General features: G+C 37.4%; 1 protein-coding gene across 1 annotated transcript; it reads left to right on the top strand.

The window, feature by feature from the left end:
* Positions 1-65,304: 65,304 nt before the first annotated feature.
* Positions 65,305-276,618, top strand: LOC143227804 (protein O-mannosyl-transferase TMTC2-like). The gene is made up of 15 exons (XM_076459054.1): positions 65,305-65,509; positions 85,464-85,706; positions 241,667-242,252; positions 243,532-244,495; positions 252,574-252,688; positions 253,459-253,544; positions 255,784-255,845; positions 256,464-256,586; positions 257,265-257,300; positions 257,419-257,461; positions 270,032-270,153; positions 270,663-270,744; positions 271,869-271,983; positions 272,889-272,952; positions 276,285-276,618. The coding sequence occupies exons 1-15, from the start codon at positions 65,469-65,471 to the stop codon at positions 276,447-276,449; spliced, it is 2,847 nt and encodes a 948-aa protein (XP_076315169.1). The 5' UTR covers positions 65,305-65,468; the 3' UTR covers positions 276,450-276,618.
* The last annotated feature ends 2,204 nt before the right edge of the window (positions 276,619-278,822 follow it).

Below are 278,822 nucleotides of genomic sequence, written 5' to 3'. Positions count from 1 at the left end.
GGAACTGAGTCCACTCTGACCGTGTTCCCAATCTTGTAAGTACCGTTAACAAGAACTGGAACTGAGTCCACTCTGACCGTGTTCCCAATCTTGTAAGTACCGTTAACAAGAACTGGAACTGAGTCCACTCTGACCGTGTTCCCAATCTTGTAAGTACCGTTAACAAGAACTGGAACTGAGTCCACTCTGACCGTGTTCCCAATCTTGTAAGTACCGTTAACAAGAACTGGAACTGAGTCCACTCTGACCGTGTTCCCAATCTTGTAAGTACCGTTAACAAGAACTGGAACTGAGTCCACTCTGACCGTGTTCCCAATCTTGTAAGTACCGTTAACAAGAACTGGAACTGAGTGCACTCTGACCGTGTTCCCAATCTTGTAAGTACCGTTAACAAGAACTGGAACTGAGTCCACTCTGACCGTGTTCCCAATCTTGTAAGTACCGTTAACAAGAACTGGAACTGAGTCCACTCTGACCGTGTTCCCAATCTTGTAAGTACCGTTAACAAGAACTGGAACTGAGTCCACTCTGACCGTGTTCCCAATCTTGTAAGTACCGTTAACAAGAACTGGAACTGAGTCCACTCTGACCGTGTTCCCAATCTTGTAAGTACCGTTAACAAGAACTGGAACTGAGTCCACTCTGACCGTGTTCCCAATCTTGTAAGTACCGTTAACAAGAACTGGAACTGAGTCCACTCTGACCGTGTTCCCAATCTTGTAAGTACCGTTAACAAGAACTGGAACTGAGTCCACTCTGACCGTGTTCCCAATCTTGTAAGTACCGTTAACAAGAACTGGAACTGAGTCCACTCTGACCGTGTTCCCAATCTTGTAAGTACCGTTAACAAGAACTGGAACTGAGTCCACTCTGACCGTGTTCCCAATCTTGTAAGTACCGTTAACAAGAACTGGAACTGAGTCCACTCTGACCGTGTTCCCAATCTTGTAAGTACCGTTAACAAGAACTGGAACTGAGTCCACTCTGACCGTGTTCCCAATCTTGTAAGTACCGTTAACAAGAACTGGAACTGAGTCCACTCTGACCGTGTTCCCAATCTTGTAAGTACCGTTAACAAGAACTGGAACTGAGTCCACTCTGACCGTGTTCCCAATCTTGTAAGTACCGTTAACAAGAACTGGAACTGAGTCCACTCTGACCGTGTTCCCAATCTTGTAAGTACCGTTAACAAGAACTGGAACTGAGTCCACTCTGACCGTGTTCCCAATCTTGTAAGTACCGTTAACAAGAACTGGAACTGAGTCCACTCTGACCGTGTTCCCAATCTTGTAAGTACCGTTAACAAGAACTGGAACTGAGTCCACTCTGACCGTGTTCCCAATCTTGTAAGTACCGTTAACAAGAACTGGAACTGAGTCCACTCTGACCGTGTTCCCAATCTTGTAAGTACCGTTAACAAGAACTGGAACTCAGTCCACTCTGACCGTGTTCCCAATCTTGTAAGTACCGTTAAAAGAACTGGAACTGAGTCCACTCTGAAGTCCACTCTGACCGTGTTCCCAATCTTGTAAGTACCGTTAACAAGAACTGGAACTGAGTCCACTCTGACCGTGTTCCCAATCTTGTAAGTACCGTTAACAAGAACTGGAACTGAGTCCACTCTGACCGTGTTCCCAATCTTGTAAGTACCGTTAACAAGAACTGGAACTGAGTCCACTCTGACCGTGTTCCCAATCTTGTAAGTACCGTTAACAAGAACTGGAACTGAGTCCACTCTGACCGTGTTCCCAATCTTGTAAGTACCGTTAACAAGAACTGGAACTGAGTCCACTCTGACCGTGTTCCCAATCTTGTAAGTACCGTTAACAAGAACTGGAACTGAGTCCACTCTGACCGTGTTCCCAATCTTGTAAGTACCGTTAACAAGAACTGGAACTGAGTCCACTCTGACCGTGTTCCCAATCTTGTAAGTACCGTTAACAAGAACTGGAACTGAGTCCACTCTGACCGTGTTCCCAATCTTGTAAGTACCGTTAACAAGAACTGGAACTGAGTCCACTCTGACCGTGTTCCCAATCTTGTAAGTACCGTTAACAAGAACTGGAACTGAGTCCACTCTGACCGTGTTCCCAATCTTGTAAGTACCGTTAACAAGAACTGGAACTGAGTCCACTCTGACCGTGTTCCCAATCTTGTAAGTACCGTTAACAAGAACTGGAACTGAGTCCACTCTGACCGTGTTCCCAATCTTGTAAGTACCGTTAACAAGAACTGGAACTGAGTCCACTCTGACCGTGTTCCCAATCTTGTAAGTACCGTTAACAAGAACTGGAACTGAGTCCACTCTGACCGTGTTCCCAATCTTGTAAGTACCGTTAACAAGAACTGGAACTGAGTCCACTCTGACCGTGTTCCCAATCTTGTAAGTACCGTTAACAAGAACTGGAACTGAGTCCACTCTGACCGTGTTCCCAATCTTGTAAGTACCGTTAACAAGAACTGGAACTGAGTCCACTCTGACCGTGTTCCCAATCTTGTAAGTACCGTTAACAAGAACTGGAACTGAGTCCACTCTGACCGTGTTCCCAATCTTGTAAGTACCGTTAACAAGAACTGGAACTGAGTCCACTCTGACCGTGTTCCCAATCTTGTAAGTACCGTTAACAAGAACTGGAACTGAGTCCACTCTGACCGTGTTCCCAATCTTGTAAGTACCGTTAACAAGAACTGGAACTGAGTCCACTCTGACCGTGTTCCCAATCTTGTAAGTACCGTTAACAAGAACTGGAACTGAGTCCACTCTGACCGTGTTCCCAATCTTGTAAGTACCGTTAACAAGAACTGGAACTGAGTCCACTCTGACCGTGTTCCCAATCTTGTAAGTACCGTTAACAAGAACTGGAACTGAGTCCACTCTGACCGTGTTCCCAATCTTGTAAGTACCGTTAACAAGAACTGGAACTGAGTCCACTCTGACCGTGTTCCCAATCTTGTAAGTACCGTTAACAAGAACTGGAACTGAGTCCACTCTGACCGTGTTCCCAATCTTGTAAGTACCGTTAACAAGAACTGGAACTGAGTCCACTCTGACCGTGTTCCCAATCTTGTAAGTACCGTTAACAAGAACTGGAACTGAGTCCACTCTGACCGTGTTCCCAATCTTGTAAGTACCGTTAACAAGAACTGGAACTGAGTCCACTCTGACCGTGTTCCCAATCTTGTAAGTACCGTTAACAAGAACTGGAACTGAGTCCACTCTGACCGTGTTCCCAATCTTGTAAGTACCGTTAACAAGAACTGGAACTGAGTCCACTCTGACCGTGTTCCCAATCTTGTAAGTACCGTTAACAAGAACTGGAACTGAGTCCACTCTGACCGTGTTCCCAATCTTGTAAGTACCGTTAACAAGAACTGGAACTGAGTCCACTCTGACCGTGTTCCCAATCTTGTAAGTACCGTTAACAAGAACTGGAACTGAGTCCACTCTGACCGTGTTCCCAATCTTGTAAGTACCGTTAACAAGAACTGGAACTGAGTCCACTCTGACCGTGTTCCCAATCTTGTAAGTACCGTTAACAAGAACTGGAACTGAGTCCACTCTGACCGTGTTCCCAATCTTGTAAGTACCGTTAACAAGAACTGGAACTGAGTCCACTCTGACCGTGTTCCCAATCTTGTAAGTACCGTTAACAAGAACTGGAACTGAGTCCACTCTGACCGTGTTCCCAATCTTGTAAGTACCGTTAACAAGAACTGGAACTGAGTCCACTCTGACCGTGTTCCCAATCTTGTAAGTACCGTTAACAAGAACTGGAACTGAGTCCACTCTGACCGTGTTCCCAATCTTGTAAGTACCGTTAACAAGAACTGGAACTGAGTCCACTCTGACCGTGTTCCCAATCTTGTAAGTACCGTTAACAAGAACTGGAACTGAGTCCACTCTGACCGTGTTCCCAATCTTGTAAGTACCGTTAACAAGAACTGGAACTGAGTCCACTCTGACCGTGTTCCCAATCTTGTAAGTACCGTTAACAAGAACTGGAACTGAGTCCACTCTGACCGTGTTCCCAATCTTGTAAGTACCGTTAACAAGAACTGGAACTGAGTCCACTCTGACCGTGTTCCCAATCTTGTAAGTACCGTTAACAAGAACTGGAACTGAGTCCACTCTGACCGTGTTCCCAATCTTGTAAGTACCGTTAACAAGAACTGGAACTGAGTCCACTCTGACCGTGTTCCCAATCTTGTAAGTACCGTTAACAAGAACTGGAACTGAGTCCACTCTGACCGTGTTCCCAATCTTGTAAGTACCGTTAACAAGAACTGGAACTGAGTCCACTCTGACCGTGTTCCCAATCTTGTAAGTACCGTTAACAAGAACTGGAACTGAGTCCACTCTGACCGTGTTCCCAATCTTGTAAGTACCGTTAACAAGAACTGGAACTGAGTCCACTCTGACCGTGTTCCCAATCTTGTAAGTACCGTTAACAAGAACTGGAACTGAGTCCACTCTGACCGTGTTCCCAATCTTGTAAGTACCGTTAACAAGAACTGGAACTGAGTCCACTCTGACCGTGTTCCCAATCTTGTAAGTACCGTTAACAAGAACTGGAACTGAGTCCACTCTGACCGTGTTCCCAATCTTGTAAGTACCGTTAACAAGAACTGGAACTGAGTCCACTCTGACCGTGTTCCCAATCTTGTAAGTACCGTTAACAAGAACTGGAACTGAGTCCACTCTGACCGTGTTCCCAATCTTGTAAGTACCGTTAACAAGAACTGGAACTGAGTCCACTCTGACCGTGTTCCCAATCTTGTAAGTACCGTTAACAAGAACTGGAACTGAGTCCACTCTGACCGTGTTCCCAATCTTGTAAGTACCGTTAACAAGAACTGGAACTGAGTCCACTCTGACCGTGTTCCCAATCTTGTAAGTACCGTTAACAAGAACTGGAACTGAGTCCACTCTGACCGTGTTCCCAATCTTGTAAGTACCGTTAACAAGAACTGGAACTGAGTCCACTCTGACCGTGTTCCCAATCTTGTAAGTACCGTTAACAAGAACTGGAACTGAGTCCACTCTGACCGTGTTCCCAATCTTGTAAGTACCGTTAACAAGAACTGGAACTGAGTCCACTCTGACCGTGTTCCCAATCTTGTAAGTACCGTTAACAAGAACTGGAACTGAGTCCACTCTGACCGTGTTCCCAATCTTGTAAGTACCGTTAACAAGAACTGGAACTGAGTCCACTCTGACCGTGTTCCCAATCTTGTAAGTACCGTTAACAAGAACTGGAACTGAGTCCACTCTGACCGTGTTCCCAATCTTGTAAGTACCGTTAACAAGAACTGGAACTGAGTCCACTCTGACCGTGTTCCCAATCTTGTAAGTACCGTTAACAAGAACTGGAACTGAGTCCACTCTGACCGTGTTCCCAATCTTGTAAGTACCGTTAACAAGAACTGGAACTGAGTCCACTCTGACCGTGTTCCCAATCTTGTACCACTCTGACCGTGTTCCCAATCTTGTAAGTACCGTTAACAAGAACTGGAACTGAGTCCACTCTGACCGTGTTCCCAATCTTGTAAGTACCGTTAACAAGAACTGGAACTGAGTCCACTCTGACCGTGTTCCCAATCTTGTAAGTACCGTTAACAAGAACTGGAACTGAGTCCACTCTGACCGTGTTCCCAATCTTGTAAGTACCGTTAACAAGAACTGGAACTGAGTCCACTCTGACCGTGTTCCCAATCTTGTAAGTACCGTTAACAAGAACTGGAACTGAGTCCACTCTGACCGTGTTCCCAATCTTGTAAGTACCGTTAACAAGAACTGGAACTGAGTCCACTCTGACCGTGTTCCCAATCTTGTAAGTACCGTTAACAAGAACTGGAACTGAGTCCACTCTGACCGTGTTCCCAATCTTGTAAGTACCGTTAACAAGAACTGGAACTGAGTCCACTCTGACCGTGTTCCCAATCTTGTAAGTACCGTTAACAAGAACTGGAACTGAGTCCACTCTGACCGTGTTCCCAATCTTGTAAGTACCGTTAACAAGAACTGGAACTGAGTCCACTCTGACCGTGTTCCCAATCTTGTAAGTACCGTTAACAAGAACTGGAACTGAGTCCACTCTGACCGTGTTCCCAATCTTGTAAGTACCGTTAACAAGAACTGGAACTGAGTCCACTCTGACCGTGTTCCCAATCTTGTAAGTACCGTTAAAAAGAACTGGAACTGAGTCCACTCTGACCGTGTTCCCAATCTTGTAAGTACCGTTAACAAGAACTGGAACTGAGTCCACTCTGACCGTGTTCCCAATCTTGTAAGTACCGTTAACAAGAACTGGAACTGAGTCCACTCTGACCGTGTTCCCAATCTTGTAAGTACCGTTAACAAGAACTGGAACTGAGTCCACTCTGACCGTGTTCCCAATCTTGTAAGTACCGTTAACAAGAACTGGAACTGAGTCCACTCTGACCGTGTTCCCAATCTTGTAAGTACCGTTAACAAGAACTGGAACTGAGTCCACTCTGACCGTGTTCCCAATCTTGTAAGTACCGTTAACAAGAACTGGAACTGAGTCCACTCTGACCGTGTTCCCAATCTTGTAAGTACCGTTAACAAGAACTGGAACTGAGTCCACTCTGACCGTGTTCCCAATCTTGTAAGTACCGTTAACAAGAACTGGAACTGAGTCCACTCTGACCGTGTTCCCAATCTTGTAAGTACCGTTAACAAGAACTGGAACTGAGTCCACTCTGACCGTGTTCCCAATCTTGTAAGTACCGTTAACAAGAACTGGAACTGAGTCCACTCTGACCGTGTTCCCAATCTTGTAAGTACCGTTAACAAGAACTGGAACTGAGTCCACTCTGACCGTGTTCCCAATCTTGTAAGTACCGTTAACAAGAACTGGAACTGAGTCCACTCTGACCGTGTTCCCAATCTTGTAAGTACCGTTAACAAGAACTGGAACTGAGTCCACTCTGACCGTGTTCCCAATCTTGTAAGTACCGTTAACAAGAACTGGAACTGAGTCCACTCTGACCGTGTTCCCAATCTTGTAAGTACCGTTAACAAGAACTGGAACTGAGTCCACTCTGACCGTGTTCCCAATCTTGTAAGTACCGTTAACAAGAACTGGAACTGAGTCCACTCTGACCGTGTTCCCAATCTTGTAAGTACCGTTAACAAGAACTGGAACTGAGTCCACTCTGACCGTGTTCCCAATCTTGTAAGTACCGTTAACAAGAACTGGAACTGAGTCCACTCTGACCGTGTTCCCAATCTTGTAAGTACCGTTAACAAGAACTGGAACTGAGTCCACTCTGACCGTGTTCCCAATCTTGTAAGTACCGTTAACAAGAACTGGAACTGAGTCCACTCTGACCGTGTTCCCAATCTTGTAAGTACCGTTAACAAGAACTGGAACTGAGTCCACTCTGACCGTGTTCCCAATCTTGTAAGTACCGTTAACAAGAACTGGAACTGAGTCCACTCTGACCGTGTTCCCAATCTTGTAAGTACCGTTAACAAGAACTGGAACTGAGTCCACTCTGACCGTGTTCCCAATCTTGTAAGTACCGTTAACAAGAACTGGAACTGAGTCCACTCTGACCGTGTTCCCAATCTTGTAAGTACCGTTAACAAGAACTGGAACTGAGTCCACTCTGACCGTGTTCCCAATCTTGTAAGTACCGTTAACAAGAACTGGAACTGAGTCCACTCTGACCGTGTTCCCAATCTTGTAAGTACCGTTAACAAGAACTGGAACTGAGTCCACTCTGACCGTGTTCCCAATCTTGTAAGTACCGTTAACAAGAACTGGAACTGAGTCCACTCTGACCGTGTTCCCAATCTTGTAAGTACCGTTAACAAGAACTGGAACTGAGTCCACTCTGACCGTGTTCCCAATCTTGTAAGTACCGTTAACAAGAACTGGAACTGAGTCCACTCTGACCGTGTTCCCAATCTTGTAAGTACCGTTAACAAGAACTGGAACTGAGTCCACTCTGACCGTGTTCCCAATCTTGTAAGTACCGTTAACAAGAACTGGAACTGAGTCCACTCTGACCGTGTTCCCAATCTTGTAAGTACCGTTAACAAGAACTGGAACTGAGTCCACTCTGACCGTGTTCCCAATCTTGTAAGTACCGTTAACAAGAACTGGAACTGAGTCCACTCTGACCGTGTTCCCAATCTTGTAAGTACCGTTAACAAGAACTGGAACTGAGTCCACTCTGACCGTGTTCCCAATCTTGTAAGTACCGTTAACAAGAACTGGAACTGAGTCCACTCTGACCGTGTTCCCAATCTTGTAAGTACCGTTAACAAGAACTGGAACTGAGTCCACTCTGACCGTGTTCCCAATCTTGTAAGTACCGTTAACAAGAACTGGAACTGAGTCCACTCTGACCGTGTTCCCAATCTTGTAAGTACCGTTAACAAGAACTGGAACTGAGTCCACTCTGACCGTGTTCCCAATCTTGTAAGTACCGTTAACAAGAACTGGAACTGAGTCCACTCTGACCGTGTTCCCAATCTTGTAAGTACCGTTAACAAGAACTGGAACTGAGTCCACTCTGACCGTGTTCCCAATCTTGTAAGTACCGTTAACAAGAACTGGAACTGAGTCCACTCTGACCGTGTTCCCAATCTTGTAAGTACCGTTAACAAGAACTGGAACTGAGTCCACTCTGACCGTGTTCCCAATCTTGTAAGTACCGTTAACAAGAACTGGAACTGAGTCCACTCTGACCGTGTTCCCAATCTTGTAAGTACCGTTAACAAGAACTGGAACTGAGTCCACTCTGACCGTGTTCCCAATCTTGTAAGTACCGTTAACAAGAACTGGAACTGAGTCCACTCTGACCGTGTTCCCAATCTTGTAAGTACCGTTAACAAGAACTGGAACTGAGTCCACTCTGACCGTGTTCCCAATCTTGTAAGTACCGTTAACAAGAACTGGAACTGAGTCCACTCTGACCGTGTTCCCAATCTTGTAAGTACCGTTAACAAGAACTGGAACTGAGTCCACTCTGACCGTGTTCCCAATCTTGTAAGTACCGTTAACAAGAACTGGAACTGAGTCCACTCTGACCGTGTTCCCAATCTTGTAAGTACCGTTAACAAGAACTGGAACTGAGTCCACTCTGACCGTGTTCCCAATCTTGTAAGTACCGTTAACAAGAACTGGAACTGAGTCCACTCTGACCGTGTTCCCAATCTTGTAAGTACCGTTAACAAGAACTGGAACTGAGTCCACTCTGACCGTGTTCCCAATCTTGTAAGTACCGTTAACAAGAACTGGAACTGAGTCCACTCTGACCGTGTTCCCAATCTTGTAAGTACCGTTAACAAGAACTGGAACTGAGTCCACTCTGACCGTGTTCCCAATCTTGTAAGTACCGTTAACAAGAACTGGAACTGAGTCCACTCTGACCGTGTTCCCAATCTTGTAAGTACCGTTAACAAGAACTGGAACTGAGTCCACTCTGACCGTGTTCCCAATCTTGTAAGTACCGTTAACAAGAACTGGAACTGAGTCCACTCTGACCGTGTTCCCAATCTTGTAAGTACCGTTAACAAGAACTGGAACTGAGTCCACTCTGACCGTGTTCCCAATCTTGTAAGTACCGTTAACAAGAACTGGAACTGAGTCCACTCTGACCGTGTTCCCAATCTTGTAAGTACCGTTAACAAGAACTGGAACTGAGTCCACTCTGACCGTGTTCCCAATCTTGTAAGTACCGTTAACAAGAACTGGAACTGAGTCCACTCTGACCGTGTTCCCAATCTTGTAAGTACCGTTAACAAGAACTGGAACTGAGTCCACTCTGACCGTGTTCCCAATCTTGTAAGTACCGTTAACAAGAACTGGAACTGAGTCCACTCTGACCGTGTTCCCAATCTTGTAAGTACCGTTAACAAGAACTGGAACTGAGTCCACTCTGACCGTGTTCCCAATCTTGTAAGTACCGTTAACAAGAACTGGAACTGAGTCCACTCTGACCGTGTTCCCAATCTTGTAAGTACCGTTAACAAGAACTGGAACTGAGTCCACTCTGACCGTGTTCCCAATCTTGTAAGTACCGTTAACAAGAACTGGAACTGAGTCCACTCTGACCGTGTTCCCAATCTTGTAAGTACCGTTAACAAGAACTGGAACTGAGTCCACTCTGACCGTGTTCCCAATCTTGTAAGTACCGTTAACAAGAACTGGAACTGAGTCCACTCTGACCGTGTTCCCAATCTTGTAAGTACCGTTAACAAGAACTGGAACTGAGTCCACTCTGACCGTGTTCCCAATCTTGTAAGTACCGTTAACAAGAACTGGAACTGAGTCCACTCTGACCGTGTTCCCAATCTTGTAAGTACCGTTAACAAGAACTGGAACTGAGTCCACTCTGACCGTGTTCCCAATCTTGTAAGTACCGTTAACAAGAACTGGAACTGAGTCCACTCTGACCGTGTTCCCAATCTTGTAAGTACCGTTAAAAGAACTGGAACTGAGTCCACTCTGACCGTGTTCCCAATCTTGTAAGTACCGTTAACAAGAACTGGAACTGAGTCCACTCTGACCGTGTTCCCAATCTTGTAAGTACCGTTAACAAGAACTGGAACTGAGTCCACTCTGACCGTGTTCCCAATCTTGTAAGTACCGTTAACAAGAACTGGAACTGAGTCCACTCTGACCGTGTTCCCAATCTTGTAAGTACCGTTAACAAGAACTGGAACTGAGTCCACTCTGACCGTGTTCCCAATCTTGTAAGTACCGTTAACAAGAACTGGAACTGAGTCCACTCTGACCGTGTTCCCAATCTTGTAAGTACCGTTAACAAGAACTGGAACTGAGTCCACTCTGACCGTGTTCCCAATCTTGTAAGTACCGTTAACAAGAACTGGAACTGAGTCCACTCTGACCGTGTTCCCAATCTTGTAAGTACCGTTAACAAGAACTGGAACTGAGTCCACTCTGACCGTGTTCCCAATCTTGTAAGTACCGTTAACAAGAACTGGAACTGAGTCCACTCTGACCGTGTTCCCAATCTTGTAAGTACCGTTAACAAGAACTGGAACTGAGTCCACTCTGACCGTGTTCCCAATCTTGTAAGTACCGTTAACAAGAACTGGAACTGAGTCCACTCTGACCGTGTTCCCAATCTTGTAAGTACCGTTAACAAGAACTGGAACTGAGTCCACTCTGACCGTGTTCCCAATCTTGTAAGTACCGTTAACAAGAACTGGAACTGAGTCCACTCTGACCGTGTTCCCAATCTTGTAAGTACCGTTAACAAGAACTGGAACTGAGTCCACTCTGACCGTGTTCCCAATCTTGTAAGTACCGTTAACAAGAACTGGAACTGAGTCCACTCTGACCGTGTTCCCAATCTTGTAAGTACCGTTAACAAGAACTGGAACTGAGTCCACTCTGACCGTGTTCCCAATCTTGTAAGTACCGTTAACAAGAACTGGAACTGAGTCCACTCTGACCGTGTTCCCAATCTTGTAAGTACCGTTAACAAGAACTGGAACTGAGTCCACTCTGACCGTGTTCCCAATCTTGTAAGTACCGTTAACAAGAACTGGAACTGAGTCCACTCTGACCGTGTTCCCAATCTTGTAAGTACCGTTAACAAGAACTGGAACTGAGTCCACTCTGACCGTGTTCCCAATCTTGTAAGTACCGTTAACAAGAACTGGAACTGAGTCCACTCTGACCGTGTTCCCAATCTTGTAAGTACCGTTAACAAGAACTGGAACTGAGTCCACTCTGACCGTGTTCCCAATCTTGTAAGTACCGTTAACAAGAACTGGAACTGAGTCCACTCTGACCGTGTTCCCAATCTTGTAAGTACCGTTAACAAGAACTGGAACTGAGTCCACTCTGACCGTGTTCCCAATCTTGTAAGTACCGTTAACAAGAACTGGAACTGAGTCCACTCTGACCGTGTTCCCAATCTTGTAAGTACCGTTAACAAGAACTGGAACTGAGTCCACTCTGACCGTGTTCCCAATCTTGTAAGTACCGTTAACAAGAACTGGAACTGAGTCCACTCTGACCGTGTTCCCAATCTTGTAAGTACCGTTAACAAGAACTGGAACTGAGTCCACTCTGACCGTGTTCCCAATCTTGTAAGTACCGTTAACAAGAACTGGAACTGAGTCCACTCTGACCGTGTTCCCAATCTTGTAAGTACCGTTAACAAGAACTGGAACTGAGTCCACTCTGACCGTGTTCCCAATCTTGTAAGTACCGTTAACAAGAACTGGAACTGAGTCCACTCTGACCGTGTTCCCAATCTTGTAAGTACCGTTAACAAGAACTGGAACTGAGTCCACTCTGACCGTGTTCCCAATCTTGTAAGTACCGTTAACAAGAACTGGAACTGAGTCCACTCTGACCGTGTTCCCAATCTTGTAAGTACCGTTAACAAGAACTGGAACTGAGTCCACTCTGACCGTGTTCCCAATCTTGTAAGTACCGTTAACAAGAACTGGAACTGAGTCCACTCTGACCGTGTTCCCAATCTTGTAAGTACCGTTAACAAGAACTGGAACTGAGTCCACTCTGACCGTGTTCCCAATCTTGTAAGTACCGTTAACAAGAACTGGAACTGAGTCCACTCTGACCGTGTTCCCAATCTTGTAAGTACCGTTAACAAGAACTGGAACTGAGTCCACTCTGACCGTGTTCCCAATCTTGTAAGTACCGTTAACAAGAACTGGAACTGAGTCCACTCTGACCGTGTTCCCAATCTTGTAAGTACCGTTAACAAGAACTGGAACTGAGTCCACTCTGACCGTGTTCCCAATCTTGTAAGTACCGTTAACAAGAACTGGAACTGAGTCCACTCTGACCGTGTTCCCAATCTTGTAAGTACCGTTAACAAGAACTGGAACTGAGTCCACTCTGACCGTGTTCCCAATCTTGTAAGTACCGTTAACAAGAACTGGAACTGAGTCCACTCTGACCGTGTTCCCAATCTTGTAAGTACCGTTAACAAGAACTGGAACTGAGTCCACTCTGACCGTGTTCCCAATCTTGTAAGTACCGTTAACAAGAACTGGAACTGAGTCCACTCTGACCGTGTTCCCAATCTTGTAAGTACCGTTAACAAGAACTGGAACTGAGTCCACTCTGACCGTGTTCCCAATCTTGTAAGTACCGTTAACAAGAACTGGAACTGAGTCCACTCTGACCGTGTTCCCAATCTTGTAAGTACCGTTAACAAGAACTGGAACTGAGTCCACTCTGACCGTGTTCCCAATCTTGTAAGTACCGTTAACAAGAACTGGAACTGAGTCCACTCTGACCGTGTTCCCAATCTTGTAAGTACCGTTAACAAGAACTGGAACTGAGTCCACTCTGACCGTGTTCCCAATCTTGTAAGTACCGTTAACAAGAACTGGAACTGAGTCCACTCTGACCGTGTTCCCAATCTTGTAAGTACCGTTAACAAGAACTGGAACTGAGTCCACTCTGACCGTGTTCCCAATCTTGTAAGTACCGTTAACAAGAACTGGAACTGAGTCCACTCTGACCGTGTTCCCAATCTTGTAAGTACCGTTAACAAGAACTGGAACTGAGTCCACTCTGACCGTGTTCCCAATCTTGTAAGTACCGTTAACAAGAACTGGAACTGAGTCCACTCTGACCGTGTTCCCAATCTTGTAAGTACCGTTAACAAGAACTGGAACTGAGTCCACTCTGACCGTGTTCCCAATCTTGTAAGTACCGTTAACAAGAACTGGAACTGAGTCCACTCTGACCGTGTTCCCAATCTTGTAAGTACCGTTAACAAGAACTGGAACTGAGTCCACTCTGACCGTGTTCCCAATCTTGTAAGTACCGTTAACAAGAACTGGAACTGAGTCCACTCTGACCGTGTTCCCAATCTTGTAAGTACCGTTAACAAGAACTGGAACTGAGTCCACTCTGACCGTGTTCCCAATCTTGTAAGTACCGTTAACAAGAACTGGAACTGAGTCCACTCTGACCGTGTTCCCAATCTTGTAAGTACCGTTAACAAGAACTGGAACTGAGTCCACTCTGACCGTGTTCCCAATCTTGTAAGTACCGTTAACAAGAACTGGAACTGAGTCCACTCTGACCGTGTTCCCAATCTTGTAAGTACCGTTAACAAGAACTGGAACTGAGTCCACTCTGACCGTGTTCCCAATCTTGTAAGTACCGTTAACAAGAACTGGAACTGAGTCCACTCTGACCGTGTTCCCAATCTTGTAAGTACCGTTAACAAGAACTGGAACTGAGTCCACTCTGACCGTGTTCCCAATCTTGTAAGTACCGTTAACAAGAACTGGAACTGAGTCCACTCTGACCGTGTTCCCAATCTTGTAAGTACCGTTAACAAGAACTGGAACTGAGTCCACTCTGACCGTGTTCCCAATCTTGTAAGTACCGTTAACAAGAACTGGAACTGAGTCCACTCTGACCGTGTTCCCAATCTTGTAAGTACCGTTAACAAGAACTGGAACTGAGTCCACTCTGACCGTGTTCCCAATCTTGTAAGTACCGTTAACAAGAACTGGAACTGAGTCCACTCTGACCGTGTTCCCAATCTTGTAAGTACCGTTAACAAGAACTGGAACTGAGTCCACTCTGACCGTGTTCCCAATCTTGTAAGTACCGTTAAAAAGAACTGGAACTGAGTCCACTCTGACCGTGTTCCCAATCTTGTAAGTACCGTTAACAAGAACTGGAACTGAGTCCACTCTGACCGTGTTCCCAATCTTGTAAGTACCGTTAACAAGAACTGGAACTGAGTCCACTCTGACCGTGTTCCCAATCTTGTAAGTACCGTTAACAAGAACTGGAACTGAGTCCACTCTGACCGTGTTCCCAATCTTGTAAGTACCGTTAACAAGAACTGGAACTGAGTCCACTCTGACCGTGTTCCCAATCTTGTAAGTACCGTTAACAAGAACTGGAACTGAGTCCACTCTGACCGTGTTCCCAATCTTGTAAGTACCGTTAACAAGAACTGGAACTGAGTCCACTCTGACCGTGTTCCCAATCTTGTAAGTACCGTTAACAAGAACTGGAACTGAGTCCACTCTGACCGTGTTCCCAATCTTGTAAGTACCGTTAACAAGAACTGGAACTGAGTCCACTCTGACCGTGTTCCCAATCTTGTAAGTACCGTTAACAAGAACTGGAACTGAGTCCACTCTGACCGTGTTCCCAATCTTGTAAGTACCGTTAACAAGAACTGGAACTGAGTCCACTCTGACCGTGTTCCCAATCTTGTAAGTACCGTTAACAAGAACTGGAACTGAGTCCACTCTGACCGTGTTCCCAATCTTGTAAGTACCGTTAACAAGAACTGGAACTGAGTCCACTCTGACCGTGTTCCCAATCTTGTAAGTACCGTTAACAAGAACTGGAACTGAGTCCACTCTGACCGTGTTCCCAATCTTGTAATCTTAACAAGTGGAACTGAGTCCACTCTACCGTGTTAACAAGAACTGGAACTGAGTCCACTCTGACCGTGTTCCCAATCTTGTAAGTACCGTTAACAAGAACTGGAACTGAGTCCACTCTGACCGTGTTCCCAATCTTGTAAGTACCGTTAACAAGAACTGGAACTGAGTCCACTCTGACCGTGTTCCCAATCTTGTAAGTACCGTTAACAAGAACTGGAACTGAGTCCACTCTGACCGTGTTCCCAATCTTGTAAGTACCGTTAACAAGAACTGGAACTGAGTCCACTCTGACCGTGTTCCCAATCTTGTAAGTACCGTTAACAAGAACTGGAACTGAGTCCACTCTGACCGTGTTCCCAATCTTGTAAGTACCGTTAACAAGAACTGGAACTGAGTCCACTCTGACCGTGTTCCCAATCTTGTAAGTACCGTTAACAAGAACTGGAACTGAGTCCACTCTGACCGTGTTCCCAATCTTGTAAGTACCGTTAACAAGAACTGGAACTGAGTCCACTCTGACCGTGTTCCCAATCTTGTAAGTACCGTTAACAAGAACTGGAACTGAGTCCACTCTGACCGTGTTCCCAATCTTGTAAGTACCGTTAACAAGAACTGGAACTGAGTCCACTCTGACCGTGTTCCCAATCTTGTAAGTACCGTTAACAAGAACTGGAACTGAGTCCACTCTGACCGTGTTCCCAATCTTGTAAGTACCGTTAACAAGAACTGGAACTGAGTCCACTCTGACCGTGTTCCCAATCTTGTAAGTACCGTTAACAAGAACTGGAACTGAGTCCACTCTGACCGTGTTCCCAATCTTGTAAGTACCGTTAACAAGAACTGGAACTGAGTCCACTCTGACCGTGTTCCCAATCTTGTAAGTACCGTTAACAAGAACTGGAACTGAGTCCACTCTGACCGTGTTCCCAATCTTGTAAGTACCGTTAACAAGAACTGGAACTGAGTCCACTCTGACCGTGTTCCCAATCTTGTAAGTACCGTTAACAAGAACTGGAACTGAGTCCACTCTGACCGTGTTCCCAATCTTGTAAGTACCGTTAACAAGAACTGGAACTGAGTCCACTCTGACCGTGTTCCCAATCTTGTAAGTACCGTTAACAAGAACTGGAACTGAGTCCACTCTGACCGTGTTCCCAATCTTGTAAGTACCGTTAACAAGAACTGGAACTGAGTCCACTCTGACCGTGTTCCCAATCTTGTAAGTACCGTTAACAAGAACTGGAACTGAGTCCACTCTGACCGTGTTCCCAATCTTGTAAGTACCGTTAACAAGAACTGGAACTGAGTCCACTCTGACCGTGTTCCCAATCTTGTAAGTACCGTTAAAAGAACTGGAACTGAGTCCACTCTGACCGTGTTCCCAATCTTGTAAGTACCGTTAACAAGAACTGGAACTGAGTCCACTCTGACCGTGTTCCCAATCTTGTAAGTACCGTTAACAAGAACTGGAACTGAGTCCACTCTGACCGTGTTCCCAATCTTGTAAGTACCGTTAACAAGAACTGGAACTGAGTCCACTCTGACCGTGTTCCCAATCTTGTAAGTACCGTTAACAAGAACTGGAACTGAGTCCACTCTGACCGTGTTCCCAATCTTGTAAGTACCGTTAACAAGAACTGGAACTGAGTCCACTCTGACCGTGTTCCCAATCTTGTAAGTACCGTTAACAAGAACTGGAACTGAGTCCACTCTGACCGTGTTCCCAATCTTGTAAGTACCGTTAACAAGAACTGGAACTGAGTCCACTCTGACCGTGTTCCCAATCTTGTAAGTACCGTTAACAAGAACTGGAACTGAGTCCACTCTGACCGTGTTCCCAATCTTGTAAGTACCGTTAACAAGAACTGGAACTGAGTCCACTCTGACCGTGTTCCCAATCTTGTAAGTACCGTTAACAAGAACTGGAACTGAACTGGAACTGAGTCCACTCTGACCGTGTTCCCAATCTTGTAAGTACCGTTAACAAGAACTGGAACTGAGTCCACTCTGACCGTGTTCCCAATCTTGTAAGTACCGTTAACAAGAACTGGAACTGAGTCCACTCTGACCGTGTTCCCAATCTTGTAAGTACCGTTAACAAGAACTGGAACTGAGTCCACTCTGACCGTGTTCCCAATCTTGTAAGTACCGTTAACAAGAACTGGAACTGAGTCCACTCTGACCGTGTTCCCAATCTTGTAAGTACCGTTAACAAGAACTGGAACTGAGTCCACTCTGACCGTGTTCCCAATCTTGTAAGTACCGTTAACAAGAACTGGAACTGAGTCCACTCTGACCGTGTTCCCAATCTTGTAAGTACCGTTAACAAGAACTGGAACTGAGTCCACTCTGACCGTGTTCCCAATCTTGTAAGTACCGTTAACAAGAACTGGAACTGAGTCCACTCTGACCGTGTTCCCAATCTTGTAAGTACCGTTAACAAGAACTGGAACTGAGTCCACTCTGACCGTGTTCCCAATCTTGTAAGTACCGTTAACAAGAACTGGAACTGAGTCCACTCTGACCGTGTTCCCAATCTTGTAAGTACCGTTAACAAGAACTGGAACTGAGTCCACTCCACTCTGACCGTGTTCCCAATCTTGTAAGTACCGTTAAAAAGAACTGGAACTGAGTCCACTCTGACCGTGTTCCCAATCTTGTAAGTACCGTTAACAAGAACTGGAACTGAGTCCACTCTGACCGTGTTCCCAATCTTGTAAGTACCGTTAACAAGAACTGGAACTGAGTCCACTCTGACCGTGTTCCCAATCTTGTAAGTACCGTTAACAAGAACTGGAACTGAGTCCACTCTGACCGTGTTCCCAATCTTGTAAGTACCGTTAACAAGAACTGGAACTGAGTCCACTCTGACCGTGTTCCCAATCTTGTAAGTACCGTTAACAAGAACTGGAACTGAGTCCACTCTGACCGTGTTCCCAATCTTGTAAGTACCGTTAACAAGAACTGGAACTCAGTCCACTCTGACCGTGTTCCCAATCTTGTAAGTACCGTTAACAAGAACTGGAACTAAGTCCACTCTGACCGTGTTCCCAATCTTGTAAGTACCGTTAACAAGAACTGGAACTGAGTCCACTCTGACCGTGTTCCCAATCTTGTAAGTACCGTTAACAAGAACTGGAACTGAGTCCACTCTGACCGTGTTCCCAATCTTGTAAGTACCGTTAACAAGAACTGGAACTGAGTCCACTCTGACCGTGTTCCCAATCTTGTAAGTACCGTTAACAAGAACTGGAACTGAGTCCACTCTGACCGTGTTCCCAATCTTGTAAGTACCGTTAACAAGAACTGAACTGAGTCCACTCTGACCGTGTTCCCAATCTTGTAAGTACCGTTAACAAGAACTGGAACTGAGTCCACTCTGACCGTGTTCCCAATCTTGTAAGTACCGTTAACAAGAACTGGAACTGAGTCCACTCTGACCGTGTTCCCAATCTTGTAAGTACCGTTAACAAGAACTGGAACTGAGTCCACTCTGACCGTGTTCCCAATCTTGTAAGTACCGTTAACAAGAACTGGAACTGAGTCCACTCTGACCGTGTTCCCAATCTTGTAAGTACCGTTAACAAGAACTGGAACTGAGTCCACTCTGACCGTGTTCCCAATCTTGTAAGTACCGTTAACAAGAACTGGAACTGAGTCCACTCTGACCGTGTTCCCAATCTTGTAAGTACCGTTAACAAGAACTGGAACTGAGTCCACTCTGACCGTGTTCCCAATCTTGTAAGTACCGTTAACAAGAACTGGAACTGAGTCCACTCTGACCGTGTTCCCAATCTTGTAAGTACCGTTAACAAGAACTGGAACTGAGTCCACTCTGACCGTGTTCCCAATCTTGTAAGTACCGTTAACAAGAACTGGAACTGAGTCCACTCTGACCGTGTTCCCAATCTTGTAAGTACCGTTAACAAGAACTGGAACTGAGTCCACTCTGACCGTGTTCCCAATCTTGTAAGTACCGTTAACAAGAACTGGAACTGAGTCCACTCTGACCGTGTTCCCAATCTTGTAAGTACCGTTAACAAGAACTGGAACTGAGTCCACTCTGACCGTGTTCCCAATCTTGTAAGTACCGTTAACAAGAACTGGAACTGAGTCCACTCTGACCGTGTTCCCAATCTTGTAAGTACCGTTAACAAGAACTGGAACTGAGTCCACTCTGACCGTGTTCCCAATCTTGTAAGTACCGTTAACAAGAACTGGAACTGAGTCCACTCTGACCGTGTTCCCAATCTTGTAAGTACCGTTAACAAGAACTGGAACTGAGTCCACTCTGACCGTGTTCCCAATCTTGTAAGTACCGTTAACAAGAACTGGAACTGAGTCCACTCTGACCGTGTTCCCAATCTTGTAAGTACCGTTAACAAGAACTGGAACTGAGTCCACTCTGACCGTGTTCCCAATCTTGTAAGTACCGTTAACAAGAACTGGAACTGAGTCCACTCTGACCGTGTTCCCAATCTTGTAAGTACCGTTAACAAGAACTGGAACTGAGTCCACTCTGACCGTGTTCCCAATCTTGTAAGTACCGTTAACAAGAACTGGAACTGAGTCCACTCTGACCGTGTTCCCAATCTTGTAAGTACCGTTAACAAGAACTGGAACTGAGTCCACTCTGACCGTGTTCCCAATCTTGTAAGTACCGTTAACAAGAACTGGAACTGAGTCCACTCTGACCGTGTTCCCAATCTTGTAAGTACCGTTAACAAGAACTGGAACTGAGTCCACTCTGACCGTGTTCCCAATCTTGTAAGTACCGTTAAAAAGAACTGGAACTGAGTCCACTCTGACCGTGTTCCCAATCTTGTAAGTACCGTTAAACAGAACTGGAACTGAGTCCACTCTGACCGTGTTCCCAATCTTGTAAGTACCGTTAACAAGAACTGGAACTGAGTCCACTCTGACCGTGTTCCCAATCTTGTAAGTACCGTTAACAAGAACTGGAACTGAGTCCACTCTGACCGTGTTCCCAATCTTGTAAGTACCGTTAACAAGAACTGGAACTGAGTCCACTCTGACCGTGTTCCCAATCTTGTAAGTACCGTTAACAAGAACTGGAACTGAGTCCACTCTGACCGTGTTCCCAATCTTGTAAGTACCGTTAACAAGAACTGGAACTGAGTCCACTCTGACCGTGTTCCCAATCTTGTAAGTACCGTTAACAAGAACTGGAACTGAGTCCACTCTGACCGTGTTCCCAATCTTGTAAGTACCGTTAACAAGAACTGGAACTGAGTCCACTCTGACCGTGTTCCCAATCTTGTAAGTACCGTTAACAAGAACTGGAACTGAGTCCACTCTGACCGTGTTCCCAATCTTGTAAGTACCGTTAACAAGAACTGGAACTGAGTCCACTCTGACCGTGTTCCCAATCTTGTAAGTACCGTTAACAAGAACTGGAACTGAGTCCACTCTGACCGTGTTCCCAATCTTGTAAGTACCGTTAACAAGAACTGGAACTGAGTCCACTCTGACCGTGTTCCCAATCTTGTAAGTACCGTTAACAAGAACTGGAACTGAGTCCACTCTGACCGTGTTCCCAATCTTGTAAGTACCGTTAACAAGAACTGGAACTGAGTCCACTCTGACCGTGTTCCCAATCTTGTAAGTACCGTTAACAAGAACTGGAACTGAGTCCACTCTGACCGTGTTCCCAATCTTGTAAGTACCGTTAACAAGAACTGGAACTGAGTCCACTCTGACCGTGTTCCCAATCTTGTAAGTACCGTTAACAAGAACTGGAACTGAGTCCACTCTGACCGTGTTCCCAATCTTGTAAGTACCGTTAACAAGAACTGGAACTGAGTCCACTCTGACCGTGTTCCCAATCTTGTAAGTACCGTTAACAAGAACTGGAACTGAGTCCACTCTGACCGTGTTCCCAATCTTGTAAGTACCGTTAACAAGAACTGGAACTGAGTCCACTCTGACCGTGTTCCCAATCTTGTAAGTACCGTTAACAAGAACTGGAACTGAGTCCACTCTGACCGTGTTCCCAATCTTGTAAGTACCGTTAACAAGAACTGGAACTGAGTCCACTCTGACCGTGTTCCCAATCTTGTAAGTACCGTTAACAAGAACTGGAACTGAGTCCACTCTGACCGTGTTCCCAATCTTGTAAGTACCGTTAACAAGAACTGGAACTGAGTCCACTCTGACCGTGTTCCCAATCTTGTAAGTACCGTTAACAAGAACTGGAACTGAGTCCACTCTGACCGTGTTCCCAATCTTGTAAGTACCGTTAACAAGAACTGGAACTGAGTCCACTCTGACCGTGTTCCCAATCTTGTAAGTACCGTTAACAAGAACTGGAACTGAGTCCACTCTGACCGTGTTCCCAATCTTGTAAGTACCGTTAACAAGAACTGGAACTGAGTCCACTCTGACCGTGTTCCCAATCTTGTAAGTACCGTTAACAAGAACTGGAACTGAGTCCACTCTGACCGTGTTCCCAATCTTGTAAGTACCGTTAACAAGAACTGGAACTGAGTCCACTCTGACCGTGTTCCCAATCTTGTAAGTACCGTTAACAAGAACTGGAACTGAGTCCACTCTGACCGTGTTCCCAATCTTGTAAGTACCGTTAACAAGAACTGGAACTGAGTCCACTCTGACCGTGTTCCCAATCTTGTAAGTACCGTTAACAAGAACTGGAACTGAGTCCACTCTGACCGTGTTCCCAATCTTGTAAGTACCGTTAACAAGAACTGGAACTGAGTCCACTCTGACCGTGTTCCCAATCTTGTAAGTACCGTTAACAAGAACTGGAACTGAGTCCACTCTGACCGTGTTCCCAATCTTGTAAGTACCGTTAACAAGAACTGGAACTGAGTCCACTCTGACCGTGTTCCCAATCTTGTAAGTACCGTTAACAAGAACTGGAACTGAGTCCACTCTGACCGTGTTCCCAATCTTGTAAGTACCGTTAACAAGAACTGGAACTGAGTCCACTCTGACCGTGTTCCCAATCTTGTAAGTACCGTTAACAAGAACTGGAACTGAGTCCACTCTGACCGTGTTCCCAATCTTGTAAGTACCGTTAACAAGAACTGGAACTGAGTCCACTCTGACCGTGTTCCCAATCTTGTAAGTACCGTTAACAAGAACTGGAACTGAGTCCACTCTGACCGTGTTCCCAATCTTGTAAGTACCGTTAACAAGAACTGGAACTGAGTCCACTCTGACCGTGTTCCCAATCTTGTAAGTACCGTTAACAAGAACTGGAACTGAGTCCACTCTGACCGTGTTCCCAATCTTGTAAGTACCGTTAACAAGAACTGGAACTGAGTCCACTCTGACCGTGTTCCCAATCTTGTAAGTACCGTTAACAAGAACTGGAACTGAGTCCACTCTGACCGTGTTCCCAATCTTGTAAGTACCGTTAACAAGAACTGGAACTGAGTCCACTCTGACCGTGTTCCCAATCTTGTAAGTACCGTTAACAAGAACTGGAACTGAGTCCACTCTGACCGTGTTCCCAATCTTGTAAGTACCGTTAACAAGAACTGGAACTGAGTCCACTCTGACCGTGTTCCCAATCTTGTAAGTACCGTTAAAAGAACTGGAACTGAGTCCACTCTGACCGTGTTCCCAATCTTGTAAGTACCGTTAACAAGAACTGGAACTGAGTCCACTCTGACCGTGTTCCCAATCTTGTAAGTACCGTTAACAAGAACTGGAACTGAGTCCACTCTGACCGTGTTCCCAATCTTGTAAGTACCGTTAACAAGAACTGGAACTGAGTCCACTCTGACCGTGTTCCCAATCTTGTAAGTACCGTTAACAAGAACTGGAACTGAGTCCACTCTGACCGTGTTCCCAATCTTGTAAGTACCGTTAACAAGAACTGGAACTGAGTCCACTCTGACCGTGTTCCCAATCTTGTAAGTACCGTTAACAAGAACTGGAACTGAGTCCACTCTGACCGTGTTCCCAATCTTGTAAGTACCGTTAACAAGAACTGGAACTGAGTCCACTCTGACCGTGTTCCCAATCTTGTAAGTACCGTTAACAAGAACTGGAACTGAGTCCACTCTGACCGTGTTCCCAATCTTGTAAGTACCGTTAACAAGAACTGGAACTGAGTCCACTCTGACCGTGTTCCCAATCTTGTAAGTACCGTTAACAAGAACTGGAACTGAGTCCACTCTGACCGTGTTCCCAATCTTGTAAGTACCGTTAACAAGAACTGGAACTGAGTCCACTCTGACCGTGTTCCCAATCTTGTAAGTACCGTTAACAAGAACTGGAACTGAGTCCACTCTGACCGTGTTCCCAATCTTGTAAGTACCGTTAACAAGAACTGGAACTGAGTCCACTCTGACCGTGTTCCCAATCTTGTAAGTACCGTTAACAAGAACTGGAACTGAGTCCACTCTGACCGTGTTCCCAATCTTGTAAGTACCGTTAACAAGAACTGGAACTGAGTCCACTCTGACCGTGTTCCCAATCTTGTAAGTACCGTTAACAAGAACTGGAACTGAGTCCACTCTGACCGTGTTCCCAATCTTGTAAGTACCGTTAACAAGAACTGGAACTGAGTCCACTCTGACCGTGTTCCCAATCTTGTAAGTACCGTTAACAAGAACTGGAACTGAGTCCACTCTGACCGTGTTCCCAATCTTGTAAGTACCGTTAACAAGAACTGGAACTGAGTCCACTCTGACCGTGTTCCCAATCTTGTAAGTACCGTTAACAAGAACTGGAACTGAGTCCACTCTGACCGTGTTCCCAATCTTGTAAGTACCGTTAACAAGAACTGGAACTGAGTCCACTCTGACCGTGTTCCCAATCTTGTAAGTACCGTTAACAAGAACTGGAACTGAGTCCACTCTGACCGTGTTCCCAATCTTGTAAGTACCGTTAACAAGAACTGGAACTGAGTCCACTCTGACCGTGTTCCCAATCTTGTAAGTACCGTTAACAAGAACTGGAACTGAGTCCACTCTGACCGTGTTCCCAATCTTGTAAGTACCGTTAACAAGAACTGGAACTGAGTCCACTCTGACCGTGTTCCCAATCTTGTAAGTACCGTTAACAAGAACTGGAACTGAGTCCACTCTGACCGTGTTCCCAATCTTGTAAGTACCGTTAACAAGAACTGGAACTGAGTCCACTCTGACCGTGTTCCCAATCTTGTAAGTACCGTTAACAAGAACTGGAACTGAGTCCACTCTGACCGTGTTCCCAATCTTGTAAGTACCGTTAACAAGAACTGGAACTGAGTCCACTCTGACCGTGTTCCCAATCTTGTAAGTACCGTTAACAAGAACTGGAACTGAGTCCACTCTGACCGTGTTCCCAATCTTGTAAGTACCGTTAAAAGAACTGGAACTGAGTCCACTCTGACCGTGTTCCCAATCTTGTAAGTACCGTTAACAAGAACTGGAACTGAGTCCACTCTGACCGTGTTCCCAATCTTGTAAGTACCGTTAACAAGAACTGGAACTGAGTCCACTCTGACCGTGTTCCCAATCTTGTAAGTACCGTTAACAAGAACTGGAACTGAGTCCACTCTGACCGTGTTCCCAATCTTGTAAGTACCGTTAACAAGAACTGGAACTGAGTCCACTCTGACCGTGTTCCCAATCTTGTAAGTACCGTTAACAAGAACTGGAACTGAGTCCACTCTGACCGTGTTCCCAATCTTGTAAGTACCGTTAACAAGAACTGGAACTGAGTCCACTCTGACCGTGTTCCCAATCTTGTAAGTACCGTTAACAAGAACTGGAACTGAGTCCACTCTGACCGTGTTCCCAATCTTGTAAGTACCGTTAACAAGAACTGGAACTGAGTCCACTCTGACCGTGTTCCCAATCTTGTAAGTACCGTTAACAAGAACTGGAACTGAGTCCACTCTGACCGTGTTCCCAATCTTGTAAGTACCGTTAACAAGAACTGGAACTGAGTCCACTCTGACCGTGTTCCCAATCTTGTAAGTACCGTTAACAAGAACTGGAACTGAGTCCACTCTGACCGTGTTCCCAATCTTGTAAGTACCGTTAACAAGAACTGGAACTGAGTCCACTCTGACCGTGTTCCCAATCTTGTAAGTACCGTTAACAAGAACTGGAACTGAGTCCACTCTGACCGTGTTCCCAATCTTGTAAGTACCGTTAACAAGAACTGGAACTGAGTCCACTCTGACCGTGTTCCCAATCTTGTAAGTACCGTTAACAAGAACTGGAACTGAGTCCACTCTGACCGTGTTCCCAATCTTGTAAGTACCGTTAACAAGAACTGGAACTGAGTCCACTCTGACCGTGTTCCCAATCTTGTAAGTACCGTTAACAAGAACTGGAACTGAGTCCACTCTGACCGTGTTCCCAATCTTGTAAGTACCGTTAACAAGAACTGGAACTGAGTCCACTCTGACCGTGTTCCCAATCTTGTAAGTGTTAACAAGAAGTGAGTCCACTCTGACCGTGTTCCCAATTTTTAAGCACCGTTAACAAGAACTGGAACTGAGTCCACTCTGACCGTGTTCCCAATCTTGTAAGTACCGTTAACAAGAACTGGAACTGAGTCCACTCTGACCGTGTTCCCAATCTTGTAAGTACCGTTAACAAGAACTGGAACTGAGTCCACTCTGACCGTGTTCCCAATCTTGTAAGTACCGTTAACAAGAACTGGAACTGAGTCCACTCTGACCGTGTTCCCAATCTTGTAAGTACCGTTAACAAGAACTGGAACTGAGTCCACTCTGACCGTGTTCCCAATCTTGTAAGTACCGTTAAAAAGAACTGGAACTGAGTCCACTCTGACCGTGTTCCCAATCTTGTAAGTACCGTTAACAAGAACTGGAACTGAGTCCACTCTGACCGTGTTCCCAATCTTGTAAGTACCGTTAACAAGAACTGGAACTGAGTCCACTCTGACCGTGTTCCCAATCTTGTAAGTACCGTTAACAAGAACTGGAACTGAGTCCACTCTGACCGTGTTCCCAATCTTGTAAGTACCGTTAACAAGAACTGGAACTGAGTCCACTCTGACCGTGTTCCCAATCTTGTAAGTACCGTTAACAAGAACTGGAACTGAGTCCACTCTGACCGTGTTCCCAATCTTGTAAGTACCGTTAACAAGAACTGGAACTGAGTCCACTCTGACCGTGTTCCCAATCTTGTAAGTACCGTTAACAAGAACTGGAACTGAGTCCACTCTGACCGTGTTCCCAATCTTGTAAGTACCGTTAACAAGAACTGGAACTGAGTCCACTCTGACCGTGTTCCCAATCTTGTAAGTACCGTTAACAAGAACTGGAACTGAGTCCACTCTGACCGTGTTCCCAATCTTGTAAGTACCGTTAACAAGAACTGGAACTGAGTCCACTCTGACCGTGTTCCCAATCTTGTAAGTACCGTTAACAAGAACTGGAACTGAGTCCACTCTGACCGTGTTCCCAATCTTGTAAGTACCGTTAACAAGAACTGGAACTGAGTCCACTCTGACCGTGTTCCCAATCTTGTAAGTACCGTTAACAAGAACTGGAACTGAGTCCACTCTGACCGTGTTCCCAATCTTGTAAGTACCGTTAACAAGAACTGGAACTGAGTCCACTCTGACCGTGTTCCCAATCTTGTAAGTACCGTTAACAAGAACTGGAACTGAGTCCACTCTGACCGTGTTCCCAATCTTGTAAGTACCGTTAACAAGAACTGGAACTGAGTCCACTCTGACCGTGTTCCCAATCTTGTAAGTACCGTTAACAAGAACTGGAACTGAGTCCACTCTGACCGTGTTCCCAATCTTGTAAGTACCGTTAACAAGAACTGGAACTGAGTCCACTCTGACCGTGTTCCCAATCTTGTAAGTACCGTTAACAAGAACTGGAACTGAGTCCACTCTGACCGTGTTCCCAATCTTGTAAGTACCGTTAACAAGAACTGGAACTGAGTCCACTCTGACCGTGTTCCCAATCTTGTAAGTACCGTTAACAAGAACTGGAACTGAGTCCACTCTGACCGTGTTCCCAATCTTGTAAGTACCGTTAACAAGAACTGGAACTGAGTCCACTCTGACCGTGTTCCCAATCTTGTAAGTACCGTTAACAAGAACTGGAACTGAGTCCACTCTGACCGTGTTCCCAATCTTGTAAGTACCGTTAACAAGAACTGGAACTGAGTCCACTCTGACCGTGTTCCCAATCTTGTAAGTACCGTTAACAAGAACTGGAACTGAGTCCACTCTGACCGTGTTCCCAATCTTGTAAGTACCGTTAACAAGAACTGGAACTGAGTCCACTCTGACCGTGTTCCCAATCTTGTAAGTACCGTTAACAAGAACTGGAACTGAGTCCACTCTGACCGTGTTCCCAATCTTGTAAGTACCGTTAACAAGAACTGGAACTGAGTCCACTCTGACCGTGTTCCCAATCTTGTAAGTACCGTTAACAAGAACTGGAACTGAGTCCACTCTGACCGTGTTCCCAATCTTGTAAGTACCGTTAACAAGAACTGGAACTGAGTCCACTCTGACCGTGTTCCCAATCTTGTAAGTACCGTTAACAAGAACTGGAACTGAGTCCACTCTGACCGTGTTCCCAATCTTGTAAGTACCGTTAACAAGAACTGGAACTGAGTCCACTCTGACCGTGTTCCCAATCTTGTAAGTACCGTTAACAAGAACTGGAACTGAGTCCACTCTGACCGTGTTCCCAATCTTGTAAGTACCGTTAACAAGAACTGGAACTGAGTGCACTCTGACCGTGTTCCCAATCTTGTAAGTACCGTTAACAAGAACTGGAACTGAGTCCACTCTGACCGTGTTCCCAATCTTGTAAGTACCGTTAACAAGAACTGGAACTGAGTCCACTCTGACCGTGTTCCCAATCTTGTAAGTACCGTTATAGATTCTGATGAGCAATAAAATATAATCGGGTATACGCGTTCCTCGCAATTGGTATTGCTGGCGCACAAAACTATAGCTAATAATAATAATAATAATAAAAGAAAACAGAGGTGTCATAGATTAATTTGTTCCACCCACTCCCCAGTTAATTTACTCACACCGCTATAATTCGGCTTTCGATACCCGTGGTGCGGATAGCAGCTATAGCTCATTGTGCAGCTTTGTGCTTGACTTAAAGTAAGCAAAGAAACATAGCTTAATTTACTCTAATCTTGCCTAAAAGAATTTCAAGTGCCGCGGCCGTCGAGATTTCCCTGTAGTTACGTTTTTAATTGGCTTAAATAACTTACGGTGTTACTGTTTTGGTAAACGTATACCAGCTTAATCTGTAATATCTAACTGTCTTCGCTTTATCAAATATCATGCAGCCTTATCAGATTTATTTACTGAATTGTATAAGGAAGTTGACCGTAGTTTCTATTAATATCATCATAAAAAGGCAACGAGAAGAATGGGTTGGAGAGTAATTATCGTCCTCTGGGACATGTGTTTTCTCGAGAACTAGGTTACATTAGAAAATATATCTGGCCTCAACACGTATTCTCTACTTCTTGTGTACTTACTGCTTTTCCTTTAATTACTTCTGTTCGGTTTTTACAATGTACAGGATTCCTCTCACTTGTCGAACCAGTGGTTAGGGTGGCCTGTGGAATTGTTTTCACATTAAAATTCAACAGGCAGTAGCTCTTAGGTCATATACATACAACATCAAAACCTCGTAGCAGCAGAGCCATCTCGTGCAGGAATTCCTAAAAAGTTCCATGTAGGTTCATTAGACACGAATATTCTTAAACAATACATTCTGAAGTATGCAGATAAGGGTTGAAAAATAAACACTGCAAGCGTGTCCCTTACTACGTCGTTCAAAGGCTAGTAGTTCTGGTAACTTGAGTGCGTTTATCATCAGGCTGAGATATCTCAGAATAAGAATGAATATATATATGTATATGTATGTTGTATTATTGTCTAATTCCAAAAACATTATTGTTACTATATATATATGTATGTAGTAACTATGTTTTTAGAATTGGACAAGAATACAAATTTTTGGGGCCTGGCATGGCCAAGCGTGTTAAGGCGTTTGTCTCGTAATCTGAGGGTTGCAGGTTCGCATCCCTGTCGCGCCAAACATGCTCGTCCTCCCAGCCATGGGGGCGTTATAATGTTACGGTCAATCCCACTTGGCCATGCCGGGCCACCTGCGTATCACCCTAATGGCTTAACAGTAAATCAGCAGTTTTATGACACTAAAACTATCATTTCGATGGCCGTGGTTGGTACAGCACACGTTGCTTTGAATTCAACAAGAAACTAAATTTGTGCATCTATAGATTTACTAAGTACATGAATGTACATAATTTGAGATGACGACTGAGTATCAACTTGACAGCTTTGAAGACATTAGTAATATGTTATGTTATGATTTGGAGTTACGTCATTTTGATAATAACAACATTCCAGGCTAACTTAAAAATCCGCTAATTGCTCTTAATTAACTCCCTAATTGTTTAAAGACGTTTCAATAGCCCCCAAGTGGCTCAGCGGTATGTCTGCGGACTTACAACGCTAAAATCCAGGTTTCGATACACGTGGTGGGCAGAGCACTGATAACCCGTTGTGTAGTTTTGTGCTTAATTCAAAACAATGTTTCAATATCACAACAAGACCCCGGGAAAAATTAGGACCTGTTCGAAGGAACTTTTCTGTAACACATCCTAGTATCTAAATCACTAGATTTATTGATCTGGCATGGCCTGGTGGTTAGGACACTCGACTTGCAACCTGCGGGATAAAGTGCCCCCCGCCCTCGCCAAATATGTTTGCCCTTTCAGTGTTATAATGTGACGGTCAATTAAACTATTTGTTAGTGACAGAGTAGATGTTGAAACTTCTAGTGCAGGTAGCGCTTAATGTAGCTTTGAGCGAGATTCCAAATACACCAAACGTAATGTGATCCGATTCTCACAAGGCCCGGCATAGGCAGGTGGTTAAGACGCTCAACTCGTAATGTGACGGTCGTGGGTTCGAATCCCCGTCACACCAAGCATGCTCACCCTTTCAACCGTGGGAGCGTTATAATGTTACGATCAATCTCAGTATTCGTTGGTAAAAGAGTAGTCCAAGAGTTGGCGGTGGGTGGTGATGACTAGCCGCCTTCCCTCTAGTCTTACACTGCTAAATTAGGGACGACTAGCGCAGATAACCCTCGTGTAGCTTTGTGCGAAATTCAAAAAACAAAACAAACAAACCGGTATTCACACATTCTAATGTGTCGTCACCCTTATGTTCTTTTAAATCACTTTTGACGAAATGTTCTTTTTCATTGGGTTTTAAGATTATTTTTCTCAAAAGGAATTTATTTCTTGAATGAATTTAACTAAGCGAAACGTAAGTGAAGAATTCACGTATTATTTTAAATTTTCGCCCATATTATTGGCAGTGATATAATAGTTACTGGAATTAAATGTATATGTATTTGTTTTTTTTTATCCACATCAGGCTATCTGCTGAGCCCACCGAGGGGAATCGAACCTCTGATCTTAGCGTCGTAAATCGGGAGACATACCGCTGTTCTAGCGGGGGGGGCTGGAATTAAATAAGTTATTAGTAATTCTCTTTAGTTTTAACTATTATTACAAACATTTATTTCTATACGTAAAACTGAGTAAACCTGTAGAACTTTAGAAACCTTCGGTTCCTGTGGGAATCTCTTTTAATTTGTGCGAGCGCTAAACTGTGACGCTGAGGATCCATGGCTCGCGTCCCGTTACTGCTAAAAATAAAGATTGTACTCCGAACTTTGGTGTCGCAAGTGTGTTATAAAAGTGACTGCCCAAAAGTTTGCGATTAGTTGTGTTAACTAGTTACCTTCTCTATAGTCGAATACTTCACTAGCGTGTCTTACACTTGAATACTCGAAATACAATAAACACTAAGTTATCAATTTCTACGTTTACGATATTATATACTGAAAAAGAAGTATTGGTTGTGTGTAGCAAACAGTTTAGAAGCAAGGGCTTTAGCAGCTGATGGGGATAATTCTTTTTTCATTCAGTTAAAAAACATATTATGGTCCTGGTAAGACCCTTAGTTAATCCTCAACTTAACAGATATATTTTTATCAATCACTACCTGTAGGGTTCACATGCACTGTTATCATCCTATTAGTCAGTTTTCAAGTGTGTATTATAAGCATGCGCAGTTATAAATTTGATCGAGAAAAATCGCGCATGCGTATTATGACCTTGACGACAAATAGGTTGCCTGTGGAAAAGAGATGCAAAACTCGAACGGACAACGATCCACAAGGGATCTATGAACAAAGGAGTAACAAAAAATAGGCCGATGTAAATATACTCTTGAACCTATTTTGTACAACAATACATTAAAAACTTATTAAAACGTTTGGTTTTTTTTTAAAAAAAAAGGCTTGACGTTAGGTCGTAGAAAAACTTTGAGTTTGTTTATCGATAGTACTAAATACAGCAAAGATCTAGTCCTAACTAAACTAACGTTCAAAACGTATACACGTTAGTGTTAATTCGTCTCTTTATCGAACTTAGGCCTGACAAACGTTTTTGTAAGTACGGTCTTTATGTAAGTATCTACAATTAGATTAGTTTGTATAACTTTTGAAATCCTAAATTTACAAAAGTACTATTTCATTGAAAATACTAATTTACCGTAAATCTTTTGCGAGTTTCTGCTAGTATTGAATAATTTTATTTCTGCCTGTTAGAGTATGTGTGTTTTTCTTATAGCAAAGCCACATCGGGCTATCTGCTGAGCCCACCAAGAGAAATCGAACCCATGATTTTAGCGTTGTAAATCCGTACATACCTCTGTACAAGCGGGAGGCTCTGCCTGTTAGAACATTTAAGTGTAAAAACGGAGGGTGAGTGGGTGAAAACACCGAATTTCAACGTAAATATATAGAGTACCCCACCACTAAGTAATAGTATTTCTAAATTACGATATTCATGGTATTTTTATTCACTTTTTTTGTGGCTCAAAAGTTATTAGGGATTCTGTACTCAATAATATAATAATAAGTAAAATTCTTAAGAATGTTTGTTTAAGAAATTTTTGAGTCCCATAGGATATGGACTTCATCGATAATTCCAGTATTAAAACTATTCTTAAGGAGCTAATTATGTTGAACAACTTATGATGACTATGTTTACTTCCATTGCTGTTGCACTAGACAATCCATCATATGCAATTATTTTCACAGAATTTTAATTTGTAATTAGTATAATCATGGGACACAAAACAAGAACCTGAAATTATACATGGTGTATGGTATTATGATAACCAGGGGCGTAGATCCTGGGGGGATAGGGTATGCTAATTGTTTTATTGCATCACAGGTCTACAAATTGTGTGTTTGTTCTTGTGATTCTCGTGTTCTTACCAATCGAATTACATAATTAGGCCTAGATGTAGGCTCTTTCAGTAGCCGAAATGTACATCTTTAATATAGGCGTACTTCTAAGCTTTTCGATCTAAGCGATAGTTCATAAGTATCAGTCAATAGGTCTACGTATACATGCAATAAGATTACTCTGTGACTGCATGTTTACAGCTTTCAGGTTCACGTAATCAGAGATTACCAGTTTGCAAATTGAACAGTCCACATAAGTTGTTGCAAAAATCATCACCCCATCGAGTGTAAAAAATCTACGCCCCTGGTGATAACCGAGGGTCTATTATATTTTCAACTTACGCCACCAAGAAGAAAGAATTAGGTATAAACACGTGCAACGTGACGATAAATATTAATAATTAGAACTTTTAGAAATGCATTTGCATAAAGAAGAAATAAAACAAGCTCAGTGGAACTAAATTTTATGGAAAGTCAGAGTATCTTTGTGAGATTATAGAAAAAAATAGAAATTTGGAAGAATCTGATGTGAAATATTAAATATTTAGTATCTTGTAATGATTACAAATGGACTTTTAGGGAACGTATATTCAATGCTAATTATAGTTGCCTTTCGAAAATGGTAGCTGGGTATCAACAGATTATGCATTGTGAATGTTATCTTTTCTGGTATCGTGCTACCAAACGCTGCGAATATACTTTATTAGGTCAGTAGACCGGAACTCTAATAATAGGAAACATGCTCGGGCCTATTTTGAGAATGAGATTACAACTTACAGTTTGAAGTCCTTGTTTCAGGCCTAAATAACTCGTGACAATCAGTTTCAACTTAAAATATAAAGTTCTTCCTTCAAGCCTATACAGACCACAGCAGTCGGATACAATTGACAACATACAGTCTTTGCTTCAGGCCTATACAGATCATAACAGTCAGGTACAACTGACAACATACAGTCTTTGGTTCAGGCCTATACAGACCACAGCATTCAGATACAATTGACAACATACAGTCTTTGCTTCAGGCCTATACGTATGACAACAGTCAGGTACAACTGACCAACATACAGTCCATGCTTTAGGCTTATACAGACCACTACAATAGGATGCCTCACGTGGTAATATAATAATTGAGTAGTTATCTTTACTAAGCCTTCATAATATTTATGTAGGAAACTTCTTTATATTTCATCGTTACCAGCTAAGCTCTGCTAAAATAAAAACCAAAACCTTATTTTATCGTTCCCGTGGCTGTTGACAAACAAAATCACATTTCCTGTTTCAGCCAAATCAGAGCTAGCAACTTACTAATGTCTCTTCTCTCCAAATAGGCGTCTCTAGATAGTGTACAGAAGCTATTGTTGTAACTCAGACGCAGAATAACATTCCGATGTTTCAAGTTGTTCTTGAAGTATTCATGATAAAAAAAACTTTTTTTTGTTTCTTTTGTATCAGAACGGTGAGATTCTACTTGTTCAACGTCGATTTTCTATTTCTTGTACAACGTCAAAAGAAAGAAAATGCACAGTTTATCGATATTTGAGAATATTGTCTCGAGATGCCAAGAGCAAACCAATCTAAGAATGTCTGAGTGCATGTCCCTCAGAAAATTAGTATCTGATAAAACTTTTCTATAAAAGCCAAATATTTAACGGTTCTGATGTGTTTCGTATATAATTTTGTTTGCTTGGAAATAAGCACAAAGCTACATGATGGGCTATCTATACTCTGCCCACCACGGGTATTGAAACCCGATTTCTAGCGGTGTGAATTCACAGACATACCGCTGTGCCACTGGGAAGACAAATATTTTTTTTTTTTTTGTCTTCACACTTATACCTCTAAAGAGAAACAAAAAAATAGTTGTCAATTTTAGTTCTCAGTTTCTACCAGATTGTTTAGACATAAGATTTTATACTTGTCTCTTTAACTTTTCAATAACACTGCGTCATGGCCAAAGGACATTGATTTTTTTATCACTAGGGATTCAAGAAACAAAGAGTCCTACTGCTCTTTAAGAATTTTTTTTGACAAAATTTTACCTTCCGAGTGTGTTTTCTCCGTAATGAAAGAAGGCTTACTTCCTGAAAGACGTCTAAGTTATTTTATCTCTTAGTTATCTACGAAAAAATAAATAAAATCCTGCTTTCTGGACGCCCTCGTTTCTTTCTTTGAGTTTATTTTTATTTCTTTTGTTTCTCATTCACCTAAAATAAACCCCATCCTCTAGTTTGTGGTTTCTTGATGTAAAACCTACCTTCTGAAAGTTTTCGAAGATTTGTGTGCATGTGATTTATTCTAGAGAAAGGCTTACCTTGTAGAAGACTCAGAGGTTTCTCTTTATGAGTATTCTAAAGAAAGACCTGCCTTCTTGTCGCCTTCGGGTTTATTTGTTTTTTTGTTGTTGTTTTTTTTTCATTTATGAATTGTTTCCTTTTCTGAGTGAAGAGTGATGAAAGAAAAGATGTGAGGCCACTGGAAGAAACGTAAACTGTATAATTAGATTGTAATAAAAAACAATGTTTACTATTTCAACCAAGTGGAAGAAAGTTTAATACACAAATGTCAAACACAAACAATGATATTCAGACTGTGGTGAAATAGTGCAGCCCAGACGTACATCATCACGTGCTCGCTTCTCAGTAATAAGGAAATGTGAAATTGTTATTTTCAGTTATAATTGAAATTTGATGCATTTTATTAGCAAAGAAGGTATTTTAAAAATATGTTAAAGAAATTCTTTAATTTTTATTTTTTATTTTTCGTACAATCTGTGATGAGGTATTTATGTATCTGTATTATTTATATGTATTTCTTACTTATGTTTTTTTTTTACTGACTCTAATAACCAGCATGTGTTTGCAATACGACGGTTGTGGGTTCAATCTCTCGTCCCGCCAAACGTGCTCGATCTTTTAGCCGTGGGAGTGTTATAATGTGACGGTCAGTCCCACTATTCGTTGATAAAAGAGTAGCTCAAGAGTTGGCGGTGGGACGTGACTATTTTTCGCATATGTGTATGCATGCATACGTACAAGGTGTTCGGACATATAAGTATTTTGGTTACAAATATAAATGTTGATATAATTTCCAAACAGATTACACATACATGCGTTTATCTGGTGGTGAGTGTTATTTCACAAATTACGGCACGTTAAATCTTTGAATTAAAAGCTTAAGAATGACGCTTCTACTGTTGTCAAACGGTCGATCTATCTCGTGCAGTGCATATAATGTCGGGTTTGTCAGTATAGAAACACTCCTTACAACGTTCTGGTTATCCTCCACCAACATCACAAGCACGCTGGATTTGTCACCAAAACTCGAGGAACTGTTGACAAGAGCGGAATCAATCTTTACAAAGCACATTTGTTTGTTTTTTTCGTCACCGTTATTTACTCTTATCCATGATGTACCAGGTACTTCGTGAACTGAACTCACTGAGAATGTACGAAATGACGTCATTCAGAAACGTTCGTTACAATATCTTTGTTTCCACCAGACACCTTTCCTCTTCCCTTATGTTCGGAACATTATATTGTTGTGTTTCAATGACATTACGTTTGGACAAAGCTACGAAGCCTTCTGGCCTGAAGAACTAATAATTTGGTGTTATTTGTGGCAGTGTAATTATATATATATATATTATGTTCTCGCAAAATCAACTAAAAACCTATCATTTCACACATGTTATTAGTTTTACATTATCCTGTGCAGTTTTATACAAATTAGAAACCTATCATTTCACACAAGTGTTATCAGTTTTCCATTATCCTGTGCAGTTTTATACAGATTAGAAACCTATCATTTCACACATGTTATAAGTTTTACATTATGTTATATCAGTTTTACATCAGTTTTACAAATTAGAAACCTATCATTTCACACATGTTATTAGTTTTACATTATCCTGTGCAGTTTTACATTATTTAGTTTTATACAAATTATAAACCTATCATTTCACACATGTTATCAGTTTTACATTATCCTGTGCAGTTTTATACAAATTAGAAACCTATCATTTCACACATGTTATTAGTTTTACATTATCCTGTGCAGTTTTATACAAATTAGAAACCTATCATTTCACACATGTTATCAGTTTTACATTATCCTGTGCAGTTTTCCATTATTTAGTTTTATACAAATTAGAAACCTATCATTTCACACAAATGTTATCAGTTTTACATTATTCTGTGCAGTTTTATACAAATTAGATAAACATTCAGTCTTCTGTGTTTTCAAATTTTTATGTTCAAAAAAACTTCAAATTTTCGCCACTTTAATTTTGTTCGCTTTCATTTTAGGGAAAGAAGAAAACCTGGTCTGATAATATTACATTATTGATAACTTTCTACGTGACTTGATATATGTGCTTATTGTCAGAATAGTGGTTAAATATTAAGATGGTACACAGATACCATAGCCTTCCTTCAACCTGTAGCTGGTCGTATTCAGCAAATGATTCTGGCGTCAATATTTCGAAAAAGTGGGTGCCTTCACATAAACCGTGTTGTACTATACGAATGATCAAAATAAATTAGCGATGGCCTACCAAAATATTTTTCTGTTTCATGACTGGTCTAGGCTGGTTTCTAAAGAAAAATATTGCAATAAACAAATTACACTCTTCCATCATTCATTGTATAGACCCCAATTATTACCATTCAAACATCTTGAAAACTATATACTCCATAATTACTTACAAAGAAGTGGTAATAATTTACTTACTGTATATTTTGTTTGAAGCTTATAGAAACCGAGAAATTATTCTCGAACACAGTTACAAACGGTAACCAGTACTCTCGCTCTCATCGGTACTCTTCTTGCTAGCCGTAATTGTTTCTTATTCGTTTTTCGTTTTATTTCACACTCAGGCAGGTTAATCAGGGATTATTACAGTATCTGTGATGTCTCGTTGCAAATGCAGCCCATCACAGATTTTAATCAAACACGGTGAAGTCAAGACACGTTAATATCATTTCTTTGTAGATTCACTCAGATTATAAAGTATTATGAATGAACCCTAAAACTTTAATTAGAAAAGAATCGACTCAAAGATCGGCTCACTAAAAGATAATAATAATAACACGTTTTTCTTTGTAGTAATAAACTTAATTTACATATATAGATAACAAGTAAGGGAAATATTTTTATTTGAAGCGATTATTATATTCTGTCGCATTTTCCGTAATAATCGTGCTCTGTTTTTTTAAGCACATGAAAGCCACTCGGAGATGTTAACGTAATATCAGGCTTGTTCGGAAAACAGCTATTACAGTGTCGTCCTATTCTCTTGAGCTGTTTTCCATGAATTGGTTAAAACCATAAGTATACGAATAGGTTTTATTTAAATTTCGCGAAAAGCTATTCGAGTGCCATCTGTTCCTAGTGTGGAAGCGACAGAACAGAGACAGGAATGGAAGTTAATCAACACTACTCACTTCCAACTACTCTTTTACCAAGTATTAATGAAAATGACCGTAATGTTATAACACCCCCTCCTCCTTTCCATGCCAGGAAAGGTGAGCATGTTCGGTGGAAGGAACTTTAACATGTGACCTGCGGACCACGAGAAGAGTACCCTAACTATGAAGGCTATATGAAATTCCCATGTTCTCGAACGGAAAAAAGATGAAAAAGACCAATTCTTGTGGGGGTGAGATGGGGGTAATAGCATTGTTGTTAAAAACGATTATTATGTAAAAAAAAGATAATTGTTGTAGGGGTGGGGGTAATAGCTTTGTTGTTAAAAACGATTGTTATGTAAAGAAAAAGATTAATTGTTGTGGGGGTAGAGGTAATACATTTCTTGTTAAAAACGATTGTTATATAAAGAAAGAGACTAATTGTTGTGGGGTGGGGATAATAGCTTTGTTGTTAAAAACGATTGTTATGTAAGGAAAAAGATTAATTGTTGTGGGGTGGAGGTAATAGCTTTATTGTTAAAAAACGATTGTTATGTAAAGAAAGAGACTAATTGTTGTGGGAGTGAGGGTAATAGCTTTGTTGTTAAAAACGATTGTTATGTAAAGAAAGAGGCTAATTGTTATGGGGGTGGGGATAATAGCTTTGTTGTTAAAAACGATTGTTATGTAAGGAAAAAGATTAATTGTTGTGGCGGTGGGGGTAATAGCTTTGTTGTTAAAAACGATTGTTATATAAAGAAAAAGACTAATTGTTGTGGGGTGGGGGATAATAGCTTTGTTGTTAAAAACGATTGTTATGTAAGGAAAAAGATTAATTGTTGTGGTGGTGGGGGTAATAGATTTGTTATTAAAAACGATTGTTATATAAAGAAAAAGACTAATTGTTGTGGGAGTGAGGGTAATAGCTTTGTTGTTAAAAACGATTGTTATGTAAAGAAAGAGGCTAATTGTTATGGGGGTGGGGATAATAGCTTTGTTGTTAAAAACGATTGTTATGTAAGGAAAAAGATTAATTGTTGTGGCGGTGGGGGTAATAGCTTTGTTGTTAAAAACGATTGTTATATAAAGAAAAAGACTAATTGTTGTGGGGTGGGGATAATAGCTTTGTTGTTAAAAACGATTGTTATGTAAGGAAAAAGATTAATTGTTGTGGTGGTGGGGGTAATAGATTTGTTATTAAAAACGATTGTTATATAAAGAAAAAGACTAATTGTTGTGGGGGTAATAGCTTTGTTGTTCAAAACGATTGTTATATAAAGAAAGATACTAATTGTTGTGGGGGGGGGTAATAGCTTTGTTGTTAAAACGATTATTATGTAAAGAAAAAGACTAATTCTGGTGGGGGTGGGAAGTAATAGCTTTGTTGTTAAAAACGATTGTTATGTAAAGAAAGAGACTAATTGTTGTGGGGGTGGGGGTAATAGCTTTGTTGTTAAAAACGATTGTTATGTAAGGAAAACGATTAATTGTTGTGGGGGTGGGAGTAATAGATTTGTTGTTAAAAACGATTGTTTATTAAGGAAAAAGGCTAATTGTTGTGGGAGTGGGGATAATAGATTTGTTGTTAAAAACGATTGTTATGTAAGGAAAAAGGCTAATTGTTCAGGGGTTCGGATAATAGCTTTGTTGTTAAAAACGATTATTATGTAATGAAAAAGACTAATTGTTGTGGGGATGGGGATAATAGCTTTGTTGTTAAAAACGATTATTATGTAAGGAAAAAGACTAATTGTTGTGGGGTGGGGATAATAGCTGTTGTTCAAAACGATTGTTTTGTAAAGAAAGAGGCTAATTGTTATGGGGGTGGGGATAATAGCTTTGTTGTTAAAAACGATTGTTATGTAAGGAAAAAGATTAATTGTTGTGGCGGTGGGGGTAATAGCTTCGTTGTTAAAAACGATTGTTATATAAAGAAAAAGACTAATTGTTGTGGGGTGGGGATAATAGCTTTGTTGTTAAAAACGATTGTTATGTAAGGAAAAAGATTAATTGTTGTGGTGGTGGGGGTAATAGATTTGTTATTAAAAACGATTGTTATATAAAGAAAAAGACTAATTGTTGTGGGGGTAATAGCTTTGTTGTTCAAAACGATTGTTATATAAAGAAAGATACTAATTGTTGTGAGGGTGGGGGTAATAGCTTTGTTGTTAAAACGATTATTATGTAAAGAAAAAGACTAATTCTGGTGGGGGTGGGAAGTAATAGCTTTGTTGTTAAAAACGATTGTTATGTAAAGAAAGAGACTAATTGTTGTGGGGGTGGGGGTAATAGCTTTGTTGTTAAAAACGATTGTTATGTAAGGAAAACGATTAATTGTTGTGGGGGTGGGAGTAATAGATTTGTTGTTAAAAACGATTGTTTATTAAGGAAAAAGGCTAATTGTTGTGGGAGTGGGGATAATAGATTTGTTGTTAAAAACGATTGTTATGTAAGGAAAAAGGCTAATTGTTGAGGGGTTCGGATAATAGCTTTGTTGTTAAAAACGATTATTATGTAATGAAAAAGACTAATTGTTGTGGGGATGGGGATAATAGCTTTGTTGTTAAAAACGATTATTATGTAAGGAAAAAGACTAATTGTTGTGGGGTGGGGATAATAGCTGTTGTTCAAAACGATTGTTTTGTAATGAAAGAGACTAATTGTTATGTGGGTGGGGTAATAGCTTTCTTGTTAAACACGATTGTTATGTACGGAAAAAGATTAATTGTTGTGGGGCTGGGGGTAATAGCTTTGTTGTTAAAAACGATTGTTATGTAAGGAAAAAAAGCTAATTATTATGGGGTAAGGTAATAGCTATATTGTTAAAACGATTATTATGTAAGATTATTATGTAAAAAAGACTAATTGTGGTGGGGGTAATAGCTTTGGGGTGGGAAGTAATAGCTTTGTTGATAAAAACGATTGTTATGTAAAGAAAGAGACTAATTGTTGTGGGGGTGGGGGTAATAGCTTTGTTGTTAAAAACGATTGTTATATAAAGAAAAACAATAATTGTTGTGGGGTGGGGGATAATAGCTTTGTTGTTAAAAACGATTGTTATGTAAGGAAAAAGATTAATTGTTGTGGTGGTAGGGGTAATAGCTTTGTTGTTAAAAACGATTGTTATGTAAGGAAAACGATTAATTGTTGTGGGTCTGGGGGTAATAGCTTTGTTGTTAAAAACGATTGTTATGTAAGGAAAAAAAGCTAATTATTATGGGGTAAGGTAATAGCTATATTGTTAAAAACGATTATTATGTAAGGAAAAAGACTAATTCTGGTGGGGGTGGGAAGTAATAGCTTTGTTGTTAAAAACGATTGTTATGTAAAGAAAGAGACTAATTGTTGTGAGGGTGGGGGTAATAGCTTTGTTGTTAAAAACGATTGTTATGTAAGGAAAACGATTAATTGTTGTGGGGGTGGGAGTAATAGATTTGTTGTTAAAAACGATTGTTATTTAAGGAAAAAGGCTAATTGTTGTGGGAGTGGGGGTAATAGATTTGTTGTTAAAAACGATTGTTATGTAAGGAAAAAGGCTAATTGTTGAGTGGTTCGGATGATAGCTTGGTTGTTATAAACGATTATTATGTAAGGAAAAAGACTAATTGTTGTGGGGATGGGGATAAAAGCTTTGTTGTTAAAAACCATTGTTATGTAAGGAAAAAGGCTAATTGTTGTGGGGTGGGGATAATAGCTTTGTTGTTAAAAACGATTATTATATAAGGAAAAAGACTAATTTTTGTGGGGTGGGGGTAATAGCTTTGTTGATAAAAACGATTGTTATATAAGGAAAAAGACTAATTATTGTGTGGGTGGGGGATAATAGATTTGTTGTTAAAAACGATTGTTATGTAAGGAAAAAGGCTAATTGTTGTGGGGTGGGGATAATAGCTTTGTTGTTAAAAACGATTGTTATCTAAAGAAAAAGATTAATTGTTGTGGCGGTGGGGGTAACAGATTTGTTGTTAAAAACGATTGTTATGTAAGGAAAAAGACTAATTGTTGTGGGGTGGGGGTAAAGCTTTGTTGTTAAAAACGATTGTTATGTAAAGAAAGAGACTAATTGTTGTGGGGGTGGGGGTAATAGCTTTGTTGTTAAAAACGATTGTTATATAAAGAAAAAGACTAATTGTTGTGGGGTGGGGGTTAATAGCTTTGTTGTTGAAAACGATTGTTATATAAAGAAAAAGACTAATTGTTGTGGGGTGGGGGATAATAGCTTTGTTGTTAAAAGCGATTGTTATGTACGGAAAAAGATTAATTGTTGTGGGAGTGGGGGTAATAGCATTGTTTTTAAAACGATTGTTATGTAAGAAGAAAGACTACTTCTTGTGGGGCTGGGGGTAATAGCTTTGTTGTTAAAAACGATTGTTATGTAAAAAAAGAGACTAATTGTTGTGGGGGTGGGGGTAATAGCTTTGTTGCTAAAAACGATTGTTATGTAAGAAAACGATTAATTGTTGTGGGGGTGGGAGTAATAGATTTGTTGTTAAAAACGATTGTTATTTAAGGAAAACGATTAATTGTTGTGGGGGTGGGGGTAATAGCTTTGTTGTAAAAACGATTGTTATGTAAGAAAACGATTAATTGTTGTGGGGGTGGGAGTAATAGATTTGTTGTTAAAAACCATTGTTATGTAAGGAAAAAGGCTAATTGTTGTGGGGTGAGAATAATAGCTTTGTTGTTAAAAACGATTATTATATAAGGAAAAAGACTAATTTTTGTGGGGTGGGGGTAATAGCTTTGTTATTAAAAACGATTGTTATGTGAGGAAAAAGACTAATTGTTGTTAAGGTGGGGGTAATAGCTTTGTTGTTAAAAACGATTGTTATGTAAGGAAAAAGACTAATTATTGTGTGGGTGGGGGATAAAAGATTTGTTGTTAAAAACGATTGTTATGTAAGGAAAAAGGCTAATTGTTGTGGGGTAGGGATAATAGCTTTGTTGTTAAAAACGATTGTTATGTAAAGAAAAAGACTAATTGTTGTGGGGTGGGGGTAATAGCTTTGTTGTTAAAAACGATTGTTATATAAAGAAAAAACTAATTGTTATGGGGATAGCTTTGTGATTAAAAACGATTGTTATGTAAGGAAAAAGGCTAATTGTTGTGGGGTGGGGATAATAGCTTTGTTGTTAAAAACGATTATTATATAAGGAAAAAACTAATTTTTGTGGGGTGGGGGTAATAGCTTTGTTGCTAAAAACGATTGTTATGTAAGGAAAAAGACTAATTGTTGTGGGGTGGGGGTAATAGCTTTTTTGTTAAAAACGATTGTTATGTAAAGAAAGAGGCTAATTGTTGTGGGGGTGGGGATAATAGTTTTGTTGTTAAAAACGATTATTATGTAAGGAAAAAGATTAATTGTTGTGGCGGTGGGGTAATAGCTTTGTTATTAAAAACGATTGTTATGTAAAGAAAAAGACTAATTGTTGTGGGGGTGGGGGGTAATAGCTTTGTTGTTAAAAACGATTATTATGTAAAGAAAGAGGCTAATTGTTGTGGGGGTGGGGGTAATAGCTTTGTTGTTAAAAACGATTGTTATGTAAGGAAAAAGATTAATTGTTGTGGTGGTGGGGGTAATAGATTTGTTGTTAAAAACGATTGTTATATAAAGAAAAAGACTAATTGTTGTGGGGTGGGGGGTAATAGCTTTGTTGTTCAAAACGATTGTTATGTAAAGAAAGATACTAATTGGGTTGGGGGTGGGGGTAATAGCTTTGTTGTTAAAACGATTATGATGTAAAGAAAAAGACTAATTCTGGTGGGGGTGGGAAGTAATAGCTTTGTTGTTAAAAACGATTGTTATGTAAAGAAAGAAACTAATTGTTGTGGGGGTGGGGGTAATAGCTTTGTTGTTAAAAACGATTGTTATGTAAGGAAAACGATTAATTGTTATGGGGGTGGGAGTAATAGATTTGTTGTTAAAAACGATTGTTATTTAAGGAAAAAGGCTAATTGTTGTGGGAGTGGGGGTAATAGATTTGTTGTTAAAAACGATTGTTATATAAAGAAAAATACTAATTGTTGTGGGGTGGGGGATAATAGCTTTGTTGTTAAAAACGATTGTTATATAAAGAAAAAGACCAATTGTTGTGGGGTGGGGGATAATAGCTTTGTTGTTAAAAACGATTATTATGTAAAAAAAAAAGATTGATTGTTGTGGCGGTGGGGGTAATAGATTTGTTGTTAAAAACGATTGTTATATAAAGAAAAAGACTAATTGTTGTGGGGGTGGGGGTAATAGCTTTGTTGTTCAAAATGATTGTTATGTAAAGAAAGATACTAACTGTTGTGGGGGGGGGGGTAATATCTTTGTTGTTAAAAAGATTGTTATGTAAAGAAAAAGACTAATGGTTATGAGGTGGGGATAATAGCTTTGTTGTTAAAAACGATTGTTATGTAAGGAAAAAGACTAATTCTGGTGGGGGTGGGAAGTAATAGCTTTGTTGTTAAAAACGATTGTTATGTAAAGAAAGAGACTAATTGTTGTGGGGGTGGGGGTAATAGCTTTGTTGTTAAAAACGATTGTTATGTAAGGAAAACGATTAATTGTTGTGGGGGTGGGAGTAATAGATTTGTTGTTAAAAACGATTGTTATTTAAGGAAAAAGGCTAATTGTTGTGGGAGTGGGGGTAACAGATTTGTTGTTAAAAACGATTGTTATGTTAGGAAAACGATTAATTGTTGTGGGGGTGGGAGTAATAGATTTGTTGTTAAAAACGATTGTTATTTAAGGAAAAAGGCTAATTGTTGTGGGAGTGGGGGTAAAAGATTTGTTGTTAAAAACGATTGTTATGTTAGGAAAATTTCGAATTCTTGAGGGGTTCGGATAATAGCTTTGTTGTTAAAACCATTGTTATGTAAGGAAAAAGGCTAATTGTTGTGGGGTGAGAATAATAGCTTTGTTGTTAAAAACGATTGTTATATAAGGAAAAAGACTAATTTTTGTGGGGTGGGGGTAATAGCTTTGTTGTTAAAAACGATTGTTATGTGAGGAAAAAGACTAATTGTTGTTAAGGTGGGGGTAACAGCTTTGTTGTTAAAAACGATTGTTATGTAAGGAAAAAGACTAATTATTGTGTGGGTGGGGGATAAAAGATTTGTTGTTAAAAACGATTGTTATGTAAAGAAAAAGACTAATTGTTGTGGGGAAGGGATAATAGCTTTGTTGTTAAAAACGATTGTTATATAAAGAAAAATACTAATTGTTGTGGGGTGGGGGATAATAGCTTTGTTGTTAAAAACGATTGTTATATAAAGAAAAAGACCAATTGTTGTGGGGTGGGGGATAATAGCTTTGTTGTTAAAAACGATTATTATGTAAGGAAAAAGATTGATTGTTGTGGCGGTGGGGGTAATAGATTTGTTGTTAAAACGATTGTTATATAAAGAAAAAGACTAATTGTTGTGGGGGTGGGGGTAATAGCTTTGTTGTTCAAAACGATTGTTATGTAAAGAAAGATACTAACTGTTCTGGGGGTGGGGGTAATATCTTTGTTGTTAAAAAGATTGTTATGTAAAAAAAAAAAGACTAATGGTTGTGAGGTGGGGATAATAACTTTGTTGTTAAAAACGATTGTTATGTAAGGAAAAAGACTAACTCTGGTGGGGGTGGGAAGTAATAGCTTTGTTGTTAAAAACGATTGTTATGTAAAGAAAGAGACTAATTGTTGTGGGGTGGGGATAATAGCTTTGTTGCTAAAAACGATTGTTATGTAAGGAAAAAGGCTAATTGTTGTGGGGTGGGGATAATAGCTTTGTTGTTAAAAACGATTGTTATGTAAAGAAAGAGACTAATTGTTGTGGGGGTGGGGGTAATAGCTTTGTTGTTAAAAACGATTGTTATATAAAGAAAAATACTAATTGTTGTGGGGTGGGGGATAACAGCTTTGTGATTAAAAACGATTGTTATGTAAGGAAAAAGGCTAATTGTTGTGGGGTGGGGATAATAGCTTTGTTGTTAAAAACGATTATTATATAAGGAAAAAGACTAATTTTTGTGGGGTGGGGGTAATAGCTTTGTTGCTAAAAACGATTGTTATGTAAGGAAAAAGACTAATTGTTGTGGGGTGGGGGTAATAGCTTTTTTGTTAAAAACGATTGTTATGTAAAGAAAGAGGCTAATTGTTGTGGGGGTGGGGATAATAGCTTTGTTGTTAAAAACGATTATTATGTAAGGAAAAAGATTAATTGTTGTGGCGGTGGGGTAATAGCTTTGTTATTAAAAACGATTGTTATGTAATTGTTATGAAAAAAAGACTAATTGTTGTGGGGTGGGGGTAATAGCTTTGTTGTTAAAACGATTGTTATGTAAAGAAAGAGCTAATTGTTGTGGGGTGGGGGTAATAGCTTTGTTGTTAAAAACGATTGTTATGTAAGGAAAAAGATTAATTGTTGTGGTGGTGGGGTAATAGATTTGTTGTTAAAAACGATTGTTATATAAAGAAAAAGACTAATTGTTGTGGGGTGGGGGTAATAGCTTTGTTGTTCAAAACGATTGTTATATAAAGAAAGATACTAAATTGTTTGGGGTGGGGGTAATAGCTTTGTTGTTAAAACGATTATGATGTAAAGAAAAAGACTAATTCTGGTGGGGTGGGAAGTAATAGCTTTGTTGTTAAAAACGATTGTTATGTAAAGAAAAAGACTAATTGTTGTGGGGTGGGGGTAATAGCTTTGTTGTTAAAAACGATTGTTATGTAAGGAAAACGATTAATTGTTGTGGGGGTGGGAGTAATAGATTTGTTGTTAAAAACGATTGTTATTTAAGGAAAAAGGCTAATTGTTGTGGGAGTGGGGTAATAGATTTGTTGTTAAAACGATTGTTATATAAAGAAAAAGACTAATTGTTGTGGGGTGGGGATAATAGCTTTGTTGTTAAAACGATTGTTATATAAAAGAAAAAGACTAATTGTTGTGGGGTGGGGATAATAGCTTTGTTGTTAAAACGATTATTATGTAAAAAAAAAGATTGATTGTTGTGGCGGTGGGGGTAATAGCTTTGTTGTTAAAAACGATTGTTATGTAAGGAAAAAGGCTAATTGTTGTGGGGTGGGGATAATAGCTTTGTTGTTAAAAACGATTATTATATAAGGAAAAAGACTAATTTTTGTGGGGTGGGGGTAATAGCTTTGTTGCTAAAAACGATTGTTATGTAAGGAAAAAGACTAATTGTTGTGGGGTGGGGGTAATAGCTTTTTTGTTAAAAACGATTGTTATGTAAAGAAAAGGCTAATTGTTGTGGGGTGGGGATAATAGCTTTGTTGTTAAAAACGATTATTATGTAAGGAAAAAGATTAATTGTTGTGGCGGTGGGGGTAATAGCTTTGTTAATAAAAACGATTGTTATGTAAAGAAAAGACTAATTGTTGTGGGGGGGGATAATAGCTTTGTTGTTAAAACGATTATTTATGTAAAGAAAGAGGCTAATTGTTGTGGGGTGGGGTAATAGCTTTGTTGTTAAAACGATTGTTATGTAAGGAAAAAGATTAATTGTTGTGGGGTGGGGTAATAGATTTGTTGTTAAAAACGATTGTTATATAAAGAAAAAGACTAATTGTTGTGGGGTGGGGGTAATAGCTTTGTTGTTCAAAACGATTGTTATATAAAGAAAGATACTAATTGTTGTGGGGTGGGGGATAATAGCTTTGTTGTTAAAAACGATTGTTATGTAAGGAAAAAGACTAATTGTTGTGGGGTGGGGTAATAGCTTTGTTGTTAAAACGATTGTTATTTAAAGAAAGAGACTAATTGTTTTGGGGTGGGGGTAATAGCTTTGTTGTTAAAACGATTGTTATGTAAGAAAACGATTAATTGTTGTGGGGTGGGAGTAATAGATTTGTTGTTAAAACGATTGTTATTAAGGAAAAAAAAAGACTAATAGATTTTGTGGGGTGGGGTAATAGCTTTGTTGAAGAAAAAACGATTGTTATGTAAGGAAAAAGACTAATTGTGTGGGGTGGGGATAATAGATTTGTTGTTAAAACGATTGTTATGTAAGGAAAAAGACTAATTGTTGTGGGGTGGGGATAATAGCTTTGTTGTTAAAACGATTATTATATAAGGAAAAAGACTAATTTTGTGGGGTGGGGGTAATAGCTTTGTTGTTAAAACGATTGTTATGTAAAGGAAAAAGACTAATTGTTGTTGGGGTGGGGGTAATAGCTTTGTTGTTAAAAACGATTGTTATGTAAGGAAAAAGACTAATTATTGTGTGAGTGGGGGATAAAAGATTTGTTGTTAAAAACGATTGTTATGTAAGGAAAAAGGCTAATTGTTGTGGAGTAGGGATAATAGCTTTGTTGTTAAAAACGATTGTTATGTAAAAAAAAGAGACTAATTGTTGTGGGGTGGGGGTAATAGCTTTGTTGTTAAAACGATTGTTATATAAAGAAAAATACTAATTGTTGGGGGGTGGGGATAATAGCTTTGTTGTTAAAAACGATTGTTATATAATGAAAAAGACCAATTGTTGTGGTGTGGGGGATAATAGCTTTGTTGTTAAAACGATTGTTATGTAAGGTTAAAAGAAAGATTAAAGAAAAATTGTGTTGGGGTGGGGGTAATAGATTTGTTGTTAAAAACGATTGTTATATAAAGAAAAAGACCAATTGTTGTGGGGTGGGGGATAATAGCTTTGTTGTTAAAAACGATTATTATGTAAGGAAAAAGATTGATTGTTGTGGCGGTGGGGGTAATAGATTTGTTGTTAAAAACGATTGTTATATAAAGAAAAAGACTAATTGTTGTGGGGGTGGGGGTAATAGCTTTGTTGTTCAAAACGATTGTTATGTAAAGAAAAAAGATACTAACTGTTGTGGGGGTGGGGGTAATATCTTTGTTGTTAAAAAGATTGTTATGTAAAGAAAAAGACTAATGGTTATGAGGTGGGGATAATAGCTTTGTTGTTAAAAACGATTGTTATGTAAGGAAAAAGACTAACTCTGGTGGGGGTGGGAAGTAATAGCTTTGTTGTTAAAAACGATTGTTATGTAAAGAAAGAGACTAATTGTTGTGGGGGTGGGGGTAATAGCTTTGTTGTTAAAAACGATTGTTATGTAAGGAAAACGATTAATTGTTGTGGGGGTGGGAGTAATAGATTTGTTGTTAAAAACGATTGTTATTTAAGGAAAAAGGCTAATTGTTGTGGGAGTGGGGGTAATAGATTTGTTGTTAAAAACGATTGTTATGTAAGGAAAAAGGCTAATTGTTGAGGGGTGGGGATAATAGCTTTGTTGTTAAAAACGATTGTTATGTAAGGAAAAAGGCTAATTGTTGTGGGGTGGGGATAATAGCTTTGTTGTTAAAAACGATTATTATATAAGGAAAAAGACTAATTTTTGTGGTGTGGGGGTAATAGCTTTCTTGCTAAAAACGATTGTTATGTAAGGAAAAAGACTAATTGTTGTGGGGTGGGGGTAATAGCTTTTTTGTTAAAAACGATTGTTATGTAAAGAAAAGAGGCTAATTGTTGTGGGGGTGGGGATAATAGCTTTGTTGTTAAAAACGATTGTTATGTAAGGAAAAAGATTAATTGTTGTGGGGGTGGGGGTAATAGCTTTGTTGTAATAAAACGATTGTTATGTAAAGAAAAAGACTAATTGTTGTGGGGGTGGGGGTAATAGCTTTGTTTTTAAAAACGATTATTATGTAAAGAAAGAGGCTAATTGTTGTGGGGGTGGGGGTAATAGCTTTGTTGTTAAAAACGATTGTTATGTAAGGAAAAAGATTAATTGTTGTGGTGGTGGGGTAATAGATTTGTTGTTAAAAACGATTGTTATATAAAGAAAAAGATTAATTGTTGTGGGGTGGGGGGTAATAGCTTTGTTGTTCAAAACGATTGTTATATAAAGAAAGATACTAATTGTTGTGGGGTGGGGGATAATAGCTTTGTTGTTAAAAACGATTGTTATGTAAGGAAAAAGACTACTTGTTGTGGGGCGGGGGGTAATAGCTTTGTTGTTAAAAACGATTGTTATTTAAAGAAAGAGACTAATTGTTTTGGGGGTGGGGGTAATAGCTTTGTTGCTAAAAACGATTGTTATGTAAGAAAACGATTAATTGTTGTGGGGGTGGGAGTAATAGATTTGTTGTTAAAAACGATTGTTATTTAAGGAAAAAGACTAATTTTTGTGGGGTGCGGGTAATAGCTTTGTTGATAAAAACGATTGTTATGTAAGAAAAAAGACTAATTATTGTGTGGGTGGGGGATAATAGATTTGTTGTTAAAAACGATTGTTATGTAAGGAAAAAGGCTAATTGTTGTGGGGTGGGGATAATAGCTTTGTTGTTAAAAACGATTATTATATAAGGAAAAAGACTAATTTTTGTGGGGTGGGGGTAATAGCTTTGTTATTAAAAACGATTGTTATGTGAGGAAAAAGACTAATTGTTGTTGGGGTGGGGGTAATAGCTTTGTTGTTAAAAACGATTGTTATGTAAGGAAAAAGACTAATTATTTTGTGAGTGGGGGATAAAAGATTTGTTGTTAAAAACGATTGTTATGTAAGGAAAAAGGCTAATTGTTGTGGAGTAGGGATAATAGCTTTGTTGTTAAAAACGATTGTTATGTAAAGAAAGAGACTAATTGTTGTGGGGGTGGGGGTAATAGCTTTGTTGTTAAAAACGATTGTTATATAAAGAAAAATACTAATTGTTGTGGGGTGGGGGATAATAGCTTTGTTGTTAAAAACGATTGTTATATAATGAAAAAGACCAATTGTTGTGGTGTGGGGGATAATAGCTTTGTTGTTAAAAACGATTATTATGTAAGGAAAAAGATTAATTGTTGTGGCGGTGGGGGTAATAGATTTGTTGTTAAAAACGATTGTTATATAAAAAAAAGACTAATTGTTGTGGGGGTGGGGGTAATAGCTTTGTTGTTCAAAATGATTGTTATGTAAAGAAAGATACTAACTGTTGTGGGGGTGGGGGTAATATCTTTGTTGTTAAAAAGATTGTTATGTAAAGAAAAAGACTAATGGTTATGAGGTGGGGATAATAGCTTTGTTGTTAAAAACGATTGTTATGTAAGGAAAAAGTCTAATTCTGGTGGGGGTGGGAAGTAATAGCTTTGTTGTTAAAAACGATTGTTATGTAAGGAAAACGATTAATTGTTGTGGGGGTGGGAGTAATAGATTTGTTGTTAAAAACGATTGTTATTTAATGGAAAAGGCTAATTGTTGTGGGAGTGGGGGTAACAGATTTGTTGTTAAAAACGATTGTTATGTAAGGATAAAGGCTAATTGTTGAGGGGTGGGGATAATAGCTTTGTTGCTAAAAACGATTGTTATGTAAGGAAAAAGGCTAATTGTTGTGGGGTGGGAATAATAGCTTTGTTGCTAAAAACGATTGTTATGTAAGGAAAAAGATTAATTGTTGTGGGGTGGGGATAATAGCTTTGTTGTTAAAAACGATTGTTATGTAAAGTAAGAGACTAATTGTTGTGGAAGTGGGGGTAATAGCTTTGTTGTTAAAAACGATTGTTATGTAAGGAAAACGATTAATTGTTGTGGGGGTGGGAGTAATAGATTTGTTGTTAAAAACGATTGTTATTTAAGGAAAAAGGCTAATTGTTGTGGGAGTGGGGGTAAAAGATTTGTTTTTAAAAACGATTGTTATGTAAGGAAAAAGGCTAATTCCTGAGGGGTTCGGATAATAGCTTTGTTGTTAAAAACGATTATTATATAAGGAAAAAGACTAATTTTTGTGGGGTGGGGGTAATAGCTTTCTTGTTAAAAACGATTGTTATGTGAGGAAAAAGACTAATTGTTGTTGGTGTGGGGGTAATAGCTTTCTTGTTTAAAACGATTGTTATTTAAGGAAAAAGACTAATTGTTGTGGGGTGGGGGTGATAGCTTTGTTGTTAAAAACGATTGTTATGTAAAGAAAGAGACTAATTGTTGTGGGGTGGGGGTAATAGCTTTGTTGTTAAAACGATTATTATGTAAGGAAAAAGACTAATTTGTGTGGGGGTGAGTGTAATAGCTTTGTTATTAAAAACGATTGTGATTTAAGGAATATGACTAATTTTTGGGGGGGTGGGGGTAATAGCTTTGTTGTTTAAAACGATTGTTATGTAAAGAAAAGACTAATTGTTGTGGGGTGGGGTAATAGCTTTGTTGTTAAAACGATTGTTATGTAAAGGAAAGGACTAATTGTTGTGGGGTGGGGATAATAGCTTTCTTGTTAAAAACGATTGTTATGTAAAGGAAAAGACTAATTGTTGTGGGGTGTGGGTAATAGCTTTGTTGTTAAAACGATTGTTATATAAGGAAAAAAAACTAATTGTTGTTGGGGTGGGGGTAATAGCTTTGTTGTTAAAAACGATTGTTATGTAAGGAAAAACATTAATTGTTGTGGGGATGGGGGTAATAGATTTGTTGTTGAAAACGATTCTTATCTAAAGAAAGAGACTAATTGTTGTGGGGTGCGGATAATAGCTTTGTTTTTAAAAACGATTATTATGAAAGGAAAAAGGCTAATTGTTGTGGGGTAGGGTAATAGTTTTGTTGTTAAAACGATTGTTATGTAAGGAAAAAGACTAATTGTTGTGGGGTTGGGGTAATAGCTTTGTGATTAAAAACGATTGTTATGTGAGGAAAATGACTAATTGTTGTGAGAAGAGTTAATAGATTTGTTGTTAAAAACGATTATTATATAAGGAAAAAGACTAATTGTTTTGAGGTGGGGATAATAGCTTTGTTGTTAAAAACGATTGTTATGTAAAGGAAAAGACTAATTGTTGTGGGGGTGGGGATAATAGCTTTGTTGTTAAAAACGATTGTTATGTAAAGGAAAAGATTAATTGTTTTGGGGTGGGAGTAATAGCTTTGTTGTTAAAACGATTGTTATATAAAAAAAAAACTAATTGTTGTGGGGTGGTGGTAATAGCTTTGTTGTTAAAACGATTGTTATGTAAAGCTTAAAAAAAAGACTAATTGTTGTGGGGGTGCGGGTAATAGCTTTGTTGTTAAAAGCGATTGTTATGTAAGGAAAAAGACTAATTGTTGTGTGGGTGAGGGTAATAGCTTTGTTGTTAAAACGATTATTATGTAAAGAAAAGAATAATTGTTGTGGGGTGGGGTAATATCTTTGTTGTTAAAAACGATTGTTATGTAAAGGAAAAGACTAATTGTTGTGGGGTGGGGTAATAGCTTTGTTGTTGAAAACGATTGTTATATAAAGAAAAAGACTAATTGTTGTGGGGTGGGGGATAATAGCTTTGTTCTTAAAAGCGATTGTTATGTACGGAAAAAGATTAATTGTTGTGGGAGTGGGGGTAATAGCTTTGTTTTTAAAACGATTGTTATGTAAGAAAAAAGACTACTTGTTGTGGGGCTTGGGGTAATAGCTTTGTTGTTAAAAACGATTGTTATTTAAAGAAAGAGACTAATTTTTGTGGGGGTGGGGGTAATAGCTTTGTTGCTTAAAACGATTGTTATGTAAGAAAACGATTAATTGTTGTGGGGGTGGGAGTAATAGATTTGTTGTTAAAAACGATTGTTATTTAAGGAAAAAGACTAATTTTTGTGGGGTGCGGGTAATAGCTTTGTTGATAAAAACGATTGTTATGTAAGGAAAAAGACTAATTATTGTGTGGGTGGGGGATAATAGATTTGTTGTTAAAAACGATTGTTATGTAAGGAAAAAGGCTAATTGTTGTGGGGTGAGGATAATAGCTTTGTTGTTAAAAACGATTATTATATAAGGAAAAAGACTAATTTTTGTGGGGTGGGGGTAATAGCTTTGTTATTAAAAACGATTGTTATGTGAGGAAAAAGACTAATTGTTGTTGGGGTGGGGGTAATAGCTTTGTTGTTAAAAACGATTGTTATGTAAGGAAAAAGACTAATTATTTTGTGAGTGGGGGATAAAAGATTTGTTGTTAAAAACGATTGTTATGTAAGGAAAAAGGCTAATTGTTGTGGAGTAGGGATAATAGCTTTGTTGTTAAAAACGATTGTTATGTAAAGAAAGAGACTAATTGTTGTGGGGTGGGGGTAATAGCTTTGTTGTTAAAAACGATTGTTATATAAAGAAAAATACTAATTGTTGTGGGGTGGGGGATAATAGCTTTGTTGTTAAAAACGATTGTTATATAATGAAAAAGACCAATTGTTGTGGTGTGGGGGATAATAGCTTTGTTGTTAAAAACGATTATTATGTAAGGAAAAAGATTAATTGTTGTGGCGGTGGGGGTAATAGATTTGTTGTTAAAAACGATTGTTATATAAAAAAAAAGACTAATTGTTGTGGGGGTGGGGGTAATAGCTTTGTTGTTCAAAATGATTGTTATGTAAAGAAAGATACTAACTGTTGTGGGGGTGGGGGTAATATCTTTGTTGTTAAAAAGATTGTTATGTAAAGAAAAAGACTAATGGTTATGAGGTGGGGATAATAGCTTTGTTGTTAAAAACGATTGTTATGTAAGGAAAAAGACTAATTCTGGTGGGGGTGGGAAGTAATAGCTTTGTTGTTAAAAACGATTGTTATGTAAGGAAAACGATTAATTGTTGTGGGGGTGGGAGTAATAGATTTGTTGTTAAAAACGATTGTTATTTAATGGAAAAGGCTAATTGTTGTGGGAGTGGGGGTAACAGATTTGTTGTTAAAAACGATTGTTATGTAAGGATAAAGGCTAATTGTTGAGGGGTGGGGATAATAGCTTTGTTGCTAAAAACGATTGTTATGTAAGGAAAAAGGCTAATTGTTGTGGGGTGGGAATAATAGCTTTGTTGCTAAAAACGATTGTTATGTAAGGAAAAAGATTAATTGTTGTGGGGTGGGGATAATAGCTTTGTTGTTAAAAACGATTGTTATGTAAAGTAAGAGACTAATTGTTGTGGAAGTGGGGGTAATAGCTTTGTTGTTAAAAACGATTGTTATGTAAGGAAAACGATTAATTGTTGTGGGGGTGGGAGTAATAGATTTGTTGTTAAAAACGATTGTTATTTAAGGAAAAAGGCTAATTGTTGTGGGAGTGGGGGTAAAAGATTTGTTTTTAAAAACGATTGTTATGTAAGGAAAAAGGCTAATTCCTGAGGGGTTCGGATAATAGCTTTGTTGTTAAAAACGATTATTATATAAGGAAAAAGACTAATTGTTGTTGGGGTGGGGGTAATAGCTTTCTTGTTTAAAACGATTGTTATTTAAGGAAAAAGACTAATTGTTGTGGGGTGGGGGTGATAGCTTTGTTGTTAAAAACGATTGTTATGTAAAGAAAGAGACTAATTGTTGTGGGGGTGGGGGTAATAGCTTTGTTGTTAAAACGATTATTATGTAAGGAAAAAGACTAATTTGTGTGGGGGTGAGTGTAATAGCTTTGTTATTAAAAACGATTGTGATTTAAGGAATATGACTAATTTTTGTGGGGGTGGGGGTAATAGCTTTGTTGTTTAAAACGATTGTTATGTAAAGAAAAGACTAATTGTTGTGGGGGTGGGGTAATAGCTTTGTTGTTAAAACGATTGTTATGTAAAGGAAAGGACTAATTGTTGTGGGGGTGGGGATAATAGCTTTCTTGTTAAAAACGATTGTTATGTAACGGAAAAGACTAATTGTTGTGGGGTGCGGGTAATAGCTTTTTTGTTAAAAACGATTGTTATATAAGGAAAAAAACTAATTGTTGTTGGGGTGGGGGTAATAGCTTTGTTGTTAAAAACGATTGTTATGTAAGGAAAAACATTAATTGTTGTGGGGATGGGGGTAATAGATTTGTTGTTGAAAACGATTCTTATCTAAAGAAAGAGACTAATTGTTGTGGGGTGCGGATAATAGCTTTGTTTTTAAAAACGATTATTATGAAAGGAAAAAGGCTAATTGTTGTGGGGTAGGGTAATAGTTTTGTTGTTAAAACGATTGTTATGTAAGGAAAAAGACTAATTGTTGTGGGGTTGGGGTAATAGCTTTGTGATTAAAAACGATTGTTATGTGAGGAAAATGACTAATTGTTGTGAGAAGAGTTAATAGATTTGTTGTTAAAAACGATTATTATATAAGGAAAAAGACTAATTGTTTTGAGGTGGGGATAATAGCTTTGTTGTTAAAAACGATTGTTATGTAAAGGAAAAGACTAATTGTTGTGGGGGTGGGGATAATAGCTTTGTTGTTAAAAACGATTGTTATGTAAAGGAAAAGATTAATTGTTTTGGGGTCGCGAGTAATAGCTTTGTTGTTAAAAACGATTGTTATATAAAGAAAAAAACTAATTGTTGTGGGGGGGTGGTAATAGCTTTGTTGTTAAAAACGATTGCCATGTAAAGAAAAAGACTAATTGTTGTGGGGGTGCGGGTAATAGCTTTGTTGTTAAAAGCGATTGTTATGTAAGGAAAAAGACTAATTGTTGTGTGGGTGAGGGTAATAGCTTTGTTGTTAAAAACGACTATTATGTAAAGAAAAGAATAATTGTTGTGGGGGTGGGGTAATATCTTTGTTGTTAAAAACGATTGTTATGTAAAGGAAAAGACTAATTGTTGTGGGGTGGGGGTAATAGCTTTGTTGTTAAAAACTATTGTTATATAAGGAAAAAGACTAATTCTGTTGGGGGGGGTAATAGCTTTTGTTGTTAAAAACGATTGTTATGTAAAGGAAAAGATTAATTGTTGTGGGGTGGGGGTAATAGCTTTGTTGTTAAAAACTATTGTTATATAAGGAAAAAGACTAATTGTTGTGGGGTGGGGGTAATAGCTTTGTTGTTAAACACGATTGTTATATAAAGATAAAACTTAATTGTTGTGGGGGTGGTGGTAATAATTTTGTTGTTAAACACGATTGCTATGTAAGGAAAAAGATTAATTGTTGTGAGAGTGGTGGTAATAGCTTTGTTGTTAAACACGATTGCTATGTAAGGAAAAAGATTAATTGTTGTGAGAGTGGGGGTAATAGCTTTGTTGTTAAAAACGATTGCCATGTAAAGAAAAAGACTAATTGTTGTGGGGGTGCGGGTAATAGCTTTGTTGTTAAAAGCGATTGTTATGTAAGGAAAAAGACTAATTGTTGTGGGGTGGGGGTAATAGCTTTGTTGTTAAACACGATTGTCATATAAAGATAAAAACTAATTGTTGTGGGGGTGGTGGTAATAGCTTTGTTGTTAAACACGATTGCTATGTAAGGAAAAAGATTAATTGTTGTGAGAGTGGGGGTAATAGCTTTGTTGTTAAAAACGATTGCCATGTAAAGAAAAAGACTAATTGTTGTGGGTGTGCGGGTAATAGCTTTGTTGTTAAAAGCGATTGTTATGTAAGGAAAAAGACTAATTGTTGTGGGGGTGAGGGTAATAGCTTTGTTGTTAAAAACGACTATTATGTAAAGAAAAGAATAATTGTTGTGGGGGTGGGGTAATAGCTTTGTTGTTAAAAACGATTGTTATATAAGGAAAAAGACTAATTGTGTTGGGGGGTAATAGCTTTGTTGTTAAAAACTATTGTTATATAAGGAAAAAACTAATTGTGTTGGGGGGGTAATAGCTTTGTTGTTAAAACGATTGTTATGTAAGGAAAAAGACTAATTGTTGTGGGGGTGGGGGTAATAGCTTTGTTGTTAAACACGATTGTTATGTAAGGGAAAAGATTAATTGTTGTGGGATTGGGGTAATAGCTTTGTTGCTAAAACGATTGCCATGTAAGGAAAAAGATTAATTGTTGTGGGAGTGGGGTAATAGCTTTGTTTTTAAAAACGATTGTTAAGTAAGGAAAAAGACTAATTGTTATGAGGGTGGGGGTAATAGCTTTGTTGTTAAAAACGATTGTTTTATAAGGAAAAAGTCTAATTGTTGTGGGGTTAGGGGTATTAGCTTTGTTGTTAAAAACGATTGTTATGTAAGGAAAGTGACCATAACTACTTCTTCCTACAAGAGATTATGTGTGTCGAAAACGATTATTAAACCCGTTTAAAGTTTCCATCTGAATTTCTAATGAGTAACAACAATTTTCAACACGAAGGTAAACATATTTTTCGACGAATCGTATTCTTTTTATTTATTTATAAATCTTCAATACGCTTGTTATACTATTTGCTAACAATTTTCCAAATGTTGCAAAATTCTATATATAAATAAAGGCAAAAAAAATGTTTCATGTTTCTTTATTATTATTGATATAATTTGAATGTGTTTTACTTTCTTACAGCAACAGGCAGTTGGGTAGAATATATTAGAAATATTTCTCGAACGAATATTTTATTTTCCTCGAACGAAATTAATAAAAACATGCATATTCATCAAGGACTTACTTGAAATTCAAACGTCAGGTGTCACTACAATCGTAGACTCTTCACTTACGAAAAGTTAACTTTTCGGTAGGAGGTTTGACCTCTGACTACAAGAAGTTACCTTTCGCTAGTAGGGCTGACCTTCCGCTACTAGAATTGACATTTCGTGACGAAGGTTAACCTTTAGTTTCGATAATTTACCTTTCGCTATCGGAGTTAAGCTTTTTACGGTATTATTCTGTAATTTGTTCGCAATTCTTAAGTTTTCAAACCAAAAGAAAGTTCTTAAAACGTAAATTTCGGAAAACAAGAAACAAAATATTTAAATCTGAGCTGTGTCGATAAGTCCTATTTGTTTTTCATTGTTTGTTTTGTTTTCGATTATACAATTAAAATATTACAATAAAGTTTGATTAATTGGATGCTTTTCAAAGGAAACACGGCAGATTTCTTGTCTGTGAGCTTTCTTACCGAAGTGAGACACAATTCTAGGTATTTGTTCTCATTTTCAAAATAAGAACTTAGGAGGACTAGATTTATCAGGCAGATCAAACCCTAGAAACAGGGTATGTGAACGAATGCCTTCAAATTCTATTTTATATTACAGAGTAACTAAAGAATAAAGACAAAAATATTTTTTCTTAATAGAGAATTAGAACATTTCGTCATCCATAAAGTGAGTTAAATGAATAGTATATTAAATTTCCAAAGTTGTAAATATATATTGAAAGAAAAAGGAAAAACAAACAAACTTGAGTATACGCAGATAACTCAGTTTAATACAATGGTAATACAATAAAAACTGGAACGAAGGTACAGTGTAGAAAAGAAAAGTTTTTATTTAATTATAAGTTTACTAGAGGGCGTAAGTGAATCTACAAAGATTGATTTGGTTTGTTTTGAATTTTGCGCTAGCCGTCCCTAATTTAGCAGTGTAAGACTAGAGGGAAGGCAGCTATTCATAACCACTCACCGCCAACTCTTGGGCTACTCTTTTATCAACGAATAGTGCGATTGACTGAAACTTTATAATGTCCAAATGGCTGAGAGGGCAAGCACGTTTGGTGTGACGGGAATGATTCGAACCCGCGACCCTCAGATTAGGAGTCGAGTGCCTTAACCACCTGGCCAGTCTACAAAAAACGTAGGATTTCTCTCTTTGTTTTGTTTTAATCTAATCTCGGGAATCTAAAATTTTCTGAAGCTGTTTTAATTCTGGTTAAGTTTCGAACAATGAGTTTTTTTTAGTGCTAAGTAACTAATTAGTTTCACTGGTATCAGTACTCTTGTTAAGCATGTGCCATTTAAATTTCAAACTAAAGAGTGTTGATAACAGTGATGTAATTAACTGGTCATCAATAGTATGGCAACAAGACAGTAAATCCACTGCCTGAACGACTACTTTTTCCGAAGAATGGAAATGACTACCCATACACTCGCAAATGAAAATACGGAACGCGCTCGGCTCCGTGTGTTGAGCTTTTCGACACGCAGCCAAACAACAAACATTAAGTCATCTCCTGTCCTTCTACTTACATATACTTGTATGGAGCAACACTTAAACTTGTGAAACCGTTTACCAGTTTTGTTAGAAATCTCAATAGAAAATACTGCAATTTTAACACAAAACAATACAAATATAACCATATTAATTAGTAGCAAACGGGAAAAAAAAAAATCCATCTACCTTAGACTCGAACAAGTAAGTCTGAGCTATCGAAAGCACAATGTGTGGGTCAAAATACGTAACTATAATTACCACCGTATCACTTGACTTGGTCTTGTCTTGTATTACGCATGAGTTGTTGTGGTTACGATTAGATTTTCATAACGCTTTTGCCGAATAGAAACTTTTGATAAACAAAATAAGATTCTATCATGGAAGAGTTTTAACGGCTTTTGTGTTTAAGGATATCGCACACAACGTCTATCCGAACATAACTGTTCCTAATGTGCAACTCATAGACTAAGGATAACACTAGTTGTCAACAACACCTATTCCACGTGCTTGGTGTGCAACTCATAGACTAAGGATAACACTAGTTGTCAACAACACCTATTCCACGTGCTTGGACTAACAAATAGTGGGAGCTGACTGTCACTCTTATAACATTCCAACAATCCCACTGTGTATGCAGCACGCACGGTATTTGTACCAATAAGACGTGAGCCATGAAAAATAGGATCCACAGTGTAAGGACACAATAACCAGTAGTCAACACCTGACTCGATTTTAACAGTACAGAAACGTGTTATTTGATTTATTTTTAGAACTAATTAGAAATCGTCCTTTAGGTATGTTAGTTCCATTTTGTTCCAAGATGCTTTGTGTTATTAGAAGATCAATGTTACCTATGTGCACGACGCTCTACAAGGCTAAAAAAAACGTTATTATTAAGCTGTTTTCTTGTTTCGTTCACCAAACATCCTCACCATTCCAGCCATGGGGACGCTATAATGTGATGGTCAACCGCACTATTCATAGATAAAAAGCGTTTGTTTTGAATTTTTCGCAGAGCCGTCTCTAATTTAGCAGTTTTAAGACTAGAGGGAAGGCAACCAGTCATCACTACCCACCGCCAATTCCTGAGGTACTCTTTTACGAACGAATAGTGGGATCGACCATCACATTATAACGCCCCTACGGCTGAAAAGGCAGCATGTTTGATGTGACGGGTATTCGAACCCGCGACCTTCAGATTACGAGTCGAGCGCCCTAACCACGTGGCCATGTCGGGGCCTAACCCTCTCTGCTAGACATGCGTGTAAAGGTATTTTCTTTGACGTCTGCTGCTTCAGCAAGTAAGAAAAGCCGGAACGGACTTGCATATGGATGAAGAGAGAAAAAGCAGAACCATGGTGTTTTAACGCCGGTGTCTGATTGGTAGTCAAGAACCCCTCAAGACTGGAGCTGATATTCATCCGGCATTCCAACTGGGGCTTCTTTCTTTTCAGTTATTTATTTGTAAGTCTGTTCCGGTTTCCTTCGATTGATTTTGTTTTACATTGATCTAGAGAAATGTAATAGATAAGTATAGTGTACCGAATTCGTTAGTGAGAGTAACTGTAAGAGGTTTTCAATAAAGTAAAACTATATTAAAGATAAGTACTAACGAAAAACCTTTAAATTAGGCTTAGTACATTTCGAAAATGAATGCATCCTTGCTCAGCAAAGGTAATGCAATTAATAATACACTAACTTACACTTTATAAAAAAGCCAAAAAGTGATTTATTATTAATAAATATAGTATTTAAATCACTGTTATATAAACAAGCTTTTAACCATTAAAAAAGTACAATTTGTCATTATATTTATATCAAGTATTTTGAAGCACTAAAAACTATTACAGATTGATCAATGGAAAGAGATAATAATAATGACCACCAGATGGCAGGAGTGAAGAACGCTTAACTTTTTGCTTCTAACTTATTCAAAATGAATTTGGTTTTGTTTATTACATTTTAAATTATTATGCTAATTAAATATGAAATATATAAATAACAAAGTATGGCCTATTTTCAAGAATTCTATATCTTACGGAAAAGAAATTTCCACTTCAAGTTATGTTTAATAAATTTCAGATTTTGCTTTGACCCATTTACATGTATCATAGAAAGTGTATTGTTTGTTTTTTATAATACTTCCTAATATGTATATGTGTGTTCTTTCTCTTATGTGCAATAAAAACACATTGTAATATACCAGTTCATAAGGAAAAGGAGGGTGAATATTTGTATGTTACCAGGTGTACCATGTTATTCACTACCAGTTTTTTGTGTTATGTGTTGACCCGTGTCTTCCAGGAATAAAAGGAAATAGTATAAAAATATAACTTGATCAAACCCAGCTTTAGTACAAACTTGGAATTAGAAGAAGCACATTATTTTTGTTCCACTCATTGCTTGACGAAAAATAGATTTATCTATTTGTTTATACTCTCAGTATGGTGGATATTGTAAATGGTTTAGAACGTGCATAAAGAAGTGTTATACAGTTTGAGACAAAACTAACGTATGAACTATTCTTTTCGTCTTAATATTCCTGTGAGAGTGTGCGTGTATATATACATACACACACACACACACACATATTGCCAATTACAGTAACACCTAGTATAACTATTTTGTGAAATCAGCCCTAACCTCACAACAGTTGGAACATCTGGAATTCAGTCAATTTGTAACATTGAGTAACGTAGTAATGAAACAAGACACCCAAGCTTGTAAAGTATCACAACGTGCTAAACCTTAATTAGCGCGCGTGTAATGATTAGTAGTCTCCGAAGTTGTTACAGTACAATTACAGATGCCTCGTTCGAAAGGAAGCGAAGAATGTCTAGAAAGAATGTTTCAGATCTTCGTGAATAATTGAAGACATTGTGACCGAACATTTTTGGTAGAGAGAGAGATGGAAAAACTAGAGGGGGGGGTTTGGTTATTGGAAAACAATCAGACGATTGCTCGTCTCTGGCTGATCTCAGACTCCCATAACTGCTTTGATTACACTGTTCAAACTTGGTGTGACTTAGATCGCTTTCAAAGAAATAACTTTTAGAAACCAGTTTATTTACAGACTATGTATGGCTGTGTGTCGCCGATGCAAGAACGAATTGAAAGGATTCCGTTCCCCCTTGTGTATCTAGTTTATTGATATTTTAACAATCTTCCTACGTAATAATTATATTTATTGTGTTGGTTTTATCGAATTTTAGACTTTAGACGTAACAGAATTTTGGTGTATATGTGTGTGTGTTAGTGTATGTAAGCAATTTACTAGTAATAACAACTTAATTGCAAAAAAAATGCCAAAATATTAAAAATTAAGGCCCGGCATAGCCAGGTGGATAAGGCACTCGACTCGTAATCTGAGGGTCACGGGTTCGAATTCGCGTCACAGGAAACATGATCGCCCTTTCAGCCGTGGGGGCGTTATAATGTTTCGGTCAATCCCACTATTCGTTGGTAAAAGAGTAGCCCAAGAGTTTGCGGTGGGTGGTTATGACTAGCTGCCTTCCCTCTTTTCTAGCGCAGATAGCCCTCAAGTAGCTTTGCGCGAAATTCAAAACAATATTAAAAGTAAAAAATAGCAAGTCTCATTAAATCGCTACTGAGATGTACCTTATAGTTATCCAACATAGACAAAAAAATCCATCGCGATGAATTTTAATACTTTATCTTGAACGCGTAAATGTAATGCCACAGTAGGCGTAACAAACTCAAATACGAGCTACTTGTTTCTAAAACAAGTTACTGCGTGAGAAAAAAGGGATCTGCTGTGTCTTGCTTTCTGGTAAATTTATTTAGTATCCTGGAATTATAGGTTCATGAATTACTCCAGGCAAAAGAGGTATGGTCATTTACTTAAACCAGTTTTAAAGATTAAATATACAAACAAGATTTACGGTCTAAAAACTAGTTCTTTCAAAAAAAATTGTGTTTGAGTTCAAAATAATAAAACAACGAATAAATAGTTCAGCAACGAGCTTTTTACTAATTACAATTAAATTATGAGGTAGTTCGTAGTAACCGATGTTGCCAAATCAAACAGTTCTCCCTGATATTACTTAGTTTAAGCGAAAAAAAAAACACACTAAAAACAATATGGAGTACCCACTTCAGATATCGAAGCCCAATTATTAGTGTTATAAGCCATCAACTCGCCGCTGATCCGCCGGGTGGATTCGGTAAGAAAGTTTAAATGTGCGATTTTAATGTGTTTTTTTCTTTTTTTTTGAAGAGTTAATTGTGTGTAACCCATACCATCAAACAGTGATGGGGTGGTTGGCCCTGTGTTAGAACCGTGGTCTTTAAAGCTGGAGAGACGGCCACAGCTTTAGACTGTGGATGCATTATAGAAGTGGCAGTCAATTCCTCAACTTGGATAATAACTGGTGTGATGCTATTTAACTATCTGTACTTCTCCCGATCCGGGACTTGGCATGGCTATATGGTGGAGGCGCTTGACTCACAATTTGAGGGTCGTGGATTCACACCAAACATGCTCACCCCATTCAGCCGTAGGAACGTTATAATGTACCGGTCAATCCCACTATTCGCTGGTAAAAGAGTAGCCCAACAGTTGGCGATTGGTGATGATGACTAGCTACCTTTCCGCTAGCCTTTCATTGCTAAATTAGGGACGCCTAGCGCAGATAGCCCTCGTGTAGCTTTGTGCGAAATTCAAGCCAATCAAAACGTCTGGTACGTAGCTCAAAAACTCAGGGACGGCGATAGATGGCAGCTTTATAATAAATACAAAACAGGGCCATTATCTAATTGCAGTTAAATATATAGTTGAGAAAACACCATGATATAATACAAGTTTTGATTTGGTCCATCAGGAGCAGCAGCTAAACTATTAATTATTAAACTGTCCCGCTATAGATCCGTGTTTGGTACATTCCAAAAGTTGATTTTTATGTAACCAAGAGTTTAAAGTTCATATACAGATCATCACAATATTGTTCCGTGATTATGCTAAAACCTGAAGCAAATCTATATATTTCAGACCATACACTTTTATGGCGTCATTTCTGGACAATGATACATTTTTATTTATTTTTTTTACGACTTGTCAAACTAGTTTCAAAATAGCAATGTCAAGGCTAGGAAATATGACATGCTGTAAACAACTTTTGAGGCCTCGGGTGAAATTTTTTTTAAAAAGTTCTTGCGTCGCGAAAACCTAATACGCGAAAAATACACTGACATTGTGAGGAAAGGGAGAAAAACACACATTTGCTATTCACACGTTGGATGTTAGTCAGTTGTGTTATGTTTGTTCAGAATGTTTTGACTGGTGGTTAACGTACTGGCCTGCTGTTCCGATGGTCTCAGATTTGAGACACAATATGTCGCTCATTATTCCGATGCTAAGCTCTACTATATTTTTTAGTTTAACAGACTATACTGCTGGTGTAAATATTAATATTTTAGTTAAGAATTGTGCTCGTTTTTGTCTAGTTTCTTATTTTTGAAAACCAGGATATTTCAATCAAACTTTTAACTTTTCGTTATTGTCAGAGGAAGTTTGTTTGTAGATAAGCACAAAGCTGCACAAAGGGTTGACTGTGATTTGCCTCACGTGTATTGCAACCCGGTTTTTAGCGTTGTAAGTCCGCAGACATGCTACTATGCCATTCGTGGGCTTCAGAGAAGGAAACCAACTATCCAGGTAGTTTTTATCAGTTCATTTCTTGTATTGTTTTTCTTAGAAGAATAAACCTAGCATAACAGCACTGAAGATAAGTATCGCACCGCCCAAACTACATACTGTCCATATAACTTTACCACACTAACTATAACTTATAGTTCATCACAACACTAACTACAACTTATAGTTCATCACAACACTAACTACAACTTATAGTTCATCACAACACTAACTATAACTTATAGTTCATCACAACACTAACTATAACTTATAGTTCATCACAACACTAACTACAACTTATAGTTCATCACAACACTAACTACAACTTATAGTTCATCACAACACTAACTATAACTTATAGTTCATCACAACACTAACTATAACTTATAGTTCATCACAACACTAACTACAACTTATAGTTCATCACAACACTAACTATAACTTATAGTTCATCACAACACTAACTACAACTTATAGTTCGTCACAACACTAACTACAACTTATAGTTCATCACAACACTAACTACAACTTATAGTTCATCACAACACTAACTACAACTTATAGTTCATCACAACACTAACTACAACTTATAGTTCATCACAACACTAACTATAACTTATAGTTCATCACAACACTAACTACAACTTATAGTTCATCACAACACTAACTATAACTTATAGTTCATCACAACACTAACTACAACTTATAGTTCATCACAACACTAACTACAACTTATAGTTTATCACAACACTAACTACAACTTATAGTTCATCACTACACTAACTATAACTTATAGTTCATCACAACACTAACTATAACTTATAGTTCATCACAACACTAACTACAACTTATAGTTCATCACAACACTAACTACAACTTATAGTTCATCACAACACTAACTACAACTTATAGTTCATCACAACACTAACTATAACTTATAGTTCATCACAACACTAACTATAACTTATAGTTCATCACAACACTAACTACAAATTATAGTTCATCACAACACTAACTACAAATTATAGTTCGTCACAACACTAACTATAACTTATAGTTCGTCACTATACTAGCTGGAACCCCGAGGGTCGCGCGTTCGAATCCTCGTCACACCAAATAAGCCGTGGGGGTGTTATAGTGTGATGGTTAATCACACTTTTCGTTGGTAAAAGATTAGCCCAAGAGTTAGCGAGGGGTGGTGATAACTAGCTGCCTTTCCTCTAGTCTTACACTGCTAAATTAAAAACGGCTAGCACTGATAGCCCTCGAGTAGTTTTGCACGAGATTAAAAAATAAATAAATAAACAAATCACTACACTGACTATAACTTTAGTTCATCACCACACTAGCTATAACTTGTAATTTATCAGCACACTAAATGTAACTCATGACCGCAGTGACAAGTAATTTATGTTTCACCCTCAAACTAACTAAAAGTTATATCGTATCTTCATAGTGACTTATAATGTATTATCTCTAGGTTAACATTTTCAATAATAGATGTCAATGCTTAACACTCCTACGAAAAGTGAGGCCTAATAGGCCCTAGAGCAACTTGAAAGGTTATTAATATTAGGCTAATAATTTTGTATTTAAATGAAATTGCCATTTAAATCCATTAATCAATGGATTAACGAGATTCCCACTGTCCCTATCTACTATCTAGCGAAACCACAGCCAGGGGAACGGGCTTGGAGAAATCAGGACTAGAAACGTCTTTTCGTAGGAGTGTTAACTTAGATATCCTTTGCGGACTCAACGATAAACCCATACAAACGGTGAACATCGAGTTTTCATACCTGCGTTGGCAGAACGCAGACAGTTCATTGTATAGCTTTATGTTACACACGAAAGAAACAAACAAGGACTACATTAGATGTGATTCGAGGTACCAGTTATAACCTGCTTGAGAAGGATGAAAGTGACAAAACGTAGAAGACAAATATGTTTACTAATTAAAGCAGTGAAGGTTTGTCACACTTTGATTATCAGCATTCTGTATGTTTCCACTTCGTTACTATTCAACTCATGGCACAACATCTCTCTACTTCATCTAGCTTAGAATCTCTTAGAGGACCGCGTGTATACATAGAGTTATAAATAATTCAATCAACAAATAGAATGTAACGGAGCTACAACAATAGAGATACGAATTTGTAAACTGGTACCCGCTTTGGTAAATGATAGCTTCCTTCGATAAACCACTACGAACGTGATGTATATAAAAGTACTCCAAGCAAATGAAATATTAAAGAAGGTCTGAGTGAGGAATGCACTCTACTTATGACCAGTAAGATTGTTAAGGCCAAAAATATCCATTATCAGTAAATATGACTAGATACGTGATCTGTTTGATTACCTTTTCGTGCTGTACTCGGTGACCAAATCTAAGTTATTTTGACAGTAACTAAACCGATAGTTCCAGGTAGCTTCAGGAAAAAACAACTGAAAGTTGGTTCTCAACTTAAGTATTTAATAATAGCTTTTGATGATAAAAAATACGGGTATGTAAATCATATTTGAAAAATACTTGTCATGAATCAAAATATATAATATATAATTATTAGAATACATTGAGTCGACTTCTAGGTACCCTCTTATTGCTAACAGTATTTTCCTTCTTAATTTCAATAATATCTCACGAGGTAGGGCCTGTATTTCAGTTAATTCTTCGTCATATTCTAAGCTGAGAATTGAGAATAGTTTTCATTAGAGTAAAAGTTATTTATCGCAAGCAATATTTAAATATATTTGAAATATTCTATTCAATAACATTGATAAAACGAATAAAACAAAGTTAACATTAAAATGCTGTAAGTTGAAAAGTCTTTGGACAAACTAGGGCTCAGAGATTTAACTATATGGTAATGATCTGATAATGAAAGTGAATTTTTATTTATTTTGAGGCCAGTTAAATCTGCCACATCCCTGTCACACCAAACATGCTCGCCTTTTCAATCGTGGGAGCGTTATAATGTGATGGCCAATCCCACTATTCGTTAATAAAATACTAGCCCAAGAGATAGCGGTGGGTGGTGATGACTAGTTATCTTCCCTATAGTCTTACATTTGCTAAATTAGGGACGGCTAGCGTAGATAACCCTCGTATAGCTTTGTGCAAAACTCGAAAACAAACAAATTTGCCACAATTAACTTTTTTTTTTTTTTGCTAGTTATCAGACGATTCTCTTTGGCTAACGAATATAGTATTAATTATCGTGATTGTTTTGGACTGTTAGGTTAATATATGCATTTAGAACTAACCTGAGAGTCCACTTATGCAAACTCGTGCGATATTATTGGGATTACGGACGAAAACGTCACTGACAACAAGAGTACTCTTAAATACCGAATCAGTGCATTATAATCATTTTAAGTCTTTGTTTCACAATATAAACTTAATTAGACCAATATATTAAATGAAATATATTAATTACTGGGTTACCTTTTACTACTGATCTCTCTTGGTAGCTTGTTTTATTAAAACTTAATGATCAAAATAGCTAAAACGTATATATCCACGTTTCAGTGTGTGATTGGTACAGGAAGAAATGTTAAAAGTTCAAATTTCAGATATTCTTATAAAACCTAACTCGAATTTGACAGGCTTTGTAGCACCAGCAGTAAGCAATCCACAGATGTACTACTGTTGATTAACTTGAGAGGTGATATGTCGTTAACTGTCCACTTGGAGAAGAGCACATAAACTCTTCTAGGCCACAAACTGTTAGAAAACAATGTATTTTGTACCGTACGAATATGAACTTTTTATTCACGAAACGTTCTGACACTACAGCGTATTTTTTATGTCTTCTCAGAGGCTGTTCTTATTGTGGGGTGTAAATGTTTTTGTCTTAATTTGTAAGTTGATAATGCTCCGATAGGGGCTTGGAGGTTCTATGAAATGAACGAAGGTTTTAGTTTCGATTTTGGCAAAAGCAATGCAAGGATTGAATGTGACAAGGTATAATCGTGGTGGTTTTTTAATAGTTATTATCAGTAAATATCAGCTGAGGTGTGGCTTATCTGAAGATAAGTTAATAGTCACTTATATTAAAGCGTGAAAGAGGTAATTTATGATATATGCTCTATTAGGAATAGTTAAGGTATATATATCTTATCAGAAGGTAGGTTAACGGTTGGTTATAGTGAAGTTTGAACGTGGTGACTTTATGAAGTGTGTCAGGACCAAATAAAGTAAACATCAGATATAAATTAACAGTTCTTTATTAGGTAAAGTGTGAAAGTTGGTTTTTCGTATGCTCATCAGAATTAGTTAAGGTGTGGTTTATCAAGAAATAAAGTAATGGTTAATTATAGTATAATGTAAAAGGGATGGTTTTGAAATGTAAGCTGTGAAGGAATTGGCTAAGTATAACTTATCAGAAGATAAGGTAATGATTATTTATAATAGTTGGTAGTTGTATTATGGGTGCTCTATGAGTATTGATTACAGTGTGGTTTATTAGAAAATGATCTAATGGATAGATGTCGAAATGTTATGAACATAGCAATACCAGAATCTGGTTCAAAGAACAAGTAGACAAAGTTCCACGTATTTCAAAAACATCAAATAAAGTTGTTGTGTATTGGTCATTTACTTTATATTAGTAAAAACAAATGCTTGTAGGTACACATAAGGCCTAGCAAGAACTCTCGTCTCACAACCTGAGGGTCGCAATTTTTAACTCCGCCATTGAACATGCTTGTCCTTTCATTTCAGGGGATTTTATAACATGGCTGTAAATTCCACTTTTCTTTGGTAAAAGTGTAGTCCATGAAGTAGCATTACTTAGTGTTAACTAATTGTCTTTCCTGTAGTCCATCACTTCCAAAATTACGTATGAACCCTAGGTGTGGATCCCTGTACGTGGTGAAGGGACCTTCCAGAGATGGTTCTGTTCTTTCATTTTGCCTCCTCTGGAATCTAAACATCCACCCATGTGTTTGTTGTGTGTGGCGACCTGTGAAGGAAAAGAGAGAATCCTAGTAGTTAAGGGGTCCGAACCTAACACACCACTTTGTCTTTGAGTTCCTGTGGATGGGCATCCTTGGAGTGGCCCTCTGGGGTATACTGGCTGGTCCACTTGATCTGAGGTCAACCGAGTACCGGTGTTGGATGTTTTAAACGGGTGTTATGAACATTGTATCTGATGCTGGTGTTTGGGTATAGTGCTCACGAAACCCTGGCGTTGCTGCAGTATACTTGTTTGGCATTGTAACGCGTCCCCTCGGAGGGCTCTATGGTGGGCTGGGTTAGCGGGCACTTAAATGTATTCACTTTATTATGGATACCCTCAGACTTGAAAAAATAATAATAAAATGAAAAATAAAATTGAGAAAAACAGATAATCTGAAAACGACCACGCATAGATGACTCTATTCTACAGTTACCGTCTCAGTCAGATTCTGTACCTCGATTTATAATCATGCATTCCTTATCCGAGAAATCCTTAGAGCAAATGTCACCCTTTTTAATTCAAAATGGATTAGAGTGCCTGCTGACTCCACTAAGTCAGTAAGAAAGTTACGATCTGGAGACATTTTAGTGAAAAGATCTTAACCCCAACATACAAAATTCCTCCTTAATTCGAGGGTCATCAGGGATATACCCATCGAGGTTACTCCGCATGCAACTTTGAATTATTCCAGAGGAGCTGTAGTTGAGAGAGATTTAAAGAACATTCCCGAGTCGGAGATCTTCGATGGTCTCTCCAGCCAAGGCATTTCTGAGGTGCGCCGAATCTCCACTCGCTAAGATGGAATTATGGTACTTACAAATGTATTTATTTTGACGACACTTCCACCTGCCACTATCAAAGCAGGATACATAAATTGTAAGGTTAGGCCATATATTCCAAGCCCTCTCCGATGTTTTTACTACCAGAGGTTCGGACATTTAAAGACCTCTTGTCGTGTATCTTTAACACGTGCTCGTTGTGGTGGCAAAGACCATGACGCTTACGAATGTGAACTTGGACCACACTGTGTCAACTGTAGTGGTTCACACCCCTCGTACTTTTGTTCATGCCCTAAGTGGGTGTGGGAGAAAGAGGTTTGAAGACTGTAAATAATACCTCTTATCCAGAGGCTCGAAAGTATTACTCCACCCCCACTCCATCTCGAAAATATGTTGATTCTCTCCGTTCTACTGCTACACTGGGAGTGCAGACAGATCTCTCCATGCCTTCAACAGAGTCACTTTCATATAACCTCAAAAGTATTTTGCCCTCCATGATTAAGAAAATAGACGAATCAATGTCTACTCCCATTTTAATCCCCATCATTTCTTTCAGTGATTTCCTAGATCCACTTCCTTTGGCTCTGGGTTCTGGTATTTCCTCAGGTCCATCATCTTCTCCGGCCCCCAGCTGGCAGAATGATAATTTGTTTACGCCCTCAGTCGCTGGAATCTTCTTCCAACGACAGAGATCTGCCCAGTCGACCCAGGACAGGATCCATGGAGGTCGATATACCTCCTTCTATTGAAGAGAATAAATAAAAAAGATGTGGTGAAAAACAGAAGAGCTCTCCACCCAAATTGCTTATACATAAACAAAAATGGCTACTTTGATACACTGTAACGGTCGAGGTTTACGTTCTAATCTGGATGACATCAAAGCACTGATTGATTCTTGCCATCCTGTGTGTCTTTCCTTACAGGAAATATTTCTGAAAACTGCCGAAACAGTCATCTTTTGACAGTTTTCTTTGTAGAGAAATGACAGGTTGTGTGATGGGCAGTGCATCAAGGGATGGCACTGTTGGTCGATCAGTATATGCACCCTTCGTCTGTGCCACTGTACAGCCTTGGAGGCTGTAGCCATCAATATTTCCTTGGGTCGTACCATCACTGTTTGTTTTCTCTACCTGTCACCTGGAGAGACCTATGATCAATCAGACCTATGATCAATCAGACCTTGATGCTCTCATTGAACAGTTACCATCGCTCTTTTTCAGTTGGAGGATTAAATGGACATAATCCTCTCAGGGGATGTGCTGATATTGATGAGAGGGATTGCTTCACACAGCGTATTCTCTCTTCAATACTGATGTATATAATTATTTTCATGCATCTAGTCAGTCTTTCACTACTATTGATCTCTCGGTCACTCCCGTTCACTTTTTTCTCACTTTTCGCAAAGGGTTGGCATTAACCCATGGGGCAGTGATTATTTTTTATCATTTTGAGAGAGACTGGCCGTGGTCGATGCCATCTTACCCGCACGCCTCAGTGAAACTTGGACCAAGCCAACTGGCTTTCTTTCACTGCTCTCTTGGAATTTGATCCTTCCATCGTCTGTAAGCCATCAATAAACGATTGTATGGTATCAGTAACTGACTATATTGTCCAAGCAGCTGCTCAGTCTATACCTAAAATTTCGACACGTTTTCCACGGTATTCTCGTCCGTGGTGAAATCCTACCTGCCGCATGGCACAAAAGGCTCACAAACGGGCCTGGGATACCTTTCGTAAAAATCCCACACTTTCGAACCAAATCGCTTTTCCACGACCCATTCTCACATGCTCGGCAGGTAAGACGTCAAAGCGAGAAGGAATCTTGGATTAAGTTCACAACCAGCATCTCGTCTACCGCTAGTTCAAAAGTCATGTGGGGCACGATTTAGAAGGTCAGTAGGCAGTATACTTCTGACCCCTTTCGGTCTTGCTTTCCAATGGCAAGTAAGTTCCTCATGCTTAGAACATCACCGTTTATCTCGGCGAAAGCTTTTGCCGGGTATCTATCACTTCTGCTTCATCCTCCACCTTCTTAACCATTAAAACTCGGGCAGAGCAATTGCCTCTTTCCTTTCGGGCTGATCGTCTCTTTCACTATAATCGATCCTTTACACTAGTAGAAATCAAGCTGGCTTTTCATCGGTCAGACCCGATGATATACGAGATGCTACTTCATCTCTCTATTTTTTCTATTGCTATTCTTCTGGTTATTTTTAACCGGATCTGGCAGGAGAATGTTTTTCCTGATGCAATTGTCCTACCTTTCTCTTTACCTGGGAAGGATCCCAAGATTCCTTCAAACTACCGTCCAGTTGTTTTGACGAGCCGTCTCTGTTCTTAGAGAAGATGGTTAATGCTCGTCATGTTTGGTTCCTCTTATCAAGCAATCTCCTCTTGGCCACCCAGTTTGGGTTCCGACGACAGTGCTCCACTGTAGATCATCCTATTCGATTTGAAACGTCAATTTGAGAAGCCTTTCTCAGGCAACAACATCTTTTGTCAGTATTTTCTGACCTTGAGAAGGTTTACGATACTAAGTATATCATTTTGCGAGATCTCCACTCATATGTGTTGCGTGGTCTTTTGCCAATTTTTATTAAAAAATTGTTAATGAGCAGGATATTCCAAGTTTTTGTGGGTTCGACACTTTCCTCTTCTTTCCTACAGCAACTTGGAGCCCCTCAGGACTGTGTCTTGAGTGTCACACTTTTCAGTATAAATATTAACGCCCACACTGGATAACTCCCTCCTACTGTTGCAAACGGGTTCTATGTCGACGACTTCTACATTTTGTGTCAGTCGTTGGGCATGAGTTTTATTAAGCGGCAGCTGCAGACGACCCTCAATCGTTTACTGAAGTGAACCACACACAGCAAACGGCTTTAACTTCTCTATCTCTAAAACCGTTTGTATGCACTTTTGCCGTCAATGGGGTATTCACCCAATCCTGAACTCTGCGTCAGTGAAATTGTTTTTTCCGTGGTCCCTGAGGCAAAGTTCTTAGAGCTTATCTTTGACCATAAACTGACCTTTATACCACACATGAAGGAACTACAAGTCAAGTGTACAATGGAATTGAACATTCTATGTGTCCTCTCTTCCAACTCTTGGGGAGCAGATCGATGTTCTGTGGTAAAGATTCATCGTGCTCATGGGTTTCTGGTCGATGGCTTTGCCATGATCTCGGCCTTAAAGATGTCGGACCCCATTCATCATGAAAGGTGTCGGTTCTGCACGGGGGCTTTCTTCACTTCCCCAGTCCAGAGTTTGTACCCAGAGTCTAATAAACTTCCTCTATACCTCCGTCGTTTGCACCTGTCTTTACTGTATGCTTCAATACTTTGATCCTTACCACAGCATCCCACCTGGGGTTGTGCTTTCCTTCCTCAGTGAGCCATGCTTCCTCAGAACAGACAGACTGCTATTGCTCCTTTTGGCCTTCGTATTCAGGCGCAGTTGGATGAAATGGGTCCGTCCTTGGATAGCATTGCTGTATCCGCTAGTCAGCCCATTCCACCATGGCTTATTAACATTCCCAAGTGTGATCTTTCTTTGAGTCATCTGAGAAAAGCAGATATTCCCGATTGAAAATACCGTCTTCTACTTGCTGAACATCTTTCGAACCATCTTTCCATTTATATGGATGGTTCGAAATCAGGTGAGTCTGTGGGCTTTGCCATGGTTTGTTGTGGTTCGGTGGTTGCGCAAAGAATTCACTCTACAATTTCTATGTTCACTGCAGAACTGTATGTCATTCGTCTTGTCCTGGATCACATAGAAACTAAGCAGTATTCGCTTTGTATTGTTTATACCGACTCACTTAGCTCTCTACTGGCCCTAGAATCGCTTCACATTAATTCTGACCCTGTTCTCGCCGATATTCAAAACTGACTGACCCATTTCTCTTTATCAGCTACTCCTATCCAGTTCTTCTGGATACCAAGCCATGTTAGCATTTGCGGGAACGAGTTCGCTGACACCAGCTAAGTCTGTCTACTTTGGCGCTATAACTACAGTGCCTGTTCCACACATGGACTATGGTCGTGTATTCAAGTCTCGGCTCCGCACCAGACGGTGGTCGACTTGTATTGAGCAACGTGATAACAAGCTTATCCAGATAAAATCCTCTATTGGACTTGGGCCGTCTCGTTTCCGCGAGGATCGGAAGTTTTTCTAACATGGTCGCAATTTTTAACTCATCGTTTTCTTTTATGCGGGACTGACAAATGTGTGGTCTGTGTGACACTCAAGTCACAATAGTTTACATTTTACTGCCGTGTCGTCGTTACGACTCTGAACAACGGCACCATTTTAGACTGTCCACTTTACAAATACTTTTAGATTTTTAAAGGTCATTGGCCTTTTTTTAACGCTATTTAAGTTTTTACTTCAAAAATTGAACTTTGTTTTGTTTTAACATCATTCATTTTTACGAATTTTAATAATTTTACTTTATTGTTCACATTTTACCAGTTGTTTGGCGCAGATAGCCTAGTTGCTATGAGCCATAAAACACCAACCAACCAATTAGGTACAACTGGAGCAAACAGCCCTCGAATAACTTTGCTCGAAATTAAAAAACAACAACAAAACAAACAAGTAAACAAAAGCGCACACATTTATCAACTAAAATGCGTTATTGAATAGTTTGTATCAGATTTCTGTGAGGTTTTTGTCCCACATGTATGTGGCTATAACAACTTGAACTATTGAATTACAACCAGTTCATGTATATTAATTATTCATTACGTCATTGTTTAAATTTATTACTTAATTCAAGTGATAGAATGAATATAATTACTTTATCAAACAAAGAATTATCATAGTTTAATGAACTGTAATTATTGGCAACAGTAAGAAGACTTACGTTGTAGGAAACGTGATATTTTCGATTATCCTTATTATTGTTTTTGTTGGGTTTTTTTTTGTTATTCCTTTCCAAAACTAAGGTGTTTCGCAAGAGTTGCTTGAAAAACACTATCTAGATTAATAAATCTTACGGATTATTGCCACAAGGTAAATTAATAAATAACAGAATGCTGATATTAGATTTTTTAAAGCTACAGGAAAAAAATCATTGACACTGATTACAAACGACAGGAGAAATAAGAAAAAATACAGAAAAAAGAAAATGGATACTGTGCTAGACAGAAATTAAATATCCTGTAAAAGAAGAAACAGGTGGCTTGAGATGGAAAAACAAATCAGTTTTGCCTGCGAAGAAAACAAAAAAACACTCTGAACATTATTTTAACCAAAGGTGAAGGATCAGGTTTACGTGAGAAGGTCTAAGAAAACGAGCCTCTCCCAGATCTGAGGTTTATGTTACAGTTCGAATAACGTGTACGTGCATGCGCAAAGAGTTAAAAAATTGGGAGTTTTAAAACGTATTGACAGTGCAGATAACACTATTGGCTTCGTTCTGTTTGAGCTGAATTTTTTAAAGAGGTTTCAAGGTGAAGGGAAATGAAGAATTGAACCACTCTTTAATCAGCTTTAAAAATTCTATCGAATTCGAAGTGAAAACAGTCGTTTTTGTCTGTAGAAGAACTGGGAGGAGATTTTTAAAAAAAGGTTTGTTTGTTTGTTTTTTGGAATTTCGCACAAAGCTACTCGAGGGCTATCTGTGCTAGCCGTCTCTAATTTAGCAGTGAAAGACTAGAGGGAAGGCAGCTAGTCATCACCACCCACCGCCAACTCTTAGGCTACTCTTTTACCAACGAATAGTGGGATTGACCGTCACATTATACGCCCCCACGGCTGGGAGGGCGAGCATGTTTAACGCGACGCGGGCGCGAACCCGCGACCTTCGGATTACAAGTCGCACGCCTTACGCGCTTAGCCATGCCAGGCCTTTAAAAAAAAAAAGGACACGCGCAGAAAAAGGCCTGAATCGTTCCACAAGAGCAACACTAAAGAATATTACCAGCCGCCATCTACGAAGGACAATAATACTTCCCCTATACTTAAATACCCTCTATCCAGAATCGATGTAGTATTTTATCTTCAGAGCAGATTATGGTATATTTACGCTTTATAGATATTCGGCCATCTTTAAATAACTCTCGTTGAAATTGGTTAGAGTGGAATATCAGAGCGTTAACATATATATAAATATATTTTCATGCACAAATATTAAACATTAACATTATAAATTAAAGCATGGCTCTTAGCCACTTGAACACAGTAACTTAACAAAGATGTCTTTCTTGTTTTTTCCTAAGACAATAAGTCTTCTCTTTGTTTCAAACTCGCTTTAGTGCAATGAAAATAATAAATAATTAGTTAGTTATCACCATTAGATTCCATCTAGGAACATAGGGTCGCAATCGCTTGCGGATTCTTCAACAAGTATTTAAGTGAGCAGGTTGTTAGCCCACTGCACCGAGGTTCCCTAATTTAGCAGTGTAAGACTAGAGGGAAGGCAGCTAGTCATCACCACCCACTGCCAACTCTTGGGCTACTCTTTTAACAACGAATAGTGGGATTGACCGTCATATTATAACGCCCCACGGCTGGGAGGGGGTCAAGCATGTTTGGCGCGACGCGGGCGCGAACCCGCGACCCTCGGATTACCAGTCGCACGCCTTACGCGCTAGGCCATGCCAGGCCAATAAATAATTACAGTTGGATGTTTAGCTTCTCATTAGTAAAAATGGCCAAGCGCGTAAGGCGTGCGACTCGTAATCCGAGGGTCGCGGGTTCGCATCCGAGTCGCGCTAAACATGCTCGCCCTCCCAGCCGTGTGGACGTTATAATGTGACAGTCAATCCCACTTTTCGTTGGTAAAAGAGTAGCCCAAGAGTTGGCGGTGGGTGGTGATGACTAGCTCCCTTCCCTCTAGCCTTACACTGCAAAATTAGGGACGGCTAGCACAGATAGCCCTCGAGTAGCTTTGTGCGAAATTCCAAAACAACCAACAACCATTAGTAAAAAATAAAAGATGAAATTCTATTTCTTTTAATTAGGGCAGTACACATTATTATTATGTTACCATATGTTTATCATTCCATGATTGTAAAATATTATTCAAAGGGTACTGTACTGTTTCCGAAGCTTCAGCCAAATGATTTGGTTGTCATTTGGCCTTGTATCGGGAAAGCCAAAGTTGCGAGTGTTCCATAACCTTTTCCCTCTATGTATCGTTTAACTACATAATTTTCACGCTTGCTAGAAGACAAATCCCAACTTAACAGGTCTTGACATGTTGGGTTATACTATTCATCTACTACCTTCAGCAGTCAGGTGGCCATCATTTGTGTTTAGATTTTGAACACCACTGGCTTCGATGCATCCCATTCTTGTAATCTTCTCCCAGTATGCTTCACTGTGGATTTTGTATGTTCATCATAAAACCATTCTTTTCTTATCGTTGATTGTAGCCAAACTGTTCCAACTTGGATTCGTCTACGAAGAAGAACTTCCTCTGGATTTGATCATCCAATTCTTTAGACTCTGATTCCCACTTCAAGCTTTTGGTTTTTGAACAAATAAATATCCAATAAAGATGCATCTGGCTAGCATATATCTTATTTTTTTGGAGGTAACATTCATACACGAACTTACAGCTAGCTTATTCTTAAAATATCTTCTAGATTTTCATGTATGACTTAAATAAGATACCATAAGATACACTTTACATTACCCTTGAAGAGTTTGAACTTTCTACCTCGACCTCTATAATCAGCAGTATTATTTTCGTGTACCAATTGCACAAAGTTACTAAATTTGTATTTTAATTTTTGGCACGAAGTAGATATCACCAGTTAAAACACGTTTGTCATGTGCAGTTTGTGTACCGTGAGCCATCGACGCATTTACCACACTACTGCTGAGAATAGTATGCTTCTTGCACTCGTAGAAGTATTATTATTATTGGTTGGACAGGCACTCACAGTGTAAACTACCAGCACATGATTGTTCTCTGATGCAATTCATATTTATCCAGTAAAGTTATGAATCTCGTGATATTTGTATATCATACGTAATGTTATTCACTGTTTTCTTAATTATTGTTAACTGTTAATTACTTATCCTCATTTACCTAACTAAAATGATATTGAACCGAGCAGATACAACAGTCGTGATATTTGTCGAGCCAACATTTGTTAGCGGGTTAAATAATTTTTTTTTCCTGAAATAATTAGAAAAACCTAACGGAGTTTAGGGCGTGTTGCTGATAAAATTTGTGGTCTGGTTTCTCGATCGAATATTGTTTGTTGTAAACTTCACTTTACAGAGAAACTGAGGTGAATATTGTGGTTAAATTTTGTTACGAAGGTTAGAAAATGATTAATAGGGCAGGGAGAAAATGAGAATTGGTCAAATATTAGATGCCAAACTTTTAGTATTTAGGTCGGCCACTATGTTTTCAATGTAAAAGAAAATGAAATAATAGATGTAACTTAACATGGCTTGCATAAGCTCGTAATTTATAAATGATGGGTTATCTGAAACTTCAAGGAATTATAATGATAAAAGACAGGCCTCAAATCCTCGCAGAAGACAGAACACAGAGAGCTCACCGTGTAGTTACTCTAAGATAACTTTACAAGCTTTCCTGGCGATAATGTTATTAAATATGCAGCAGTTAGGCCTAACATTTTATCTTCATAAGTTATCTTGTGCACTGAAAAACAAGTATCGACTTTTCAAATAATTTTTCTTAATGGATAATATTGTTATTGAATACAATTTATATTTTCTTGGAGATTGTCTACGGAATAATTTATTTTAATGGATGACTTTGTTAGAAACCATGAAAGTCTTAAGTTTGATTTAGGCTTGAAATATTGATGTGGCTGACAATTTATTTTCTTCATCGAAATGTGAACTAAATTGAATAAAATATGACGTAGAGGCCTAATCTGTTCTTTGATTGGCTACTTTCGTTGTAGCAAACTAGTTTCACTCAATTTACAGTTGACCAGTGCTGGCTACTTCGAATAGCGCATCAAATAAGAAAAGTAGGCCTAAATTAGTGGTGGAATGTAAGCAGTTTGATAAATAATAAGTGAAGGTATGCCACATGCTATCCAGTCAACTAAAATATTTTAGATTATTAATATTGAGTAAGGGATTGTATATCAAAACAAAAAACTGTATATTGATCTGCCATTAATAATTTTCACGTCATTGTAAGAAATGTGGTGTTCAAGTTTTATTCTTTCTTCAAAAGTGTTGTAATTTATGTTTGTGTAACTTGTTGTAAATACTGGTCCTATAATCACACTTTCAGGATGGTTGCTAGAAACTAGATTTCGATATCAGTTATGGACACAGTAGGCCTGGTATGGCCAAGCGCGTAAGGCGTGCGACTCGTAATCCGAGGGTCGCGGGTTCGCGCCCGCGTCGCGCTAAACATGCTCGCCCTCTCAGCCGTGGGGGCGTTATAATGTGACGGTCAATCCCACTATTCGTTGGTAAAAGAGTAGCCCAAGAGTTGGCGGTGGGTGGTGATGACTACTTGCCTTTCCTCTAGTCTTACACTACTAAATTAGGGACGGCTCGGTGCAGCGGGCTAACAACCTACTCACTTAAATACCTGTTGAAGAATCCGCAAGCGATTGCGGCCCAATGTTCCTTGATGGAATCTAATGGTGATAACTAACTAATTAACTATGGACACAGTACAGGTCGCCCATAGTGTAGTGTTCGCTCAACTACAACCAAACAAACTCGAGAGAGTTAAAAAGCATTATTTTAACCTTATATACGTAACTAGCGCGAAGCAGTCTAAATTTGTAAACATAAGTCAGAAGGGACAGTCCCCCGCTGGTATAGCGATAAGTCGACGGAATTGCAATGCTAAAATCAGGGGTTCGATTCCCCCTCGGTGGACTCAGCAGATAGCCCGATGTGGCTTTGCTATAAGAAAACACACACACACACAGAAGAAACAGAAAACAAAAGGCCCGGGATGACCAGGTGGTTAAGGCATTCGACTCGTAATCTGAAAGTCGCGGGTTCAAATCCCGGTCGCACCAAACATGCTCGCCCTTTAAGCCGTGGAGGCGTTATAATGTTACAGTCAATCCCACTGTTCGTTGGTAAAAGAATAGCCCAAGAGTTGGCGGTGGGTGATGATGACTAGGTGCCTTCTCTCTAGTCTTACACTGCTAAATTAGAGTCGGCTAGCGCAGATAGCCCTCGTGTAGCTTTGTGCGAAAATCTAAAACAAACCGGAAAACAAATAATTAAATGTGATCATTTAAAAGAAATCCAGAAAGTAGAATAAGTTTTTACTTTGTGCTCTATGAAATGTATTACAGTGTTGTTATTATTTTAAAAAATGAATATGGTTATCGTTAAAATGCCTTTAAAACACAAATTATTTAACTGAAACATCATTTAATCAGAACGTATATATTACTCACCATAAAGAACGAAGGAAACTCTTATTGGTTGTCTTGTTTCGTGATGTATCTTTTCTATTTCTTCATCATATGTGAGATTTCTTAGTAGCAGAAATAAAGAAGGACACATGTTTGGTTCAGATGTGGCATAAATAAAGAAGGTGTGAGTGTTTTCTTATAGCAGAGCCACATCAGGTTATGTGCTGAGCCAACCGAGAGGAATCGAATTTCTAATTTTAGCGTTGCAAATCAGTAGACTTACCGCTGTACTAGCAAGGGGGGCGAAATAAAGACGGAAAACTGTATGTGGTTTAAATGTGGTAACAATAAAGAGGGAAAACTGTATGTGGTTCAAGTGTGGCAAGAATAAAGAGGGAGACTGTATGTGGTTCAAGTGTGGCAAGAATGAAGAGGGAGACTGTATGTGGTTCAAGTGTGGCAAGAATGAAGAGGGAAAACTGCATGTGGTTCAAGTGTGGCAAGAATAAAGAGGGAGGCTGTGTTTCAAATCAGATAAGAACAGAGAGGGAGACACATATGGTTCAAATATAGCAAGAACAAAGAGAGTGATATATGTTTGGTTTAAATGTTACGGCTAGAATTAAAAGCGCCATGTTTAATTAAAAAGCGACATGAATAGAAACAGAAACTATTGTTGGTTTAAGTGTAGCAAGATTAAAGAGAGAGACACAGGGTTAGATACCTTCATATATTGGTGAATTGACTGTATGAGGTTATACAACGCAGATAGAAAAAAGCAAAATTAAAATCTTTCATAAACTACTGCTCAAGTAAAATAATTACGTTTACAAGAGTATGAAAAACAACAACATTTACTCCCTAAAATAGTGATTGGATTGCGTCCGCTATTCAAAAAAAGTCAAGGAACGGCGACCTCCTGCATGAACCCTTAAACCTAGCACTGCAAAAGCATATGTTTATGTGCAGGAGAGAACTGTATGTTTGGTTTCAGTGTAGCGAGAATCGAGTAGCGTATTATTGTAATCTATTTTATCTTTATTTTTACATTTTGTACTAATTCACTGCAGGGAGATTTTGTCATGACGTAACAATGGCGCGAAGCATCCGGAAATTTTTGAGCATGTAAATCTGACATGGTGTCACGAATTCTCGTGTTATTAGTGAATGGCAAATATTGTAATATACAAATACGAATGACTCACTTAATGAAATAATGAGGTAATCGATTGTTTAGTGAATTAAACAAATAGTTAACTATTTCAGTGCTGCAATTTTTTGGTTGTAATTCTTCTTTAAGTCTTAAGTTTGATTCTTTTAACTTCTCTCTTAAATCATGTTTTTGGCATGTTGATGTAGCATTGGTTTCATATAAGTTTTTCTTGATTTTCTGTCTTTTTTCCCAATGTTCTTCTTTCAGTTAGGTGCCCTTCTTGTGCTTCATTCAATGCTCTATCACTTTCAGGTCCAGCATGGCCAGGTGGTTAAGGCACTCGACTCGAAATCCGAGGGTCGCGGGTTCGAATCCCCGTCACACCAAATATGCTCGCCCTTTCAACCGTGGAGTCGTTATAATGTGACGGTCAATACCACTATTCGTTGGTAAAAGAGTAGCCCAAGAGTTGGCCGTGGGTGGTGATGACTAGCTGCCTTCCCTCTAGTCTTACTCTGCTAAATTAGGGACGGCTAGCGCAGATAGCTCTAGTGTAGCTTTGCACGAAATTCAAAACAAACCAAAGTATCTGTTTCAGCTTTAACTTTTGTTCATTGCTCGTGATATCGAGCGCGTGCGGTCTTCTTGAAATTGAGCCTGATTCTATTTTTATTTTTTGCCAAAACGATCCCACTCCTGACACCATGAATAATATTGCAAAATCAAGTTCACTTAACACAAAGTAAAGCGTTTTTATTTCATAATTCTTCAGCTGAAAGTCGAACAACTTAAAGGGTTTCACGAGCTAACAAAGAAAGCGGGAAGCCTAACTTACAAATAAAAATTAATAGTCACTTATTTATTAAATTTGCACTCGTATCTATGACACCAACCCAACAAAAATGTAAAGCTGTGATCTACTTAAATAACTAACTGTCGAATTAACTCTGCATCTCATTAACTGATTCTCATTCACAGAGATGGAAAGATGTGAGTTAATAAAACCCTATATTTTAACGATGTGCTTCACTCTGCAAGTTGCTGTTTGCGTTAATACACTCATTGAAACATTTTGTAGAGAAACATATTTTTGTTAAAATGTAGCAAGAGTAAGGAGACTACGTGTGTCTCAAACATTTTGAGCAAAACTACAGTAAGGACTATCTGTCTGAGCATAGCCATTTCTGATTTTAAGCTTGCATTTTACAACGCAGTGGGAATGTATCTAGCCAGTAACTCCCATTACCAACTCTTTGGTTATTCCTTTCTAGCCAAATAATAGTACGCCCACGGCCACATTGTAAGGAATACGACTTTTTGTTTTGTTTTGGGGGGCAACGTGGTTACCAGCAGTAAACACGGTTCGAGCACCAGATCATACCCTTTTCAACAAAGGAATGGAGATTTTGTATGTTTTTTAATTTCGCGCAAAACTACACAAGGGTTATCTGCGCTAGCCGTCCCTAATTTAGCAAAGACTAGAGGGAAGGCAACTAGTCATCACCACCCACTACCAACTCTTGGGCTACTTTTTTACCAATGAATAGTGGGATTGACCGTAACATTATAACGCCCCTATGGCTGAAAGGACGAGCATTTTTGGTGTGACGGGGATTCGAACCCGTGACCCTCAGATTACGAGTCGAACACCTTAACCACCTGGCCATCCCGAGCCAAGAGAGGGAGAGAAAGACGATACGATTTTGCAAGAATTTTAACGAAAATAAAATTATTAGATTTTTAAAACTACATCCTAAAACTTATCTACATTTATTTCAAACTATTTCTTTAGAAAAACCTTTTCTCGTGTTTCGTGAATAAAAAGCGATATATATATATAATTAAATATGAATTCATGAGAGACAAAGAAAAGAAAAAGAAATAATATTTATCATTGATTATATTAAAATGATTAATTTCATGATTCACGTTCTATGCATTTTGTTATGTTTTATTCTTATTTCTAAATATACCTTACTCTTTAGGTTGCCTTCTATTATAAATCTTCATGTGAATGGCAAATATAAACAGACTGTATGTTGTTTCTTAGACGTTATTTTTAAAGATAGGTAGATATGTGAGTTTTAGGGTTAGTCTTTGTGATATGTATTTACAAATAGAGTAAATTAATGTTAAAACTGCATTTTTAGGAATAATCTGTACAAACAATATGAAGTTTTGAAACTGCTGTTTATGATATAATATGTTTATTTCTGTATAACGTTTCGTCTCTAACAGTGAGACATGATCATGCACAATATTTCATGAAGGTACTAAGTTCATTTGTCATGTCTCACTGTTAGAGACGAAACGTTAAACAAAAATCTATTACCCCACAAATAGTATTTCAAAACATCAGATTGTTCGAAAGTTAAAGGCAAGTATGTGAAATGTAGAAGTTTCTGGGTGATACGTTTATGCCGTTATGAAACCACACTCCGTACAATATCGTCCTATGTAAGCCTAGCATCGATTAAACATTACGGCTAAAGACATCTGCTCAAATTGTCTACCTTCCTAAATAATTAAAGTATTTCCAGTTCATAAATTTTGATTTTTACCGCTCAAATAATCAATGCTTCATCTGTGGTGGTAGCCAAGAGTTTCTGTCTTGCATGATTATAGTAAAAAAAAAATTAAACATTTTGATAGATTAATTCTATATATATAGGCGAATATTTGTAAAGCACTTGTGGTATTAGTACCTCAATTTCCTACTTTCATCAGTGATCTTTCGGTCACTTTCAGGGTACCACATCGTCTAGCCCACAGTTTCATTGGACGTTCACTGCACGACCGCCTCAGGACCACAATTTGCATGCCTGGGAAAGGTGCGCGTGCGCACTGGCGGCGGGATCGCGAGCCGTCGTGCCAGACGTTAGCGTGCCTCAAAGTGGGAAAGATGGAACTCGGTGTTGTGGCGGTAGTGTCCGCTGTTGCCTGGGTAGTACACTGGAACACGTTGGCTGCAGACTTCGCCTACGATGACAGGTAAGAAAAATTATTTTCCCAAGGTATATAATTGCTTCGAGTTATTTTAGCCGTAGTGAAGAACTCTCATGTCCCTTTTCACTCGGTTATCCCTAAACATCAGAGCCAGCGATAGGGTTAACGGTTCGCTGTGAGCAGTCGCCCCGCCGAGCACCGAAGGCAGGCAGTTAACCTGGATTAAAGCGATAAATCGCATCTTAAGAATGTACGGTGAAATATATAATGATCCCGCCTATAACATGGTGTACTGGCGCGAGAAAGCACCGAGTGTCTGCTGGCCTTGTTTCTCAAGTGTAATTGGTGAAACAAAAATGCAATCATTTCTTTTCAGATTGAGAATGCAAAATAAACAACCTACGGTCTACGCCAAGTCATAGGACACCTGACGGCCCTAAGCCTAGTTGTGGTGATAACCCACCTGGTTGCGGCGGCCGCAAGAGGCGATATTGACCTGTCTTCTTACCTCTAGTTTATGGTGTATTTAGGACCTATCACTGTCAGGCTTTGTTAGAGTTGTTATAAACTTATGAATATAGAACGAAAAAGGAACATTTATAAAACCAAACAGTTCTGCTAAGTTCTTAGTTTTTCAGAAAGTTAAAGAACTATTTAATCCAGGTCCAAACACTCGGTTTCTTTAACATATTGTGCTGTGCTAGTAGGTTTTGTTGTTCCTGAAAACACTAAGTTGGTACTAGTGTTTGAAAAAGCTATATTTATTATTCAGTACCTTAATTAAAACAACAACACTTGATGCCTTTACACGACTTGTACCTGGTTTTACTTCTGTTGGTTGACATATACTGCCACATGCTTTGATGAGCACGAACAGAAACCCTGAATTAAATATGGATTACGAATCGTCTAAGTCTTTAAAATACGTTTTAGATCACTTTGGAGAAAGAGGTAGGAACAGTGTACTCAGCAGATAGCCCGATGTGGCTTTGCTATAAGAAAACAATAAACATAAAAGGTAAGAACGGTTCACTTACTGATGCAATCAGAGGTAAATCTGAAGGCTAAAAAGCGGGTTTCGATGCCTCTGGTGGGCACAGCAAAGATAACAAGTCCATTGTGTAGCTTTGTGCTTAACAAGAAATAAACACTTAATGGACTTCATTTTCACAAACACAAATTCCAAGATCACGATTCTCTCTCTCGAACTTTTTTTTTCTCTCGTTCAGGTGCCAAATAACGAAAAAAATATCTGAACAGACAATTTAGTTTTAACGAATGTAGGACGGGGAATACTTATGCCATACATTTTCAAAGACAGAAACTGGTTATCAGTTGCAATGATATAATAGAAGAGTAATTTGTTTAATCAATAATATTTTACCCTCGATTTGGCCAAAAGAAATGATTGTATATCTCTATGCGTTAGTTCAAGACTAATATTTCTGTAAAATGTCCAACAAACATTTTTTATACAGCAAAATTAGTTACCAATTGAAACGAAGTGTTGATATTTCATCAAGTAAAAGGTTTAAAACCTTTTTATTGTTGGAATGAAAAGCAAATATAGAGGTTTTTGTCAGAAAAAAGAAATATTTGAAACCATGTTTCTCGGTGATTTATTTTTATGAACCCATCAAATTTGCAGAGACTAATCAATTGCGTTTTTTACTGATTTTTTTCGAAGACGCCAAGTGTAATGTAGTAACATAATCTACAGTATAATGTAGCGAGCCCCACACGTATTTTTCAACGGAGTATTCCTATACAAATTTTACAGAACAATGTTATACATGTGTGTGAAATAGAGTATACACTGCAATGTGAGGAACAATATTATATATGGTCCTCACAAGACTATCAGAAACAAGGTTGTATAAGTATGTGAAATACAGTATACACTGCACTGTGAGGAACAATGTTATATATGTATGTGAAATAGACTATACACTGTACTGTGAGGAACAAGGTTGTATATGTGTGTGAAATACAGTATACACTGCAGTGTGAGGAACAATGTTATATATGTATGTGAAATACAGTATACACAGCACTGTGAGGAACAATGTTATATATGTGTGTCAAATAGACTATACACTGCACTGTGAGGAACAATGTTATATGTGTGTGTAAAGTAGAGTATACACTGCACTGTGAGGAACAATGTTATATATGTGTGTGAAATAGACTATACACTGCAATGTGAGGAACAATGTTATATGTGTATGTGAAATAGACTATACACTGTACTGTGAGGAACAATGTTATATGTGTGTGTAAAGTAGAGTATACACTGCACTGTGAGGAACAATATTATATGTGTATGTGAAATAGACTATACACTGCACTGTGAGGAACAATGTTATCTGTGTGTGAAGTAGAGTATACACTGTACTGTGAGGAACAATGTTACGTATGTGTGAAGTAGAGTATACACTGCACTGTGAGGAAGAATGTTATATATGTGTGTGAAATAGAGTATACACTGTACTGTGAGGAACAATATTTTATATGGTCCTCACAAGACTAAAAGGAACAATGTTGTATATGTGTGTGAAATGGACTATACACTGCACTGTGAGGAACAATGTTATATATGTATGTGAAATACAGTATACACTGCACTGTGAGGAACAATGTTATATATGTGTGTGAAATAGCCTATACACTGCACTGTGAAGAACAATGTTATTTGTGTGTGAAGTAGACTATTCACTGCACTGTGAGGAACAATATTATGTATGTGTGAAGTAGAGTATACACTGCACTGTGAGGAACAATGTTATGTGCATGTGAAGTAGACTATACACTGCACTGTGAGGAACAATGTTATATATGTATGTGAAATACAGTATACACTGCACTGTGAGGAACAATGTTATGTATGTGTGTGAAATAGACTATACACTGCACTGTGAGGAACAATGTTATATATGTATGTGAAATACAGTATGCACTGCACTGTGAGGAACAATGTTATATATGTGTGTGAAATAGACTATACACTGCACTGTGAGGAACAATGTTATGTGTGTGTGAAGTAGACTATACACTGCACTGTGAGGAACAATGTTATATATGTATGTGAAATACAGTATACACTGCACTGTGAGGAACAATGTTATATATGTGTGTGAAATAGACTATACACTGCACTGTGAGGGACAATGTTATGTGTGTGTGAAGTAGACTATACACTGCACTGTGAGGAACAATGTTATATGTGTGTGTGAAGTAGACTATACACTGCACTGTGAGGAACAATGTTATGTATGTGTGAAGTAGAGTATACACTGTACTGTGAGGAACAATGTTATGTATGTGTGAAGTAGAGTATACACTGTACTGTGAGGAACAATGTTATATGTGTATGTGAAATAGACTATACATTGCACTGTGAGGAACAATGTTATGTGTGTGTGAAGTAGAGTATACACTGCACTGTGAGGAAGAATGTTATATATGTGTGTGAAATAGAGTATACACTGTACTGTGAGGAACAATATTATATATGGTCCTCACAAGACTATCAGGAACAAGGTTGTATAGGTGTGTGAAATACAGTATACACTGCAGTGTGAGGAACAATGTTATATATGTATGTGAAATACAGTATACACTGCACTGTGAGGAACAGTGTTATATATGTATGTGAAATAGACTATACACTGTACTGTGAGGAACAAGGTTGTATATGTGTGTGAAATACAGTATACACTGCAGTGTGAGGAACAATGTTATATATGTATGTGAAATACAGTATACACTGCACTGTGAGGAACTATGTTATATATGTATGTGAAATAGACTATACACTATACTGTGAGGAACAATGTTATATGTGTGTGTAAAGTAGAGTATACACTGCACTGTGAGGAACAATGTTATATATGTGTGTGAAATAGACTATACACTGCACTGTGAGGAACAATGTTATATGTGTGTGTAAAGTAGAGTATACACTGCACTGTGAGGAACAATGTTATATATGTGTGTGAAATAGCCTATACACTGCACTGTGAGGAACAATGTTATTTGTGTGTGAAGTAGACTATTCACTGCACTGTGAGGAACAATGTTATGTATGTGTGAAGTAGAGTATACACTGCACTGTGAGGAACAATGTTATGTGCATGTGAAGTAGACCATACACTGCACTGTGAGGAACAATGTTATGTGTGTGTGAAGTAGACTATACACTGCACTGTGAGGAACAATGTTATATATGTATGTGAAATACAGTATACACTGCACTGTGATAAACAATGTTATGTATGTGTGTGAAATAGACTATACACTGCACTGTGAGGAACAATGTTATATATGTATGTGAAATACAGTATACACTGCACTGTGAGTAACAATGTTATGTATGTGTGTGAAATAGACTATACACTGCACTGTGAGGAACAATGTTATGTGTGTGTGAAGTAGACTATACACTGCACCGTGAGGAACAATGTTATGTATGTGTGAAGTAGAGTATACACTGTACTGTGAGGAACAATGTTATATATGTATGTGAAATACAGTATACACTGCACTGTGAGGAACAATGTTATATATGTATGTGAAATAGACTATACACTGTACTGTGAGGAACAATGTTATATGTGTGTGTAAAGTAGAGTATACACTGCACTGTGAGGAACAATGTTATATGTGTGTGTAAAGTAGAGTATACACTGTACTGTGAGGAACAATGTTATATGTGTATGTGAAATAGACTATACACTGCACTGTGAGGAACAATGTTATGTGTGTGTGTGAAGTAGAGTATACACTGCACTGTGAGGAACAATGTTATGTGTGTGTGAAGTAGACTATACACTGCACTGTGAGGAACAATGTTATGTGTGTGTGAAGTAGACTATACACTGCACTGTGAGGAACAATGTTATATATGTATGTGAAATACAGTACACACTGCACTGTGAGGAACAAAGTTATGTATGTGTGTGAAATACACTATACACTGCACTGTGAGGAACAATGTTATGTGTGTGTGAAGTAGACTATACACTGCACTGTGAGGAACAATGTTATATATGTATGTGAAATACAGTATACACTGCACTGTGAGGAACAATGTTATGTATGTGTGTGAAATACACTATACACTGCACTGTGAGGAACAATGTTATATATGTATGTGAAATACAGTATACACTGCACTGTGAGGAACAATGTTATGTGTGTGTGAAGTAGACTGTACACTGCACTGTGAGGAACAATGTTATATATGTATGTGAAATACAGTATACACTGCACTGTGAGGAACAATGTTATATATGTGTGTGAAATAGACTATACACTGCACTGTGAGGAACAATGTTATATGTGTGTGTGAAGTAGACTATACACTGCACTGTGAGGAACAATGTTATGTATGTGTGAAGTAGGGTATACACTGCACTGTGAGGAAGAATGTTATATATGTGTGTGAAGTAGACTATACACTGCACTGTGAGGAACAATGTTATATTTGTGTGTGAAATAGAGTATACACTGCACTGTGAGGAAGAATGTTATATTTGTGTGTGAAATAGATTATACACTGTACTGTGAGGAACAATATTATATATGGTCCTCAAAAGACTATCAGGAACAAGGTTGTATATGTGTGTGAAATACAGTATACACTGCAGTGTGAGGAACAATGTTATATATGTATGTGAAATACAGTATACACTGCACTGTGAGGAACAGTGTTATATATGTATGTGAAATAGACTATACACTACTGTGAGGAACAAGGTTGTATATGTGTGTGAAATACAGTATACACTGCACTGTGAGTAACAATGTTATATATGTGTGTGAAATAGACTATACACTGCACTGTGAGGAACAATGTTATATGTGTGTGTGTGAAATAGACTATACACTGCACTGTGAGGAACAATGTTATATGTGTGTGTGAAGTAGACTATACACTGCACTGTGAGGAACAATGTTATGTATGTGTGAAATAGAGTATACACTGTACTGTGAGGAACTATGTTATGTAGGGTCCTCACAAGACTATGAGGAACAATGTTGTATATGAGTGTGAAATGGACTATACACTGCACTGCGAGGAACAATGTTATATATGAGTGTGAAATGGACTATACACTGCACTGCGAGGAACAATGTTATATATGTATGTGAAATACAGTATACACTGCACTGTGAGGAACAATGTTATATATGAGTGTGAAATGGACTATACACTGCACTGCGAGGAACAATGTTATATATGTATGTGAAATACAGTATACACTGCACTGTGAGGAACAATGTTATATATGTGTGTGAAATAGACTATACACTGCACTGTGAGGAAGAATGTTATATGTGTGTGTGAAATAGAGTATACACTGTACTGTGAGGAACAATGTTATGTGCATGTGAAGTAGCCTATACACTGCACTGTAAGGAACAATGTTATGTGTGTGTGAAGTAGAGTATACGCTGCACTGTGAGGAAGAATGTTATATGTGTATGTGAAGTAGAGTATACACTGTACTGTGAGGAACAATGTTATATGTGTATGTGAAATTGACTATACACTGCACTGTGAGGAACAATGTTATGTGTGTGTGAAGTAGAGTATACACTGCACTGTGAGGAACAATGTTATATGTGTGTGTGAAGTAGACGAAACACTGCACTGTGAGGAACAATGTTATGTGTGTGTGAAGTAGAGTATACACTGCACTGTGATGAAGAATGTTATATATGTGTGTGAAATACAGTATACACTGCACTGTGAGGAACAATATTTTATATGGTCCTCACAAGACTATGAGGAACAATGTTGTATATGTGTGTGAAATAGACTATACACTGCACTGTGAGGAACAATGTTATATATGTATGTGAAATACAGTATACTCTGCACTGTGAGGAACAATGTTATATGTGTGTGTAAAGTAGAGTATACACTGCACTGTGAGGAAGAATGTTATATATGTGTGTGAAATAGACTATACACTGCATTGTGAGGAACAATGTTATATGTGTGTGAAGTAGAGTATACACTGCACTGTGAGGAACAATGTTATGTATGTGTGAAGTAGAGTATACACTGCACTGTGAGGAACAATGTTATATGTTTGTGTGAAGTAGAGTATACACTGCACTGTGAGGAACAATGTTATATGTGTGTGTGAAGTAGAGTATACACTGCACTGTGAGGAACAATGTTATATATGTGTGTGAAATAGAGTATACATTGTACTGTAAGGAGCAATATTTTATATGGTCCTCACAAGACTATGAGGAACAATGTTGTATATGTGTGTGAAATAGACTATACACTGCACTGCGAGGAACAATGTTATATATGTATGTGAAATAGACGATACATTGCACTGTGAGGAACAATGTTATATATGTAAGTGTGTGAGAGAGTGGATACACTACACTCAGAGATAAACAGATTGCACACATTTTCAAACTAGGTGAAGTGAAGAATAAAAGCGATGGAACCTTTACACACGTACATGCGTGGTACATCCTGTACTTTTCCCACCGTACATGTACCTTCAATATGAGCTGCTCTGATTACAATACACACGTCACTCTTAAACGCCTAGATATAATAACGTGGTGACACGACTACAGCAGGCGAACGGTACGACACTCATTGTTCGTTGAACTACCATAGGAATCTAAGAACAACAAAAATATATCAATAAGGTTATTGTGGCTCTCACTAATAAAACATGCTCATAAAGGTTAGTTATTTATCAGTAAGAATACGTTTCATATGGAACACAAACACGTGTATGATCGTTCAGAGTCGTATCATATCCTGATTGGTCTATTTTATCGAGTACCTTAATTACCAACCATTATTTTGTTTTTCGTGTCTTTCGTTTGTTTGTTCGCGATTTTTTTTGTTACTATATATTAATTTAGGACAAAAATAAATCGTACAGAGACTTAATAGAATTAATGATAGATGTGCTTAAATAGTAGTCTTAATATCAGAATAAGCCTCGTTTCACGAATGTTTGCCGTTAAATTTACGTGTAATAAAACATTAAATAATCAACCGCTAGGAATAAAACAAGTACCACCAGTACTACTACTGCTGAAATAGTTACTTCTCTACTATTACCACTACCACCAGTACTACTACTACTGCTGAAATAGTTACTTCTCCACTATTGCTACTACTACCACCAGTACTACTACTACTGCTGAATTAGTTACTTCTCTACTATTACCACTACCACCACCAGTACCACTACTACTACTGCTGAAACATTTACTTCTCTACTATTGCTACTACCACCACCAGTACCACTACTACTGCTGAAATAGTTACTTCTCTACTATTACTACTACTACCACCATTACTACTACTACTGCTGAAATAGTTACTTCTCTACTATTGCTACTACTCCCACCAGTACTACTACTACTGTTGAATTAGTTACTTCTCTACTATTACTACTACTATCAACAGTACTACTACTACTGCTGAAAGAGTTGATTCTCTACTATTTCTACTACTACTGCTGAATTAGTTACATCTCTACTATTACTACTACTACCAACAGTACTACTACTACTGCTGAAATAGTTACTTCTCTACTATTCCTACTAGTACCACCAGTACTACTATTGCTGCTGAAATAATTAGTTCTCTACTATTGCTACTACTACCACCAGTACTACTACTGCTGAAACACTTACTTCTCTACTATTGCTGCTACTATCAATAGTACTACTACTACTGTTGAAACAGTTACTTCTCTACTATTGCTACTACTACCACCAGTACCACTACTACTGCTGAAATAGTTACTTCTCTACTATTATTACTACTACCAATTCAGTACTAGTAATACTGCTGAATTAGTTACTTCTCTACTATTACTATACTATCAACAGTACTACTACTACTGCTGAAAGAGTTACTTCTCTACTATTGCTACTACTACCACCAGTACTACTATTACTGAAATAGTTACTTCTCTACTATTGCTACTACTACCACCAGTACTACTATTACTGAAATAGTTACTTCTCTACTATTACTACTACTACCACCAGTACTACTACTACTGCTGAAATAGTTACTTCTCTACTATTACTACTACTACCACCAGTACTTACTACTACTGCTGAAATAGTTACTTCTCTACTATTACTATTATCACCAGTACTACTACTTCTGCTGAAATAGTTAGTTCTCTACTATTACTATTATCACCAGTACTACTACTTCTGCTGAAATAGTTACTTCTCTACTATTGCTACTACTACCACCAGTACTACTACTACTGCTGAAATAGTTATTTCTCTACTATTACTACTACTACCAACAGTACTACTGCTGAAATAGTTACTTCTCTACTATTACTACTACTACTACCACCAGTACTACTGCTGCTGAAATAGTTATTTCTCTACTATTACTACTACTACCACCAGTACTACTACTGCTGCTGAAATAGTTACTTCTCTACTATTGCTACTAGTACCACCAGTACTATTACTACTACTGAAATAGTTACTTCTCTACTATTGCTACTTGTACCACCAGTACTTCTACTGCTGCTGAAATAGTTACTTCTTTACTATTACTACTACTACCACCAGTACTAGTACTGCTGCTAAAATAGTTACTTCTTTACTATTGCTACTACTACCAGTACTACTACTGCTGAAATAGTTACTTCTCTACTATTGCTACTACTACCACCAGTACTACTACTACTGAAAGAGTTACTTCACACCAGTTACTACTACTTACTGAAATAGTTACTCACCACCAGTACTACTACTACTGAAATAGTTACTTCTCTTCTATTGCTACTACCACCACCAGTACCACTACTACTGCTGAAATAGTTACTTCTCTACTATTACTACTACTACCACCAGTACTACTACTACTGCTGAAATAGTTACTTCTCTACTATTACTACTACTACCACCAGTACTACTACTACTGCTGAAATAGTTACTTCTCTACTATTACTACTACTACCACCAGTACTACTACTACTGCTGAAATAGTTACTTCTCTACTATTGCTACTACTACCACCAGTACTAGTAATACTGCTGAATTAGTTACTCTCTACTACTATTACTATACTACCATCAACAGTACTACTACTACTACTGCTGAAAGAGTTACTCTCTCTACTATTGCTACTACTACCACCACCAGTACTCACTATTGCTGAAATAGTTACTTCTCTACTATTGCTACTACTACCACCAGTACTACTATTACTGCTGAAATAGTTACTTCTCTACTATTACTACTACTACCACCAGTTCTACTACTACTGCTGAAATAGTTACTTCTCTACTATTACTACTACTACCACCAGTACTACTACTACTGCTGAAATAGTTACTTCTCTACTATTACTATTATCACCAGTACTACTACTTCTGCTGAAATAGTTAGTTCTCTACTATTACTATTATCACCAGTACTACTACTTCTGCTGAAATAGTTACTCTCTACTATTACCACTACTACCACCACCAGTCACTACTCACTACTGCTGAAATAGTTATTTCTCTACTATTACTACTACTACCAACAGTACTACTGCTGAAATAGTTACTTCTCTACTATTACTACTACTACCACCAGTACTACTGCTGCTGAAATAGTTATTTCTCTACTATTACTACTAATACCACCAGTACTACTACTGCTGCTGAAATAGTTACTTCTCTACTATTGCTACTAGTACCACCAGTACTATTACTACTACTGAAATAGTTACTCTTACTACTACACTACTGCTAACTGACTACCACCAGTACTTCTACTGCTGCTGAAATAGTTACTTCTTTACTATTACTACTACTACCACCAGTACTAGTACTGCTGCTAAAATAGTTACTTCTTTACTATTGCTACTACTACCAGTACTACTACTGCTGAAATAGTTACTTCTCTACTACTATTACTACTACTACCACCAGTACTACTACTACTCACTGAAATAGTTACTCTCTCTATTATTACTACTACCACCAGTACCACTCACTACTGCTGAAATAGTTACTTCCTCTACTATTACTACTACTACTCACCACCAGTACTACTACTACTGCTGAAATAGTTACTCTCTACTCATTATTACTACTACCACCAGTACTACTACTGCTGCTGAAATAGTTACTCTCTACTATTATTACTTCACTACCACCAGTACTACTACTGCTGCTGAAATAGTTACTTCTCTACTATTGCTACTACTACACCACCAGTACTACTACTACTGCTGAAATAGTTACTTCTCTACTATTGCTACTACCACCACCAGTACTACTACTACTGCTGAAATAGTTACTTCTCTACTATTACTACTACTCACCACCAGTACTACTACTACTGCTGAAATAGTTACTTCTCTACTATTACTACTACCACCAGTACTACTACTACTGCTGAAACAGTTACTTCTCTACTCATTACTACTACTACTCACCACCAGTACTACTACTACTGCTGAAACAGTTACTTCTCTACTAGTTACTACTACTCACCACCAGTACTCACTACTACTCACTGCTGAAATAGTTACTTCTCTACTACTATTACTACTACTACCACCAGTACTACTAGTAATACTGCTGAAATAGTTACTTCCTCTACTATTGTTACTATCACTCCAACCAGTACTACTACTACTGCTGAAATAGTTACTTCTCTACTATTACTACTACTATCAACACCAGTACTACTACTACTGCTGAAAGAGTTACTTCTCTACTCATTGCTACTACTACCTACCACCAGTACTACTATTACTGAAATAGTTACTTCTCTACTATTGTTACTACTACCACCACCAGTACTACTATTGCTGAAATAGTTACTTCTCTACTATTACTACTACTACCACCAGTACTACTATTGCTGAAATAGTTACTTCTCTACTATTACTACTACTACCACCAGTACTACTACTGCTGCTGAAACAGTTACTTCTCTACTATTGCTACTACTACCACCAATACTACTACTCTGCTGAAATAGTTACTCTCTCTATTGTTACTACTACACCACCAGTACTACTACTACTGCTGAAATAGTACTTCTTATCTACTATTGTTACTACTACTTACCACCAGTATTACTACTGCTGAAATAGTTACTACTCTCTTACTATTACTACTGAGATAGTTACTTCTCTACTATTACTACTACCACCAGTATTACTACCACTGAAATAATTACTTCTCAGCTATTACTACTACTACTACTACTACTACTACTACTACTGAGATAGTTACTTCTTGTACTATTGCTACTACTCCAACCAGTACTACTACTACTGCTGAATTAGTTACTTCTCTACTATTACTACTACTATCAACAGTACTACTACTACTGCTGAAAGAGTTGATTCTCTACTATTTCTACTACTACTGCTGAATTAGTTACATCTCTACTATTACTACTACTACCAACAGTACTACTACTACTGCTGAAATAGTTACTTCTCTACTATTCCTACTAGTACCACCAGTACTACTATTGCTGCTGAAATAATTAGTTCTCTACTATTGCTACTACTACCACCAGTACTACTACTGCTGAAATACTTACTTCTCTACTATTGCTGCTACTATCAATAGTACTACTACTACTGTTGAAACAGTTACTTCTCTACTATTGCTACTACTACCACCAGTACTACTACTACTGCTGAAATAGTTACTTCTCTACTATTGCTACTACTACCACCAGTACTAGTAATACTGCTGAATTAGTTACTTCTCTACTATTACTATACTATCAACAGTACTACTACTACTGCTGAAAGAGTTACTTCTCTACTATTGCTACTACTACCACCAGTACTACTATTACTGAAATAGTTACTTCTCTACTATTGCTACTACTACCACCAGTACTACTATTACTGAAATAGTTAGTTCTCTACTATTGCTATTATCACCAGTACTACTACTACTGCTGAAATAGTTAGCTCTCTACTATTACTATTATCACCAGTACTACTACTTCTGCTGAAATAGTTAGTTCTCTACTATTACTATTATCACCAGTACTACTACTTCTGCTGAAATAGTTACTTCTCTACTATTATTACTTACTACCACCACCAGTACAGTACTACTGCTGAAATAGTTACTTCTCTACTATTACTACTACTACCACCAGTACTACTACTGCTGCTGAAATAGTTATTTCTCTACTATTACTACTACTACCACCAGTACTACTACTGCTGCTGAAATAGTTACTTCTCTACTATTGCTACTACTACCACCAGTACTACTACTACTACTGAAATAGTTACTTCTACTATTGCTACTTTGTACCACCAGTACTTACTACTACTACTGAAATAGTTACTTCTCTCACTGTTGTTACTTACTACCAATTCACCATCACCAGTACTTCTACCACTGCTGCTGAAATAGTTACTTTACTATTATTTTACCACTACTACCACCAGTACTAGTACTACTGCTGAAATAGTTACTTCTCTACTATTGCTACTACTACCACCAGTACTACTACTGCTGAAATAGTTACTTCTCTACTATTGCTACTACTACCACCAGTACTACTACTACTGAAATAGTTACTTCTCTACTATTGCTACTACCACTACCACCAGTACTCACTTACACTGAAATAGTTACTTCTCTCTTCTATTGTTACTTACTCACTACCACCAGTACTACTACTACTGCTGAAATAGTTACTTCTACTTACTATTGATACTACTACTACCACCAGTACTACCACTACTACTGCTGCTGAAATAGTTACTTCTCTACTACCATTTACTACTACTACTCACCACCAGTACTACTACTACTGCTGAAATAGTTACTTCTCTCTACTATTGTTACTACTTCACCACCAGTACTACTACTGCTGAAATAGTTACTTCTCTACTATTGCTACTACTACCACCAGTACTACTACTACTGCTGAAATAGTTACTTCTCTACTATTGCTACTACTACCACCAGTACTACTACTACTGCTGAAACAGTTACTTCTACTACATTGCTACTACTACCTACCACCAGTACTACTCACTACTACTGCTGAAATAGTTATTTCCTCTGCTACTACTTTATACTACTACTACTGCACCACCAGTACTACTACTACTGCTGAATTAGTTACTTCTCTACTATTACTACTACTATCAACAGTACTACTACTACTGCTGAAAGAGTTACTTCTTTACTATTGCTACTACTACCACCAGTACTACTATTACTGAAATAGTTACTTCTCTACTATTGCTACTACTACCACCAGTACTACTATTACTGAAATAGTTACTTCTCTACTATTACTACTACTACCACCAGTACTACTATTACTGAAATAGTTATTTCTCTACTATTACAACTGCTACCACCAATACTACTTCTGCTGAAATAGTTACTCCTCTTCTGTTGCTACTACTACCACCAGTACTACTCTACTGCTGAAATAGTTACTTATCTACTATTGCTACTACTACCACCAGTATTACTACTGCTGAAATAGTTACTTCTCTACTATTACTACTGAGATAGTTACTTCTCTACTATTACTACTACCACCAGTATTACTACCACTGAAATAATTACTTCTCAGCTATTACTACTACTACTACTACTACTACTACTACTACTACTACTGAGATAGTTACTTTTGTACTATTGCTACTTCTCCAACCAGTACTACTACTACTGCTGAATTAGTTACTTCTCTACTATTACTACTACTATCAACAGTACTACTACTACTGCTGAAAGAGTTACTTCTCTACTATTGCTACTACTACCACCAGTACTACTATTACTGAAATAGTTACTTCTCTACTATTGCTACTACTACCACCAGTACTACTATTACTGAAATAGTTACTTATCTACTATTGCTACTACTACCACCAGTACTACTCTACTGCTGAAATAGTTACTTTTCTACTATTACTACTGAGATAGTTACTTCTCTACTATTACTACTGAAATAGTTACTTCTCTACTATTACTACTGAGTTTGTTACTTCTCTTTTATTACTACTACCACCAGTATTACTACCACTGAAATAATTACTTCTCAGCTATTACTACTACTACTACTACTGAGATAGTTACTTCTTGTACTATTACTATTAATATTACCAGTACTACTACTACTGCTGAAATAGTTACTTCACTACTATTACTACTATCACTATTACTGCTACTAGTGTTGAAATAGCTACTTTACTACTACTACTGAAACAGGCGTATGTTTTTAATATATCCGTTGAGGTAATTGGCTTCCTGTAAGTTACGTGGGATCTTCACTGGTAAGCCTAAAATTTAAAGAATGGACGACTAGTTAAATGTATTAGTTAATTTGTTTTCTCCATATATGTAATGGTATTTGGTTAATGTAGAAACACACTGGAGGATATTTTTCTGTAAAGACTTGCAGAACGTTTTGTGATCTAGTTGATTTCATCCAAGTACGAGTACAGTTAAGTCAACATCTTATACTTCATCGGATTCAAACGTTCTGGGTTTCACCTAAAACATCATCGTAAGAAGAAAAGCTGATGGAAAGCAATGCTGTAAATTGCATAAGTTGTCGTGGAATTGTGTAAAAAAAAAAAAACGATATATTTTTTTCTGTGATGGTGAAATTAGGATCTTTGAGGGACTTTTGTTTTAGCTCTTTGAGGATAAAAAGGAACATTTTATGTTTATTTGAATAAAAACGTTTAACTTGATCATTATTGTCTTTGTAACTGTTGATATTTGAAACTATTTCTACCTTGACTGGGCCGGGCGTAGACTAGTGGTTAGCATGCTTGGACTATGAATCAGAGGGTTTATGGTTCGTGGTTAGTTTCCGCAAAAACGCTTTCCGTTTTTTGGGGACCGTAGGTTTACTGAGTAGCGGTTGTTGGTGTTGAGTTGTTTATTGACTTTCCTCTGGTCTATTAGTTCAAAATTAGGGACTTGACCTTCAAGCAAAAATCCTCGAAAACCTATCTAGATACGATAATTCCAAAGATGATTTCATTGTTTGTTTGTCTTGCTAGTCTTCGTCAGATCATGGTGACACGTTAAAATGGCTATATTATCAAAGCTGATACACACGTGTGTGGGTGTGGTCAGATAAGTAGGTGTGTAGTGTTAGATTTCTTTCCTCCTGTTTGACGTGCTTTTTGCCTTCATCAAGGAACACAAATCGGAATGAAATATTCGATCAATAGTTTGTACGATAATTCCTAATTTTATGTCACTTTTCGCGCAGAAAGTCACTAAAAACTTCTGTTTGTATGATCGTAGTATTAGTTAGCTTTTTACCCTCTAGTGACGTAGTTTAGAAGAAAGATTAAATACCACTCTTAGTGGAGGTGAGACATCTTTTATAATAAAACCAGAAATATCGTTGACTATTGGAACTAGGGACAGATTCTCTACCGCTGGCTCATACGATAGACAAATGACTCAAGAGTGCAACCCCAGGTTCGATACTTAAAACAATTCGAACAGTGAGATTATTTCTCTTACTTTTTTTAACTTTACAGACTGGTGTAGAACTATTGTGGACTACATTTTCAAGGACTTCAACAAAGATGTGTTTTTGTATAAGATACTTAATCAGTGTGCAAACATAGGTGTTAGATAGTTTTCCTTCGATTATATACAGTATGAATGTGAATACTTCGTTTGTTTTTTTGACCCAGTGAAGCAGAATAGTGCGCCGCGGTTTGACGTTTTCTATTTGTTTAAGTCCTACATAGATTTAATATGTAAATGTAAATGACAAACAAAACGAATAATTCGGTATATATTTGTAAACATCGAAGAATCCCGGTATAGAAAACAAGATGAGTGCTTTAATTCTGAACTTGTTAAGAACAAATCGGAAAGTTTAAAAGAACGATAAGGATGCTGGGTAATATTTCCCAATTAGTCTTACGTAAGTCAGTTGTGGGGAAAGTTTGACGAAAGATGCTTTGCAAAAATCGTTTAATAAAGTTGAGAATTTTATTGGATAGTCAACATGATTTCGCTTTGGGAAAATTTTGCATTGCAAATCTTTTGAAAATTCTTTGAAAAAGTTATTGCTTATGTAGATGAGGGTAGGGGCGTAGATTTGTTGTAACTGGATTTTTTAGAAAGTATTTGACAAGGTAACACATAAAAGGCTTTTATAAACAATTATTCCTATAGATGTAGGGGATAAGTTAGCAAATTGGATAAATGAGTGGATGGATGGAAAAAGGCAGGGGTTGTTCAGTCAAACTGGATTAATCTCACAAGTGTAGTACCTCAGGGCTCAATCTTAGGACCATTACTTTATCTGATTTACGTCAATGACATAAATGAAGGAATAGTCAACAAATTACTTAAATTTACAGATGATATTTAAGGTATTGAGTGTCGCTAGTTGTGAAGAGGATGTTGCTGATTTACGAAAGGATTTAGATCATTTAGTGAGTTGGACAAATAAGTGGCTGATGGGTTTTAACTACAAACAAACAAACAAAACTATTCTTGTTCAATAAAAAAGCCAGCATATCCATTACATAGTGCTGATTCTTTTTGAATTACATAGCTAGTGTATCCATTACATAGCGTCCACTCTTGTTAAGTTACGCAACTAACACGTTCGTTACACACTGCCAATTCTTATGAAAGTACTTAACTCGTTGGCCGATATTTTCCAGGGTCCAGAAAAGAAATGTCCTGATGTCCCACTCTCATCTGTATATGTAGCCGTTGTGTTCCAGCCAATAAGTGGCTCTTTAAAAAGAAAACAGAGCACGACTCATCGGTGGGTCGTGTGGGACTCAACGCGTTAAAACCATGTTTGTGTTTTGAATTTCGCGCAAAGCTACACGAGGGTTATCTGCGCTAGCCGTCCCTAATTTAGTAGTGTAAGACTAGAGTGAAGGCAGCTAGTCATCACCACTCACCGCCAACACTTGAGCTACTATTTTACCAACGAATAGTGGGATTGATCGTAACATTATAACGCCCCCACGCCTGAAAGAGCGAGCATGTTTCGTGCGACAGGGATTCGAACCCGTGACCCTCAGTTATTAGTCGAACACCTTAACCCACCTTTCTATGCCGGTCCGTATTAAAGGCAAACACGATTTCAAACTAATACTTTACAATTGCGTTATAACACGTTCTTGCCAAGGTTTAACAATTACAACTGCCTTTGTATATATTTTTTTTTCTGTTACTTTTAGACTCGTGCTACTAACGAGTCTGTTCATATCGATTTATGTTTTATATATCAATAACAATTTGATCGTTTTCATTGGAGTTGTTGTTATTGTTTGTCGATATTAAAGGTGAATTTTACAGAGAAAAGAAAACTTTGCAGTCAGAAGAACTACTCATACTGATTAATTCTGCAGGTTTATATTTGTTTTTACAAAATATGTGCTAACAAATGAAACATAGAACTTGGTCCAGAAAGAACCCCTTCTGAGCGGCAATCCGAACGTTTTAGTTTTTACGTTTGCCGCTAGGAAAAGTACTGTGACGTAATAGTTGCCAAACAAACCGCCAATGCCAGCGCGTTGAATGTAAATAAACATGGCCAGTGCATACGGAGAAACAGAGGCGGAGTCTGTTTTAACTTTGTGTTCTGAACAGTGTTGAGTAGCTCCATATCAATTCGAACCTACTCTGAACGAATCTAGAACATTTACTTTTGACACAGATCTGACAAGTTCTAGTGATGAGGACAGTTCCACGAGCAAGAGTGGCGGAACTGTGAGTAATACTGATAGCGCCCAGGCCGGTTGTGAATCGGTCATACCTCCAGTGGAAGAATGGTAAGCCTAAGTCATGACAACAAATATGTTGTTTTTTTTTCAGTCTCAACCTGCCTGGCTTGAAACCCACGGAATCCAAAACAGTGGGATCCGACATAAAACATGAATGTTCAAAGTGATCTTGACAAAGCTTTGCATAGTATGAAAGAGTCCAGTTCTTCCTATTGACCATCCGCACCCACTGTTGCCACCTTGCCGGTTCCTTATCCTTTCACAGAAACAAAAAGAAGCTTTTTGCCGATGCCGAATCGTTTTTACAACCATAAACAACGCAGTAAACTATGTTATCATAAAATAAACATAAAGTAGCAATATCAAGGCAAAAATAGTCTTACAAAGTATGTAATCCGAAAAAAGCACCGATAGATTTATATAAAACACCAGTACTAAAAGGAACAAAATGGTCAGCGCGCAACGAAGCGTGTTTGGCAACTATTGCGTCATAGTTGTAAAACGTCACGGAAACAGCCGAATGACCAAGAGGAACTTGAGTTCGAGGACCCACATATTTTGTTTCATTTTTTACTTAAAAACTAAAGTGTTTAAAAATATGGCAAAATATGGAATTATACCTAACCAAAGTACAGTTTCTAAGGCAAATATTAAATTTGCTGAAAATTCACCTTTAAGACAAAGTTATATGTCCTATTATTGGAGGTTTTTTTTATATATTGGTTCTAAGAACTTACGAGTGAAAACAAAGAGGGATATATAAAAATATGTTAACCACGTCACATCTAGACTTGTTCCCCGCTGGGACAGCAGTAAGTCTAAGGATTTGCAACGATAAAATCAGAGGTTCGATTCCTCTTAGTGGACAGCTAGCCCGATGTGGCTTTGCTATAGGGTAAACAAACACAAACACATCTAGATTCAGTGCTCGCGTGTTTAAAGTGACTTTTCTTATTGGGCTCCTTAGCTTTCTGCTGCTGGTTTTTGTTTTATCTAAACAACTTCATGTGGTTCTTTTCAGTATTTATCAGCCTTCCCAGGCTAAAATACAGTGTGATCTAACTTTATTGTAACTTTTAATTGTTACCGTTTCAAGTTTTAAGACAGTTTGATTGTTTAACTGGAGTTGTTAGTTTTTCAGATTTTTAAACTGGTTTTATTTGACTTTTTTCAGACCGTAATTATTAACATTTTAGGTTCTAAAACAGCTTAACCTGATTGTTTAACTAGAATTGTTTAATCTGACCTTTTAATTCTATGATCAGTAGCTTTTTGGGTATTAAAACCACTTCGATCACTTTCGCATTATAATAGTTAAGACAGAATAATTACCATATAGTTATTAGTTTTGTTATACTAAACACACAGAATTATTTGTTGACAGTAGAAATGTCAGTTTTCAGTCGTTAAAGACAGTTCACACTAAAATCATCAGATTTTCTGGCATTGAGATAGTTCGGTCTGATTATTCACACCGTGTCGTCAAATTTTCTGCCATTGAGACAATTTGATCTGATTATTTACACCTTGTAGTCAAATTTTCTGGCATTAAGATAGTGTGATCTGATTATTCATACCATGCTGTCATCTATTCAATTACTTAAGAACCTTTGATCTGATAGTTCACACTAGATCGTCAGATTTTCTGGCATTAAGATAGTTCGATCTGATTATTTGCACCGTATCGTCAAATTTTTCTAACATTAAGACGGTTTGATCTGATTATTCACACCATGCTGTCATCTATTCAATTACTTAAGAACCTTTCATCTGATAGTTCACACTAGAATCGTCAGATTTTCTGACATTAAGATAGTTCGATCTGATTATTTACACTGTGCTGTAAGCTTTTCTATTATTAAAACAATTTTATCTGACATTAGCCACAGTGTAGTTATTTATGCACAATAAAATGTTTTTGGATATGACGTTTCACGCTGGTGACCTGACATTGCTTTGTCTGATCGTTTCACTGTGTAATTACAATATTTTCTCACGTTTTCGTTTTGTTGTTGTTGTTTTTTACAAAATGGTTTAATCTGCTTACTCGGGGATTTCTAGCACATTCTACGTTTTCATACTTGAGTGATTAACTATTCAGAGCGTAATCTTATCGTTCACGTAAAACTTCTTTACATAAAAAAATTATCCGTAGTTCTATTCCGCTTCGGTTAAAAGGTAGTCAGTTATTAAAGCAGCACACTGTTAACAGCTGGTTTATACTCTCTTCTCGATAACTCAACGGCTAACTTTGGGGGTTCGAATCCATTCAGTGGGCACAGCTCCTATAGCCTGTTGCACAGGCGCTGTACGTGGTCTCACATGCAAAGAGTTTTATAGTAGCACAAGAGTTGGCGGCGGTTGCTGTTAACTAATTGCCTTCAATATAGTCTATTAATTCACATTTATGGACCTCTGTGTTCTAAAACCGTCATGGCCAGGTGCTTAAAACATTCGATTTGCAATGTTTGGGTCACGCGTTGGAATCCCCATCACATCAACCATGCTCGCCCTTTCAGCCGTGGGGGCATTATAGTGTGACGATCAATCCCTTTATTCGTCGGTGAAAAGAGTAGCCCAAAAGTTGGCGGTGGGTGGCGATGACTAGCTTTCTCCCCTCTAGTCGTACACTGCTAAATTAGGGACGGCTAGCGCAGATAGCCCTCGAGTAGCTTTGCGCGAAATTCAAAAACAAACAAACGTCTATTACGAAAATTAAACAGATTTTGAGATTCACCTCAAATCGTAAGAAATTATGAAAACTTCCGAGTCTTAATAAAGAAGAATATAATATACCCCCGGACTGTATCTACTATATTCGGTGCCGACGAAATACACTCAGGTTTCAGCGTAACACGAGTGTATTAAACGATCTCGAATTAACTTCACATTGCTAAAAAACTGTTGCCGTTAGTTGTGTCCCTTTCAACGTAAAACAACTAAATCAAGGATTGGAGCCTTTTCCTTTACCTGCTTTGCTTTCAAATTAGCCTGAAGGTGTGAAGGTGTACGAGGTCGGTTGGTGGCGCTGTCACGTAAAGATAAACTTATATAGGGCTTAGGTGACTTTTTTTTCTGGTTATCTGGTCACAGTATCTTGAAAGACTGGCAGTTCTAATCAGTAAAAGTCAACATAGAACACTGGCGACAAGGAGGAAAATACTAAATATTACTCCCAGTGTAGGAGACAGCATTTAGATTAAAAACTGAAACACCCGTTGTCTATTGGGAACTAGACACAAAGTCGCTCATACGACAGACAGACGAGTATAAAGGGCAACCCAAGGTTCGATACTTAAAAGTAAACCAAAGAGTGAGGTTTGTTGTCTTCTTTACTGGCACTATATTTTTCAAGTGGAGTAATAATGGTTTACCGCAGTTATGGTTTCGTTGTTTTTCAAAACTGTATGTTTTTGTTTGTTAGTTTTCCAATTCTAATAAAGCGGCCAACTCACTTGAAATATTAATTAAAACGGAAATACATTGCTTATTTTAAACCTCTGTGGTCCAATTACGAATTTTAACTTATGCCACACTCAATCTTTTACATCTATTAAACGACCTATGAAGCGAGAGGGGGATGATTTAGATTGGGGTAACAACATAGGTGCAAAGCTAAATTGTGACAGTTATGTAGCATCGGAGTTTTATAACTAAAACATGTATATTTATATACGAGACACTGTTAGGTCATCCTATATATATATACATATGCACCTACGACGACGTAGTTGTATCGAATCTTGCGTGAAAATATGCAAATATATTGTTAATGCACGTTTTTGATTGGATGAACGACCTCAACTGATAAATTTATCTCACTGATAATATTGTATTGTTACGTATCAAACAATAGTTATCCTTCTAATACAGAACAGGGCATTCTGGATATAACTGTGATGTTCGCTTGTGTGATTTTTTCCACGTTATTCCCGTCGCAAAAATTCTCTAATGTACAAACAACGTATAATATTAATCAGTGATGTGGAGAAAACCGACTTACTTGTAGAGAAAAATATATATGTAAAAACGGCTCGTTTGGGTTGAGAAGTTTTTGTTGGTTTTTTTACGTAGAGGAGCGAACAACGTTTCGACCTTCTTCGGTCATCGTCAAGAACGTATAATATTCACGGGATATCATTTTTCAAGGGCATTTTCGGTATAATTAATGTCGTATTTCGTATCTTATAATATTCTGGAGCATTTTGAAGGGTATACCTTTTCCAGCCCTTTCTGGGTGTATTGTTTGTTTGTTTTTTGAATTTTGCGCAAAACTTCTCGAGGGCTATTTGCGCTAGCCGTCCCTAATTTAAAGGGAAGGCAGCTAGTCATCACCACCCACCGCCAACTCTTGGGCTGCTCTTTTAGCAACGAATAGTGGATTGACCGTAACATTTTAACGCCCCCACGGCTGAAAAGGCGAGCATATTTGGTGTGACGGGGATGCGAACACGCGACCATCAGATTACGAGTCGCTCGCCTTAACCCACTTGGTCATGCCGGGCCAGTTCTGGGTGCAAGTAATGTGATATTCGAGAGCTATAATATTTCCAGGGCATTCCAAGTAAAGATAATGTTTGACATTAAGGTTAAAATTATTATGGTAAGAAATAGTTTGCCAGCTTGTAGTTAAGTATATTTCTTATTCCTTTATTAACGTTAAAACCTCTAATTATTAAAAATACACTGTGTGTATGTGTGTGCGCACTTCTGTTCACGTGAAGTGGAATATGGATGTTGAACATATCTATGGTTTAAGCAAACGTCTCCTGGTGAATTAACGGTTCGTTTGCGGAGTTACACCATTAAAAACTCATGATCCGATTCTGCGTGGGGCACACAGAGAGCACGTAAAAACGAGCAAAATTTTTAAGAACAAAAAATTAATTCGTTTAAGTAGTGTAATTTTTAATTATTTTGGTGTGTAGCTGAACAGAATGGTAACACACGCACATACTTCAGTTCTCCCAACTCTCAGTATGCGCGTGCGATTGAGGTTTTCAAGTGAAATACTGACATTTCCCGAGCAAAACGGTCTCGCTAAATCACGCATTGCATGAAGGGTTCTATTAAAGTGAGGGTATGATCGTGTACTAACCTCGCTGGCTTGGCGTGCTTGGGATGTGGTTCAAATGCCGCCGTATCTAAAGGAAATCAATCAGGCTAAACTTGAGACAGAAACCTACACGCACAAATCTCGGAGAAAATTTTAACATTTTCACTGCTTTCGTGTCTGTAGTTTCGCCATAAGTCTGTGGAGATCAGTCGACATGTTGAGTCTCGGCTTGTGAGATTCAGTTGCCACAGAAAACCACGTTATTGACCAAACTCTTCCACCCTAATTCTAGCCTTTCTCCCTGTTTAATACGATTATGTATTATTCTTTAAAACGTTTGATTTCTTATCTCATACTGTCCCTTCCTAACTACACTAGGAGATATTTTTATAAATTATTTAGTGTGTATGTGTTTTCTTAGAGCAAAGCCACATTGAGCTATCTGCTGAGCCCACCGAGGGGAATCGAACCTCTGATTTTAGCGTTGTAAGTCCATAGACTTACCGCTGTACTAGCGGGGGGGCAATTATTTAGTATTTTGACATTTTAAAGAATTTATATTAATTTGGATTGTTGATACAAATGACTGTGTCATTGTTCATTTTTCTGCATTCTTTCTTTTCTTTAGATAAGCCCCCCAGTGGCTCAGCGGTAAGCCTGTGGACTTACAACGCTAAAACCGGGTTTCGATACCCGTGGTGGGCAGAGCACAGATAGCCCATTATGTAGCGTTGTGCTTAATTCAAAACAACAACTTTTTTAGATAAACTTGACTTGATATGTGGTTATTTTCTCTCGTTATTTAAGAACGTTGACCACTTAATTTCATGAGTTTTGGCTAACTTCTATGGCATATCGTAAAGCTTTAGAAGTATCGATACCAAAACTTACGACGTCTAAATAAGCGAATATTTAATAAATTAGGAGCACAAAATTTTCCAAACAACTTTGAGAGAAGCCCTCAAGCGTTTCGTGTTAGAATAATATAATTATGACTTGTGCTAAAATAAGATTTTCGGGAAACTTACTTTAAATGAGTTTACCGACTATGTATATAAATCTTCATAGAAAGTCATGCCATCTAATTGTGAGATAATTAGATAATTATTGTCTAATTATTAGATGATACAGCGTTGCACCAAGATTTATATAGCTTGTAAATATTTCAAGGTGAATTACAATCTAATTCATCTTGAACATTTACAAACCATAATCTGGAAAGTCTTATGATAATAATTAATTAATTAAAATAAATATATGTATGAACGAGCCAGATTTTTTTGTTTTTTATCAATTTAGTTAAGACCAAAATCTTTTCGGCCGAGTCCTGGTTCTATATCCGCTCTAGACATGCGTCTACCGACTACAACACACCTGCTCTGCGCGAGAAGGCCGCGAACGTTGAGTAGGTAAGTTGGCTGTGGTTATGAACGAAACAGAGAATCTGATATATTGATTGTTCAACTGATACCCAACTCCCGTACATCAACGAAAGTAGGCTCAACTGTGATTATGGAATAGTATACAATACATATTGACTTGATTGATGTTTCTCCTTGTCAAGGTTAGTTCGTATTTAGTGGAATTTCTGTGTGATCGCAGGTGGAGAATGCATCGGGTTTGGTCTCGTAAATATTCCCCAGCCAATAGACAAACCTCTGGATAACAATTGTGTAAAATTCAGTAATTGTTTCGGTTTCGTTATAAATCAACTAAATCATGTATACTTTTTTTTTGTTGGTTCGGATTAATGACACTGGTTATACAAACATTTATCACTCCGACCGTTTGATAAGATATCAATATCATAGTTTTATAGATGGTGTTAGTAAATTATAAATATTTTACAAATCTAACAAAAAATAATATCTTACATACCTGTCAGTTTCATCTTCTAGTTACACATTTTCACACTTTCACAGATTTTGCGTTTCTATCGTGCATTTTTACACTTCGACGGATTTGGCGTTTCCATTAGGCATTTTTTACAACTCTACAGATTTCGCGTTTTCATTACGCATTTTCGCACTTTCTACAAATTTTGCGTTCTATTACACTTCTACAGACTGCGCGTTCTATTGTACATTACTTACACTTTTACATTTTATAACACCGCACCCTGGTGACTCAGAGGTAAGTCAGATATCCGCAGTTGGCATAGCACAGACAGGCCACTGTGTAGGTTTGTGTTTTACAACTAGTTAAATAACACAGTCTGTATGCTCATCTGTAACACGTATCTATTCTTTACACAACACAGACAACTGAAATTTATTTTAATTTTTTTCTCACGCGTTTATACAGTTATGCTGTTTTACGACCATATTGGCGACTTGTTCCTGTACACCATGTTCGGTAATTTTTTGGTTTTGCTTGTTATGATATCCTGCGTAAAGAACTGATCATATAAAAACTGATGTAATTTTCAATGTGAAAATACACACTAGAGAACTCCAGTGTAAATAATTTCTATGTGAAAATACACATTAGAGAACTCCAGTGTAAATACTTTCTATATGAAAATACACAGCAGAGAACTCCAGCTTTAAATAACGGAATTGAATGCAGCATGTATGGAATGTTTGTTTAGATTTGTTTGTGTGATTCGGGTGTAAACACGGATAGTCTGAGGGTTACGGATTCGAATCCCCGTCACTGATCATGCTCGCTCTTCCAGCCGTGGAGGCGTAATAATTTGACAGTCATTCCCACTATTTGTTCGTAAAAAGAGTAGCCCCAGTGTTGGTGGTGAGTTGTGTTAACTAGCCACCGTCCTCCTAGTCTATCACTGCTAAATTAGGGACGGCTATCGCAAGTAGCCTTCGAGTAGCTCAACGCAAAGTTCAAAACTAGCCAGACAACTGCAGACAAACAAACAGTCACGAATCCGTAAGCAATTTGGATGCAAAAATGCGTAATTTCCGTAAAATGTGTTTTGAAAAAACTGGATACCCTTAATAATTCTGGGATTAAATATTTGCTTCAAAATGCAGCTAACACATGTTACACAATCTACACTTTTCCACACATTTTTAATCTAATTCGACAATACATCCTGGTGTGTGTTATTTGATAAAATATACGATTTTGTCCTCCGATGGACTCAGCAGGTAGACCAATGTAGTTTTGGTAAATTAGTGTAGACTGAACAAATTGCGAAGTAATAGTATAAAGTACATGAAGTGAAGATAAAATAAATCATCAGTTTTTCTGGCGCTTACACATTTTTTTTATGTATTTTACTGTACGGTAAACTGAGAGAGACATTTATTTAATCTTTGATATTCTTGACCATTTATCTGCTGCTAGATTTCCTCTGTATCTTCGGGTTTCTCCTCATCTAGATGGATGTTCGTCTTTTTGCGTGTCTTAGTTTGTGTATGCATTGCAAGACAATAGTAATGTCAAGCTTCTTCGGGGTTTTGACGTTTTACGAAGACAGTTTTCGTACAATTTTTTATACGATGAATCATTCTTTTCACTCTGTTTTTTTTATACTCGCTTAGACGATTCTATCAGGCAAATAAAACCGTTTGATGTTGGATCCAAAAATGTCTTTGCTATGGCAGCAAAAGCTAGTCAGGGCAAGAGAGGTGGGCGCCATTGAAACCCCTGTAGGGTCGCAATGGGGATACGGCGTACGTTAGATCATACTGGTCGGTCGGGATGTACTAGGCCTATCATTACGGGCGCCACTTTTCCATCACTATATAATTTGTGTCGATTACATAGGCAGCTGACACTAGCCTCATTCTCAGTTTTCCCTGACTTAGATGCTAGTTCATGAACGATATTTTTGGTTCTGTCTAACATATCCTGTTGCTGTAAGTCCTAGGTGTGTCGACGTAGGTAGGCGAATCTGTACCCTCTTTGCCCACCAGTTGGTGAGATTGTTCTTGGTAGAAGTCACTTGCACGAGACAACCCGTACTAAAAGGGGTCAGATGTCAGAATTAAAGCAGCCAGACCTACCTACTGCGCATTAAGTGGCGAGTAACAAAACAGATCAGAATTATTTAGTTACTGAATTTTTGAAATGTATTATTAACATAATGCCGGTGTTTTACACTTCAACTTTGAGGTTTTCTATGAAAATTACTGCCAATGGTATGACACTTCAAGGAATATTCCTTTTGTGTTACTTTAAAATAATAAGCAAGAACCCTGTCCAAATAAATCAATAATGTTTTACTTGGAGGCGCTGTTTTTCTGTCCAAAGCAGCAGCCTCCAGGAAGAGCCAATTGAAGTCCTTTAAGCCCGACTTTTAAAGAACACTTTTTTGTCCAGATGTTTATATCATATAAATTTACCAAGCTAACTAGGTTTATCAAAGCAATATCTCATTGGTGGATTAACAATAGCAACGTTGATTGTCCGAACCATGCTAATCTGAGGGTCGCAGGTTCGATTCCCCTTCACACCAAATATGCTCGCCCTTTCAGCCGTGAGAGTGTTATAATGTTTCGATCAATCCCACTATTAGTTGGTAAAAGAGTAGCCCAACAGTTGGCGGTAGATGGTGGTGATTAGCTGCTCTCCCTCTAGGCTTACACTGCTAAATTAGGGACGGTTAGCTTCGTGTGACTTTGCGTAAAAATCAAAAACAGACAAATCAACATACTCATCCAACAGTTTCTACCCTGTTGCTCAGTCAGTGGTTTTACTTTGTTACTAGCCTAACAATGGTTACTTGGTTTCGCAGCAACAGTTTTACTTTGTTACTAGCCTAACAATGGTTACTTGGTTTCGCAGCAACAGTTTTACTTTGTTACTAGCCTAACAATGGTTACTTGGTTTCGCAGCAACAGTTTTACTTTGTTACTAGCCTAACAATGGTTACTTGGTTTCGCAGCAACAGTTTTACTTTGTTACTAGTTTAACAATGGTTACTTGGTTTCGCAGCAACAGTTTTACTTTGTTTTATTTTTCGCTTTTCCAACAATTTTTAAAAATCTCTAGTTTACTTTGTTACACACATTAATAGTGTTACCTTGTTGGTATTAAATGATTATACAACTTACACACACCAGCACAGCATGGACCAATATCAAACACATTACACTGTTACGAAGTGTATCATAGCAGTTTGTCAACTGAAATTCGCATTCCGCTAATTTCGCTAACGAGCTGCTTGATGCAGAGAAGTAAAAAGGATTAATTTATTGTGATTATTTCAATTTTAAGTGGAAAACGTACGAGTTTGCTCACATACTATCGTTTTTAAAATATCCGTAAATAAGAAGTTCGGTTAACACCACCCTGCCACCTACCCACCCCACCAAAAAATAGTCCCTATACCGTTATTAATTGGTGCCGTTAGGTTTCGTGAATGTACTTGAAGAAATATCTGGTCTAAAGCAACGTTTCTCAAAGTAGGGGGCGAACGATTAGGAGAGTTTGTGGTACAATAATGTAAAATTCGGCATCTTAGTATATTTATTATTAAGAGCTAACAAGCGATTACTATAACACAGCATTTTAACGTGTTTGTTACATCTTGTCACCTAACTCACTCTTTCACTCATTAAAGATACCATATTTATTAGAACGGACATGGATGATAAAAGTGTGAAAAATGTAGTCTTAATTTATTATGAGAGAGTGAAATCCACGACTGACTGAACCATTACGCATGTGCAACTAAGCGTTGTATTTGTTCACCACACGGTTTTTGTGTGTGTATTAAAGCACACAACACTGTTTTGACAAGGAAACTTACTTAACCTTATCCGGAATAAGTGAAACATTATTTCTTATAGAAATTAGCTGTCTAATGAAATACCGTATAGTCGTCATACAAACCTGACGACAACAAGTTCCGACGTATTTTGGATCATTTTGTGTTTGCTGAACGCCTGCAGTTTAGTGACGTGGAAGTCACGTGATAGCTTTTAGAAGGTAAAGATTTACTCAGTGCTTAAAAAACCTGCAAGATTATTTCACATTTTTGTGTAACTTTTTTTTTCCTCAAAGAACATGGAGCCGATAGATTATATGTATTAAAGCGACCTCTTTGTGCCGTATTTTCTCTGTGGTTTACTGTTTAAGCTGTCCTTCGTTCTATTAATATGTACACGTTATAAACGGCCAGTCGAGATGTTGTTAGGTGAGAATGGTTTGGATTTTCCGTCACGAAACATCTGCTGCTGTTTCATTGGTATTTTGTACAGAGTGCTCAAGGTTGCCTTTGTTTGCTGTCGACTGTTACTCCTCTTACTCTCTCTAACAAAGACGATCCTTGTGATAATTTATATTTGAATCTAGAATAAATTATTTGGTTATTACCTAGTCGTGTTATTTATACCGTGAAGCTCTAACATTAGTGTCCTATTCTTCTGTCCCACTTTGAATGAACCAAGGAAAATATTTTTTCTTCCCTACTTTGTTTCTACTTGAAATTTGATGTGTGTGTGTGTGTGTGTTTTTCCTTATAGCAAAGCCACATCAGGCTATCTGCTGAGCCCAGCGAAGGGAATCGAACTGCTAAATTTAGCGTTGTAAATGCATAGACTTACCGCTGTACTAGCGGGGGACATTGAAATAAGATATCTGCTCCTTATTTTGTCCTAAGACAGGTCGTGACTTTGAAGTAAGCGTGTCGAGTTGCGTATTGAAGGGTCCGAGGTTCGGGACACGATGCCACTTTCAACTGTGAACGCGTTATGAAAGTCATAGTCTGTCATGTCATTTGAGTCGATGAGCCTGACAAAACCCTTATTGCGGCGAGTTCTGCTGACTAGTTGCCTTCCCTCTGGTTCGTAGGTCAAAAGTAGGAGGTGACTAATACTTGAGCACTGGACAGGGGTCTCTCACCTGGCAGGCCCAACATGACCAGGTAGATAGGGTGCTCTACTCACAGTCTAAGGGTCACGGTTTCGAATCCCCGTCACACCAAACTTGCTCATTTTTTTCAGCTGTAAGATCGTCATAATATCACGATCAATCCCACTATTTCTTGGTAAAAGAGTAGCCCGATAGATGGCGATGAGTGATGATGACTAGTTGTCTTCTCTCTACTCTTACACTGCTAAATTAGGGATAACTAGCACAGATAGCCCTCGTGTAGCTTTGTGCGAAATTCAAAAAACAAACTTTCACTTGGCCATTCAGTCCACAAGTGTATCAAGTGGTATTCATATTGAAAATCCTTCTTCCAGTCCTTACTCTATAGCAGCAGCCTGGTTCCGGCTTTGAACTAACCAAATAATCTTGTGATGTACAGATCGTGACTACCTAACTTTTTGTGTGTTATCGACATCTTACTGGAGGTTGGTAGCCTTCAGCCTTTATGTTGTTGTAATGTGCTAGAAGTCCTGTAACGCTTTACATAAAGCCGCAAGGTGTCCATAATTAGATTATGAGTAAACCTTAAATCTTGATGACGGATATCTTTGTAACGGAAATTGAATTATTTGGATTTGGTTACAGTCTCTTTCTGCTATGATGTCGAGACAAGAAAAATCGAGTGAGTCTAAGTGTTTTCTTAAGAACAAAGTGTCCCTTGTGTTTACGTTATGTTTGTATTCTTAGCGTTTTTATCGTTCACTCACATTCTCAATGGTATCAGTAAATTGTCTGGAAGTGTTGAACAGTTTACGCGACACCTGTATAACTCACTCGGTCTACTTAAAACAAGCAGTTCTCTAGATTGTAAGAATAATGTTAACTGTTTGGGTCAAGCTTATTAAGTGTGGGCTTCAAGCTGTTGATTTGAAGAAACAATTGCGTCTTCTTCTTATGAACGTTATTAAAAGCTCGTGCTAATTTTACGCGGTGTAATTATGCTCCGTTAAGTGACAACATTTTGTTTTCAGAACTGATTCACTATGCTTCCTTCTCTATAATTGTAAGACTCGTATTACTTGCTATCAGAACCAACCTTGTTTTTTTAATATTCAATCTTGACAACGTTTTATAAATCTAATTTTAACGTAAACTATGTTTGTTTGTTTTTTAAATGAGTTTTATGTAATAACCTTGTATGACTGTTCTTCGTGATGTTGCTTTTGTATTGTTACCTATTCTAGTACTATCAGTTTTATGTAATAGCCTTGTACGACCGTTCTTCAAGACATTGTTTTTGTAGAGTGTTACCTATTCTAGTACCATCAGTTTTATGTAATAACCTTGTACGACCGTTCTTCAAGACGTTGTTTTTGTAGTGTTACCTATTCTAGTACCATCAGTTTTATATAATAACCTTGTATGACCGTTCTTCAAGACGGTTTTTTTGTAATGTTACCTATTCTAGTACCATCAGTTTTATATAATAACCTTGTATGACCGTTTTTCAAGACGTTGTTTTTGTAGTGTTACCTATTCTAGTACCATCAGTTTTATGTAATAACCTTGTACGACCGTTCTTCAAGACGTTGTTTTTGTAGTGTTACCTATTCTAGTACCATTTATCCTGTATTTCCTTTAATGTGACACGTAGGCCGTTGGTCAGTTCATAGTTGTAAATTTGCAGTTACTGATCAGAAGATAATGATGAAATATACTTGTAGAATTAGTTCCTGTGGTAGTGACAGGTATGTCTAACATTTTCAATCTTAAACAAATGATTTGAAGTTAAATTCATGCAACCAAGGCTGATTGGAAGGGGCGTTGGGTTATCACAAGGCTCACTAGAAATACATGCTATTTAATGAACTAGAATAACTACTGCTTTTTCATAGATTCATGAAGAAACTTGCCACCTAAATTTCTTTTATGAAAAATCAGCAAAAGTCCATAAGTAGAATAAAATGGGGAGGGCGATAATATTACCGACACCGGGACCTGGGCTGACTCTCGACGCCCCTGCGTGCATCTGAAAACCCCAGTTTTCAGTTCTCAGAGCCGGAAAAAGCTCTCTGGCGACTGCTACTGTTGGCTGCCTGTCTTTTCTCTGGTCAGTAATTAAAACTTAGAGATGACAGTACTTGAATCCTGGGGATATCTAAATGAGATAGTCCATTTAACCATAATAAACCATTCGCGCTGAAAGATCCAATACCAGTTTCGTGCAGGTTAAATTGTATATTAATTGAATGTCAGTATGCAATGTATTGTAAATTTTAACGGTGAGGGTTTTTTGAAATTCCTGCAGTACACCGCAGTTCATCGACCATTTTTAGGCTTTAATTTTCGCGTTTGTATTAAATGTATTTAACAAGAATTATTAGGTTTCGTTTGTTTTTGAGTTTTGCGCATAGCTACACGAGGGCTATCTGCGCTAGCCGTCCCTAATTTAGCAGTGTAAGACTATAGGGAAGGCAGCTAGTCATCATCACCCACGCCAACTTTTGCGATTATTTTTTTACAAACAAATAATGGGATTACCCATCACATTATAACGTCACACAGCTAAAGGGCGAGCATGTTTGGTGTGACGGGGATTCGAACCCACGACCCTCAGATTACGAGTCAAGTGCCTTAACCACCTGGCAATGCCAAGCCAGAATTATTAGATCCATTAAATAAAAAAGATTTGCTAGAATCGCATCTGCAGATGTAAATTCCTGTTCTCTTATAACATAGCTGTTCCCAGAAATTGTGAGGAAGCCCGTGATAAAAGGACTGAGCGCCTAGAAGCCTAAACCAAGGCCGAAAGGTGTTTTGAACTGAAATTAAACGCATTAGCTTTCTGGGTTTCTTCTCTGTTTGCAGCTAGATAGGTTGTGTAAATCTAAGCCTTTTTTTTTTTGTATTTCCATTGCGTATTATTTCTTTACCATGTGCCTGTGGAACAATGAAAAGTATGATCCAGAGAAGCCTGCAAATAACAAATGCTTGTTTGACATTTGTTTTCTTCAACACAATTTATTACTACAACTCACTGTAAATTAATGTCATTTTCGTGGCAGTTTCTATTGTTTCTAGCCATTGGTGGCAGGATGCTCCACGAGCGTTAAAGATTTCTTTATGATTCTAAGGTATAATAGCTTCATGATAATTGTACCATGTATGGATGTTATAGGAATCGTCTAGTTATATTTTATGGTTCTTATATTTTCTATTGCGCATTATTCCTGTACTTACGCTTTTGGGACCGTCAGGAGTTCTAGTTTTATTCTGTATTTCTTATTTTGTAGAATAATGCAATAATTACATAATAGCATTAGTTAACATCAGGGATACCAGTTACTGTATTTTGTGGTTTTTACTTCTCATAATATTGCAAAGATTACGTTTATCGTTCGAGGATACCGCCATCTATAATTTTACGGTTCTTATTTATTGTAATGTTCAGTTGGTTATGCTTTGGGATTCGTCGGTATTTAGAGGATTCAAGCATTCTTGCATTCTTTTGTAGCTTTCAAAATATTCTGATTGTGATATTCTGTAGAATATAAAATTCTCTACGATTTTAACCTTAAAATTGTGTTCTGCATTTCGTGGTCATTATTGTAGAGATTGTTCCTAAACAGTTCTGAAATGTGTGTAGGTGTTGGTACAAAAAGAAATGACTGACACCTGGTTATAACCGTTACACACACAAGATATTGACAACTGATTTAAAAAAAAAAACACGTAACAAACGTCACATATTGACGTCTGATAAAAACTGCTACGGATCAGGTTTTGACATAAGAGCCGTTAGACACATCCTATATTGGCACTTGTTTTAAAAAACAAACAAACAAACATGACAACCATCAAATATTGACACTTAACAAAAACTGTAACACACATCAGGTGTTGACATCTAACCAGAAGTATAACACACATCAGGTGCTGACCTCTAACAAGAACTGTAACACACATCAGGTTCTGACATCTAACCAGAACTGCAACACACACAAGTGTTGATATCTAACAAGAACCATAACACACATTAGGTGTTGACATCAAACAAGAACCGTAACACACATCAGGTGTTCATATCTAACAAGAACCGTAACACACGTCAGGTGCTGACATTTAACAAGAACTGTAACGCACATCAGGTGATGACATTTAACAAGAACTGTAACGCACATCAGGTGATGACATTTAACAAGAACTGTAACGCACATCAGGTGATGACATTTAACAAGAACTGTAACGCACATCAGGTGATGACATTTAACAAGAACTGTAACGCGCATCAGGTGATGACATTTAACAAGAACTGTAACGCACATCAAGTGCTGACATTTAACAAGAAGCGTAGCACACATCAGATGTTGACATCTAACAAGAACCATAACACAGGACTAGCAGGTCGGACGCGGAATAATAAATAAACAAGCTAATACGTCTACTGACCAACAAGGAGAAGTCTTTAAAATAGAGGAAGAGGTTTCATCCTGTACACAACCTCTAAGCTGCGTGTGTTAATTTAGTTCTTAGGACAGATACTGTCCCTTTGATTTCTCAGTGTTACATTTAAGTATCCCCTGAGTCACTGCACGAATATCTCTTAAAAATAAATATTAAGACCGAATACACGTTTGTAATCATAATCATCGTAATACAGTATCTCCGTCGCACCAAACATGCTCGCTCTTTCAGCCGTGGGGCGTTATAATGTGACGGTCAATCTCACTATTCGTTGGAAAAGAGTAACCCAAGAGTTGGCGGTGGGTGGTGATGACTAGCTGCCTTCCCTCTAGTCTTACACTGCTAAATTAGGGACGGCTAGCGAAAATAGCCCTCGTGTAGCTTTGCGCGAAATTCAAAAAACAAACAAACGTGGTACGATACTTTAATAAGTAAACCATTCAAAACTGTTTGAATACATTTTAGTATTTTACAAATGTGTTATTGTGTGAAAAGTTTTCGAATAACTCTTCCCTCAGAGATTTTAGTCACGTGTTTCTTCGCCTATTGTAGGATGTGCGACTTTACATTTACAGAGGTGAAACAGAGTATCTACTGATATTGAACAGGTTCTAGGATCTACTGACACTGAACAGGTTCTCGGATCTACTGATATTAAAACTTTATCATCACATTTGTTTAGGTAACTTTCTGTCCTCCCGTGGTCCATTATTTTGATAATACCAAATAGTTTCTGTACAGAGTTAGTGTGTTGCTTCTGAACTTTGGTAAATTAAAAAACTAATAATTACGAATAATTGCGTAAAAGTCGTCATATATAAACCCCGTTAGTCTCAAAATAAAACAAAGTTAGGGTTAAGATTGCTTATTAGCTTCGGGCATCTTTAATCCTCAACTTAGTGCTTTGTTTAAAATCATTCATTTTTTAAATAAGATATACAGAAGACCTCAGCCCTGAGGTAGTTTATTTTAAAAGTTTTTTTTTATATATTATATATGTATCCAATCAGTAATTTTAGGGTTAAAATACTGAACAACCGAAAGTTTTGTGAAGCGCCATCTTGTGCTAAAGTTGGTAATCATAATGTCTGGGGTAGAGCGATGTATAAAAACAGACTCAACGATAAGAATAACTGTAGTAATTGTTTAAGTTCTGACATAAATCTGGTTGCTATAAAACGTTGCAAGTGTTGGAAAAAATTTCTCTTGTGCGGTGTTTTTAACAACCATTGTTCTTCCTCCGTATAACGTGTGTGGGGGAAGCGTGTTCGAGTGGGACATTAAACCTTGAACTTGAGAGTGCGCATGACTGAATAAACAAAATATTCTCCTAACCCATCTCACCCAAACAAGCCTAAGTCAAGTCGCGTTAAAAGTGAAACAGATAAAAGTAAAACTAGAAAAAAATAAGACAAAAACTTCCCGTGTATCGATTGTCCTTGACTTGTTTTTCACATATCTACGCTAAAACGTTAAACCAGAAATTTAATTCCAAAGTGTTACTTAGTGCGGGGAAAAAAAAAATCATATTTTTCATATGGCGTGACTAATAGACGCAGACACCCGCACGAGAAGTCGGCATTTTAAAGAATGTTTTATCTTTTCTTTAATTTCTCAGAAGAGGAAGTTATCGTTGAAGTGTTGAGACGTCGTCCAATCGTTAGTTAGATAAAGCCAGAACATTTCGTTCGTTGTTAATACATGCAGGCCACGAGAAATAAGGAGGCTGTCTGTCTGTATTAGAAATATTTGGGTAAAATCGAGAAAACTTTGAGAGTGCTCCAAGTACAAAACGTGAATAGCTGTGTTCACCACACACACACACACACACACACAAACTGGAAAGAGAAACGGAAATCGAAACGGGCTCTAGAAAGTACCCAAGTAGTTATTACAGAACGCGCGCGCGTGTGTATATGTACGGGTTACAGGAGCCAAGATTTTCCACAAAACAGAAGTTAGCAATGTTCTTCGTTCTCAAAAACTTCCACGGTCGATATCAAGAAACACGCACTTGTACTTAAATGGCTCCACGCCCAGATTTAAGTGTCAATTTTCGAGCACCTGGTTATGTCATATCGGCACTTTGCAGGGATGTTCGTAGCTATAAAGTGGCGTATGCGCTCTTGTCGCGAGTGTTTCTTCGTGAATGCTAGGCCTGAATCGCTCCTCTGCATTGTTGGCGAGTCGAAAACATTTTGAAGACTTAAAAAAAAAAAAATCTAGGAAGGCGTTGTTTCTGTATCCTTAATCATCGAGAATTTATTAAACCAAATTATTTTTTATTGTTATTGTTGTTGTTTTAACATTGTTCCATTAACAATATTCATACACACGGCCCGGCATGGCCAGGCGTGTTAAGGCGTGCAACTCGTACTCTGAGGGTCGTGGGTTCGCATCCCCCTCGCGCCAACCAGGCTCGCTCTTTCAGCCGTGGGGACGTTATAATGTTACGGTCAATCCCACTATTCGTTGATAAAAGAGTAGCTCAAGAGTTGGCGGTGGGTGGTCATGACTAGCTGTCTTTCCTCTAGTCTTACACTGCTAAATTAGGGACGGCTAGCACAGATAGCCCTCGAGTAGCTTTGTGCGAAATTCAAAACAAACAAACAATTCACACACTCACACACACACATCCTCCGAAAAAAAAATTTTCTACTTTTAGTGAGAAACGATAACTTTATGACCGGTTTACAGTATAAAGTGTCTCTTTTCTAACTTGACGCTCCTCCCTCACCAGTGGCACAGCGGCATGTCTGCGGACCCACAACGCTATAAATCTGGTTTCGATACCCGTGGTGGGCAGAGCACAGATAGCCCATCGTGTAGCTTTGTGCCTAATTACGTACACAAACAAATCTTACTAGACTCGACATTCAAAACACTGTGGTTGTAGTTGGTGTTGTCGTCATTGACAGGGTTTATTTACTAGCACGAAGTTACGATTGCAGTTCCCATAACATATTTTTAATTTAACATCGCCTCTCGATTTCGCAGTTACGGAATCCACGTAGAATTGCTGTCGTGAATTTGACCCTAGCTTTTGTTTTCCTGTCTCCAACTAGACTTATATTAGTGTTAAAAATAGGGTAATTTCTTGAATTTTCGCAAACAACTTAAGCCTACAATCCAATACGGAGATGTATTACATCCTATTGCCCATGTGTTTGTGTATGAGCACGCGCACCCATGGATACATCTCACAGATGCACAGAATTCTTATTCAAATCTCACGTGACTTCAGCTAGCTCATGGTCGCCATGTTTTCATATAAGCTTCAGTTATGTATATGTACACGTTGGTATTGAGAAGTTGTTATTAACAAAATATAAAAACGTGATTTTAACAAATGAAACTGCTAAATAGGTGGCTCCGCGGTAAGCTTGAGAGCTTGTAATACATAAAATCGGTGTTCGATACTCGTTGTGCAAATAATCCATTGTGCAATTTTGCGCTTATCAATAAACAAACAAAATTTATTAATAGTATATTTCTGTCTTGAACGAATGACGTGCATTTCTTCAGCAACAAAACAACAGTTACATAGAAGTTTTGATAAGAGTAACGTGGTTGAAATTTGTGACGTCTGTGCTTTCACGCGCCATATGTGAACAAGCAAGCATATATAAGACCAGTGACAGTTTCCAGTGAAGTCGATATATTTCCAATGGCTAAACATAATTGCCAATGAGAAAAAGCATTTGATTTTTCGCCAGTAAATTTGGAAAATCCGAAGATTTGATTTAACAAAGTGTTTTCAAGTAATATATTAAATTGTGTAGAAAGAGACCGATGATTTAAAGTACTGTTGCAAAAATATTATACCAGTTTAATTTCTTCAGGTAATGGAACATTCGGTTCTACTGGTTAGCGCCTTCAAGCTATTGCTAAATGTGTATTGATGGGGGTTTGATACTATTCAAACCTGTAGTTTTCAGCTGGTCATAATGAAGGCCTTGTTTCGTGATATCCCCCCACTGAGACAGCGGTATGTCTATAGTTTCACAACGCTAAAATCCGGAGTTCGATTCGCCTCCGTGGACGCAGCAAATAGTCCGATGTGGCTTTGCTATAAGAAAACATACGCTTGTTTTGTGATGCGGGCTGATTCGTGCTCTATTTCTGTAGTTCAGCGATTTTAGGAGTAATTTTTATAGCGCATGCGCCTTTTACAAGCTGACAAAGAGGAATTATAATTTTACTTACGGTAGGACATTAAGTCCAGCACATTTTTAGACATTATATTCTTAGTTTAGTCCAATAGAGGTTTTCAAGAATTAGTGTTAGGAGTAGTTTTGTTCTAACACCTTTATGTGAACCAAATTACAGGTTTTATAGCTAAATCCTTCGTGTTCGACACCAAATTACAAGCGTATTGTAATTATATGTACAAATGACACTGTCGTACACTGAAATGTGCATCTTACTTCTAGTACTAATTTGAGTACTAATCTTGTATATAATTTAAATATAAGCCCCCACACATTATACATGTACATCTCTTTGTACTCTTTCAAGTTGATTGCTACACATGGAGCTTCTTGTGCTGTGCCCATTACAGGTATCGAAACCTGGGTTTTAGCGTTGTAATCTCAGTCTTGGCCTTTAGCCACTAGAGGGATTTTATGTCGAAAGAATTTGAGTGCACCTACTTTTAGCACTCGAGGTTTGTTCAGTTTACTTCGAAATAATTTAAAATATGAAGCATATTTGTTTACATACCGTGAAAACTATCATACCATTATGTTCTGAGTATTGCGATATAAGAACCGTATCTCGTAAAGCCACGTTTGAAATGGGAAGTGAGAAGCAGAAGGTAAAGACATTTCTGTCATAACACGATATGAGATTCCGTTTATGAGTATTTTGAAAATAGAAAAGTCTAAAGATTTTCTAACTATAACATGAAATATTTATAATGATGAGTTAGTTATTCAGATACTCTTGTATGAAAACGTGAAAAATCACACATTTTGAGATTCAAATTATCTATTTGTAAATGTTGGCCGTCTGGTGTTGAGAGTGAAAACAATTACAGTTTATGATAATAACGTATTAACATAATTTATTCGCTCATTTATCGAGATAACGCCCCATCTCACTACACATGTTCCCAGCGGCAAGGATCAGAACTAATACATTTTGGAGTCGTCAGAATAATGAGGGCCAACTTCGTAGGTTTAAACTTCGTAGGTTTAGGTTTACCTTTTCTTTATTAGTAACTTAAGTATCACGTATTTAAATGAAAACATGTGCTGCTATGAGAAACCCAGTTAAGTAAGATTTATATCGTATGAGTATAAATTTGTGTGTGGTATTTTAACCTGCATAAACAGAACCATTGTAGTAATGACGAGAACCGTTGTCGTCGCGTGGGGTAAACGGCCAGGTCAGAGTCTCTAGAAGTTTGAGCTGCTGACCAAAGGGAGGGAAACCAGTTAGCAATGACATCTGCCTACCCGACTTATTTGCCGCTTTGATAGTTTGTTCACACCATAAAGTATGGAGCGTTTTCAGAGACCTGGGTGTTTTTAATCTGCAACCCAGTACGATAACAGCTGTGTACTAGGCTACGCCCGGTCCGTAAACATGAAAAATATAAAAATCGCGAAGAAGAGAAAAGCACCTATGTTAGTTCCTTACATGTTTCGTCACGAAGTATTTTCTCAAGACATTTCGTTTTTTTCTTGTCGTGTAAATGGTAAATTGCAAGACATTAATAATATCTAAAGGCCACGAAACAATGAAATACTGCTCAAGAACTGTCTCAAGAAACTGCCTAATACTATCACAATTACAGTATCTTTAAACCACTAACGGAAGTCTCTCGTGTATGTGTGTATCTACTTATAACTAGCGAACTGTTTGTTTGTTTTTATTTTTGAATTTCGCGCAAAGCTACACGAGGGCTATCTACTCTTGCCGTCCCTAATTTAGCAGTGTAAGACTAGGGCGGAAGACAGCTAATCATCACCATCCACCGCCAACTCTTGGGCTACTCTTTTATCAACGAATAGTGGGATTGGCCGTTACATTATAACGCCCCCATGGCTGAAAGGGGCGAGTATGCTTGGTGCGACGGGGATTCGAACCCGCGACCCTCAGACTACGAGTCGAACGTCCTAACCCACCTGGCCATGCCGGGTCAACAAGCGAACTTCTGGAGTGATTGTCGCCAAACTTGGCATGTACCCTCAGAACCACCTGTGACGTGGATGGTTCAGTGTTTGAATCTTACTGCTCTTGTGTTCTGTTTCCTCACTGTGTGTTTAACACAACATTGAAAAGACGTTTCGTCACAATAATAAAAAAACTCTACATACATATTTATGTGGTGTACTACGAGGTACAAGACAGAAACTGCCCTTCCTGTATGTTATACAAAAGTTTCATCACGATTCCCATCAAATTCATTTAGTTTGAGTGTAAAATTCAAATGGGGATATATTTACCATGAATATTTATGGTTAAACAGCAGCAAAGAGTGCGTGTTCGTTTCGCAAGCTCTATTTTAACAGCACGGTCAGTTGAACACATTTACTAACTTATTTCAACTGCTGTTCTTATATTTCAGTAGCATATGTGATTACCTAATTCTAATTATTTATTAATAACTGAAAAGCTGGTTCGAAAATTTTGTACCGTTTTTCAATTTCCGTGTTCTTTGTTCAGTAGCGCGTGAAAAGGTTTAGTGTTTCCATGTAATTTTTTTTTTTTTTAGTTGTGAAGTTTGATAACAATTCCAGAGAAATGTTAATGGAAAATCGAAAGTATATATCACCGATCCAAAGCCTTGTCTGATACACGAGGTGTAACAGTAATCAAGTTCATATATGTGTGTGTGTATTGGTTTAATCCAGACTAGATTGACAATGGTTATTCGGCTTGAAGTTGTACCTGATATCCGTTTAAAGAACTATTTGATTTCACTGAGAACTTTACGAAATATAAGACGTAATCTGGGAGGGGGCGTATTAAAATTTAACATTTGCTTTTATAGAATTTATTTAAATACCTTATTTCTTTCACTTGTTTTCTTGATATATTCATAGCAGTTGCGATTCTTTCTAGATTTTATATTGGGGGCAAGGTGTTAGTTTGGTGGGTAAAAAAAAAAAAAATTCGTATTAGTTTCTGTGTAGAGAATTAAAAATTCTTAAAAGACTATGTCTCACATAGGGGCTGCTGGGGTGGCATAGCTTTCCACTCCTTCCCCACTCCCACATAACTATAGTGGCGTTTTGAGCCAAATAGAAAATGAAAGAGCTCCACGTTGGTACAGCGATAAGTCTACGGATTTACAACGCTAAAATCAGGAGCTCGATTCCCATCGGTGGACTCAGCAGATAGCCTGATAGGAAAACACATACACACACAGAGAGAAAATGAAAGATTGGTTTGTTTGCTTGTTTTTATTTCAAAAACTCAATAAAAACATCGAGTGAAGTCTGAGTTGGATTTATCGGATTTCATCCAAACATACCGAAGTGTCAAAAGTCACAAGTACTACCTACATATGAGTTGACACAATTGTAACGTTTTCTTCTCTGTGTGTGTGTTTTCTTATTTCTCGCTCATCTAGACTTCTCTCTCTTTAGTTCCAGATGCTAAAGGCACTAACAAAGCTGGCAATATGATTTTTTTTGTACGTTTTTAACTGTGTTCTATAAATAATAATATAAAAATAATGGCGGTGATAAATCAAATAGCTTTATTTGTTTTCTTTGCCGAATTGCTTTCATATTGAAGATATACTGTGTTTGTAGGTATACTGAAGTACCAGTAGAGGGCGTTGAGTATTAGAGGTACAAACTAACGTAGCTCGTACTTCTGTAAACTAATGTTGTTTATATATATGTGTGTGTATTTATATAAAATAGCCAGTTCGGCTGTAAAATGGCACTTAACTAACTCTTCATTAAGGGAAGTCGAAGTGGTAACAAAAATATATTATATTTTATCAAACTGAAACCTTGTTTCTCTCACGTTAAGCCTGAAGACAAAATCCGTGTGCCTCTTCACATATTACACAGCCTCCCTCCCCATCAGTGAAATCGGGTTTCGATGGCATTGGAGGGCAGAGCACGGACAGCCCATCGTGCAACTTCGTTCTTAACTACAAATATGAGGGTCGCGGGTTCAAATCTCCGTCGCACCAAACATGCTCGCCCCTTCAGCCGTGGGGGCGTTATAATGTTAGGTCAATCCCACTATCCGTTGGTAAAAGAGTAGCTCAAGAGTTGGCAGTGGATCATGATGACTAGCTGCCTTCCCTCCAGTTTTACACTGCTAAATTAGGGACGGCTAGCGCAGATAGCTCTCATGTAGCTTTGCGCGAAATTCAAAACAAACCAAAACCAAACCAATTTCTCCCTGTCTAAAATCACTATCACTTAATTAAGTTTTTTAAAGCCTGTCATATACAATATGTTACTTACCCTTTCTTAAGGAACAGTGCAAGCTCGTTCGTTTGCTTTCAAGTACAAAACTGTTTCATTCTGTAGAGCATATGACGTTTTGTGGCTTTAACACTGATCCGTCAGCTTAGCACTGTGTGTTTGTTTTATTATAATGGTTTCCGTCTCACGCTTTTGTACGATATATAATCAGTAAGTCGTTTGTTCTCTGAAATAATTACGTGTAACAGTTGAGCTCAAGTTTTGATATTATTCATCGACGATTTTACACGTCTTCTCTTATCGAATTATTTATTTATGCACCAATAACCTCGCTAGTTTGTTTATATGTGTGACATTGCATATGTGTAGGTTATTGATGGGAAGACATCTATCTGTCTTAGTTCGTACACAAGTGGTAATTCAACCATGAAAGTTTGCTGTTGGTCTTTAAAGCTAACAAGTCCCTCAGTGAAACAGCGATATGTCTGTAGGCTTACAGCGCTAGAAATCGGGTCTCGATACTCGTTGTAGGCAGAGCACAGGTAACCCTTCGTGTAGCTTTGCGCTTAACTACAAACAGTCATACAAATCACACTTGCTGTTGAAATAGTTATTGTATGTACAAAAGAAACCATTAAATAAAAGGTATTAAAAATTGGATAACTTTTTTTATCTTATAAACAAACTATGAACTGTTTCGTGTGTTTATACTTTCGTTGAAAATGTAATATTTTGTAAGACGAAAAAAATATATAAATAATAATTTTTCTGGTATTTCTTCGTCTTACGATGAATTTATGACTTTTAGGTTTTTAGTCTTCGCAATGTAATTTTCATTGGCTCTTACTGGTTAATTAGAAGTTTCTCTGACTGCCCACAAGGTGGCGTTCAGATTGGAAATATCAGATCTTACTTTTCGTTTTTACCTTAAGACACTAAAAAATCAGATGTAGAAAATGACCGATCAAAATGGAGAAAAAAAAGAACCCAAAGCAATAATTTGTTCTTTAGAAATATTTACTACAATTCAGACTTTAGAGTTATTAGTCCACAACGCTGGAATCTACGGGATTTGATAGTGGCTGCAAAAATCAATACAAGTGAAAAACTGGCACTTTAGGAGTCCTTGAGAAGGATTAGGGCGGATACTAGCTTTCTTCAGTCAGCATGTTTTAATTGAACACATAAAACTTGACCCCTTAGAGATTTTCGGATTTATTGAATTGCTTTAACAGTTGAATTAAGATTGACTCAGCCAGTCTGCCATTTTACGACGTGAAATAAAATTGCTATTGTAAAAGCCTAGGGCGTAACGTACGTCGGTTCTTTTTAGTATTAGTATTGATATTAATAAAATGGAGTAAAATAATGTAAACAGTATAATCAGTCTGAAGAGTATCACAGAAGCGTCACTAGGTGCTTAAAAGATTCGGGGCTTGAGCCCAAAGGTGCGAGAATTTTCGGCGTTTCGGTATGATATCGATCATAATTTTCAGATTTTTTTTTCAATACAGGAACTGTGAATTTGGTGCACGAGCCTCGTGTGTCAGTGCCTGACGATACCACTGCAATATCTCAATATAAATACTTGTGAATTAGGAATAAATTGAACACAGCCTATTCGGTACTACAGAAAATATAATCTTGAAGTTAAAATAGGCTTAAGATAAATTCTTCTAGTCACGATTTTCAAAGTAATTATTTCTAAATTATATTTAACATAATTCAGCTATTATTACAGTATGATCAATCCTGAGATAGTATTGAGGTTAAATTCATCTAGTCAGTGTTAAAATCTAATTATTTCTAAATCGTAAATAAATTAACATAATCTAGCCATCATTACAGTATAATTAATCCTGAGATAGGGTTGAGGTTAACCTCATTTGGGTACTACTGAAGTTTGATTCTTTCTGGAGTAGAGTTGAATGTAACGCGTTAAAGTCATTAGTACAGCTGTTGTGTTATGTAGCATAAGGCCACAGTAAACAACAGAATTAAAAATGGTATAGTGTTAACAATTACCTAACCTAATTACACTTAAACTTAAATGGTTGTTTTTCAAGCATATTACTAATATAAGCAACCTTTCAATCACTACTGAAGAGTTCTGGTATTGGGTGAAATGCCTCGTAGTTAGTGAGTAAAGCTGATAGGGTATGGTTGATACATCGATCAAGCCTGCGATGATTTTATTGTGTTAATTGTTTAATGTTCTACAGTGATTTCTTGTACGCTGAATTCGAAAATGATATTCATTTTTCTCCATCACAATATACAGATTTTTTCATGAAACGTCATACGTACTTTTACATACGTGAATCACCTTGTTAAGCTTTAAATGCTGACAACCACTGGCTATAGGTTTCTCTTGACCAATCGCGACGTGAGAATTTTATCGATCGGTCTAGAACCCAAACATAACAAACATATTAATAAATAGTGTTTACTGTGGTAAACGAAATAATATTTTCTTTCTTTCTTCGCAATTTGTACAAAATTTTGACGTGATAGAGAAAAATTAATATTATTTTCGAAATCTGCGTAGCTGAATTAGAGAAAATCTGTTATTAAAACCAAAACAACTTTCATGAAATTTAAATTTGCAGGCCTGTGTTATTATATACTCTTATATACTTTCATTCAAGAGTTATAATATTCTGTTTATTAAAATATGTGTATGTGTGTACATATATATTATAAAGCACAACATAACCACAAATCCACGTGAAGTGCGTTTCGAAATTATTTTACCTTCGAAGACTTAGTTCTCAAGGATAAGCAGGCACCCATGTGTGCAGTTTTTAAAATTCTTTAAGTACAAAACATGTCTGGGTTCTCCATCCATCAGGATAAAATAAACCACGCCATTAAGTACTGTAAATAGCTGACCACGCGTCGGCAATTAAAGTCGGAAGTAAGTAAGGTGAACTGTTAATAAGGATTCAGGGTGTCTGATGGCTGCCATTTCTAAATCAGCAAGTGAGGATTCAGAGAGACTAGTGTGCCATTCTAATACCATATATAATTCAACAAATGAGGATTCACAGTGTCTGGTAGCTGCCATTCTGAAGCCATCTTTAATTCAACAAACGAGGATTCACAGTGTCTGGTAGCTGCCATTCTGAAGCCATCTTTAATTCAACAAACGAGGATTCACAGTGTCTGGTAGCTGCCATTCTGAAGCCATCTTTAATTCAACAAACGAGGATTCACAGTGTCTGGTAGCTGCCATTCTGAAGCCATCTTTAATTCAACAAACGAGGATTCACAGTGTCTGGTAGCTGCCATTCTGAAGTCATCTTTAATTCAACAAATGAGGATTCACAGTGTCTGGTAGCTGCCATTCTGAAGTCATCTTTAATTCAACAAACGAGGATTCAGAGTGTCTGGTGGCTGCCATTTCTAAATCAGCAAGTGAGGATTCAGAAAGAATGATATGCCATTCTGAAGCAATTTTTAAGTCAACAAATGAGGATTTAGAGTCTCTGGTGATTGCCATTCTGAAGTTATCTTATAAGTCAATAAATTCAGCTTACCATCTTTTTAATGTGTTGGGTAAAGCACAGATACACTACGTGTAGCTTTGCGCTCAACGACAAACAAACAAAAATTATCTCTTCAAATTGTTATGGACGAGAATTAGGGTAAACTTAGCAGTAAAAGTCTCTGAAAAGTATTTTAAGACTAAAAAATATTACACTGTATGTTTAAAAAAATAAAATTGACTGACCATCTTGGTACTTGATTGGCTGTAATTTTAATAAACTTTAAGTTAATTCATTTTCCTTCTGCCTTGATGACTAATGTGTAACTGCCTCGTACAGTTTTAGCATGGATCGTTCACGTGCTTTATTTCTAGTGATCTCAACAGGAATTGAAGTAGACTTATCTTGAAGGAGGTGATGATTCGTGTTGAATAGGCTGTAAATGTTGAAATGCCCCCTGTATTTATAAATTTTGCTACTTGAATGTTTTTTTTTTTGAGCTAGTAGCCGAAGAAATGTTCAAGCCTTGCTATTTTCTGAACAGTATATAACAACGTAGGTCTACAGTCTTCGACTTTTCTAAATGCTCTATATACACTGTCTCCTACGTAAAACGAGTTAGTTATTTGGCCGGTAGGTGTGCCTTTGTTGTGGTAACGGTAGTTCTGGTGTGACAGGCGGTCATCATTCATGAAGCAAGAGGGGAGGCCTCTAGGCTCGTGCCGCCTCCAGCTGAGGAGATTACGGACTCCTGCCAAACTGCTAGGCCTTATCAGTGTTACGCTGCAGGTGTTCAGCTTTTCTCATTCCCGGCGTGTCATTTGGAAGCGCATTCCCACAAATCCCGTGTCATTTGTTGGTAATCATAACAGTCTGAGTGATCTGAATAAAGTACCGTAACTTAGATGTAAAAAAATAGGGGGAAAACAGTGAACGTATTTACGTGTACAATGGGGAATATCCATTAAATCAACACTGTTAGCTTTTGTAACTGTTACAGTTATACGATCCGAAGTTGAGTCGAAACGTCGTCTACAATAAGGAAACCTTGATGTTTGGACATGGGCAACGACGAACTCTTCGTTGTGAGTTTAATATAATAAATGTACAACGTTTCACGACAGTTTTTTTTCTTCACCTGAAGTAGCATATTGTTCATTTTCAAATTTATTTTACCATTACAATTGAATTATAATTTGTTGTTCGGTGAATGTTTGCAGCGAAGATCTGAGGACGCTGTACTAGAATATTAGTCCAAGTGTTATCCTTATTAAAATTACCAAAGGGTATCTCAACAGGGTGCGATCTCTTAATATTGGGATTCGATCCCTGTTCAGCAATATACAAATAAACCTTACAAAGCTGATATAATTATATTTCTTTACGTGTCTGCAAATACATTAATTAAGACATTCGTGATAATAAATAATTAATAAAAACTTATAATACATAATTAATAAAGAAATGTCCCCCGCTAGTACAGCGGTATGTATTCGGATTTACAACGTACAATCAGGGGTTCGATTCCTCTCGGTGGGCTCAGCAGATAACCCCAGGGGGCTTTGCTATAAGAAAAACACACACTAATAAAGAAATTCGTGATGATAAATAATTAATAAAAACTTATAATACATAATTAATAAAGAGATTCATGATAATAAATAATGAAGTAACTTATGATTTTTAATAAAGGCACTTGTGTTTGTGTTTTCTTATATCAAAGCCACATCGCGCTATCTGCTGAGCCCACCGAGGGGAATCGAACCCCTGACTTTAGCGTTGTAAACTCGTAGACTTACCGCTGTACTAACGGGGATCAATAAAGGCACTCATGATAGAAATAAGTGTCAATGATTGTGACACGTATCTGCTTCGAAGGATAGCGTAAAGTACACGTATTTTGCAAATATTTCGGGTACTGTGTCTAAATCTTTAAACGGTAAGAAAATCTTTTTTTTTTTAGCCTCGTAACAGAAGAACAGTAATAAAAGTCTGTAATAGTTTGGTTTCTCTGGGTTTTTTTGGTTTTTCCACCATACTCGATTCATCTGTACTAAACTTATTACAGAAAGTTGCAGTTCTAGAGGGTTCCCAGTGGTACAGCGGCAAGTTTCCAGACTCACAACCCTAAAATCTGTAAAGAAATAAAAAGAATTCAATGTTTTTCTTAACAAATTCATCTTTTTGAAAGGATTTTAAAGGATGAAAAGCTTGAAATGGTTTATTTGATAGTTTCCAAAAAGGCACGTGGTAGATTAGATGAGGGTTTTAAAAATTGTATAAGGAATATTAATTGTATATTTTGAATATTTAATCATTTCAATTACATACCCTCTCGTTAAAAAAAAAGAGATGCGTTTCAGTGTTGCTTTCTCTGTTCCATTTCTTTAATTACGTTTCCTATTTCTCGCTGTAGAAATTAATCGATGACAACGCAAAGATGTTTCTTGGAACTTTAAGGTGATAAGTAGAACCAAATTAAAGCTAGCGTCATTCTTCAACCAAACAGTGTAGCCCTCTGGTGTGTGTCAACCATGGCAGGCAATTTCGATGTTGTTTTTTTGGAATGAACTAGAACCGAAACGTGAGTCTGCTTCTTTAACGCAATGAAAGAGTTATTTATTCAAGAAGATTCCATATAAAGTAGACGAAAGCCTTTGCTAGGACTATTTTTTCAACTCGGTGCACTTGAAAGTGAAACTGGGAATGTAGTTATTATTTCGAAATAGATGCGATATCATCAACATATCTTATATGAAAAGTTCTCCATCATCTATATTAAAATGTCTACATTAAAATATGTTTGATCAAGCACTGAGTACAAAACATGTACGTGTTTTTGTTGGAAAAAGCAGAGCCCCATATTAGAGATTATCTTGTTCTGTCACCCGCACCCCGCAGATTAAGAAACCTGATTTTTAGTGCCTCGAACTCATCGTAGTACCGCCAGGAGTCCGGTATGGCCTGGTGACGAGAGCACTCGATTTACAATCTTTGGATCGCAGGCTCGAACAACGTGACCGAACATACTCGCCCTTTCGCACGTGGGTGCGTTATAATGTGATGGTCAATGCCATTATTCGTCGGTAAATAGTAGCCCAAGTGCTGGCGACGGGTGATGTTGACTAGCTGCTCTAACGTATCAATTCAAAATTTGGGACATTTGGTCCAGATGACCTTGAAGTAGGTTTGCTCACAATTCAACCAAACAAATAAACTAGTGGTGGGACGATAAATATGTCGGTATTCCACGTCTCATAATATTAAATCAAGCATCGTTTCTATACGAATTATTCGAGCTGTTGTTTACACATTATTATGTAGATTATTTTCATAAGATGTGACTACTTCCTTCTATAAAAGGGATACCAGTGAAATTACTAAAACCCTTTTGTTGCAACTTGTAATTTTTCAAAATTTCGTAATCTGACGAAACGTCTTTCAGACTAAAACGTTAAGGAAATGTCAAGTGTTTTGTTTTTTTTTCTGTAAAGTAATTCTCAAAAATTTTCAATAATATCCGATCAAACGCTCCAAATTTAACCTTTGGCCCAGACAATCCCTTGTAATACTGAAGTGCATGTAAAAAAAAAAAAAAGTCGAAAAGCTTTCTATCCATCATTACATTGAAATACGTGTAACAAATCCTAAAATTGAAGTGAAAAAATCTACAGTTTATTACATTGAAATACGCGTAAAAATTTGAAGAAAAAAATCCCAATTCCTTATTATATTGAAGTAAGTGAAAACGTAAAAACTGGCGTTTGCATCAAATATTTTAAATGTATTAATTGTTGTTACACGAACGAATACATCATAGTACTAAAGAAAATAACAATTCCTCAATTATAAATAAACCTAAATTATCTTTTTGCTGATTGAGTAAATAAAAAAGTTGCGTATTTCTATAAATTATCCAGGAAACTTCAAATTATACAGAATTTGTGTGTTTTATCGCTCATGGTTCACAAATATACTAATTAAAAGTGTTTGGGATAAGTCTACGAGTCTATCTTAATTTCATTTGCTATATATTCATCGTGACTGGTTTTATCACACACTTTTGTTTTTAATACACTATTCAGATAGTGTCTCCCAATTTTCATACACACGCCGACAGTGAGAACCAGTGGTGGTTCTCATATTGAAAATAATCAAGGATTAAGAACCAAAACTGTATAAATTATAAACATTTCACTGTACAGTCTTCCGTTTCGAAACTGAAACATTATTGTGTTGAAATGTTAGTTGAATTATTTATTATTGTCGAGAAGCGTATTGAGCCTATAAGATATATCAAAATGTAAGAAAAACGTGCTTTCTCTCTAACAGCTACTGTGTTATTACTCATTACCAAGACTATCATATTGTGATGTGTATTCTGCGATTGTGTTCCAACACATTTTTGTGTATACACCATTCAGATTACCATTATAATTATCAGTAGATAGGATGCAAGGAGTGAATTCTACTGTAGGATGTGACAAAAGAATGTTTGTTTGTTTTAATTTTGCGCAAAGCTACACGAGGACTATCTGTGCTAGCCGTCCCTAATTTAGTAGTGTGAGACTAGAGGGAAGGCAGCTAATCATCACCACCCACCGCCAACTCTTAGGCTACTCTTTTACCAACGAATAGTGGGATTTACTGTCACATTATAACGCTCCCACGACTGAAAGGGCGAACATGTTTAGTGCGACGGGGATTCGAACCTGCAACCTTCAGAGTCGAACGCCTTAACCCACCTGGCCATGCAAAATTCTGGAGCAATTGTCACCAAACTTGGCATGTATCCTCTGTTTACGAAACTACCTTTTATATGACATCTCTCTCTCAGAGGAACAGCTATGTTCCATATTAGTGGTGACCCTTGAACAGTAGCTCTCTTGCAGGGAAGTATAATAAGGATAAGAGAAAAGTTACATCTGGGATGAATAGCGAAATTTTAGCAATGCTCTTGGCTAGAAAACTTCAATAAGCCTTCCTTACAAGGATAATGCTTTCCCGCTTTCTACTGGTCGGTTGCAGAGAAGTACCTAAATTGCCTTTCCATGTAACACTTACCTATCAGAAGGAGGCTAACCAAGCAAATCAAGGTGACTCCTATTCATATATTTCTAGAGATAATGTTTCTGAAGTTGAGTCGAAGTGTAAAGTATGGTGTCACGGTTATGGTTTCGCTTCTTATCGTGTAAAAACGACCAATTTTAGCATAGTAAAGACACGGTTTGGATGTAATTTGGTTTGGTTTTGAATTTCGCGCAAAGCTACTCAAGGACTATCTGCGCTAGCTGTCCCTAATTTAGCAGTGTAAGACTAGAGGGAAGGCAGCTAGTCATCACCACCCACCGCGAACTCTTGGGCTACTCTTTTTACATTGACCGTCTCATTATAACACCCCCACGGCTGAAAGGGCGAGCATGTTTAGTGCGACAGAGATTAGAACCCGCGACCCTCAGATTATGAGTCGAACGCCTTAAACCACCTGGCCATACCGGAGCCTCAAAAGAGAGTAACCTGCAAACAAACACAACTTTGTATGTGTGTGTTAGAACAATAAATCTTGCGGTGTTGTGTTTATGTTCGGATGTTAACAAACATAACTGTATGTGTTCTTATGTTAAGAAACACCACTCCGCGTGTGTGTGTGTGTGTGTGTTGGATAGACGACCATTGAACTGTGAATAACACAAATAATTATTAGGGCGAACTTAAAAAAGAAAATCGACAAAAGCCGAGATGTTCGGTGTTATCGCTACTGATGACGAAACTGTATTTTTTTTTTTTATAGAGGTAGACTTAGCATGTTACACTGTTAAATATACACTTACATCTAGCTACGTACACAGAGAGAATGTTGTAAGTATTAATTGATGATAGGCGCTGAGAAATTTTAAAATTTTGAAATAAATGACACAACATTCTTTGTCTCGTGCACAAGATGGGTCACGTGGTACGGGAGCTCAAGATACCATGTTCCTAAGCAATTATATAAACATAGGATTTGACGTTTGTGTGAGTTTCTGCTTTGTTTTGATACAGTATTCAGTATTAGTGCACCCGAAATAAACATATGGATGTGGTGTCTACTTCTATCATCTCGCTTACAACTTTGTATGTAATCAACCGATGCGCCACCAGGGTTAAGTTAAATAAATAAAATATAAAGCGTCATTATAATTAAGGATAGGAATTGGTCAAGCCTAAAACGTGCTATCTCGTTTAATCGATTAAAAACATGAACTTGGTCGTTCGAGGATAATATATACATGTAATGCATAGGACGTGCACTTGGATTTCTTCATCGTTTTACCTTACGTTAATTGCTCATGTGTAATAAACAACACTGCAGTGTATATGTTGGATAAAAGCTGGAAAAAGATGCTTCATCAGAAATATGATCCTCAAGAATGGAACGTGTAATTATATCAGTGGATTTGACGTCACAGAGCAGCATAAACGTACAATTATACGCGTCTGTGACTTTTTTGTTTGTCATGAACACCACAAGTCCATTAAAATCTCAACGCTTTGTTCACATCTATGTGATAACTGTGTTTTTGAGCATAATTGGTTAACAAAACTCACGAGGATAATTCGACTTCGGATGACTCGATTTTAATTACGCAATTTGCAATTTGATAAGTAGTGTTAGGAAATAGAACGTATGTATCTGATAAGTAAAATATTTCTCTAGTTAATATGCAGTTTTATTTGTTTCACATTTAGCCTTAATATAAATGTAATTAAACTTACATTTAACAGATTCGGTTTTCCATATCAGGTAAACCACAGAAACGGAAAGTAATTTTATATTGTAATTTTAAAAAAAATCGTCTTTTGTACAGGTATATATGTATATATGTTTGGATTCGCTGATGTAGTTTGTCAAACCTGCGAACAGAATTTTCAATACTTATTTTGAAGTGTATAGTAACTTCTTTATACCACCAGCAAAATCTAACTTTTGAACAGTTTACTTATTTTTTATATTTAATTTATTCACAATTCTCAAAATATTACAAACTATGTTGGATATTTATTAGTATAAACTCCACATGGAAGGGGAGGTATTAAGGTTAAAGCATTGTCTTGTACATAATTTTAAGCCCGGTGGTTAAGGCACTAGACTCGTAATCTGAGGATCGCGGGTTCGAATCCCTCTCACACCATATATGCTTGCCCTTTTACCCGTGGAGGCGTTATAATGTGACGATTATTCTCACTGTTCTTGGTAGAAGAGTAGCCCAAGAGTTGGCAGTGGGTGGTGATGACTGACTAACTGCCTTCCCGCTAGTCTTATACTGCAAAATTAAGAACGGCTAGCACAAATAGCCCTCGAGTAGCTTTGCGCTAAATTCAAAACAAACAAACATAATCTTAAATTCAAGCATGCGCAGTGATGAGATGGGGAACCATTTCACTAACACTAAACTCTTAGGCTAAGTTTAAAGTGCGCCTTATGAAGTCGTCTTAGCCTTATCAGTAGAACGTTAGATAAACCAAGATGTCAGACAATTTGTCACTGTCAGAGCCGCTGGCGTCACGTTGCAGTGACGGGGGTTTTGTGATTGGGTTGTCAATAAAAAGAAACAAAGTTAAAGGCTGACCCGTTTCCCGAAACGTCTTCACCAGCTTACAAGTTATTTACTATATTGTCGGCTTTGCATTTCTAGAACATTCTCTTAATAAATGCTCACGGCTGTTTCGACGCTGAATATTCTAAACTGCCATGTATTGCCTTGTTACCCATCTTTCAACCACTTCTTGTCGATAATATCGCTTTGATGTACGTTTTGGGAGGATATTAAAACAGATTTGAAGTGTGCCTTAGAAATCTGTTTCAGTGTACGTTTCACGAGGGTGCTAAAAGAAATTTCAACTGTGCAGGTGAAACCTGTTATTTGTTTAAAATAAATAAAAGTGGCCACTCTTGAACGTTAAACCGTGCAAATAAATTATCTAAATTGATTGGGGAAGTGATAATCAAACTTTGACCTTGAGGTCACTTGGGTCATCGTCATCATGAATATCAAATCAAATTTTAAAAAAATCGTACATTACTCTTCTCTCCCTCACCCCATCTACGAATTTTCACAAAACTTTAAAGGCATTTCTCACCATGTGTAACAAAATAACACGACGTCAACTTCTGCCGTCATTTCGAATATTTCGAAAAAGCAAAATAAATGCGTGATAGTTTTAATCAGTGCCTTATGTTTCAGTTTACAAACATTCCAGATGTAATTATTTTTAGTTGCATATTGTTTTCAAAGGTATAACGCTTTATTTCGTATAAATTTCGCTTATATCTGTACCTAATATTGTTTATATGTATTGAGGTAGTTTGTCAAACCTGCGAACAGAATCTTATATCTGTGTTTAATATTGTTTATATGTATTGAGGTAGTTTGTCAAACCTGCAAACAGAATATTATATCTGTGTTTAATATTGTTTATATAAATTGAGGTAGTTTGTCAAACCTGCGAACAGAATAATCGAAAGTTATTTGTTGATAACTTTAATAAAATATTCAGCTCATTATTTTTAACCACCTTCAGTTGTTATCTTAGGATACATAGTTTAATAGAAATGTTGATGCAGCAGAATTATTTTTTTCATTATTCTTTCGTAATTATTGAACAGTTATAAAATACGCCTCCTAGTGATGAATTAAAACAATTGAAAATTATTGTGTTGAAAAAATACCGTTAAATATTAAATACACATAAGTCTTAGGTTTCTGTATATTTGTTTTTGAATTTCACGCAAAGCTACTCTTGGGCTATCTGCGCTAGCCGTCCCTAATTTTGCAGTGTAAGACTAAAGGGAAGGCAGTTAGTTATCACAACCCACTGCCAACTCTTGGGCTACTCTGTTACCAACGAATAGTGGGATTGACCGTTACATTATAACGGTCCCCCACGGCTGAAAGGACGAGCATATATGGTGTGATAGGGATTCGAACACGCGACCCTCAGATTACGAGTCGAGTGCCTTTAACCACCTGGCCCTCTGATGTTAGGGAACAGAATTATTCTAACTTTGAACTCTAATTTCTACCTCTGATATCAGTAAACTGTTTAACTTAATTATATTTACGTAAGTATTTCATTGTACTAATAAGTTACAGTAGATCACGTGTAAAAATTTTCAAAGCCTAACTTGTGCTAATAATATACGAATATAACACATGCACGTTTTTGTCAGGCTTAAAAAGCCTTTTAATGTGCTGCAAATAAGTTGCATAAACTATCTGTACACTTTTTTTAAGCCTAGCCTAAAAAATGCTAGAGTGCTAGCAAGTTACAATAGATCACGTGTGTATTTTTATAATTTTAGACTTTCCCTTATAACGCTTGACCTTCTCTGCTGGAAAGGAGTTCGACTCGCAGTCTGAGGGTCACGGTATCGAATCCCTTCACCGAACTTCTTTGTCCTTTTATTAATGGGGGAGCTATGCTGTGTCGATCAGTCACACTTTTCGTTAGTAAAGACTAGTTCAAGAAATGACGTTGGGTGATGTTCACTACCTGCACTCTATTACACCTAAATTACGGATAACAAAGTAGGCACTAAAATGGCGTCACATAAAGGACGCTTAACGTCACAATTTATGCTGTCGTGACGCGAGTAAAACGTGCGAATGCAATTAATCACGAGAAGCATTATGCACTCTTGTAAACTACAACAGAGCATCGCACACGAACTTCAAAAGCAAGCAATAAAAATGATTGTTATTCTTAATTTATTTACTCTTGAAACAGAACACTTTCAGAGATCCTGCAAAAAATACGTCTGGTAAGTTATGTCATTTTTTGATAAACCATGTTTATTTTAATATACTTTAAAAATCAAACAATATAAATAAGAAAATCCACTAGTGCTAAAATGTATAAACTGTATTAGTAACATTTTTTTTTATTGTTTTTCAGGTAAGTTGCACTCCTGATGTTCTGTGGCCTACCAAACAAACCCTAAAAACTGAATTTGGTAAGAAACTGTTTCTTATTTTAGCTTGGTCTTTTTTCACTAAAGTACTGTATTATTTTGTTCTGCACCCCGCATCACAACGGTCTGAGGGTTTATAACTCTCAAAAATCAGTTTTCGATACCCGCGTGATTGCAATACAGTCAGTACCTCGTGAATCCGTATGCTCAACAAACATGCAGCGTTATTTAAAAAAAAAAAAAACTGTTTTAGATTAACGTTTTAAGATCAATAGAACATTCCATCCTCACATATCCATGTAAGTAACGTGTTTTATGTTGATTTTTATTATGGAAGTTTTGGAAGACAAAATTTTATTTTTCTAATAAAAGTAACTGTGGACGTATACATTTCAGACGTTGTATTATTCATAGAGCAGCATGACTGGGATTCTGACTTCAGGAGATGAGATTTACCCGTATTTCAGTGGTCTGACTGTAGTAATATGTTTTGTTGTCACTGGTCACTCCAGCGATGTGAGTGTAGTAATGTGTTTTGTTGTCACTGGGCACTCCAGCGATGTGAGTGTAGTAATGTGTTTTGTTGTCACTGGTCACTCCAGCGATGTGAGTGTAGTAATGTGTTTTGTTGTCACTGGGCACTCCAGCGATGTGAGTGTAGTAATATGTTTTGTTGTCACTGGGCACTCCAGCGATGTGAGTGTAGTAATGTGTTTTATTCTCACTGGTCACTCCAGCGATGTGAGTGTAGTAATATGTTTTGTTGTCACTGGGCACTCCAGCGATGTGAGTGTAGTAATGTGTTTTGTTGTCACTGGGCACTCCAGCGATGTGAGTGTAGTAATGTGTTTTATTGTCACTGGTCACTCCAGCGATGTGAGTGTAGTAATGTGTTTTGTTGTCACTGGTCACTCCAGCGATGTGAGTGTAGTAATATGTTTTGTTGTCACTGGGCACTCCAGCGATGTGAGTGTAGTAATGTGTTTTATTGTCACTGGTCACTCCAGCGATGTGAGTGTAGTAATGTGTTTTATTGTCACTGGTCACTCCAGCGATGTGAGTGTAGTAATGTGTTTTGTTGTCACTGGTCACTCCAGCGATGTGAGTGTAGTAATGTGTTTTATTGTCACTGGTCACTCCAGCGATGTGAGTGTAGTAATGTGTTTTGTTGTCACTGGTCACCCAGCGATGTGAGTGTAGTAATGTGTTTTATTGTCACTGGTCACTCCAGCGATGTGAGTGTAGTAATGTGTTTTGTTGTCACTGGTCACTCCAGCGATGTGAGTGTAGTAATATGATTTGTTGTCACTGGTCACTCCAGCGATGTGAGTGTAGTAATATGTTTTGTTGTCACTGGTCACTCCAGCGATGTGAGTGTAGTAATATGTTTTGTTGTCACTGGTCACTCCAGCGATGTGAGTGTAGTAATGTGTTTTGTTGTCACTGGTCACTCCAGCGATGTGAGTGTAGTAATGTGTTTTGTTGTCACTGGTCACTCCAGCGATGTGAGTGTAGTAATATGTTTTGTTGTCACTGGTCACTCCAGCGATGTGAGTGTAGTAATGTGTTTTATTGTCACTGGTCACTCCAGCGATGTGAGTGTAGTAATGTGTTTTGTTGTCACTGGTCACTCCAGCGATGTGAGTGTAGTAATGTGTTTTATTGTCACTGGTCACTCCAGCGATGTGAGTGTAGTAATGTGTTTTGTTGTCACTGGTCACTCCAGCGATGTGAGTGTAGTAATGTGTTTTATTGTCACTGGTCACTCCAGCGATGTGAGTGTAGTAATGTGTTTTGTTGTCACTGGTCACTCCAGCGATGTGAGTGTAGTAATATGTTTTGTTGTCACTGGTCACTCCAGCGATGTGAGTGTAGTAATATGTTTTGTTGTCACTGGTCACCCAGCGATGTGAGTGTAGTAATATGTTTTGTTGTCACTGGTCACTCCAGCGATGTGAGTGTAGTAATGTGTTTTGTTGTCACTGGTCACCCAGCGATGTGAGTGTAGTAATGTGTTTTGTTGTCACTGGTCACCCAGCGATGTGAGTGTAGTAATATGTTTTGTTGTCACTGGTCACTCCAGCGATGTGAGTGTAGTAATATGTTTTGTTGTCACTGGTCACTCCAGCGATGTGAGTGTAGTAATGTGTTTTATTGTCACTGGTCACTCCAGCGATGTGAGTGTAGTAATGTGTTTTATTGTCACTGGTCACTCCAGCGATGTGAGTGTAGTAATATGTTTTGTTGTCACTGGGCACCCAGCGATGTGAGTGTAGTAATATGTTTTGTTGTCACTGGTCACTCCAGCGATGTGAGTGTAGTAATATGTTTTGTTGTCACTGGTCACTCCAGCGATGTGAGTGTAGTAATATGTTTTGTTGTCACTGGTCACTCCAGCGATGTGAGTGTAGTAATGTGTTTTGTTGTCACTGGTCACTCCAGCGATGTGAGTGTAGTAATATGTTTTGTTGTCACTGGTCACTCCAGCGATGTGAGTGTAGTAATGTGTTTTATTGTCACTGGTCACTCCAGCGATGTGAGTGTAGTAATGTGTTTTATTGTCACTGGTCACTCCAGCGATGTGAGTGTAGTAATGTGTTTTATTGTCACTGGTCACTCCAGCGATGTGAGTGTAGTAATGTGTTTTATTGTCACTGGTCACTCCAGCGATGTGAGTGTAATAATATGTTTTATTGTCACTGGTCACTCCAGCGATGCGAATGTAGTAATGTGTTTTATTGTCACTGGTCATTCTAGCGTTGTGAATGTAGTCATTTGTTTATTTTTATTGGTCACTGCAGTAGTCTAAACCGTAGTAACGTGTTTCTTAATCCCCTCTCTTTGTCTTTCTGTTTCGTTAAGAACACCTACCACCGTATAACTGGTAGTTTCAGTTTTGGAACATTGTCGTCATGAACTCACATACTGATAGTTTTAGGTATGAAACATTGCCGTCATGAACACACACACACTGGTAGTTTTAGGTATGAAACATTGCCGTCATGAACACACATAGTGGTAGTTTCAGGTATGAAACATTGTTGTAAGAAACAACAATCAATTATTTACTTTTCCTTATAATTTTAATTTTTATAGAAGTTAAATCTGATAGTGTTCCTACTTCATGTTAGGCCTATTTCTCCGTCTCTGCGTCTTTTACTGAGGTATGTTACCCTCCACACATTGTGGTTTCCATTAGTTTTATCTAATATAGTTAATTTATGCAATGTAAGCTAAATACACACACATACACAAAATATGACATCCCCAGTCTAGGAGGGTTTTCGAAGATCGTAAATAAATGGAGATTAAAAATTAAACACAAACATATTGATAAAACAGTTGATGTATGGTGTCTTAAAACTACGTAAAGAATACATAAAAAGCAATGCATTTTTTCAACAACTACAAGAAAAAAATATTTCGAATCAACGTAGCCAATCAAATTAATTGGGGCGGGTTTGGATATAAACATTAAATCTTATTTCATCTCCAACAAAAAAGATGTCATCAACTCTGGGTCATATACGTGTTCAGACTGAATCCCAGAATTTTGTGTTGTTTTTTTTTAGAAATCCCGTCACATCAAACATGCTCGCCCTTTCAGCTGTGGGGGCGTTATAATGTGACGGTCACTCCCACTATTCGTTGGTAAAAGAGTAGCCCAAGAGTTGGCGGTGGGTTGTGATGACTAGCTGCCTTCTTTTGGTCTTACACTGCTAAATTAGGGACGGCTAGCGCAGGTAGACCTCGTGTAGCTTTGCGCGAAGTTCAAAACCAAACCAAATTACATCCAAACCTTGTCTTTACTATGCTAAAATTGGTCATTTTTACACGATGAGAAGCGAAACCATAACCACGACACCATACTTTACACTTCGACTCAAATCAAGGTGACTCCTATTCGTATATTTCTGGAGATAATGTTTCTGAAGTTGAGTCGAAGTGGTTAGCCTCCTTCTGATAGGTAAGTGTTACATGGAAAGGCAATTTAGGTACTTCTCTGCAACCGACCAGTAGAAAGCGGGAAAGCATTATCCTTGTAAGGAAGGCTTATTGAAGTTTTCTAGCCAAGAGCATTGCTAAAATTTCGCTATTCATCCCAGATGTAACTTTTATCTTATCCTTATTATACTTCCTTGCAAGAGAGCCACTGTTCAAGGGTCACCACTAATATTGAATATAGCTGTTCCTCTGAGAGAGAGATGTCATATAAAAGGTAGTTTCGTAAACAGAAAGGGCTTTTACGTTTCCGGAGATAAACTGTTTCATTCACTAGAAAAGACAGGATGACAGACTTATACCGATGAATTGTGTTGTTTTTTTTCCCTCCTTCTTTTTATTCGAATGAAAAATCATTTCGTTTCGTTCTTGCTTATTCAGATAGAGTGACTCTCTATTTCAAACAAACTCTATAGTAATTCTATTCTCACAAAAACTACGAGTCTTTGACGGGCTATTTTTCTACATTAAACGTATCAAAGATCTCTGCGGTTTTTTTGGTAGCAAAAAGATCGAAAACTTCCAATCAGGTTGTGATTTGAGAGACAGCAATGTTTCCTGAAAATGATTTCAGTAAAGACATGTATATACAGCGTTTGATTTCTAAATCTCGGTTTGATTTTTATTCTATCTTTTAGAGATTCCGTAATCAAATAAAATTATGTTTTGATGCTTGCTCAACAGGTGTCCTGATTCTGTGGAAATTATTTTTTAGAAATGCAAACAGTGTTTAGAAAACTTATGAACGTGAGCGTCACACTTACTGTTCATTTAATGATTTCTTACACTTGTATGTTTTATTTTTTGTGTGTGTGTTCATACAGCAAAGCCACATCGGGCTATCTGCTGAGTCCACCGAGGGAAATCGAATCACTGATTTTAGCGTTGTAAATCCGTAGACTTACTGCTGTACTAGCGGGGGACTTTATTTTGTGTGTTTTAATTCATTATCTCTATGTTGGCATATTCTGCAATACATTTGTTTATATCTTTACAAGCAGCACAGTTATCTGAGGGTGACGGGTTCGAATCCCCGTCGTACCAAATATACTTGCCCTTTCAGTCGTGGGAGAGTTATAATGTTTCGGTCAATTCCACTGTTCGTTGGTAAAAGAGTAGCCCAAGAGTTGACCTTGGATGGTGATGACTAGCTGCCTTCCTTCTAGTATTACACTGCAAAATTGGGAACGGCTAGCGCAGATAGACCTCGTGTAGCTTTGCGCGAAACTAAAAAAAACAAACAAACAGTAAACAGCACACACGGATTAATGTGTTACAAATATTATTCATATAACCATTATTACATAGGTTTCTCTGTATATAGATAATGGAAATGTGAGTTGCACTAGGTAAATGTGAACTATAATTACACGTGTTTTATAGTGTTTAATGTTGTGGTAAAACGATACGAGCTCGAAATGTATTCGTACTACGTATCAAAGATTACACACCAAGTGGCAGCATGGATATTTTTTTTATGTTTTTGAGTGACGATAATCGCGACAACATAAACTTCCCTCAGATCTGTGTACCGCTCTTTATCGTGAGTGACGATAATCGCGACAACACAAACTTCCCTCAGACCTGTGTACTGCTCTTCATCGTGAGTGACGATAATCGCTAGAACATAATTTTACTTCAGGTAGTTCTTCCCACATTACTGTGATTTTAGAGCAGTACACAGATCTGAGGGAAGGCTGACTGTGTTGTAGCGATTATCGTCACTCACGATGATGAGCAGTATACAAATCTGAGGGAAGACAGATTATGTTCTGACGACGATAATCGGTCATAATGAGCTATTATAATTTTTTTTCTCGTTTGAGTACTATTCAGCGCTAGATTCGTCGTGTACATTGTCAGCCTATGTTCTAGAAATACGCTGACCTTACAAAGTTGCACAAAATACAGACTTATATAAATCCTAGATGATCGCCAAAATCAATCCCAGCGATGCAACTAAAATTACACGCATTAACTGCACTAGCTTTTGACTCTCTAACTAACCATCTCTGCTTCTTTGTGATCCAAAGCATTGGTGGTATTCGTTCCCGCCACTTTGTCTCCAAATTTTTTGTGTTGCCCTAGAATCTTCGTGTTATGTATTTTAACTTTTTAAAAACGCCAGTGAAGCACTTGATTTTTGAACACTTTCTTAACGCTGAAAATGAGGCAAAATAGTGAATGGAATTAAAATAATTTTATCACATTGAACAAGAGGTTTCATGAACTTAATTAGTTTTAATTAATTAATAATGCAAACTTTGAAAAGTATTTCGTAAATTTTCTCATCTTCTACCCCCCCCCAAAAAAAAAAAAAAAAAAGAAAGAAATATGTATATTTAGAAATTTGGGTAGAATTAATTGTTCGATTATTAACTGAATCCAGTAAATCCAGATCGCAGCGCCCTCAAGTGGATTTATACCGCTAGATGTGGGGTTTCGAAACGCGTGGTTGGCAAAGCATAAATGTTTTTGTGTGCACCTTTGTGCTTAAAACAAACAGCAACGAGATTGAAGCAAAAAAACAGTTAGAGTGAAATCTTTAATACAAAGTAAACTGAGGAAGTTTCAATGCACGAGACAGTATATGGTAGAAATCAACGACTTCGCCAATCATAGGTCGACAAAAAAAACAAACAGCCTAGGTTCATTAATTTGTTTGTTTTTTTGCATTAAGATAAATCGAAACAATCAACCATACAAAGCAGAAATAATAGAAAAGGATTCGAAAAAAAACCTCCCTTTTCTCTAAACAAAAGAAATGCCGTTTTACCACGTTCGAAGAAAGTTCTTTTATCGTGCTGTGACTTACAAAGCCTGTTATTAAACATTGGTTGTGTTCTTCAACCAACGGAAGTACATAGAATAACCATTGGAACGCGTATCTTAAATCGTATGTAATTTTTATAACTCCACCTTCAGGGAACTTACCCTACAATTACAGTTATTTTCATGGAAACGCCCTAGTTAGAGCATGTCTTATTTGGAATTGAAACCATTCTTTCTTCAATTCGTTTATCAGAAACCTGCGCGGCTGTGTCACAGCACCTGCGACTAGCAGCGCCATTTTTCTGATCTGTTGCGGCTTTAGTTTTCATTTCAGCAATATGTTAGAGTTTCACGGAATTTCATACGGATTGTATTCTGTCTTGACTGATGTTTTTCATACCTTCAGCATAACACTAACAGGCCCCCAATTTTATTTTAAAGAACAAAATAGATTATCTCGCTTTGAAAGGGTGAAGACCAAATCGACCGTTTACTATATAGAGGTAGTTAATGAGCAGTCATTCCGTCAATCATTCATCCTCGGTAGAAACTTCTTTCTCCATTCAGAAGTTACTATTTGAAAGAATTAATAAATCTTTCACCCATCTTTCGTTGTCTTTGTTATTCATTGCAACGTCATTAGCAACGAAAACAAAAATATTACGTCAATTTCCTTTATCGTACGAGCGTTCTGTGACGACATAATAGTTAATTGTGTATATGTTACCATGCTTTAAAAAAAAATCGTACATATGTACAGATTCAGTCCAAGTTGCACGTGTTAAGTTTGCCCATTTCGCACGTGGAGTTATCCATCGGCATTCGTCTTTACATCCGTCCACTCTTTGCGAATTCTGGTCTTATACTTGTCGTCGGTCTTTGCTTCACAGTATGCACGCCTGAAGCTAGCTTTACAAATACATCCTCTTGACTAGCTTTAGAATCAAAGGGTTGGAGCGCTGTGGGTTGGGGGAAAGGGGTAGGAGGGGTTTATAGGATGCGGAATTGCACCACGATTGACTGAAGCTAGCGCATCGAGATGCAATAAATCGAATCTCAACATCTCCTTGCCAAACCCTGGTGTATGCTAAGTACTGTTTTATTCATACTTCCCTACTTGTCCATGTTATTGAGAAGTCTGAAGAGCACTTCGAGCTCGACAACGTATACTAGGGCGAGGGTTTCAGACGCTAAAATTATATGCTTCCAGGTCTTTCCCCCCGGTAATTGTTGTAAATTATCCTTCGTTTCGGGCTGGTGTATCAGTTATGCACGAGGAAACGTGCTTTTGGGCTGGCGGGAAGGGAGTGGATTAGATTTAGCAGGACCTGCCTTACTGTTGGTCGATAAGAGAACCCTAGCGAGAGCTTGCTCAGCTTTTAGGCGACGTGATGAAAGCTGCACAATGTAACATAAACTCTTACTTAAACTTTGCAATGCGTTTTTTTTTTTTTTTCGCCATAGCCCTGGAAGTTATAGGTCGTTGCGAGTCCATTGTCACCGATTATCACCAAAACCCTAAGACAGATAAATAAGTCGAACAGTCAGTTTTAATACTGTACCACGTTTCAATCAGAGATTACTAGGTCGTTTCCATTAGAATCAGGTTTTACTTTAAACCCGTGTTACTTGTTGTAATTCAATCTGAATTCCTGTTACAGTAAACAATTTTCTTTTACTTTGTAATTTTTGGTGCAACTTAAATAAATCCTAGTTCTTTACATCGTGTGCTGGCAACATAAGTAGTATTTTAGGAAGCGCTTCCCCCCCCCTCAGTGGCTCATTTGCATGTCGAAAGGCTTATAACGCTAAAAACCGCTTTTCGACACTTATGTGGGCACACCACAGACAGCCCACTGTGTATGTTTCATGTATTGACAAGGACTGTTTGTAGTTGACACTGATGAACTTGATGGTTACTTCTTCAACGTTCACGAAATATTTACGTAATATGACTTCATTCCATGACTTTATCCTTGTCTTTCCTTATGCAAATCTTTGAGGGTCATTCCGTTTTTATTTTTAATGTAGTGTATTCTCGCTTCATCGTAGTAACGCGAGGTTAAAATTCAACATGGCGGTTTCTGCTAATCTCAGTTAGTCTTGTGGTATATTTATCGTTATTAATAACTAGTGTTATTAATAGTGTTATATAAGTCTTCACAGACTTCACAATGTATCATTATCAAAGCATTCTTAAACATAGTTTGAAACCTTTCGTTACAGTTCATTTCTCTCTGTGCCTTGCATGACCAGGTGGTTATGGACGCTTGTTTCGCAGTCTGAGGGTTTCGGATTCCAGTCTCCCTCACCTCACCGAACATGTTCGATATTTCATTTGGAGTAACATTATAAAGAGAAGATAAATCTCATTACTTGTTGGTAAATTAGTTGCAGAGTTGGCGGTGGGTGGTTTTGATTAGTTGCCTTCCCTCCTGTCTGTCACTACCAAATTAGGGACGATATCCACAGATAGCTCTCGTGCAGCTTTGCGCCAAATTCAAACCAAACCGTTTCTCTCTAACATTACACAACAGAAGCTTTAAATATAATTGTCGGGTGTAGGAAGGGGCTAGAAATAGGTGAACCTTTGTACCAATACGCGTACAGCCCGGCATGGCCAAGCGTATTAAGGCGTGCGACTCGTAATCTGAGGGTCGCGCTCAAACATGCTCGCCCTTTCAGCCGTGGGGTGTTATAATGTGACGGTCAATCCCACTATTCGTTGGTAAAAGAGTAGCCCAAGAGTTGGCGGTGGGTGGTAATGACTAGCTGCCTTCCCTTTAGTCTTACACTGCTAAATTAGGGACGGCTAGCACAGATAGCCCTCGAGTAGCTTTGTGCGAAATTCAAAAACAACCAAAAAAACAAACAACCAATACGCGTAATCGAACAATTGTAAAGATGCAAGTTACAATTGCTTCTTCGATTTCGCATTATGGCGGCCAAACTTTTGAGATTACTGTTTCAGTGACATCAACTTTCGTCCATCCCGAAACTTATATGATTTACTTTCAAATTTCAAAACCTGGGTTGTTGAATATTGTATTGTTAACAAAGGTATTTCAAAGAAAAACATTCTCTCTAAGAATGGGTGTTGTTAGAGATGGTAGTACCAGATCTATTATTTCTAATGCAGTCGTTCGTTCGTGGATTCACAATTTTGTAAAATGTGCATTTCTCTTTGTTTGTTTTGCTTGAAGTTAAATGCAAAGCTACGCAATGGGCTATCCGTGCTCTGCTCACCACGGGTATCGAAACCCAGTTTCTAGCGTTGTAAGTCCGCAGACATATTGCTGGGCCACTAGAGAGCGTTTCTGTATGTTTTACTCAGCAATTTTCGAAACTTGGAATTACTAAATGCAGAGTGCATCGTTTGTGTTATACATACTATCTATTTAACCAGCAATAGAAATTCCCCCATCTCTCTCTTAGCAAACAGTAGCCTGCAGGTGTACATGTAAAAACATTATGTAGCGACAGTCGTGACTGTAACCTCTTGTTCAATTTGTACAGACGTTTCTCCATGTAATTAGCTGGTCTTGGTGTCAAGATTTTCCCTATCACTGATTCCACGAATGCAATGCATTGTTGTAAGAGCCGTGTGTTATTAGATCGTACTTTAAGGACGGGGGGTGGGGTTATATATATTGCCCATGGTAATATTGAAGCTCAACGTTAATGACTATAGTCAGACCGAAAAGGTCCAACGGATCATTTTTCTCCATCTGACAGCTAGTCTTTTGATCAAGTATTTGGAATACTTATGTCACTAAGGAAGCTACCATGTCAGTGTGCTCTCCGAGTGCAAAGCATACAATTTTCTTTATTCTTTCTCTGTGTATGATTGTTGGGCGTCGGGTCCAATGAGAACAGTAATAATAATAATAGCATTTCAGTAGGTATGTTAGGGTATCGTTGTCTCGATTGATAGCCATGATGTAACTTGAAATGGCACAGACTTATCTCGTCGGATGAGGAGGAGGACTTGAATCTTTGTTCCGTGAGTGAGGACTGACATGCATGGAACAATCGGAACTTCTGAAGGGAAGGACGAATTGATGGCTTAGAAACTTCTCGTAAAGGGATATCTCCGATGGCACCGCCATTTCTAATTTTGAACTGACAGACTAGAGAAACGGCAACTAGTCAACAGCACCCACTGAAAACTCTTAGGCACTCCTGTCGGATCGAATGGTAGGATTTCACGGCACTCCTTATAGTGAGGTTCAAGGTTTCAAAAAACAGGGCACAAACCACAGAACCTTATCGTTAGGGAAGCCCAGGGCCCAAATGTTGAAAGGCTAGAATCGTTACTTCAGGATGTATACTGTGGAACATAACAGTGCAAACTTCGCCAAACTTTTGTGAAACAACGCTAGCTTTGAAGCAGAAAATAATGGCGTGACTCTCTCGTGTTCTGAATCTATTTATGACGTGTAACTATAACGGATTCTACATTCGCCTCCGAAACCCAGGACACATTACATATCCCACGTTATAGCCTGTGCCCTGGTGATTGTTTTTGTAGTTAAGGATTGCTTTGATAACTTTGTTTTTCGTTACGGGTCTGGCCTAACTGTTTTTAACACAGTCCTTCCGACGATAATGCATATTTACCTAACTGGTGACATAACATTCTTATATATACCTTAGTTTAGAAATTACAGAATGAAAATAAATTAGTGATTTGCTAAAATATCGCCCGTTTTGCTCACCACTCGTAGGCACGTTTTTAAAGCCGTTTTGTTTGTTTTGTAGACTGGTGCATTTGTTTAGTTTTCTTTTTATTAGAGATTTGGTTGTGAACTATATCTGATCACAGACAGCCATATATTACCCAATAATTGTAACGGAATATTATTTATAGTAGAAATGTAATAAAAAGTCATGATATTCAGTAACAGTGAGTCGTATTTTTGTCATAGGTTTGGATAATCGCTTTGAATTGCCGAAAATATTAATGTTGGTGTGGGTCCGATTTCGGACGAATATTCTTCAGCCGTTAGTGCGATACCGTTTTGGCAGAATATTTCTCAGGCGCTAATATGACCAGTGTTGAATTCAAAGGGTGTAAAAGAGGATTCCCCTCTGCGCCAAAAACATCCCTCTGAATTACAGTTTTTCTCATTTTGTCGAATTTGTATGTTACGTATTTCCCCCCTCTCCAGCTTAACCTCCACCCCCATGGAATGGGTCTGGATTCAACACTGAGTGTGATGTGATTTCTAAAAAAACATCCCTTCTGATATCTGAAACTCACTCCACTGTATATTTGTTACACGATTCGCGCACGTTTATTAAAATATGTCTTCTATATAAAATAGTCCTTATGATTTTTAAGGTCCCCCGCTATTACAGCGGTAAGTCTACGGCAGTGGTTTCCAATCTTGGGGGTGCGAGATAACATTTCAGTTTTTTTTCTTTGTTTATATTAAGGGTACTCTCCTATATATTCAAAAATTACGTTCGATTTTTATTTCTTATTTTTCTTGTTACAGACGTAGCTTTTTACTTTGTTACGATAAACTATCGTTTCTACCTTCACCGGCGCAGACCGAATTTTTAATGTACAACTGTAAACAAACAACACACGAAACGTAAACGTGACCTAAATACTCGGCACAACTAATTAGGTTACGTTCGTGAATGCCGTCTTAAAGTGTCTATTATTTATTTATGTTATGTATTCACGTCATCGTGACTCGAGAAACTTCCAGAAGTATCCAGAATTAATTGATGACGTCATGTGACGTATATTCGAGAATGTTCTAGAAAGTTTCGCAGAGTATATAAACCCATGCGTGATGCTTTGGTAGTCAGTGCATTGTTGATTCTGTGTTTGTGCAAAAAAAAAAACATTATTTCAAAGAAAAGCAAATGAAATGATGATTATGTGAAGTTTGGTTTCACTTGTATCGGAACAACTGAGGATCTGCAAAAACCCCAGTGCATGCTTTGTGACGCTGTCCTTTCAAACGCAAATTTGAAGCCATCTAAGCTGCAGGAACTTCAACAACCGGCATGGTGGAGCAGATGTTGCAGGCCATGATGTTGAATCATTGAAAGGTAGAAGAGCCCGCTTTGATTCTCGAGCAACCCTTCCAAAATTAGGTTTTATATCTGCTGACAAACCACTGCTGATGACTTCATACCACGTGGCGTATAAGGTAGTCAAATCAAAGAAGCCCCATACAATTGCAGAAGAGGTGATAAAACCGTGTGCATTAGAAATGGCAACAATTGTTCTGAGAAAAGATACCTCAAACAAGCTTAAATTAGTGCAGTTATCAAATAATGTTATTCAAAACCGAATTGGTGATTTGAGTTCGGACATTTTGGACCAAGTTATCGCAGATACAGGGCTAGTCCCTTGAAAATCTCTCTCCAATTGGACGAAACAACTGATGTTGCAAATTGCAGTCAACTCATTGCACTAGTGAGGTATGTCCATGAGGGTGCCATAATGGAAGATTTCCTGTTCTGTGAAGATCTGAAAACAACCACAAAAGGAAAAAATGTCTTCCAGATTGTGAAGGACTTCTTTGCGAAATATGATTTAGATATCCAAATTATTGGTTCTTTGTGTACCGACGGTGCCCCTGCTATGCTAGGAAATAAATCACGATTTTTTGCACTGATGAAACAAGAGATTCCGCACTTGCAAGGTACTCGCTATTTTCTTCATCGACATGCTTTAGCATCAAAAACATTGTCTCCAAAGTTGAAAAAGGTCCTTGACACTTCTGTGAAAACCATGAACTGGATTAGGGGTCGCGCTTTGAACCACCGCCTCTTCAAGACGCTTTGTGAAGATTTTAGAAGTGAGCATTCAGTTTTGCTTTTCCACACAGAAGTCCGCTGGCAGTCACGTGGGAGAGCTTTAACGCGCTTCTTTGAACTGCGAGAAGAAGTCAAAACTTTTCTGAAGGAACGTCACTATGATCTGCCCAGAGAAATAGAATCACAAGAATTCAACCAAATGCTAGCCTATTTGAGTGATAATTTCACTCGTATGAATGACCTAAGTGTATCTCTTGAAGGAAAAACATAAACATATTGAAATGCTGCGAAAAGTTAAATGTTTTCAAAGCAAAGTTACATCTTTGGTGTCGACAAGTTAAAAGAGGGAATCTTTCAAATTTCCCATCACTAGTAGGTGAGGATGAGTCCCTAATTCCATGTGTGTGTGAAGAAATTGTGGATCATTTGGAAATACTATCAAAGTCATTTGATGGATATTTTGGAGGAGAACTGGAAACTTCTGAAGAATGGATTATGATTTCATACTCCTTCAATTTGAATAATATGTCGGATGATGAAGAACTGAAGGAAGATCTTATTGAACTGCGCACAAATCGAGTTCTTGAAATGCAGTTTGAAAGCAAACCTTTCGAACAATATTGGTGTTCAGCAATGCACATGTTTCCAAGACTTTGTGAAAAATCACTAAATGTGCTCATCCCATGACGACATCGTGACGACATACTTATGCGAGTTTGGATTTAGTGCTCTTTTGTCAATCAAGACAAAATCTAGAAATCGCTTGTGTGCACAGGCAGACTTGCGGATTGCTATGAGCAACAAAGTGCCACGCTTTGAAAAATAAAGAAATAAACAGGAACAAAAAAGTTATTAAATTTAAATTGGCTTATGAACATTTGAACATTTCAAATTCAAAGAAATTTCATTTCATGCATGAATGAAAATTTATTTTTTTTGTAGGCCATGTAGAGTTTATGTAACTTTTAGTTTGTTGTAATATTTTTTTTCTTTTCGTTCTTGTTTATATATCATTAAAAATTAACTATAAAAATGTTTTGGCCACCTTCATCTTTATTCTTAAATAAATAATTACTGTGAGGGGTACTAGAACATATTAAAATTTTGTAGGGGTTCGGGACATAAAAAAGGATTGGGAACCACTGGTCTACGGATTTACAATGGTTGGATTTCCCTCTGTGGACTCAGCAGATAGCCCAATGTGACTTTGTTATAATAAAACACGCACACACACACGATTTTCAGGAGTTGCAAGAAAAAAAACATCGTCAGTTTCATTTTCTAACTAAGAAAAGTTTAATCTGTTATGTGAGGACAAAATTAATTACTTCGTTTTGTAATTTTTGTGCGAAGCTACACACAGAAAAAAAGGCCATTTACGTATATAGTTGTTTATGCATAGTTTTGAATTGATAAAAATAATTTTGTCAACTGCATCAACTTCCAACTTTGGGGCCGCTGTTTTGTTTTTCCTGACCATATTTTGAAAGGTAACTTTTACAGTTGCAACTCGCAAAATATGGAGCGCAGTTTGTTGTTTTTTTTTACAGTAATGGGACTCAAATCGTGAATTCTCAGGTTCTCTGTCTTGGAATACTAACTCTTAATCCACTCACGAGTACGAGCAAGTATTATAATGGTTCTTGTAAATCCTGTGTGAGTAAAATGTACACTACCACATGGTTGTTAGAGACAAAATTAAATTTTGTTAACATTAATGTAATTACAATGACTGTCATTCCTATTAGCTTTTAACTTTGTGTTCCATTTCCTGTGTTATGATAAAAAGAAATCGGGCAGACCACACGCGTCGGTTTACCCAAGGCACGCTACACTGGCGCCCTCCCCGGTTGGTTAGCGACAAGTTTGTGAACTCCCAACGCTAAATTCGTGGGCTCGATTCCAACGATGATTTGTTTTGTTTTTGTTGTTTGTTTTTAATTTCGCGCAAAGCTACTCGAGGGCTATCTGCGCATCCATCGATGGCCAGAGCACAGAGAACCATGGTATAGCTTTACGCTAAACAAAGAAACAACTACACTGTAAAAACTAATACGAAAATGAATACAAAAACTACAATATATCTAAACTGAATGAAAAAGAATGGCAATGAAGGAAAAGATTTTCAAACAAGTATCTTTACAAATATACACACAATACAATACGCCCAGCATGACCAGTTTACAAATATACACACAATACAATACGCCCAGCATGACCAGTTTACAAATATACACACAATACATGACCAGTTTATAAATATACACACAATACAATGACCAGTTTACAAATATACACACAATACAATAGCATGACCAGTTTATAAATATACAAGCATGACCAGTTTACAAATATACACACAATACAATACGCCCAGCATGACCAGTTTACAAATATACACACAATACAATACGCCCAGCATGACCAGTTTACAAATATACACACAATACAATAGGCCCAGCATGGCCAGGTGTGTTAAGGCATTCCACTCGTAATCTGAGGGTCGCGAGTTCGAATCCCCGTCGCACCAAACATGCTCGTCCTTTCAGCCGTGGAAACGTTATAATGTGACGGTCAATCTCACTATTCATTGGTAAAAGAGTAACCCAAGAATTGGCGGTAGGTGGTGATGACTAGCGCAGATAGCCCTCGTGTAGCTTTGCGCGAAATTCAAAAACAAACGAACAATACAATAAATTAAAATGATAACCTTTTTTCTTTTTTAAATATGGAACTAAATGATTGATTAACTTTAGCTAACTTGTTGGTTTTAGCGCAGAACTACACAGTGAGGTATTTGTTCTCTGTCCACCGCTGGGAATCGAACTTCGGATGTTAGCATTACTCTGTTTATACGTTTGCTAATTCACTAGCGAACTTGTATATAATAAAATTAACCAATTGTAGACTTTATTTCGCTCCACCCCATTAGCATAACGATAAGCCTGGACGTTTATGACGCTAACAACCGGGATTCAATACCCGTTATGGTAATACCACAGATAAGCCATTGTGTAGTTTTGTGCTTAACTGGAAACAAACAAATAAACAAGAGATTTTACTTTAGAAAATATATGTAACTGAAGCTTACTGGGTAAGTTGTTTTTATATGAATCCTTCGCTGCTTCTAAAATATAAATAATATAGAGACATAACACAGGGAAAAGTATAGTATGTCTTATATCGTGGTATATTTATGAGAAGTGTTTATGATTTACTAGTCTGAAAATGCTTTAAACTATAGAAAAGAATATGCGTTATTTTTCCGGCTTAAATATGTATACAGACAAAAAAAAAAAGAAAAACTCGCAAAGGGACGAAACATATTGAAATGCTTGCTGTCTTCTTCTCGTCATGCCATAAGTGTGCTATAAGGTGTAATTATTTTGTATGTAGTCTATATCATATGTTTATTCTTGTTTTAAAAACTTATATATATATACACTTGTTTAAAAAAAAACACTTTCCATCGTTCTTTACAACGTGGTTTTTTGTTTCTGTATAGTTTCTTTGTCTTTTTCTACGTATATTCAGTGTTAAGAAAAAGTGTTCTTGCTGGTGTATCAACTATATTATTATAATTCCATATTTCATGTTTCTTGCAGTTCTCGTGTTCCTCGTATATTTATATATCTGTATTTTAATCATTACTGGAGGGATGGCCCTTTATTTCAGTCTACATGTGTGTATATGTTGCCTCTGGTGCCTTAATATTATCCTTTGCTCTAAATGTAACGTCCGGTCTGCAAACATATAATGACAAATAGGCTCTGCTCCTTGATGGATGGAGGCCAGAGTTGTACAAATTATTGGTAATTATGTAGCGGGCCTTTTTTGACTTTCCCTCGAAAAGCACAGAACCACAAAGCGATAAGCCTGTGCACTGTATGTAACACCCCTTAAGCGATGTTCTGTGTATTCTGCATGGAGAGGGGGAACCGACAGAAATACTGAAGTTGCACATGGTATATTAAAACACTACTGTATATATGATTTTGAGTATCTTCAGACGTGTATACACTGAAACTTTTATTGTTATAGTTATAATGGAAAGCTGTTTCCAAACTAAGGAAGTGTTCTTAATATGCCAAACTACGTGGTTAAGAACATTCTGGTATCGAAGAGAAGAGGCGGGTTCTGTCTTTTTATGCCTGTAGTGCGGGTTTTGCTCACACAAAACTTAGGCGGTTGTTTTATTTGTTTAAAATTAAGCACAAAGCTGCGCAATAGGTTACCTGCGCTCTGCCCACCACCGGTATCAAATCCCGATTTCTAGCGATGTGAGTCCGCAGACATGCCGCTGTGCCACTAGGGGGCAACTTACACGCAAGTGAATGCTAAGTTTCCTTTTAAAAAATTACTAATTTACAACCGTAATATTTAAATTGGTGAAACCAAATTTCATAGTTTAAAATAATAATAAAAGACCATGAAACTGTTTAGCTTTACAAAATTTACAGTTGTTTTTTTCTGATTATTTTACTGCATAAAAAGTATGGAATAATTTCATCTGCTTGTCGCTGTCTTATAATTAATTAGTGAATAAAAAGGTATTACCGATTCTCACAATATTACCATAACTTTTGTGCTCCTGAAACGTTTACTAAATTATGCGAGTGATCACAACTATTAATTAATAGTGTATTTCTTGAGTTTGATTTGTCTGTTTGTAGTCAAGTGCAAAGCTACACGTTGGGCTCTGTGCTGTGCCCACCACGGGTATTGAAACCCGGTTTCTAGCGGTGTACGTCTACGGACATACCGATTTGCCACTAGAGGATCTCATCAATGAAAGAAGGTGTTAAATATTAAGGATAAAGATATGAAGTTTTTATACAGGTAAAATAAACCATTCGCTTAACTGTAACTTTGAGTGGAAAACAAATCAACACTTCTACATGCCTAAACAAAAATTTTCGCGTAATGTATAAACTTATTGTTTTTATTTTTGCGTGAATCTATACGAGGGCTATCTGTGGTAGCCATCCCTAATTTATCAGCGTAAGACTAGAGGGAAGGTAGCTAGTCATCACTACCCACCGCCAACTCATAGGATACTCTTTTACTGACGAATAGTGGGATTAACCGTCACATTAGAACGCCCCCACGGCTGAAAGGGCGAGTGTGTTTGGTGTGACATGGATTTGAAGTCTCGATTCGTAGCTTGTGAGTCGAGCGCCCTAATCACCTGGCCATACATAAAGTAATAACAATAATAGTGCTGTATTTTGTAAATATGTAAGAAAACACCCCACCCCAAAAATACTACTATCTATAGCTTATCAAATTGGAAGTGCTTTTAAAACTTTTGTTAGTTATTTCCCAACTATATTGACCACATCTCATTATCGGAGTACATTTAACCAACATCTGCATATACACTTTAAATATTTATATAATTGGGTCAGGTGTTGCCCATTGTTCATTTGTGTTTGGCTGTGGATTCGAGGATTCATGGTTTTCCTCACGTGACCGCGTAAACCCACTCCTTACTTGGAGAATCATGTTGCTTTATGAGTTGTTAAATCATACCATTCGGCCAAACAAGGACTCGACATGACCAAGTGGTTGGGGTGACACACTCGCAATCTCAGGGTTGCAGCTTTGAATTCCAGTCACACCAAATGTACTCGCCCTTTCAGCTGTGAGAGAGTTAAAAAGTGACGGTCAGTCCCAATATTCGTTGATAAAAGGGTATCCCAAGAGCTGGTGGTGACTGGTTATGAATAGCTGTCTTCCTTCTAGTCTTTAACTGCTAAATTAGGGACGGCTAGCGCAGATAGCCCTCGCGTAGCTTTGCGCGAAATTACAAACAATAGCCAAACAAGCGTAGCCCAAGAATTGGAGGCGACAACTGTTGACGGGCTGAGTATTTGATATACAGTTGATTCAAGATTAGACGTCTGGCGGATGTATATAACCTTCGAGTATCGTTGTGTGAATAACCACAAGAAACTTGTGCTGTCCGGGATAAAAATCCGAATTACAATTTTTTTCTAAAATTTGGAAAATATCAGTAAACAATATTGTAGTAAAGTTTTTTAAATTTTAGATCAAATTTAACTCCAGGTTTTGTGTGTTGTTTTCACTGTTTAACCTCTACTTGTTCTGCAGCTGCTGTTTATGACAGCTGACAGTAAATAAAGCAGTGTTTTACATTTTTCTTAAAAACTACGTAATTGTTAGCATGCGCGGACTTATCACAAAATTTCTGTCAGCCACGTTGAAACTTCTCTTAGGGAAACAAATCTACAACCACTTTGTTTTAGTTATAATTTCACAGGACAGAGCAAACAAATGTTTGTGCTTCAAGCACATATTTACAACGTATCCATTTTTCTATTGGATATCGAGGCAGATAAGACAAGTTTTGTGGCGTCATCTGGCGTCTAAAACGGGTAACAGATCGCTTTATTGGGAATAGATAGGGAGTGTAATAAAAGATAATTACACCTAAAGGTGATTTATCATTTTCAGTGATAAGGGTTGAAATCTACAAGGTTCGTGATGATGCGCTTCATTTGGTTGAATTTTATACAGTTATAATACACAGATATATCTATATATCTATATTTATATCTATATAAATTAACAACCAAATTTAAATAAAAAAGACCCTAATTTTTTGTTGAAAGTGAAAGCTTCGCCCACATCTACGTAATAATATGTTTCGATAACATTTATTAATGGAACTAAATAATCGAAACTACTGCACACTTTGCATATATATACTTCACTGTGTACTGAAATCTTTGCTTTTCACAGTAAACGTAGGTCCGGCATGGCCAAGCGTGTTAAGGCGTGCGATTCGTAATCTGATGGTCACGGGTTCGCATCCCGTCGCGCCAAACATGCTCGCCCTTTCAGCCGTGGGGGCGTTATAATGTGACGGTCAATCCCACTATTCGTTGGTAAAGAGTAGCCCAAGAGTTGGCGGTGGGTGGTGATGACTAGTTGCTGCCTTCTCTCTAGTCTTACACTGCTAAATTAGGGACGACTAGTTCAGATAGCCCTCGAGTAGCTTTGTGCGAAATTGAAAAACAAACAAACAAACACAGTGAACGTACGTCATATTAACTTTATTACCTTGAAATGATAATAGAAATATATATATATATATATCGACAGTTTGTTAACAAAAATTAATTTTCTCAAGTGTAAAGTGTCGTGAGTCATAAGTTTGTAATTAGTATGTTCTTATAAACCACAATATGCATCGTAAAACAAAGTACTGGAGATGTTAGTTTTATTTAACAAACAAAAAAAACGTTTTATAGAATCTTGTGTGTGACACGATACTTGTTCAGATACAGATGGAGCTTTGAGCAGTTTTGAATCTGTTTATCTGTCGCCCTAAGCATGAGATACTTCAAAAGAAGTGGTAGCAGGTTTAACAGCTTTTATTTGTTTGTTGTTTAAACTAGATTAAACTAGTTTGAGAAACCAATAACATGAGATCGTTTCTGCTTTGTTACTTTATGTCCTGTAAGACTGTCAGTTGCAGGAAGTGTCAGGACAAACTTCACGTAATTACATCGGGAAATTTGTGAACCGGTGTTGGTGAACGCAACCGACGATTTGAACACTGTACTTACAATTCAGTTGAAAATGTTCTGAGAAAGAATTAATAAAATAAATGGTAAATTGGTCAACTCACAATTCATTAAGTACGTGAGAAATGTTGAGCCACTTCTAGTCCAAAAGTGTTGTACAGTACCGAGGGGGAGTCCCCCTTTTACTTTCTTAAAGATGAACTCTCAAATGCAAATGCACGAGAATCAAGAATTGTTTGTTTTTAATTTCTCGCAATGGCCCGGCATGGCCAAGCGTATTAAGGCGTGCGACTCGTAATCTGAGGGTCGTGGGTTCGCATCCCCGTCGCGCCAAACATGCTCGCCCCTTTCAGCCGTGGGGACGTTATAATGTGACGGTCAACCCCACTATTCGTTGGTAAAAGAGTAGCCCAAGAGTTGGCGGTGGGTGGTGATGACTATCTGCCTTCTCTCTAGTCTTACACCGCTAAACTAGGGACGGCTAGCACAGATAGCCCTCGAGTAGCTTTGTGCGAAATTCAAAACAAAAACAAAGAAACAAATAATTTCTCGCAAAGCTACACTAGGGCTATCTGCGCAAGCGGTGTAAGACTAGAGGGAAGGTAGCTGTCTTCACCACCTACCGCCAACTCTTGGGCTACTCTTTTACGAACTAATAGTGGGATTGACCGTCACATTATAACGCCCCCACGGCTGAAAGGGTGAGCATGTTAGGTGCGACGGGGATTCGAGCCCTCGACCCTCGAATTACGTGTTGAGCGCCCTAATCACTTAGCCATGCCGGACCCGAGCATCTAGAATGAAGCAACTATTTGATTTCAAAATATTTAATATTTGTGAAACAGTTTTCAAGAAGTGAGCGTGAAACGAACGTGAGCGAAAAGCGTAGTGTGTATAGTGTCGTGGAATTACGTTAATAAACTTGACTTAGCATTGAAATGTTCGCTAATATAATTACCAGACGATGCGAATAATATCGTATACGTGTGACTGAACTTGTGCTCGAAGAATTCGCTCTGTACGTCTACTCTTGTATCCAGAGGGTCTGGTTGCTATTTGACCAGAAACTGAAGGATATTTGACATTATAAAGTAATACTTTAACGGTTTTTAAATTGTGTATATAAAAACCAGAGTACAAATGATAAAGCTTCCCCCCACCAGTGGCACAGCGCTATGTCTGCGGACTCGCACCGCTACAAACCGGATTTCGATTCCCGTGATTTGCAGCTTTGTGCTTAACTTCAAACAAATAAGAAATGATAACCATAGAAATTCATTTTGGTGTAATTTTATTGGTGTTTTGTGTGATGTTCATTGAAATATGATCCCCTTAAAACGTTGTTGCATTTTGATACAACATTCCAGTGACTCAGCAGTAAGCTATGTAACGCTAGATGCGGGTTTCGAATCCCTTGGTGAGCACATCACAGGTAGTCCAATGTGTAGCGCTTGACAACAAAGAAACCATTTGAATGTTAGAACTGCCGATTTGGAGGGTCGTGTACCGCAAAAACATTTTAAATTTAAACACATTTGTGAGACCATTAATGCACAGAATTGTCAGCTGCAAAGGTCCAAAGTACGAGTCTCGCTAAAAGTTGAATGCAAACAATGCCATCTGTATTGCAGTTAATCTCGATGGTTACTGATGCGGCCCCTTAAATATTTTATAAGGGAACTTAAGGAAATCATTCATGTAGGTATCACACAAATGAATAAAAATATGTTTTTTATGGTTAATTTGAATCATCTTATTAAACTAGACGCTTATTACAATCATACAATATTGCAGCATAGAGGGGGGGGAATTTACAGTGGCTCAGTAATAAGCCTGAAGGCTTAACATTATAAACCGGTTTCGATACCCGTAGTGGCTATTGCGTATATAGCCTCTGTGTGGCTTTGTGTCGAACAACAAACAAATGAATAAGAAAATGTTACTATAGGCATTTTATTTTACTAATCTGTGGTGCATGGCGGAAGAAAGAATATTAGGCCTAGTTTATTTGAAGGTTTAACTCTGGGGGTATATTTGTTACAATATTTGTATACGCCTTGAAATATTTGAAAATTATTATTTTTTCTGAAAAATCCAACGAAAGTGTGTGACAGCTCGTGCCTCTGCTTAAACGTGCTTAGGCTTAGCTGATTGGATTCTGGCCGACCACTTAACATAATGTATTCTACAGCATATGTTTTGGGGAGAGAACGAATGACTGGTGGTCGTTTAGGTTTTCGTGCTCTGGTGTACATTTACGAAGCACATATCTCAGTTTATAAAGCGTACATGAGATTGGAAACTTTTACCTTTAGGCCTGTTACTTTTTGTTTTGTGTGTGTCTCGTAAACCATCAACACGAAGCCTGAATACAAGACCCTTACTGTCAAGAATGTTACGCGTGAATTTAAGTAAACGTGCTATAAATTAGTAGTGTCTTCCAATAGTAATTTTTTTTCTACATTTATATCTACCATCACCTCTCTCTCTCTCTCCAGCTAAGTAAGATAAGCTCGTTGCATAAATTTGAGGTACAGGATGTGCCAAAATTATTCATCCATACGAAAACAATGTTGTACTTGTTTCTACTGTTCTGAATAGAATTGATTTTTTTTTTACTGATATTCCTACATTTTCCACGCTTTTTGTTCAGGTAACTGCCTTCTGCTAAACTTCCTACTGTGTCGCAGAACAACGTCCAGATGATCAGTGATGTCGAGAAAACCCACTTGTAGAGAAATATATATGCAAAAACGGCTCTTTGGGTTGAGAAAATATTTTACATAGAAGAGCGAACAATGTTTCGACCTTCTTCGGTCATCGTCAGGTTCACAAAGAAAGAGGTAACTGACCGGAAGTTGACCACATGTTTGAAAGGGGTTGTGCAACTGAGTGTCGGACAGCGCCCTCTACATTCCGACACTCAGTTGCACAACCCCTTTGAAACATGTGGTCAACTTCCGGTCAGTTACCTCTTTCTTTGTGAACCTGACGATGACCGAAGAAGGTCGAAACATTGTTCGCTCTTCTATGTAAAATATTTTCTCAACCCAAACGAGCCGTTTTTGCATATATATAACGTCCAGATGATTTCATTAGGTCCCTCTCAAATGGCTCAGTGGCAAGTCTAAAAACTGGGTTTTGATACTCGTGGTGGTCACAGCACAGATATCCAATTGTATAACTTTATACTTAACTACAAATTAAATGAAAGGTTTTATTTGAACCGGTAAACGATTTATACCAGTGTATATGGTTGAGCGCCGTACGAGTACGAAACAAGTTATTTTTATTCGCTGGACAAGTAAACATTTGTCTGGTGTACGTTTCACATAAACCACAATATGGGAGAATATATCCCAGGTAGAAGACATAAACAGGTTTATTGCGATTGATCTAATAAAATTAAGAATTTTGAGAGAAAACCAGTGTTACTCGCAGTATGTTTGTCAACTGTTTTTTGTTATTGACATTCACATCAAAGTTGACCTGATATTTGACCTGCCAGTGTTACTCGCAATATGTTTGTCAACTGTTTTTTGTGATTGACATTCACATCAAAGTTAACCTGATATTTGACCTACCAGTGTTACTCGCAGTATGTTTGTCAACTGTTTTTGTTATTGACATTCACATCAAAGTTGACCTGATATTTGACCTGCCAGTGTTACTCACAATATATTTTTTGTTTGTTTCTTGAGCAAGGTGTGTATTTTGTACATACAGGCCCGGCATGGCCAAGCGTGTTAAGGCGTGCGACTCGTAATTTGAGGGTCGCGGGTTCGCATCCCCGTCGCGCCAAACATGCTCGCCCTTTCAGCTGTGGGGGTGTTATAATGTTACGGTCAATCCCACTATTCGTTGGTAAAAGAGTAGCCCAAGAGTCGGTAGTGGTGGTGATGACTAGCTGCCTTCCCTCTAGTCTTACACTGCTAAATTAGGGACGGCTAGCACAGATAGCCCTCGAGTAGCTTTGTGCGAAATTCAAAAAAACAAACAAACAAACAAACAAACTGTACATACAGAGTCTTGTACGCCATGACTTCGAAAGTATGAACAGTTCAGACGTAACCCTACAGAGTAACGGGTGAAATATGTATCACTCACACGGACACACACACACACACACGCCTTGTGCATGTATAAATATAACCGAGATCTGCAAGTTTGGTAAAAAGGCTGCTCTGTTAAAATTATTATGGGATACAGAAACAAAGCTTAAAGGCCATTATCACTATTTTTTGTTGTTGTTGTTGGTTGTTTGGTGTTACTTTTACTCACGTCGGTTTTTACACAAACATTTTTGACCAATAATCACTACTGCATTTGTTTCGTTGCCTATGTTGTCCTGAGGGTTAGCCGAACCCGTTTGCTAGATTAAATAAGAACGTTGGGTAGACCAAACGTTAACCTGATGAAGAGAAATCCGATTTGACGCTAATAAATTTTATTACCGGTTCAACACAATAACCGATTTTATAACATTTTGTCGTCGCTGATTGTGACAAAACCGTATACATTTTTTACTGTGTTAAACTTGTAACAAGGTTTCCTTCCTTATCCACTTAAGCCTTTTCTATATTTTCTTGCCGAGGGTAGGTTTTCGTTGGTTTGTTTTGAATTTCGCACAAAGCTATATGAGGGCTATCTGCGCTAGCTGCTCCTAACTTAGCAGTGTAAGGCTAGAGGGAAGACAGCTAGTTATTACTACCCCACTATTCGTTGGTAAAAGAGTAGCCCAAGAGTTGGCGGTGGGTGGTGATGACTAGCTACCTTCCCTCTAGTCTTACACTGCTAAATTAGGGACGGCTAGCACAGATAGCCCTCGAGAAGCTTTGTGCGAAATTCCAAAAACAAACAAACAATTACTACCCACCGCCAACTCTTGGGCTACTTTTTTATCAAAGAATAGTGGTATTGATTATAACATCAATTATAATGACACCACGGCACGTTTGGTGCGGCGGAATTCGAACCTGCGACCCTTGAATTACGAATCGAGCGGCCTAACCACCTGGCCTTGCCAGATTTTGGCTGGTGTTTGTATAAACTTATGAATCTGTAAACGAAGAATATTTTCTAGATCTGGCAGTGAGTAACAGAAAAAAAAAGGAGTCGATCTGACGATAGAGGACTTGGTGTGGTTCTTCGTCTGATCCAAAGTTGCGTGTTGCTCGAGCTGTACCAGGCAGGGAACATGAAACTTTAATGATCAGTCGAATCCATCTCGCTGTTTAGTGTTGCTTCTTTTTTACTAATTGAACTGTCTGTGTACATAACCACGTACCCACTGCTATCAACTGACAAGGAGCGTTTAATGTGCGTTTTATTGTTGAAGTTGTAGCTAAGCCTACCTACGGACATTTAGCAAAACTGTATGTAGCTGAAGCTTACCTGTTTTCAACTTGATTCTTCTCCCCTATATACTTGGTACATGTATATGTCTGCTAATATTTATAATAGTTTTGTGTGTCTCGTTTTGCCTTTAACTAAAATAGAAACTAACCTGAACAACTAATTTGTTTTTATCTAGTAGTAATTCGTGATACGTTTCTATTGTTTTTAGTTTCAGTAACAGTAAACGATCTTGGTCAGATAAGTAACACCCCAACAGGATTTTTACTTGTAACAGTTGTAGCTTGTAACGCTTGCAGCTAAGTTATCTTCAGAATGGACTCTAGTGAAGGAGAACAAAGATGAATGAAAACGTTCTGTCCGAATTATTTAAAAAATAAAATAAAAGTTCCCCTTCCCTCCACCAGAGTGCTGTTGTTTGGTATTAAACACAAAGCTACACAAAGGGCTATCCGTGCTCTCTCACCACGTATATCGAAACCTGGATTTTAGTGGTATAAGTTTGCATACATACTGTTGAGGGGGCCCACCAGAGTGACACAAAACTGCCGTGAGACGTATGAGAGATTTGCATGACTCTTTGGGACAGGTTGTAACCGCCTATAACTCCAAGTCTCCTGTTATTGTGTAACCTGCGTTTCACTGAAGTTTTTTTTTTATCTTTTTTGGTTCTGTAAATATTTCATTACAACGCCCGCTCGCAGCGGGGGATATGTATATTTTTATTCAAGGACTGCTGCCATATATATACCTTTAGGGCAAACAATCTGCTACAACCGTTTCTACTGATAATTGTACTGTACTCCCCCTTCCACCATGTTTTGTTTTGTCTGTTCTCTTGATCCCAAGGTGACTAAAGCATAGACATCAAATGACACCTATGATTAGCTGCTGGTCCTGCTAGCGCCCTCTAGTATTCATGCGTATTATCTCTTCTACATTGCTTATCAGTTAGGTTTTAAAGTTAGTAATAAAAGTTGACAGGTTCGGAGTTATGGATTTTTTTTTTTTTTTACTTTAACTTTCTTTAAATTTATTTGTTATGATTTTATTATATATACATAAATACACATGATATCTAATTATATCCTATCTAATTATGGAAGAGTTTAAATGACAGCACCGAAAAGATAAGTAACGAATAACTCGAAAAGAACATAGCCTTGGGTACATAACGATACATACATTTTTATGGTTCAGTTGCGAACGTAGATTTATTGTCAGTATTGGAAGAAAATTATAAATGAAAAGGATATATGACATAGGAATACATCAGCCACGTTCTCATAATTCATAGTCCTTGTCAGTATTGAAAGAAAATTACACCTGAAGAGGATATGTGACATAGGATTACATCGGACAAGTTCTAAAAGTCCATATTCTTTGTCAGCATTGGTTGAAAGTTATAAGTAAAAAGGATATATGACATAGGAATACATCAGTCTTGTGTGTCAGTCTTGTGTGTCAGTATTGGAACAAAGTTACAGATGTGGTTTTCTTGTCAGTACCACGATAGAGCCATCATAAAGCAATAACATTTTATAAGTGGACGTCTGAGATTTGTTAACGAGAATTGTAATATAAAAATGTCTTCACAGTGGTTAGTGTTTATTATGACAAAATAATCTCTATGTACCTGTTGTTTTTTTTCGCAATGTTGCGAATAAAAAGTGCCAAAAATGGCAAATGGCCCAGTGGTTAGCGTACAGGACTATAGATATACGGTTCCATGTTCGTATCCCGTTACGGCAACAATAAATAAAAAAATCGTGTTATGTACTTTGGATCCATTGTGCGTTATAAGGGTGACAATAGAGCCCTGCTATCCGTTAGTGAAGAGTTACTCAAGAGTTGGCAGGGGGTGCTGTTGATTAGTTTTTATCAACTCAAAATTAGGGGTGGCTTGCACAGATAGTCCTTGAGTAGTTTTGGGCGAATGTACGGAAAAATAAAGAAAATAAATAGAATACAATACAATTGAAAAAAAAAAACTGATTGATTCAATACTTAAACATTTCTATCATTTTCGTAACGAATTAAAATACTTTATTCTGTACAAACGTAATTTAAAATATATCGTTTTAACGCACACAAGCAACGGCCACGGTTAAGTAAGTGAAAACGTGTAAGTGTCTCAACAGCCTTCATTCAGTTCAAAGCGAGTACTAATGAGATCTGCCGTGTTATGGACCGTGACGTCACACTATCCCTAAGCGCGTTACCGAAGTCTTGTTTTAACATTTACTACCGTACTCCAAGCTGCAGCACTGCGAATGTGTGACGAGATACGATCCGTGATATTGGTTCGTAGAAGAGTTAGTTCCTCGGCTCGGAATCACGCGAATAATAGGTTGCAAAAGAACTGGAAGATTCGTTCTCATGGAGTTTTCTTTCTTGTTATTTAAGCCACACAGAGAGTTCGAAGGCCTGCGTTACACAGATAGGCAACTCAACGTACAGAACCTCGTTTGGTAGAATGACAAGAGTTATTGTTCCATGCACGAGCGATATTGAAGGTTTTATATGGTAGTTCGGTTTAATTAAAAAGGAAATGGCTTTAGCGAACTTTTTTTTTTAATCGTATGAATACAAAGCTCAAAATCCGAATAACTTTGTAATGAAAGAGAATGAGACAAAGGGATAAGAAACAGAAACAGCGGAACACACAGATAAAATAACAGTGTTCGTTAACTGACTGATTTACAAGTTTTCGGAAATACTAAATCTCTGTGAGTACCGAGAACGATTTTGTTTGTTTGTTTTGAGTTTCGCACAAAGCTACTCGAGGGCTATCTGTGCCAGTCGTACCTAATTTAGCAGCGTAAGACTAGAGGTAAGGCAGCTAGTCATCACCACCCACCGCCAACTCTTGGGCTACTCTTTTTACCAACGAATAGTGGGGTTGGCTGTCACATTATAACGCCCCCCACGGCTGAAAGGGCGAGCATGTTTGGTGCGACCGGGATTCGAACCCGCGACCCTCGGATTACGAGTCGAATGCCTTAAAACACTTGGCCATGCTGGGCCTACTGAGAACGAAGCCTGACGTTTAACTCGTATTTATTCGCCAGAAATAAAAAAATATCTTAGAGTTGGCGATGGGTGGTGTTGATCAGCTGTTTTGTCTCTGGTCTATCACTTCATATTGGGATTTTTTATAAACAAGAACAAAGCAGCTAAACTCCGATGTAAATAAAATTTAACAAAAAAAACATTTTAGAACGTTTTATCAGTTTAATGTTATTTTCACGTTTTTTTATCAATATTTATATATATTTTTTTTAATCACGCATTTATAACCTTATAAACTTAACATGCGCATTATGAATAAACAACAGTGGAAAGGAAACAGTATAACAGTGTATAATAAGATGCTAAGACATGTGTAAAGAAGTGTTAAAAATATGTATTTTTAAAGACAATCTTAAATTTAACGCTTGAATTGTCTGTGTGACTCGAACTCAACAGAACGTAAAGGAAAAAAAAAAAAAAATTCAAATGTTATACAAAAGGTACTTGCAGTATTATTACCCTGTGCAAATATTATATTATCTCACCAGTCCGAAAGGAGAAAAAAAAAGCTGTAATTAATTATTTGATGATTGATTTGTATGGGCTACTAAACGATTATTAACATAAGCCCACGCAATAGTTTTTTTTAATGACAATTTCTCTTATTGAGTTTAACAGCCCTGACAGCTGTTATCTGACCATGTTAGCATCCTCAACAAGTGAAGTTACTAATATCCTCAACTACGGGCGGTAACTGGAAAAGAGGAGGTAATGGAAGCCACAACAAACAACAAATCGATGTTGATGTGTTGGTTTCTCCTTTAATGGTAGGAGGTAAGGCCCTACCTAAAGAGCTCCTCGGTATTTTTGCTACGAAAGCTTGTTACTTACTTGCACAGAGTTTGTTAAGGATTGGCGTATTTGATTAGCAACCCCCCCACACACACACACTCACTGTAATCAAATTGGTCGATGCTAACCAGATATAAAGATGGAGAGGGCGCTTGCTTTGTGCGGGAAGAAAAATGTCTTAGGTGAAATTGTCTAAGTTGATTTAATATATAGTTTGCTGTCTAGCGGGTGCGTGTGGCTGTTTTGTTACAGTTTCCGGAGTCAAAAACATCTTTCTATCTAAACTGCACAAAGTAGTGTTGTTAAAGTAGGCTCGGAAGTGTATTTGTTTTGCTTCTAGATTTATTTTTTCTCCCAAAATTAAATCTCTCCACCATGGCCAGGTGGTTAAGGCACTCGACTTGTATCTGAAGGTCGCGGGTTCGAATCCCTGTCCCAACAAACATGGTCACCCTTTCAGTCGTGGGGGCGTTATAATGTGGCGATCAATCCTACTATTCGTTGGTAAAAAAATTGGCGGTGAGTTGTGATGACTAAAACTGCCTTCCCTCTAGTCTTACACTGCAAAGTTAGGGATGGCTAAGCCCAGATAACCCTCGTGTAGCTTTGCTACACAAACCAAAAAACAAACCAAACCAACCGTAGCGAATAACTCTCATGATTGGTTTTGTTCTTCTTGTTAATTAGCATAAACCAAAATTGGAGACGAAGTTGGAAAATGATCTTGTGACTGAGTTAATAAAAGCATCGGAACATACAGTTTTTCCAATACAAATGTTTCTACGGTCTCATTGGTCAATCTATTTTGGTTTCGTTTGTTTGTTTTTTTCCCGCCAAAGTTTTTGGAAACGAAAATCAAAGAATCGGTTGAAAAACTAGAAAGCGTTCAAGTTTGTATCGCAACATGAAGAAATGTAGATTTCAGTAGGGAGGGATATAATGTTGCAAAATGTTTATTTTTAGCATCGTCTGTGTTGTGACACAAATGAAACTGACACGCCCCAGCAAGCAACCAAAACAGTTTTTAAAATGCTTCATTCTTTCTGACCCGCGATACTGTATATTAACTTTTCATAAATATTAATACAATTTATTTGTTAGTTTTGCGAGATTCTTCTTATGAAAATAAAATGTTCTTTCTAACGTAATTTTAATGGGGAAAAACTGTGTAATATAGTATTATTCTATTTATTTTTACTTCAGTTCTCAAAACGCTATATCAAACTAGTCTTATTCTCTTATATGAAAACAAAACAAACATGGCTCCCACTCAAAATAATTGATTTGTGTGATTTAGTATTGAACTAACATTTTATTGATCTTTTGAAAATCAGAGACGGATAATTTTAAACCATACTTTGATTTCGGAATTGATAGCTAATATTTTGTTTGGTTGATAAGCTCAGAAGTTTCATGTTTGACTCAGTGTTTTATCTGTTTTAGATACTTTAAGATGAACGATATAACCCTTTAATTGTGGTATAACAATGTGAAAGTATCTCGGTGAAATAACACGTTGTAGGATAACAGTGTGAGAGTATCTAGGTAACATAATACTTTTTTATAGGATAAAAATGTGAGAAGAACTAGGTAACATAATAATTTTATTTTAGGATAAAAATATTAAAGTAACTAGGTAATATAATAGTTTTATTGTGGGATAACAATATGGTAGTAGCTAGGTAACATAATACTTTTATTGTAAGATAAAAATATTAAAGTAACTAGATAACATAATACTTTTATTGTGGGATAACAATATGGTAGTAGCTAGGTAACATAATACTTTTATTGCGGGATAACAATATGGTAGTAGCTAGGTAACATAATACTTTTATTGTAAGATAAAAATATTAAGTAACTAGATAACATAATACTGTCATTGTAGGATAAAAGTGTAAGAAAAACTAGGTAACATAATACTGTCATTGTAGGATAAAAGTGTAAGAAAAACTAGGTAACAATACTGTCATTTGTAGGATAACAATGTGGTAGTAGCTAGGTAACATAATACTTTTATTGTGGTATAACAATGTGGTAGTAGCTAGGTAACATAATACTTTTATTGCGGGATAACAATGTGGTAGTAGCTAGGTAACATAATACTTTTATTGTGGGATAACAATGTGGTAGTAGCTAGGTAACATAATACTTTTATTGTGGGATAACAATGTGGTAGAAGCTAGGTAACATAACATTGAGGTGCCTTGCTTTCATTCCAATTTATTTTAATGAATAAATATATTCAGACATAACAATGTTGTGTGTTCCAGTTTTTGCACTAAGTTAAAAAAAAACAGTAAAAATATTGCACTGCGTGAGAGAAGTTTCCAAGACATTTTCACCTGTGGTGAACTCCCACCCCACCCCTGATACCGTCTCGTCTCGGCTTGAAATTTGGAACAATTTATAATTTGTTTTTCCACACGTTGAAGAGTTTAATTTTGATATTTTCAAATGTAACTAGTTCCCTACAGTCTTAAGGAACAATGAATGGTTATTTGAGACGGACAACCTTCACAGTTATAAATATATCATACTTGACTAAGACCTAGCCATTTGGTTATTTGTGGCCCGGCATGGCCAAGCGTGTTAAGGCGTTCGACTTGTAATCCGAGAGGGATTGTAATGTGGGGGCGTTAAATGTGACGGTCAATCCCACTATTCGTTGGTAAAAGAGTATCCTAAGAGTTGGCTGTGGGTGGTGATGACTAGCTGTCTTCCCTCTTGTCTTACACTGCTAAATCAGGGACGGCTAGCGCAGATAGCCCTCGAGTAGCTTTACGCGAATTTAAAAAAAAAAACAAAAACAAAACAATTTGGTTATTTGAAACGTAGATATTAGTGATTACCCTGTTAATCCCTGGGTGGATTTCGTTACATGGGTGTATTTGTAACAGATCAAGTAACCCATAAACTCACAAGAATCGTTACAATGATACGTAAGTCGCGTTCGCAAATGTCCTTTCCGCTATTTGTATGTTCAATAGAAACTTACTGTTTTTTGCCGTTTCTGTAATTAAAAGATTCGATTAGATTAGTCTTATTGAAAAGCAGCTCTTTAGTCAGTTTCATCATTACAATTAAGTCATGATTCAGATGTCATAAGCACGTGCCCGAGGTTGTCATAAGTTTTTGAAGTTACAAAGGTTCTAGTAGAAAATATAAATGTGCTTGTGTATGTATACAGACACACACAATACTTGAGAGAAGTTCTGTACGAACATGATTTCGCTTATGAACATTAGGAAGTTTCCTACAACGTTTTTTACTTCGTACTCATTAACGTTAGATTCTGGCTTCACTAACCAGATAACGTCTATGGGAAGCTAATTTGTATGAGCTTTCCAAGGGTTTGGCTGGCAGATGCCATAGACTTCGGGCGCATTATATCTTACCAGGCACTGAATGTTTCCCGAAATAAACTTGAATCCTGAGCTCTGAGAACGATTGAGTCATTAGCGTAACTTCGTGTCTTATCAGAAAGATTGAAAGGTAGGTTGGCAAAGGACAATATGCATTAATTTATCATTAGCTTATCTCGGGAAGGAAGTTTAGAGTGCGGTTACAGACCTCCCTTTTAGTTACTGTTGACTTCACTGAACTTTGGGATTTCGTAATGTTATTCTCCTGTAGCTGTTGATCACAGAACTTAAAGGCTGATAAAATTATGTATTTCTTATTTATCTGGAGATTAAATACTACCTGGAAATTTTACGCTATTAAGCACAATCAAGTTACTGGAGGGTAAAATATGAGTCCAACCAATCTTTGGTTAACTAGAACTTTTTGTAAAATAGTTTTCTATCGTTGGGGTGGTTTCAGTTCAATAATATCCACGAGTATATAGGAAGTTGTTTTGTTATTTTTACTATCTAGATATACAATTCATACTGAAATAGAGATGTTTTCGAAGTAGCGTTCGTTGTTTGTTTTTACAAATTTCTAACTGATACTATTACATGTCGTTAGGAGTTCTCGGTGATTTCTTCAGGCTTGTTTTTAAGCTTGCTATAAGTAAGTGACTTACTCATATCTGGGTTCATATCCGTAACATCGCAATTTGTCCCCCCCACACACACACAACCTCAGTGGCACAGCGGCATGTCTGCGGACTGACACCGTTAGAAACCGGGTTTCGATACCCATGGGGGGTCAGAGCACAAATAACCCATTGTATGTCTTTGTGCTTGTATCAAAACAAACAAACTATGGTTGAAAGTACAAGCCAAAAGCCGGAGCTCGATTCTCCGTGTTGGACAAAACGCATTTAGTCCTCTGTGTAATGCGCTAAAAACAGTATGTTGTTATCAACACCACCCCACTAGAACTTAATATCATGTTGTTTTCTATTCGCCATATTTATTTACAAATCTTCATCTTAGTTTAGATTCAACTTGAAGCTAAAACTGTTTTTAAATTTCATAAAAAAAAAAAGAGAGTATTCATGGTCTGTGGGCTTTCTAGAAATAATCTTTATCAAATAGAACACTGACCTTTAAGCTTGCGTAAACTGCATCATGGATTCGACAACGCCTGAATGATAAGAAACGTCTGAAGAAATATGTCGGAAGATAAGCTGGAATAAACGCCTCTTCATTTCACGTTTTCACCCCCCTCCCTTACTTGTTCGACTTTTAAGATTCCATTCGTTTATCTGTGGGATATCATGGGGAAAGAAAAGGGGGAGAATAAGTGGTTTCGAGTGAAGTAACCTCAGATAAATTGCTTTCGAAACCGAAGAATGTTCGTACTTAAAGCTTTTTGAACACTTTGTAAGGATTGTAGACAGCAAACATGGTTAAAGTGTTTCTGTATCAATAGAAGTAATATTTCTAAGTCTCCTTACTATTGTTGAATTGTCTTTGCCATTTCAAGACACCCATAAGGGCAAACGGACACTGAAAACAGAAGCAACGATTTCTAATCGATCGTTTGTTATGGTGTCAAATTCTCTTCATAATAACACGTGGGATTTAGGTGTAGTTTGTTCCGAGTGCCCACGAGTATTTAAAAAAAGAAAATGGCAGTGAAAACTTTTCACCTGTAAACTTTGGTTAAGTAGTGAACTATTAGGCCTAAACCAAAATTTTAAACCATCGATGTGAACAGTAAGTAGTATCAGGTTATATTATAGGGCCTACAATTCAGTTACAGGAAAATGCCAATGCGGTGTCTCTCGTTTGTGCATGGAGTGAAAAAAATAAACAACATAATTAAACCTGTGATGAATCAAAAGGAAAATGGGGCATTGAGAGAAAGAATTCAGAAACACGAAAGTGCACTCTGTAACGACAGCCCTCACCCAACTAATCTCGCTCCAGGAAGCAGGCGTAAGGCGATGTTTCAAATACACAGTGTATGCCTGTCTTCTCCCGATTATATTAAATATTTGCAGATATAGCTTACACATACTCACACACACACACATATATCTTAAACTATACGCCCTCTTGTTGGTAATAATTTTAAAGACTGGGACGCATTAAACAAATTAAGACAATAAAAAAACAGTTTTCATTTGTAATTATTGTGTGTTTTTAAAGGTGTCTTCGATCTCTTGCTTCTCGTAACTCAACAGAAAATAAAAAGAGGGAATCCTCAATATCCATGTCTGTAATTAGTTCTCAAATTGTTCATGAGATAGAGCTATGAGCTAAAATATTATATTTGAAAAACAAGAAGGAATCCTCAATAGCCACGTCTGTAATTAGTTCTCAAATTGTTCATGAGATAGAGCTATGAGCTAAAATATTATATTTAAGAAAGTATAATTAGTTCTCAAATTGTTCATGAAATAGAGCTATGAGCTAAAATATTATATTTGAAAAACAAGAAGGAATCCTCAGTAGCCTCGTCTGTAATTAGTTCTCAAATTGTTCATGAAATAGAGCTATGAGCTAAAATATTATATTTGAAAAACAAGAAGGAACCTTCAATAGCCGTGTCTGTAATTAGATTTTAAATCTGTCAACAGCTCAAGCTATGAGCCAAACTTTTATACTTGAAAAACAAAGCTACGAGTCAAAAGTTTATACTTGTAAAAAAAACAAAATTTTTGTGCCGTTCTGTAAGTCTTTACGCCGTGGCTAACAGTGAGAATGAAACAATTTCTCGGACTCATTCAGCAACCTCATTTGTTTTGTTTTTTTATTTTGCCCGTAATAGCAGTCATGTTTAATTCACTCAGACTTAAGCTTTTAAGTGTTGCCACTGGTCGCAGTATGAACTCATAAATGCTTACATTTCATACTTTCATTTCACCTACTGCAAAATGATACACGTTTTATACACAAATGAATTGTTTTCAGTTTAACTTGGAATTTTCTAAGTTCCATCAATTACGTCAGAGGGATTGTTCATTGATAACTTTGTTTTAAAGCGCGAAGCTATACATTAGGTTATCGACTTCCAATTTTTAAAGTTATGATACCGACACATGGATAGAGATTTTAATCATTAATGGTTGAACTGTTTATTTTTTTCACATATGATTGTCTGTCTCTTTGAATCACCGCTTCAGTGTAATCAATGTTCTAACATTTCCATAGAGCAGCTTTCACGAGTGTAGGCTCCCGCCATCTGTCGAGGATATTGGGTACTAAATGACCTATTTAGTAAAGTAGCCCCATAACATTATATAGATAATATCTGTAGAATTAAACAGGTGTTCTATATCCTCAATTAAAATGTTACTCAACAAGAAATCAAACACAGTTATGGTTAATATTAGTGACTGGGTTTAAACTACCCGTATTAAAGAACTTGAACCGATGTATTTGAAGTGAAGATATAGAGTGTCAATAAATCAAAGAACAGCGAAAATCAATAACTGTTTTGTCCAATCAGAATCGATAAAGGTATCACTGCTAGAAATGAAACGTTTTAAGTTGTAGCAGAGATATTTTTTCAATGATATGAGGTCTAAAAGCATTTACAAGTAAAATCATCAAATACTCTCAAACCCCATGTAGAAAACAACAAAAACAAAGCAAATAAAAACTAACAAAATCAGTTCTTCATCCCTTGTTTTATTTTCTAAGATGGTGTTAAATTCTGGTTTTGAATTCCGAAATTCTTACACATGTGAACATGGGCCTCGATGGGGGGACATGCCCACCCCCGAAAAATGAGTCGTAATCATTTGTTTTTTCGCTTCACAGTTTCACACTACATTGTCCTTCCCCTCTTGAAAAAAAAATTTATATTAATGCCCGTGTATGTGAAAATTATTTGAAGTTTTCCACCGTAAGAGTTCCTAATTTGTTATAGTTAAAATAAATGTTTTATTAATAAATACACTTTTTGTTATTATTTAAAACAGTAATAACACGTGCTCGAATTAATTACAGTGTTTTCGTGAGTCATTTGTTCACTGAAATTAGAAGACAGATTCTTAGAAGGAGAAATGTGTACTTTTCAAACGTATGTCACCACTTTATATTTCTGGAGATTCTCGATGAGTATGTGAGGGAAGGGGACATTTTGCGAGCGTCTGCTTCATAAGAAGAAAGATAAAATTAGATATGTGAAAACTCTGGTGTTTTCTAGCGCAGGTGCTGTCACGAGTGTAATTTTGGAAAATGTATCAAACTCCATTCTCAGCATGACTGAATTAGAAGATATGAGCTTTCTTTGTTCATGTAATGGAATTGCATAAGAAGTGTCAATATCCATCTATGAAAGGAAGTTGGACGTAGTGTAGGAAGTGCTAATATTGTTTGTTTGTTGTTTTTTTTTAATTTCGCGCAAAGCTACACGAGGGCTATCTGCGCTAGCCGTCCCTAATTTAGCACTGTAAGACTAGAAGGAAGGCAGCTAGTCATCACCACCCACCGCTAACTCTTGGGCTACTCTTTTACCAACGAATAGTGGGATTGACTGTCACATTATAACGCATTTATGGCTGAAAGGGCGAATATTTTTGGTACGACGGAGATTCGAATCCGCGACCCTCGGATTACGAGGTGAACGCCTTAACCCACCTGGCCAGGGAAGTGCTGATATAAAAAGTATGTAAGGAACGTAATGTGTGAAGTTTTAGTATTAAAAGCTTGTAAGGTTTGTAACCTAGTTTATGCCCCACGCTAGTACAGCGGTAAGTCTACGGATTTATAACGCTAAAACCAGGGGTTCGATTCCTCTCGGTGGTCTCCGCAGATAGCCCGATGTGGCTTTGCTATAAAAAAAAACACACACACACAAACCTAGTTTATGAAGAGTCAGAATCGCAAAGCTTACAATAATATTACAATTGTGTTTTTGTCTGCATTCTCTGACACAAGTTACAAAGTCTCGAAAATCTTGTAACAGTGACAACGCTATAATACATTACTGAGCATGAATTTAAAAAAAAAACAACAACAAAAGCATGGTTACGTGGTATTAAAACCAGGCAGTTCATACACATAATATGAAATGACATTTCTTTAATATCAGATTTAAAATGATTATTTGAGCGTTGGAAAGTGTTTTTTCTTACTCTCTTAGCCACAATAATGACAGTTTTATTCGGTTATTATTAAAACCCTTTCCAAGAATAATTGGTCCTGAACAGTGCAGTGATTTTAATGAAGCAATCGTTCTAATTATCGTTCTGACAGTAAGTGTGGATGTTTTAAAATTTGTTAGAATAACTTCAATTACTGCTTTTTTCTGTTGAACATTTTAGACGTCGTAACGTTTCTTAATTTTATTTTGAATTTGTTGTTCTTTTTATTAAAGATAATTACTGTCGGTTAGAATAACTCGGTGCTGCTTATTTGGTTTATGGATTATTTTAGACGTCGTAACATTTTCTAATTCTCTTTTGAAGTTCGTTATTTTTTGTTGTTTAAAGTAAAAAAATAGTCACTGTAAAGTTAACGAATCTGGAATTACTGCCCAATAATTATTATATAATGTCACACAGAGAGTTGAGTGTATAACTTACATTTAAACGATTTTAAGTATGCAAATCGACCAGCAAGATACGTGACAACCACAGCCAATATATCGCAGTGGAACGAAATGTATCAGAACTACTTTGTGATCTTGGCGTGTCTTAGGTTGTGTGATGCTACCGAAAATTTGTCGATGCAAAATATTCATACATTCAACTCCTGAACTTATGTTCAGATCAGGAATTTACGAAATATAAGACGGGAACATTATATCTATTTAAAGGTATTGGAAAACAAAAGAATAACGATCAACTTGAGGCGTTAAGACCACCCAGAAAAAAGACCTGCAATAAGTCGCAACCCAGCTGTGGTAAGCAAAGTTTGGTGTTTTGTTATGGTCAAGAACTCAAGAACACATGGATCAATCGCAAAATGCGTCAATATGCCCGAGACAATAATACACAAAATAATCAATAAAACAAGGCCAAAGGATACGAGTTCACATTCACCAAGATAAGACGTTCAGTCATATCTCCTGGTCAGCTGTTGCATATATTAAGCAGCTGAAAAATGAAACAAGTGTTCATGCTCTTCCATACGAAAACATAATAATAAATTTGTGTGCTACCGCACTGCTGAAACGGGCTTTTGGAAGCAGTAGTCCTTTTTTTGTAGATGGTTTATAGAAAGCCTGTTGTAACAAGTGAGTGTGCTTTGGACATGACAATTTTTCGAACGTGTTTTTTTGTAATCAAAATTATACCTCAGGAACATTTTAAGAAGAGCGTTTGTCAGATAAACTATCATAGGACGTATAATGAAAATTATTGCTTCCCGTATAACATTACATGAAATCGTAAATATAACTAGGGAGTGCAAAAAGAAACCAAAACCTTCAGAAGTACTTGCCTTACAATTTACAATAATATTTCGTCTGTATTTTAGAACACCTAATACCTCGACGCGTTTTACGTTCAGGCGACAGTAACACTTGCAACAGAGTTTAATATTCCAAAAATTTTTAAAGTAATCTCAGCCGTCACATCTGTTTTGTATTGGTAGTAAGTACGGACGAGTTATAACTTTTTTTTTTTAAGTCAAACTAAAATATTGGATTCCTTTGCTGTGTCAGATTAATTACAGTCAAACTAACAAATTGGATTTCTTTATGCTAGATGATTTTCAGTTAAAAAACATATTAGGTTCTGTTGCTATGTCAGATGATTGTTATTCAAACCAACGTGTTGGTTTTTGTTGCTATGTCAGATGATTGTTATTCAAACCAACGTGTTGGTTTTTGTTGCTATGTCAGGTGATCGTTATTCAAACCAACGTGTTGGTTTTTGTTGCTATGTCAGATGATTGTTATTCAAACCAACGTGTTGGTTTTTGTTGCTATGTCAGATGATCGTTATTCAAACCAACGTGTTGGTTTTTGTTGCTATGTCAGGTGATCGTTATTCAAACCAACGTGTTGGTTTTTGTTGCTATGTCAGATGATTGTTATTCAAACCAACGTGTTGGTTTTTGTTGCTATGTCAGGTGATCGTTATTCAAACCAACGTGTTGGTTTTTGTTGCTATGTCAGATGATTGTTATTCAAACCAACGTGTTGGTTTTTGTTGCTATGTCAGGTGATCGTTATTCAAACCAACGTGTTGGTTTTTGTTGCTATGTCAGATGATCGTTATTCAAACCAACGTGTTGGTTTTTGTTGCAATGTCAGATGATCGTTATTCAAACCAACGTGTTGGTTTTTGTTGCAATGTCAGATGAACGTTATTCAAACCAACGTGTTGGTTTTTGTTGCTATGTCAGATGATCGTTATTCAAACCAACGTGTTGGTTTTTGTTGCTATGTCAGATGACTTTGAGACTGTCACAGTACTACTATCTACAAATAACACATTGACAACCTAAGACAAGAAAGACATAGTCTTAGTATGTCTAACTATGTAACTACAAACAACAACTAGACAGACTACTTTATATGTATTGTTTGTAATATAACTAACTACGAACAAGTATGACGGCGATTCATACCCGCGACCCTCCGATTACCAGTCGAACGCCTTAACCCATCTGGCCATGCTGGGTTCTCATTTGTTGAAAACAACGCAATAAAAATATGTATCATACAGAATTTTCATAATGTGTACAATTTATATTTCAAATCCCCGTCGCAGTAAACATACTCGCCCTTTCAGCGTGGGGGCGTTATAATGTGACGGTCAATCCCACTATTCGTTGGAAAAAGAGTAACCTAAGAGTTGGCTGGGGGTGGTGATGACTAGCTGCCTTCCCCCTAGTCTTACACTGCTAAATTAGGGACGACTAGCGCCTCGAGTAACTTTGCGCGAAATTAAAAAAAACAACAAAAAACAATCAACAAATAAGAGTAATATATACGTGTTTTTTTTGTATCAGTTATTTATTTTTGTTACAATAATTGGTCTTTGTTCTTCTCTAGAAGATGACTAGAGTCAAAAAAAAATTCGTGAGACGAAAAGCGTTGCTAAGTGATGAATGATGTAACTATAGAAGTGACGAAAGATAAAATATTTAATGAACACATTATTCGTTTCTTCTGTGGTTCTGTTGCACATCATTGGAGCTTCTCCACGTCTGCTCTCCACAAAGTAAATACAGCAGACTTCATCGGGTCACATGCTTTATACGTGTCTGTATCTTCTCAAAATGTTATGGACTAATATTGTCAAATTAAAGTAACCTTTGGTCTTGTGTTACGGTGCACTGCAGCGTTAAAAGTGAACTTCATAATAAATTACCTTCTTTCCCAGCGAGCTGACCAGGTAGGTGCGTCACCTCTCCCACTAACACGCCAGGGTGCCCCATAAAAGACAAGTCTAGCTCGCAGCAGGCCTGAAGGTGGTACGTGCGGGGAATGCCAGGTGTGGAACCCCTGTAGAAACACCGATAATGATTGACACCAGGGGTTTTAAGTCGACGTTGTTAATTAGACCAGGGCGTTTCTTCGCCACATCGAGGAAAACAAACATACGATCTGTGTACGGCACGAGAAACTTGAAAAGAGAGTTGCTCTCTGTTTCAGAAAAGACGTGGACCTGTGAAGAAATATGCTGTGCGCATTAATCGTTCTCACAGCTTACCTTCATTCTAGTAAGAAGTTTCAGTTCATTAGCCGTGTTCGCCTATTTGGTGAACATGGTATCGAAGGTTTGTCCCATTATCTGTTCGTGGTTTCATACTTATGGATTTAGCACCTGACTTTATATGGTCTGATGTGAGACAAACCAAGAAGTCGTTAACCCTAGAGTTTTCAGTAGCTAATCTCTCCTTCAGTTTTTGTTGTATAGAAGTCTTAGCATACATTTTTACAAAAGTACTAAACATATCTTATTTAACCCTAACTCATATTCCGTGGAATATAAGGGATGGTTTTTTAAAAGGATAAATAAATGTTAACTATTTCTCCTATGATAACGGTAAAAGGTGATGGCACCAACATGATTTTTACTTCAAAATACACAACATATCAGTTGAAGGCCTGTTTTACTTACACTACATGGGATTAATCTGTCTGTTTATATCTTAACATGTTAGTGTACTCTGTTAGAGCGTAACGAAATAGAAAACTAGAAATGTATGAAAACTTCAACGCTTCGTATTAAACAGGTAAAGAAATTCAAAGATACTCTTGATATGACAGTGGTTGACGTACTGTTTTGCATCTTTCTTTACTTTCACTCACAATTTCTCAGGTGTACACATCCTACGTGCAAAATACAATGTACAACATACAGTGTCAAGTATCCAATAGAACGTAATACGTAAATCTGTCGAAAGATAAGAAAGATAGGCTTGGCTACTTATTAATAAACAGGTTGACTGTCCAGGGGCCCTTTGTTTATAAACTACTATTAAAATATGGAGTAGTCATCCTTATGCGCTTTCTAAGGAGATAAGAACCCCTTCATCTAGTCCTTTCAGCATCTGTAAGGTTACAAATCCGCACGTGATAGCTCAAGCAAAGAATCGAACCAGGCACAAAGCTAGGTTGGTAATTTTTATTGAACATAATTGGGCTTGTGCTAGAGTAACTTTGAGTACAGGTTTTTCAAATTTCTGAGAAAATGTCATTTTCACACTCTTGGTCTATCCTGCCACAACACGCACGATTTCTTAACGTTTCACGAATATTTTCTTTTGTAGTTACTTACAAACACAAACGCATTCTTATTCATTTCCCCAAGTTATGTGTTGAAACATTAAAAAATGAAAAGTTCATTTTAATTCAGATAACGCAATGGTCCCCGAATACCACATCTGTTGAAACCTCTGGCTTAAAATGTTTTAGGAGATAAATTATTTTTAGTTAACTTGGGAGTATTAGTAATGACAAGAATATACTCACGTAAAAAACAAATCATAAACATCTTATCTTCGTGTTAATGTATTTTGTTTGTTTGCATATTCTGTTTTTGTGCTTTATCGTTGTGCTTTATCGTAAGGGTCGCGGGTTGTCCTGTTGTAATGTGACGGTCAATCCCACGCGTTGGTAAAAGCGTGCATGTGCGCTAGTCTTTGTTTACGATAGGAAAATAAAATTGTTTCGAGGAAAATAAAATTGTTTCTTTTAGTTAACCCGATAAGTTGTGCTTTCGTAATCTTAGGGTCGCGGCTTCGAATCCCTGTCACACCAAACATGCTCGCCCTTTCTTCCGTGGGAGCATTATAACGTGACAGTCAATCCCACTATTCGTTGATAAAAGAGTAGCTCAAGAGTTGGCGGTGAATGGTGATGACGAGCTGCCTTCCCTCTAATCTTACTCTGCTAAATTAGGGACGGCTAGCGCAGATAGCCCTCGAGTAGCTTTGCGCGAAATTCGAAACAAACAAACAAATTGTATTTTTCGTCTTTGGTACGTTATAGAATTTTACGTAAATAGTTTCGAAAGGCTGTCCACAGCAAACTTGTAATAATGGCAGGTTATTGGAGAAGTTAAGAACACAAACTTGCTATACAAATGTATATGTTACAATTTCATTCATTTTATACGGCGTTCTAGAACACTTTCATCGAAGAAAATGTTTTCTCATAACCGTATTCGGAATTATTATAGCTTTTAACATTTCCAGTACCTTTCAAAAAGAAGTCTGAAACTTTACTACGGCGCCATTTTGAAATAATTTATTGTAGACAGAAATTAGAAAATATAAATAGTAGACAATAGGTGCATGCGAAAATAATAACTTTATAAGATATTGTATTTTAGATACCTGATTAAAGGTGATGATACAAGCGTATATTGTAAAGTTAAACTTCTTTTGGAACCAGATGCTGAAATATTTATTAGAAAATTTAATTTTTACATACAGGGCTCGAATTCTGTATTCGTACCTTACGTGCTAATACACTGCACAGTTGCAATATTGTTGAGTTTGTTTGCTTGATGAACAATTCCTATTTGTTTTTTTAAAATATTCTAAAAGAGGGAGCAATGTGATAATATCCTTGAAATGTGTAGAGGGCTCTAGTGTAGTGTCTTACTTCCTGGTCGATTGTTTTATTTGTTTACATGTGTAGGTAAATTGTCTTAAGATATACAAAAGGATATAGTAGCACTATCGTATAATAACGGCTTGCATATGCGCTACTGGTGATGTAAGGTGATTTTTAGACAACTGGATAGTGCAATGCCACTACAGTGGATTATGTGACTGGAGGAATGCATCACAGCTTTTCCGTTGAAAGATATAATGAAATAAAAAGATGTTAAATTTCAGACACATTGATTTCAAATGTGATTCTTTATAACATATTGATAACCATCTAAACGGCAACTCCGTCACGTGCTAAACGGTCAATATGTAATTACAAATGTTAGAGTATTTTGTCGTCTTGGAACCTCTTCACTAAAGTTGCATATGCTGTAATCGAATGTGTTTGTGTAAAAGGTCAGTTACTCACGACCATCTTGTCTGTGTTAAGAAGCATTAACTTTGATTACAATAACTTCTTCCAAGTTATCTTGGAGAGGGAAGGAGAAGCTATAGAGAACTGTTCGAAACATTCTTTTCACGTAAGAAATAGAAGTTTATTCAACACTGAACGAGGCTTATATTTAAAGGTTTACTTGGCGGCTGTGACAAGAAGTGTGTGTAATTTACCGCTTGATAACGAGCACAGGGAATGGAAAGATCGTTGATCTTTGTAACTGCCATGGATTTCTTACGTGCTGGAAAATTTACACTTCAGAATGCACAGTAAACAGTGTTGAACTCTGAAGGGTGATCTCGTTTTAACACTGATTACATGTAATGAAACTACTAAACTGTGTGGCTTTTTCAACTTCACGAAGGTTGCTTTAATGTATGAAAAAAGAAACCAGTGTTCATAATGCATAGTCCCGGCCTGGTGGTTAGGACGCTCGACTCGCAATCTGAGGGTCTCAGCTTCGAATCTCCGTCACCGAACGTGGTCGTCCTTTTGGCTATGGGGACACTATAATGTGATGGCTAATCCTACTGTTTGCTGATAAATGAGTATCCCAAGAATTGGCGGTGGGTGTTGTTGACTAGCTCCCTTCTCTTTAATCTATCACTTTTAAGCTAAGGATGGCTTACGCAGACAATCCTCATGTAGCTTTGCGCGAACTATATTATACTGTTCTCTTCTCGACATACCTTTGGAATCACCTTAGTCGATTGAGCACGGTAGATGATAGAGGAAGTAGTACCATCAAACACTTAGCACGCGACTCTTATAAGGTATGAATTGTGTGTTGTTGCGTATTATAATTTATTTCCGACGAGTTTCCAATTTATTTTTACGTATTACGATTACAAATAACCGGAAATTTTAATTTTAAATTAGAATTTAACTGGACATCGATATGTATCAAATTTAAGATATTTACCAACAATATTGATACACAATTTTCTTTCTCAACACAAATATATTTTAATATATAAACAACAATACAATTTATAATAATGCTCATCAGAAATAATGATTTATATACGAAAGCTTTACAAATTAAGAAAATATCGAGTCTGTATGTGGTTTGAAACTGAATATTTTGTCGACAGTTTATGATGAACGAATGAATTTCGAATTGATATTGGTACAATTCACTTGCTGCTAGCTAGCTAGCTCTCTTTTCTTGGCTGATCTCACGCCATTCATAAGCTGGCTTTTCTGCGACGAAGATATCTAATGTTCTGATAGAAATACTAACGTCAGAAGTTAATTCACTAAAGTCAAACGGATTATAGTGTTCAAAATCTATAAACATTCCAGATCAAATATTTGTAGTTCCGCGTTTAATAGGCGTTCATCACAGTTATAGCTTCCACAGTTTGTGGTATACTAGCTGTAACAAACCAAAAATATATATTGTCTTTCCGCGCGTCGGTTTATAAACGTAAAGGCGTGGTTCTAGAAATTTTATTTGGCAACAATACCAGGAATCACTAGTCTTACAAGCACACATAGTATATTGTTGATTCTTACACTCGAGAATCTACAAATTTAGAGAGTAGGCGGGAATTTCTCGATACACATTTAACAGTATAAGTTACACGCACACACATATGTCCCCATATATATATATACATGTTTGTTTGTGTATACCGGATAATGTGTACGTAACTCTTATAAGGTGTATATATGTGTGCGTTTTATTAAATTTTTATAACGTTTCAGCTTTGTATGGCATGGGATTATTGATATATAACAGATTATTGTTGAGTGAACTTTGCTTCAATAAACAGTTATTAAACCTGAATGTTCATGATAACATGTAAATTACCTTGACGGAAGCAAATTAATATATCGTTCAAATACCATCTATCCCACCTTCGTGTTAAAACGGTGACTCAGCGGTAAACTTGTAAGTTCATAACGCTAAAAGTCGGGGTTGAATACCCGGGGAGGGAACAATGCATCTAAGTCAACATATAGCTTTGTGCCTAAAACCAAGCAACAAAGGAAAATTGTAATATAGCGGTCTCAGCGTATGTGTTCAATAGATACGTGATCCAGGCCATCGGATTATACATAAATAATGAACTTGTGACTTACTGTTTCATAAACTATTTATTAGCCCTAACTCAGCATGCAGAATATTTTATAATGTATTTGCACCCTACCTTATGCCATAGACTCATATGAAAATGAATCTTAAAGTCGGTTGCCGGCGCCTAGCAGATACGTTACAGTGAATGGGATGTTCTGAATGACTTGCCTGCGTTATTTAATAGGTTAATAACAAAAGTAAATCTCAGCTTCAGCTATCAGTACTTGAGAAGTCTATCATGCCGAATAGGCTTAGTGACTTATGATGTAAATATCAACACTATGAGAAGTTAACGTACCGTAAATGAAAGTCTTGCTCGTACGAAATCTTTTGACGTCCACTGTGTCTATTAAGTCAGCTGACTTTCACTTGTGATATTCCTTCTTGTTTCATAACAAAACAAAAACAAAACCGGGACAGCAGTATGTTTACGGTTTTACAACGCTGAAATCAAGGGATTCCATTTCCTTCGGTGGACACAGCATGTAACTAAACGTAGCTTTACTGTAAAACAACACACACAAACACGAGTTGAAAGAAAAAATAACCTTTCTACTTTTCCCCTTATTGATCCTTTAAAAAAACGAGCCTTTAAATTTGGTCGAAGTGTTGTGGTTTTTTTTGTGAAAAGATGTATGAATGCTCACTTTAGATAACGTATTACACTTACTACCTTAATTGTTTGTTTTCTTTATTTCAGTGAAATTCTTGTTTGCTCGTTTTTACTTCTATTCAGTTTTGAAACCAAGTGGTCTTTATATGAAATAGGTCCCGGCATGGCCAGGTGGTTAAGGCACTCGACTCGTAATCTGAGGGTCGCGGGTTCGAATTCTAAAGTAGCCCAAGAGTTGGCGGTTGGTGATGATGACTAGCTGCCTTTCCTCTAGTCTTATTCTGCTAAATTATAGACGGCTAGCGCAGATAGACGTCTTGTAGCTTTGGGCGAAATTCAAAACATTCCAAACTTTACATGAATTATGTGCTGTGTACGCGAAAACACAACGTAACTTTATCTGATTTATTTTTAATTCAAACTTAAAAGTGCACACTGTCAAAGTAGCTGAATTTGTTCTTAGTCTCTCATTCTATTTAGGTGAAAACCGTTTTTCTGCTCACTCTAAATATAGCCTTAAAAACCTACTTTTAAAAGATTGTTCGTAGCTATTAACAAATTGTTTTACAAACCTTCTTCTAAAGGATAGTTTTGAACTCTTAATATTTTGTTTTAAAACTTAACTCTTAAAGTAATGTTTGTAAATCTTAACAGACTTTTTAACAAACCTACTTCTAAACTACTGCTTGTAGATATTAACAGCTTGTTTTACAAACCTACTGTTTGTAGATATTAACAGGTTGTTTTACAAACCTACTTCTAAACTACTGTTTGTAGATATTAACAGGTTGTTTTACAAACCTACTTCTAAACTACTGTTTGTAGATATTAACAGGTTGTTTTACAAACCTACTTCTAAACTACTGTTTGTAGATATTAACAGCTTGTTTTACAAACCTACTTCTAAACTACTGTTTGTAGATATTAACAGGTTGTTTTACAAACCTACTTCTAAAGTACTGTTTGTAGACATTAACAGCTTGTTTTACAAATCTACTTCTAAACTACTGTTTGTAGATATTAACAGGTTGTTTTACAAACCTACTTCTAAAGTACTGTTTGTAGACATTAACAGCTTGTTTTACAAATCTACTTCTAAACTACTGTTTGTAGATATTAACAGCTTGTTTTACAAACCTACTTCTAAACTACTGTTTGTAGATATTAACAGCTTGTTTTACAAACCTACTTCTAAACTACTGTTTGTAGATATTAACAGGTTGTTTTACAAACCTACTTCTAAAGTACTGTTTGTAGATATTAACAGGTTGTTTTACAAACCTACTTCTAAAGTACTGTTTGTAGATATTAACAGCTTGTTTTACAAACCTACTGTTTGTAGATATTAACAGCTTGTTTTACAAACCTACTTCTAAACTACTGTTTGTAGATATTAACAGCTTGTTTTACAAACCTACTTCTAAACTTCTCTTTGTAGATATTAACAGCTTGTTTTGCAAATCTACTTCTAAACTACTGTTTGTAGATATTAACAGCTTGTTTTACAAACCTACTTCTAAACTTCTCTTTGTAGATATTAACAGCTTGTTTTACAAACCTGCTTCTAAACTACTGTTTGTAGATATTAACAGCTTGTTTTACAAACTTGCTTCTAAACTAGTGTTTGTAGATATTAACAGCTTGTTTTACAAACCTACATGTAAACTACTGTTTGTAGATATTAACAGCTTGTTTTACAAACCTACATGTAAACTACTGTTTGTAGATATTAACAGCTTGTTTTAGAAATTCACTTCCAAAAGGTTACTTTAAATTTTTTTCCAACTGTATTTTTAAGGAACTGTTCTCAGGACTTAGAATTTTAGGTTTTCGTTTTGTTACAAGCTGTCAGTCGCTTCTGTCTCACTTAAATGGATTATAGCATGTGTGTACGTGCGTGTGATATCGTTGCATTAGACACTGGAATTCTTGTACGCTTAAGTAAGTCATTTAAGATTAGAGTAATTTATCAACACTTTTGACGAACAAAAATAGTTATGTTCACCAACCTAAAATTATGCATATTTTTAACATTTGTTGTGCTAAATAGAAACAAAATATAGATGTTGAAAGTGTGTTGAAAGCTAATGCAATATTCAAAGTATGCAGAGGGGAAAACAACAACACAACAAGAAAAATAAATTAGAATAGTTGAAGTGTGGTGTTTATCTATAAATATAGCAAATAAGATAATTAATAAGGACTTCAATTAGGACAGAGACGCAGGATCTGTGATTAAAATCATGGACCCTTTCCTATCCGGAACGGCCGGAGTCCTATGACCAGCGCTTAGGAAACCATAAAAGAAAAGTTGAAGCTATTAAGTAGAAATCGGTTTTGGTGGCAAAAATAGAAAGTGGACAACTTTATCAGTGCATATAAGTATCCTAATTTTGAGAGAAGATTCTTTCAAAACACTGAGGAGTATCAGTTTATTTTGGTGCCGGGCGTAGCCTGTGGTTGGCGTGCTCAAACTCTGAATCCGAGGCTTCAAGATCTCTTTTGTTGCAGAAAATCGCGCTATGCATTTGAGAGCCGTGGATGCGTGTGCGTAAAGAATATAAAAAATAACAATGGTAAAGTTCCATTATTTGGTAGAGTTAATGTTGACTAGCTGTAGTTAACGGTAGAGTTAACGTTGACTAGCTGACTTCCCTTTACTCTTCGAGCTAAAACTTTAGAGACGTGTATGCGCAGATAGCTATTGTGTTTTTATTTTGAACGAAACGACTCTTGTTCTTTAGAGAGAGAGTGTGTTTTCTTGTAGCAAAGCCACCTTGGGTCATTAGCTGAATCCACCGAGGGGAATCGAACCCCTGTACCAGCGGGGAACCTTTAGAGGGAGCATTGCAGGACTTGAAACGTCATCTCAATCAATTGATATATTTTTTTTAGTCTCAGGCCAACATAAAGGAAAAAGAAAAATATTAATTAAAAAAAAATGCCAACTTAAGATGTCTTCCCACTGCTAAATTAGGGACGGCTAGCGCAGATAGCCCTAATGTAGCTTTGCGTGAAATTCAAAACAAACAAAAGTTAACCGTACGGTCTTTGATTTTTTCCCACTTATTTAAAGAAGGGCCTGGCATGGCCAAGCGCGTAAGGCGTGCAACTCGTAATCCGAGGGTCGCGGGTTCGCGCCCGCATCGCGCCAAACATGCTCGTCCTCCCAGCCGTGGGGGCGTTATAATGTGACGGTCAATCCCACTATTCGTTGGTACACGAGTAGCCCAAGAGTTGGCGGTGGGTGGTGATGACTAGCTGCCTTCCCTCTAGTCTTACACTGCTAAATTAGGGACGGCTCGGTGCAGTGAGCTAACAACCTACTCACTTAAATACTTGTTGAAGAATCCGCAAGCGATTGCGGCCCTATGTTCCTTGATAGAATCTCATGGTGATAATTAACTATTTAAAGAAGGAAGATTAAAACCTCCAATTAATACAATTAACACTTATTTTTTATTTCTGTTAATAATATGTAATATTGTAGAATGATATCCTAATAGTATATTCGTGGTCCTCTCCCTGCCGGTAGTACAGCGCTGAGTGTTTACAGACTTAGAATGCTCAAATTTAGGGTTCGATTTCAGGCGGCGAACACGTAGACACGGTAAATAGCCCAGTGTGACTTTGCTCTATAAAAACAACTGACATTTTTTAAATTGTTTCTTGTGCTTTAACAAACTGCCATGTAATGAATACAATACTTCCATGGGGTTATACAAGTACAGTAACACAATAAAATATGACACCTGGTTTGTTTTCTGCATTAGTTTCTCTCATAAGAACAAAAACTTAACATTCGTTAAGACTCGATTATTAAACATCTTAGTGTACTCCCTTCAGTCTCTAGTTTTATTGAAAGGTTAAAACTCTCCACCCTAACACCAGTATTGGTGAATAATTAAAACTTCCCAATATTCCACGTCCTTTAGATCTCTAGTTTTATTGAATAGTTAAAACTTCCCAATCTTCCACGTCCTTCAGATCTCTAGTTTTATTGAATAGTTAAAACTTCCCAATCTTCCACGTCCTTCAGATCTCTAGTTTTATTGAACAGTTAAAACTTCCCAATCTTCCACGTCCTTCAGATATCTAGTTTTATTGAACAGTTAAAACTTCCCAATCTTCCACGTCCTTCAGATATCTAGTTTTATTGAACAGTTAAAACTTCCCAATCTTCCACGTCCTTCAGATATCTAGTTTTATTGAACAGTTAAAACTTCCCAATCTTCCACGTCCTTCAGATATCTAGTTTTATTGAATAGTTAAAACTTCCCAATCTTTCACGTCCTTCAGATCTCTAGTTTTACTGAATAGTTAAAACTTCCCAATCTTCCACGTCCTTCAGATCTCTAGTTTTATTGAATAGTTAGAACTTCCCAATCTTCCACGTCCTTTAGACCTCTAGTTTTACTGAATAGTTAAAATTTCCCAATCTTCTACGTCCTCCAGATCTCTAGTTTTACTGAATAGTTAAAACTTCCCTAATATTTCACGTCTTCCAGATCTTTTGTTTTATTGAACAGTTAAAACTTCCCAATCTTCCACGTCCTTCAGATCTCTAGTTTTATTGAACAGTTAAAACTTCCCAATCTTCCACGTCCTTCAGATCTCTAGTTTTATTGAATAGTTAAAACTTCCCAATCTTCCACGTCCTTTAGATCTCTAGTTTTACTGAATAGTTAAAATTTCCCAATCTTCTACGTCCTCCAGATCTCTAGTTTTACTGAATAGTTAAAACTTCCCTAATATTCCACGTCTTCCAGATCTTTTGTTTTATTGAATAGTTAAAACTTCCCAATCTTTCACGTCCTTCAGATCTCTAGTTTTATTGAACAGTTAAAACTTCCCAATCTTCCACGTCCTTCAGATCTCTAGTTTTATTGAATAGTTAAAACTTCCCAATCTTCCACGTCCTTTAGACCTCTAGTTTTACTGAATAGTTAAAATTTCCCAATCTTCTACGTCCTCCAGATCTCTAGTTTTACTGAATAGTTAAAACTTCCCTAATATTCCACGTCTTCCAGATCTTTTGTTTTATTGAACAGTTAAAACTTCCCAATCTTCCACGTTTTTCAGATCTCTAGTTTTATTGAATAGTTAAAACTTCCCAATCTTCCACGTTTTTCAGATCTCTAGTTTTATTGAATAGTTAAAACTTCCCAATCTTCCACGTCCTTTAGACCTCTAGTTTTACTGAATAGTTAAAATTTCCCAATCTTCTACGTCCTCCAGATCTCTAGTTTTACTGAATAGTTAAAACTTCCCAATCTTCCACGTCCTTCAGATATCTAGTTTTATTGAACAGTTAAAACTTCCCAATCTTTCACGTCCTTCAGATCTCTAGTTTTACTGAATAGTTAAAACTTTCCAATCTTTCACGTACTTCAGATCTCTAGTTTTATTGAACAGTTAAAACTTCCCAATCTTCCACGTCCTTCAGATCTCTAGTTTTATTGAATAGTTAAAACTTCCCAATCTTCCACGTCCTTTAGACCTCTAGTTTTACTGAATAGTTAAAATTTCCCAATCTTCTACGTCCTCCAGATCTCTAGTTTTACTGAATAGTTAAAATTTCCCAATCTTCTACGTCCTCCAGATCTCTAGTTTTACTGAATAGTTAAAACTTCCCTAATATTCCACGTCTTCCAGATCTTTTGTTTTATTGAACAGTTAAAGCTTCCCAATCTCCCACGCCCTTCAGATATCTAGTTTTATTGAACAGTTAAAACTTCCCAATCTCCCACGTCCTTTAGACCTCTAGTTTTATTGAACAGTTAAAACTTCCCAATCTTCCACGTCCTTCAGATATTTAGTTTTACTGAATAGTTAAAACTTCCCAATCTTCCACGTCCTTCAGATCTCTAGTTTTACTGAATAGTTAAAACTTCCCAATCTTCCACGTCCTTCAGATCTCTAGTTTTACTGAACAGTTAAAACTTCCCAATCTTCCACGTCCTTCAAACCTCCAATTCCTTCGAACAGTTAAAACTAGTTCACTTCTCTCTGATTTTCGGCAGTGTATGTTGGTTAAGTATAAAACTTTAAGATAAGTTAATATTACTTTCCTAATGGATATAGTGGGAATTTCCTTGAAACATAATCTAACAAATCAACAAAGATTTGGTGTAGTAGTAAAAGGAACCTATCATTTTGTATGTTTGCTGTTTGGAACCTCGAGTTGGATAGATAGCACTTCACTTCTTTATCATAAAGAGCCGTGCAGTTAGTTGATGCGCTATTCGTATGCAGTTAAGAATAGTTCACATAATGGCCTTCATAACCACAAATACGAAAGTAATAAATTAGTCTTAGCTTTGTTCACTGTATCCTAGTGGTTAGCTAGCTGAGTTGCGATATCATGTTCAACATGCTTCATTATAAATATGACAGTCATTCCCACCATTCAGTTAATGGTTGGTGCTGGTGACTGGTTGATCTTCTTGTGCTTACCATAAAGGTAGCTATAACAAGGGTCACGTGTCATTAAGTTCAGATATATTTTCTCTTCCAGGTTTTACCTTGGAGTCTCAAAATAATATAACACTTCTAATCTTAGTTTGACACTTTATTAAAACTTAATATTTTGTATATCTCAATAAATATATATTGTTATTTTAACTCAAAAACAAATTAAAACTCTGCATCAACTGAAAAGATCCCAGGGTACAAGTTATAATGTGGGATTATAAAATGTACCCCAGGTTTTGGAGGAAGTATGGCCCACATAGCTGTGGGGGTACACCGTTTATCAGTCTTATTCTCTATTCCCCAGTCTCACATAAGAAACAAAGAATAGCAATAGACTTAGAAATAGAAATTAGGAGAGTATGATTTGTATTAAAAGATAGGAGAGTATGATTTGTATTAAAAGATAGGAGAGTATGATTTGTGTTAAAAGATAGGAGAGTATTATTTGTATTAAAAGATAGGAGAGTATTATTTGTATTAAAAGATAGGAGAGTAGGATTTGTGTTAAAAGATAGGAGAGTATGATTTGTATTAAAAGATAGGAGAGTATTATTTGTATTAAAAGATAGGAGAGTATGATTTGTATTAAAAGATAGGAGAGTATTATTTGTATTAAAAGATAGGAGAGTATGATTTGTGTTAAAAGATAGGAGAGTATTATTTGTATTAAAAGATAGGAGAGTATGATTTGTATTAAAAGATAGGATAGTATGATTTGTGTTAAAAGATAGGAGAGTATGATTTGTAGTAAAAGATAGGAGAGTATGATTTGTGTTAAAAGAAGACGGTGTTAAAACATGTTTGCAAACGTTTAGTGGTGCACTAACGTTTGGCCGAGGGTGGCCCAGTAGATAGCACAAGCTTTGACTACTAATCCAAGGGCTCATGGTTTGTGACCCGTTATTTTATTTCCAGCAAAGCGTGAAAGATACATTTTTCTGGCATACTTTTACTCCAGTTCGTTATTCAGAGGACTGTATGATCTATCCAAGGAGATAAGATCCATTACTTAGTCCTCCTTACCCTACATCCTACGTATTGAGACCCACTTGGTCAGATTCTATGGTCCTCAAGCGGATTAATCAAGCGGACACTACTTCAGCCGCGAGAGCTCGGACATTAATCTCACTTGCTCCTTGGGTGCAGTCAAGTGTTCGTCGAGAAACAACTTAGCTAGTCCTACTCGGCTTTTAACACAAACAAAATCATCTATCTCCTTGCTTCTTGGTTCAGTCGAGTATTCTAAAAGACTTCCTAAGGACATATGTCTTTCGTGTGAATTTTTTTTATTTTTTACTTTCGTTCGAAATAGTCAACCTCCCTAAACAAGTTCGTACGTAAGTCTGCTGTTATGTATACAAGTTTTCTCACACGTAACAGCAGCTCTATATTGGAACAACTATTGGGCCCTATTGTCGTCCGAAATAGTTAACATTCCTAAACAAGCTCGTACGTAGATCTACTGTTATGTGTAGATGTTTTCACACACGTAACGGTACGTCATTAAACACAATAGTGCTTATTATTTAGGGATGGGTCGGGAAAAAATGGCCGTCATATATTACGCGTTGCTCGTTACAGCCTCAAATCTCTCTTAGAATAATGAAAGACTTTTATGAATAGCTAAGTTAGGTTTTCGATGTTCTCAAAAGTTATTAAGATCTTCAGTTTAGCCAAGAAATAATAAAAAAACTTTTTGTTAGAGATCAGTAACGTAACAACTAAATATATCACCGTTCATTCTGATTCTGACGTCTAGATGACCAGTGATGGAAGTCGTTGCGATGATTTACTCACCAAAATGTTGCATTTTAACTCATGGAGAACAGAATCAATATCGCGTTTCACTCAACACGTGATGCCCGTCAGAACAACTCATTACGTCAGTTTTGTTTTTGTTTTTTTTTAATTTCGCGCAAAGCAACTCGAGGGCTATCTGCGCTAGCCGTCCCTAATTTAGCAGTGTAAGACTAAAAGGAAGGCAACTAGTCATCACCACACATCGCCAACTCTTGGGCTACTCTTTTACCAACGAATAGTGGGATTGGCCGTAACATTATAACGCCCCCATGGCTGAAAGGGCGAGCATGTTTTGTGTGACGGGGACTCGAACCCGCAACTCTCAGATTACGAGTAGTGTGTCTTAACACACTTGGCCATGCGGGGCCCATTACGTCAGGCTAAAACTGCTGCCTTTATAACCACTGACATTCATTAAAATAAAGGTGGAACAAATAATAAAAAATTACAAAATAAAAATAACGTAAGAATGGCAATGCCAAAAATTAGAAAAACAAGGTAGGGTTAAATACATAAAACCATATAAAAATTAGAAAAACAACGTAGGGTTGAATACATAAAACCATATAAAAATCACTCCATTAGTAGCCACTCAGTCAATGTTAGAAATGTATGGGAATTGACCATTGTACGATTTTGTAGAATTATTAATACAAATAAAAGGAATTGAACATTTAGTTGCAAATGAAAGTTTTTACTGGAATGAACTGGTTTCTTGTTTTTGTACTTTTTTGGCATTGCCCTCTCTATATCATCTTCCTTATATGTTTGGTGTGTTTTGAATTTCGCGCAAAGCTACACGAGGGCTATCTGCGCTAGCCGTCCCTAATTTAGCAGTGTAAGACTAGACAGAAGACAGCTAGTCAACACCAACCACCGCCAACTATTGGGCTACTTTTTTACCAACAAATAGTGGGAGTGACCGCACGTTATAATGCCTCCACGGCTGAAAGGGAGAGCATGTTTAGTATGACGGGGATTCGAACCCGCGACCCTCGGATTACGAGTCAAATGCCTTAACCCAGAGTATTAGATGAACAACAACCATTCGGGACTCACATACGTACCATTAACCATGGGTAGGACTTTAGACCAAAATAATGGGACTTAGTCTGAATTAAGTATTTACGATTTTATGTATGTAGTATATTCTTCAAAAACGTGGTGCAGGGAGTAACAGTCCCCTCTTGCTCCCCACAACCCCCTCCTATGCCATCAAAAAAAAATTATGTATCTAATATGATTGTGTGTTTGTTTGTTGTTTTTGAATTTTCCACAAAGCTACACGAGGGCTATCTGTGCTAGCCGTCCCTAATTTAGCAATATAAGACTACCCACCGCCAACTCTTGGGCTACTCTTTTACCAACGAATAGTGGGATTGACGATCACATCATAACGCCCCCACGGCTGAAAGGACGAGCATGTTTGGTGCTACCGGGATGCGAACCCGCGACCCTCAGATTACGAGTCGCACGCCTTAACACGCTTGGCCATGCCGGGCCCATGATTGTGTGAAATAGCTTCTTTTATTTATTATTCTAAGTTTATATTATTTCTACGACAATGGGACCAGGGCGTGGCCCTGTATTTAGCGTTTTGGAATGTGATTCTGAGGAGCCATGGACCACGTTCCCTTGCTGCAAAATCGTTTTCAATATTTCGGGTTGTGATGAGTTATAAGAGTAACTCTCAAATCCCTCCGTCGATTACAGTAGCCCAAGAGCTGACGATGGGTGCTATTTGCTAGTTGCCCTCTGTCTAATCTCTTAGTTCAAAATTAAGGGACTGCTGGCACAAATATCTCTTTGCTAGAACAACCGAAGCAAAGAAATAATAATAATAATAAAAAAAACATCCAAGCGAAAGAACACATGCATCTTTTATAAAAGGCCACACGAAGCTGACTTGTTACGGCAGGATTCTCTGTGTTATTCATCACGTGGCGTCTTCTGGCTCCTGGGAAAATGCACCAATCGAATTTGTTTTAGCACTGAATCGCCAATTTTGGATCCATTTCTTGTGTGGCCAATGTAGCGAAAAACCCCGCCAAGGAAAGAAAAACAACAACAAAAAAACTCAGCAAACCAATGAGTTACTCATAGATAGAGAAGGTTTTTTCCTTTTGAATGTATTACTCGATGCACAGATCGAGAAGCTGCTCGGTCAGAAGTAGTGGATCTAGCTAATTGTTTGAATACGCATCCAGTTTCAACAGTTGTCATTAATTATGACATTATTATTTTTAGTTTGGTTTGGTTTGAATTTCGCCCAAAGCTACATAGGGGCTATCTGAGTTAGCCATCCCGAATTTAATAGTGTAAGAATAGAGAGAAGCAGCTAGTAATCACCACCCACCGCCAACTTTTGGGCTACTCTTTTACCAACGAATACTGGGATTGACCGTCACTTTATAACGCCCCCATGGCTGAAATGGCGAGCATGTTTGTCGCGACAGGGATGTGAACCATCGACCCTCAAATTACGAGTCGCACGCCTTAACACGCTTGGCCATACCAGGCCCCAGCTTATTGGAGAAATTCGCTTTCTTCCTCAGGCATAACAAAGAAAATTTACAATTTACATTTTCAGTTACATACTTGGTATGTTTAAGTATAATGTTGAACATTCAGCCATCTGCACTGTGCTAACCGAAGGTATATAACCTCGAATTCTATTATTGTCACGAGTCCTGATGTTTACCTATAGCCACCGGGAGGAAATTGTTTATAAAATATAAACTAATTAAAATATGAATTTAACAACACATTTCTGGGTAAAACGGGCCAATTGTATAAATTTTGTATAAAAAAAAGTATTTCCACGAGATCTGGGAAACTTGGAATGACATGTATGTAGCGATCTGGAGGGATAGTTTTGAAGAGTGGTTTATTGTGGTATTTTTATATGGATATATTGGTCGTAGTGGCTTTCTATCTTTTCAGAATTAACAACTACGATCATTGGTTTGGTTTGGTTTTAAATTTCGCGCAAAATTACTCGAAGGGTATCTGTGCTAGCCGTCCATAATTTAGCAGTGTAAAACTAGAGGGAAGGCAGCTAGTCATCACCATCCACCGCCAACTCTTGGACTACTCTTTTACTAACGAATAGTGGGATTGACTGTAACATTATAACGACACTATGGCTGAAAGTTCGACCATGTTTGGTGTAAATGGGATTCGAACCCGTGGCCCTCGGATTACGTGTCTAGCGCCTTAACCACCTGGCTATGCCGGAGCCCGCTATTGTCATAGCTATCCGCGCTTTCCCACGTAAAAATAGTCGGTCTACAGGTAGATGCGGTTCTTTTCGGACAGTTATTTTTATTAGAAACTACAGGAATTCTTCTCCGACCCCTCTCACGTCTTGCCTTCTCTGCAACTGTTATACCGCCATGATCGCTTCCACTTCTATTGCTTTAATAGTTGTTTTTTGTTATTAAGCACAAAGCTACACAAAGGGTTATCCGTACTCTGCCCACCATGGGTATTGAAGACCCGGTTTCCAGGAGCACAAGTTTACAGACATAACGAGTCTAATATTTCTGACATCCGTTCACCGACGCATTTGTAAATCTCAACAGAATATCTTCTGTTTGGCCTGACACATTCCTATAATTATCGACGTCAGGAAAACTGTGTATACTGTTTTACAAGGACATCATGGCCTTAGTTAAAAATCAGTTTTAAAAAAACTCTCCTTCCTCTAAAAACGAAAATTATTGTACTTCCCCCAGCAATTTACAGTGGGGGTGACGAACGTTGTTGGATTATTTTAACAACAGAGCATGCTCCAGAAAACTTACAAGAGATTCGAGGAGATACTCAGACGTATTCCTTCCTCATGTGGAGGGCCTGGCATGGCCAGGTGGTTATGGCACTCGACTCGTGATCCGAGGGTTCGAGTCACACCAAACATGCTTGCCCTTTCAGCCGTGGGGGAGTTATAAAGTTACGGTCAATCCCGCTATGCATTAGTAAAACAGTAGCCCAAGAGTTGGTGGTGAGTGGTGATGACTAGCTGCCTTCCCTCTAATCTTACACTGCTAAATTAGGGACTGCTAGCGCAGATAGCCCTCGTGTAGCTTTGCACGAAATTCGAAACAAACCAGAAACAAAGTCCTCAGGTGGAATATTATGTGTTAGCTTCAAAATTCATGACGATAATAAATGTATATTTCTCGACAAGAAGGATTCGATTCATTCCAAGTTGAGCATATAACATATACTGATTTCTTTTGTGTCACACAAACAAGGCACCTCAGAGTAGTCGAAATTAATCAGTCACTTGAAAAGACCAGAAATTGCACGAAGTTCTCCACGTTGCGGTTGTTTTTGTGGACCTTTTATTGTTATTGTTATTATTTCTATTTAATGTTTATGGCAAAACAACTAAGGTTACCTTCTGCCGTTTCTAATTTAGAAGTACTGACCATAGGGGTCCCCCGTTGGTACAGCGGGGAGTCTATGGATTTATAATTCAAAAATCAGGGTCTCGATTCCCCTCAGTGGACTCAACAGATAGCCTCATGTGGCTGTACTATAAGAAACACACACACACACTGACCAGAGGGAAGGCGGCCGGTAATCAACACCATATCACTCACCATCGATGCAAAGGTATTGACTGTTGCTCTTATAATGCACTCACAGCTTAAAATTCGGGGAGTAATTCCAAAAGTGTGAAAAGTAGAGAATAATCGTGTGAAAGTAGTGGAAAATGTAGGAACTGATTGTGTAAAAAACGAAAATGGACTTGCGTGGAGCACTTACCTTTAGAAGATGGAAAATGGCTTATTTCCCATATTAATACTATCTGTTATATAATATTTGTGTGTAACTTGTTCAGTAGGATGATAATTGTAATTATTTAGCCTTTCCATGCCCGTCATAATGCGGTACTAAACATTACTCTTGCAAAATAATTTTCCAATTGAAGCTGGAGAGCATGGTTCGTGGTCCAATATATATTAAATGTTAACTTATTACGATTTTAACATTGGGAAGTACTCAACAGACTATATTCTCAGTGTTTGTTTTAAAAGAAGGAGGAACATATGTTATTCTAAACACCATGGAATAAATTACTGTTATTTCTTGCCATATTGTTATACAAATACTATCTTGCCACCCCAAGAACAAGTGACACGTACTACTACTACCCAATACACTCTGCAAGAGAACTGGGTGGGTATAACTGCAAGTGCGGACTAAATATGTAGATTATTATTAATATAGTGGAATTGTGTGAAAAGTTCTAAATGTTGTTATTTACTGGAACTAGATTACAGTCTGTTATACATGAAACTATTATAGTACAATTGTGTGAAATGCTCTAAATGTTGTTATTTACTGGAACTAGAGAACAGTCTGTTATACATGAAACTATTATAGTACAATTGTGTGAAATGCTCTAAATGTTGTTATTTACTGGAACTAGAGAACAGTCTGTTATACATGAAACTATTATAGTACAATTGTGTGAAATGCTCTAAATGTTGTTATTTACTAGAACTAGAGAACAGTCTGTTATACATGAAACTATTATAGCAGAATTGTGTGAAATGCTCTAAATGTTGTTATTTACTAGAACTAGAGAACAGTCTGTTATACATGAAACTATTATAGCAGAATTGTGTGAAACGTTCTAAACGTTATTTACTAGAACTAGATTACAGTCTGTTATACATGAAACTATTATAATACAATTGTGTGAAATGCTCTAAATGTTGTTATTTACTAGAACTAGAGAACAGTCTGTTATACATGAAACTATTATAGCAGAATTGTGTGAAACGTTCTAAACGTTATTTACTAGAACTAGATTACAGTCTGTTATACATGAAACTATTATAATACAATTGTGTGAAATGCTCTAAATGTTGTTATTTACTAGAACTAGAAAACAGTCTGTTATACATGAAACTATTATAGCAGAATTGTGTGAAACGTTCTAAACGTTATTTACTAGAACTAGAGAACAGTCTGTTATACATGAAACTATTATAGCAGAATTGTGTGAAACGTTCTAAACGTTATTTACTAGAACTAGATTACAGTCTGTTATACATGAAACTATTATAATACAATTGTGTGAAATGCTTTAAATGTTGTTATTTACTAGAACTAGAGAACAGTTTGTTATACATGAAACTTTCCATAGTTAACAGAAGTTTGATAATAATAATAATAACATTTCACATCGCCCGAAAATACTAATGAAACGTACAACTGTTCACTCAACAAGTTTACAATAAGTTTCTCAGAATGTACTTAGTGTGTCCTGTTCTCCACGAATATGGGTGTGGCACATTAAAACCGTGTGTAATAATCTCCGAAATGCTCGGCACCGTTTTTCTTGGTACGAATCCACAAAACATCGGATTCGATGGTTGCCGAATGTTGGCTTGAAAAAACGTATTACGATTGTTCTGGCTCGCTGTGATTGGATGCCACGGTTCATTCTTCACACTGGGCGTGGGACATGCGAGTAAAATGTCAGCACGTCTAAATGCTTGTGAATATCAAGAAATTGCACGTGCTTACAAGCAGGAGAGTTACACATCATAGGCCCTGGAACGTGTTCTCTTAACATCTAGGCCTTATTTCAGAGTCACACTATTCGCATGTTAGATCAGCCCTCCTATAGTTCAGAACTTTAACTCTTTTAATAAATTACACTCGATACCTGTTAGAATAGGTTCAGTAAATCAGGCCAAGAGTAAGACAGTCTTACAGCACCAGGAACTTTTTAAATATACACGTTAAATGGAAATATATTTCTTCATTGGAAGAATGAAGAAATCTAGAATATTTCAATCAAAAGTTTTGAGTTTTTCTTTCCAAAGAACACTATTTAAAAATGCTTATATCCTTACATTTTCTTCTGGATGGTGCAATCATATGTATCCAATTAAATTGGACGTACTAGTTAGGCCTAGGAGAGATTACTAACAAGCTGGTTCTGAATGGGTCTAGGGCTCGAGACGTGATGTTGCCGAATACCCTCTATATTTTCAGCTACGAACTCCTTATAAAAGTGTCACGTTCCCGTAGTATGCCATTCAGGCGGAGTGTTTCATTTCTACTAACAGTTTTCTGGGATTCTGTTTTACAGTTTTTTGTTTTTTTTTACACAGCTGAAATCTGTATGGATTCTTATCACATGGTAATAGCGTATACTGACTCGCCTGAGTTTCCGAGCAGTCCAAATAAATGCCTGATTTGCAGTATGTTTGTTTTATGGGAGATTATGTAAATCTGTATAACGTTTGATAAGACATATAGTTTTAAACCGCCAATGAGCAAGCTTAGCACCGAGCTTGTCTTTTAATAAAGTCAATAAACTTGGAATCGTGAACGTATACATGATAAACAGTTTAGTAGGTATCACTAAGTGCCCAGAGTTCTGAGAAAAGTAATAAATTACATCAGTGTTCAATGCTATTCAGACAGACAGCGGAACAGAGTGGACCAGATCCATCAATATCCAATATAAGTGGAAACATCTACTTTAATAGGCTTACGATTTTCCCGACTTAAATTGAGTTGTTGGTCCAGAATGAGAACATTCTGTGTTTGTTTGTTGCTAAGCGCAAGACTTCACAATAGGCTATCTGAGCTGTACCCCACACGGGTACCGAAACCCGATTTTTAGTGTTGTGAGCATTCAGACTTGCCACTGAGCCACGTGGTTAGATGAGACAACTAACTGTGAGCTGGTAGTTTCTAAAATAAATTTGGTAACAACAGATAGTGTTGGAAAAATCAAATAAAATAAGGTATAAGAAAGAAAGTCGAAGACAGAACCAATTTGCATTACTAATCAGTGACAATATTCACACAGTTATTGATCTAACAATATCTACATATGAAGCAATATCGACTAAATCCCAAAAATACTAAAAATCAAATTATTTAGTCACAATCAGGAATAGACTATGTCTTAACAACTTTAACTTCACCGTCAAATACAATAGATAAGACGTAAGAAGGTCGAAACGTTGTACTCTGCTTTATTAGTAAAAGTATTAATACCCATACCAGCCGTTCTGAGATACATTTTTACTTCAACTCAGTTTTTCGTCATCAAGAGTCGCACACAGCTCCACGTTTTCTAAAAGTTCGAATGTGATGACTTTTGGCAGTCGGTTAGGTCTCTACAGAAAGTACTAACTTCCCACCATCGTTGGCCCGGCATGGCCAAGCGTGTTAAGGCGTGCGACTCGTAATTTGAGGGTCGCGGGTTCGCATCCCGGTCGCGCCAAACATGCTCGCCCTTTCAGCCGTGGGGGCGTTATAAGTTACGGTCAATCCCACTATTCGTTGGTAAAAAAGTAGCCTAAGAGTTGGCGGTGGGTGATGATGACTAGCTGTCGTCCCTCTAGTCTTACACTACTAAATTAGGGACGGCTAGCACAGATAGCCCTCGAGTAGCTTTGTGCGAAATTCCAAAACAAACAAAATCCCATTACCGTTAGCGACATTTATATGCTATTATATAACTATACAAACTTCTAGACTGTAAAACTTCCGTACGTCATCGCATCCATCCTATTTGGAAAGTTCAATTCTTGTAAGTTCACTCATCTCCAACCTGCATTCCGGAAAGATTCAATACTTATAGAGAGAGACCTAGGCTTAAATCACGAGCATTCCAAAATATTCAATAACTATTCTATAGTTCAGGAATGTTCGATAAGAGTAAATCATATTAATTATGCCAAGGATTCTGACCAGGTTTATTTGACTTTTATGTTCAATATGAAAAACTAAGATTTACGTCTAACCGTTACGCTATTATTATTTATTATTAACACTATTACGTAATAATAATTAACGTAATTATCTTCATATTAATTTGGCTTCTTGCTTTTCTTCGATTTTTATATGTTGGCCTCCACTACTGGAAAATAAATCCGGGTTTTTCACGCTCACTATGAAGCTGTCATGAGGTAACAAACACCAGAACCTGTCTAGTTTCTGCCTGCTGAAGGACCACTTTTCACAATTTTTTTTCATTCTCACTTCTTTCATAAACACACACATCACGCGTAACCAAAATGGCTGTCAATATGACGTGGCAAACTGAGAAAATTCTGGGATCAACGCTTCCAGAAAATACGCCTGTTAGTTTTAAAACAAATAGCTGACAGCTGTCACAAGCATTACATATATAACTCATTACAATTTTACCGTTTTTTTTTATTGATACCAAAATTTTGAATTTTTCTCAAAGAGTCAACATCAAACTTCATATTTTGTTACTGCAAGAATTTTTTTTATTTCGTTTAGAAAGTTCAGAAATTTGTATTTCCGTTATCAACCTGCTTAAAGTTATTCAAAGTTGTCCACCATCCTAGAATGACGTGATTAAAATGATTACTCTTATATATTCAGTTAATAAACAACGTCTATGGATACTTTCTTAATCCATATTGGTCATTTATTGTCAATGTATTGTTATTATTAAGTAACAAACTACAAAGTTAGGGCGCTCGACTCGTAATCTGTGTGTCTTGTTCGAACCCCTGTCACACCAAACATGCTCGCCTTTTCAGCCGTAGGAGTGTTATAATGTGACGGTCAATCCCACTATTCGTTGGTAAAAGAGTTACTAACTCTTAGTAACCTAAGAGTTGGCTGGGGGTGGTAATGACTAGCTGCCTTCCCTCTAGTCTTGCACTGCTGAATTAGGGACGGCTAGCACAGCTAGCCCTCGAGTAGCTTTGAGCGAAATTCAAAACAAGACAATCATGTGATGACATTTTTAAAATGTTCAATGTTGTTTTGATAAGTTTGTGAATAAATACCTGGAAAGATGCAACGAAAACGTTTGAAAGAGAGACCTGCAATGTTAAGTATCGATATATGTTATATAATGTCGTTAGATGATGAAATGTTTTATGAATTGTAGAATCAACAAATTAGATAGTTAGTTTTGCGTATGTAATATTTTTTTTCTAATCTACAGACATTTTATTAACCATCGCGATAAAGTTATAGATAGCTTTATTTCCCATGGTAACAAAGTTATATATAATTTTGTCTTCCGTAATATCTTAGTCGTAGATATGATAATCTACTATGGTAATAAAGGTGGTAACAATTTGATACCTCTGGTAACAATGTTGTTTAAAAATATCCCATGATAATAACGTTATGTAGTTTTATCTTCCGTAGCGTCCCTCGCTGAAATAACGGTAAGTCTATGGATTTACAACGCTAAAATCATGGGTTCGATTTACCTCGGTGGATACAGTAGACAGCCCGATGTGGCTTTGCTGTAAGAAAAACACAAACACTCCACCGTGGTAAAATAATGTAGATAGTTTAATTTCCCATGGTAATAAAATTATAAATAAGTCGCTTGAACAACTGTAATCAGAAGGACCTTTAGCTACGTAATTAGATTTCTTCTGTTATTTTAATTTAAAATGGAAGGATAAAAAATCCAGCAGAATGCGAAAGAAAAATTGTAATACATTTAACTTGCAGTGAAAGTAAATTAACCAGAAATGTTATTGGGGATTTTTGATAGTTTTACTAGCTTTTGTTGAAGTGAAAAAAGACAAAAATAGGTTGAGCTTATAAATATAAACGTTAGTACCTTCGAGCTGAAATATACAACATCAGTAAAAAATTAATAAGAAATGATCACATAAAAATCGAAACGATTGTAGTTCACAAACACGTGTTTCCTAGTCTTAGCTAAGGCGTGTATAGTTATTAATATGTCAAAAGTGCCCAGATAATTTAGATTATCTCTATTTTCTCTTGTTTTGCTAAGATGTTTTTCTTCATTTCACTCGCATAATAAACACACGATAAGCTGGAATTTGACCTAGGCCTTTCGAACTTTAATAACGTTCGTGATCTTCATCTTAAAAATTATTACTCAAAGCTGTGACATTTTCTACACGTGTGAAGAATAGGGTAAACTTAAATAACTCCATTCTGTATATATATTTTTTTAAGTTGGCGATGTTTCTTACGAGTAAAGAAGGTTCCAATAAATTGAAAATTATCTCCGGCGTGTAACTATAGGTGTTTATTGTAACCAGAGGTGTTTAAATTAATTCCAAATAAATTATCGATTAAAACTTCCGAGTCGAACTGTTTCGTCGTTACTACGTATAAAACGAATGACAGTTGTAGTAAAATATAAATTCATTATTCAACTTTTATACTTTAAAAAATATGTATCGTAAGTTGTTCCAACGAGAAAACGTGAATTTCATATTAAATATAAATTTATGTGCGTTCATTGTTTTTTTTTATAAATATTATTAAAATTTACTAAGGTATATATTTTTTGTACTAGCGTTTTACTGATTTCAAGTATATCAATTTGATTGTTTTTTTTAGGGGGCGGCTTTTGTCTTAGCTTTAAAAATTTTGAATAATTTATGTTATTAATATAATAAACAGGAATCATTAATCTGTTGCCTTTTTTAAGTTATTCTAATAAAAGCGTATGTATATATAAACATGTTGGAGTACTGTCTTCTATCTCTTGTTTTGAGAATTTTCTTAATGGTTCTTGAACTGCTCAACTGTAGCTGGTAGTACTTAAGAATTGTGTGCCTTTTCTCATTAGCTTTGCAAAGCGTTGTTGTTGATGTTACTGTTTTTAGGGGATAGCTTTTGCAGATAATTATTCGTCTGTTCTCTTAGTAAAGTTGAAAAAAACTATTAACATGGTTATTGAAGAACGTCTGTTTCTTTTTCCCCTACTTTTTTGTTTGAAACATCCCTTGTGGGTCGTGATTCAATGCCTTGCCGTCTCCTACATGTTGGCAGCTATGCCTAAATATCGCCTGATCCGGTTTCTTCAACCCATTCATTTGGCCCCATTTCTATGTGGCCTCAACTTAAATGAGGCCATTAAATTTTACGACTGTTCCATTCGTCATAATGGTGGGAATAATGACAGAGTCATCTAGAAATCAAGGCCACGGTTACGACGCCTGGAGAGAAGACGTGGAAGTCTGGCGTGTTGTGCAGACTGATAGCCCTTACTGCAAGTTGAAAATTAACATATCTTTCTTTTTTTTCTGATACAGTGAAAGACATTAAGCCTAATTCCAATTAGAACGAAAATAACTTCATAAAAATTAATAGGCGCAAAGGAGAATTTTTTGTTGTTACAAATTTGAATATTTAGAGAGAAAAGAAAGAAATCTAATAAATTATTGAGTGAACAGTTAATAACAACTTCCTCAAAATGTTCAAATCGAACAAAACGAAAAAGAATCATAACAGATATATTTATATAAATAACGTTCAAAATAGATTCAACAATTTGGGTAAAGGGCTACGTAGTAAATCAACCAGAAGTTAAAATATTGTAGATCGCGCGATTAAATTAATTCCAGGCGTAAGTTTGTAAAGACACGTGCATGACCTTAGAAAATAAGGTAACAACTGCGCATGCGTAACTATCTGTGCTTGCTTGTCTCGAACACCAAGCGATAAAGTAATCTGAGGGTCGCGGGTTCGAACCGCCGTCACACCATATATGTTGGCCCTCTTCAGCCGTGAGGGCATTTTCACGTTAAGGTCAATCCTACTATTCGTTGATAAAATAATAGCCCAAAGGTTGGCGGTGGATGGTGATGACTAGCTGTGTTCCCTCTAGTCGTACACTGCTAAATTTGGAACGGCTAGCGCAGATAGCCCTCGTGTAGCTTTGCGCGAAATTTAAAAAACAAACACGACAAAGGTAAACAAAACAAATCTGAACAATCAGGGAAAATTATTAATGTTCACAACAGTTGTTATTACCTCCTTCAGATGTGATCGTTGAGACAGTATTGAGGTCGTAAATACTTAAAGTAAACTCCATAATTATAACGAACAAGGTATACTGGCGTTTTCATCTACATACCTTAAATATATTAACGTCATTGATCGGTCTCTGTAATTAGATCAAAATTAAGAATTGACGAGAGCTTTGCATAAAGCAAACACTAAAAGCAAACTACAAATCAGCTTTGATGTAGTTCTGTTTGTGTCGAATGTTCGCTTAAAGCTACACGAGAGCTATCTGCCCCATCGTTTCTAATTTTGAACTGATAAGACGAGAGAAAAAACAACAGCATTCACCTCGAATAGTAGGATTGGACTGTTAAACCTGTAACTGTACCCACGGCTTCATAGTGTAAAATTCCTTTATGTTTTTCGCGGCAGTGAAACGCGAACCATGAATTCCAAGATTAACAGTTCGGCATGTAAACCACTAAAGGCATCCTGTGACCGATTGGTAGAGATTAAATATTTAGTACAGGGACAATCAATGTTCCCATTTAGACTAAAACAGTCAAATCTAAGTTTGAAACTTTCGTCCCCTCTATGCGTATGATTTACGAACAAAGAGGAACAATTTTGTATTTATTCTAACAATGGGAACTTGAATACACCCCTTCTCTTTTCTCTAATTCGAGTGTTGCACTCTACAATGGGCGTAAAAGACTCAAAATGTCTTTATGAGAAGTGTTGGGACATGTAAGAATATGTTATACCCATTTACTTGTAGATAAAACCAACACTAGAAATGTCTTTATCAAAAGTGAGGGGACGTGCAAGAATATGTTATACCCATTTATTTCTAGAAGGAACCAACACTAGAAATGTCTTTATCAGAAGTGAGGGGACGTGCAAGAATATGTTATATCCATTTACTTGTAGATAAAACCAACACTAGAAATGTCTTCATCAGAAGTAAGGGGACGTGCAAGAATATGTTATACCAATTTATTTCTAGAATAAACTAACACTAGAAATGTCTTTATCAGAAGTGAGGGACGTGCAAGAATATGTTATACCCATTTACTTCTAGAAGAAACCAACACTAGAAATGTCTTTATCAGAAGTGAGGGGACGTGCAAGAATATGTTATACCCATTTATTTCTAGAAGGAACCAACACTAGAAATGTCTTTATCAGAAGTGAGGGGACGTGCAAGAATATGTTATATCCATTTACTTGTAGATAAAACCAACACTAGAAATGTCTTTATCAGAAGTAAGGGGACGTGCAAGAATATGTTATACCAATTTATTTCTAGAATAAACTAACACTAGAAATGTCTTTATCAGAAGTGAGGGGACGTGCAAGAATATGTTATACCAATTTATTTCTAGAATAAACTAACACTAGAAATGTCTTTATCAGAAGTGAGGGGACGTGCAAGAATATGTTATACCCATTTACTTCTAGAAGAAACTAACACTAGAAATGTCTTTATCAGAAGTGAGGGGACGTGCAAGAATATGTTGTACCCATTTACTTCTAGAAGAAACCAACACTAGAAATGTCTTTATCAGAAGTGAGGGACGTGCAAGAATATGTTATACCCATTTACTTCTAGAATAAACTAACACTAGAAATGTCTTTATCAGAAGTGAGGGGACGTGCAAGAATATGTTATACCCATTTATTTCTAGAATAAACTAACACTAGAAATGTCTTTATCAGAAGTGAGGGGACGTGCAAGAATATGTTATACCCATTTACTTGTGGAAGAAACTAACACTAGAAATGTCTTTATCAGAAGTGAGGGGACGTGCAAGAATATGTTATACCCATTTACTTGTGGAAGAAACTAACACTAGAAATGTCTTTATCAGAAGTGAGGGGACGTGCAAGAGTATGTTGTATCCATTTACTTGTAGAATACACACATGAAATATCCTTAGCACAATTAAAGTGTATTTTGTGGACCTGAAATTGATCGACGTCGTGTAACTTATATTACTAACTTCAACCTACCGCAGTTAGAGGACACGTCTCCAATAATATATAGCATATGTTGGGTTTAGAACAGACGAAGGCTCACTTTACCAAATAGTATATTCCGTGATCCAGCTAGATATAACTTGCCAATCGCGTGATGTGTTTCTTCTTTAGACCTGTGTAGGTATTCCAAAAATGTTATCCACCAGTCTCAATAAATGCTTCCACCGTCAGTGTTTTTTTGTTTTTGTTTTTTTCTTGAAAGAGGTTTTGGACGTGATTTTAAGTACGTTTTTGGTCTAAGTTTGCTGAGAGAATAACTTGTTAAACCTAAAAGTAAACTACAAAAAGCAACAACAACAAATAATCTTATTTATGATCGAGCTAATTAACGGGGACTTGTTTTGTTGTTTACAATATGTTCGTCAGTACGTCACTCTCTGTGTGTGACTGTGAAAAGGGTTGCTTTTGTAGATTGTATTTCACATGACCTTGGCGATTAGTGGTTAAAGTTCGAATTGTAAAGACAATTTGGTTTTCTTTTTCTGTCGCCATGCTTCTGATTAGATAAAATAATTAGTTAATTTTGAATATCGGTAAAAGTTTAGCTAGGACTTAAAAATTGGGGGGCAATGATTTGACTGCCAGAGGGGAGTTTAGGTACCGAAAACAAAAATAAAAAGTATTGTCGGTTTTGTCATATGAACAGATTTATATGACTGGGTGTGCTTTGTGAACACATTAGTGAATAGAGGTTTGAGACAGACCGCATGTAGGTGCGTTATAAGAGGGACAGTTAAACACCAATCAATATTCGACCAGTCAAGGAACGCCCACGTATTGAAGATAGACGTTGTTGACTGTCTGCCTTCCTACTATTCTATCAGTTCAAAATTAGGGACGGCTATTCGCAGATAACCCTCATATTGTTTTTGTGGGAACATTTTATACATTGAAGCAAGTATCGTTGTCTTTATAGTTTGAAGCTTTGCGATGGCGGAGCTGACCTCTATAGCGTAAATCAGAAAGACTTAGGCGTTAACCTAAAAGGATTCATCCCCGTATATGGGTGTGGTCACCATAAACTATCACATCATCAGAGACGATAACGTCGTAAACGGATTTCCAATCAAACGCACAATTGTAAAACAAATTCAGGCCACTGATTTGCCGGTTTCCGAACGGTCAATTTTAATTCGTACAAAAATATTCAACTGATTTTTGATTTTTTGTGTGCATATGAGTGACGTACGATCATCTTGTGTGTATGTACACTGGAACATACATATATATGATAGCTCTAGTTTATTAGGGCGAAATGTTAGTAAAGTTTCTGAAAACGTAATTTTAATGTGTGTTTACGTAAGCACTGTCAGTCCGTCTTGCGGCCCGGCATGGCCAGGTGGGTTTAGGCGCTCGACTCGTAGCCTGAGGATCGCGGGTTCGAAACAAACCAAACAAATAGTGAAATTTGCCTTCCATTATAACGCTCGCACGGTTTAAAGGAGGAGTAGGTAATAATCAACTGTGTTGTCGTTAGGTTGTTTTGTTTTGAATCTCGCGCTAGCCGTCCCTAATTTAGCAGTGTAAGACTATAGGGAAGACAGTTAGTTATCACCACCCACTGCCAACTCTTGGGCTACTTTTTACCAACGAATAGTGGGATTAACCGTCACATTATAACGCCCCACGGCTGAAAGGGCAAGCATGTTTGATGTGACGGGGATGCGAACCCGCGACCCTCGGATTACGAGTCGAGTGCCTTATCCATCTGGCTATGCTGAGTCCTGCGTTGTCGCCAGAGGTTTCTGTGTGCTTCACGTTTTATTCTCGACACTAAGATGACGCTGTCGGCTTCATCCCAAGATCTTCATCTGGTTTGTACGAAATAGGAAATGTATGTAAGCGGTTAAACTTGTAAACAGGAAATGAAAATCGTCGAGCGACTTTACTCTGTTCCCTTTATTACCAGAAATCCATACTGCCCTAATCTTATACATCACATAAATATTTCAGAATCATGGAGCTATTCTGAAATGACGTAATTTTGATATGCCTTATTCCAGAAACGTCCTTTACCAATGAAATGTAATTTCCCAAAGTGCACACACTTGTTTTCCGTCACGGTAACTAGCAGATGAAGCCACATTAGATGAATGGTGTTTTCTGAAAGGGCCGGTACATAATTTCGCTTAATGCACTTAGTTGTCAGTAGTGGCACGAATACTGATCTAATCGTTTGGCGAACAGCCTTGTGGCAGAAAACTTTAACACGAAAAAGAAGACCGACAATTGAAAGTAAATATGTCTAACACTAACTGTGTGTATGATGAATGGAAATATTGAATAAGTTTGTTTGTTTTTTAACGAAGGAAGAGAACTGAAAGCACTGAGATACATATTTATGTACAGTTTACACGAATACGTGTAGTAACCGGGTTTCTTTCGGTTAACGTATTTATCTCTGGAACTTTAGCAGTTTTAGCCTAAAATGGACCTTATCACTTGATTTGTGAGCTGTCCAGCAAGGATAAATGATATAGAAAACGTGGACCGCCAGAGCTCATGTTAACACACTCTAAAATTATAAGTTCTGCGAAGACGGACTGTTTGTTTACTTTTGGAATTTCGCGCAAAGCTACACGAAAGCTATCTGCGCTAGCCGTCCCTAATTTAGCAATGTAAGACTAGGGGGAAGGCAGCTAATCATCACCACTCACCGCCAACTCTTGAGATACTCTTTTACCAACGAATAGTGGGATTGACCGTCACATTATAACGCCCTCACGGCTGCAAGGGCGAGCATGTTTGGTATGACGGGGATTCGAACTCACGACCCCCAGATTAGGGGTCGAGCGCCGTAACCACCTGATCATGCCGAGTCTGCACTATTCTTCGGTGAAGAATAGTCCAAGTGGTTGCGGTGGGTAGTACTAGATCACTCCCTTCCGTCTAGTCCGTCACTTCTAAATTAAAGATGGCTGGCGCAGATAGAGAGAGACAGTCTTAGAATATATTTGCGCGACACTTAACAGACAAATAAGACTTCTTTGAATACATTTTTTATGAAGACTTCGATGCGTCTCAGCTCGTCTGTTGTCGTGAGAAAAGCTTTGTCAACAGCTTCGCCACAGACATGTCAAACATCTCTAGACATTCCAGATTATACAAAGTACATTTTTGTTCTGTGTGTATATGCTCCTCCTGTTATTTGACATTCGTTGAATGGGAAAGGGGTAAACTTTCAACATTAAGTTAACGTTAACATGATTTTAGTTTTAACTTTTAACATACTTGTGTGCCTAGGAATAAATAATGGAAACCTCACGACTTGGTGTTCTTAAGTTGGCTCATAGTCAAACAGAAACTTTGACGGTTTTTTTTTTTTTTACTGACTGTCTTTCTCTCTGCTGCTTGGGTGATTTGTCTTCATGAGCACGGCCCATCACTGCTGTTTCCGGCAGGTCTGGCATGCGACACCGTTGTCCATCACCTTACGTCGACTGAGTACATGCAACACAAATAATTTGTCAGACATAAAGTATACGCTGATGTAACTTCGTGATGTTTCCAATGTGATGGCACTTTCAAAGTGTAATATTTTGCTTTAAGTTAGTTTGTTCACTTTTGATTTATATGGTACAACTGAATTACACTCAATGTTTAACTTTATATTGTACCACTGAAGTACAATAAATATTTAACTTTATATGGTACAACTGAAGTACAGTAAATGTTTAACTTTATATTGTACCACTGAAGTACAATAAATATTTAACTTTATATGGTACAACTGAAGTACAGTAAATGTTTAACTTTATATTGTACAACTGAAGTACAATAAATATTTAATTTTATATGGTACAACTGAACTACAGTAAATGTTTAACTTTATATTGTACAACTGAAGTACAGTAAATGTTTAACTTTATATGGTACAACTGAAGTACAGTAAATGTTTAACTTTATATGGTACAACTGAAGTACAGTAAATGTTTAACTTTATATTGTACAACTGAAGTACAATAAATATTTAACTTTATATTGTACCACTGAAGTACAATAAATATTTAACTTTATATGGTACAACTGAAGTACAGTAAATGTTTAATTTATATTGTACCACTGAAGTACAATAAATATTTAATTTTATATGGTACAACTGAAGTACAGTAAATGTTTAACTTTATATTGTACCACTGAAGTACAATAAATGTTTAACTTTATATGGTACAACTGAAGCACAATAAATGTTTAATTTATATTGTACAACTGAGCACAATAAATGTTTAACTTTATTTGGTACAGTTGAAAAACGGTAAGTGTATATCAGAGATTACGTTTGATAAGACATGAACCAAGGAAGTTTGTTTCATATGATTTTATTACGTTCGTTGGATTTTACAAAACGCGACCGTTTTTATGGAAAACACGCAATTCAACATTTTTAAAGCAAAACGTAATGTATTTATATTAAACAACTCTACTATATCTGGTTATTTTTGTGTCATTTGGCAGTTGTTTTCAGTTTATTAGTGAGTGCAGATAGAATGTGTTACATCATCATGGACAAATTCTTCACATTAAATATCATCACAATAATACTAATAACTATAGCAACCTTGGGGAAATTTTCATTCGCACCCCTTCACATTCACACAGACCAATCCTACTAATGTTGCTTAAATTATAGCTTATTGTAAAAATAATGTTTCGTGTTATTTCATGTAATATTACGGTGGTATTTTGTGGAAGGGTCCTCTAGCTGTTTTTGGTTTTTTTACTCGTTTAATATTTCAAAGGTTGCGTCCACGGCGCTGCTCACAGGTGGGTGTGTCTTCCCACGAGATGCAGTTGTGTATTACCCAAGAGAGTTCATTCTGTGTACATTACAAGCAGACCTTTCGTGAGTTGTGGGCAGGCTGGGCCCTGGCTACCCCACCAATATGTACACCACATTTTTTATAATTGTATACTAAATGCTTATAATTTTGCAGAAGGTAAGCGCAAAGTATTTAAATTGAAGGAAAGAATCATGTTTATTTATGGATACAATTTCATTTTTTATACTTCGTGGTTGTACAGACATTCCTGTTTGTAGTGTGATAAAAATAAATAGCGTTTCCTTCTTTGCTCTATCAAAAAATTTTCAAACTGCGCAATAGAATCATAATGTCGCGTTTTAGTGATTTCTTTTAACCACGTGTGGAGTTCAAACTATTAAGAATGTGGTTATGAAAGATTTGTTGTTGTTTTCAACACTTCCATCGATAATGAGACTGACCTGTTCAATCACGTGTCAAATGTACAACTGCACCTAAAGCAAGAACGTGCAATTTCTGTGCCAAATGTGTCATAATGTAATGTTTTGAATTGCCGTCTGCAGATGAGACTAAGTACAGTTTTTCTCTGATGTCAGTAGATCTGAGCTGAGCATACAGTTTTCCCCTGATGTCAGTGGAACTGAGACGAGCTTACAGTTTTCCCCTGATGTCAGTGGAACTGAGCTGAGCATACAGTTTTCCTCTGATGTCAGTGGAACTGAGCTGAGCATACAGTTTTCCCCTGATGTCAGTGGAACTGAGCTGAGCATACAGTTTTCCCCTGATGTCAGTAGAACTGAAACGAGCTTACAGTTTTCCCTGATGTCAGTTGGACTGAGCTGAGCATACAGTTTTCCCCTGATGTCAGTAGAAATGAAACGAGCATACAGTTTTTCTCTGATGTCTGTAGAACTGAGCTGAGCATACAGTTTTCCCTGATGTCAGTTGGACTGAGCTGAGCATACAGTTTTCCCCTGATGTCAGTAGAACTGAAACGAGCTTACAGTTTTCCCCTGATGTCAGGAGAACTGAGACAAGCGTACAGTTTTCCCCTGATGTCAGTAGAACTGAGACGAGCTTACAGTTTTCCTCTGATGTCTGTAGAACTGAGCTGAGTATACAGATTTTCCCTGATGTCAATAGAACTGAGACGAGCTTACAGTTTTTCTCAGATGTCAGTAGAACTGAGAGAAGCATACAGTTTTTCTCTGATGTCAGTAGAACTGAGAGAAGCATACAGTTTTCTTCTCATGTCAGTAGAACGGAAACGAGCTTACAGTTGATATCAGTAGAACTGAGACGAACATACAGTTTTCCTCTTATGTCAGTAGAACTGAGATGAACATACATTTTTTGTCTGATGTCAGTAGAACTTAGACGAGCGTACAGTTTTCCTTTTATGTCAGTAGAACTGAGATGAACATAAAATTTTCTCTGATATCAATAGAACTGAGACGAACATAAAGTTTTTGTTTCTCTGATTCTTTCGAATTGAGACGTGAGCTTTATGATGAACCTCGTTATGATAGTTGTTTGAAACTGAATAAAAGGATGTTTGTTGCAAGCATTAGTACACTAATGATAAAACTGGCACTGTGCAAACATTAGTAATCGGCACCCTTTATTAGATGTTTGTTTTTCCTTTCAGATTCTGGAGTCAAAAGACTACAGTAAACTTGTTTATCACGTCTTTTTCCCGCAATCCATCTTGTCAAGCCTCAATTTTCTTTTCAGCTGGGAAGAAGAGGGCGCTTCTGCAGGTCGCATGATTCGATCGATTCATGTGTATGTGATTCATCCCCTATTTGCAGAACAAAGAAAAACAAATAAATCTGAGATTTATTAGTAAACGAGATACACTGCAAATAGAAACATGCTAGGATCTTCGTTGTTTAATTCGAATACTTTTTAAAAGCTTTTCAATTTTTTGTGAAAAAATTTCGATGGTGTAGAATTTATAACATAATACTTTATTTATAACATAATACTTTATTTATAACGTATTGGTATCCTTACTATACCACAAAACGTTTATCAATACTTTATTTATAACGTATTGGTATCCTTACTATACCACAAAACGTTTATCAATACTTTATTTATAACGTATTGGTATCCTTACTATACCACAAAACGTTTATCAATACTTTATTTATAACGTATTGGTATCCTTTCTGTACCACAAAACGTTTATCACATATTTAAGCTATGGGTATGTTATAAAAGTGACAGTCAATCACTTAGCGTGGGTGGTAGGGTGCAACATACTGGCTGCCTTCCCTGCGATCATTAATTCAAAATTAGGGATGGTACTAGATGACGTTAGCAGTTTGCCCTAAATAAGTAAAAAAAAACAAAAAAACTCGTTTTCTTTCGTTTATCGGAGATCCTAGCATATTTATGTTTAAATCAGAAGAAAGATCGAAAACACATTAAAAATATTGTTTAGTCTGTAAACTTCTAACTTTTATGCCAGTATGCATACTGACCAGCACATCTTATCGACAGATTTGTTTTTTTTGCACTAGTATAAATAAATTAATGATACCACATTAAAAGTTTTGCTTGCTTGTTTAATTATAACTACAGTATTTTATTTTTATTTTATAAAGACGAGTAGGAATCGATATATAGTAACCTAGCTAGCTACAGTAATATAGAAAGGTTTAGTGCTACGAAAAAAAAAAAAAGATTGTTTATTTTTGAATTTCGGGCAAAGCTACACAAGGGCTATCTGCACTAGTCGTCCCTAATTTAGCGGTGTAAGACTAGAGGGAAGGCAGCTAGTCATCACTACACACCGCCTTCTGGCGTTTTCTGCCTCCTGGGAAAATGCACCAATCGAGTTCGTTTTAGCACTGAATTGCCAATTTCGGATCCATTTCTTATGTGGCCAATGTAGCGAAAGTTCCCGCCAAGGAAAGAAAAAAAAAAAAAACTCAGCAAACCGATGAGTTACTCATAGAGAGAAAAGTTTTGTTTTTTTCCTTTTGAATGTATTACTCGATGCATAGATCGAAAAGCTGCTCGGTCAGAAGTAGTGGATCTAGCTAATTGTTTGAATACGTATCCGGTTTCTACAGTTGTCACTAATTATGACATTATTGTATTTTTTGGTTTGGTTTGGTTTGTTTTGAATCTCGCGCAAAGTTACACGAGGACTATCTGCGCTAGCCGTCCCTAATTTAGCAGTGTAAAACTAGAGGGAAGGCAGCTAGTCATCACCACCCACCGCCAACTCTTGGGCTACTCTTTTACCAACGAATAGTGCGATTGACCGTCACATTATAACGCCCCCACGGCTAAAAGAGCGAACATGTTTGGTGTGACGAGGATTTGAACTCGCGACCCTGGGAGTACGAGTCGAGTGCTTTAACCACCTGGCCATGAAGGGCCTAATCGTTAAGTACAGTACAGTAGTGTTTCATCCTACCGACTGAATGATTCGAAGGAAATTCTATGTAAGTTTAAACTATAAATTTGTTAAACCACAATATACATTAACTGGCCTTAAGTTTGAAACGAAATCGTAGTATATACTAAAATAATAACTATTTCCAATGTGGATCGAGCGTCGCTCATTGCTTAGCATGCCAGATTGAAGACCCGAAGTTCCCTGATTCGTGTCCTACTATCTCCCCCTCCCAAAAAAAAACAAAAAAAAACAATCACACTCCACACTTTACGACCGTGAGTGCATTAAAACAGTGACGGTCAAATCTCACTACTCGATTAGGGCAGCACACTCGTTGTTGTTAAATAGTGTTGACAGGCGCGGTCTTCCCTTCAATCTGTCACTTCAAAATTAAGGACGACCAACCCAGATACACTCGAGTATGGAAATTAAATAAACCCAGGGGTGTAATTACAACAAAAGGTATTTCATACTCTAAGCTTTCATTTTCCTGGGGTTTAACATACATGGAATTGTGGTTAATGTATCGAGCTGTTGGTCAAAAGCTCCAAGGTTCGAGCTACGATTTACAATTACATACGCTCATAGTTTCAGGTCTGTTGGAGTTGCAATGAGAGGATTGATCCCATTAATGAGTTAAGAGTAGTCGTATTAAAAGCAGTAAGCGTTGTTGACTGGTCAACAGTTTTAAAACAAAGGCGGCTGTGCCTGAACTTTACGTTGTAAACAGATATGTTATTTATAAGTAAAGCTTTTCAATTGATGATTCAACAAAAATAATTCCCTGGTTTATTTAGACTTACGTGAAGGTAAGAATACTCAACTACAGAACAGAACCATTTGTTAAGCAACAAAGATAAATGTGTTACATGTACGCTACAATGTGATATAGATGGCAAGCCGCTCATTATGAAGATTAAAGGATTTTAAGCAATATTTTTGCACTAAAAATCTAATATATATACACATATGTACTGTTAAATACTGACGAAACATAACCTGTGCCTTCAAAGAACAATTTCAACGCTTGAAAGATTATTCGTCGTCTTGAGTAAGGAATGATTATGTCACTCTAGACCTATCCTAACTCGTGACAGATGTTTATATTTTTGTGTGGTTTAAGGTTGAATCCCCGTGTTTCTTCATGATGGGTCTTTCTTTTTTTTATCGTTACCTGCTACAACACTCGCGCTGAAAACTGATAGAAGCATTAATTGGAATAGTCCATTACTGTGTATAATAAAATACATTGGAAACACCAGCGGAATTCAGTTGGAATAGTTCCATGTTAACAGTATCTTACATGCAGCTTTCTACGTGATTCGTTTGACGGGGTCATACGAGCTCCTTCGGTAATTTGAGGGTTAAGATATTACAGAGCACATAGTATACAACAGCGGAAAACTATCGATCACACGGAGAGAACCTTGGTTCTTCAAGTGCATCTCCTACTATTGAGGGCCACGGTTTGAAACGCGATATCATTGAACATGCGCCACTTTTAGCCACGGACAAATTGTAGAAGTGATAATCAGCCTTGTTATTAGGTTCATAGAACCACACAAAGAAGAGAGTATGTGTAATAACGTATCAACCATATACATCTGCTACATGCAAAGCCAACGAGGCCTTTTCGTCCAAGGCCCGGCATGGCCAGGTGGTTAAGGCACTCGACTCGTAATCTGAGGGTCACGGGTTCGAATCCCCGTCGCACCAAACATGCTCGTCCTTTCAGCCGTGGGGGGCGTTATAATGTGACGGTCAATCCTACTATTCGTTGGTAAAAGAATTGAGTTATGATGACTAACTGCCTTCCCTCTAGTCTTACACTGCAAAAATTTGGGACGGCTAGCGTAGATAGCCCTCGTGTAACTTTGCGCAAAATTAAACACAAACAAAAAACAAACATAAGGCCTTGTCTGAGCATGAAATAAATGGTACGTTGAAACTTTTATGAACTTATTTGGAAAGGGATTTGCTCTCTGATTTCTGAGAGTTTTTTAAATAAGTTACGCATACGGCAAGTGTAATCGCATTGTCAATAATAGATGTACTTAGCAATTGTATTAGGATATTCTTTATCGAATATTATATAAATAATCATAGATTGTATTATTGATTCTATCATTCAGGATGTAAAAAAAAACACACAAAAAGCCAATACAGGTGACTTACTTTTGGCGTTTCGAGACAAATGCTGAAGTCTTGTTTTTTTATCTTTCAAACGAACAGTGTGTCCACTAACCTTTAAGACAGCTTTTCTTTATTGTTTTACAGGATGTGTTTTTGTTTATTTGAACAAGCCTTTTGTATTCGTTTTCATTTCACATAACACTAGAAGAAACTGTTTCATGGAGTTCACTGATTGACGTCATATTAAATTTCACACGTAAATATACTTTATTTTTCTAATATTAAGTTTCATTTCTCTTTTTGCTGTTAAACTGCTGCTTGGGATGTGAGTCTGCAATGTGAAATGTTCGTGTCTCGTTCGGTGTTTTAAACTCAAACTGGTTTTCTTCACACAAGAATGAGAACATTCAGTTCGTAACTGACATTTTGATTAATATCAGGTTTTAATTGTACAAGTTTTGTTTTATTTTCCTTTGTCGCATCATCGGAACTGCACTTTTAGAAACTACAATAATACTTATATCTTGGCCCGGCATGGCCAGGTGGTTAAGGCACTCTAGTCGTAATTCGAGGGTCGCGGGTTCGAATCCCCGTAACACGAAAAATACTCGCCCTTTCAACCGTGGAGGCATTGTAATGTGACGTTCAATCTCACTATTCGTTGGCAAAAGAGTAGCCGAAGAGTTGGCGGTGGGTAGTGATGACTAGCTGCTTTCCCTTTAGTCTTAGACTGCTAAATTAGGGACAGCTAGCGCAGATAACCCTCATGTAGCTTTGCGCGAAATTCAAAACAAACCAAACCAATCTTATACCTTAGTTACCATACATCAAGTCTAACCTACCTTCGTGTAGAATTTGACTTCCGGGACATTTCATGTAAAATACACAGGTCGGATGACCTCATCATCAAAGGTGCAAGGCAGTGAAATCAACTACCAGCGTCATCAATAGGACTTATCCTACTTTCTCGTTTAATTAACTTGCTATTGACAAACGGGTCATATATGACACATACCATTTAAACAGCGGTTACTAATTGTTATACTTGTAAACTGAAGATACATGCACACACATACACCCGCAAGTGGGAATTTATTTATGTGTTATATATTTTGCATTAAAAACACCAAGTAAATGCTTTCTCAATGGTCCCCCGCTGGTACAGCGGTAAATTTACGGATATACAACGCTAAAATCAGGGGTTCGATTTCCTTCAGTGGACTCTGCAGATAGCCTGATGTGGCTTTGCTATAAGAAAACACACACACGCTTTCTGAATGACTTGTAGTTGTTTCTATCATTAGATTGATTTTGGCCCAAAACTAGGTTAAAGCGTACTTATGGTATATTGACAATATAATGCAGGTATACAACATCCAATTTTAAATTATTTCTATAAGAATATCTTGTAGTATACTAATGTATTGGCCAGACTAAAAATAATTAGAGCCTGTAAGAAAGTGAAGTGTTCAAAATCCTTCCGGGCTGTGTAGTTGTTTGTTTGTTTTGGATTTCGCGCAACACTACTCCAGGGCTATCTGCGCTAGCCGTCCCTAATTTAGCATTATAAGACTAAAGGGAAGGCAGCTAGTTATCACCACCCACCGCCAACTGTTGGGCTACTCTTTTATCAACGAATAGTGGGTTTGAACGTCACATTATAACGTCTCCACGGCTAAAAGGAGGAGCATGTTTGGTGTGACGGAGATGCCACACCTGTGTAATTGTATCTTCTATAATAATAATAATAATATTAATAATAATGATAATAATAATAAAACAAAAACCGATAGTAAACCTATGTTCATGACATTCAATACTGAAAACGAGGTACGGTTTGAAGGGTGACTAAACCGTATTAAAACGGACCTGATATGGGTCTTCAGACAATCAATTGCCTTCGAAGTCAACATGACAAGGGTGCTGCAGTTTCGTCATTAACATTTCTTTAGCGTAACAGTAAAATTATTGTATTGCAAAATGAGCGAAGATGCAAGCGTGAGTAAAAATGTGGGTTATTAAGGCGAGGTCGTTTGTCAGTTTGATTCTAATATTCATTAATATCTATATATGTATATATGGTGCACGCAGGTGGTGTATAGAGTTCATAGGTCAGTCATCATACGGTGGTGTGTAAAGTTTTCCATTCAGTCACCACACCTCTTTTCTTATTGAAAACTTTTCAGACGATTAAAAATTAAACGGTCCGGGCGTGGACTATTGAGTAATATGTCCGAAACATGAATCCCAGAGAATTCTTTGTCGTAAAATACACAATTCAAGCATTAGGGGCGTGAGTGCAAAATAAGAGCAGCCCAAGTGTTGGCGGTGTATGTTGACAACAAGCTGTCTATCACCTGGCATATCAGTCGAAAACTATGAACGGTATGTGTTTGTGTGTTTTCTTATAGCAAAGTCACATTGGGCTATCTGCTGAGCCCATCGAGGGAATCGAACCCTGATTTTAGCGTTGTAAATCTGTAGACATACCGCTGTACTAGCGGGGGGCAATTATGAACGGATATACGCAGGTAGCTCATGCAGCTCTGCAGGATAATCCTAAACAAACATCACCGTGGTGCCATCTACAGAGCCCCCCAATGGCTCAGCAGTATGTCTGCGGATTTACAACGCTAAAAACCAGGTTTGGATACCCGTGGTGGGCAGAGAACAAATAGCTTTATGCTTAATTCAAAACAACAAGCAACCACAACAGGTATCTACAGGAGTAACAGCTCACAATAGGATTAGAACTTGAATAACATTATGTAACACAAATTTTGTTCCTGGATAGTATGTCTTATTTCTTAATTGCTTGTGTTATAAAAGTACAGAAAATGGCCATTATTCCCTTCAAACTTTGCTTTCGTGACCTGGATAATGAAATTTAGAAATTAGCCTATTTTTTATGTAAAACGGGCAATTTGCACACTTTCATTCACATAAGATCTGAATGAAACAACATATGAATCAAGATTTACATGTGTGTATACTAAAGTTATATAAAAATGAACAAAAATGTTTAGAAGTGAGTAGTTTTTCGAGATTTGTGACTGTAGTGTAAATCACTTTCACGTAATAATCAGAACCCAAATGTAGTCTTCCATCATGTTTTCATCATACGATCCTTGGTAGCGGCGTTCAAAGTCCAGTATATCTTGGTGGAAGCGCTCGCCTTGCTTCTCTGAGTGTGCTCCAATGTTCTCCTTGAATTTATCAAGATGAGCATTAAGGATATGAACTTTCAGGGACATCCTGCAGCCCATTTTGCCGAAGTTCTTCACCAGAGCCTCAACCAGTTCCACATAATTTTCGGTCTTGTGATTGCCTAAAAAACCCTGAACCTCTGCGACAAAGCTGCCCCAAAGATTTTTTTCCTTCCTACGAAGCTTCTTGGGGAATTCTGTGCGCTCCAGGATCTTCTTTATTTGTGGTCCAACGAAGACACCAGCTTTGACCTTTGCCTCAGACAGCTTAGGGAAGAAGTCTTGAAGGCTGCAGACTCCTTATCAAGAGCTGTGACAAATTGTTTCATAAAACCCAATTTTATGTGCAATGGTGGAACACTAGTGGCTCACACTTGACATTGTGCCTTCCCATAGAGAACTCGGTCTTGTGGCCAGTGCTTCCTGTTGTAGTGCGTTGCGGTGTCCCTGCCGTCCCAAAGACAAAGATAAAAGGGAAACTTGGTAAAGCCTCCTTGGATAGGTCTGTGTGTTGACTTAGACAGTTAGAACTAAACTGAAGTGGTGAATGGTGAGTCCCTGTATATATATTACTATGGAAAGTTCTAGAAAATTATCGTAAGCTCTACATTCTAGAAAGTTCTTGAATTACCGAGAAATTTGGTATCTTTACAAATTGTAGATTTAATTTAGGTACTCTAAGACAAATTAACAAGTTATGAAGCAGAATTATAAATACAAGGATGTTTAGCAGAAGTGTAGACTGTGGTCTTGATGGGAAGTGTTTTGGGATTGTTGAAAGGAAGATTCATTAACAGTAAAAGAAAAAATTCTCTATCAGCTACTCAGCACTGAATGTACCTCGAATGTTCTGGAAAATGAGTAAATATGAAAATTTCATTACGCACGTTAGAAAAGCAAAGTTTGAAAAGAAAAATGGGTCTTTTCGATTTACTTTAGGCATAAGCAATTGGGAAAAAAACGCATAACACTTTCTGTCCTTCTGTCCAGGAACAAAAAAAGTAAACATTTTGTTTCGTGGTGTAAATTGTTTTACGATTCCACTTCGCCCTCTTTTCCTTTTTTTTTTCAGTTGCACAAAGTGAGTGAAACTATATCTTATACGCCTCTTTTATGCTTACACAAACATTTTTCTAATTATACAGTTTTACTTCTTGTGTCAGTTTATAATTACAGACGCTCGAAAATGCGACATCTTTCGGAGGATCGGAGAATTTAACAATTAAGAAGGACGGTGTTTTCAAGCACTCATGTTATCAATGTACTTTATGACAAGTTATCCTTTTGTTATTCATATTTCGTAAACATGTGCATTTGCAACCTTATGTGAAATTCTGTATTTATTTCACTTCTCTTTGTGAAATTAGATCACTGTTGATAAGTCATTGCGTGGCCTTAGGGCACTCGACTCGCAATCAGTGGGTCGCGACATCGAATCCCGCCACTGAACGTGTTCATACCATTTTAGCCACAGGGACTTATAATGTGACGGTCAATCTCACAATTCGTTGGTCGCGAGCTGACGGTGAGTGGTGTTAAGTAACTGCTTTCCTAAATTAGGGATGGCTAACGCAGATAACCCTCGAGTCGATTTGCATCGAAATTTAACGGACGATTGAACAACCTTCTTTGTAATAATAACTACATTGTACCCTCTGGTGGACTTTCCATCTCGCAGCTCATTTCGTTTTGAATTTTGTTTTGTTTTTATTTCACTTATCAAATTAAAGTGTTTTTTTTTTTGCTGGTTCTCTTAGACGAAGTTCCATCTCGGGTTTTAGCCGTGCTGATTGTCAAGATCTTGACTGTAAAAAGAACTTTGACGCATGTTCGTGTTTCTCTTAGTTATGGTTTTCTTTCTGTTCTCGTATCGCGTGTCTTTCTTCTCACCATTGACAGTTATTTGCCCTCTGCTTTCGTCAGAATCACGCAGGTGTGCGTCACCACTCTGTCCAACACGAATGTCACCTATCGGCAAAATCAGTTTCTCATATAATCGTTGTTTTTTGTTTCTTTCTTTTTGTTTTTCCTGTCTACTAGCAGATCTTGTTTTAATGCTATTCTAGTGTATCGTTTTCATACGTAATTCTGTCTGATCTCTTGTTTGAACCCTGTACGTTTTGTTTTTCTTCCGTTGGCCCTGACATCAACAGAAAAATAGGTACACTGTGAACTTCGCTGTTTTAACATTTACTAATAATATTTCGTTTTCTTGACACTATAATGTCAGGTCTAGGCCTCTTGAAAGCTGTGTCAGAAGGAATTATTCTGTATTCAAATCTCTGGCTCTTATTGGAAGTGCTATAAATAGTAGCATTTCCGACATCAGAAGATCACCTCGTGTGCTTATTTAAATACATCTTTCTTTCATGTCATTTCTAGTAGAACTTGAATTTGTTTTAAACATAAAACATTTTTTAGAAACCGCACAAGACTTTCGTAGCTCGTTCTAGTTCGTTTTTGTACCACCGTTGTTCTAAGAAGTGTTATGTATATTTTGTTTAACTACTGTATGACTACTATACACTATTGTAGGTTATTTAACTACTCTATATTTTCTATACACTGTTGAATATTGTTTAACTATTGTTTTGTTGCTATACACTGTTGAATATTGTTTAACTGGAGTATGGTTGCTATATGTTGTTGTATATTGTTTAATTACTGTATGGTTGCTCTGCACTGTTGTATATGTTGTTTAACCAGTGCATGGCTGCTACACACTGTTGTATATGTTGCTTAACCACTGTATGGTTGCTATACACTGTTGTATATGTTCTTTAACCATGTATGGTTGCTACACACTGTTGTATATGTTGCTTAACCACTGTATGGTTGCTACACACTATTGTATATGTTGATTAACCACTGTATGGTTGCTATACACTGTTGTATATGTTGATTAACCACTGTATGGTTGCTATACACTGTTGTATATTGTTTAACTACTGTATGGTTGCTATACGCTGTTGAATGTTGATTAACCACTGTATGGTTGCTATACACTGTTGTATGTTGTTTAACTACTGTATGGTTGCTATACGCTGTTGAATGTTGATTAACCACTGTATGGTTGCTATACACTGTTGTATATTGTTTAACTACTGTATGGTTGCTATACGCTGTTGTATGTTGTTCAACTACTGTATGGTTGCTATGCACTGTTGTATATTGTTTAACTACTGTATGGTTGCTATGCACTGTTGTATATTGTTTAACTACTGTATGGTTGCTATACGCTGTTGAATGTTGATTAACCACTGTATGGTTGCTATACACTGTTGTATATTGTTTAACTACTGTATGGTTGCTATACGCTGTTGTATGTTGTTTAACTACTGTATGGTTGCTATGCACTGTTGTATATTGTTTAACTACTGTATGGTTGCTATGCACTGTTGTATATTGTTTAACTACTGTATGGTTGCTATGCACTGTTGTATATTGTTTAACTACTGTATGGTTGCTATGCACTGTTGTATATTGTTTAACTACTGTATGGTTACTGTACACTGTTGCATGTTATTTAACTACTATATAATTTCTATACACTGTATATTGTTTTTAATTGAATCATCGGTTATTTATTTCAGCTCGAGCCAAAGAGAAGTACGAACATTTTCTCTGTAAATGCGCATACGAACAGTTAAAATACTGTACACTAATGAACATGTGTCATTGTTTCTTTTTTATAAAATAATTTGCTTTCATTACCTCCCCCCAAGATAGAATTTTTTCCGTTAGTATACTGATCAATATTTACATAATTTTTAACTAAAAGTTCGATTTTAACCAAATGAAGTCAGAGTAATACCAGTTTCTTATCGTGATTCATTCCCTTCTTTACAGCAATTTTCAACCCCAATAATATTGAATTTAGGAGTTATACAGGAGTAATTCCTACCTGTGCAAAACAACAAGAAACCCAAAAGTACAATATTTTCCATCTTGTAGAATCTAAATTCCAATTCATTCACCCAACCTAACACTCGACCCCTCCCCTATCCTAGTGGAAAGGTCTGAATTCAACACTGAATCAGAAGGTACGCGTAGAGACTGGGTAGGCTCGGCATGGCCAGGTGGTTAAGGCCCTTAACACGTAATCCGAGGATCGCGGGTTTGAATCCCCGTCACACCAAAGATGCTCGCCCTTTCAGCCGTGGGGGCGTTATAATGTTACGGTCAATCCCACTACTCGTTGATGCAAAAAGTAGCCCAACAGTTGGCGATGGGTGGTGATAACTAGCTGCCTTACCTCTAGTCTTACACTGCTAAGCGAAGGACGGCTAACGCAGATAGTCCTCGTGTAACTTTGCGCGAAATTAAAAAACAAACCGTCTTCTTTGTCGCATACAACTATCGTTGACGTCTGGTTTCCATGACGATAAAAACTTCAAAGAATATCATAGCAATGAATGATGTTATTGGTGACGTTCTTATTATGTTTTAGTTAAATAACAAGCACTCTCTCCTGAATGTAGATTTTGATAACATTTAAACTTGTACCCGTATTAATCGCTATGTGCCAGCTTGTATTTTTGTACTTTTAATTATTGGTTTCTTGTAACGTTTCGTTTGTTTGTGTCCGCTATTATCGGAACTACACCTCCACTACCTTCTTCTGGGTGTTCACTGTCCTCCGTTAAAACTGAATTCGTCAGTTCTTCTCACTTTATTAAGTTCTTATATTATTTGTTACGAAACTAAACCTGAACGTCCAACATGGAAGACTTTCACGTGAATTTAATTATATAAACTGTTAAGTATAATCTACTTAGTAATGTTGGATATAATTGTAACAATACCACATCAACAAAGTAACAAGCGTATTTTGAAATACTAATTAAGTAACTCATTAATTAGGTAATGTTTTATTATTGTCATAAATAAAACTTATTTTGTGAGAGATATTTTGTAATCGAAAAGCTTTTGTCCACATAAGGGGTCGCAAAATAACATAGAGAAAAATATGTAATTGTTTATAAGCTGCTTAATATAAAATGTGTTTCTACAAATTCCACAATATAAGAGCACTACAGGAATATAAAAGTAGCTCCCTCGTTCAATTAATGGGAGGGGGTGGTCTACTCATATGACCTCGGATGACACTCATGGGCTCACCGTAATAGAACTGTATAGATTACTGAAGTACTGTTGCCTACCCAACTTAATCGCAAATACAAATAACCCGTAATTTTATCAACGAACATTAGCTTCCCCCTCCCCAGCGGTATGTCTGCGGTCTTACGACGCTAGAAACCGGGTTTCGATACCCTTGGTGGGCAGAGCACAGATAGCCCATTGTGTAGTTATGTGTTTAACTTCAAACACATAGTGAAAGAGCGTTTAAAGTTTGATTACTGATTCCTATGTCGGAAATATATCGTGATGGCGCTCGACTTACATAATTTGTGGGTTTAAGATTCGAATCCCGTCGTCGAGAATACCCTTTCTTTCAGCCATTGAGGCATTATAATTTGATGGTCAATCCCATTCTTTCTTTGATAAAGATTAGTCCAAGAGTTGGCCGTGGGTGGCGTTGAATATTTTGTTTTTCTCTTATTTGTCACTTCAGAAGTAGGGACAGCTAACTCAGCTCTCGAGTTGCTTTGCGTGAAATCTAACAAACATACAAACGGGTTTTCACGTTTTGTTTTGTTTTCCTACTTGAAATTGAGAAAATGTATGCATAAAATACTTTTCCAACAGCCCGGAATGGCCAGGTGGGTTCACATAAATTGAGGGTCGCGGGTTCGAATCCTCTTTCAGCCGTGGGGGCGCTATAATGTTACGGTCCATCCCCACTATTCGTTGGTAAAAAGAGTATTCCAAAGGTTGACGATGGGTGGTGATGACTATCTGCCTTCCCTCTAGTCTTACACTGCTAAATCAGGGAGAGCTAGCGCAGATATCCCTCGTGTAGCTTTGCGCGAAATTCAAAAACAAACGTTTTACCAACAGTTTTGTCTTTTTTACAAATAAATAATACATGAATCGTATGGTTTTCTTCCAGTTTTCCAATATGATAGTTATTCAATATTAAATTCCTGTTTGACTGCATTCTATTTTCTTTCTTCAAATTAAAATATTTTATATATATATAAATTTTAAATTAGTATCTAATTCGCAGGATTTCCAAACATAATTATGTAATTAATTTATCCATGAAAACTCCTTGGAGTCAGACAATACAAAATGTTCAATCACAAAAGAACAGCTTTTCACTTCATGAAGTTTAGATCAAGAAATAGTTTTATAACTTGTAATTTCATTAAAGTATTTATGTAAAAAACGTGAACTTTGAAATGAACAGTAAATCTTCTCTTTAAAGTATTAAACAAGTAATAGCAGGGCTTGAAGTTTCAGCTGAAATGAATGAAACAAGAACAATACCAAAACTAGACTCGCAGTACGCTGAAGATCCAAGGTTCGAGCCCTCTGTGCTACTGAATACTTTTAACAATGAAAAATATAAAGAGGGCATAAAGTGTTGAAAATATGTTACAGTATAATTTTTTCTGGTATTGTTGAAAGAGAAAAGCAGTTATGGTACAATGTAACTTTTAAAATACTGTAAAATTTTAGAGTTTCGTGAATAAAGTCCCCCCAATGGGTCAGCGATACGATTACGCACTTGCACCTCTTAAAATCCGGGGATCGATTTCCCACGGTGGACACAGTTGATAGTTCTACTGGTGTTACCACGACAATTCGTAATGTTATTTATTGAGGAAAGTCACGTCAGACAAACGACAACTGTTGTAACTCCGTGGGAGTAAATACAAAGAAACAAACAAATAAGACAACAGTTTCGTCAGTTAAATTATTTAGCACGCAATAAGTTAAAGTGAGAATTTTTTTATTTTGGCAACTAAGAGATTAGCTAATTGGGCCCACGTTTAGCTGTTTTTTTTTCTTCTCGATATAGCTTCGTTTTGTTACTTTCGCTTGTCAATGACGCTCGTAATTCGATACGATTTGAGAAATTTTGTTCTCATATAGTGAATAAAAGTCCTAGAGAGTCGGTGACTGTCTCCTGCAATGCTATGAGTGCAAGCTGTGGCTAAGGTGGCTGACACTTGTTTATGGCTGACAGTGCGAGATGTTAACGGCAGACCCTTCAGATAGGATACGATGTAATTTACAGCGAACTCAATACCTTTACGCACTTCTCTCGAGATCTGACGTCAAACGTGTGGCACGTCGTTGAAACTAAAGCGTAGGAAATGTTTCGAATAGCGACTGAACTCCAATATACACTGCACATTTTCCCCAGTAAGTGGGAGGGTGGTAGGGAGATATGAACGCTTCCACTGGAATGAGTTGACGCGGAAACGACTTGAGATTCCGGGTGGTACAGTTGCGTGACAGGCTTTATTATGGTCGTGAATCAAACCCGTCTATCCAGCCAGACAAAGACACGCACACACAAGCTGTGTGCCCGACAGCAACATTCGCCAGTAAGCCAGTTTTAATATGAGTTTTAAGAAAACTTAGCTCCGGTTATCAACGCTGGCGTTTCAAAGTTACTACGGTCATCTCTGTCACAACTCTTTAAAGTGTGTGAGCAAAATATTAAAATAGTTTCAAAAGAGAATGTGTTTGTGATGAAATTAGTCAAAGTGCTTCGTAAAACTGGGAGAGAAATCACACGCTGACAAGGAAACATTAAGCTTTCGCATTAAGCTGTTACCTTCGGCGAAAACACGTTACAAAGAAAATAGACTTGCGTACGTGTCGTAGTTAACTATCAGGTGGCGGGATGTCCTTTTCAGGTTTATAGTTATTATTTTTTATCTTGTCGATGTAGTTTGTTACTACCATAAACAGCTCGTAAACCAGTAAAAAAAAACAACCCCCGTAGCGGTGTTAATCTTCGATTTAAACCTTCACGTACCTTGGTGAGACAACGATAAGTCTTCGGACTTATAGCGCTAAAATCCGGGATTCGATCCCTGCAATGTGCACTTGCTCTAAAACAATCGAATAAACCTTTCGCGGCAAAGTTATCTCATGATCGAGAATTTTATTAGATCGTGTGTTATTTTGTTAACACAACTATTTATTCTTGCGTGGCATGTAGAGTAAAATCTTTACGCTTTACCACTACAGGATTTCTAGGCTTGAAAGTAATACATAAATAAATAGTTCAGTGTGTTCTACGCACGAGGAAACGAAGCCTTAGATCATGCTACCTCAGAATAGCTACTCACTAAAGTTTTAGCTACTGTGTAATAAATTAATGTAAAAATTTCATTTATCTTAATGTGTTTAAAATAGTGACCAACAGATGTCGTTTATTATAAAAGGATTGTTTATTTTTTGAATTTCGCGCAAAGTACACAAGGGCTATCTGCGCTAGCCGCCCCTAATTTAGTAGTGTAAGACTAGGGTGAAGGCAGCTAGTTATCACCACCCATCTTCAACTATTGGGCTACTCTTTAACCAACGAATAGTGCAATTGACCGTGATTTTATAACGCCCCCACGGCTGAAAGAGCGAACATGTTTGGTGCGACGGGGATTCGAACCCGCCATCCTCGGATTGCGAGTCGAGTACCTTAAACACGTGGCTATGCCGGGCCAAGACTAAAGGGAAAGCAGCTAGCTAGTTATCAACACCCACTGCCAACTCTTGGACTACTCTTTGCCAACGAATAGTGGGATTGACCGTGACATTATAACGCTCTCACGGCTGAAACGGCAAGGAAGGGAAGCATTTTTTTGGTGCAACGTGGATTCGAATCCGCGACCCTCAGATTACGAGTCGAACGCCTTAACCCACCTGGCCATCCCGGGCCTTAAGAAGAACGTATTTTGATGTGCATTAGTAAACATCTCCACACGAAAAGAAACATCGTGAATAAGGCGTATTATGATGGACGTTTTTTCAAAGCCTTATTTAATAACATATAATAAAACTTTGTAAAACACGAGTGTAAACTACAGTTTCGTAAATACTGGTTTGCAACATGAACCGGAAACCTCAAACAAAAGTGAATGATGAGTGAATCGGCCGAAACAAGGACTTGTTAATAAAGCTTATTGCTTCAATCATATCAGAAACGTTTAATGTTGAATAAAGAAACGCACGTCTTTCTACAGAATAATTTATACATGCGCACACACTTCCTAATATCTCATTGGGCTCATATTGTAAAATGTGTTTTCAGGAATTGTGGAACTCCCTGGAGAATAAGGAAATATAAACTCAGTGGCTTGTAAGTTGATTCACATATAATAGTCTCATTCGTCGTAGAAGGCTTCGGTGGCTTGAAATCGATTTTTGGTTACTATGGTAACTTTTTAGAAATGGAGACATGATACTTTGAGAGCCAATAAATATATGTGTATTTGTGTGGGTTCTATACGTCAACCTGCAAGAAATTTCCATTTTTAATTATTAAAATGATTGTATTGCCATCTATGAACACACAAAAATACTAAACGCTTATTTGTTTTGTTGAGTTGAGTATATAGTAGTTGTATGATTATGCCAGTATATTGAGTTACTATAATACGAAATGTTTTAAATGTTACAGAAAGGTGATGACAGTGATTTATTTGTTTTCCGATGTTACATACACACGTGATGAAAAGAGGTATTGTTTTAACGTGTATCTGCCAAAGATGGCATTATAAGGATGTCAATGAACAGTTAAAACGATTCGAGGATATGAATACTTATCTCGTGAACTACAAAGAACAACTAGTAATTAAAAACAAACAGTTCTCGAAACTCAGTGTTTGAATAAATGTTATGTTTTACGTCTTCTAAAGAATTCTTTTATCATTGATTATAAATTAATTTTCTCTGCGATTTTCGCGTTCATCGAGGTGTCCAAACAAATCCTTTTGTAACAGTTTAATGTTGGCTTCAGTTCATAAAAACCGTCACTAGACTTTACCTTTCTTGGCCAGGTGCACGTGGTTTGGTAAGTTATAAAGTATGACGTTGTTTGACTGCAATAAAGAAATTACAGCTGACGTCACGTTATTAAAGTCCAGACATCGTTGGTCAAACAACGGAATTTGTTGTCTTACATAACCTTAAAATTACCGATGGCGCTCATTTGCTTACTTCTTGGCATTTGAACTAGCCGTACCTTATTTTGAAGTCACAGACCAAAGAGAAGGCAGCTAGTCAACACACCACCCACCGCCAACTTGTGAGATATTTATAATCGAATAGTGGTATTTTACCGTTACTCTTATTACTCACCCACGACCCCGAAGTGCGGAGCACAGTTTGTTTATTATGGAGAACTAGTGCAGATAGCCTTCGATTAGGTTTGCGTGAAATTCAAGACCAAAACAAAATCAGCATGGATGGACCCTATACTCGTCTCTTCAGTTAAAATATATATTAGAAATAATTATAAATCTAGGCCACCTAGTGTTAGACTTACACCTCATCATTAGTTTTAATTGATTATGAGAGCATTGCAAAGGTTTGTTTTTTATATTAAATTTTCTAAACTAACGAAAACTGAATTATCACCACTTTAACTGTTCGGGATGCGAAGAACTTTTGCGCAGCACGAACTAAAAGAGAGTCGTTGTCAACATATAAATATTACTATAATTACCTACATGGACACGGCTTTGAAAAGGATTAGATCACATGCTCGGATAGCCTGACAACTCTCTGATTTCCTGTAGTAATTACGTTAATATCATCCGGGAACACCATTGTGTTGAAGGGAGAGAAAGAGGTCAAGTACGCCTGACCTTCCCAGGTCAATAAAAGACCTGAGTATGACCTGAGAAGGTCGAAACGTTGTTCTCTACTTTGTTTTAATTAGTTTTAATACCCGTACCAGCCGTCTTTGGAATACCTTTTTTACTTCAAGTGGGTTTCTCATCATCATAAATTACTTTCCTCTTCCTGTTGTTTGTGGATCCATGGCTCTGAGTTATACAAATAAAAATATGAAGTAAAATACTGCAGTTAAGCCCCCACTAATTATTCTCGGATCCCCTCGTTAAGTTGTTCATAAAAATATCAATGATTCATCACCCAATATTTTGGGTCAGTTCTTCATCATTGTCAGGCCCAGCATGGCCAAGTGGTTAAGGCGCTCGACTCGCAATCTGAAGGTCGGGGATTCGAATCTCCGTCGCATCAAACATGCTCGCCCTTTCAGGCGTGGGGGCGTTATAACGTGGCGGTCAAAGAGTAGCCCAAGAGTTGGCGGTGTGTGTGGTGATTACTAGGTGCCTTTCCTCTAGTCTTACACTGCTAAATTAGGGACGGCTAGCGCAGATAGCCTTCGTGTACCTTTGCGCGAAATTCAAAACCAAACCAATCATCGTTGAATACTGTTACAGAAAAAAAAGATAAAGTTGTTTAGAAGATGCAGGATGTGACCGCTTTTCGTATAAAAATAAAGTCGGTAATTTGATGGCAAACCTACTAATGTTTGACATCATGGCGTTAAAAGTTAAAGTTAAAAGTTAACACCAAAAAGATTTTTTTTTTCTGAAAACACTACTTATTAAACACGTTTTTGTTGTGATGTTGAACATGTAAGATTCTGTAAATGATTTTATTTTTCAACTTGTTTATAATTGTTATATGAGTTAATGTTACATTTACATAACAACTAGTTTATGTTTGTTTGTTTTTTGAATTTCGCGCAAAGCTACTCGAGGGCTATCTGCGCTAGCCTTAACCCACCTGGCCATGCCGGGCCTACTAGTTTATGACTTTTCCTCTCTGTTTAGTTTGGTCAGTATCATATTAATGTTCACAGTTTGTGTGTAAAATTATATGAATGTTTAGTTTGGTCAGTACCGTTTTAATGTTCACAGTTTGTGTGTAAAATTATATGAATGTTTAGTTTGGTTAGTACCGTTTTAATGTTCACAGTTTGTGTGTAAAATTATATGAATGTTTAGTTTGGTTAGTACCGTATTAATGTTCAGTTTGTGTGTAAAACTATATGAATGTGTTAGTTTGGTCAGTACCATATTAATGTTAACAGTTTGTGTGTAAAATTATATGAATGTTTAGTTTGGTTAGTGTCGTATTAATGTTCAGTTTGTGTGTAAAACTATATGAATGTGTTAGTTTGGTCAGTACCGTATTAATGTTCAGTTTGTGTGTAAAACTATATGAATGTGTTAGTTTGGTTAGCACCGTATTAATGTTCAGTTTGTGTGTAAAATTATATGAATGTTTAGTTTGGTCAGTACCATATTAATGTTCACAGTTTGTGTGTAAAATTATATGAATGTTTAGTTTGGTTAGTGTTGTATTAATGTTCAGTTTGTGTGTAAAACTGTATGAATGTGTTAGTTTGGTTAGTACCGTATTAATGTTCAATTTGTGTGTAAAATTATATGAATGTGTTAGTTTGGTTAGTACCGTATTAATGTTCAGTTTGTGTGTAAAGTTATATGAATGTGTTAGTTTGGTTAGTACTGTATTAATGTTCACAGTTTGTGTGTAAACTTATATCATTGTATCAGTACCGTATTAATGATTTTTTGTTGTATAATTAGGGTTTGTTAAATGTATGATATTTTTGTGATTTCAAATATCGTCTTTCAAAGTGAACTGAATTCTGCAAAAGTATTGCAACCAATATTTTCACTTTCAATGCGAGATTGTCATGGTAATGTTTTTAAATGAATTACCTTAGCAGTACAGCAAGGATTTCCAGCAAACCGTGTGTACTTGAAGCTTCCACCAGGCGTAACGTATTATCACAATGCTGGCTTCATTTAGCTAGCTTTGATCGATGAATATATGTGTGCTGTGACAATGCTAATCTCTGCACTTATCTAGGAAACTCTGCCAGCTGCTATCTTTGTAGCAGAATTATCGTATTAATATTTCACCTCAAATATCGTTTCTGTTACAGCGCATGTCAAGATTTCTGTGATATTTATGTTCATCCGTTTTGAACTATGTCTCTGCCACCATGTTCACAGTTATAGTTCATTCTTGTGTTTTTGTTCGTGCTGTTTAATTTGTATAGTAGCATGACTAAAATGTTGCAACATGTTAATGTGACTTTTCTCTTTACTGATTAGTTGTAATGATAAAATTAAAATCCAATAGAATGTGTAGTTCAGTGGAACCTTTTTTAACAATTATTACTGACAACAGTAATAATTAAATAACTGATTAACCTCGTTCAGGTCAACTACATTAATTAATAAGTACATCTCATTAAATATATCTGAATAGTTAAGTGTGAAGGTAGTAATAACAATAATTATTTTTATTACGTGAAATAAACCTTTTTATTTTCACAAAACATCGAGAATCCCCTCATTGGCAACTTATATTTAATTGTACTAAGTTCATTTCTTAAAGTTAATGGTAAAGCACTGAATATATTATGGTTACGGATCGGGTCTTTTATATTCTTTTCTTGGAATAACTGAGTTAAATATTTTCGACTTTGCCTCCTACTGGAATAAATATTTTTTTTTAATTTGTAAATTAATTGTATTGCTTAAAAACAATAGCTGTATGTTAGTAGGTATCTTGTACAAATAGTATGCATTTAAATATTTTGTCTATTTTTTTGTATTCTCTATTGAAATAATTGGCTTTATTTGAAGTTAGGTTACACCACTACCTCTAATAACAATTTCGTTCTGAATGATTGACTTTCTTCACGAGGAACAAGTAATTATTAACTTTTCAAAATGCAACAACTTCATATAATACATTAGCCCAATTTTTAACTTAATCCGTAATATAAATATCAACGGATTTTTTTTTCAGTCTATGAACATTTAGGGTTAGCATATTTTACGCACCCATTATAAGTAATATATAACTGAGAAATATCTGTATTTTATAATAATGTTAAACTTTTGTCATTTGTTTATAGTTAAGCGCAAAGGTAAACAGGCTCAGCATGACCAGGTGGTTAGGGGGGCTCGACTCGTCATATGAGAGTCGTGGGTGCGTTATAGTGTGTCCGTCAATCCCACTATTCGTTGGTAAAAGAGTAATTTCAAAGTAATTCCTCTTCTCTTCAAAGCTACACGAGGGCTATCTGCGCTAGCCGTCCCTAATTTAGCAGTGTAAGACTAGAGGGAAGACAGCTAGTCATCACCACCCACCGCCAACTCTTATTAACAACGAATAATGTGATTGATCTTCACATTATAACGCCCCCACGGTTGAAAGGACGAGCATGTTTGGTGTGACGGGGATTCGAACACTCGAGTCGGGTGTTTTAACCACCTGGCTGTGCCGGCCTATCTGATTGGATTCGAACCTCGAACTTTATTGTAAGTTTATATGTTTTCTCTAGTGATTATATTAACTTTCATTTAAATTATTTGTGGCATCGCTATTGACCTTTTTAATGTTTTCAAGTATTTCCGCTGTTGTGTTCATTATTCATTGTTTAGTTTTTACCTGTTTCATTAGTTTTTACTTGTGCTACGTATGATCTGCATACATTTTAATATTCTGTTTGATCATATTATGTATTGGAAAGTGTAGTGTTGGTTTTGGGTTTTTTTATTGGTTTATATAGTTCATTTTGACTTTTTTTCCCCTGAGATTAACGATTTGTAATTTTTCTTTAAAGGGCAAAATTTAATATTTGATTTATTCCTTTTGTGTTTTATGAATTTCTTTTCTTTTTACATAGCCGAGCCATCAAAACAAACCAGGACTTACTGCCCACCACTCCCTTATCTAACCTCTTCAGAAATGACTTCTGGGGCACTCCACTCATTCACAGCGGTTCCCACAAGTCCTACCGGCCACTATGTGTCTTTACTTTCCGTATGAACTTCTGGCTGGGGGGATTTGATCCCTGGGGCTATCATTTAGTCAACGTTCTTTTGCACGCCCTAGTTTCCGGTCTTTTTACTCACCTAGCGTCAGGAGTATTTCTACAGCACGCGCTGCCTACTATGGTGGCCGGCCTATTATTCGCCGTCCATCCCATCCACACGGAAGCCGTAGCAGGAGTAGTTGGTCGTGCGGACGTCGGCGCCTGCCTCTTCTTCCTGTTAGCCATGCAGGCCTATGTCCAATACTGCAAGTGGCGGGACAAAGAACCCGAATACTGTGGTCGCCGCTGGATGGCGCTTTACGGGGCGCTTGGACTAGCCACAGGGGCCATGCTGACCAAAGAACACGGCATTACAGTACTTGGAGTGTGTGCTGCGTTTGATGTTTTAATTCAGCATCGTCTAACTCCTAAGGACATCCCATCGTTGCTGGTAGAGGTGAGTAAGACGTTAAACGTGACAGTTGTGACCTGAGGACCAAGGGTTAAAGTGAAGGAGAACCCTCCAACAAGGGGTTAAGAAATAATTAATGTTTTTATTCAAGAGTTATTTTGTTTGGACTTTCTAAGTGGAATGATATACTGAGTTAGACACTCGATTCTGTTCCACATTTCCACTTTAACCATTGTTTAGATCTATTTGAAATAATACTTAGAAATGTATCTCATAACGGCTGGTATGGGTAGTATCACTATTATTGATAAGCTGAGAACAACGTTTCAACCTTCCTAGGTCATCTTCAGGTTAAGAAAGAAAGAGTTTGCAACTGACCGTTGACGGACACATGTCTTAGGGACGAGAGTATAAACGGATACGGGATTGTAGGGGGCGTTGCAGGTGAATGTTAGGTGAATTAAACCAATATAAAGGAACATCTTTATACCTATACTAATTAATAGCCTAACATCCAACTGCAACGCCCCCTCCAATCCCGTACCCGTTTATACTCTCGTTCCTAAGACAGGTGTCCGTGAACGGTCACATTCAAACTCTTTCTTACCCTGAAGATGACCTAGGAAGGTCGAAACATTGTTCTCTGCTTATTAATAAAAACGTTAATACCCATACCAGCCGTTCTGAGAAAAAGTTTTACTTCAAGTGGGTTTCTCATCATCGAGAGATAAATAAAAACTTACTTGCATGACAAGAAAGGTAAAGTGTCAAGTGTTCCTATTGTAGGTGATACATGTTCTCAAAGTTGGCTACATTTCAAAACCGAGTTAGATAATCAGATAAAAAAAGAAATATACCTGGGATTGTAGCCATTTTTGGTTTTAAATATATTATTTGTCGTTGTTGTTGTTTTTCTAATATAAAATAACTTTGGCGGCACATTCGTATACTAGAATTTCATACTTCTACGTTGTGTAGCGTTATAAATCAAATCGGGGTGAATAAATCTACGTAAAGTAAAGCTAAGTTAGGCCTGTTGACGTTACCCTGAAAAACACAAAAACGCATATCAAATATCGCCTATAAACAATTTTGTAATTAGTATTTTGAAGAAATTTGTAGAGAATATATATTATATATATATAATGTAAAACAACAATTTAAATAATATGTATATATATATATATATATATATTACTAGTTCCAAGAGCGATTCATAGGGGATAACCACTGTGGATGTAGATGTCGCAGAAATGGAAGTGTTATGCAAAATACTGAAGTTCCTTGCGCATACTAACTAATATATTATACTTATGTCTTTCAGAAACGATATCAGGGTCTCCGCGAAGGGTTGCTACACCTCGTGGGAGCAGCCATAGTGCTGGTGGGGTTCAGACTTCATTTAATGGGAAGGAAGCCTCCGGATTTTGCTCCGGCGGACAACCCAGCTGCAGACAGTGACAGTTTCGTGACTCGAACTTTAACCTTTCTCTATCTCCCAGCCTTCAATTTTTGGTTGCTGCTATGTCCACTGTGGCTCAGTTTCGACTGGTCAATGGAAGCCGTGCCATTGGTCTGCTCCATCTTCGACCCCAGAAATCTCGTAACTCTGTGTTTCTATGGGGGGTTAATTTATACACTTCTATTTGTATACAGACACTTGCCTAGGAAGGGGGGAGCTCTTTCAGAAAGTGCCTTTAGTCTAGTGGGCTCTACTAACACTTGCACTTGTCAGACTCTGAATCAGAGTCCAAAACTGTCCTTTTATTCAAACCACAGTGGACCATCCCAGAAACACAAAAAGTTTGCCCCTGTATTGAACAATAACAACAACAGTCACGCCTTTAGTCAGTCAACTTGTAACGGACACCGTGTTTCCAATGGAAGCTGTAATGCCCCTCCGCCGGTGTGTCAGACAACTCTCAGCTATACTGCTTCCGACTGTTCCGAATGCGCTGTGACCTGCTCGTACCGTCTGGACGCCCTAATCCTCTCCCTGGCACTCCTGGTACTGCCCTTCATTCCAGCCACCAACCTGTTCTTCTACGTGGGTTTTGTCGTTGCCGAACGTGTGCTCTACATACCCTCGGTAGGTTTCTGTTTGCTCGTTGGCCTGGGACTAGAACAGCTTTACAAGTACCAGGAAACTTCCAGGAGAAGGAAAGCACTGATATACACCATGGTGGTTCTGCTCGTCCTCTTCTCTGTACGGACTTTCCGAAGAAACTTGGACTGGCGTACAGAAGAAAGTCTCTACAGATCTGGTATACACATCAATCCTCCAAAAGGTATGCTTACGAATATACAATAATTCGTATGATTTTAACCTTGGGAAAAAGTTTCCTTTAATCTGATACACACACCAATATTTGGTAATATGTATGTAATCATTAGAACAAGGCCTGTACGAATCTTGTATACATATGAGACTTCCAAAATGTATTTATGTGTAACCACAGAACAAAGAACTTATGGACATGTTTACTCCATGTAAAGATATTAATCCAAGACATTTTTAACGAAGCAGAATATATCAATTTATTTGATTGGTATACAATTATAAAAACAGTTTAAGTCTAGTAAAGAAACACTTCTGGTCACAAGAAGATAACAAAATGTCAGTATTAGGAATTTTAGGCCTGCTTCTGTTAACGTGCGTTTATGTGTGTGATTCGTGGTCTTGTGTTGTTTATAATTAAGTACAAAGTTACACAAAGGGCTCTCTGTGCTCTTCTCGCCACGTGTATCGAAACCCGATTTTTAGGGTTGTAAGTCCGCAGGCATACCGTTATGCCACTGGAGGGCGTCTTACTATGACACAATTAATTCTAATCTTTATAAGTAGAAAAGTAGGAAAGAGTTTATTTAAACAGCCATATTAGTGGCCAGGTTGGTTTTCAGTGTCGTTCTAAGTATGTAGTTTACTCCGATCAAAAAGACCCCAGCATGGCCTGGTGGTTAAGGCACTCAACTCGCAATCCGAGGGTCGCGGGTTCGAATCCCCGTCACACCAAACATGCTCGCCCTTTCAGTCGTGGGGGCGTTATAATGTGACGGTCAATGCCACTATTCGTTGGTTAAAAAAGTAGCCCAAGAGTTGGCGATGGGTGGTGATGACTAGCTGCCTTCCCTCTAGTCTTTCAATGCTAAATTAAGGATGGCTAGCACAGATCCTATAGCCAGAACTTTATCTCGTTGGCTATTGCAATGTCACGTCATTGAAAATGTACCGGAAACGAAATATACAAGACACTATGCATGTTACTTGTTGCAGGGAAGCTCGTGTGTCTTTATAAGAGCTATTAATTAATGTGTCATACGCAATTGCCCTTACTTCTTCACATGGAACAATACAAAATGTATTACTAAAACAAGCAGTGTATATTAAACATGGAACAACACTGCAAAATGTATTACTGGTATATTAAACATGGAACAGTGTATTACTGGAACAAACAGTGTATATTAAACATGGAACAATACTGCAAAATGTATTACTGGAAGAAACAGTGTATATTAAACATGGAACAATACTGCAAAATGTATTACTGGAACAAACAGTGTATATTAAACATAACTGGAACAATACTGCAAAATGTATTACTAGAACAAACCGTGTATATTAAACATGGAACAAACAAAATGTATTACTGGAAGAAAAAGTATATATTAAACATGGAACAATACTGCAAAATGTATTACTGGAAGAAAAGTATATATTAAATACTGCAAAATGTATTACTGGAACAAACAGTGTATATTAAACATGGAACAATACTGCAAAATGTATTACTGGAACAAACAGTGTATATTAAACATGGAACAATACTGCAAAATGTATTACTGGAACAAACAGTGTATATTAAACATGGAACAATACTGCAAAATGTATTATTAGAACAAACAGTGTATATTAAACATGGAACAATACTGCAAAATGTATTACTAGAACAAACCGTGTATATTAAACATGGAACAAACAGTGTATATTAAACATGGAACAAACAGTGTATATTAAACATGGAACAATACTGCAAAATGTATTACTGGAACAAACAGTGTATATTAAACATGGAACAATACTGCAAAATGTATTACTGGAACAAACAGTGTATATTAAACATGGAACAATAGTCCGAAACGTTAGCTCCATTGGTAACATTTGTATACTGTCCTGGTCGCCCCCCGCTAGTACAGCGGTATGTCTTCGGATTTACAACGCTAAAATCAGGGGTTCTATTCCCCTCGGTGGGCTGAGCAGATAGCACGATGTGGCTTTGCTATATAAAAACACACACACACGCTGTCCTGGTCAAGCATATATTCTTTCTTTGTTTCGTTTTACGGCTTCTCGTGTCTATAACTAAGGTAAAATAACTTTATTGTGTTGAATCGGTTAAAATTTATTAATTACTGTGTAACTTCATCCTGTGATAGAGTTATAGATTTCAGAGCCAGCAAGCCAGGTTCGTGTTCGTGCGATGCCATAAACTTATTTTCCCTCACTTTAAGCTTTGGGTGATAGTCAATCCATTAACGTGATTGGTGGGCGGTAGGGAATTCCTGATTAACTGCATTTTCAAAATTAAGAGTGGCGGCTAGTAACTTTGTCTTAAATACAAATACTCTTTGTTAAAATATAATTGCAAACCTGGAGAAAACTGAGCAGTAATGTTATATTGAACCTGTTACAATACACAATTTTTAACTCCCTCCTTTCACAAGCTGGACTTCTTAATTATCGCATATATTTGAAAACTTTGAAATGTAATGGAAGCTCACAACGTTTTATAATATGGAAGAACTGTTAAAAAATAACTCGATATATATTTTGTATCCAAATATATTTTCTCATTTAACGGATGTGGCCTTATGTTACTTACTAGGTGGCGATACCGTACAAACTAAGAAGAGCAGTAACCTTTTTGTCACACATACTTAGATGAGGTCTGTGAAATCCATTAAAGTGACCATTGTTTTCTCAGGACGGCTGGTATGGTTGTTAGCACTTTAATTGAAATAAAGTACAGAACAACATTTCGACCTTCTTAGGTCATCTTCAGGTTAACAGAGAGAGAGTTTGCAACTGACCGTTGCCGGGCACATGTTTTCGGGACGAGAAAAAATGTACCCGGCAACGGTCAGTTGCAAACTCTCTCTCTGTTAACCTGAAGATGACCTAAGAAGGTCGAAGCGTTGTTCTCTGCTTTATTAGTAAAAGTGTTAATATCCATACCAGCCGTCCTGAGATACCCTTTACTTCAAGTGGGTTTCTCGTCATCACAAAAGTGGCCATTGATAAATCTCGCCTTCCACAGCTTTCAAAACAATGTTTATTTATTGAGACAGATTTCCATCATTTCTTCTAAAGAAATGCCATTAAAATGAATTAAACAGACAGCAACTTGCCACAGCTATTAAATATGGCTTTAAAATATTTGTTTAGCTAAGCCTTAATGTTCTGATTGAACTGTTATATTAGTTACCATCTATATTAATCTACGTTAAAGCTTATCTCCACCTCCTCTGTAATATCGTGTATTCAGTCATTATTCAAAGTCCATAATCCTTTGTATTCTACAAGTTTTCGTGAGTACGATTTTTTTTATTAAAACGTACTACTGTTCTTATTCAATATCAGCTTTGTATGTAACCATCATATTTTATATCCTGGATCTTTGTTTCCCTACACACACACACATATTTAGTAACGCTACCTTACATAACATAATATTCTGGGATTATATATTCTTAAGAACTCCTGCCCACGTTCAAAATTCGTGTCTCGTAATCTCGTCCACCTTGCCACAATGTCGCTTTATAAATGAACTGAATGTACACTAAGAAACTTTGGTGAGATTAAGTTTGAAGCTCCCCTGTTGTACTATTTGTTATGCTGTGTTTGTATGTTATTTTTATGTTAAGAATAAAATAAATTAAAAGATCGTTGTTATGAGAACTGGCTTTCAACACAAGTGAGGCTTAGCAACCTTCGTGCTGTAAATTATGTAAAAAATCAAATTTATTGGTATGAGTGTTACCCTTGAATATACATTGTTAAAACTGGACTAAAAAATAAGAACAATTGATTGAATTACATTATACACCATAGATTTTTTTGTGAACTGGAAACTGTTAACACGTAGAAATAATGTTAAACTGCAATGTATTTCTGACTGAAACGGTACAGTGTTGTTGGTTTTAAACCCGCTATTAATATTTAAATATTGTGTTAAACTACAGAGTATTTCAGATTGAAAACGGTACAGTGTTGTTGGTTTTAAATCCGCTATTAATATTTAAATATTGTGTTAAACTACAGAGTATTTCAGATTGAAAACGGTACAGTGTTATTGGTTTTAGAAACACTATTAATACTGAAAAATATATTAAACGACAGTATATTTCTGATTCTAATCACTACAATATTGTTGTTTTTAAACACACTATTAATGTTTAAATATTATGTTAAACGACAGTATATTTTTGATTGTAATTACTACAATATTGTTGTTTTTAAACACGCTATTGATATCAAAATATTGTGCTGAACTACAGTGTATTTCTGATTGTAATCACAACATAATTGTTGTTTTTAAACACACTATTAATATTTAAATATTATGTTAAACAACAGTATATTTTTGATTGTAATTACTACAATATTGTTGTTTTTAAACACGCTATTAATATTTAATTATTATGTTAAACGACAATGTATTTCTGATTGTAATCACAACATAATTATTGTTTTTAAACACACTATTAATATTTAAATATTATGTTAAACAACAGTATATTTTTGATTGTAATCACAACATAATTGTTGTTTTTAAACACACTATTAATATTTAATTATTATGTTAAACGACAGTGTATTTCTGATTGTAATTACTACAATATTGTTGTTTTTTAAACACGCTATTGATATCAAAATATTGTGCTGAACTACAGTGTATTTCTGATTGTAATCACTACAGTATTCCTGTTGTTAAACTGGCACAGAAACCTTGATCATGTAGCTTCGTGTTATTTTCAAAAAGACTCCAGTAAATTATTGTTGTGGCTGGGTATCAGAACAAACAACTACAGATGAAGAGATGTCACGTTAATTCGAACACGTACTCTTGCTAATGATTGATTAATATCCCTCCCCCAAATATAAAGTCATTCTACATTTCACGGAAGACGTATCAAGAGGATTCCAAGTGTCAACACTTATCTCTAACATAGTGCTGTGTGAAGTACTTAAAAATGAATGTATGCCATGTACGTTAAGAAAAAACCAAGTGCTACTTAACTAACCTTTGTCTTTCCAAGACCTATCATTTAACAAACACTTTTTTGCTGCGAAGCGAATAAATAAAACTTTGCAATTTCCTTATGTGAAGCACGTCTGTAATGGATAAAAGTATTCCTCAATACCAACCCCAATATGATAAGAACGCTGTTAGTGTCTCGTGCATCTATAAGACCAAGTTCAGTTGTGTTAGAGTATGAAACGTCATGGCTAGCCCTGATAACGAAGTGTCACTTTCTGGCCTCCAGAACACCGTTGATGAGACAGATTTTTGGTGATAAGTTCTTAGAAATGTTGTCAAGAGATTCCCTCACGCATGAAAGTTGATTTCCCGTCGATTTGAGTTGGATGAAAACTCTTCAATAAGTGACTGATCTCCACTCGTTAAGTCTTGTCGTCTGAGTCCTAGCAGAGTCACTGTCGTTTATAAAGTCTGTTGTGATTTAATTGTGATAACTAAGTGGTGATGTGCTTACCACACGTTAAATATTACAGTAGAAAAATCTACTGTCACCATAAATAAAAATCAAGTCTTTTTTTTAATGAAAGAATTGGTGTATAAAGATTACAAATCAGTAATATATTTTTATTAATACTAAATTATTTCTATCTTTTTATTTTGTGATCTGATTTTGTATTTTTAAGTTACATTTCAGATACATTTTTTATAGAATCCTTATAGTTACGAACTAATTGTGATATATTTCACGGAGTAATGACTCTTGTGGATAGTGGAAATATTCTGATTTATAACCCTAAAAGCAATGCAAGTCAGGCTTTATAATCAAGTTAATTATAATAATTAACGACAACTGAAAATAAAATAAAAGTAAATACTTTCGACAGGGCCGGGGCGACGGTTTTTTTTTCTGGTCTCGCTGGTCCTCACTTTCGATATAGTAACTTCTGTAACCAATTTCGTTAATGTAATAAACAGTAAATAAACAAAACAGAAATATATATAGTCTATCTTATTTAGGCAACTCACAAGTAGTAGTTCCTATTTTAAATTATATTCGCTCCACAGTGGCACAACAGTATGTTTGCAGACCTAAAACGCTAGAAACCAGGTTTCGATACGCATGACTGGCAGAACACAGAGGACCCATTGTATGAATTTGTGCTTAACGTCAAACAAATCACATTCGCCAAGGTTTATTTATTTGGAAGGCCCGGCATGGCCAAGTGGTTAAAGGCACTCGACTCGTAATCTGAGGGTGGCGGGGTCGAATCCCCGTCACACAAAAAAAAGATGCTTTCCCTTTCAGCCGTGGGGGCGCTATATTGGGACAGTCAATCCCACTATTCGTTGGTAAAAGAGTAGCCCGAGAATTGGCGGTGGGTGGTGATGCTAGCTGCCTTTCCCCTGGTCTTACACTGCTGAATTAGGGATGGCTAGCGCAGATAGCCCTCGTGTAGCTTTGCGCGAAATTCAAACCAAACTAAACAATTTATTTGGAAACCTGATTAGTTCAAAGTCACGTACATATATAGACTAACGTTGTCTTCTTCTGTTGGTATAAATACCAAGATTATGACTAAAACATAGTCTAATGTCCTTCTTGCCTGGCACCAAAAGGAATATTGAGTTTTATGTGTGGCAAAAATGATATAGGCTTAGCGAATACATTTACATTTACGCAATAGAAACCTCAGGCGTTTTACTTTGTAAATTTCCTAGTTATATGTCTATCAGTGTGTGTCGAGTCTGATTTTTTTCTCCCCTTTTTGTGAATAACGTTTCCCTAACAACACACGTTATCTTCTGTTTACACACAGAAGTCTCGCTCGAGATAAACCTAGATGTCCTCTGAACGTGCCTCAGTAGATTCCGTTTTGCCAAAGAATGGAAGGCTGTTTTTGCGATGGATTGCCTGTTTGTAGTTAAACACAAAGTTACACAATGGGGCTGTTTGTGCTCTGCCCTTCATGGGTATCGAAACCCAAATCGTAAGTCCACAGACATACCGCTGTGCCACTGAAAGCGCTTTTGTGATGGAAATAGTTTCCATGCAAATATTATGACATGGTCTTCCTTTAGAGAAGGGTACAACGTTCTTGTATACAATAAAATTACAGTTTTGAATATATGAAACTGTTTAACTTTTTGAGTACAAGATATCAAAATAACTTAAATAGCCAGTATGGTTTATACGTATTTATCTCTTTTGATTCTTTTAAGTAACATATCTGGAACTGAACCAGAATGTTTCTATGTAAGTAAAAATAAAATGTAGCATCGTGTATTTGTTTTTGAATTCCACGCAAAACTACACGAGAGCTATCTGCGCTAGCCATCTTTAACTTAACAGTGTAAGACCAGAGGCAAGGCAGCTAGTCATCACCACCAACTGCCAACTGTTGGACTACTCTTTTACCAACAAGTAGTTGGACTAATCGTCACTTTATAACGCTCCCACAGCTGAAAGGGCGAGAATATTTGGTGTGACAGGGATTCGAACCCGCGACCCTCAGATTACTAGTAGAGCGTTCTAACCACCTGACCATGCCGGGCCAACAGCCTCATGTAATGTATCCGTGTTGGTAATCCAAGGGTTAAAAAAATAATGACCTGATCGTATATTGTCATCGAAATGTAAGATTTAAACCTTTCAAAGATGTGGGGTCTACAAACAATTTTACTATTGTCCAGTTAAGGTTTTTCTTTGTTTGGTCGAATTTCGCGTGAAGTTCTCAAGGGCTATATGCGTTAACCCTCCCTAATTTTGAATTGGTAGAATAGGGGGAAGAAAACCAGCCCAACCATGCTACCTACAACATGGGTTACACTTTGCCAAAGAATAGTGGAATTGCTCATCACATTATAACGCCTTCACTGCTGAAAGGGCAAGCATTTTCGGTGATGGAATTCGAACCTGTGCATATTGTGAGTGAGTACCCTAACCACCACTGAGGTCATTCCAGATCGTTCAATCAAACGTAAAACACTATATTACCTCTTTAAAGAGTGATGCTGTGAAATAAAACTATTAGCCAATAAAAATATATTATTCGTCTGTTATCGGTTTTATGTATATATATATATATATTCATCTTTTCGAACAGCATACGGAAATCTGGCCAACATCTTGAGCGCTCAGGGCAAGAAGACGAAGGCTGAATGGGCGTATAGAAAGGCATTGACTTACCGGTCCAATATGGCGGATGTCCATTACAATTTGTAAGTTTTTCAGTCCACACCAATATACCGTACACCATCTGTTGACAACACTTAATGTGATGTATTTATAATTCCATAATTCACGCATTGTGAAAATACGGTGTGGGGGATATATTGTGTTTGGATTTCTTACGTAAACAGATCTGTGTTCCACAAAACAAATATGATTTTGTGGATTAATTAATTCGTTGATTATTTTTAATTAAGCACAAAGCTACAGAAAGAGTCATCTGGGATCTACCCACCACAGGTATTGAAATCCGGGTTTTAGCGGCATGAGTCCAGACATGTCGCTATGCCTCTGGGGGGGAGGCGTTTTTGTGAAATGCACTTCATTAAATCGATATATTACCAAGAAGTAACATTGTTCAATTGATGAACCAACAAAAATAATTTCATGATTTATTTCGACTGTCATTGGAGGTAAGAACATACAATTAGAGAGTTGAATCATTTGACATAACACACGTGTTATAAAACTAAAATCACATGGATCTTCACGTACAAAGGTTAATGTATTTTATGCTATAAAAATTAAAACATACCAATACAAACAAAGTTTCCACTCAAATTAGGATTTGATGATAAAAAAAACATAAAACAACCAACATAACTTTAATATTGGCATTGTTGTTGAATAAAGAAATCACTATATTGCGTTGCACGTTTATTCATTCAAAGTGTCTAACTTTGTTCTATTAAACATATTCTTAAGATGATAAGAATAATCTCATTTCGATAAAATATATGACTATACGATTCTCCACCAGGGGGATATTGCTACAAGAGCAGGGAAGATTCGAAGAAGCGTTGCAGAGTTATAAAGTTGCGATACAATTTCGACCCCGGCTTGCAAGTATGTATTTCTTCTCGTTATTTCTTATTTTACAAACGTGTTTTACCTTACACACAGATAAAACTGAAATTGTTTTATTGTGTTAAGCGTATTCATCTGCTGGTCAAGGTTTTGAGGCACATTAGATGGTGTTTCACTGCAGGTGTTAGTTCTTTCCGTATCAGTTGCATATTTTTATTAAGAAAAACAAAGAAACTTGACAGGAAATTGACTCTTTTATCTGAAATAAACGGAGACAAACTCTCATTACTTTTTTTAAGGGATCGTGACAGTTTGACTGCCGCATGGCCATTATCCAGAATAACGTATATAAACCGAACGTTTTGATTTGTTTGTTTTTTTTCAATGTCTGAGTTTTCAAACCGAAGTCTTACTGTTTCCTAAACTACAATTTACGACAAATGTAAAATAAGTAAAATCTAGAACATTTCTAATTATTTAAGCTTCTACGAAAGTAATAAAAAGAATTAAATATCTGTGTTACTGGTTATATGGTGTATATAGTAAGTGACTTGAAATAAAAATAATTAAATAGCTGTGTGATTGGTTGTAAGGTGTAAATATTGAGCGGCTTGTACGAAAATAATAAAAATAATTGAATATCTGTGTGACTGGTTGTAAGGTGTAAATAGTGAGTGACTTGTACGAAAGTAATAAAAATAATTAAATATCTGTGTGACTGGTTATAAGGTGTAAATAGTGAGTGACTTGTACGAAAGTAATAAAAATAATTAAATATCTGTGTGACTGGTTATAAGGTGTATATAGTAAGTGACTTGTACGAAAGTAATAAAAATAATTAAATATCTGTGTGACTGGTTGTAAGATGTATATATTAAGCGACGTGTACAAAAGTAATAAAAATAATTAAATATCTGTGTGACTGGTTGTAAGGTGTATATATTGAGTGACTTGTACGAAAGTAATAAAAATAATTAAATATGTGTTTGCCTGGTTGTAAGGTGTATATATTCAGTGACTTTAGTATAAGCCCGACATGGCCAGTTGGGTTAAGGCGTTCAACTCGTAATCTGAGGTTTGCGGGTTCGAATCCCCGTCGCACCAAACATGCTCGCCCTTTCAGCCGTTCGGGCGTTATAATGTGACCTTCAATCCCACTATTCGTTGGTGAAAGAGTAGCTCAAGAGTTGGAGGTGGGTGATGATGACTAGCTGCCTTTCCTCTAGTCTTACACTGCTAAATTAGGGACGGCTAGCGCAGATAGCCCTCGAGTAGCTTTGCGCGAAATAAAACAAAACAAAACAAAGACTTCAGTATATATATAATGGATTGTTTAGAGACTTACGGTACAAAAATACTCTTGCCCACTTCTCGTTTTTCGTAAGCTACATGCTTATCATATGTACTTTTGATAGTGTTTACCGTATATCACCACTAGAATATCTATATTATTACCAGTAATAACATTATTCTAAACATGAAGAGTTAAAAAGAGTGCAGATTTTACACCACCAGATGTACTGTGACCTGTTCTTGTGTATTTATTTATTATTTAATACTAAGTAACTTATACATTTCATTCTGGGTCATACAGAGGGGCTTGGATTACTGTTTAGTATTGAAACGCTTCCTCTAGGCTTAGGTTTAGGCCTATGAGCAACGTAACCTTCGGCCTCGAAGACGCAGGGTAAATTTTTGAGCCTTATTTTAGGGAGAAAAAAAAACGTCTTGGACGCAGAAAAATACGGTACTTTTTTCAAACACTAACATTTTACTTCAGGCTTTTTAAATATTTTTTGTATTAGAATATCTGCCTGTTCTAGTACTTGAGGTACTAAAGTACATCATATGTTCATTATGTACAGATGCTTTCGTAATGAGTTTTAACTATAATCAATCCATTGACAATAAATGTTGGAACATTTATTACACAATCTTAATTACTTGTTGAAACTTGTATCAAACAACTTAACAGCAAGCAAGCTAAGATATTGTTCGGGGAATCTTGGTGTATCTGTATTATTTGTAAGTTATATACTGTTTCTTTTTTTTTTAAATGGCATTGCAAAATTTGCAACAAAATATTTGAAAGAGACATCAGTTTGGGAGTTACCAGACTCTGTTTTGGAAAGTGCTAAATGAAAAACACCTAAGCACACTTTTTCTGTAACCTTGGAACATCACATGTCCATCTTTTTTTATTTGACAATAACTGTTTTTGACTACCTCATCTTTATAGTTCAAAGTTTTTATTTTCAAAATCTTTATTCTTGTTTAGTGGCCCATCTCAATATGGGGTTAGTACTGGGAATTCTGGGAAGAAAAGAAGAAGCTATTGAAGTAAGTTCGGCGTTGAATAAGTTGTGTGTGATACTTTTTGTGTGTGCAAACGGTAAGTATTGTTTGTCTGATGTTAAAAGCTGAAACAACGAATAGGTGTTTTATTATTGTGCAATGTAATTCAGGTACTATGTACGTTTAATATTCAGTTATATCAGTTTCATTCAGTATTTATGTAAGACAATTTCGTAATCTTACATTATTAACATTAAGTTAAGTTTATTACTAGATATACTTTCTGAAATCAATAATATCTTTAGGATAAAACTGTAGAAAGTTGAAATATCGAGTAACCCTAAATACAATGCTCACGAATTTAAAAGAACCATGTTTTATTTCTTTAAGGTAATAATGTGTTGCAACAGAAGTTTAGCATTGCAAACTGATAATTGAATAAACAGGCAAATGTCTCCTAACAGTTCGGATAAGACTGATCTTTGTGTTCTAGCTCATTAAAAAAATAAAATAAATCTCCCTCTACAAAGTTTTGTATTAAAGTAATACATGACAAATCCATTGATAGAGTATTTAAAAAAAAATAAAGCACCAGTTCCTTCCTGGAGTTCGTGGTACTCATTCAAATTACCACACTTTTGTGAATCTTTCTGATTCATTTAGGTTTATCGCCACTGTGCCCAGCTAGACAGTGCAGGCCTGAAAGATCCCAAGAAACATGAAAGTACTAAAATATCAGCACTTTTCAACCTGGGTCGTTTATATGCAGATGAGGGAAAGTATCATGTAGGTATTTAATGCATCGTACTAAATGTGTACCTTGGAGCAATAAACAAGTTTCCTAGTTTAATAAAACCACTCTTAAATTTTGCTTATGATGCACATAGAGAAACAGCCAAACCTTATTTGATGTATGAACAAGAATGACACATATATCATAATGTATGAACACCAATGACGTATGTATATTTTATGGCAAAGGAACAAGTAAGTCTTATGATGTGGTAATAAAGAAGGATTTCATATGATGGTATATAATTATATATGAACAAGAAAGACTTGTATATAATGGTATAATGATATAGGAACAAGTGAGAATTATATATATATAGCTATTTTTCATTTTTCAGTACCTCATTTACCTTTTTAAGCCTAAATTTTTAATTCCTATATATTGTGTAAATTAGGTGGCTTCGACAGTTTTTAAAGTACTGTGCACATGTAATATTTTCTTAACTAAGTTTTCTAAATAAATAATCAATGTTTATTCTGTTTTATTTTTGATATAAAATGAATGATTTTATATTAAATTAGGCAAAAAACTGTTCCAGTTCATTCATATACAATTATTCGTGTAATGATTTTTAAATTATTCCTTTTCTTTTTGTTATAAACATACAATAAGTTTTCTAATACAGTTTCATACCATTTCCAAAAACTTTTTTTCTGCTTTTTTTCTCCTAGGAAGCTATTGATGTTTATCAGGAAGCAATGCAGAAAATTTTTCTCACCTAAGGAAGCTATTGACTGTTTATCAGGAAGCAATGCAGAAAATGCCTGACCATTATCAACCCCAGTCACTGTATCAACATGCTAGGTAAGGACACTGTTTAACATTCTACCTGACCATTATCAACCCCAGTCACTGTACAACATGCTAGGTAAGGACACTGTTTAACATTCTACCTGACCATTATCAACCCCAGTCACTGTACAACATGCTAGGTAAGGACACTGTTTAACATTCTACCTGTCACCATTATCAACCCTAGTCACTGTACAACATGCTAGGTAAGGACACTGTTTAACATTCTACCTGTCACCATTATCAACCCCAGTCACTGTACAACATGCTAGGTAAGGACACTGTTTAACATTCTACCTGACCATTATCAACCCCAGTCACTGTACAACATGCTAGGTAAGGACACTGTTTAACATTCTACCTGTCACCATTATCAACCCTAGTCACTGTACAACATGCTAAGTAAGGACACTGTTTAACATTCTACCTGTCACCATTATCAACCCCAGTCACTGTACAACATGCTAGGTAAGGACACTGTTTAACATTCTACCTGTCACCATTATCAACCCCAGTCACTGTACAACATGCTAGGTAAGGACACTGTTTAACATTCTACCTGTCACCATTATCAACCCCAGTCACTGTACAACATGCTAGGTAAGGACACTGTTTAACATTCTACCTGTCACTATTATCAACCCCAGTCACTGTACAACATGCTAGGTAAGGACACTGTTTAACATTCTACCTGTCACCATTATCAACCCCAGTCACTGTACAACATGCTAGGTAAGGACACTGTTTAACATTCTACCTGTCACCATTATCAACCCTAGTCACTGTACAACATGCTAGGTAAGGACACTGTTTAACATTCTACCTGTCACTATTATCAACCCCAATCACTGTACAACATGCTAGATAAGGACACTGTTTAACATTCTACCTGTCACTATTATCAACCCCAGTCACTGTACAACATGCTAGGTAAGGACACTGTTTAACATTCTACCTGTCACTATTATCAACCCCAGTCACTGTACAACATGCTAGATAAGGACACTGTTTAACATTCTACCTGTCACCATTATCAACCCCAGTCACTGTACAACATGCTAGGTAAGGACACTGTTTAACATTCTACCTGTCACCATTATCAACCCCAGTCACTGTACAACATGCTAGGTAAGGACACTGTTTAACATTCTACCTGTCACTATTATCAACCCCAGTCACTGTACAACATGCTAGATAAGGACACTGTTTAACATTCTACCTGTCACCATTATCAACCCCAGTCACTGTACAACATGCTAGGTAAGGACACTGTTTAACATTCTACCTGTCACCATTATCAACCCCAGTCACTGTACAACATGCTAGGTAAGGACACTGTTTAACATTCTACCTGTCACTATTATCAACCCCAGTCACTGTACAACATGCTAGGTAAGGACACTGTTCAACATTCTACCTGTCACTATTATCAACCCCAGTCACTGTACAACATGCTAGCATGCTAGATAAGGGACACTGTTTAACATTCCACCTGACCATTATCAACCCAGTCATCACTGTAAGGACACAACATGCTAGGTAGGGACACTGTTTAACATTCTACCTGTCACTATTATCAACCCCAGTCACTGTACAACATGCTAGGTAAGGACACTGTTTAACATTCTAACCTGTCACTATTATCAACCCCAGTCACTGTTCAACATCCTAGGTAAGGACACTGTTTAACATTCTACCTGACCATTATCAAACATTCTACACTGTTTAACATTCTACCTGTCACTATTATCAACCCCAGTCACTGTACAACATGCTAGGTAAGGACACTGTTTAACATTCTACCTGTCACTATTATCAACCCCAGTCACTGTACAACATGCTAGGTAAGGACACTGTTTAACATTCTACCTGACCATTATCCTAGGTAAACCCCACCTGTCACTATTATCACTGTACAACATGCTAGGTAAGGACACTGTTTAACATTCTACCTGACCATTATCAACCCCAGTCACTGTATCAACATGCTAGGTAAGGACACTGTACAACATGCTACCTGACCATTATCAAGGACACTGTACAACAACTAGGTAAGGACACTGTTTAACATTCACTATTATCAACCCCAGTCACTGTACAACATGCTAGGTAAGGACACTGTTCAACATTCTACCTGTCACTATTATCAACCCCAGTCACTGTACAACATGCTAGGTAAGGACACTGTTTAACATTCTACCTGACCATTATGAACCCCATCACTGTGCAACATGCTAGGTAGGGACACTGTTTAACATTCTACCTGTCACCATTATCAACCCCAGTCACTGTTCAACATCCTAGGTAAGGACACTGTTTAACATTCTACCTGTCACCATTATCAACCCCAGTCACTGTACAACATGCTAGGTAAGGACACTGTTTAACATTCTACCTGTCACTATTATCAACCCCAGTCACTGTACAACATGCTAGGTAAGGACACTGTTTAACATTCTACCTGTCACCATTATCAACCCCAGTCACTGTACAACATGCTAGGTAAGGACACTGTTTAACATTCTACCTGTCACTATTATCAACCCCAATCACTGTACAACATGCTAGGTAAGGACACTGTTTAACATTCTACCTGTCACTATTATCAACCCCAATCACTGTACAACATGCTAGGTAAGGACACTGTTTAACATTCTACCTGTCACTATTATCAACCCCAATCACTGTACAACATGCTAGGTAAGGACACTGTTTAACATTCTACCTGTCACTATTATCAACCCCAGTCACTGTACAACATGCTAGGTAAGGACACTGTTTAACATTCTACCTGTCACTATTATCAACCCCAGTCACTGTACAACATGCTAGGTAAGGACACTGTTTAACATTCTACCTGTCACTATTATCAACCCCAATCACTGTACAACATGCTAGGTAAGGACACTGTTTAACATTCTACCTGTCACTATTATCAACCCAGTCACTGTTCAACATCCTAGGTAAGGACACTGTTTAACATTCTACCTGTCACTATTATCAACCCCAGTCACTGTACAACATGCTAGGTAAGGACACTGTTTAACATTCTACCTGTCACTATTATCAACCCCAGTCACTGTACAACATGCTAGGTAAGGACACTGTTTAACATTCTACCTGTCACTATTATCAACCCCAGTCACTGTACAACATGCTAGGTAAGGACACTGTTTAACATTCTACCTGTCACTATTATCAACCCCAGTCACTGTACAACATGCTAGGTAAGGACACTGTTTAACATTCTACCTGTCACCATTATCAACCCCAGTCACTGTACAACATGCTAGGTAAGGACACTGTTTAACATTCTACCTGTCACCATTATCAACCCCAGTCACTGTACAACATCCTAGGTAAGGACACTGTTTAACATTCTACCTGTCACCATTATCAACCCCAGTCACTGTACAACATGCTAGGTAAGGACACTGTTTAACATTCTACCTGTCACTATTATCAACCCCACCTGTCACTGTACAACATGCTAGATAAGGACACTGTTTAACATTCTACCTGTCACTATTATCAACCCCAGTCACTGTACAACATGCTAGGTAAGGACACTGTTTAACATTCTACCTGTCACTACTATCAACCCCAGTCACTGTACAACATGCTAGATAAGGACACTGTTTAACATTCTACCTGTCACTATTATCAACCCCAATCACTGTACAACATGCTAGGTAAGGACACTGTTTAACATTCTACCTGTCACTATTATCAACCCCAGTCACTGTACAACATGCTAGGTAAGGACACTGTTTAACATTCTACCTGACCATTATCAACCCCAGTCACTGTACAACATGCTAGGTAAGGACACTGTTTAACATTCTACCTGTCACCATTATCAACCCCAGTCACTGTTCAACATCCTAGGTAAGGACACTGTTTAACATTCTACCTGTCACTATTATCAACCCCAGTCACTGTACAACATGCTAGGTAAGGACACTGTTTAACATTCTACCTGACCATTATCAACCCCAGTCACTGTTCAACATGCTAGGTAAGGACACTGTTTAACATTCTACCTGTCACCATTATCAACCCCAGTCACTGTACAACATGCTAGGTAAGGACACTGTTTAACATTCTACCTGTCACAGTCATTATCAACCCCACCTGTCACTGTATCAACATGCTAGGTAAGGACACTGTTTAACATTCTACCTGTCACTATTATCAACCCCAGTCACTGTACAACATGCTAGGTAAGGACACTGTTTAACATTCTACCTGTCACTATTATCAACCCCAGTCACTGTACAACATGCTAGGTAAGGACACTGTTTAACATTCTACCTGTCACTATTATCAAGTCCCCAGTCACTGTACAACATGCTCACTGTACAACATGGTAAGGACACTGTTTAACATTCTACCTGTCACTATTATCAACCCCAATCACTGTACAACATGGTAGGTAAGGACACTGTTTAAAATTCTACCTGTCACTATTATCAACCCCAGTCACTGTTCAACATCCTAGGTAAGGACACTGTTTAACATTCTACCTGTCACCATTATCAACCCCAGTCACTGTTCAACATCCTAGGTAAGGACACTGTTTAACATTCTACCTGTCACCATTATCAACCCCAGTCACTGTACAACATGCTAGGTAAGGACACTGTTTAACATTCTACCTGTCACCATTATCAACCCTAGTCACTGTACAACATGCTAGGTAAGGACACTGTTTAACATTCTACCTGTCACTATTATCAACCCCAGTCACTGTACAACATGCTAGGTAAGGACACTGTTTAACATTCTACCTGTCACTATTATCAACCCCAGTCACTGTACAACATGCTAGGTAAGGACACTGTTTAACATTCCACCTGACCATTATGAACCCCATCACTGTGCAACATGCTAGGTAAGGACACTGTTTAACATTCTACCTGTCACCATTATCAACCCCAGTCACTGTACAACATGGTAGGTAAGGACACTGTTTAACATTCTACCTGTCACTATTATCAACCCCAGTCACTGTTCAACATCCTAGGTAAGGACACTGTTTAACATTCTACCTGTCACCATTATCAGCCCCAGTCACTGTACAACATGGTAGGTAAGGACACTGTTTAAAATTCTGCCTGTCACTATTATCAACCCCAGTCACTGTTCAACATCCTAGGTAAGGACACTGTTCAACATTCTACCTGTCACTATTATCAACCCCAGTCACTGTACAACATGCTAGGTAAGGACACTGTTCAACATTCTACCTGTCACTATTATCAACCCCAGTCACTGTACAACATGCTAGGTAAGGACACTGTTTAACATTCCACCTGACCATTATGAACCCCATCACTGTGCAACATGCTAGGTAGGGACACTGTTTAACATTCCACCTGTCACCGTTATCAACCCCAGTCACTGTACAACATGCTAGGTAAGGACACTGTTTAACATTCCACCTGTCACTATTATCAACCCCAGTCACTGTTCAACATCCTAGGTAAGGACACTGTTTAACATTCCACCTGACCATTATCAACCCCAGTCACTGTACAACATGCTAGGTAAGGACACTGTTTAACATTCTACCTGTCACTATTATCAACCCCAGTCACTGTACAACATGCTAGGTAGGGACACTGTTTAACATTCTACCTGTCACCATGAACCCCATCACTGTGCAACATGCTAGGTAGGGACATCAACCCCAGTCACTGTACAACATGCTAGGTAGGGACACTGTTCAACATTCTACCTGTCACTATTATCAACCCCAGTCACTGTACAACATGCTAATTTTGTGCGTTTCTCTGTAAGTGTATATTTCAAAACAAAGTTCCGTTTTCGCGTCACGAGTTTTATTTTTGTGTATGTGTGTTAGGTTACTTATGAAAGTGTTGTATATGCAACACTGGTCATATAAATCAGTACCTTTATTTCCTCACCACAGCCTATGTTTCATAAACACTACAAGTTGCGTTCAAGAAATAACAGTTTTGTGAATGAAATAATTGTTGCTTTTGACATAAACTGTAGTCCATTCACGCAAGCTTTATATCATTATCACGGACTTTCATTTCACTGACAGTCGCTCTTTTCTTCACACAGCTTCATTGCGTAACTTCTATTTTCATTCTTACTATTTCTAGATCATTATCACAATATTTATAGCTCTGACACAAATCCATTCCTGTGAACGAAACTCCTGTTCCATACAGAAGTAAAACTTACTCTCGGTAGAAAGTTTAAGCAAGGTCACTGTCTGCGGTACAACTTCGATCAATTAACTTCGTTCTGCTTGGTAACCACGTATCAAAGGGCCCGATATTTCCAAGTTGTCATTGTAATTATATACAATGAAGATTTAGTATATGTGGCTGACACGGACGCACACAAAACAAAACACAATAATAAAAACTATAGAACTGTTGCAGATCGGTATGTCATTTTTTTTTTAAAATAACAACAAAAGAAACTTAAACTTCGATTATGTCGCTCAACTAAAACATGTGATGTGAGGTAATAATTAGGTTTATCTTGTACCAGCAGATTTCGTGTGGGATTTCATTGCGTACTTTTAAGCTAAACTGTGTATATATTTTGTTGTTCAAGGCGGGAGGTTTAACTTTTAAGAAATGAACAACAACGTGCACATGTATACCTACGATAGTACCGCATCTTAAAATGTAGTCTACCAGTGAGACAGCAGATTAGTCTACGGACTTGCAACCTTATGATCCCTGATTCGATTCCCAGCAGATAACCCAATGCGGCTTTACTATAAAACAATCAAACAAAAACTGTGAACGTGTTAAAAGTATTTCCGGTATATTCTGAAACCTTTTCACCAGATACTAACGGAAACAAGACATCACATGACAGTTTTAAAAACAAATATGTTTCAAACTGACATCGTCTGGCGGTTAAATCGCTCCACTCGCAATCTAAGAATCGTGAGATCAAATCCCCGTCACCAAACGTCCTCGACCTACCAGCCATTATACTGGGTGGTAGTATAGACTAACTGGCTGCTATCCTTCTAGTCTGTTGCTGTTAAATTGGGAACGGCTAACACACATAACCTTCTAGTAGCTTTGAGCGAAATTTAAAAGTCGAACCAGAACGTGGAGGTAACACAAAGTTTATTCAATGTAAAATAGTGAATGGGGGTGTGAATAGAATATGACCCTCCAAGGGCGCGCACAATCACCAACTGAGTATCCAGACAGAGAACACAACACACTTTTTTCGGAACTTAGAGCTGATTCTACAATCTGTTTAACGGACTTTGTGTTGACACAACAATCTGTGTAACAGATTTTTTTGTTCTTGTTGTTGTTTGTTAATAAGTAGCAAGCTATACAAAAAGGTGTTTGTGCTCTTCCCACCACGGGTATCGAAACCCAGTTTCTAGCAGTATAAGTTCGCTGTGCTGATGGACCTTTTGTTGATGCAAGAATCTGTTTCACGGAGTTTGGGCTGATACAACAACCTGTCTTACGAACTTTGGATTGATAAAACAGTTTGTTTTACGGACTTTAGGCTGAAACAGTAATGTATTTAATACGTTTCTTTAAACACTGTCCCAAAATACAGCAGCATGTAATTCAATTGAATAATTCGACTCGACAGTTTAGGTCATCCACCAGTAACTCACAGCTAAACCGGAGAGTTACAACGCAGGAATTCGGAACCCTTTCCCCACAGTTATAGGCTTAGCGCAGATAGACTTCAGTTCATTGTTGTGAAACTCGCATGAAAATCTGTAGTTTCATTTATGTCAATCAGAAAACTTACAATATCAGAGATTAGGGATATGTGTGTGTGTTTTTTTACAGGGCCTGATTAACCTGTCGGTGCCCCATTAGATGAAAATAGTACGGTCACAGCACAGAATACTTATTAAAAGAACATCCTTATATTTTAACAAAATATAATAACTAGACGTCGTTCGCTGATTAATTATTGTCAAAAACTTCGGGACTTCAGTCAAACGTCATAAGCTCGTTGGCGGCGAGTCTAATCTGCCTGTTAAAAGACAGTAACTTGAAACATGAAGAAAGGATAAAAAAAATTTGAAATTATGAATTATGGACAGCAATTATAGTAATTGACTACCAGCTTTTTGTTTACTTATTTATTTTTGTTGGTTCTTAAGAGACCCCCAAGCTACAGCGTTGTTGGGTTGTCCGTTAACATGATCCTGTCGTTTGATTATAAATAAAAACCAAAATAAATTAATACAAGATCGCTTTTTTATTATTTTTTTTACAAAATAATGTATTATTTGTTTAAATATTCAAGTTCATGTTGTGTACGAGCATTATTGTGGTGGCGCTTTCGCAATGTTAAATCATTCGTCAGCATTTAAAATATTGAATATTGTTAAGCCTCATGTCGAGCCTATTTTGTTGAACTAACTTTACACATAACTTTTAACCAGAGTTAAGTATGCGCTAGGAATCTAAGGGTGTGTATCGTAAACGTCACATTCAATAGTGGTTTGGTTTGTTTTGGATTTCGCGCAAAACTACGCGAGGGCTATCTGCGCTAGTCATCCCTAATCTAGCAGTGTAAGACTAGAGGGAAGGAAAGTACTAATCACCACCCACCACCAACTCTTGGGCTGCTCTTTTACCAACGAATAGTGGGATTGACGGTCACATTATAACGTCCCCACGGTTGAAAGGGGAAGCATTTTTGGTGTGACGGGGAATCGAACCCGCGACCCTCGGATTACGAGTCCAGTGCCTTAACCCACCTGACCATGCCAGGCCCCATTCAATAGTGAAGGTACGTTGAAATTTTTTTCGCACTTGTACATTTATTTATAATTCTCGTCACTTGAGTTTCGCAGTTAAGTTTTTGTGTGTTTTTAAAAGTCGTTACGTGATTTATAGTGATTGAAAAAAAAATAAATGGCGCCGTAGATTGTAAGATTGTAGATACATTTTTTCGGGAGTGTTACTTTCCCAAACAATAATGAAGTGCGGTCGCTTAGATAGAACACTAACATGTCTATTTCTGTTGACCTGTTTCTCTCTTATTTACCAAAATACATCACGTTTTGTGTTGTTTTTTTTTCGAGTTTTTCGTTTAAACTAATTACTGAAGTTATACTTGGCTGTGTTTTGTCTAAAAATCTGCTCTGTATATTCGATTCGGTTTTTTTAAAGTCAAATATTTCTACAAAAAAAAAGATTTAGAAAAATACACGCTTGAAAGATTTGACCGTTTTCAAAATTGTGTTTTTTTTCGGAAATTCTTTCCTTAAATTCTCGTTGTCTTCACGAATTAAAATTAAACCTTCAGTGTTTGGTATTCACATGACTGAAGGTGCTACATTTACTTCGAAAAATTAATTTTGTTTCCACCCGATTGATTCGGAAATTCGAATTGTTTGTTTTATTTTTCCATGTTGTAATGAAAATGTTCTTTGACGTAGAATGATTATTATATTTGCCATTGTCTACCCTAGGCTCAGCATGGCCAGGTGATTAGGGCCCTCGACTCGTAATATGAGGGTCGCGGGTTCGAATTCTCAATACACCAAACATGTTTGCCCTTTCATCCGTGAAGGCGTTATAAATGTGAAAGTCAATCCCACTATTAATTGATAAAAGAGTAACCCAGAAATTGGCGGTTGGTGATGATAACTAGCTGCCTTGTGATGGGGCCTGGCATGGCCTGGCGCGTTAAGAGGTGCGCTTCGTAATATGAGGGTCGCGGGTTCGCGCCCGAGTCGCGCCAAACACGCTCGCCCTCCCAGCCGTGGGGGCGTTATAATGTGACGGTCAATCCCACTATTCGTTGGTAAAAGAGTAGCCTAAGTGGTGATGACTAGCTGTCTTACATTGCTAAATTAGGGACGGCTAGCGCAGATAGCCCTCCTGTAGCTTTGCGCGAGATTCAAAACAAACCAAAAACCAAACTTTCATTGCTTACTACGTCTACAAAGAAATACTACATTAAAATCTATTCTGTGATGTAAAGCTGTGATGATAACTGATTTTTAAACTAAAATTTCAACAAAATCCTTTTTTTTAACGAATGGTGAACATTATTGAATGTCAAGTATAAGTACATGGTTGTAGAACTGTCAGACAATCCAAAAAAAGGTCTCAGGTTCAATAGCCTTCTGCAGGAACTAACACTTATACCTTTCGGAGGGCGAATATTTCTGCTAGTGTAAATAATAAGTCTTTTAAAAATATTATTTTAAATACACGATACAACTGTTAAATTCATTTTATTACGTTTTAATATCATATTCATTTGATTAATAAACCTTGTGAAGTAAGACAAAAATGTTTCACCATTTTCGGCAGCAGTACAACCCTGGTGAGAAACACATTAGGTAACTTGGCGTTGATATTTTTGTTTTTATATTTGTCTTACTGAACAAAAAAATGTAATCAGTTTAGCTTCTTGACGGTGCATTATACGAGATATTTCCATCCTTTGTTTTCGTATTACTGTTTACAAAAAAACATATATAATCAATTTCACTGATACTATTCCACTGGATTTAGGTACCTGAATCAGAGTTGCGCAAAGATGTGATTAAAAAACAACTGATCATTAATTTGCAGAGCACCAACTTATTGGTTGTGAATATATATGTATATATACATTTAAATTTCGCCCGTGGTGAGCAGATCACAGTTAGCCCTTTTTATAGCTTGGAGCTTATTAACCAACAAACAACAACACAGTCCATCACAAGGCTGTTGTTTGGAATTTCGCACAAAGCTACAGGAGGGCTATCTGCGCTAGCCGTTCCTAATTTAGCAGTGTAAGACAGCTAGTCATCACCACTTAGGCTACTCTTTTACCAACGAATAGTGGGATTGACCGTCACATTATAACGCCCCCACGGCTGAAAGGGCGGGCATGCTTGGTGTGACAGGGATTCGAACCCGCAATCCTCGGATTACGAGTCGAATACCTTAACCACCTGGCCATGTCGGGCCTACAATGAAAGTAAATTGCTTTTCTGTTGCTAAACTCGTGTAATTTTCATTATATATAAAAAAAGTGGTTAGTTTTATATCAGAAACTTACTTCTTTTTGTACTTTTTTATTGGTTAAATATGAAACTTACCCCTTTTTGTTTGTAATTTTTACTGGTTAAATCTATAACTTACTGCTTTTGTGTAATTCTTATTGGTTAAATCTGAAACATATAATCTTTGTGGAAATTTCAAATGTTTTATTTATTGCTCAGCTATAATAATACTGCCTAGTTATAAAAATATTACCGATCGGTGATTCTTTTTAAGGTACTTTTTGAGATCTGAGTTTTAGTTGCATACATCACAAGCTCCATTATAATAATATTATGTACATCGAAGATCAGTTTCTGAAGTTAGTTGTATTGGCAAATGTACAAAGAATTGTCAAAGTTGTTATTATTGTTAGCACAATGTTATTGCTATTTCTTTTCCTTGCTGCATACTTTAAAGTAAGTTGAGTTGCGTGTTTCCTGTCTGTAGTATATGCGTTTTCAATTTATTACTGATGTAAGTGGCCCCAAGTAATTAGCACTATCTATATTTTCGTTGTTTAAAATTGACTAACAGAAGAGTAAATATGTAGTTATAAATATGATATTTACCCTAACGGTGACGTCACACTTAGGACAGATATTGACAGGGCTTCAGCACTATAAAATTTAGCGCTACACTACTGCAGCAGATTCCAAGAAACTGTTAAGACTACTATGAAAAGCGAAAATGATGGAGCCATCTTATGTACTTAATATTCTCAAAACACGAGGCTGATTGTGGCTTTCTCTGTTACGACTAATATCATAAACAGATAACAGATGGCGATACTTTACCTGATTACCTAAAATAATCAACACTAGATTAATTCCAGTTTTCTTTATTGAAACTAATACGAGAAACACATAAAAATTGACGTTACCTTATATATATATTAGTTAAGAACTTCAAGAAATTCAACTGTTCTTTATTTTTCTATGATGATCATGCATTTCTGTTGTTTTATGTTCTTAAGTCACCGTTGATGGTAGTACAATTCTAATATTTATTTAATTTGTTTTATAACGTAATTTTTGTCAGGAAGTAAGGTTATGCTTATGGAGCTTATTTTATAGCGCCATCTCGACAGAAGCTATTTTGTTTTCACTGTTAACTGGTGCAAAAAATATCGAATTAAACCAATCATATGGAACCAAGTACAACGATTTTTGTTGTTTTTATATGTCAGCAAACAGAAGTCTATATTGCATGGAGTCCATAAATAACTTTTGTGGTCCGGCATGGCCAGGTGCTTGAGACACTTGACTCAATATCTGAGGGTCGCAGGTTCGAATCCCCGTACATCAAATATGCTTGCCCTTTCAGCCGTGGTGGGCGTTACAATGTGACGGTAAATCCCACTATTCGTTGATGAAAGAGTAGCCCAAGAGTTGGCGGTGGGTGATGATGATTAGCTGCCTTCTCTCTAGTCCCACACTGCAAAATTAGGGACGGCTAGCGCAGATAACTCTCGTGTAGCTTTGCGCGAAATTCAAAACAAACCAATCATAGATAAAACAATTTCTTGCTTGGATGTCAAAGAACGAATCTTTATCGCTTTATTAACTTGTACTTTTTAAAACCGTTTGCCTGTATAAACGTATATTTGTTCGTAGGCGAAGCATTCTTCAAACTGGGGAAATTCGTCGACGCTGAACAGTGGTACAAAGAGGCCTTGCGAGTCAAACCTGATCACGTTCCTGCTCACCTAACGTACGCGAAACTGTTATCGAAGTGGGTAAGGTGTTCTTTTAATAGGTCGGAATAGTCTCAACTAGTGTAGGAAGTGTCGTGTGGTAATGTTACGTTGAACATCGTGTGTACGTTTAGTAAAACGGCAAAACTATGTGTTTTGACCTCGCTTGGATTTTTATGTACGAAACTTTTTGCAGGAACATTTAAAAAAATATATATGTATGATAGAAATTGAGAAAAAAGAAACAAAACAGTGAAATTATGGTTGTGAAAACAAAATTCTTTTAAATGCCAGCTGTAAATAATCTGTCGAAAAGTGGTGATTGTAATAACAAAATAATGTTAAATATCTGGTGTATGTATAAACTTTTTAAAATTTAAGTGGTGGTTTGATAGCAAAATTCAAATACATATCAGCTCAAAATAATCGTTTGTGTAAATTTATTTCAAAACTTAAACTAAGCACAGTTCGTTAAAATTGATGTATTACCAACCAAAACACACCACATTTATGGATGTGTTACCATCTCGTGAATATTGCCTTTCTTACAGCACCGACCTGTAGAAGCGGAGAAATGGTTTCTTAAAGCAATGTCTATCGCTCCAAATGACTCCAGTGTCTACCAGCATTACGGTGAGTGTAGAACTAAAATTGTAATTTGTACTGTTTTCTTAAAGATCAAAAAATAAGCTTCGACTTAAAAACGGAGGAAGACAAAAAGCACTTTAATTTAGCATTACATCTATAGTACCGGAAGATGTATTGTCGAGACAAAAAGCACTTTAATTTAGCATTACATCTATAGTACCGGAAGATGTATTGTCGAGACAAAAAGCACTTTAATTTAGCATTACATCTATAGTACCGGAAGATGTATTGTCGAGACAAAAAGCACTTTAATTTAGCATTACATCTATAGTACCGGAAGATGTATTACCTAGACAAAAAGCACTTTAATTTAGCATTACATCTATAGTACCGGAAGATGTATTGTCGAGACAAAAAGCACTTTAATTTAGCATTACATCTATAGTACCGGAAGATGTATTGTCGAGACAAAAAGCACTTTAATTTAGCATTACATCTATAGTACCGGAAGATGTATTGTCGAGACAAAAAGCACTTTAATTTAGCATTACATCTATAGTACCGGAAGATGTATTACCTAGACAAAAGCACTTTAATTTAGCATTACATCTATAGTACCGGAAGATGTATTGTCGAGACAAAAAGCACTTTAATTTAGCATTACATCTATAGTACCGGAAGATGTATTACTTAGACCAAAAGCACTTTAATTTAGCATTACATCTATAGTACCGGAAGATGTATTACCAAGACAAAAAGCACTTTAATTTAGCATTACATCTACAGTACCGGAAGATGTATTACCTAGACAAAAAGCACTTTAATTTAGCATTACATCTATAGTACCGGAAGATGTATTACCTAGACAAAAAGCACTTTAATTTAGCATTACATCTATAGTACCGGAAGATGTATTACTTAGACCAAAAGCACTTTAATTTAGCATTACATCTATAGTACCGGAAGATGTATTACCAAGACAAAAAGCACTTTAATTTAGCATTATATCTATAGTACCGGAAGATGTACTGCCTCGTTTTCTACGAAATGGTAATGAACAGGGCTCGTGTCTTTCTTTTGTATCTTTCTATAGTTCTTTTGTGTTTTCATATTATTTATTGCACGACGTGTTCTCTAAAGTAATTTGTGATTCACATGATTTATTCCAGGTCAGTTTTTGTCAGAATCCGAACGGCACAATGAAGCTGCCGAAACATATCTTCGAGCTGCTCAGTTGACTCCGGAAGAATATGAGATCGTCTTCAACGCCGCTAACACGCTAAGGTAAATGTTGATTAGTGGCATCGATGTACTTGTAATCTATATGAATAGACGTCAGTAAATCGGTCTGTATGTCTGTTCCTTATACGTTTCCACATTACTTGATCGATCAGCACGAAACTTGACTCAGTGATACAGGATAAAATGAAGAAGGACATGGTGGGTGTGTGTGCGTTATGGAGGGGGAGGGTTCGCGCGACATACGCAATTTAGAAATATCAAATTATATTAAAGTTTTGTGTTCGTTAGTTTAACATAGATAGAAAAAGAAAACTACTTTCGTCCTTTGATTTCACAATGGTAATTTTATGGAGTCTGTTAGTTTTACTTATTGAGCACGTCTAAAAATAGACAACATTTAAAGGACGACAGTGGTAAACTAATAAACATTGTCTGGAAATCAATAAAAAAAAACAGTTTTAAAATATCATTGGACAATTTCGCACAATAACGATTACCGCATTGTACGTAGAAAATGCAAATTGAATTGTTTGCTGTGTCAATAAAACCCAAGTATTGTTCAGAAACTGCCTGAGAACTCTGGTGTATTTTTATTTTGCCTAACAAAGCCAGCCAACTACACAGATAAAAATTAAAAGCTAGTGTTAACAAAACACAACACTTTGTATAGTTGATAGAATCCAATAATGCTTCTAGTAATTCATATTTTTCGGGGAGACGTGTGATTCATGTTTCAATTAACAGAAATTTGAATACAAACGTGTAATTTCAATCGTGTAATAAACAGCGGGTATGTCAGTGTGATGAACCATACCCTTCGCGGAACTTCAGCTATGTATTCAAGCATTCATACTCATGTAAACTCTGTTTAGGTAATTGTAACTGTTTGAAAAGATGACCGTAATTTACTGAAAGCTTTCACAGTATTTTATTAACCTGTATTTCAGGCAAGCTGGTCGAAATACGGAAGCCGAGAACTTCTACCATTTAGCAGTCAAACTACGGCCAAATGTAAGTGTTCCTACTTGTAGTGAGTTACACGTAGTGTTTATCTACACGTTTTCCTCAGTATCACAAGCCTATTGAAGGACATAAAGATCACGTGAAAACATTCTAATGTTTGAAATTTCATTAATGAAAGTATGAATTTAATTATTTTCTGAGACCAAGTATGTATATTTTTCAATTCGTTAATTAAAGTATATTATATGTATTTATTACGTCTCGTACAGTTTTAAACCCGTGTATTTTAGGCATTAAAGACAAGCAATAAGCGTTGGGTTATGAATTTATATTAGAAGGATTTTCTTAAGCCTAACTAAAACGGTATTGTGTCTTAAACGCTAGTTTTAGCCATAGTTAACATGTTTGAATTGCATAATATTTTTATGCTACTGTTTTTCATCCATTCATGTACATATTACTTACTAAGACTATTTTCCAGTTATCTTAGTATATCGATTTCGGTTTTCATTTTCGGGTCGCGAGATCGAGTCCCTGCGAAGAATATGCTCGTTCCTTTACCCGCGCGGACGGTATAACGTGAGAACTAATCTCACTGTTCGTTAGTAAAGAGTAGCTCAAAAGCTGGCGGAGGGTATTGTCTACCGGCTTCCCTTTAAAATTAGGGACAGCAGCAGAAAGCATTAGTAGTTTTGCAATAAAACAAAAGATTAGGACTAGCCTAAACTGCCGAACCTCGAGCATATTAGAGGGATTTATGTCCCATGAAAATGTTAACTAACTCAGGAATCACTGTATTTTGAGAATGTTGTATTTTTGTTTCACGACACTGTATTTTCTGTGTTAGACTGATTTATTAATAGAGTTTACATTATTTATTGGGTTGGGTTTGATTTCTGATCTATGTGCAGTTACGACAGAAAGTGTTCGTACCCCTGCGTCGTGAGTAGTTTTTTTTCCCATAACTTAAAAAGTATCACGATTAGGTTAATGAAAGTTCAGTATATTATAAATATTACACTAACACACATCTACGTAAATTTTTATGTAAATTTAACGACAAATAAACTGTTTATAAACAAATAACCAAACATAGAAGGGGCAGAAATTGTTCGTGCGTCTACTTTAATGGTCAGTTGTATACCCTTTCAGGTGAATTACTTGGCGCAGTCTATCCTCATAGCCCTCCATTGATCGTTTGACAGTACTCGACTGGTATTTTCTTCCATTCTTCTTTACAGAAGGCCTCCAACTCTTGCAAGTTTTTTGGATGACGCTGATGAACCCTGGTCTTCAACTCATGCCAAACGTTTTTAATTGGGTTGAGATCGGGTGACTGCGATGGCCACTCCAGAACGCTCATATGGTTCCTCTGCAACCAGGATTGCACATATTTCGATGTGTGCTTAGGGTCATTGTCATGCTGGAAGATCCAACGACGCCCAAGCCGGAAGTTCCGAGCATCATTCTTGATATAAGTGTCTAATATATCAACGTACTCTTCTTTTTTTATAATTCCGTTGACACGGTGTAGGCTGCCTACACCAGAAGAGCTGAAGGAGCCCCATAGCATGATCGAGCCACCTCCGTGTTTAACTGTAGGGACGGTGTTCTTTAGAAGATTTCGTTCCCCCTTCTTACGAAGAATATTGCAAACATCATTGTGGCCGAAAAGCTCGATTTTAGCCTCGTCTGACCAAAGAATACTCTTCCAATAGATAAAGGGTTTATCTACATGCTTTCTTGCATACCTCAATCGTGCTTCTAAATGAACAGGCTTTAAATATGGAGTTCTACGAGGACGGCATGCTTTGAACTCAGAAGAGCGTAACATGTTCCTAACTGTAGAGGTACTTACTTCAACCCCAGTTTCCCTTACCAGTTTCTGTATGTCATTACGTGTTAAACGAAGGTTCCTACTAACGTCTCTGAGAACCTTCCTCTTGGTTCTCTCTGGAATTTTGGTGGTGCGTTCAGAACGAGGAAGGTTAGCAGTTGATCCTGTAAGCTTAAACTTGGCAGTTATGCTTTGAACAGTAGATTTCGGCTCATTAAGTTGTGTAGCAATACCGGAAAAAGACACACGAGACTTGTTATTTACAATAATTTGGTTTTTTAAATCACTGGACAGTTGTTTCCTGTTCGCCACGATGACCAAGCAGATAATGACGGAGACGGCGCTAAATTGCCGGAAGTACATTTTTTGCTGGCTAAATTCCAATAATTATGAACCCAGTGTCTGGTTCTGGAATGGTATAATGTAGTTTCTTCGCCAAACTAAACAAAATTTTTGCAGGAATATTAGTTTTTTCACACGTTCTGAACTGTACGAACACTTTCTGCTCCTCCTATTTTTGGTTATTTGTTTATAAACAGTTTATTTCTCGTTTAATTTACATAAAAATTTATATAGATGTGTGTTAGTATAATATTTATAATATATCATACTTCTATTAGCCTACTTGTAATGCTTTTTAAGTTATAAGCAAAACTCAAATTGGGACGCAGGGGTACGAACACTTTCTGTCGTAACTGTAGGTAGCGTGTTTTGATCAGAAGCTATTAATTGTAGCTCATCTTGTAATAATTGTTAGTTTGTTTGTTTTTGAAATTCGCGCAAAGATACGTTAGGGCTATCTGCGCTAGCCGTCCCTAATTTACCAGTGTAAGGCTAGAGGGAAGGCAGCTAGACATCACCATCCACCGTTAACTCTTGGACTACTCTTTTATCAACGAATAGTGGGACTGACCGGCTGAAAGGGCGAGTATGTTTGGTATAAGGGTGATTCGAACCCGCTACTCTCGGATTACGAGTCGAGTGCCTTAACCACCTGGCCATAATAAAACCCGGTTATTCTTTTGCTTGGCTTTTTAAATCGATGAAGCAATGGGTACTAGTGAGTTAAAAAAACCCTAATCAATACCAAGAGGCAGGTTGAGGGTTTCTTGGCTGCTCCGAGAGGCAGGTTGAGGGTTTCTTGGCTGCTCCGCAGTAACCTTCTTGCCGCCTTAGGTCCGATATGGTCAGGTGGTTACACCAAACATGCTCACTCTTTCAGCCGTGGGACGTTATCATATCATGATCGATCCCACTAAGAGTTGGTGGTGATAACTAGATGTCTTCCTTCTTGTCTTACACTGCTAAATTAGGGACGGCTAGCGCAGATAACCCTAGTGTAGCTTTGCACGAAATTCAAAACAAATAAACAAAAGTCGTTTTCTCCAAGTTTAGTGTTTTGGTTAGTTTATTATTATTATTTGCACCAATAGTGTAAGATAAAGTAGATAGTGATTCAGCACGTGCTTATGATACAAACTTGTACGCTAACCCTTTTTTTTTTCCATTAAAGACTTGAAACTATTTTCTTTTGACTGTGCAGGACGTAACAAGTCACATGAATTTGGGAGCCATGCTTCACGTGAACGGGAAACTTCTAGAAGCCGAGTCGAGTTATCTGGAAGCCCTTCGTTTGAAACCTAATGATCCGATTACACATAACAACCTGCAAAAACTTCGGAATTTGTTGGCTCAAAAGAGGCTTTAGTGAACATCTCAACAACGGTGTTAATCTGAAATTATGGACCGGAAAATGCGAAACAAGAATCTGTAATCTACTGGCGTCGCTAAACCATAAATGATACTTCAAACCTAAGATGCCATTAAGGGAAAGCAAGTTTTGGTTTTAGAACATGTATTCCCAAAGAACACAAGAAGTGATAGAATGAATGGAACTATAGTTTTAAACACAAAACATTTATATATGTATACTGCCTTCCATTATTTTTATCACACTAAGCGTTACTAGTGATATCAGAGAATCACAACAAAACGGCAATTTCGAACCATGAGGTGATGACCTTTAGAAGACAAACTTTAACGGATTATCGCGACAAAACTGGAGTTTATATTAATAAAAGCAAAACAGTATTGCCTTACATTACTGCTGGAAACAGGAAACCTTACTCATAATGACGTGGTAGAAGTATTACAGAATTCAACTTTAGGCCTAATGAACACTTTTGGCTACTGACAGTTACCATAATTGATTGCCCAAATTATTGCGTAATGATATTGCAACGTGTGTGTTTTTTTCTATTGTTTTATTTATCGGTAATGGTTTAGAAGAACTTTATATCAAAGGTATGGCTTTAATGTAGAAATTGAAACTATACCATTTTGAGAATAATGGGACATTTTTACCGAAGCTCGTGAAGGAACTATATAGAAACATTGCTTGATATGCTACTCCATTTCACCAAACGTGGCGTATTTACCACTTTTGAACAAATTACTAAAGATAGTTCTAATTGGAAAGAGGCCACACCAACCGTCTGCTTGACCAATTAAGAATGAGGTTCATCCCCAATCCTATCAACATCAGCCAATCCACTAACAATAGATTTCTGTACCTCAGAAAAATAATGTTATAACAGTAAAATGAAACAGCAGATGAATTAGCCTGTGCTTTACTAGTTGTATTACAGTGGCCTCGTATCTTATGCTATTATAAAATGGTATTACGTGTTTATCGTAGAAAGTTTAGACGTATTTCTGCTGCGGGATTACAGTACATAAAACGATATTACATTTTAAAGATATGTTTCCAAATTTGCTTTCAAATTTCAGCAAAGGTAAGCTTGAGCTAATTTGTATATTTAATGCGGTTTGGGGTGACATCTATAAAATCAAACAATCCGTTGGAAATGAAAGATATATATATATAATGTACGAATTCAGAAATGGGATATTCTCATGTAGGATGATATATTTTCTATTTACTTATGAAGAAAAAAATCCTTTGAAGTAATTTAGTTTTTATTTGAAAGTAATATATACATATATTAAGCTTTCTCTTTGATGTTCCACAGTAATCTTGAAGATGTAATTTTTACATTTGCTTCAGAAACTGAAGGACTAGATGAAGAATGAACGACCTCATATATCGCCTAAATATACGTTTAAACCGAACATCCATTTTTTTTTTATCATTGAATGTACAGCTTCATACATTTGTTGCGACACTGTCCGTGGGTGGCACAAAGTTGAAGCTTTGAATATTAAAATCACACACCATTCGTGTCTCGATGACAGCGTCTCCTCGAAATAACTGGAGACATTCTAGTCAAATGTGGATATACAAGTTTTGAAGATATTGTATCTGTTCTAGAGCTTTATTATACCAGTACTCTTGTGATCTGAATTTTATCATGGTTGTAGGAAAATATCTTAAAGGTGCACGATGTGGTTTACCTATCCTTTCGCATCATTCATCACCGAAAAACTAGTCCTTGTTTCCACTGAGCCTTCGCACGTTTAAATTGATAGTAGATGCTGCACCTGAATGAACATAAATTCATAGGTATCTCAGATATTATAGGTAAAAGTAATGTTCCGACAAAAATCAACTTAATGTGTGTTACAAGGAAGTCAAACTGTACACTAAACAAAACAATAGCATCCAGTTTCGATTAGCAACAGAACGGTGTTATAAAATATTTTAGTAATTTTGATTTGTGTGGTATACATTAACCCGATTAAAATCGCAAATCATTGAACACAGATTGGTGTTTTTTTTTATTGCTATTGTTTTTTTCTCTCTCAATAATACTGGACACGAAAATCTCCAATAACATTTTATCTTTTGTGACCTGCATGTGAGAAAGTTTGATGAACAGGATTTTGGAAGAATTATGCTTATAAGTTGGGGTTTAGAATTTTGATATGTGTTCGATATTTTGTCTGTAAAAGAAAGTTACAGTTTAACCAATTTTTTCACATTTGAAATTACAAGGTAGAACTTTTCTTTCCATTTCTAAATGTTTGTGTTTATTTAAAAATTATACTTAAAAAAAAGACTTGTCAGAAATATTTTGATGTAATAAGAGAATTATATTTGCTACCGAGGTATTTAGAAATT

Source organism: Tachypleus tridentatus, chromosome 10 (genome assembly GCF_004210375.1).
Source record: "Tachypleus tridentatus isolate NWPU-2018 chromosome 10, ASM421037v1, whole genome shotgun sequence".
NCBI lineage: Eukaryota > Metazoa > Arthropoda > Merostomata > Xiphosura > Limulidae > Tachypleus > Tachypleus tridentatus.
The sequence above is the reverse complement of the archived record's forward strand: the minus strand, read 5'-3'. Positions and strand labels throughout refer to the sequence as shown.

Excerpts from the sequence above, each read along its gene's own strand:
- LOC143227804 (XM_076459054.1), top strand. The coding sequence starts at position 65,469 with ATGCCATTCGTGGGCTTCAGAGAAGGAAACCAACTATCCAG. Across the intron at positions 85,707-241,666 it reads GACTTCGCCTACGATGACAG|CCGAGCCATCAAAACAAACC; the intron begins GTAAGAAAAATT and ends CTTTTTACATAG. Across the intron at positions 270,745-271,868 it reads CAGTGTCTACCAGCATTACG|GTCAGTTTTTGTCAGAATCC; the intron begins GTGAGTGTAGAA and ends GATTTATTCCAG.